Source organism: Mytilus galloprovincialis, chromosome 8 (assembly GCF_965363235.1).
Source record: "Mytilus galloprovincialis chromosome 8, xbMytGall1.hap1.1, whole genome shotgun sequence".
Classification (NCBI taxonomy): Eukaryota; Metazoa; Mollusca; class Bivalvia; order Mytilida; family Mytilidae; genus Mytilus; species Mytilus galloprovincialis.
In genome coordinates this window covers 24,777,097-25,037,583 of record NC_134845.1, presented here as the reverse complement: position 1 = coordinate 25,037,583, position 260,487 = coordinate 24,777,097, and the positions used below count along the sequence as shown (strand labels likewise).

General features: G+C 31.6%; 7 protein-coding genes across 22 annotated transcripts; 5 read left to right on the top strand and 2 right to left on the bottom strand.

Moving 5' to 3' along the window:
• Positions 1–2,177: 2,177 nt before the first annotated feature.
• Positions 2,178–18,103, top strand: LOC143085383 (uncharacterized). Of its 4 annotated transcripts, none has more exons than XR_012981324.1 (10): positions 2,178–2,336; positions 7,548–7,951; positions 8,668–8,801; positions 9,593–9,735; positions 10,137–10,233; positions 11,040–11,192; positions 11,905–12,077; positions 13,487–13,649; positions 15,050–15,218; positions 15,839–15,975. XR_012981324.1 is itself a non-coding variant. In XM_076261679.1 (10 exons), the coding sequence occupies exons 1-9, from the start codon at positions 2,215–2,217 to the stop codon at positions 16,031–16,033; spliced, it is 1,590 nt and encodes a 529-aa protein (XP_076117794.1). In that variant the 5' UTR covers positions 2,178–2,214; the 3' UTR covers positions 16,034–16,037; positions 17,185–17,320. The 4 variants fall into 4 exon arrangements, 3 of the variants coding, with proteins under 3 accessions (XP_076117794.1, XP_076117795.1, XP_076117796.1); XM_076261679.1 differs by lacking the exon at positions 13,487–13,649 and adding an exon at positions 17,185–17,320 and having other exon boundaries at positions 15,839–16,037; XM_076261680.1 differs by lacking the exon at positions 15,050–15,218 and adding an exon at positions 17,185–17,320 and having other exon boundaries at positions 15,839–16,037.
• On the bottom strand, positions 4,336–6,011 carry LOC143042907 (uncharacterized). The gene is made up of 2 exons (XM_076215416.1): positions 5,848–6,011; positions 4,336–5,391 (listed from the first exon to the last, which is right to left on the bottom strand). The coding sequence occupies exons 1-2, from the start codon at positions 5,869–5,871 to the stop codon at positions 4,336–4,338; spliced, it is 1,080 nt and encodes a 359-aa protein (XP_076071531.1). The 5' UTR covers positions 5,872–6,011.
• Positions 18,104–25,588: 7,485 nt separating the features above from the next.
• Positions 25,589–100,932, bottom strand: LOC143085386 (putative phosphorylase b kinase regulatory subunit alpha). Of its 12 annotated transcripts, none has more exons than XM_076261688.1 (35): positions 100,762–100,931; positions 97,407–97,565; positions 95,908–96,124; positions 94,971–95,053; positions 93,796–93,876; positions 90,827–90,925; positions 90,150–90,191; positions 89,310–89,414; positions 87,582–87,635; positions 86,274–86,396; positions 85,411–85,506; positions 84,589–84,696; positions 84,065–84,143; positions 83,410–83,544; positions 82,754–82,863; positions 82,122–82,266; positions 66,073–66,148; positions 65,340–65,422; positions 64,231–64,401; positions 62,780–62,794; positions 61,014–61,061; positions 53,208–53,249; positions 52,176–52,398; positions 50,310–50,385; positions 46,839–46,916; positions 45,601–45,677; positions 43,193–43,271; positions 42,500–42,629; positions 39,050–39,148; positions 36,578–36,592; positions 33,203–33,306; positions 31,241–31,399; positions 28,929–28,982; positions 27,168–27,368; positions 25,589–26,634 (listed from the first exon to the last, which is right to left on the bottom strand). In XM_076261688.1, the coding sequence occupies exons 1-35, from the start codon at positions 100,837–100,839 to the stop codon at positions 26,458–26,460; spliced, it is 3,621 nt and encodes a 1,206-aa protein (XP_076117803.1). In that variant the 5' UTR covers positions 100,840–100,931; the 3' UTR covers positions 25,589–26,457. The 12 variants fall into 12 exon arrangements, with proteins under 12 accessions (XP_076117803.1, XP_076117802.1, XP_076117801.1 ...); XM_076261687.1 differs by lacking the exon at positions 82,122–82,266 and adding an exon at positions 81,343–81,487; XM_076261686.1 differs by lacking the exon at positions 82,122–82,266 and adding an exon at positions 75,450–75,594.
• Positions 100,933–101,027: 95 nt separating this feature from the next.
• On the top strand, positions 101,028–103,586 carry LOC143085387 (cytochrome b-c1 complex subunit 8-like). 2 transcript variants are annotated; one of them, XM_076261698.1, is made up of 3 exons: positions 101,028–101,171; positions 102,889–103,051; positions 103,413–103,586. In XM_076261698.1, the coding sequence occupies exons 2-3, from the start codon at positions 102,895–102,897 to the stop codon at positions 103,505–103,507; spliced, it is 252 nt and encodes an 83-aa protein (XP_076117813.1). In that variant the 5' UTR covers positions 101,028–101,171; positions 102,889–102,894; the 3' UTR covers positions 103,508–103,586. The 2 variants fall into 2 exon arrangements, with proteins under 2 accessions (XP_076117813.1, XP_076117814.1); XM_076261699.1 differs by having other exon boundaries at positions 101,119–101,203.
• An 8,765-nt stretch (positions 103,587–112,351) lies between these two features.
• LOC143085385 (uncharacterized) lies at positions 112,352–242,147 on the top strand. The gene is made up of 54 exons (XM_076261684.1): positions 112,352–112,563; positions 143,524–143,622; positions 146,962–147,038; positions 150,947–151,117; positions 151,446–151,586; positions 152,257–152,370; positions 154,025–154,285; positions 159,463–159,583; positions 162,088–162,310; positions 163,035–163,193; positions 165,410–165,755; positions 166,324–166,624; positions 167,153–167,273; positions 168,431–168,655; positions 169,306–169,515; positions 170,647–170,924; positions 171,063–171,213; positions 171,993–172,211; positions 173,304–173,466; positions 173,929–174,185; positions 175,049–175,075; positions 177,552–177,749; positions 199,918–200,053; positions 200,461–200,486; positions 201,084–201,225; positions 201,817–202,052; positions 202,386–202,550; positions 203,315–203,504; positions 205,119–205,358; positions 206,028–206,245; positions 206,831–206,936; positions 209,135–209,251; positions 209,687–209,822; positions 211,642–211,822; positions 212,618–212,894; positions 213,405–213,591; positions 214,130–214,350; positions 214,674–214,903; positions 215,312–215,465; positions 216,904–217,088; positions 217,941–218,078; positions 218,481–218,655; positions 220,384–220,528; positions 221,176–221,297; positions 225,210–225,352; positions 226,916–227,063; positions 232,507–232,710; positions 233,334–233,555; positions 234,377–235,159; positions 236,398–236,610; positions 237,821–237,916; positions 239,003–239,328; positions 239,849–240,047; positions 240,784–242,147. Exons 1-54 carry the CDS (start codon positions 112,493–112,495, stop codon positions 241,062–241,064), a joined length of 10,275 nt encoding a protein of 3,424 aa, XP_076117799.1. The 5' UTR covers positions 112,352–112,492; the 3' UTR covers positions 241,065–242,147.
• On the top strand, positions 183,236–195,970 carry LOC143042906 (uncharacterized). The gene is made up of 9 exons (XM_076215415.1): positions 183,236–183,845; positions 184,635–184,822; positions 187,676–187,742; positions 188,467–188,682; positions 189,193–189,322; positions 190,324–190,515; positions 192,240–192,410; positions 195,045–195,129; positions 195,857–195,970. The coding sequence occupies exons 1-9, from the start codon at positions 183,407–183,409 to the stop codon at positions 195,968–195,970; spliced, it is 1,602 nt and encodes a 533-aa protein (XP_076071530.1). The 5' UTR covers positions 183,236–183,406.
• Positions 242,148–247,630: 5,483 nt separating the features above from the next.
• LOC143085382 (uncharacterized) lies at positions 247,631–252,907 on the top strand. The gene is made up of 2 exons (XM_076261678.1): positions 247,631–247,718; positions 251,130–252,907. The coding sequence occupies exon 2, from the start codon at positions 251,138–251,140 to the stop codon at positions 252,782–252,784; it is 1,647 nt and encodes a 548-aa protein (XP_076117793.1). The 5' UTR covers positions 247,631–247,718; positions 251,130–251,137; the 3' UTR covers positions 252,785–252,907.
• Positions 252,908–260,487: the final 7,580 nt, after the last annotated feature.

The following is a 260,487-nucleotide window of genomic DNA, read 5'->3' as shown; positions in this document are numbered from 1 at the left end:
TCTGAATTTCGATGCAGGACGTTTCGCCAAGTCATTTCGGCCACACTACCAGTTTGGCAACAGTCATTTCGGCCATGCTACCAGTTCGACAACAGTCATTTCGGCCATGCTACCAGTTCGGCAACAGTCATTTCGGCCGCACTACCAGTTCGGCAACAGTAATTTCGGTCCATCTTCGCTAGCCAAGGGTAACGATCCACTCCCGCTCTCTTCACCCTTGGCGGATTGAGCCAACATTTGTGATAACAATGGTGCGCAATCTATCGGAAGATAAAAATCACGCCAATTCCGAATACATTATTCTTGACCAATGGTAGCACTTGAACTCTTCAATTTGGAGGTAAAAACACGGTAGCGTCTAGATTCTACATAAACTGGACCCCTGTTGTGTTCACTTATCGCTACACTGACAACAGGTATGGCCTAAATCCCGTGGTCAGAATTCTGACCACGGGATTTAATAATTCGACGAGACTAGTACATCATGGGCTATGTTTAATTATGTATTATACTGATAGCAAATTTAAAGAAAAATTAGCACATTTATTACCCTACTGAGTTCTAAAGGGAACAAAAGATACCGGCTCAGTTTGTCAAGAACATGTTAACACGCTCGTTGGTCATTTATCTGCGCTACTACCATGGGGTTAATTAACAGATACTTATCTATTTTGCGGCATCGCAGTATTAACATATGAGGTCAATTTCCTATCACTTTAATTGGCCAATTTTATTAGCGAATCGTTGAATTTGTAAGACTCGTCCAATTAATGCCAATGTGACAATACCTCCAACCCGTTCCTTCGGTGCGAAGCTATAGATAGAACGGCGGACCAGTTTAGATTCTACACACTTGGTAAAGCCGGAAATGAAAACATACGTCAACATTCATGCATTTGTGCATGAAACATACACAGGAACTTCTATTTGTTGATTAAAAACATTCAAGTTTGCACTAAATATAGTCGTATGTTTAGGAATGTAAAGACTTGTTGCACAAAAAACACGTGGCAATTGTTTACAAACACTTTCTACATTTACACGTGATCATGTTATATGCGCATTTTGATTGGATGCAGCGAGTTTTGACTGCAACCAATAAAAATCCTTACCTTGTGTCTCCGAAATGTTGGCTCAATCCGCCAAGGGTGAAGAGAGCGGGAGTGGATCGTAACCCTTGGCAAGCGAAGATGATTTCGGTCATGCAGCCAGTTCGGCAACAGTCGTTTCGGCCATGCTGCCACGAACTGAGTTCGGACAAACTTTGTAAAGTCATTGCGGCCATGATTTTTATATAAAAGGACTTACATGTATAACATGTATAACTAACATACGTCCTTGATAAAAGGTAGAAAAAGATTTTTTTTTTTTTATAAAAATAGTAAAAAAAAACCAACCAACATTTTAATCATTAATCTATATGCATATTAGATAAAGATGTATTTTAAGGTGGTACTCAACACTTTCACTAAAATTAATTCGGCTCGTTTAATTTTCTTAAAATTTTGACAAAGTATTTACTTTGACCCTTTGACAAAAATATAAAAATTTTAAAATATTTGAACCAACCGTTTAATCAGAAAAATTACACTGGTTATATAGCAGCTTGACAAACACTTATTTTGATCATTGAGAAGCTTAATATTACCTTAACAACACAACGTAATTAAAACGTTTTGCAGATTTTACAGAGTTATCTCTGTGTAGTGTTAGGTACCACCTTAATTCAGTAAAGAATGTTACAAAAATATTCGTAAAGTTCACAATCAAATTGAAATAACATTTTAAAAACAAGATAACGTGTTGATAAAAAGTGATGTATAATTTAACAAAATATGGTTATCTAACAAAATCCTCCTTTTTCACAACCAGTGTCTACTGAGAAAAAAAAATTCAGCTCGGTGCACGTGGCTCGGTGACCTTGATTTACATGTCTGACATTTTTATTTGGTTTTGAATCTATTACAAAATATATTTCATATTTTGGCTAAGTTTGACAAAATTCTTCCTTTTTTCTTATTCTCTATCATACCACTTGAATGCATAATAAGGCAAAGTATGACCGAAATGCCTGTGGACGAACTGGAAGTTTGGCCGAAACGACCTGTGGACGAATTGGTATGTGACCGAAACGTTTCGAAAGCCCGTCTTTCGTTTCGTCTGTAAATCCGTTAAATAATTTATGTACATGTTGGAACATCTCGGAAAGGAAACATGTCAACTAACCAAACACCAGCCTCCAGAGATCATAAACATGGTCCTGGGGAGACAGAAAGTGCGGTCAAAGATGGAAAAAGTCCTCCTAATCATCCAATATTTGATGCAATCAAATCTGGGTAATTTCAACATATAAATCCAACCAAATCGCACACATCCGTCTCTATCTCTCTTGCACATCATCTGAATCTATAAGTTTTACATGTTTCACTAATGTCTATGTTTTACATAGAATTTTGTAAAGTGAAGTAACCAATAATAAAATTAAAAGGGATTTTATTTGTTAGATGAAGCAATGAAAACGTGTTCAAAGTTTTTGTTTAATTTAGAAATTACTGTTTGTTTACTATGTTGCTAGTCATTTACAAGGTTCAATTATAGCTACATTTTGAGGTATATTGAGATATACTAGCTGATTGCACCATATTAGTGTCACCCTTGTGTCAATTTTATGCCCTATTTATGGGCATTATGTTTTCTGGTCTGTTTGTCGTTTGTCTGTCTGTCCCGCTTAAGGTTAAAGTTTTTGGTCGAGGTAGTTTTTAATGAAGTTGAAGTCCAATCAACAGTTGAACTTGAAACTTAGTCCACATGTTCCCTATGATATGATCTTTCAAATTAATAGAGTTTTTACTCCAATTTCACAGTCCATTGATAGGGCGGATGGGGCATCTGTGTACATGTACTATGACACATTCTTGTTCAAATTATATTGCAGTTTCTGCATTGATAAAATTGAGAATGGAAATATCCCTGAGGAACCAGTAATGACGCACTTAAGGTTGTTTCTGTCTCTGAATTTAATCCACCATTTAAAAGAATTAGAAAAACGAAATGGAATTAAAGATTGATAACTTGTTAATATATTTCAGCCATTAAAGAGTTGATATTTGAAACAGTAACAACAATAAAAATCATGTTTGCTAACGTTATGAACGGTCTGTCAAATAATGATGGGTACCAGTAATGACGCACTGTAAACGAACCAGTAAAAAACACTTACACATACCTGCTAATCGAAAAAATGCTTCAATCCGGATTCTTTAAGGTTAACACTGTTCAGCAAAATCAATTATATCAACAACTTTTAAGATTTTAATTCACTTTAATAATAGTAACAAAAAAAGCAATATTAATTGTTTAATGATTGATTACAGAAGAATCATCTGTGCAGCTAAAGCCTCTTATTCCTCTGTTGATGTACCATGACAAGGGCATACAAAAGTGTCATGCCTCCTCAGCACTATTTTTTGACAACAATATTTAAGATGAACCCAATGACCACAATTTTCTATAGTACACTGTCCCCAACTGGCAAACACAATAAAATTACATTTTCTTAGTTCTAGAGGAAGACCAGTCAGTTTGCATACACAGCAAGGTTCTTCATCTTCTATGACATCAGAGTCCATTGAATCATCAATAATGCTAATGGGCCCTCCTCTCAAATTAAGTCCCGAAGTACTAGCACAAGGTTCATCAACCACTGTTATTGTCTTTTTTGGACCTCTTTTTGGCTGAACTTGTTTTGAGGATTTTTTAGGTTTAGCTACATGTTTTTCTTTCTCATTTGATTGACTTTTCTTACTTGGTTTTCGGCTAACATTCTCCTTATGCTCCTTAATTTTTTCAATTGTTTCATCCTCTGTAATCGCTTTTCCACTTACCACTTTGCTCAAATAGCGTCTTTGTTTAGTTCTAGGTTTCTTTTTAAATAGGTTTTTCTCTCGGTCTTCAAAAAAATTGTCATTTTTCTCTGATACTGTTTTTTCTTGTGTTTCATAGATTGTTGAAGCATTTTCATTTTGTTCTACATTGTTTATGTTAATTTCAATTTCTTCAACAAGTACATCTATATCATTCTCAATTGGTTCAATTTCATGAACAGGTACATCTATATCATTCTCAATTGGTTCAATTTCATGAACAGGTTCTCTGGCTTCAGGTTCACAGGTTCCTTCTGGAGCATCTTCTTGAATGAACACTTGTGCTGGTGCAAAATTGGAACGATCAACCGTGTTAGGATCATACGGATAAATCCCAGTTTTTCTAAATGCACTTTGTAAATTGCTAGGTGAAAGTGCATGGAGATAACCTTTACAAGCCAGACCACATATATTATAACGGGTTATTGGTCATTGTTGGTTGCGAACAGTTTTGCCGCATAAATTTGTGGCATTCATTATTGAAAATCCTTTCAAAAGGTCCAAAGCATCCTACATCCATAGGTTGGAGAATATGGCTTGTATGTGCAGGTAAGACAAATAAGATAATATTTTGTTTTTTGGCCCATTCAATTAACTCCATTGATATGTGTGATTTATGTCCATCAAAAAGAACTAATACTGGAACAGCAGATGTTCTGTGAGGAATGTATTTTAAAAGATGATTCTCCATGTATTTGTGAAAAATTTCTGTATTAGACCAGCCACTCTCTGAAACATCACCGTCTGCACCTGTGGACTTATTTTCAAGAAGTTCTTGTCTCATCCTGTTACCAGGAAATACAAAGAACGGTGGCACACTGTGGCCTTGTGCATTTCCACACCCCAAGACTGTGACCAAGTGTTTGTCCCCTGAGGTAATAGTTGGTGGAGTAGTTCCAGTAGCAGCAATAACATATGGAGACTTGTGGTTAGTGCAAATTCCTTTTTCGTCAACATTGTAAATTCTTTCTGGTTTATCAAACAGATCATATTTTTCCAAAATTTTGTGAAGTTCAGAGTAATAGTTCTGTACATTAACCTCAGATGAAGCCTTCGCACGCTGCATTTCAAGACTTCTTGGTTTGACAATTTTTAAATCTGGCCAACGAGTCATGAAGTTTTTATACCACTTTGTAGACAATGGATGTTCACTGTCCCTTAATTCTTTGTGAATGGCATAATTTGTAGCAATATCTATAACTTCTGACCTGCTGTAACCATATCCCACTCTAGCCATGAGCTTCAAGTGATTAACAAGATCGGCTTCTTCTTCTTCTTTGAATAAAGGAGCTGGTCCTGATTTGACTGCTTCTGGATTTACATACCCACTGAGTCTATGTCGTAGAGTAGCTTCTGGTACATCATATCTACGTGCCGCTGTCCTAATAGGAATGTCTTTGTCTTTCACCAACTGGTATGCATAACTTAATTGTGATGGTGAATAGCCTCTGTACTTTTTAGTAAATTTCTAAAAATGAAGAAAAAAATTTAATCTCAGTTCATATTGTAATTTATTTAGATTTTTTTTTATTCAAATTAATTATTTAATTGTCCAAAATTTATTAAAGTGATATATATTCAAATATTTTTGAAAATAAAACGTCATTTCATTCATAAAACACCAACTGACAATACTTAATTATCCATATCTACTTTAAACATCAAATTAATAAAATCGATAATCCATTGAAAATTATATAAGCGACTAGCATTTGTTCTACAGTGATTCCCGCTAACACGTAAAAATATGTCACATGACAGTCACGTGATTTTAAAATACACAAAATGAGGAAGCAGACGGCTGCTTACTTTTTTGGAAAAAGTGCATGTAGGACTGATAATCACTTGGGGGAAGGTAGGATATTTTTGATCTTAATAAAATGGCGGAAATTGCATTGTTTATAATAATTTAAGTCATAATTACCTTTCTAGGCGGAGTTTTGGGCATCGTTGTTGACGTAAGGCGACCTTCACCGTCAGGTTATAAACAACACATGTTGATGACGTCACAGCTTTTGTTTAAAAATTAAAAAAAAAGAAAACTATATCGGTGCGTCATTTCTGGTCCGCGTCAAAACAGGTACCAAGACGATAGAACAATACCACCATGACCACAAATACTAAATCATACTTGTGAGTGCAGTTTAAAACTTCACAGAATACTAAGTTGTTTTTATTAAACTTTTATTATTACTCTTGGTATGATTGATTTTTATAGTAAAATTAAAACATTTGAAAATTATAGGAAGCATAATGCTTCTTTATAGTATACATTGTTTTACCTGTAAATTATTAAATTATCACGATTATCATGATTATTATCCAAATGAAAAATAAGAAACTGAAATTTCTTTGAAAAAATCAATAAACATCATCATGGTCATGTGAAAGACATTTGCCTGATTTTGATTTGTAAACATGAGGAAGACATTTTACTTCAGACTCTATTTAAATGTCACCCTCCCATGCAGATCAATAATGTATTAATAATTCAAAAGACAAGGAATTGAATTCACTATCAATTACTATTTAAAAGACAATGTTCAGTAAAAGTTCTACGTTTCGGCCTTAGGCTTTTTCATAAAACTGTTAACAAAGCATAAATGCATGTTGCTTAACTATTATTTCTTTTCTAATGATGTGTTACTTTTGTATATGAAGTCATAGTTTACTACTAACCCTTATGATTTTTAAATGACAATACTGACTGTTGACAGAACATTTAGTTTGATAAATTAAATATCAAATGAACAGATATCTCAGAGAGTGATATTGTATACTTATTGACTGGGTATAAGTGAAATAGTAAGTTTATTGTCTCCGAGGTGCAACTATTGCCCTGAGGCATATCTGAGGGGTCAATGAACTTACTGTTACATGAATATCCAGTCAGCATGGTCAGTAAGTGTTTTATTTTACCAAAGAGACATCAGACAATAAATGTTGGGGCTAAATCAACTATCGTAATATAAAAAACAAAAACACAATCATATTGTTTCATGTTTACTTCATTATCATATTCTGAATGGTAAAGCAGTTTAAGCTACGTTCTGCACTGATAAAACCCTAGATAAAAGGGGTAAAACTCGATGTTGCAACCCCCACGGCATTGTGAAATTAGTCAATACGGTAGCTGCATTTGAAATTCTGCGATATATGATGACGCTTGTGGTCAAATAGTTTCACCAAGGTCCAATAGTTCTACGCTTGCACATGTTGCAATTTGGAAAAAATAATGAAAATATTGTGTACTTACTTTATATAGAAAATGATGACTGAGGTATAATAAAGCAGATTGTTACCTTGGTAGACCATGTTTTCACAGGGTAACTATCTGCTCTCTCACCCTCTCAGCTATGTCATGTTTGTGTTATTTTTTTAAAAACATATAAACATGATAATAGCTTAAATGAGCTGGTAAAAGCAGAATTAGCTATAATTTAACTGTTTACATTGTATACTCCTACATGGCCTACATTGTAGGTAATACTTTATTTGTTAAAAATAATGAAATTTGACTTAGTTTTCACCGTCGTTATAATTTAATATACATGTACTGTATTGTCTCGACGTACATGTACCGTTAAGACTTAAACATGTTAAAAACTGTGATTTTTGTTTCAGTATGTTGGTACCAGTTCAGACAGCAGCTGAAGATGGACCATCAGTTTTCTCACTCCGAGATGACAAAGGACACACTCCTGCCCATTGGGCATGTCTTGGAGGCCACACTGTTATACTACGATTCATCTTAGACAACAAAGGCCCTGTTGATGAGGCCAGCAATAATGAACTAGGAGCACGTCCAATTCATTGGGCATGTGTGAATGGACATGTAGCAATAGTTGACATTTTACTTCAGGCAGGTGTTTCTATAGATGTTGTTGACAATAAAGGGTGTACACCGTTAATAGTGGCAGCACAATATGGACATACAATGTTAGCTGGTTACCTAATGGGTAAAGGAGCAAGGCTACAGATAGTAGACAGGGATGGAGACAATGCATTACATTGGGCAGCATTTAAAGGTAGAAATTTAACAACATGGTCATAACATAGCATAGCATATTGTGTATTTCTTCAGAATTAATTTAATTAGGCAGCTTTTAAGGGTATAAGGATTTTAACTAAATTGTTGACAGAAAAATAAAAAAATGGGTAATAATAATAAATACACATAAACACATTGATTAACTTTGTAGTAAGTTATTCAGAATACACATAACCATAAGGTGAATGAATACACACCACTATGTATGAATTAAAGAGATGGGGTATGATTACCAATGAGACAACCATCCAACAGAGTCCAAATGATGTGGATTTAAGCATGACTATCAATACTCTGAACAGTTGGCAAATATGGAGTAGGAGGCACTTGATTCATATGTCCAAGTGGTTTACTACAGATGTGTTGCCCTTGAAGACAAAAGATATATACAAGAGGAAGCATCATATACATATGTACACTGAAACACTTCTATGAACTGTTTACTTAAGGTTAAGTTTGAACGTACATGTATGCATGCATGTCAAAATATGAAATGAGGTGTGATGTGAAAAATATCATCAATGTTTTTTACATAATTTTTTACTGATAATAGTTGGGATTTAGATTGATTGGTTGATTGGTGCTTGCTTTATGCTGCATCAGCTCAAGAAGGCTATTTCAAGGAGGTTGGGACTTATCTAAGAATTATTTTAATTGTTATATGCAATGCACATTCTTAAATATACTTTTCAGGACAAAATGAATTAATGAGATTGTTGATATATTCTGGTTTTAATCCGAGACAGAGAGATAACTATGGACAAACATCACTACATTTATCTTGTATTAATGGTAATCTAACGTCGGTCAAAGAACTATGTGAACAGGTAAGTAAATGACTTGTTCCTTTAGAACTTGAGCAGTGATTGATTGATTGGTGTTCTAATGCCACTTTTAACACTATTTCTTAGCGGTAAGGTCATATTGGTGGAGGGAGCCAGAGTGCCTGGAGAGTCGTAATGAATCAAATATTTGTTCCCATAAAAAAAAAAGATATCTCATTTGCATAGAATAGAAATCTGGCCTTGTTTTAGGCCCTTCCCCCCCTTTCTGCTCTTAGAATCTCAAAAATGTATGTCTCTGCTCTCACAAAAGCAGTCACTTATGAGAAGTATTTCAAGTGATTGCTCAAGAGAGGGGATCTTCTAAAAGAGGTTAAAAATTCTAATACCAGCATCACTCTGCTCAGGGTCAGGGCAAATTATTTTGGTATGTACTACATTTGTATTTACAATCGGCAGAGTTATATTTGTATTTGTGAGCAGCAAAATACAAAATGGTGGATTCCAGTAATATAAATTTACAGAAAAAATTGAATTATGTTAATATTCTTGGAAGAATAAGTCATTGATATGGTTCTCAATGGAGTTTGAAAAGAGTGAAACAGGGGGAATTCTGGAATTCATCTTCTATAGTGCAATTTCCTTTGCAAGAGGGTGTAGACTTTCCTTTTGAACTCAAATGATTTTAAAGGCCATTTTTAAAGGTTAAAATGAAGATTCTGTGCTGAAATTATAAATTCCTTGTGTCAAAGGATTATACACAACTTAAGCTACATGTACCTGAAGATATGGAAACATCTTGATTCTTAATAAATTTTCTTTGTTTTTTGCATTAGGATGGTGCTGAGTTAGATCTTAAAGACAAAAATGGGAAAACACCACTGATGTTAGCCTCCGGTAGAAAGCATCAAGATGTCATAGAGTATCTTCGAAGACAGATTAAATCTAAAAATAGTTTTATACCTAAATTAGATCTGTTGTAAGTATTCATATATATATTTATATCTTTTTGCTATTAATTTGCAGTTATGGACAGACATCTTTGAATTTTTTTAACCAAAGTTTAAAATCCTGTAGATTTTTTTTAGTTTAAAGATAGGGATGTTAGATCAATTTGTGAACAAACATAATTAAATCTATCAGTTTACAATTAAGTGGAGAATATTTTTTCAATGTGAGGATAGTCATTTATCAAACTATCAACAATAAAGGAGGAACCAAATTCTTTTCAATTTGTTTTTAATGTTCCATAAAACATTCAACTACATATCTAGTAAGTTTTATTTCTTACAAAACAAGTTAAATGGTACATTTTTCAATGCCTAACTAGAACTATATACTGAACTATATTAAGTTTATAAGCAATGTTTTATATTTCAGATCTATAGCATTTGGTCCCCCAGGAAACAGTAAAGTAGCCATTTTGTTTTTCATGGTGAATGTGTTGTGCTGGGGTTATCCTATGTATATTATAAAGGTTAGTCTGTTATTAAAGGAATGATTCAGGTGAATTTGCACTTCAGAGATGGTACATATGTTACAAGGTGTTCGATCTTGTACAACTTCTATTTTCAGATGTGACAACATATTATATTTTGATTATTGGGTACTTATTTATGCTGTTTTTACATTGTTCTAAAAAGGCATGCAAGAACTATAGAAACCTTTATATAAGTATGATAACTTTCTGTACCAATGGTCAGTGATTATATTTTGCATTCCTTCGAAGGTAGAGAATAATTTTGTGTATTTTTCAGTGTTTTAGATACACTTGTTATTCTTATTTATATATTACATCTTACTTTGTTTATTTTACAGTGTTTACCCTATACCTGGTATGACCTTATGACATTTACATATATATTTTGTGTATTTTACAGTGTTTACCCTTTACCTGCAGGCCCGTAGCCAGGAATTTCAAAAGGGGGGTTCGTTTGACTCAAAAACTCGACTTTAACAGTCACAATTCGAACAGAACATTGACTTTAACAGTGCTTATTTGTTTTCAAGGGGGGGTTCGTCCGAACCCCCCCTGGCTACGGGTATGACCTGGTATGACCTTATGACATTTACATATATATTTTGTGTATTTTACAGTGTTTACCCTATACCTGGTATGACCTTATGACATTTACATATATATTTTGTGTATTTTACAGTGTTTACCCTATACCTGGTATGACCTTATGACATTTACATATATATTTTGTGTATTTTACAGTGTTTACCCTATACCTGGTATGGCCTTATGACATTTACATATATATTTTGTGTATTTTACAGTGTTTACCCTATACCTGGTATGACCTTATGGTATTACATATAATATTCTTCATACTGAACATAGTCATGTGGTTTTCATTGTTCCATGCCAGTACGACAGATCCCGGGTATCTTCCTAGAAATGTACCAGAGTATGATTTAGCTATTAAACAGGTCAGTTGTTTCTAGATATATACAATTTGAATAGAGTATTTCATTTTGGTCTTTAGCACTAACAAATAAAAAAAAAAACATACCAATTCAATTTTTCAAAACTTATATTTTGGATAATGATTTAAATTGTTACTATTGGCTTACAACATACCAAATTTGACCATTGACAATCTTATTTTCATTTTATAGTATGTATGATGAAATCATAGATATATAGATTCCAAAATTGCAACAAGTGTTTCCCACTCGAGATAATTAAATTTTAATATTTAAAGCGGGATGCTTGCCGAGCTTTTTAAATGATTAAAATTGAACTGTTTAGAGTGGAGAAATATCGTAATACACCAGTTATAGTGGTGGAATCTCTTTCTTTAATGATTTTTATTCTCCTTTTTCAAAGATTTGAAGAAAGGTGTGTAGTTTAATGTGACTTCATCAGACATGGTCGCCTTTTTCCATGACATCACAATAGGAAATTCCAAAAGAAACTTCAACCAATCATTCGCCAATAACAGATTTTTCACTAGTAAGGAGAAATGTTTTCTCACACTAATCAAGAAATGTGAAAATTGCACAAAAATTAGAGAAAGCCTTTTTAACTATTGAAAGGAAAATTAAATTGACTAAATTAAAAAAAGATCCTTACATAATTTAAACACTTTAGAGGAAAAGAAAACAAATATCCATTTTTAATGAAACTATTATATTGTAGGTTGCACATTTTGATGAGTGGAAACAAGGAGAGAATCCATTAAGTCGATTGTGCCACACATGTCGTCTTGTAAAGCCGTTACGATCCAAACATTGTAGAGTTTGTAACAGATGCATTAAAGTTTTTGATCATCATTGTCCTTATATATACAACTGTGTAGGATATAAAAATAGGTAAGTTTTTGATACCTTTCATGATTTAAAGAAAAAAAATCATGTTGTATAGTTGGGAAAAAATTGTTATAAACTTTTTGTGTTTTTAAATATCTAAACTCAATTTCAAATCATTTTGAACAAGATTCTCTTCTCAAGCCAACCTTAGAATTTGAGTTTTCTAGTATTTATGAAAAAAAATTAAACTACTATTTGCAAGCTGCTGTTTCCTGTTTGAAGGTTTGATAATACTGTGAATAATACATTCATTTCTATACTAAAGTAATATGTATCACATTTAATTGTATGGATTAAGTGCACATGTGCAGTAAATGAATGCTTTATTGCTTAAGTTACAGCTTAAAACATCACAAAAATAATCAAAATAAACCATCAGACTGATTTTTAACAAATGCATATAAGTTTTGTTTTGGTCCATTTGAAATCTGTCATATCCAGAAAAATTATGCCCATACTTTGCTATACCAATGCCAACTGCAAATACAATTTATTTTGTGGGTAAAACTTACTAAGAATATGTTACAATCACATGATGATGCAGAAATTTCACAACCATATAAAAAGATATTTTTAATACAAGATCAGAGAAATTATGCAATATCAAAATAATGAAAAAAAGATGCTTTGATTTTTGTATGATAAATGTTTAAAGACTCTTTGCTGTATTTACTATATAGTACACACAAGATGTTACAGTTTAATGTCAAACTTTCATTGTCCCTGGCTGTTTAACTCTGCACATTTTTTTATTTGGTACTTTACTCTGACAAGTGATCTTAAATTTGAGCACCATATGTGTATTGTATTTATGTACATTATATACCACTTAACTAACCTAACTAACAACTTTTAACTTTTGTGTGTAACATTTCATATGAATTTAGGGCTGTTCCAGAAAATACTATGTCCCCCACATGGAAGGAATTTTTTTTTTTTAATTTATGTGGGTGATTGTATTTGAAATACCAAAATGCAAAGGGAGTGTTGTTCTTATTTAATTTTGTTTCTGTGTAAGGGGGGAGGGGTTTAAAAAAGTGCCTTTCATATAACTAGCAGAAACATAGTATTTTCTGGAACAGCTGTTATTAGTTTTAGTTCTCTTAAATATCTTTTAAACAATGAATTTATTAGTTGTTTCTTTAGTTATCCCACATCTGAAGTTGTTAAAATAACAGTTTTTTCTTAGTGGCACTTTTATATTTTTGTTCTTAAGCTTTAATAACTGCAATTCTGAGACAAAAAATGACACATTGGCAGTAAACTATGAGACTGAACTAGGCTTTGATATCTAAGCTTTAGTATAACATTATTACTAAATGTTTGATTTTAATTTTATATGAAGCATGCAAAATTTTATTGAAATAAATGTATTTATTTTTTAAATTGAATACATTTTTTTCTCATTCTAGGCAGTGGTTTTTTATTTTTGTTTGGTCAATGTTTCTGTTGGCGATGTGTACTGATTTCTTTGCGTACTACATTTTAAGTGAAGAATTTGATTGGGCCATTTGCATTGGGGCTATAGAGGCGGGAATAGCGACAATAGGAGTCACAGCTGTAACATCTATGATGGTAAGGTGTCAGATGAAAAACAACCAGGGAACTTAAGGTCACTTTGTTTCCTTGACTGCAAGTGTGTGAAGATTGTAAAAAATAATTTTGTCTCAGAAATGTAGTCTAAAAAAGGTGTTTCAGATTGTTGTTCAAGTAGATTACTTTAAAAACTAATATTTAGCCATGAACAAAATTTATTCTAACTTTATCTCAGGTCTTTCTTTGTAGAAAAATATGCTTGTTTCCAACGGTTATATATTATGTCAATTGTGCACTGAATAGATAATTTTTGATAGACACAATTTGAGCAATAGTTATTTCCCCTTGTCACCTTATTGGAGGTCAGCTTATGCACGAATTCCCTCATCAATCAGTCAAATTCAACTTGTTATACTGACTGCTATACTTAAGAAATGTTCTGTTTAGCCTTGCTTAATTTGTCACTTCTATTTTATGATAATTGTTTGTACCACAAGTTTCAGTTTGGTTTGGCAAATTAGAATTTCAACCATTTGAGGTTGCAAAAGAATTATTGAGAGAAAACATTAATGTGTCCCAATTATACTATCATTTTCTATGTTTAGTCGACCATAAAATTGGGATCAAAACTCTAACTCGGCATTGAAATTAGAGGATCATATCATAGGGAACATGTACACTACATCTCAAGTTGATTGGACTGCAACTTCATAAAAAATACCTTGACCAAAAACTTTAACCTGAAGCAGGACAGAGGGATGGATGAGTAAACACAGTGATGGATCAAAAGGGAGGGGTTCTGGGGGTTGGAACCCCCTCTTTTTTGGACTATCAATGCATTTGAATGAGACACATAGTTGGAACCCCCTCCCCCCCCCTTTATCCTGGGTTGGGAACCCCCTCTTTTAAAAATTGCTGGATCCCCCCCTGGAACAGATGCACAGACTGAAAAATATAGTGCCCCTAGGTGGGGCATAAAAAGAAACATCATTTTAAGGGTGAAATATTTAGAATGTGTTACAAAATTGTTTATTTTAAAATCAAACTTATACTGATTTTTCTAATTTGAGAAAGAGACCGCAGGCCAGACTCAAATTTTAGTCTGATACATTTGAAACCCCAAATTCTCTTTTCAGATTTTCCAAATCCCATGTTTAATAATCTACTGAACACAATCCCAACTTTTTCACCTTTTACACTATTTTACTAATGTTTTGCACTGCACACACATTTAAAATTTACTTTAAAAAAAAATGTAACAAAACATTTGATATGTCATTCACACACTTGCAGGGTAACCTTGAAAAATGTGACTTTAGGTTCTCTTTACTTGTATATATACATATATGTTTAATTAAGTACACTCAGGAAAGGGTAGAAATCATTATGGGAGCCAGATGGCGTTGATCATGATCATTTGAATGTTTTATTTATTTCAGAGTGACATTTATATCATTTGTTACCTGTGTAGGAACGTTAGGTCCAATCTGTATGTTTTTATCTGTATACACTATCAATAACTACATGGAATGGAACTGGTTGTATAAGATATACATGGCTATTATGGTTTTCTTTGAAATTACTGCAGGAAGTCTTTTCATTGGTGGGGTAAGTTTAACAAGAATTCATTGTGAATTCATTTATTTTCGTTGGTACAAATTTTCGTGGATTGATGAAAAATGTATTTTCATGGATATTTGATTTCATGGTTATGTTCAAGTCGGCCCAATTAAAATTTAAACTTTGTTGTATATTTAGTTTTGTGGTTCACCTTAACCAATGAGATCCAAGAAAATTGGTATCCCATGAATAATAATGAATCCACAGTATTTGACATGGCATTTGACACTCTATCCTAACTTTAAATAATGATATAACTTTACAGTCTGTGAAAAATTTAATTGAATCGTATTATATTATATAAGATAACATGAAATATTTTCAAGTTTCTGTTTTTTATGTCTGAACATTTAACAATAATATATGTAAAGATGTAAAAAAATCATCTATCAGCAAGAAGTGTGTTTTAATAGTATTTTGTGTATCATGATGCTGAATAGAACTTAATTTTGTAATGATATTCAAGTTGATAAATGAAAAGATGTTAGGAAAATAAAAAGATATTAGGAAAATAAAAAGATGCTGAGAAAATAAAAAGATGCTGAGAAAATAAAAATACCATCACTTTTAAAATATCTTTAACAATTTTGATATTGATTTTTTTTCAGATGTGGCTTGCTGCTGTTAACCTGACTACAAATGAGTATCTCAAACACAAAAAATACAAACACCTGGTGGACGAAAACGGAAAATTAAAATACGCTTTTAACCAAGGAATATTAAACAATTTTCTAGATTACTTTCATATCAAACCTCTACAAGAGGAAGAAATCTCAGATCAAATTATGATCACAACTATATAACAAGGTGAAAACAGCTTATAGATTATCATGATCAGATACACTCCTTAAGAAGTTATCTTGGCTTAGATTTACCAATCGTTTGTTCTACCATAACTTATAATTCATATTAGAGATATGATTGTCACATTATCTTGATCTCAATTTCATGCCCAGTGGTGAGATGGAAGTTTTCAGGATGAGGGTGGTCCCTTAGCAATTATACAACAACACGCAATAATACTTGTGTCGATTGGTTGCAAGTATAATTGTGTTTTAAATATGCATTGACTGATTTGATAAGGTGTATGACCTTGACATTAAGGGTCCGGCAGAGTTTTCAGCATAACGTTTGTTCCCGACTAACTATGCATAATATAGGTTCATAACATTTAGTATGTGAATTGGTTGTGAGGAATAAATGCCCATTAAGATGTCCTTTCTAAGCTGGGTGAAAAAAATGAAAGCAAAGAAGAGTTGGAGTATATGCCAATGAGACAGCAACCAACAGCCCAATATTAAAAACCAGAAAAAAAACCTGAAGTCTAACATTAAAAAATATCCATACCATAACAAGAACACTTTAGAAAAACAAAATTGTTCAGGTAAAGGTTCATAAATATTTGTTGGATACAAATATACCATGGATTTTACGGTTATGTATAAATCAAAAGTGACATTTTTCTTTTGGTTTGTGAATAGATTTTGACAAAACCACAATAAAAATATTTACTAAAACCATTCTTCAATTGACAAAATTCTGTACCCTCAAAAATAAATGAATCCAAAGTTCTTAGTAAATTAAAGCTGTTTCACCGGAGCGAAATTGATTTCGATGTCTCTAACATTTACATCAAATTGGATTGACAAGTTGCAAGAAGTTTTTTGTTGAAAGACTTGAGTTGGTATGAAATAGTCTTGGAATTTATCCATAGTTATTCCATACGAGATACAAAATCCATACAGTACAGCAAACAAACAAACACAAAAAGCAAAGGAACAGCACTTTCATTACTGTTCTCCATCTCAAACTTACAGTAAGACGTTCAACACGCAGCAAAAAAATTCCCCTCTCACTGCAAGGTTAAGACAGCCCATAACACCAGCTTTAGGGATATTATTTGCAAAAATTATTTGGACTAATCTTTTTAATGTCTTTTTTTAATCTTTTTTAGACTTTCCACATGACATCCAATATAACTTCCAATGAAAGAATTAATCAGAAGAGATACAATTACTTGAAGGATGGCAAAGGTGCATTCTATAATCCATTTGATAAAGGACCTGTGTCGAACTTTAGGGACTTCTTCCATATGAAACGGGAACTGACAGAAAAAGATGTAGAAATTCTCAGTTTATAAAAATTGTATTTGAATGAAATATTGTACATAATTAATTATTTTTATACCAATTAGTGTGTTATACTGTAAATATGTTATATATATGATCAAATAATTTATTTATTATACATTTATGTTGTATGCAAATATACATTAAATTGGGAGATTTTGGTTGTTTTTACCATCAAGTACATCAAATAGAAAATTTTTGCACAACTTGTCATCATGTATTTCATTGTAAAGTTAAATTAGGTTGTGTACACATTGTAATGTTACATTAAGATAAGACATCAAAAGTTAAATGTATGTGTGTACTCATCTAGCCCTTCACGTAGAAAGGGCATCAAAAGTTGAAGTTAATTATTGAAAATGTGGCATTTTATATTTTAGTGTGTTTGATTTTGTCACTATAATCATACTCTCAAATAAGCCAAAAATAAGTTTATAACCAGAATACCTGATTTACTGCAAATCAATTGTTTAAATAAATGTATTTGTGATCAAGTTTATACCAGAACCATATTTCTGACAATTTTTTTCTTATAATTGTTTTTCCAGATTCCTTGTAGGTTTAAGATTGTTGACATTTAGACCTTGTAATTGAACCAGACTTCATGCATATGTTGAAAAGATTGTGAAGAATTTTTCAACCTTATAACCATCAAGCATCTCTTTCTCATATCCCATCCTTTCCAACTAAGAAAACAAACTAATTCTCAAATTAAGTGATTAAACAGAAATGTTTAAGTAAAAGTTATTTAAAAAAAAAAAGACATGCAATGCTTTTAAACCATATAGATGTCTACATATTTGTTTTATCATTTAGAACTTGCCTTACAGTTTGGATACTTGACCATCAAACCAGGACTGTACCAGTGACTAAGGAACTTGGTATTGATTTTTTTTTTGGGGGGGGGGGTTGAAAAGAGATTTCAAGAAAATATTTTTTATCTTTAAAAAAATCAAGTTAAATTTAATAAGAGATCATACTTAATATTTGACTATAAAACTGACAACTCAATTTGTACCATAAGTGCTAACACATTTTATCATTTAAATAAGAAATTCATGTCATTTTCATAAGATTGTTATCATCATTGTAATAATTGTTATGTTTCTAATACTTGGATGTTGAACTGTTGTTCATATAGCTCTTATTCCAAAATACTCTCATTAAGGGAAGTCATTTGAACCAAATGACAAAAACATATATTGAGACAAGTTTGTACACCTTTGAATAATTAAAAAATATGTACAGCTTCATATATTAAATACTGACAGTTCAAATCTTTTAAAGATTAAAAATTATTCTTGAATGACAAAATATTCTATAAATCTTCAAGGTGTATTTGATAAATCAGCAGTAATATATATTTTATGGCAAAATTTGAACAGAAATCTCTTTCAAATTTATCATTGGAACAACTGATAGTTGCCTTGGTACATGTGGTACAAGTGTTTTGTAAATGAAAGAGGTTGGTAATTCTAGGTTTTATAGTTTGTCAAGCTTTCACACTGTATACAACAACTTAGGTTAAATTTTATTGTTGAAAATCATTTGTAGTGAATGTTTGAAAATTTGCAATTTCATATGAAATATTAATGAAAATATTTAGTTGGTTTTATTTTTATTGGTCATTACTATTCTCTTTTTTTACATAAAATGCAATTTGTTATGCATCTTTATCTTGTAAATATCATAATATAGTATATAACATAATGATTAGAAATCCATTGCACAATCAGCCCATTTATTGAATTTTGATGATATGTTCATTTTATTATTTTATGTGTTCACCAAATACCGGTAGGTTGTCTTAACTATCGTCAGTCTTGTTTAATTATTTCACCTTTATAGCATTTCTATCATTTGAATATTTCAGTTTTAGTTTTGGTTGAATTTTTCATTTGTCATTAGCAAATTTATAATTTTTATTAAATTTTTAAGATTGTGAGTTATTTTACACCAGTTGTGTTTCAAGTTTAAAAAAATGTTTCAAATTGACGGTACAGATTTTTCTTTTAATTCAAATATGGATGAATCACTGATTGACTAACGGATTTAAAAGGTTATCATTATACATAAAATTATTCTTATAAACCTAGTAATGGAATATTTTTTTCTTTAACAAAATTACTTATAATGACTGAAAAAAGTTAAGAAATGTAGTAGTCCACTATAGGTTCATTAATATTTAGTAAGTAAAAAATCACTTAATAGTTGGGTTTGAATGTCAGTGGTAGAGAAATTACCAGACATAATAATGTGAATGTAAGTTTTATTATCGTCTATGTCAGTCAAGATTGTGTCATTTTGAATTCAACATTCATTTAGCATTTTGGTGCACGTGTAATTTTACTGTGAAATAGTGTTGAATTATAAATTAGTATGTTAATATGTTAAAATAAATTTTCCATTCTATTGTTAATTCATGGCATATACTTCTGTATAATATTCATTTCATCTCTTTTTATTCCATCTTATTTAGAAATACTTCATGGCATAAACTTAATTATGATAATTTGATCACACCAGCTTTTCATAGTATTTTCATTCTTTATCAAAGATGTTTGACCCATAATGAGCTGATTATTATCAAAATTTCTCAGAGTTCTCATTCTAGCAATTAACTAACAAAATAGTTTTTATACGACCGCAAATTTTGAAAAAATTTTCGTCGTATATTGCTATCACGTTGGCGTCGGCGTCGGCGTCGTCGTCGTCGTCGTCGTCGTCGTCGTCGTCGTCGTCGTCCGGCGTCCGAATACTTTTAGTTTTCGCACTCTAACTTTAGTAAAAGTGAATGGAAATCTATGAAATTTTAACACAAGGTTTATGACCACAAAAGGAAGGTTGGTATTGATTTTGGGAGTTTTGGTCCCAACATTTTAGGAATTAGGGGCCAAAAAGGGCCCAAATAAGCATTTTCTTGGTTTTCGCACTATAACTTTAGTTTAAGTTAATAGAAATCTATGAAATTTTGACACAAGGTTTATGACCACAAAAGAACGGTTGGGATTGATTTTGGGAGTTTTGGTCTCAACAGTTTAGGAATTAGGGGCCAAAAAAGGGCCCAAATAAGCATTATTCTTGGTTTTCGCACAATAACATTAGTTTAAGTAAATAGAAATCAATGAAATTTAAACACAATGTTAATGACTACAAAAGGAAGGTTGGTATTGATTTTGGGAGTTTAGGTCCCAACAGTTTAGGAATTAGGGGCCAAAAAGGGACCCAAATAAGCATTTTTCTTGTTTTTCGCACCATAACGTTAGTATAAGTAAATAGAAATCTATGAAATTTAAACACAAGGTTTATGACCATAAAAGAAAGGTTGGGTTTGATTTTTGGAGTTTTGGTCCCAACATAATAAGGGGCCCAAAGGGTCCAAAATTAAACTTTTGTTTGATTTCATCAAAATTGAATAATTGGGGTTCTTTGATATGCTGAATCTAACTGTCATGACTGTGTATGTAGATTCTTAACTTTTGGTCCCGTTTTCAAATTGGTCTACATTAAGGTCCAAAGGGTCCAAAATTAAACTTAGTTTGATTTTGACAAAAAATGAATCAGTTAGGTTCTTTGATATGCTGAATCTAAAAATGTACTTAGATTCTTGATTATTGGCCCAGTTTTCAAGTTGGTCCAAATCGGGGTCCAAAATTAAACTTTGTTTGATTTCATCAAAAATTGAATAAATGGGGTTCTTTGATATACCAAATCTAACTGTGTATGTAGATTCTTCATTTTTGGTCCTGTTTTCAAATTGGTCTACACTAAAGTCCAAAGGGTCCAAAATTAAACTTAGTCTGATTTTAACAAAAATTGAAATCTTGAAGTTCTTTGATATGCTGAATCCAAAAATGTACTTAGATTTTTTATTATGGGCCCAGTTTTCAAGTTGGTCCAAATCAGGATCTAAAATTATTATATTAAGTATTGTGCAATAGCAAGTCTTTTCAATTGCACAGTATTGCGCAATGGCAAGAAATATCTAATTGCACAATATTGTGAAATATCAAATTTTTTTTTAATTAGAGTTATCTTTCTTTGTCCAGAATAGTAAGCAAGAAATATCTAATTGCAAAATATTGTGCAATAGCAAGATTTTTTTTTAATTGGAGTTATCTTTCTTTGTCCAGAATCAACTTAAATCTTTGTTATATACAATATACAATGTATATTCACTTTTTACTACCAACTGATAAATTAAAATAATCTTTACCATTCAGTGATAACAAGCAGTTTTTTTACATCTTAATATTTTATGATGTATTTAAATGAGTCACAAACTGGTCAAAACATTTACTAAATTTTATCACCGGTATAAGGAAATAATTCGTAAATATAACTCAACATGCAGACATCTTATACGTTCAGGTATTTCACATCCAAAATTTTATGGAAATATTCTTTATAAAGCACAAAAATGTCAGTATTCTCCTCAGAAACTAACAAAACCTTTAAATAGACTTATTAAAAGGGGATATAGTTACGATACTGTTGTCAGGTCATTAAAGATTGCATATTTTGGCTTTAACATTGATTCACTGATAGGGTCTTTGCATCGGAACTAAACACATTTATTTCTAAAAAAACAGTTGTTGGCATGACACGGGTTATGTTCTTCTCATATATTTTATGATAGTATGATACTAAACCCCTAACGGGAGGGATTGTACCTGATATTCATATGATGAAGACATAATCTTTCAATCAGTTTAATTGAGGTCTGGAGCTGGCATGTCAGTTAACTGCTAGTAGTCTGTTGTTATTTATGTATTATTGTCATTTTATTTATTTTCTTTTGTTACATCTTTTGACATCAGACTCGGACTTCTCTTGAACTGAATTTTAATGTGCGTATTGTTATTCTTTTACTTTTTTACATTGGCTAGAGGTATAGGGGGAGGGTTGAGATCTCATAAACATGTTTAACCCTGCCGCAATTTTGCGCCTGTCCCAAGTCAGGAGCCTCTGGCCTTTGTTAGTCTTGTATGATTTTAAATTTTAGTTTCTTGTGTATAATTCGGAGTTTAGTATGACGTCCATTATCACTGTACTATTATGCATATTTTAGGGGCCAGCTGAAGGACACCTACGGGTGCGGGAATTCTCGCTACATTGAAGACCCATTGGTTGCCTTCGGCTGTTGTTTGCTCTATGGTCGGGTGGTTGTCGCTTTGACATATTCACCATTTCCTTTCTCAATTTTATTGTTGCAAACTCCATTAGAAATTTTAATTGAGATTAGTTTTGGAATAAGGGAAAGGGGGATGTGATTAAAAAAATTGGGTTCAATTTTTCTCATTTGAAATTTCATAAATAAAAAAGAAAATTTTTTCAAACATTTTTTTGAGAGGATTAATATTCAACAGCATAGTGAATTGCTCTAAGAGAAACAAAAATTTTAAGTTCATTAGAACACATTCATTCTGTGTCAGAAACCTATGCTGTGTCAACTATTTAATCACAATCCAAATTTAGAGCTGAATCCAGCTTGAATGTTGTGTCCATACTTGCCCTAACCGTTCAGGGTTCAACCTCTGCGGTCGTATAAAGCTACGCCCTGCGGAGCATCTGGTTTGTTATGCATTTACTAAGGTGAACTTGATGAAATCAAATATTTTTTTATTTAATACATGGTCTTTTATGATCAGAATACATTTTATATCAATGATCAGCTATAAATATTAAAGTGCCAGTTCTTGATAAGATTTTTATCCCAAAAAATGATATGAAATAGGACATCAAAAACCAATTCTGACTTTATTGAATTAATGTTAAAAAAAAGGAAATCTGAAATTACCCATTATTAATATTAACTTAAAATTTGCATATGGTTATATGCATTTCTAGTGCATGTCAGTTATAGTTTAAAAGTTAAAAAGATCATGCATTGTGAAAGAAAAGAAAGATTGTTATATACCTTATTAAAACCTAAAAATCTATGTATGTTAAACTGTTCTCATTGTTATTTTTCAGTATTTATATCATATATGAAAAATAAAGCACTTTTTATGTAATCGTTTGTTGCTTTGTTTTGATTATAGAACTGAATCCACACAGACCAATAACTCATATTCCCATCTCTAAAGCATTGACCTGAAGAACAGTATGACACACTTAAGAAGTAATTGGATTGTTTGAGGGTTATTTACATGCATAGACCAATGGCTCATATTCCCTGAAGAACTAATTGGATTGTTTGAGGGTTATTTACATGCATAGACCTATGGCTCATATTCCCTGAAGAACTAATTGGATTGTTTGAGGTGTTGACCTACATAGACCGATGACTCATATTCCCATTTCGGAAAATTGACCCTTAGAACAATTTATGACACACACAAGAACTAATTGGATTGTTGGAGAGAAAATTCTACCAGTACATAGATTTTTCAATTTCACAATGCTTATACATTTATATCTTTCTAAAATTTGGTTGCAGTATTTCCTTTTAGGCAGCCCATTACTGTGTTCTCGTAGCTATCACTTGATTTCAACTGTAGTTGCATATCTGTATACTATTATAGTATCTTCTCATAACTATCAGGTAGGTATATTCAAACTTTCATCATATGAGTATAACAGAAAGGATATGTGGATATGATTGCAAATGTGACATATGTCCATTAAAGACCACATGACAAGGATATGAACAAGAGGTTACTTTATCATTATCTAGTTTAGAAGTTATGTCAAATATTTGTCTTGAATGACAAAAGTTGCAAAATGTCAGGTTAATTCTCTCAACGAGTAATTGGATAGTTATATTTACTGTACAGGTTACTTGAAGCATCTTCATATGTCAAACAAGATTCAGCTGACATTTGGAATCATTTCACAAACTGATCAAGGTTAAAGTTACATGATTAGGTCTGTTTCTCAGATACTCAAACAAAGCATCAACTAAATGTGGTGTATGGAATGATGGTTAGGTGTGCATGTCAGTCTTGCAGGGTTCATAGGACCTTGACCTCATTTTCATGGTTCATTTGTAAATGTTCAGTTTTTGAGTTGTTTCTGTTTTTCAACTACTGTACTAGAAGGAATGTGTCAACTATATTTCACGTATGGAATAATTGTAAGGATTTCAGTCTGGCAGGTATCACTTGTCCTTGACCTCATTTTCATTGTTTATTTGTTCTTTGAATGTTAAGTTTCTGTAGTTTGACCCATTTCTCAGATACATCAGTAATAGGTTAACTTCATTACGTGTAAGTATATATGTTGTGTCTGACAGGGTTCATCTGACCTTGACCTCATTTTATGGTTCATTGGTTAATGCTTAGTTGTCATGGGTTTGATTTGTTTCTTTGATACCATTAGCAATAGGTAAACTATTTTAGTTGGTACAATGATTGATTTTAACTGTAAGGTGTACATGTCTGTCTGGCATGTTTCATCTGACCATGTCCCTATTTCATTTTGCATTGGTAAGTAAATTTTTAGTTATGTCTGTTTCTTAGATATATAAGCAATATATAAGCATAGGCCAACTATATCTGTTGCACAGATTAATTGTAAGGTGTACATGTTTGTCCATCTAACATCATGGTTCATTGGTGTTGATTTAGTCTCTTTCTATGGATACAATAAGCAAAAAGTCAATTATATTTGGTGTATAGAAAGATTGTAAGGTGTGTATGTCTATCTAGCGAGATTTATCTGACCTTAACCATATTGTCAAAGATCATTGATAATGTCAAGTGTTTGTGATACTTATAGTAAAACCTTTGTCTTTAAGACTATTTATCATTAAATAAATAAAGCAGGTGAGACATTTCAGTATAATGGTAAAGTTATCATAAAGAAAGTTACTCCCTGTAAAGGATATGAATTGTTTCCTGTATATAACATGACCCACATTTAATGCAATTTAGAGGTTTATTTTCATGTGACGAATGTAGTTTTTACTACTCGCAGGAATCGTTCTTATTAGCTAGGTGTAATTTGTTTCAACTTTCCCTGAAAGTTAGAAGTGTTCATGATGGCAAAGATCTCTTAGCCTCTTCTCAGTTACTAAAAGAGTATAAAAATTTTGAATGTAGAAACAATTGATTCAAAATATATCATCAACCCATCCACTTTGTGACAAAGGAGTGGCCTTCAAATGTAGATACACACCTTAACATAATAATGATACAATATCCTTTATAACTTTATGGCAAAAAACTTTAAGACTTATATATAGGTCCAAACTCTCAAAAGAAAGGCATTCAATATAGAACATGATTAATCATTTAAATGTTTTAATTATGACATTTGTAACATGATTATAAGAATACATAGTATATATGCATAATGATTTATGGTTGTGAAAAAACCACACAGCAAATAACATTGTATATTCCAAGTAAAGAAAAACATTCCTGACTGACAAAAATTTAAATAAGAAACAATAATCTTGATCATCGGCAATTTTTCCATAATTTCATTTTATATATTATGCAAATAACATCATTGCATCTATGTTAATTAAAAAAATGGCATTTTTTAAACATTCTATCTAGAAACATTTTCTGTTTCAATGTAAAATGAATTTTACTTTGCTTATATTCTGAAAAAGAGACCATACTGAACAATATTTGAAATATTATATAACATGTGTTAGTACAAAGTTTGTGTTTAAATTTCCATGCAGTCATGTACTAATTATTACTGGAGTCATTTTCATTTATATCGATACCAAAAACAATTGAATAAAATATTAAAATAGAGCAAGCATTATATTTACATCTTTTGCCATTGACATACAAAAGATGAAAAGCACCATCTTTTCTGTGAAGACAAAATTATTCATGAGGTTTCCTTGCACTTTTCACCATGATTTGCAATATTCATTAAAACATTGCACAAGCAGAAGCACAAGTTATTCTGCAAGATTGAAGACCATCACAAATACATGTATATGCAAGTTAAACATCTTTCTTATTTACAGAATAAAATAAATATCAGCCATTAAGAAACTACAGAATGTTCTATTGTGACACAGTACATTAAAATATTAAAAATAGCAATTTATCATGAATCCTGCCAATATAATGCTGAAAAGAAGGGATTGTTTCAGATCTTTGGTTATCACTGAACCTGTTTTATGTACTTTAACTGAGATTGCATTCCACATTGCCTTCATGATCTGCTGGTATGTGGAGAATGTTGGCTAAGGCTCGGCACAAATAAGACATTGTTCCAAATCTACCACTAGGAGCGCTGTCATAAAAATGTAAACAAATCCCTGTTGGACCTTCACATTGTTTCACACTTTCCTTTGGTATATCCTACAAGGAGTAAATAAATATAACCATATGACTAACTAAGCATCAATTTACAACATTTTGGTCTAACAACATTTTTTAAAAGAAGCAAGATTGGTAAACATTTGTAACATGAAAGTAAATTTACACACACAAATTTTTGCTGTGTTTAATGAATGAAATGGTTTTCTTTTAAATCTTTCAACAACAAATCTCTTATGATAAGCCAAAACTTTATGATATCAATAGTCAATTTTTCAAAAATAATTTGGTTAAAATGCTTATATTATATATCCCTTTCAATTTATCATGCTCTGGAAAGCATATTGTTTTCTGGTTTAGAACACTTCTACAATTGGAAAAGAAAAGATTTTGTGTTAAAATTACTACTATGTCAACTTGGTACTTAGTAAATATATTGTTGAACATGCCTGTTCTTTCACATTGTGTTAAACATCACCATCATCTGTACTACCAATAAGTTGTAGTTTTTCTTCAAGTAAATATGTATACTAACACAACAGCAATTTTTTATTTATGTAATGTCTAATAATTACCTGATCTTTAATAAACAATGCATTAGCTTCATGAACTAATTTATCTACATGTATTTCATCCATTTTAACAGACCACTCATTCTCTGACACCATTGTAAGTACTATGAGAGCTTCCACCATTAACTGTCTATACTCTGGCTGTGGTATAGTGTTTAGTACTGTCTCTACTCTCAGGGCAAACTTAAACTCTCCTGGAGTCATCTGTACATAGAAAAATTTAACTTAAAATCTCCTGGAGTCATCTGTACATAGAAAAATTTAATTTAAACTCTCCTGGAGTCATCTGTACATAGAAAAATTTAACTTAAACTCTCCTGGAGTCATCTGTTCATAGAAAAATTTAACTTAAACTCTCCTGGAGTCATCTGTACATAGAAAAATTTAACTTAAACTCTCCTGGAGTCATTTGTACATAGAAAAATTTAATTTAAACTCTCCTGGAGTCATCTGTACATAGAAAAATTTAACTTAAACTCTCCTGGAGTCATCTGTACATAGAAAATTTTTTAACTTAAACTCTCCTGGAGTCATCTGTACATAGAAAAATTTAACTTAAACTCTCCTGGAGTCATCTGTTCATAGAAAAATTTAACTTAAACTCTCCTGGAGTCATCTGTACATAGAAAACTTAACTTAAACTCTCCTGGAGTCATCTGTACATAGAAAAATTTAACTTAAACTCTCCTGGAGTCATCTGTACATAGAAAAATTTAACTTAAACTCTCCTGGAGTCATCTGTACATAGAAAAATTTAACTTAAACTCTCCTGAAGTCATCTGTACATAGAAATGTTTAACTTAAACTCTCCCAGAGTCATCTGTACATAAAAAAATTCAACTTAAACTCTCCTGGAGTCATCTGTACATAGAAAAATTTAGAACTACTGTAAATTCATTTATTTTCTTATATCAATTTTTGTGGCTATTTCATTTCCTGGTTTTGCCGTATTTTGCATTCAAGTCTATAGAAAATTTGTATTTCGTTGAAAATTTGAATTGTGGTTCACCTTCACCCACGAAATCCATGAAAATTGATATCCCACGAAAAAAATGAAACCACAGTACTATGAATTCATTGATTTTTATGGGTTTAAATTTTCATAGGTTGATGAAAAAGTGTAATCTTTCGAAAATAACCGTGGGTTCATGGCTATGCCAAAGTCTGCATACAAATTTCTAGGAGATTTTGACTTCATTAAACACTCTTAAAAAAATTTCTCTTTAGTGAAGTCCTAAAATGTTGGTACCCAAGGGATGATAATAAATCAACAGAATGAAATATATGACTAAATAAATTGTGCTGCTAACCTAATTTGGTTGAACATTGTCAATGCACAAAATATATACCAAGTTGATTGTTATTTGTAAGATTTTGAAAATTTGCTTGCAGCAAGATGTAATCAAACAAAATGTGATGAACAAGCTGGCATAACAAACACACCTTTTTTTGCAATGAATTTGGACTATTCTTAGTACATTTCATTACTGGAAATTCAATAGAGATGTAGGTACCATATTCATTAAGGATCTCCATCCCATTGTACCCATATACTAGTATTTATATTTCTTGTATTATTGGGTTGCTGTCTCGTTTTCATTTATCCTGATTACTGCATGTTTAATAATTGTTATTTCAGGCAGAGTTGCTTACAAACAATACTTTCCCAATTTGAATTAAGAGAATATGGATCCTGTTTCTGTTTTGTTAATAGTAAAACATCTATTCAAATTTAGTTTTAATTGTATCAATAAAAGAACATACCTCTCTTGTTAAACTGTTCGGTAAAAATTTTCCTTCTATTGACAATCCTGAACACTGTAACAGAAAATGTATGTAATAAAAAAAATGGTTTTCTAATATATAACTGAAATAAGAGGGGAATGTGTCCATGGGACACAGATAATGCCCCTGTTTGCACATAACATTATAAAGGGATGAGTCGACATAACTCAGGAACTGTAAACAAAACACTGACAAAATTGAACTGAGTTTTGTGGTTATAAGCATTGTTTATAAGTTTCATAACATTTAGTAATAGGCAAACTCAAGTGACAGAACAGAAACAAATATTTCAGCAATTTTTCCTTTTAAAAGGGGTATAACTCTAGAATCTACCATTGATAAAACTTTCCAGATCCTAGGATATAATCCTTCTGGAACCCTGTTTAGTAAGATATCTTCCTTAAAACCTACCATTGATAAAACTTTCCGGAACATAAAGGGACAAATATAAAATATAGTGATGTTTTAGAATAGAAATGTGTTAATTCCGAAAAATATTGTACTGCATGTATACATTAATTTAAAAGCATCAGTTTGGTATATTTAATGCAAATATTACAGATTTGTACATAACAACCAGATATAACAAAAGCAGACTCTGTGCGAATATTGAAGTTTTTTCATTTTTTGCGACGTCATGATATTTTTATTCAATCTCTCATATATTTTGAACCAAAAGCTGCATATGAAAAGTGTAGATTTTTTCTACTTTGACCTTAACTCCTGATCAGTGTAACAAATTTTTATTCATTATATATATATTTGGTACTTTTTATAGTAAAAAAAGTACACATGCCATTCCTAAGAAAAACACTATTTCAATATTTTCTCAACTCAGCTATAACTTAGTTCATATAATACTAGGGACACAATATATTTAAAGTAACTTTATTCATGCTTATTTCATAGTTTTTATTCTATTTATTCAAAAGAAACCCTATTTTATGATTTATTTTTTTTGTAAAACTGATGAAAATGTGATACAGGAAATGTTTGGAATTTGCCAGTTAAACTGTTTGCCACTGGCCAATATGCCACTACTGCATGACATAAAAAAAAGAGCTGTAGCTTTACTATTCATGGTCACAATCCTTAAAGTAAGACATCATTTTAATCGGCATAGTGTACAGATTCAGAAAAGCTGAGAAAATTCAATATTTCGCATACAAAGTTTTGCCTTAAGGGTGCTATAAACCTGATTTTACCTGGTCTTTCAAAAAAATCATGCTTCAGGGTACGTTCACCTGCTGCGAAAAGAGCTACAGTGGCTGCAAATAAGTTTTCAATTTTCACTGCCAAAAAAAACAGACTGTTTACAGTGTTGTGTCCCCTCAAAACATGTATATTTAATCTAATTTTTTAAATTATTTTAATCATTCAACCTGCTTTAATTGAAGTTAATTAACATATTTTTACAACCAAATACAAAAAACATGATACTTTTTCACCAATTATGTTAATGGTACTTCCCTCCATGTCTATTTTTAGTCGGGGAATAACCCTTAGTTTATTATACGAAACTGTTTATAGCACCCCTAGGATACCCTGTTTAATGCCCTATAGTAAGATATCCTCCTTAAATTTTACCATTGATAAAACTTTCCATACTCTAGGATAGAATCCTTCTGGTACCCTGTTTAATGCCCCATAGTAAGATATCCTCCTTAAAACTGACCATTGATAAAACTTTCCATACTCTAGGATAGAATCCTTCTGGTACCCTGTTTAATGCCCTATAGTAAGATATCCTCCTTAAAACCTACCATTGATAACACTTTCGAGACCCTAGGATAGAATCCTTCTGGTACCCTGTTTAATGCCCTATAGTAAGATATCCTCCTTAAAACCTATCATTGATAAAACTTTCCATACTCTAGGATAGAATCCTTCTGGTACCCTGTTTAATGCCCTATAGTAAGATATCCTCCTTAAAACTGACCATTGATAAAACTTTCCATACTCTAGGATAGAATCCTTCTGGTGCCCTGTTTAATGCCCTATAGTAAGATATCCTCCTTAAAACCTACCATTGATAAAACTTTCCAGACCCTAGGATAGAATCCTTCTGGTACCCTGTTTAATGCCCTATAGTAAGATATCCTCCTTAAATTTTACCATTGATAAAACTTTCCAGACCCTAGGATAGAATCCTTCTGGTACCCTGTTTAATGCCCAATAGTAAGATATCCTCCTTAAATTTTACCATTGATAAAACTTTCCATACTCTAGAATAGAATCCTTCTGGTACCCTGTTTAATGTCCCATAGTAAGATATTCTCCATAAAACCTACCATTGATAAAACTTTCCAGACTCTAGGATAGAATCCTTCTGGTACCCTGTTTAATGCCCCATCTAACCGTCTCCTCCTTAACCATTGTCCCTGTCTATCTGTATCTGTTGTTAGATCTTCCTCTTCAGTCTCAGGCTGACTCAAAGCATAATCTAACATCTGATAAAATAACATAAACATGTCATGAATTACAACAACTTACCTCCTTTCTATCACTACAAATGACAATCTGACACCATTTTCTCCTAGCTGACCTCAGTTCAACACCCTTAAATCTTTATAATAAATATAATTCATTGTCATGATAAAAATACTTTTGTATGTTAAAAAATTCTATGCAACAATTTTTGCAAAGATATGCTGATGCCAGCTATGTAGAGAGAACCATCTTTCTGTTATCAGATTCTAGTAACGTTATGTTACACTTTCTGGACACTCTAACTTCATCCACCAAAGAAAGACAAAAAGTGGCATTAAATATCAATCAATCAATACATTTTCAGATCTTATGATACATTGATTCTCCTTCTGTGGAGATAGTGTTGTCATGTATCTCCACTAGACTTCTAGAGCACTGTTATATTCTCAACTTTCACCATTGATCTTTATTGATAAAAAAAACTAAGTAAATATCAACAGTTACAGAAATATCAAATCTGATGAACAGACAAAAAGAAGTTTTTTTCTTCCTTCATTTTTACAGTCTTTACAGGAAATATCTGTAGTCAGCAGGACAATACTGGTGTGGGTGCCAACAAAGCTACTAATAATAGGACATTATAACGAATAAGCTTCCAATCACAAAACATGAAATTACCACTTTTATTCAAGAGACAATTCAAATTTAAATTCAAGCTATTCTTATCAATCAAGCTCAGTGTGGAATAAAACAAACCACCAATGTGAGAAATACAAGTGTATTACGATATTTCACACTCTAGACGGTTAAATTTTATTATTTAAAGCGCGAGGCTTGCCAAGCTTTTTAAATAATTAAAATTTAACTGTTGAGAGTGGAGAAATATCATAATACACGAGTTACAGTGGTGAAATCTGTTTCTCTAATGATTTTTATCTTTCCTTTTCAAAGATTTGAGGAAAGTTGTGTACTTTTGATGTGACGTCATCAGGCATGGTAGCCTTTTTCATGACGTCACAATAAGAAAATTCAGAAGAAAACAAGAAAAATTAAATTTCAACCAATCATTTGCCGAGAACAGATTTTTAACTAGTGAGGAGAAATATTTTTCTCACACCGGTCAGGAAATGCGAAACTAGCACAAAAATTAGAGAATCATTCTTATAATATTCCAGAATATGCATGAAATATTTGTCACTGGACAGATGGATTTCTAGAGTAAGTTTAAGACAAATTGTATGACTGACTTACATCACTTGTTAACTTTTTTACTGTGTCTTCCCTCACAATACTCTCACCAATTGAGAAGAACTTGCTATCACCTTTGTCAGAGAAACAGAAATGTGTAAGAGAAGAAGACAAACATTCCATCATTGAAAAGCAAAAACTTCCAAGACGAACACACTCCTCATGCCTGTCACGTTAACAAACCAACAAATAACAGATGCTTGTGTCACCAAGAGAGAAATAACGGTTGAAATGTTCCAACAATCAAAATTTTAGCTTTAAATAATCAAAGAAAATATGCATCTCCCTAATAAAACAAATTGAGAGTATCTTCTGTAGTTAAAGAGTTAAAAAAAAATCTAATTATTTTAAAAATTAAAAAAAATGGTTACTTTCATTTCTCTGATCAAGGAAACAATTCTTGAATGTTCCCGAATTTTTTGCAACGTTTTGTCTTTAAAATTATTTTATTTACATGTTTAGTATCCCAAAAGGTGCTAAATGTCCTTAAAAACTTAAGCTACAATTTTCTAGATTGACTTGTTAGAACATTTCAATATTATAGAAAATAACAAAAGTTTATAAAGTGATAGAACCTTCTTTTGTGGTGATTTACTAAGTCTGGCGAATTGGTTAGCCTCTTCTTGACTTTTCTTTGATTTAACACGTAAACAACTTTCATCTTCATGTTCCGAATGCACTAAAAATAAAAACACATGCAAAACAATGTTAAATATGCAATGCATTCCACAATCAAACTCTTTCTGCGATTAAAGTGATTGTTATTTAGCAGAACAACTTTTGTACTCAACACAAAGCCTATCAACTCAAGCAGCAGATTAACAAACTTCTTATTCCAGTTTAAGTAGATATAAATCATCAAAAACTGACAGTCTTATGCCAGATTTTTAATTGAAATATTGCTGCTTATGTGTTTAGCTTATATTTTAAAATTTGAAATTCAGTAGAACATGTATTCTACATATTGTAAATTCATATAAAAATAAAAAAAACCCACATCCTTTTGTATAGTATGAAAGTATATTATAAGCAGGGTAAAAAATATTGTATACTGAGAAATTATACCTTTAATAAAACAAATAGGAAAATTACAGAACTTGAGAAGCACCATGTGTGCAAAGCCAAGTTGCAATCTTTATGAATTTGTTGCTGTAATAGACTGGTTACCTTGAGTAACTATTACCTGAGGTCCTACAAGAGCTAACCTTTTATCCACCTGCTTTAAACCTTGACCTTGGACCGCAACACCAAATTTGCTGTTTGTTTTCTCATATGATATTACCAAATCCAATTTGTAACAAAATTAACCAAATTGGATTCAAAAATTAACATCTGGATTCTAGAAACCCAAATTTTGTCAAAACTTCAGCCTTCAAAGCTGATGTAACCTTGAATTTTGACCTATTCACATAATAAACCCCCAAAATTAAAGGATTCCATGAAAAATTATAGAATAAAGTTTTGAAATCATTGAACACATAATTAATAAGATAGCATCAGAAAACAAATAGTTGATTGACAAAATCAATAGGAGTCTTCCTTTTCTATGATGCATTATCATGCAAAGTTTGGACAAGATATTCTAAATGGCTAAAAAGATTATGTTAACTGAGATGTTGATGCACAGACATCTGGACAACATTCTTTATCTTATGATATAAGCTAAGTTGAACAGATTGTTGGGCAAATAAACTCATTACAGATATCAGGATTAAAATTTTATATTTACGCCTGACGTGCATTTCGTCTACAAAAGACTCATCAGTGACGCTCATATCAAAAATGGTTAAAAAGGCCCAAAAAAGTACGAAGTTGAAGAGCATTGAGGACCAAAAATTCCTAAACGTTTTACCAAATACAGCTCAGGTAATCTATTCCTGAGGTAGCAAAGCCTTAGTATTTCAAAAATTCAAAATTTTGTCAACAGTTAATTTATAATTATGAACACATCAATGACTACTCAAGTCAACACAGAAGTGCTGACTACTGGGCTGGTGATACCCTTGAAAAATAAAACTCCACTAGCGGTGGCATTAACCCAGTGGTTGTAAATAAACTCATCATAGACACCAGGACAAAGGACAATGATACAGGAACCAAACAACACAATTATTCAAACTTAAAAAATATTTAATCTAATTAAAATCAGCTAACAGATGATTTAATCAAATTGTGGTCAATAAACTTCAAAGGATACTTATAGCAGCGAAGAAATAGGGTGGATTAATTTAATTTATTAGCAAAAACAAAGAAACTGAATCAATGATAAGATATTTTTAGGTGCATATACCATTGCATTTAAATTTGCATTATTTCTCAGTATACAATAGTCTGATGTTTATAAGGAATCAATGCAAATAACAGCATAAAACCAGCAACAAACCTGTGTAAGCGAAAAACAGCAAATCACCAATGCTGACATTACTTTTAATGCATAAGGATCACACAAACAATTAACTGATGTTGAGCAAATTAAAAAGTCTTAATGTCAGATAATTCTTATGGAATGTAAATCTGCAAAATTAGCACAAAAAGTTCTCCCTGTATATTTTACAATCCCCTTCCCTTTCATGAATGTGACTTACCGAATTAGTCTATTTACCGAATTTGTAATCACATAAGCAACACAACAGGTGCCAAATGGGGAGCAGGATCTGCTTACCCTTCTGGAGCATCTGAGATCACCCCCAGTTTTTGGTGGGGTTCGTGTTGTTTATTCTTTAGTTTTCTATGTTGTGTCATGTGTACTTTTGTTTGTCTGTTTGTCTTTTTTATTTTTAGCCATGACGTTGTCTGTCCCTCTGGTATCGTTCGTCCCTCTTTTACAGGTGTTTGACATGATTTTGTTATATTTATACAATTTATCTGACTGCGGTTGAAGGAACATAATTGCCTAGAGTAAATCACTGAACATGGTCATGTAAAATGCAATATTGAGCATCTAATCATTTAAATATTTGTTTATGGCCTATGCTATGTAGGGTATAGAACCTTCACCAAATAGTTTATAGCAGACTGGCGAGAGATTAACCCATATGAGCTGTAGCCAATGTAAACAGATCAGTTAACCAGTCCCGTACTGGCGTACACAAAAAATCCATTAAATATTGATAAATATAATACCTTGCTAACTGACACAATTTAAAAGTCTGTTCTTAAATTGATTGATGATATTGACTTAAATGTTTGTAAAACAGTCTCACAAAGATCACAAGCTTATTAAACCAAATCTGTCTACTTTGCAAGGGAAACAACTCTTGATTTTTTTTCTAATTATCATAGAATCTTTAAGGCATATATTTCAGCATTAAAGTCTAAATCATTACCTTTAAGTTTAATTTATGTTAAAAAGCAAAAACTTCACACAGTTACTTGTGTTAAAGTGTTTACACTTTCAGAAATAGAAACTGGAATTCTATTTTCCATTATTTCTGTGACATTAGTTTTTCCATCAGTTTAAGTACATCGGTGAAAGTTCATCATCCAATTGGGTATTCAAGATTGTTAAACACCCCTATATAGTAGTAGTATCATCCAATTATAGATCATAATGAAACATAACTGAAGTTAATTTTTCAGCCTTGAAATTCTACTTCCAGTAACAATAGTTAAAATACTGGTTTTAAACAATAGGAATTCAGATTTTTTTATTGGAAGGCTAAGAAAATATTGTTCTATAGCATGTTGAAAAGGGTGATGAACTTTTACTTGTGTATATATATATATATAATGTCTGCGCGATATTGATTATTGATTAAGGAAAGTTAGTAATATTTTGGGATAAAACATGTAAGGGGAAGTCATTGTTATCACAATATATTTTTATGACATTTTTCACATCTGATAAACACACTGATATGTTAATACAGTTGGTGTTTCAATATTTTGTACCATATCAAATGTGATGTATGTGTATGAGTGTGTGTGTTCTGCAAATTATATTTACTTACGCCAATCATCATGTACTAATGAAAAATTATTGATCAAATAAAATCAAGAAAAATTTAAGAAATAAATCACAAGTTGAAATTTGATAATCTTGAGGGAAAGTACACAAAAACTGTTGATTACAAAGAAACTAACTTAATTTTGCTCAATGTCCATCTAGTCAGGAACATTGTCACTGCTTGAAATTAATTAGAACTTACTTTCTTTTTGTCATTTCAGAAATTTTGTGTAAGATGACAGATCTTGATTTTATTCACTATTAATCTTGACTTCTGGCAATTGAGAGCTAGACATATTGTACAAGACATTTATATTTCATTGAAAACTCCATGTTGACATCTAGATCAAAATATATATTGATATTTGTGTAGTCGTTTGTTATTGTCTCATTAACAAACATCCAATATCTCATTTAAATCATATCTTTTTAAGAAATATATAAATCATCAATGGGAACAAACCATGAAAAATTAAATATTAAATTTTAGATACTGAAAACAGAATGAACCCTTGATTATAAAAGCAACTGCAGTCTTAGGTCAAAAGTGTTTCACCACTCGGAAATTCCCCTTTATTGTTCTAATAAAAACATATTTCTTAAACAATATCAAAAAACATAATTCAGGTCTTATTTTGATGATTTTTTTCTGTGAAACTCAAAAATGTGTTCAGTTTTTTGATAGTTACATGTAAATATTCGTATATGTCATTACTGAGAAATCTGCAAGAAACTGCAGACACTTCTGAATTTCATTTTTAAAATTTCATTCAATTTGGACAAGAATTTAACCTACGGAGAATTTTTATATAAAAAAAAAGCTTTTATATGAAACATATTGGAATTTTCAAATGGTGAAACACTTTTGACCCTTAACTATAAAAATATAAAAATTAAAATGATATTCAAATTTTTACCTGAAGGTGCTGAAAAATTGTGGATGTCAAAAAAATATAATTCAGATGATAATACATTAGGATGATAATAATCAGTCATCAAGACAATTACAACAGAAGAAGAATGTGTCTGAAGACATGAATGTCCCTGCTACAGCTTTGCAATTTTCTAACTTAAAAAGGGGCATGTTTCTAGAACAGTAAATGACTTAAAACACAAATTTGAACTGTCAGCTAGTTTTGGTTCTAAGCATTGCATTTGAGTTTCATAAAATTTGGATGCGTAAAACTTAAGTTTAAGTATGATATGAGAGGAGTACATGTATAATTAAACCAGAAGTGACTGCTTATCAGGTCTGAAAATCATATATAATAAAAACTGAACCCGGTGTCTTGCCTACTTTTGCTGTTGTCTATGGAGAAAAAATTATTAAACATTTTCCTCTAGATACTATCTTTTGATTGTAAGATGCTTCTGTCAAAATTTGGATAAAGTCCAGGATGGTTTATGAATCTAATAAATGTTTTTTAAACTTTAACTGCAAATTGTATGTAATGTTAACTGGAATAAAAATTAAGTCCATTTATAAGTAAAATACTGAAAAGCAGGAATTTTATTTTTACAAAATTTCCCTCTAAATACTAGCTTCTGATCATAACAAGCTTCTGTCCAAGTTTGGTACAAATCCAGTATAGTTTAAGAAAGTTATTCAAATTTTTAAAACTTGAACCAGAAAGTGAATGCAATGTTAGCTGGCAAAAAAACTAAGTCCATTCATAAGTAAAAAACAAATTTACTTCTGGATACTATCTTATGATCATAAACAAGCTTCTGTCCAAGTTTGGTAGAAATCCAGGATCGTTATTAAAGTTATTCAAATTTCAAAAACTTTAACCACAGAGTGAATATTTGTGGACACCGACACCGCCGACAGAATGTAGAATGGCTATGTCTGTTTTTTTCGACTAAAGTCAAAGGCTCAACAAAAATGATGATGCATAAGAAATGTCGTTTTTTTACAATGTTTGTACGAAAAGTTGAATAATACCCTTTAGAACAATTTCATGTATCATATAATAGTAAAACGAACTCAAGTTACATTGTAAACAAACTTTAATTTTCTGAATTTTCTATATTTATCTTTATATCTATTTATAACTCTGTATTGCTACTTTCACTTTTCATTGTTTCTCTCACCATGACGACGTCAAATTTCACCACTTTGAGTACTTCAGGGATTAATTTCTGTATAAAAATTGTCCTGATGAAGCCTGCCTTGCAGGCGAAACATGTAGACCATAGCAAATAAAATTGCAGACCATTCGAAGTGTTGTTGTCAATTTTGGGTATTATTTTAATGTTGCATTTATTTGCATGATTTGACAACCCTGCATACCAAGGTATCCACTTCAGGGACTCTAACGAAATGATTCACACAGGCGTTGGTTCACCAGATGGAGTTTGAAAAGTTGAATAAATAATCATTTTCATGTGGTTTAAATGATAAGTAGATCTGTAGTTATACCATCATCTTTATGACAAGTGATTATTAAGTAAATATTAAAACATTAAATCCTACCTGCTTTGATTACGAACTCTTTTCCACTTAGTATATGATGGAGTAATGTTTTCATCTCAAATGGACTCAAATTAAGTAGATGGTCTGAGGCTTCATCTCCTTCAAGGTACATTAAAAGTAAAATAACAAAGATACCTAATACTGAAGAAAATTCAAAACTGAAAGTCTGTAATCATATGGCAAAATGAAAAGCTCAAACACATCAAATGAAGGATATCAACTTTTATTTTCCTGACTAGGTACAGACATTTTCTTATGTAGAAAATGGTGGATTAAACATGTTGCATGATGTGATACATCAATAGATAAATCCATTTACTATTAAGCTGAACATCAATAACTATACCTAAAAGCATTAAAATACAATATACAAACAAGAATGTGTAAAAATTATAGGGATGCACCGTACTATCATTTTCTATGTTCATTGGACTGTAAAATTAGAAAGCTCATATTATAGGGAACATGTGTACAAAGTTCCAGGTTGATTGGACTTCAACTTCATCAAAAACTACTTTAACCATAAACTTTAACATGAAGCGGGACAGACAGACAAACAGATGAATGAACAGATGCACAGACCAAAAAACATAATGCCCCACTGTTTGTGTAACATTTTTACGTTGTGTTTCCGTTGTGTCGTTTGTTTTCTCCTATATTTGAGTGTGAATTCACATTACTATAAGACATGTCACGGTATATTTCTATCCCAAATTCATGTATTTTGATGTTATATTGATTATCCTCATCGGATTTTGTCTAATGCTTAGTTCGTTGCTATGTGTGTTACATTTGAATGTTGTGTCGTTGTTCCCCTCTTATATTTACAGGGCCGTAACTGGGGTTCGAATTCAGGGGAGGCAGGGGATGGTGGCCGGTGATTGAGGTCCCCAAGATAGGGGTTGGGGGGGGGGGGGGTTGGGGGGGGGGGGCGCAGCCCCCCGCCGATTTTTTTCTCTCAGTCAATGGCTAAAAATGACCCGTTTCCCTTCGATTTCCTTACTTTAAGAAACGTCAGTTTTGCTTGAACCTGGAAGCAATTTTTATGCAAAAACAAGCTGAGATTGCTGTTCGGTGTGAGCCAAGGCTCCGTCTTGAAGGCCGTACTTTGACCTATAATTATTAACATTAAAATTCATCGTGGCCGCCGATTTTTCTCTCTTAGTAAAATGGCTAAAAAGTAACCCGTTTTCCTTCGATTTCCTGACCGTGACTGTAAGAAACATCAGTATTGCTGGATCCTGGGAGCAATTTTTATGCAAACAATTATTATCTGTATTTAAAGATATTTTTGTTAGAAATCAAACTGGTAAGTTAAATAAACATATAAAGCAAGATTAAAGAACGCAAGATTTTTTTTTATCGAGGACCTTGAATTTCAATATTGTTGAAAGTTGAACAGACATGTTAATAACTACAACCAGGTACTTTCTATGCTAGTATATACTTAGTATAGAAAGTCTCTGCTACAACAAATGGGAGGCATTGACCATAATGTTCTCGTACGATCGGGAGACGTTAAAAACCGATCCAACAGCTGATTCAGCCGGTAATGAATTTCCGATATCTTAAAAGATTCACAATACAAAGGTAACTTCCTCTGCTTAATTGAGCCCCTAAATAAATGTGAATAGTTATGCTTTATTCAAAATTGTCGAAAGCAAAGTTTCATGTGTGTTCTCGTACGAATACTGAATAACAGACTGACGGCCACACGAAAAAAATTAATAAAATAAATTATACTGAAATGTTTCACTTTCGATCAAACATCCGGAAAATGACAGACATATCACGTATCATGATAACAATGTTAAAACTGTAAACTAGTGTTGTTTATAATATAAATTCAAGTTCTTCGTGTATATATTGTCAATGTTTCATTTTATTACTTCAAAAAAAAATTTGGTGTAGAAAATTCAGGCGAGGCAGTTGCCTCCCCTGCCTCATAGGTAGTTACGGCCCTGATTTAATGCATTTCCCTCAGTTTTAGTTTGTTTTCCCCGATTTTGTTTTTTGTCCATAGATTTACGATTTTTGAACAGCGGTATACTACTGTTGCCTTTATTTAGAGGCATAAGAAATATGAAAGTTTTTAAGAAAATCATTTCAAGTAGTTCTTATCTAAGCATAAAAGAAATATCTTGTTAATTCAGGATTAGTTTTATAGAATATGGTCTGGCCATAAAGATTTTTTAAACACAATAATGTTTAAATGTCACTTTAATATTCCAGATTCAGCTTTTATATCAAATATATAATTTTTCTAAAAAATGAGCAACCAAACCACCTCCACCATGTGTGATTTTATCTTTTCTATTTAAATAATACCAAGACTTTGCATCATATTGTCGTGCGTGTCAAAATGTGTTTGATAACAACAGTATATATATATTAAACTGTGTTTGATCTCATCTAAACGTTTGTTTAAGTTTGTAGACACATACCAGTAAAGTGAGCATATTCATATATTTGTGGAATTATGCATGTGCAAGACAACTTTCCCATAACTTTTTTCAAACGAATCTACAATTCCATTTTTACCTGGGTCTCCCAAAAAATCTTGTAATTCTTCTGCTGATATATCTTTAAATATGGTATATATACTATTCATTTTTAAAATTTATTACATATAACCCAATAGTTGTGTATGTACAGTCATAAATGCTATATAAACAAGAATGTGTCCCTAGTAAACGGATGACCCATCCGCAATATCATTTTCTATGTTCAGTGGACCGTGAAAATGGGGTAAATACTCTAATTTGGAATTAAAATTAGAAAGATCATATCATAGGGAACATGTGTACTAAGCTTCAAGTTGATTGGACTTCAACCTCATCAAAAACTACCTCGACCAAAAACTTTAACCTGAAGCAAGACAGACGGACGAACGAACGGTACGACGCACAGACCAGAAAAACATAAATGGGGCATAATAAATGGGGCATAAAATAATCTGAAACACTTTAAATTCAGAGAAGCCTCCAAGAATGAAGAAGTAATGTTTCTGAAGAATGTTTATGTTCTGAAATTGTTCATGGTGGGAAGGATGAAGGCTTAAAAAATAATTAATTTTGAGTGGTTGCATTTTCTTTAAAAAATTGTTAAAATTATACGTAAATTGAAAATTTTATTCTATAAATAAAGAAGTTATTGGGATGTTTTCAGCCGTAAATATGAGAGTACCTGGCAAGGTTCTTTGTTCACAGACCTCATATAATGTGGATTCATTATTGTTCGTTGGATACCAATTTTCATGGATTTCGTGGTAACACCAAAACCACAAATTCAAATGTTCAACGAATTACAAATTGTGTATACAAGTTTATGCAGACTTTTGAAAAACCACGAAATCAAATATCCACGAAAATGCAAGTTTTACTCAATCTACGAAAATTGGTACCCATGAAAAAAATTGAATCCACAGTATCTAAAAGAAGTAATACAAACCTGAACATTTGAGAGTTCTGGCCAACTCTGAAGCCATCACTTGAATTATAAGACCAACCCTCAACCTCAACATTTCTTTAAATAACTTTGGTTCTGTTCTTATAAACATAGCTAGATATATCAGTAACTCCTGAAAGATATTCATTTATAAACTTAAATTGAGTATCTTATCTATAAAATAAATTTCAAAATCTAAAGTGACATCATAAGGTAGGTAAGATTACAATGTAAAAAAAAGCTGTAAAATCTAGGAGACCTGTGTTACATAGCAACACAATTTCTAGTAAATGATCTATTCTAAAACAGTGGTAAAATATTGTAAATCAACTTAATTTGACAATACCATCTGTCATGTTGAGTCTGTTTTAGACCATGATGCAGCAATTCATTATTGCAATTTGATAACATTGTTGGTGTTTTCATATTAGAGAATATCCATGATTATTATATCATAAGCATTCATACTTTTATTTTTTATGAACCCTTTTAAGCTGTGTCAATAAATTGCACATGAAAATTAAATGGTTTACAGTAGAACTTTTACAAAAAACAACACCCATCATCTATTGTGTCAAATCTAAAAATAACTTTCAAAATAGATTTCTGAATGCATTTTTAATACTAATACAAATCTTTTAAGAGTTGTCTCATTGGCACTCATACCACATCTTCTTATTTCTATATCCTCCTGACCTGAGTCAATGAAGCTGTGCTTAAATCTTCACCATAAACCTCAAATATAATAGCTGCTAACTCATCTGGTGGCAGGGGTCTGAAAGTATATTTTCACTTGTAAGTTTTTCAATCAAAGAGCAGATTGCTCTGAGGGATACGATTGCCGTTGTTTCATTGACACATGTACATGTATACATGTAGCTGGATAATATTATTTTCAAAACTAATTCAACTGTACATTTAAAATAGTTACAAAATAGCCAATCACGGATAAAAGTGTATGAACCTATGTTTTATTTTTGTACTATCAATTCCAAGTTTACTTTCCACAGCAGTCACTGAGACTCAGACTCACAGGCACTTGTTTCTATCCATTAAAAGACCCACTATCAATGTATATTTACTCATAAATACACGTTGATAGTGGGTCTTCCAATGGATAGAAACAATTGCCTGTGCTCAGACCACAGGAGTTTGAAATCCTATCAATAAGGGGGTAAAAATATACCAAAGTCGACTATCACAGTAGAGCTTCTCTCGCTTCTCTCTTCGATGTGCTCAGACTGAGAGAAGGTATTTCACTTCGTATCTTATTACCTATTTTCCTACATTAATTCTAGGAGGAACCCCATTCCTAACTCTTTAAATATTTAATTTCCTTGGGTCAGTGATCATGACTCCTTTCCGTACACATTTATCGGTTTAAAATGCGATCGTTTTTAATACGTTTATTGACAGAACGAGCTAATACTCGACGTGTTGTTTTGATTTAGAATTTACGGAAGTTACTTCCGGAAGGGGGACAACTCGAAACGATAATATGGAAGACTCCATTTCGTCTGAAGGGGTGTTCTACGATGAGGACAACATTTATTTTAATTTAAATGATGCATATGATTTAAAATTATGCAACAACAATAACCTTCAATAGCAGAAATACATAGAAAAGATCCCATGAGTTATAAACTAATTAATTGAGTGGCGAATCCACAGCAACCATTCAATCTAAAACCCCTTGAAGTCAATAAAACTATACGCATGCACATAATTTCCAAAACAAACCCTGGAGCAAGAACGTATATTAAATGTTTATTAAACGACCTAGACGGTTCTCTATTTCTTTATGGAAGTACAATCTCAAATATCAGTTTCATAACGGTAACATATAAGAAAAACTCCACTTCAGTTCTTAAATGACGGAAATAGATTTATCGGAATTCAGAGAACTCTCGCATTTTATCAAAACTGGGAATTCCCTCTGACGTGTTTCTAAATTTATAAAAATACTAAATATAAATACTGCTTAATTCTGATTTTCCGTGTTGTTTAAAACACGCATATAAGTCAAGGGAATTATCAAACATGAAGATTATGAAAAGAACATTATAGGAAAGTTGTTGAAGTTCAATCCCTTTGTTTGTTTTTACCTTTTAAAGCAAGACAATCATAAGAATCTGAGATGTTCTTTAATGTTTAGAATAAAACGATTGACGTGAGGGCAATGCTCTGAGCCACCGGTATAAGTCTACAGATTGCTTGAAAGCAATCGTATCCCAAAAAGTGATTTAAAAATAATACATTTATGAAAAGTATCTAAATTTGGTATTAAAAGAAAAGAAAAGTTAAAGTTAAATTAAGGATTATGTACCCTTGTGTTGCTTCAATGCTAAACATATGGAAATTTTATAGAAAATCCACAGCCTTTATCCTTGTTCTATCATATTTGGCAATTTGATGACCGATAGATATAGGATTATTACATGCAGTGCTAGCAATGATTTCCTTAAAACAAGTTTATTAATGTAGTTATTGGTTAGAACAAATAAAAATATGGACCAAATCAAGTACACCTTTTAGGGTGCGCTCGAATTTTGTTACTCTGCACGAGGTATTTTGGAATTTACAGGTTGGTTAGAACTTTTTGTAAAAAACAAACACTAGCACATGATAGAAAAGCAAGTGAGTAATCTATGTTTCAAATTTTATAACAAAAATCTCTGTATTAAAGGCTGTTGATTTTCTATAAAAATCTTGGTTTATTTGCCACAAAGTACTCCTTTTCTATTTAATGCAATGCAACAGTAAATAATAATGCTTTGCATCAAGTTTCCCCCTAGTATATGTTCAAAATGGCCTGTGTCTATTATTCGTTATATCTGTAGTTTTGATACAATTGATGTTTAAAAAATTCGTACAAAAATGGCTACAGAAGGGTACATAAACCTTAAATATAATTCAAGTACAGCAAAAATGTAAGTGAGTTTCTAAATTTTTATTTCTTTAAAGGCAGTTACCTACATCATGTATTTTGATAGTGCCTTCCATAGGAACCTAGTATGTTAAAATGGAACAGTTCAATATTTCAATTTCAAATTTGTATGTCTTATAAACTCTGAAACAACTGATAGATAAGGTAGGTCACTTACGCTGTAATAACTTTCTCATTAACTGATGGTAAACCTACTGACAACTGTTTCTGTCTAACTAACAAATCTGTAGCAGACTGGAAAAGAAATAATACAATTATATACCAGTACAAACTTTAGCAATTCATTTCCTTAAAATTTCATATGGATGAGTAAAATTAATGGTAAATAAGTATAAGTATATCAGCTTTAACAGTAATAACAAAAGGACAACAAATAAACATCAGAGAACCATCACCATTAAAATTCTGAATATAGTCTATGAATTGAATATCACAGAAAAACACTGTAAAAGACCTGATAATAATCTATGAATGTATTATTTGAGTTTTATTTCATTTTTTTCAAATTTCAAAGGAGTTTTCATTATCTGTAAAACTGCAAATACAGTAAAGTAAGCAAAGTAAAGTAATCTTTATTTAAAGTAGGGTTGCATATATACATAATAACAAGGAACATAAGCTCTTAAGAGCTATTAAATCCACTGATATCAATAAACAAAACATTATACATGTATTTTTGTCCATCTGAAGAGGAAAGCCTTTTTCAACTGATTTTTATAGTATGTTCTTGTGTTGTACTGTTATACCAATGTCCCAGGTAAGGGGAGGGTTGGGATCCTGCTGACAAGTTTAACCCTGCCACATTATGTATGTATGTGCCTGTCCCAAGTCAAGAGCCTGTAATTCAGTGGTTGTTTTTTGTTTATGTATAACATATTTGTTTCTGGTCCATTTTTTTTTACATAAATAAGGCCAGTAGTTTTCTCTTTTAAATTGTTTTACATTGTCATTTTAGAGCCTATTATAGCTGACTATGCTGTATAGGCTTTGCTCATTGTTAAAGGCCATACAGTGACCTCTAGTTGTTAATTTCTGCATCATTTTAGTCTCTTGTGAATAGTTGTCTCATTGGCAATCATACCACATCTTCTTTTTTTATATGTTATAACATAAGACACATATACATCAAACATTGCTGATATAATCCTTTTAAATAAATTTTATAAAATGTGTCAAGAATACCTCATGTGAGTGTCCTTCCAATGTAATTTTCAATAAAATTTATATTTCCATTTGGCATAACTTTTTAAAAATAATTGATTGGCACTCATTTTCAAATTTATCTGAGAAATCATAGATATAAAACTTTGATATAACTTTTTTTAAATCTGGTATAGATTTGTACATATGAGATTGCTAACAAGAGTGGCAGGACAGACAGACAAATATACTAACTAAAGCCAGTTCTTCCACTCTTTTCTTTAACATTCCAGCTGTATGTCTAACTAACCACCATTGTTTCCAGTGTCCTGCCTAGAAATAAATCAATACGGTATAAAGAGATACTAGATGATTTTACAAATATGTTTACTACACAATTATTTATAAAACTTAACCTTTGGCCTTATGAATGTTAATGCTTATTTTTTTTCCCTATATATTTCATAAATCATTTTTTTTTTCAGGTTTAAGAAACATTCTGAAATTATCTGAATTTTAAGTCTTTCTTTGTTAATAGTTTAAGTATCAGTCATTTTTGTTTTCTCATAATGTTAAAATAATGACAAATATTTTAAATGAAATATATAGCAAATGTTTAATCATCCCTTAATAAAAAGACTACAAAACAAAATTTTAGCCAATGCATAAAACTTGTAAAGTGTCATTTTAATTTGTTTTAACCCAATAAACATTATAATGATGTGACAAACTCCTTCTTGTGGTACCACGATAATCTAAATCATACTAGTGGTACCACGATAATCTAAATAATACTAGTGGTACCACAATAATCTAAATCATACTAGTGGTACCACGATAATCTAAATCATACTAGAAATTACTCCAAAGTACACTTTTGAAAAACTATATATGAAATATATACTTATGTCCATATACTATATGCTGAATCACAATTCTTAAATATGTTATAAGAATGTTCTAATTATAGATAAATATTACAATATCAATAATGACCTCATAGTTAAAGACAATGCTGATAACACTCTCAATCTTTCTGTAAGGTAATCCACTTCATTTGAACTTTGGTGGATAGTTGTCTTATTGCAATCATACCAAATCTCCATATTTTTATATTGTTTATAAGTTTCATAAAATTTGGCTGAGGCATTCTAAAGTTAGAGAATGGAGTAGGAAAAATCAGCCAATTTGTAAAGAAGAATAACTCTAGAAGGGAAAAAAAGTGATGCCACCAAAATTTGAACTTGATCTGTGTTTTCTGGTAATAAGCATTGTTTATCAGATTCAAATCAAGTGAGAATAAAATGCTTCACTGAGTGCAGTCTGATATGACCGCAGAGGTTGAACCCTGAACAGTTGGGCCAAATTTGGACACAATATTCAAGCTTGATACTGGCTGAATTTGAATTGTTATCAAATGTTTGACATAATATAGGTTTCTGACACAAAACAAATATCAAGATCTTACAAATCTATTGTGCAATACTGTGCAATTAAAGATTTCTTCTAGAAACTTTATAAAAATTTTGAAAAAAAATTGAAAACCTTAAAAAAATTGAAACCCCCCAAAACTTTTTGAATCGCCCCTTAGAGCAATTACCTGCACACTCAATCCCTGCCTTTCCTTTGTAGTATGGAACCTTGTGGTACAATTTCAGAGATCCATACACTTAAACAGAAGTTATTATCTGGAAACTAGGTATACGCTCGTTTTTGTCCCTTTTTTGGCCCCCAATTCCTCCATGAATGGGGCAATGACCACCAAACTCAATCCTAGCCTTCCTTTTCTGATATGGAACCTTGTAGTGCAATGTCAGATAGATTCATACTCTTACATCAATTAATTGTCCAGAAACTAAAATAATGCTTGTTTTTGGCCCCTTTTTGCCACTTTATTCCTGAACTGTTGGCACCATAACCCCCAAAAGAAATCCAAACCTTTTTATTGTGGTATTAAACATTGTGGAACAATTTCAGAGCAATTGAAATATTTATACACAAGTTATAATCCTGAAAGTAGAAAAATGCTTGTTTTGGGCCCCTTTTTCCTAAACGGTTGGGACCATCATCCCCAGAATCAATCCCAACCTTCCTTTTGTGGTATTATACCACCTTCTTATTAAATTTTAAAGAAATCCGTTCACATAAACTAAAGTTATTATCAGGAAACCCATGTGTCTTTGGATGACACAGACTACGACATCATACCATTATATGATTCTAAAAAAATTTTTGCGGTCGTATAAAAACTAAAGTTAGAGAATGGAAACCAATTTCGAGACTTATGGGCAGGCCTACAAATAGATATGTTAAAAACTTAATGCCCCCTCCAGTTACATGGGTGAAATAATCAAAGAGCTGAATAGCTCTGAGGGGAAAGATGGCCCTTGTCTCTTTTTTTTTTTTTTTTTTTTTTGGGGGGGGGGGGTATCTTTTGATAGTCTTCATATAAAGAATGAAAAAAAGAACAGCTAGAACATGTAGAAGGGTTGACAATATTGAAGTCAATTGTTGTTGTTTAATCTAATTTTGTTTCCTTAGTTTAGGATTCAATTTGGACCAAGAGATCTGCATCTTCTAAATCTAAACATTCGATTAAAGTTGATAGTTAATTATGTAAAATTCAACTGATTTCTGTCATTTAATAACAACTACAATGTTTTCTGAAATCTTAATTGTGTACCACTGAACTGCAGCCTAGGTCATTTTCCATTTTTTGTGACAGTACTCTAAAGATTTTTAATTTTTTTATTAAGAAAGTTAGGACTGAAAAATCCATTTAGTTTTAAATTTCTATTGATAAAGTTCCCAGTTACAACTCTCATCACAGGGATACAGGTACTAATAAAAAATAATATAATTGATGTAAACTGTGTGAAGCTTGTTTCCAGATCCTACATTTTGAAATATTTGTAAATTTCATGAATACATAGGTTTAAACTATAAAATGCGACTTTTTTTGAAATTTTTTTTTACCCTTACAATGATTTATTTGTTGGTACACACAATTTAGTTTTAATGGAAGAATACTAATCATATACTAAATGTCACATTTTCAAGTTTTATTTTAGTGGATAATTACTCATCAATTGAGGCGTCCTGATTTGGAGGAAGATTCACAAAACAGAATTTTACAGAAAAAATGAAAAAAATCATTTCTCTCCCCAATCTCATGTATCTCCACGAACTTTGTTTACTTTGAAAGTTGTTGACCTACAAATTAAAGTATTGCATGTTCATGTTTGAATCATCTACAGCAAACATAATAATGTTTAAATTTAACAAATAACAATTTATAATTAGTGCACGAACTCTGAGAATGATTTGAATAACCAGTGAAGGATATCCCTGCTTCTGCATAGTGTGGCATTCCAACAATGACGTCATTATAAAATATAATGTAGGTTGGATATATTTAGAATATCTCGTCATACTGATTTTTCCGGATTGTAAAAGAAACGTAAATAGTGTAAAAGAGAGCTCAAAATACGATAATTTCGCTAGAAACAAAAGGGAAATGTGTAGGAAAGTGTTTAAAGTCAATCTATTTATTTTATGTTTACTTCTCATCAATCTCAGTAAGATTTGTTGGGGGGTTTTCCACACTATAAAAATAAAATGAATGATGTGAGGGAATGTCACTCTGGTCATGCATGCAACCCCATAGTGGATTAACGGCTTGAATCCGTCTATCCCCAAAAACCACATTTAAATTCCATTACTCACCTTCTCATACAATTCTACTAGTAATTCTTTAAGTGTACAGTCTTTACCACCAACTTCTGTTTTCCAATTAGGGCCACTGTAAAATAAAGCAGTGGAAATCATTTTGTCAATTCAGTAACAAATTTAAGGACTACAAACTGTGAACAGAGTATTTTGCCTGTGTAACCTTTTAATAGCTTTAACAATAATTGATGATGTCCATGACACAAAACAGCATGTCTAAGTTTATCATAGACAGGGAGAAAAAAAGTGTTCATTATGAGGGAATGTATATCATTTCAATGTCAAAAATTTTAGTAACACAGACAACATGAAATGGTTTTAAAAAAATTTAATATTAATATGACAAATTTCTTAATCTAACCTCACTGATTCTTTTTTTCACAATAGAAGAACTAATTATCAATGTATAATGATATTTGGAATACTGTATATTTTCTGTTTTAAACTTTCATTTTTTTTTTCATTTTCACCTAGAACACAGATTTTTTGAATTCCTAAGTAACTGCATTCGATTTTTACTAATTTTCTCACATGTGATAATTTCGTTGAAATTTGTCCACAAGCTCATTTCACCACACCTACTAAAATGCATGTTAAAATCACCAATTGATGTTCTCTAAGTTTGAGTGACCCTAGTCTAGAACAAAGTCCATAGTTTGACTCAGTAGTATCCCCCAAAGGTATTTGAATAGTAAAATGAAAAGATTTCTACACCATAGCAAAATGTCCATCACACTGTATAAATGAGGAATTAAATTATGTGCCTCAATGTGTAATTGTGGTACAATAATCAATATATGGTAAGATTTATTAAAAGTAGCATTAAGCTTATGAATGGCAAATTTAAAACATGTAATTACTTCTTCATAACAAGATAATGTATAATATCCGCCTGTTCATGTAACATGACTATACTCACTTCTTCATAACAAGATAATGTATAATATCTGCCTGTTCATGTAACATGACTATACTCACTTCTTCATAACAAGATAATGTATAATATCCGCCTGTTCATGTAATATGACTATACTCACTTCTTCATAACAAGATAATGTATAATATCTGCCTGTTCATGTAATATGACTATACTCACTTCTTCATAACAAGATAATGTATAATATCTGCCTGTTCATGTAATATGACTATACTCACTTCTTCATAACAAGATAATGTACAATATCTGCCTGTTCATGTAACATGACTATACTCACTTCTTCATAACAAGATAATGTATAATATCTGCCTGTTCATGTAACATGACTATACTCACTTCTTCATAACAAGATAATGTATAATATCTGCCTGTTCATGTAACATGACTATACTCACTTCTTCATAACAAGATAATGTATAATATCCGCCTGTTCATGTAACATGACTATACTCACTTCTTCATAACAAGATAATGTATAATATCCGCCTGTTCATGTAACATGACTATACTCACTTCTTCATAACAAGATAATGTATAATATCCGCCTGTTCATGTAACATGACTATACTCACTTCTTCATAACAAGATAATGTATAATATCCGCCTGTTCATGTAACATGACTATACTCACTTCTTCATAACAAGATAATGTATAATATCTGCCTGTTCATGTAACATGACTATACTCACTTCTTCATAACAAGATAATGTATAATATCTGCCTGTTCATGTAACATGACTATACTCACTTCTTCATAACAAGATAATGTATAATATCTGCCTGTTCATGTAACATGACTATACTCACTTCTTCATAACAAGATAATGTATAATATCCGCCTGTTCATGTAACATGACTATACTCACTTCTTCATAACAAGATAATGTATAATATCCGCCTGTTCATGTAACATGACTATACTCACTTCTTCATAACAAGATAATGTATAATATCTGCCTGTTCATGTAACACTTCAGTCTGATTAAGCTGGTCTATGAGCTCCTGTTGGTCTACACTCTCTTCATGAGTAAAGCCAAACTTATGACGTGTTAAGATAGGAGAACCTACAGGACTAGGTGCTCTATCACATTCCTGTGGCATGGGATGTAGTCCTCCCTTTAAATGATGTAACAAGTGGTCTTCACGTTCTACAATAAAAATGTAAAAATTAAATTAACAGCAGTGCAAATATATAATTGTATATTTGGATATATTTAATCACAGTTTTTTATGAAAATATTTTAATTTGTAATTAAGAACTTCTTTCTGGTTTGACTGTGTTTTTTAAACATGTATAAATTCAGTCTTCACGATGAACTGTTAAATCTACAGGCCCAGAGCTGAATTTTTAAAATATTTTAGTTAGATTCAGTTGGCCTGTAGATATGATTTTCACAGGCCCGAGAGTAATTTTACAAGCCTTGGCTACCTGGGCTGCCACTCAGCGTGAAGATATATGCATCAGACTTTAATTGGTTTTAAACATTCCAATATAAATACAGATGCTACTTGGTCTGTTTTGTAGGGTTCTTATGACAATTCTTCTTTCTTTATTTAACAATTACAGACTATCCGTAGAAAAATATCTGTAGAAAATACTTCAACCTGAAATAGGTTCACACGTGTATTGATATTCATGATATTAGGTCCATTTCTATCCAACACAGCTCATATATTTTTGTAATCATCATCTACATTTGTAGTAGCTGAAAGTATTTGTGATGTTTTTCTTTTCTTCATATAATAAACAAATTACAAGCATTGCAGACTCTTGATATATCATTAATAATATTAAAAAAATAAGTCTATTTATCAACAGTGATTTTTTATAGTTTTTTGTTAATTAGATGATGATTTTATGATTATATGTGATTCCCAATGAGAACAAACTAAAAACAAAACTCAAGTGCTCTTACAGACAAGGTGAGCTTTCAAAACAATAACACACAAAACATACCATCTTGTGGCGAGGAGGGATCACCAGGACTTGTGCTTCCATCTATTAGTAAAACCACACAATAGTTAATATAACAGTTAATTCAAATATGCTCAGTGTATAACACAAAGAGACTGCAAGATGACTATATTAAATTATGACCCGTCTTTTGTTGTAAAGTTTTGAACTTTTTTACTTCCTTTGAACCAATGTTTTTTCAATAGTGTAATTATTCAACACGTTTTCGCTAATACTTTTTTTCTCATTTTTACATTAATGAACACTAATTATAATTGTGAAAGGACTAATTCATCTGAATGATAACATTACTTCATATTGATCATACAGAAACTAACTTTTAACAAAGTAAAATTTGAATTCTAACTGGCAGTCTCTTTGTTTATTTCAAATTTATATCCCAAAAACCATAATCAATCAATCTTTAACACCATTAAAACTACATTTATATACATTAACAAACTTCAGAACAATATCATATTTGACAAAAAAATTGTAGCATGATCTATTTAGAAGCCAACACTCATTTGCTCATTGTTATATGCTTCTTGTCACCTTTATTCAGACATTAAAACCTACATCTTATTTCATCTTTCAGTCATATATATTTTAAACAATAATCTATAGAAAACAGTTACAACTAAGAATTTTTGTCTTTTTTTTTTAAAGCTAGACATATCAGTTATTGCAATCTTGTGTAGTAGATTCAAATATATAAAAACCAATTAAAACACAATCAAAGTCTTGAATATAGAGTAAAAAGTATATCTAATTAATAATTATACCTGTTTACCTATATATAGCATGCTAAATTCTGAATGTTCTATTAAATGACTACACCTAAGAAAAGCCTGAAATAAAGCTCTATATGGACTTTTAAAATAAAGGTAGAAAGATCTAACAATGACATGTCTTATTCTACAATCAACAAATTTTTATTTGCCCTATATTTAGAAAGTATTTTTTTTTCAAATTCAGATGATGTATTCCCTAGAAACTTAGAACTTATTCTTTTATTTTTAAAAGTTGTCTGATAAAACAATAGCAGGGTGGATTCAAAAAGAAAACAAATCACACCACATCACACATACCATTGACTATTGGGAAAACAATGACTAGTGACAGTCAAACACATGATATACTGCTGGTAATATATAGTTATGAATGAGCTGTTTATGATGAATGAATATCATGTGAAATGTTAGAAAATATATCACTATAATACATGTTAAAAGAAAACATGCTAGGTAAAAAAATAAATTCAATACTGTGCCTTAACATTCAATCATGATTCTTCATTCAATAACTAGAGGCTCTAAAGAGCCTGTGTCGCTCACCTTGGTCTATGTGAATATTAAAGGAAGCAGATGGATTCATGACAAAATTGTGTTTTGGTGATGGTGATGTGTTTGTACATCTTACTTTACTGAACATTCTTGCTGCTTAAAATTATCTCTATCTATAATGAACTTGGCCCATTAGTTTCAGTGGAAAATGTTAGTAAAAATTTACAAATTTTATGAAAATTGTTAAAAATTGACTATAAAGAACAATAACTCCTAAGGGGGTCAATTGACCATTTCGGTCATGTAGACTTATTTGTAAATCTTACTTTGCTGAACATTATTGTTGTTTACAGTTTATCTCTATCAATAATAATGTTCAACATAATGACCAAAAACAGCAAAATTTCCTTAAAACTAACAATTCAGGGTCAGCAACCCAACAACGGGTTGTCCGATTCATCTAAAAATTTCAGAGCAGATAAATGTTGACCTGATAAACAATTTTACCCCATGTCAGATTTGCTCTAAATGCTTTGGGTTTTGAGTTATAAGCCAAAAACTGCATTTTACCCCATGTTCTATTTTTAGCCATGGCGGCCATCTTGGTTGGATGGCCGGGTCACCGGACACATTTTTCCAACTACTAACCCAAAAGATGATTGTGGCCAAGTTTGGATTAATTTGGCCAAGTAGTTTCAGAGGAGAAGATTTTTGTAAAATATTACTAAGATTTATGAAAAATGGTTAAAAATTGACTATAAAGGGCAATAACTCCTAAAGGGGTCAACTGACCATTTCAGTCATGTTGACTTATTTGTAAATCTTACTTTGGTGAACATTATTGCTGTTTATAGTTTATCTCTATCTATAATAATATTCAAGATAATAACCAAAAAGAGCAAAATTTCCTTAAAATGACTAATTCAGGGCCAGCAACCCAATAACGGGTTGTCCTATTCATCTGATAATTTCAGGGCAGATAGATCTTGAACTAATAAACAATTTTCCCCCATGTCAGATTTGCTCTAAATGCTTTGGGTTTTGAGTTATAAGCCAAAAACTGCATTTTACCCCATGTTCTATTTTTAGCCATGGCGGCCATCTTGATTTGATGGCCCGGTCACCGGACACATTTTTCAAACTACTAACCCAAAAGATGATTGTGGCCAAGTTTGGATTAATTTGGCCCAGTAGTTTCAGAGGAGAAGATTTTTGTAAAATATTACTAAGATTTATGAAAAATGGTTAAAAATTGACTATAAAGGGCAATAACTCCTAAAGGGGTCAACTGACCATTTCAGTCATGTTGACTTATTTGTAAATCTTACTTTGCTGAACATTATTGCTGTTTACTGTTTATCTCTATCTATAATAATATTCAAGATAATAACCAAAAACAGCAAAATTTCCTTAAAATTGCTAATTCAGGGGCAGCAACCCAACAACGGATTATCCGATTCATCTGAAAATTTCAGGGCAGATAGATCTTCACCTGTTTAACAATTCTACCCCATGTCAGATTTGCTCTAAATGCTTTGGTTTTTGAGTTATAAGCCAAAAACTGCATTTTACCCCTATGTTCTATTTTTAGCCATGGCGGCCATCTTGGATGGTTGGCCGGGTCACCGGACACATTTTTTAAACTAGATACTCCAATGATGATTGTGGCTAAGTTTGGTTTAATTTGGCCTAGTAGTTTCAGAGGAGAAGATTTTTGTAAAAGTTAACGACGACGACGGACGACGGACGACGACGGACGACGACGGACGCCGGACGCCAAGTGATGAGAAAAGCTCACTTGGCCTTTTAGGCCAGGTGAGCTAAAAAGAGCTTACAGCTATCAACATATAAAGAAGTAAATACAACCTTTAACCCTTAACTTACTACAATGTGATCGGTTGATTGTTGGTGTTTAACCGACATGAACAAGCTAGGTTTTGATCAAAGTTTTACACATCATTTTATCATTTGCATGATTTGGTATTCAAAAGCTCACCAAATCTACCAGACATTTTCCAAGTCTCAATTTGGTTTTACAGTGAGTTGACTGTTAGTGTTGCTCTCCACCAATTGCAAATAAATAAATTTGGTGTATTAACTGTCTTCTGATTGGTTAAAATAATTAGCTTTATTTTCAATGTTATCAATTTTTATGGCGACACGCCCACTCTAACGTTGTGTATTCATACGCAAACATCTGTGTACGTTGTTATCCGTATTTATATATATTTTTGAGCCTTATTTTTGATAGAAATTTATTTATAATGAATGGCAATAATTTATTTTGAATTTATTGAACCATAAAATTAATTTTTGACTCTTCACATTTAACATAATCCGCTTCGCGGATTATTCAATGTGAAGAGTCAAAAATTAATTTTATGGTTCAATAAATTCAAAATAAATAACAGCCATTCATTAACTCATTCAAAATTTTGACCAAATTGCAATTTGTTTTATGAAACCAAATTGTTCAACTCGTCAGAAAATTGAACAAATTGTTCAGTCAAAATGTGAAAGTGCAAGGTGATAAAATAAAATATACTTACAATCCTATAAGACTTTAACTCCACTTTAATGATGTTGTGACAAAAATTAGTTTATCAGTTTGTATAGTTATATTATATTCATTTCCATGCTGAAGGGGAACTGTTTATTTTGAATTGCTATTAAATTGTCCAAACTAAGCTTTCATATAGTTTTTCTTTCTAAAAGTATTCTATATTTATAAAAATCAGATATCATTTTAAATAAAAGATCATATATTCAGTAAAATATGTGTGAAATAACAATATGCTATTGATAAATTTTCAGGGGAGATAACCTAAAATATTATTCTTTTGAATAAAGACTTTTTGAAAGAAAAGTTATTATCTCCCCCATGGAAATTTCCTACAAACATATATTGCAATTTTACACATATTTTACTGAATATGAAATATTTAATTCACATAATGTCTGATTCTTATAAATATAGAATACTTTTTTGAATTGCTATTAAATTGTCCAAACTAAGCTTTCATATAGTTTTTCTTTCTAAAAGTATTCTATCTATAATACTAAAATTACGAGGTCCAATTTGTCAGCCGTCATCACGTAAAAACGACGAATAAAAAAATTCAACTTTATATATAACTAATATAGTACAAAAGTGTAGATTAAAAATTACACCACTCCAGGCCCTTTTGTTTTCCACGTAATTAATATTGCCAATAATTAAGAAGTTCCGGGTCGAGTCCGATACCGATACCAATAGTATATTCACCTGTTACCGATTACCTTATCTGTACGTTCCGCATCTGACAGGCGCACCACCAAACGGTGTATTCCGGATTAATATGTTATATAGTATTACACGGGTCATAATCACAGGGTTGACACTACTTAATTGTCAAATTGTTACCTATTGTAGTATTTTAATCAGTTAGACTTTCTAAGATAACAATACGAATACTAAAAATCTGGACTAAAATAAGGCGTATAGGTACAGTTTTCAATTTGTTAGCGGGCATGACGTAAAACAGCGAATCAAAGAATTCAACTTTATTTATGACTAATATAGGACAATGCTGTTGATTAAAAAGTACTCCATTCCAGGACCTTTTGTTTTCCAAATAATTAATATTATCAATAATTGATAAGTTCCAGTTCGACGGGTTCAAACAGAAAGATTTGAAAGCGGAGAAAACTGTGTATCTTATAATCGGCCATCTTCGCTAGCCAAGGGTTACGATCCACTCCCGCTCTCTTCACCCTTGGCAGATTGAGCCAACATTTGTGATATCAATGTCGCGCCATCTATCGGAAGATTAAAGTCACGCCTATTCCGAATACATTATTCTTGACCAATGGTAGCACTTGAACTCTTCAATTTGGAGGTAAAAACACGGTAGTGTCTAGATTCTACTCACTTGGTAAAGCCGGAAACGAAAATATACATCAACATCCATGGATTTGTGCATGAAACATACACAGGAACTTCTATTTGTTGATTAAAAACATTCAAGTTGTCACAGAATATAGTCGTATGTTTAGTGATGTAAAGACTTGTTGCACAATAAATATGTGGCAATTGTTTACAAACACTTTCTACATTTACACGTGATCATGTTATAGGCGCTTTTTGATTGGATGCAGCGAGTTTCTACTGCAACCAATAAAAATCCTTTCCTTGTGTCTCCGAAATATTATCTCAATCCGCCAAGGGTGAAGAGAGCGGGAGTGGATCGTAACCCTTGGCTAGCGAAGATGATAATCGGCATGACTTTATCAAATGACAATACTAATACTGAAATAAGGCTTGCGCATAGTTATATACTTTAATTCAGTCACGGACCTGCGATATCACGGGTGTGTTCTAGTATATATAAGAATCAGACATTATGTGAATTAAAACATTTCATATTCAGTAAAATATGTGTAAAATTGCAATATATGTTTGTAGGAAGTTTCCATGGGGGAGATAATAACTTTTCTTTCAAAAAGTCTTCATTAAAAGAATAATCTTTTAGGTTATCTCCCCTGAAAATTTATCAATAGCATATTGTTATTTCACACATATTTTACTGAATATATGATGTTTTATTTAAAATGATATCTGATTCTTATAAATATAGAATACTTTTAGAAAGAAAAACTATATGAAAGCTTAGTTTGGACAATTTAATAGCAATTCAAAATAAACAGTTCCCCTTCAGCATGGAAATGAATATAATATAACTATACAAACTGATAAACTAATTTTGTCACAACATCATTAAAGTGGAGTTAAAGTCTTATAGGATTGTAAGTATGTTTTATTTTATCACCTTGCACTTTCATGACTTGGCTGTGGTTTTCTACAGCAGTTGGTTCAAATTTCTGACCAGTTGAACAATTTGATTTTAAAAAACAAATTGCAATTTGGTCAAAATTTTGAATGAGTTGCAATTGGTGGAGAGCAACACTAACAGTCAACTCACTGTAAATTTCTTCCAAAGGGATTTTTTTAACCATGTAACACAAATGGTCAAAACTATGCCTTTGATTAAAAATGGTAGTTAAGTTTTTTAAGCTGTAAATTTTTTGGTTGAAAAAAATGAGTTGTACTGAATTGTAATCTTCTTATATGAAGAAAACCAACAATAGAAAAACAAAAGAATTGATTTCTTTATTTAAAGATTTACAAAGTCCATAGGTTATACTATCTGCCTCTGTGTTTTTTTGGGTTTTTTTTAATATTAGCCTGTCTCTTAGCAGTAGGGTTTGTTTCAAAACAATCAAACCAAAGAATGTTTGCTGAAAAATCTTGTTCCATTACAAAGTATGTCTAATATTACATGGTGATGATGCAGTTCAAGATTTTCAGTGAACATTTAATTATGATCCATTCATCTTCCATCAATTTTAAATCATTCTGTTGGAACAACCCAAATTCATGCAACTTGTCAAAATGTACATTAGCATCATTCAATTACAGGTATACTAAAAATACCTGCAGGTGTGTGCATCAACAATAAATTCAAATATAATTTTTTCACTTTTTTTCTAAAAATAAAAAGCATAATCAAGCAGAAACAAGTTGACATCAAGCAGCTGTTGTCCTATTTCTGATAGCATTCAAGTTATGAATCCTATTTTGAAACGGTAACATCCAATTAAAGGCAAGTTGATTTCAGGGGAGACAACTATATATTCAAGATAGGATTCTGATTTTTTTTTTTAATAGAAATATTTTTGTAGAAAAGCTGACAGGTTAAGACTTATAATGACACATTTTAAAATTAAAAATCAAAAATATTGTTTATTTCATTTTAATAAGATATCCAATGACTATAGCATTAAACTCTGAGGTATCTTTGATTCACTGAAAGCACCTAAAGCAGGACAGGAAACCTAAAATCATTTTTGTTTTCTTTTTAAATGGTAAGCTGGTAATCAAAGCATAAACCATTTCATACAGCTTTTTGACATAAGAATTCTATAATTTATTAAGTTTTCTGATAAGATCTTAAAATAGCCCTTAACACTCAGAAATCTTAACCAAATTAAGTAGAATGTTGACTATAGCCTAAATCTACTCAAAACAGAATGTTATTTAAATTTTAAGTTTACAGGGATTAGATATTCGTGAAAAATTATGGTTCAGACATAGTAGGTTAACTATAGTATTGTAGTATTGTAAAGGAAGGTAGGGAAGCTCTGTCAGTATAGTACATTTAAAAAAAGATTCAAAAGAAGCACTGTAAAAAAAGTCTATATACTAAATCTGTGAAGAATCATTCTAGTGAAATTAAGGCACAATAAAGGTTGTAAAACAAGATACTGTAAATTCAGAAATTATTGCGTGCTTTAATATTCCGATTTTGACATTTTAGACAAAAAATGCGTTTTTGATTTTTGCGATATTGAGAATAATCTGGTTTAATCTTATAAAAAAAAACCACTCAAAATGTGATTTTAAATTATTGCCATTATTACTCTGTCTCATTTTTCGCAATAATAAAAACATTGCAATAATTTCCGAATTTACAGTACTCATTACCTGTCGAAGTTGAACCCATCTGAAATCTTTGCAGATGGTCTTGGAGTGCTCAAGAAAAAAATAGGTAATATCTAAGCACTCTTTGTGCATTTCCCATTATAACTTAGAACACAAGATCTGTTTTAAAGTTTTATTTGTGGGCTGTTGTATCAACTTTTGCATGATATAATCAAATTTACATATCATATTTTAGAAATTCTTTGTTTTAAAAATCACCAAAATTTTAGTAACTTTATGAATTTATTTCTGCCCTAGATGAAGGATTTATCTAAAACGGATATTGATATTACTAATAAACTTGTAAATTGGTAAAAAAAAAAGAAAAATTAGATAAACAAAAAAATAAAGAATTATATGCAAGCTTAAGACCCAGAATAAAGTCTGAAAGCTGACAAAAAAAATTAAAAATCCCCTCATTAAGATAAAATATTCTTATATCATGCAAAACTATATTGATTTTTTTCTACTTTGTATGTATGAATGTTTCTATTCTATTTTATGAATTTATTATTATCAATCCATAATAAATCATATTAACGTTAAATCTTAAAAAAGCAAAAATTTATCAAATATAGTACATGTAGTATTGCACTATACATAATTTATCGGCAAAACATAAATGACAAGCAAAATAGTCAATTAATTTTCTTTCTTTTTTTCTGGCAAGCCTCTTAACCAAAATTACTTTTTAAGTTTCTGGTCTTTGAAAGCTAGCTCTAATAAGATAAATTTTTTATGTCAAATACTTTTAAACGCATTTGATTCTTTCTGGCACTAAATTGTTCATTTAAAGTGTGAAATCCATAAAATGAATTATTATGGATAAAAACTAATAAATTAAAAAGTATAAAATAATAAAACTGAAATAAAATTTAATTAAATATCTGGATTATAGAGTAGCAGAATGGAAAGCTACAAGTTTTATCAACCACCATGCTGTACTTGTATAATGCTTATAGCTTAAACATAAAATCTAAATCTGTGTAGTTTGAAACACCATCAATCTGATTTTGATCATCTTGTGCTGAAATCAAAACAAAATTACAAAAAGCATTGCTGAAAAAATGTTTTGTAAATAAACAACATAAGCCAAAATGCAGGGCAACAGAAGTTTGTTATTTGCCAGGCATACAATGTATTTTTTTTATTTCTGTTAGAAGTCTCTGGAAGCTTAATTAAAAGATGACGAAAAATAAATTTTAGTTAAGTTTATGTTTATAAATGCACTGAAACATTAACAGGAAGACAATATTTTATCCATTTTACTAGCAAATTCAACTATGTGTTCACAAATTCAAGGTGAAGTCCTGTTTCACAATTGAAATCTGAAAACTTGTACCAAAGAAAACCCAAAAACCTTTGGCGAAAAAAAACCTCTTTAACACACTGAAAACATTAGATAAAATTTGTATCAATTAAATATACAATCAAATTTAATAGGTCACTATCAATTGACATAAACAAGCTCAAAGCCTAAAAAACAACAGAGGACCAAAACACAAAAAATAAATAAACAAGAAAATCTGAACTACAACAGTTTGAACAAAAACCTACTCGAAAATATATCTTCTATTTCTGAAAAAAAACCGTTTTGTTAGTTGAAATTGAAGATGCATGTTAAAAAGTTCCAGCACAGAAAATCAAAATCAGACTTTTGACAATATTTCATATAACAATATGTTCATATAAATACATATAAAATGCATGAAACACAGAAGGGATATTTTTTATTCATTCCAAACTACACAATTACGTTTAAAACTTACTCGACTTTTTCCTGTCTATTTGAAATACAGTAATACTATTATACTAGTCTAATAAATAAATGTCAACAACTGTTCCCAACTTTTTCTATGGCTATTTCTTTTCTCATGACAGTAAGAAATGAAGTGTGATATGTCCAAGAGATGCTTACACTTGGAATGAACCTGACTCAATCTCTAGTGTTTGTGGTAATTTTTATATGCATATTCTGATATATACACTGTAAGTCTGAATGTCATGAGATAAGACATTGAACTGAAACCTTCTTCCATAGTCTAGCAGATATTGTTGCAGTTCCTGTTTTCAATTCAATAAAAATGTGGGTTTTGTTTTAATTTGTAACATATAATACATGCAGACTAAAGTACAGTGACGTTTAGTTTTTTAACTTCTGTACTTTATTTGGTTTCTGGTGAAAAGTTGTCAGATTGGTCATCATATATTTTTAAACATCTTCTTACTTTTATAAATGTAATTATATTCACTTAAGGTAGATGGGGTGTCTAAATTATAATCCATAGAATCTTTTAATAATTTGCCAAAATGTAGTTCATATCCTGCTTGTTTAAAAACATTAATAAAAAGAATGGGTCACCGGACTTATTTTCACGCTACAGGTTGTTCAAAATTGTCAAGATTTTGTATAGATTATGCATGGAAAACCCATTTTTCCGCCATAAAACGCAAACCACACCATAGAATTTAGAGATAAAATATGAGAAGATAGCTTCAATATTATGCTTTCAGATAAGAAAAAGAAAAAATGGGGTCACCGTACTCATTTTCTTGCTACATGTAAAAATGGGTAAATTCCTTACACATTCTATTGTAAAAGTAACACTATCTGGATTATCTGTCCTTGCATTTGAGTTGCCTCCCCTTATTTGACAAAGTTGGAAAAAAATGAATCAAACAAAAGAATTCTTATTTTTGTAAAATACAATCATAAATATGATCAAACATGGCATTTTCTATATTATAATGAAAATTCTCACACATGAATTACCTACTACTATAAAAATTTGCACATTTCATCAAAGATCTAGACCTTGTTTTCTAGTATTTCAAAATCCAAGATGGAGGAAGACACCCTATCTACCTTAATATATAAATCACTTTTGCTGTGATTTTTGAGCATTTACAAATGAAATTCACTTGTTGCCAGTATCTGTTGAAAAAAGAATTGAATGAAATAAGTAAACAAATTTCTGACGTAAATTCATAGATCTGTGTTACTTTTAATGTTTGTATACTCAGTATTTTTTTAAGGTTTAAACCGAGATATGTTGATTTGTTATTGGTCATATGATATCCTTTATTTCGTCAAATTTAATGCATTTGCATGTGAAACATCAAACAAAATCTTCCCTAAAGTGAGTAAACTAAAAACACCAAAAGCTAAATAGAAAACTTATACAACTGTCCTTAATACTTCTACATATTTAAAACCTACCTTGAATATTTTCTGGGTCTACCTGAATCGACCTTGACCTTCTAACACTACCATGTACAGATAGATTTTTTCTAGAAATGTGTCGTCTCTTCATTTTGTTACCAAAAGATAGTAGTTTTGGTCTTGATGTATGACCTGCTAACCCCTTCATAATCTTATTAAGCTGCATCTCTATAAATCATAGAATTAAATCAAAATTCAACAGATAGTTTTGTTCACATGGTATTGTCAATATAATTGAATTTTATGCCACTGTCATACAAATGAGAGGTTTAGCTAGCAATACAACCAGGTTTAATCCACAATTTTCTACTTAGGAAAATGTCTGTACCAAGTCAGGAATATTAGTTGTTATACATTTGTTTGATGTGTTTGAGCTTTTAATTTTGCCAATTGCTTTGGGACTTTCCATTTAGAATTTTCCTCTGAGTTTTGTGTTTTTGTTATTTTACTTTCTAGTATAAAATATTAATTATAATTGCAGGATAATTTCTAAAATTTTTAATCAGTCTGCTAATTTTCTCTGTTGTATTGTAATACATTTTGTTTTAGAGCCTTTTTATAGCTTACTTTACAGTATGTGTTTTGCTCATTGTTGAAGACCATATGGTGACCTGCAGTTATCTACCCTTGTCCTGTGGTCTTTTTTAAAATAGTGGATAGTAGTCTCATTGGAAAACAGTGCACATCTCATTTTTATATTTAATAGCTTGCTTATGGTTACTAACATTTTCCAAAGAGTATCAAATACATTGTACAACAATATAATCTGTACAATACTAGGACAGGAAAATTTCACACCTTTCTGGCCAGAGATGATAAGTTTGACATATATTTGGATACACCAAAAAATATACAAATGTTTATAGTTGAAAACTACATCTTGGCCTGTAGATGTTTAATTGTGGGTTATTCTGTTGTAAATTTGCTATTCCTCGCATGTCCTTTTTTTTCGTAGTTACCTAGCTCTTTAGTCTTGGATTTTTTGTAGATGTAGATGTTTTGGATTGCTCTTTCTCACTTGTTCTTGTTTTTTTAATAATCTTATAAAGAATTAACACGTATATATTAGCAAATAAAATTATACCTTATCTATAATATTAACAAACCTTGGGTAGAATCGTCAGGCAAAAAACTCAGCTTCGTTACACAAGAAGTTGTTAAAAAATCTCTCAGTTTTCCCATGTGTACTCTGAAATTATTGTATGTTAAATAAAGGCATAAGTTGGATATTTTTTTAACATAAAGCAAAATCTAATATCTGGTTTAATAATTAATCAGGTTCTGTCAAAGAAAAAAAGTCCCGAAATTAAATTGTGACAGAAGTTGGAACAATACCTGATATAATGTATCCTTTACACAGACAAACATAATAATGCAACTTGACAATATAGATCCTGACTGAACATTCATGGAGCTTAACAAGAATTAGAGATATGTAGTTTTACATCTATATTTGTCTCAACCCCCCCCCCCCCCCCCCCTTTCCTTACTTAAGGTACCCTACTGATGCAAGAGATAAATCCTCATCAGCAAGTTCATCATATATAATATTAACTTAGTTTCTTTGTTTCTATTCACCGAAACACGGTCTTTATTTAATGTTTTTTCTTATATAAAAGAATTATCCCGTATGATAAAATGAAAATTAATTTCAAAACAGAATATATCATAAACATGTATAATGGACTGGATGGGATTTACAGAAAAGAAAATATTGGGCAAAAAAGGACCATAAAAGGCAAAAAAAAAAATGAAGAAAAATTGAGCCTAACAATTAAAGAATAGAGAAATGCAAACCCCCCTCTGGACCCTCATATATAGGGATTAGGGAACAAATACCTTGTTCCAGCTATATAACCACTCTGTAATTTCTTTATTGTAGCCACTAAGGCAGTTGGCAGGTTCTGGCTGGAATCTGAAATCCACAGATAACAGTTATAATTGTGTGTCTATAACCAAAGCTGTTAAAGTGCATAAGATAAATGCTTCTGCCTTACCAATACATGTACTAGTTTAAATTTATTTACTGTTTTGTCACAAAATTAAATGGTTTGATAATTTCTTTTTTTCAGATTTCCATATTGTTGTATCTTTCTAATCTTAACAAAAATACATTTTCTATTCATTTGTACAGAATTAAAATAGCTCCAATGCACTAGTTTCGAATTCATGTATTTCGCATTGCAATACTCATCTGTAGTATAAATAATAGTTTTGTCTTATTATTAGCAGGTTCTATTTCTTTGTAATGAAAGTTAAAATGTAAATGTGTTTATAAAAATGAAATGGAATGTTTTAAATCCGACTTTGAAATAAAATTATTCAGCTTGCACATTTCTTAATTAAAATTTCCTCTTTTAAATATTTTCATGAAAAAAAAACATATTTGTGAGTTTCCTGTTAAAATATAAAAGAGAGTACATGTATACTGTTTTTCAAAATTGTAAATGTTTTCTTTGTAGTTTATAGCTATATTGCTATTTGATATATATATATTAACTGAGAATACATGTGTGTATACAATTTATACAGAATACAACCTATGATAAACTTAAATTTAGATTTTAAAGATACATAACTACATTACTAAATATAATTCATGCATGTTTATAAGATCATTAAAGTAAATGAAAAATAAATATCAGCTCAGTCCTCAATTTGAATATTCTAACAGGAATAATTAATGCTAGATAACAGATGCTAACACAAAGCACTACTGGATAAAAAAGCTTGACATTCACAATGCCCCATGCAAAAATAAGTAGACTATTATCTTCCATATAGAATAATAAAATCATTAATCAGCAAGTCAGCAAGTACATTTGCGGTTACAATTGTTTAATGTATTTGGCAGAATGTTAAAATAGCAAAAAGTGGTGCGACAAAAAAGGCATTTCTTCCTAGCATCATTTTCCAAAATTAATGATTTATTTAAACAATTCTTGTTCATTCAACAAGATACACATATGTTTCATTTCCTCTTATTATTATCAGTCACTTTCATGCTAATCAAAAATTCTCTAGCTGATACCTTCTCAATTTGTCATGAATAATCACACATTACTTAACCATGTGCAGAGTAATCCTTGAAACATTTACTTTTTTAATTTTCACCAATGAGTAACTACAGTTGGCAATATTTCTAATAAGTTATCACTGAAGTTCCATCAATGCAAACTTCTTAATAATACAATTGAGCTAATGGTAGGTAAAACGTAAGGATGAATAAACTAACAGTGTTAAATAACCTTCTAAAGACCACACGGTAGACTCCTGGCGAGAGATTTTCTCTCAGAGTTAAATAACCTTCTAAAGACCACACGGTAGACTCCTGGCGAGAGATTTTCTCTCAGAGTTAAATAACCTTCTAAAGACCACATGGTAGACTCCTGGCGAGAGATTTTCTCTCAGAGTTAAATAACCTTCTAAAGACCACACGGTAGACTCCTGGCGAGACATCTTCTCTCAGAGTTAAATAACCTTCTAAAGACCACACGGTAGACTCCTGGCGAGAGATTTTCTCTCAGAGTTAAATAACCTTCTAAAGAACACACGGTAGACTCCTGGCGAGACATCTTCTCTCAGAGTTAAATAACCTTCTAAAGACCACACGGTAGACTCCTGGCGAGACATCTTCTCTCAGAGTTGGAGACCCATTGGTGGCCTTCAGCTGCTTTCTTCCTTGGTCAGGTTGTTGTCTCTTTGACACTTTCCCACATTTTGATTCTGAATTCTATTCTGATTTATATACTCATTGTAAAACTAAATTTGATCCTCAGTTATTAAATTCCTTAAAAGGGATATTCCTTGTTGATTCCAACAATTCTAAGATAGCTTAAATTTTCAATAGATACCTGGATAAAATGCATATTGATTAGATCATGATGAAAATATAGGATTTGTTTTGTCACGGCACTAAAGACTGTTCTATTGTAAAGTTGAAAAAAACCTATATTGTAACTGTTTTCAATAATTTTATAGGAATCCCACCAAGGCTAAAAATGTTGAATTCTATCTTATAATGTTTGTGTTCTCTAGTTTACTCAAGTACAAATATATGTTTGAGTAAAAAAAAAAAGCCAAAATTGTCAATTTAATTCATTTCAGGAAATTCCTGTTTCACTTTGTACAGGGTTGCGGCTCACAAGGCAGCTATTAAACTAAGAGTTCCAAATGGTGAAGTTGAAATCATTCCTTTGAAATTTTACAAACGCCATCACAAGTTGGTTAACCATTATGAAATAACATTGTCAAATAAACAACACATTCTAAGATGGCACCAAGTTAATTTCATTTTATGTTTTTAAAGAGTTAAGACATTTGTTAAAAGTTTTGTTCTTTTCAACTCGAATCAAATATTAGGAAAAATAGCTTGGATTTTGAGAAAGTCAATCAAAGTTCTTCCCCTACCCCCTCCCTATTATTGACAATTTTCTCTCAAAATTGAATATTCAACCACAAACAAGGTAACAAACATATTTATATTAATTAACATGGTAAAATGTGACTACTTTATATAGAAATGCATATCGTAAAATTTATCTAAACCCACTAGAATTCTAACAAACTGTTAGAAGAAATCCATACATTCTTGTTACCCAGAGTCACTAACTTGACTAAGTACAGAGATTCACAAATAGTAGTTAGATACATTTTACTAACCTTTTTAATCATTCATATTTTTTTTATGAAAGTATATTTTTGTTTTAAAATAAATTATTTTGGGATGAATTCAATTCCAATTTTTAGCAAACTAAATAATTACTTAGGGTATTATCTAAGTAAAAAAAATCATTCAGAAACAATCTAAAAATGATTAAACTCCAGCTAGTCATAGTTTGAGTTGCCACCCTTTGCTTATAAATCAAATAATGCATTTAAGGTGGTACCTAACACTTTCACTAAAATCAATTTGGCTCGTTTAATTTTCATTACATTTTGAAAAAGTATTCATTTTGACCCTTTGACAAAAATATAAAAATTTCAAAAAATTTGAACCAACTATTTTATTAGAAAAATTACACTGGTTATATAGCAGTTTGACAAACACTAATTTTGATCATTGAGAAGCTTAAAATTCTCTTAACAACGCAACGTAATTAAAATGTTCAGCTGATTTTACAGAGTTATCTCCCTGTAGTGTTAGGTACCACCTTAATTCAACTATAGATATATCATCATATGAAAAAATGCTAGAAAAGTTTACCTTAAATAAATTCACTATCTCTTCAATACAGTCACATAGGTGTGAAAAAATAGTCAGGTGGTAAATATGAGGCACAAAACTATGAAAAACACTTGAGGACTTAAATTTGGAGGACACTGGTCTCCCAATGGTTTTCTAAACTGTACTGATGCAAACATGATATATTTCAATAAAACAATATATTGTGTGTCTAAATACTTTCGCACATCTCAGTATACACAAAACGGAGTAAGGTAAACAGACAGAAAGTCACAGGACAAAAAGTCACAAATTTGATAGGACAAAAAGTCACAGGACCAAAAGGCACAAATAAAATTTTCACCATTGTTAAATATGTAAGAGAAAGATCTTGAAATATTTTCTTTTTATTAGATATATTTATTTCTAAGTTTAGGATATTGTTCATATGCCTTGATAAATGAAAAATTATTCAATTTTAATCATGCAAAGGATACATTTCTTGGCACAAGGAAGCCATTTAAGTATCAAGCCACTTTGACATTTTGTTTTTATAACAATCATTTGGTCATAATTGATATTTATGGTTTACTCCTGATTTGCCCACTTTTATAGCGAACCCTATGATAGTTTTCCATAGATTCACCTGCAAGTTACCTGTCGATTTAAACTTTTGGCAGTTCTATTGTCCCATCTAACAAATACAACAGGTATTGTTCTCTGTATAGTTCATTCACCAAGACCTTTAAATTTCTTCTAGGAGAAATATATCACTCATTGATTAATTTACCTGACCAAAAAATTATCTGTTTTTTTATTGAAATACTTCTATAAACTCACATAAACTGTATGCAATATTGTATTTATTCAATATACTATTAATATATTTTCAATCTGTTCAATATAAAATCTGATTTAATAGTAAAAAGTATATTTTAGACACATTTTTTAGTATTTTCCAAAGAATTTGCATGTTTTTGTTGTTGTTAATTTATAGACTATGTTTATGAAGACCTTAATTTAAAAATAATAATATTCAAATTTTTATTTATCAAACACACAAAAATATTTATTGAATATTTGATCAGAAATCAACTTTTAATTTTTAAATCATTATTAATATTGAACACATTAAAAACAAGTTTTTGGTTTTGAATAAATACAACACCACATGCAGTTTTGTGAGTCCTTTCTTAGTATTGGTATAAGTATTTTTTCATCATTGACAGTTCAATTTTTTGTTCAGGTAAATTAATCAATGAGTGATATATTTTTCCTAGAAGAAATTTAAAGGTCCCAGTGAATAAACTACACAGAGAACAATACCTGTTGTATTTGTTAGATGGGACAATAGAACTGCCAAAAGTTTAAATCGACAGGTAACTTGCATGTGAATCTATGGAAAACTATCATAGGGTTCGCTATAAATCTACCAATTATCTATTAGTTAAGAAAACAAAAAAGACAAAAGGTTTAATGAGCATACAATTGTATAGTCTGTTCCAACTTAGGTATATAGTTTGTAAGTGTTTTCTAGACATTCAGGTTGTTTTTTTTGTATAGAAAAATAATAATAAATTTTTTTTTTTTAAAATTCTCAGTAATTTAATATCAATTCAATCAATTAATTCAACATACATATACAGCAAATAACTAAAAAATTATATTCAGTTATAAAAGTGTCTTTCTGTTCATTAGTTTCTGAATGATTTTCATGATAGAAATATATTTATACACCGAGTTCTCTTTTATTGCAAACTTTATGTAATAAATTAATTGATTTTATAAATGTATTGCATAAGGAAATCAATTAAGTACAAAAAAGTAATAAGGGCACTATGTGTAAAATGATGAGAAATACAATCTTTTATATATACATCAAAAGTAACAAAACATTTAATATATTTACAAAGTCACAATTAACAATAATTCACTTCATTGTTCAGTTCAAATGGAGAAGATGGGATGTTGCGTCAGAGTAATCTACCACGTTGATGGCTCCTTGTTGGTATCTGTATATGAGTCTGGTGTCTATTACTTTGTATGGTCGTCTTTAATGTGGGCGGGTTCCTCCTGCTGCATACTGGATAATGTTGCATTCTGTTAGTGCCTTTGTTTTCTTCAGTAGCTCAATGATCTCGTAGATGTTTGGATGGGCGTGTTTGAGTCGCTTCTTATGTTTGTTGTGCCATCCTTCCAGGTGATTTGTGCATGGTGCTGGTTCCCTCTGTGTAATAGTGGTTCCATAGAAAGCGGTAGTTTTCAACCCAAAACTCTGTCACGTAATCTGTAAATGAAGTTGTAGCGGGTATGTTTTCAGTTTCTCCAATGTCTTCTAAAGTGTTTAGCCAAACATCGTCAACAAGGTGGGGTGGAACAAGAGGTACCAGTAGTTTTTTTCTTTATAATAGGACTGTAGTCCATATTTTTGTGCCTTTCGCCATATACACTGGGTGAAGTGGAAGAAGCAGCCTTTCACGGTTACCCCTGGACATACTGTCTGTGTTGCGTTGTTGGTTGCTGTCTCGTAGTCAATAGTGTTTCTGTAGTCTCGTAGTGTTTCTGGTTGAAGTTGTACCTGGTGTTGTTGATCAATGGCTACTGAACAGTTGCATTTATATTCTAGTTGTTAAATTTAATTGGATAATTTTATATTTTACTAAATTTTGAAACAGTGTATTGTATTGAAATTAAAAAAAAATTAAGTTGAATAAATTAAAAGATATTCAAATGAGATTTATTCTATTAAATCTTTAGCTTCATTATTTTACTTTTCACCTTTTTCTCAGAATGTACCAATAATTAAAAATATTTGTTGATAAATTGAAATATTCATTCATTTTAGTATACTTTTTTTCCTATTTTTTTTTTAATAAAATACACTATCCTGCCAAATATATATAAAATATAGAAAATTTTTGCACATTTTCCTTGATTTAATAGCAGAATATAATATTCTTTTTTAATTTTACAGGTAAAATAAAAGGTAAAAAATATGACTATAATTCAGAAATAAACTATAATTATTAAAACAACAATTCCCCCTATGTTTACATATACATGTAATTAAAAGTGGGCAAACCAGGATTGAATAGATTTAATTACAAAGTTGCTTTATGACAGTTCATGAAAAAAATAAGAAAAATATTTTCAAAATTAGTGTTTCATTATTCAAAGAAAAATAATCTCAAAACTGAATTGTGACTTTTTGTCTGTGACTTTTTGTCCTGTGACTTTCTGTCCTACATTCACACAAAACAACCCAAGTATCTGTGTATTTCAATTTTTATGTACAACTACCTTATTTGACAACAGGAAGGAAAGCAATTTACTTGAATATACATTTTACCAACAATAATTGAGTGAAAACCTACCTATTAAATTTTGCACATTGGAAACTCTGGTTTGACAAGAATGTTGATTATGTTGTTTACTTTCTGTGGATTCATCAGTGTTCTTGAGGTAAACCATTTTTGTGGATTTTTGGGGGGTATTAGTGAACCAAAAATGTATATGTTCAACTTATTACTATTTGTCTAAAGCTTTTATGTAGACTTTGTCAAAACAACGAATTCCAATATCCACAAAATTTTTTAATGTTAAATCAATCCCCAATAACCTATTCCCATGAAATTAAATGATTCCAGTTTTGACAACCTACCTAAAACATTGTGAGACACTATAAATGTCATGGTAGGCCGTCCCAAACCTTTCCAACTAGATTTCAAAAAAGAAACCTCTGTTCTAATCAAGTCCACAATAAATTTTGAATCAAGAGACAGGTAAAACTGTTGTTGGTCCATAAACTACAAAATAGAAAATTTCTCAATTTGTAGAAATTGTATTATTAAGGTATGGACAACTCCTGTGTGCCATGACTGCCATATAATGGAGTCAATCAGTTCTGGGTTGCTGGGTTGCTACCATACAAAACAAAATGAAGAAATAGTTCCATAAGAGCAAAATCATTGTTTTGGATATATCTCTGTGATAACTAAATAAGCTAAGACTTGAGAAATTTAACAATGATGACAGGAGCCAATCTAAAAAAAGTACTCTACAAAAAAGGTCATATGAGCTAAATGAGTACATATCAAAAACAGTAACCCTTAATATGAGACACATATGAGAAATATGACATATGAGAAATATTCAAGAATTTCTGTGCACAATTTGCCATATCCTCAATAGATTATGATACCATGTGTATACAGACTTTAGGAAGTGATATAAGACTCTGGGTTTAATAAATTAAATCTCCAAGAGAACACAATACATTGTTAAATAGATATACAAGACATAATGAATATTGCAGATTAGGAATTCTAAAACAGAAATTGGAGGATGAAAAAGTTATTTGAACTTGGGGATTAAAAAGTATTAAAAGTTAAATAAAAAGAGTGAAATACACACAGTTTTACGATGTCAAAACTGGTAACTTTTATATAGCTACTTTAAATTTGTTTCAGAAAAAAAAAAAAAAAAATATTTTCAGAACTTGATAAATTATTGCAAAAATGATGAACTATAAAAATATGATTCATAGATAATAAATATTAGAACAACAATATATTTCCATCATGAAATAATGTAAATTTCTTTAAAATGTATAGAAAGCAAAAGCCTAATAATAATAGCTAGGCAGTTCAAATTTATAATGTCATTTTTGATATTAATTAAACATTTGCGTTTGATGATATTCTTGATTTAATATGTCTCTATGTTATGTCACATTACAATCATTCAGGAGCAATCAAATTTAAAAGAACTTAACTATAGCTTGAGGTTCAAAGTTATTTTATAAAGACCAACATTAATATTTATACAGTAACCTCTGTCCTATGGTAATACCTTTGGCTGACCAGTTTGAAAATTTGTCCATCAAAATTTTACAATAGGTATTGTGAGAGATTATTAACAGGTGGTCATTAGAAGTACAATAGGACAAAGGTTGCTGTATAAGCACAGCAAGTGTTAGTAGAAAGAAGCTATGGAAATAGATTATTGTTAAAATCATTTGAGAAGCCTTACATTATTCTAATTGGAGAACTAACAGGTTTTTTTTTATAAAAGAATATATCATAGTCTTATGTAAAAATTTTACATAAGACTATGATATTTAAAAGAACACAAGAACATTGATCTAATTCTTCTTTCAGATTTCAGAATACATTTTTGTAATAGCTTTTGTCTAATATCTTATTTCAAAAGGCTATCATTTAGTTTTTTCTCTAGTCACATAATAAAACCTTTTCATTGAACAATTCTTGAAAAATCTGAGAATTTGCACAACTGTATGTCAACAGCAGTATATGAAATACAGGAATGTACACAGCCTCTAGCTTGAATACAGCACTGTGCTCAAGTACCTTTTTCAATTTTTGACAATGTATTAAAAAAAAAATCAATTTATTTCATTAATATTATCCATTTTCACCTTTTACTTTGATCAAAAGCATCAAATCAAACAAACCCTAATGATAACTGCTTGAATTGATATATTATTGAAAGTGTACAAAAAATGATCTTGAATTTATTGGTTTACCACCTAAGGAATTATGGGTAACTTCTTTGTCTGTGCAACAAAAATGAAGATTCTGAAACAGCAAACTGTATCACATAATTATTTTATGTTTGTTCCTCTACCTGGATGTCAGTTTCTGGAACAATAATACATTTGTAAGCATAATGGAATAATCTGCTCAGCTTAAGCTTACATTTAGTGATATGAAAATGCATCAAGCAATAACAGAAATCAAAAGGCACAGTGGCATAATAACAATATTAGTCTATAAACTGCACATACATAATTTTCATGCATTTTAGATTGATCAGGTATAAATCATCTCACTAGTGGCATGTTTTAAAATTAAAATTGACTATGAGAAAACAGTAAGCTTAACATTTTCTTAATATACATTTTAAAATGGAAAGCCACCACAGATATGTCCATGTTATTTTAACATATTTTATCAAAATATCTAAAATGCTTGAAAATAGAAGGTGAAGGTTAATAAATACATATAATTAATATAAATGGGTTAAATCAGACCTATGAATACAGAAGATAGATGGACTATAATGGTCGGTCTGCCAAGCATTCGCCAGTTCCTGGATAAGTATTCCACGTCCGTCTCAAACATGTTTACTAACAGATTTATATCAAGGGAAAGATAAAACTGTCTCTGATCAACAAACTGAAATAAAATTTTAATCAATTTGCCTTTCAAACCTTTTCACATAAACTTTGAAAAAAATAATTCAAGGTATGTCTGAAAATATTTCAGCCGGCTTGTTTAAACTGGAATCATTTGGAATTTTCAGACTTTGTACCATTGTTGTTTCAGCATAAAATAAAAACAAGAATGTGTCCATAGTACACGAATGCCCCACTCGCACTATCATTTTTGTGTTAAGTGGACCGTGAAATTGGGGTAAAAACTCTAATTTGGCATTTAAATTAGAAAGATCATATCACAGGAAACATGTATACTAAGTTTCAAGTTGATTAAACTTTAACTTCATCAAAAACTACCTTGACCAAAAACTTTAACCTGAAGCGGGACGAAAGGACAGAATGACAGACGGAAGGACGAACGGACGTACAGACCAGAAAACATAATGCCCCTCTACTATCGTAGGTGGGGCATAAGAATAATTGCATTGCTCTGAATGCATATCTGAAAATGGCATGATATCCATTTCTAGCATGACTGTGGGAATTTATGGATTTTTGTTTTCTCTAAAAACTATTTATTCCATATGATGAAAAATTATGGAAAATATAAGCAGTAAAAAGGAAACTATTAAATTTGTTAATTCACACGTTTTTATGTGGATTTATGATCACACACAAAATGTTACATACACACAGTGTTCTCCCCAGAAATTTGGGATATCATTACATTTGGCATAAAAAAAATAAACTGATTTCTTTCAATGTCATTTATCGCGTCGTGGCAATGCTCGATTTCCTTTACATTATATATGTTATTGTTTATTACAAAATGTTTTATATTGCTTGCATGCTATAGGCCCTCATTTGGTGAATAAAAATGTATTGCACCGTTATAGCACTGTTAACCTTGGAAAGACAAGAGTATGTGTCCATAGTACATAATGACCCTCTCACACATTCACATGTACATGTTTAGTAAACTGAAAACTCTCTGTCAAAAACTCAATAAGGCATGAATTTCAAAAAGTTTACATCCCCTGTACAAAGTTTCAAATTGATGTAACCACAAGTTCATGGTAAACTATCTTAAACCAAAAGTTAAGCCATATACATGAAGAACAAACAGACAAACAAATGGATGGAGATGACAGACTGATGTACAAACTTGGAAACATAAAGCCCCTTACTATTATAAATTGGTAAGAAAAACCAACACCAGCTAATGTTATGAAATTTGCAGAAATATTAAAAGACAAAAAATGTACATATTTGATATCATTTTACTTATTTCAAACATCTCAATTCTCGATAAATCCTTTGTTAATTTTGTATGTTTTTTAATGTTAGTTCATTTATATGTTTCAGAGTTTAGTATGATGGGCAATTTTCACTGAACTATTGTACACATTTTTGTATAGGCTGTATCCAATTTTACACTTGATGACTATTCTCAACATTTTCATCATCATTTAAGATAAACTTTTTGAGGATTTTCATTCAGTGGAAAAATATATATCGTAATATGCTGTTACAAGAGTTTACTTTGAATTTGAATAAAGTTGCTATAAAATACAAATATTTTTAATCAAAGGTAAATTTCATGTCTGGTTGGGTAAGAATTCTACCAACAAATTATAAATTTTGGAATTATGGTGAAGTTATCTCAAAACAAGAACAGCAAGAATACGAGAGTACAATGTTAATGCAGAATACAGTCAGACAAATAAAGGTCTGTGATGAGTAGTCATGCAAATATGGAAGTGGTTGCTCCAAATTAATCAAAGTGAAGGGCAAACTTTGTGTGAGTTATGTTAGAAAGATATGAATGCTCAAGCATACAGTATAAAATAAGGAGATGTGGTATCAAGAATGCCAATGACACAACAATCCACCAGAGTTCAAAGGCTGTAGATATTAGCACTTGCATACAAAAAAAACTATGCAAGGAAAAATTGTTACACATTCATCCATGATTTGTGATGTTATTGTAATGTTAATCAAATGGGTTCATGCTGATATGTGAAAAATAAATTATACATAGAATAACAGATATCAACCAGGTGCTCTGCAGGGCGCAGCTTTATACGACCGCAGAGGTCGAACCCTGAACAGTTGGGGCAAGTATGGACAAAACATTCAAGCGTGATACAGCTCTGAATTTGGATTGTGATCAAATTTTTGACATTACATGGGTTTTTTTACACAAAACAAATGTCAAGATTTTACAAATCAATTAAAGATTTCTTCTTCAAACTTATTTAAATCTAAAATTAAATAGTTGACACAGCATAGGTTTCTGACACAGAATGAATGTGGTCTAATGAACTTAAAAGTTTTTTTTTGCCTTTGAGCAATTCACTATGCTGTTGAATATTAATCCTCTCAAAAAAATGTTTGAAGAAATTTTCTTTTTATTTATGAAATCTGAAATGAGAAAAATTTAACCCCCCCCCCTTTTTCACATCCCCGTTTCCCTTTTTGTAAATAACTTCATTGGAAATTTGCCAAAATAAAATGTTGCTGATGAAGTTTTTTTTATTGTTTTATACAATAAACAATGTATATTCACTTTTACTACCAACCAATCTTTACCATTCAGTGATAACAAGCACTTTATTTTACATTTTAATATTTTATGATGTATTTAAAAGAGTAGTTATTGTTGCAAACTCCATTAGAAATTTGAATTGATATCAGTTTTACATAAAGTTATTGGCAAATAAAAATAGAAAATGACATCATAGTCATGTCTGGCAAATTTCCAACATACATTATCTAAAAACATTTTAGATAAGATAAGGAAAAAAAGCTTCATCAGCAACATTTTATATTGGCAAATTTCCAATGAAGTTATTGGCAAATAAAAATAGAAAATGACATCATAGTCATGTCTGGCAAATTTCCAACATATATTATCAACTACTATTCTATACAAAGAAAGATAACTCCAATTGAAAATTAATTGCTATTGCACAATATTGTGCAATTAGATATTTCTTGCTATTGTGCAATACTGTGCAATTGAAAATTTCTTGCTATTGCACAATACTTGATATGGAATCCTGATTTGGACCAACTTGAAAACTGGGCCCATAATCAAAAATCAAAGTACATATTTAGATAAAGCATATCAAATAAGCCCAAGAATTTAATTTTTGTTAAAATCAAACTTAGTTTAATTTTGGACCCTTTGGACCTTAATGTAGACCAATTTGAAAACTGGACCAAAAATTAAGAATCTACATACACAGTTAGATTTGGCATATCAAAGAACCCATTTATTCAATTTTTGATGAAATCAAACAAAGTTTAATTTTGGACCCCCATTTGGACCAACTTGAAAACTAGGCCAATAATTAAAAATCTAAGTACATTTTTAAATTCAGCATATCAAAGAACCCCAAGGATTCAATTTTTGTTAAAATCAAACTAAGTTTAATTTTGGACCCTTTGGACCTTAATGTAGACCAATTTGAAAACGGGACCAAAAATTAAGAATCTACATACATAGTTAGATTCGGCATATCAAAGAACCCCAATTATTCAATTTTTGATGAAATCACACAAAGTTCAATTTTGGACCCTTTGGGCCCCTTATTCCTAAACTGTTAGGACCAAAACTCCCAAAATCAAACCCAACCTTCCTTTTATGGTCATAAACCTTGTGTTTAAATTTCATAGATTTCTATTTACTTAAACTAAAGTTATAGTGCGAAAACCAAGAAAATGCTTATTTGGGCCCTTTTTGGCCCCTAATTCCTAAAATGTTGGGACCAAAACTCCCAAAATCAATCCCAACCTTCCTTTTGTGGTCATAAACCTTGTGTTAAAATTTCATTGATTTCTATTCACTTTTACTAAAGTTAGAGTGCGAAAACTAAAAGTATTCGGACGACGACGACGACGACGACGACGCCAACGTGATAGCAATATACGACCAAAAAATTAAAATTTTTGCGGTCGTATAAAAAAATAATTGATTGAATGGGTTGAACAGCAGTTATCCAAAACATTGAATGAAGTTAAACTCATATTTAAGAACAGTTTTATTAAGGAAAATACAAGAAATAAAAGATGAGCAACATAGAGAAATTTAATGTTGTTTGTTTTCATGCAAATGAAGAATATGATATTTTACTGAGATGATATATGATGGAAATACTTTGTATATGACATGCTGACTGAATATTATTGATATTTACTGAGATGATATATGATGGAAATACTTTGTATATGACATGCTGACTGAATATTATTGATATTTACTGAGATGATATATGATGGAAATACTTTGTATATGACATGCTGACTGAATATTATTGATATTTACTGAGATGATATATGATGGAAATACTTTGTATATGACATGCTGACTGAATATTATTGATATTTACTGAGATGATATATGATGGAAATACTTTGTATATGACATGCTGACTGAATCTTATAAAAAGTTTGAATCTAATTTTTATAAATTTATTGTGACTGTTTTTCATCTTTTTGAAAACTGTGAATCATTAATGTTTTGGGCAGTACTGTTGCACCTTTTTAATTAGAATTAACATTGACTTGTTCAGGACTTGAATCCTAGGACCTCTGTGTTACAAGTCAGCACTCTAACAGACTGTGCTAAAGAACTTTTTTGAAGCTTAACAACTTATAGCTAAATAAGCATCTACTTATTACTCAAGAGAAGCAATCCTGTCCAAATTCCCCAACCTCAAGATTAATCATTATCACCCTCATCTCTAACCACCTTGTTAACCTAGTTGGTACACTTAACATAGATCTGTTACTTTATGCATGTTATGGTGATCCCAACATCACCAATATAGACAATAAAAACAACTTTCTTATTGTCCAAGACTATATATTGAAAACTAAGAGATTTACATAATAATTCTTGTTGGCCCAACAACATGTCACCCAATATAAAAAAAATACTATCTGCATTATATATGTTAATTTCCATTACATTTGATTTCTTTTTCAATGATATTATATTATATAGTTGTACATTTTCTGTCCATTGTAATTGATTTTGCCGTTCAAAAGGAGAGGAATTTGTATAAGTGACTTGTCACTTGTTTCCCAATCCATTGTATTGTATGTAATACTATGTACGCATTTATTTATCTGTTTCTGAATAAAATATTGTTTACACTAACCACCTTGTGTTTTTATATGTTTGGCAGATTAAACATACTAGTTTCATTTCATATTATGGTTTCATACATTGCTTCTTTTATATTACACATAACTTTTTTGCAATTTTAAACCTCAATTTTAGGCTAACATAAATATATTATTGTCTGTAACTTTTGAAGTAAACAATCAGATAAGTGTAAAACATCTATGTGCCTCGTCTACATAAGTGTCATTAGCAAGCATAATTGAGATATTGTGAGTGTTCTGATTATTTTGTTGCATACAATCTTTGATTTTAGCTTGATTTCAAAGCAGAAAAGCAATGTGAGGTGCACTTTGTAAGAAAACAATATTGCATTAACTGCAGCAAATTCAAAGAAGTTCCATATTTGAAAATTGAATTATCTGCAAACTGCAAAAATCTCAATTTGTATTTTTAGTAACTTTTTAGTGTTCTCTTTTAAGCTCACAATACATTCTATAAAATCTTAGATGTGTATAGTAAAACCCAATTTACCTCTTTGTTAAATACTGAATTGCAGAAATTTTGAGATTTTATTACAAGCACAAAACCAAAGCATCGATAAGAAGCAATTTATTTGCTATTTAAGAAGCACACCTAAAGATTCTTCTAGAACTGGAATGATAATTGTAGGTCTCCCAATCATTCTCCAATTATTAGAAACATAATCCAACTCATTTTTCAAAGCATAAACTTTGTAATCCATATCTAGCGAAAGGTAAAACAAATGAGAGTCTATGGTCTGAAAGCAAAAAGTAAAAACTATTGAACAAAGTTTTATAACTAATAAGTTATCTTTTCTTTCTTTTTTAATTGAAAATGACTTGGTACACCTAAAAAAACAGCAGAAAAGTATACAAGTACTTGAAGATTTGCCAAATGATTTTTTTTTTTTCAGATGGTCCAAGTCCCAATTTAGGTAAACCCAGTACACATTCAGATGGACTAAATGTGATACATTCTTCAACAACGAACAAAAACATACACTATAGTCAGCTGTAAATAGCCTTCACATGTCAGAATGAGAAACAATCTAATACACTATAGTCAGCTGTAAACAGCCTTGACATGTCAGAAACATGTGAAACAAAAGAGAAAACTAACAGACTAATTTATAACAGTAGACTTTAAGAAAAACACATATGAAAAACATGAACCAAAGACAACCACTGAATTTCAGGCAGGTAGATCGATGATATATATATGGAGAAAAAAATCATTTTAACAAGGGGACTGATCTATGCACTACAAAATGCAATAAAAATTATATATACTTCAATCAAATAATAAGTTTGCATTCTCTGCAATAAAACAAAGCTTCAAATGCTTTAAATATAATATAGAAAATCCAAATGTAATTGGTGGGTGTTTCAAACCTAGCAATTTTGAAGATACTGGCATAATAAAGAGTGGTCTTCCGACCATTCTCCAGTGCACAGATAAGATATCTACGTCTGTCTTGAATGCGTCACAACGTAAATCAATGTCACATGGAAGATAAAACTGAGTCTCATCAACAAACTGAAAATTAATATTATCTATTTATATCTTTCAATTAATATTATCTATTTATATCTTTCAATTAATATTTTGTCAAATTTAAATTACAAGGTTAAGTGAAGGTTGAAATTCTAATCATGTTAAATATCATGAACAGATTGAATATCAGAGTTTAATCAATAAAGTATATAAATATATAAAACACATTAATGTCCCTTACAATATTTTTTCTTTTACATACTATAATTTTAATTTTGAAAATAAAAATAAAACTAAATTCTGTTTTATTTTCAATAATATTTAGAGAGAAAATCTTGATTTTATCAAGCTTATGACAACAGAACACTGATGAAATACAATTACACATTGACAATAAAATAGACATAGTTATCTATTTTAACGGTTCTGGTTTCAATATAATATTATGTATTTTTTTTCTCTCAATTTTCCAATCAATTCTATGTCATAACATTTGAACCAATGTAAGTAATATCATATAATAGCATACCTGTGGTATAAAGGCTAACATCTGTTCATTCATCACATATAATTTACTTGTAGCCAACAGACCAACTTCACTAGAAGGTCTACCAGTTAATCCTAACTTCTTATTTTTACCTACAATTGATGATTTAAATTAATTTAATTTTAACTGATTCAAAAGTAAATTTAATTTACACTTTTTTTCAGGTTGATAGTTTATATAATATGAGATCCTGAGTTCAAACATTTTTTGCAGTGTTCTAAACTGTGTCTTCCATATTTGGTATTTTATTTAACAAAAAGAGGTGGATACTGTTGATTTGTCCTCTGCTGACAAAATACCTGTTTACAGATCTAGAAATCTCTCAGGATAGACATGTATAATCTGTAGAGTTGCTCACTTACTATATAGCAAACCATAGATCTATAGGAATCATGAAGCTATAACATAGAGCTTATTTCCTAATTCTTGTAGAATATGACTTTGGTTGGATTGCTTGCTTTGTTTGTATAAAAGATTGCTTAAGCATTGTAATTTAGATTGACATCTGCAAACAATATAACATATGTGAAGTTAAACCTGTATACATTATACCAGGGACTTAAATTTGATTGGATGTTCTCTTTCAGTTACGATCACCCAATTGTACATGTTAACATTTCTAAGATCAAACTACATACCTAGTAAAGAGTAGATCTGAGTTAAGACTCTAGCAGGATAGACATGTATGGGATTAACCTGTGCCACTGTCTGGACACTTATTCCATGTTCCTCTAACTTATCCTGCATCCAGTTATCTTCTGCTAATACTACAACTGGAAACAAATAAGATTGGAAATGAATAGATTAACATAGAAAAAGGGGTTCTTGTAAAAAATATTAAATAATTCAGCTTAGCTTAAAGTATATTTCATGTTTGTAAAGCTATCATCATGCCCTAATTTGTTTAGTGTGGATTTATATATTCTACTGTGTTTATTTTTGTAGCTTTACACATTTTATTTGCTTGCAAGATTTTGCAAACTTAATGATCCTGTTTCCTACATTGGGGGCATAATAATAGATTAAAAGAAGAAATTCTAACCTGAACAATGGATTTGACCAACTTACAATGTTAATATCAACCAACTTAAAAGAGTTGCCAAATTGTTATCCTCTAAGATCTTACCTCTAATTATACATGATTATACATATGCAACAACAAATACATAATAAACAAGTAGGTGAAAAGCAATTTCTTCTATTCTGAACTCTTAATAATGTTGGATAAAACAAGTACATCTTCAACATTACATAGTTATAAAATAATTCATGTATATTTAATTATACACTAACCTTGTACAACAATATCAGGTTTAGGTTCAGACACCAATCTTCTGTTCAATGGATCTAGTTCTCCTGGTGATAGGAAACCCTGAAACAATACAAATTTAAAACAAAGGTTTAGGTACAGACACCAGTCTTCTGTTCAATGGATCTAATTCTCCCGGGGATAGGAAACCCTGAAACAATACTAATTTAAAACATACTGGTTGATTCATGGATTTTGTCACATTTTGGTGGATAACAATTTTAATACCTGGTTGGCATCATTAAGCTGAAATTATTATGTACAAAAAAAACAGGACAGGTATATAGTAGGGGAAAACATTGTGTGTTTAACAAGGGCAATTTATCAAGGGAGCAGTGTTTTTTTATTAGTTGCATTGACAGGCACTTTTAAAATCCTCTGTCAACAACAACTGACATATTTCTTGTTATAACAATATAATTATCATAAAACTAATTTAACAAGAGTTGACAGAGCTACTCTACTATGGTGAAGAAATACTTAATATAATGAGTGAAAATATACATACCTCTGTAATTAGTTTAGCAAGTATATAAAGTGATTCTCCCCATAATTGTGGTAGTTTTCCAATGGCATGTCTTTCTTGACTTTGGGGCTTTTTCTTCTCAAGTTCAACCTGCAGCATAAAAATATTGAGGTCTTTTAAGATTTATTATTATCGTAAGAATTGATTTATTTTGCAATTATCAAAAATCAAAGGTTTTCCTAAAAGATAAATAATGTCTATAAGAACAAGAATGTGTCCCAAGTACATGGATGCCCCATCTTGATTGGACTTCAACTTCAACAAAAACTACCTCGACCAAAAACTTTAACCTGAAGCAGGACGGACGGACGGACACACAGACCAGAAAATATAATGCCCATAAATGGGGCATAAAAAAGCATGGTATTTATAAAGTGTTAATTATATATATGGTAAATATATTCTGAGGTTTTACAATATAAACTATACATAGTTTTCAGGAGCATAGCACTTAGCATTACCTGTTCTTCGATGACAGTTCAACAGATAATTTAGGTATTTAAATTGGAAGTCAAATATGCTTATATTAATAGCTTCATTTTCTTGTTTTACATGTGTCAATAGGGCATTTTATAGATGACTATGTGGCATGGGCCTTGCTTATTGTTGAAGGCAGTACAGTTACTTACAGTTGTTAATGTCTGTGTCATTTGGTTTCTTGTGAAGAGTTGTCTAATTGGCAAACATACCACATCTTCTTTTTTATATTATAAATATATGAACAAATTAGGAATGTAAGCAAGCAGACTGGTATTGAAACAATCACAAAAAACAAACCTTTCTTCTATTGACTTATTTGATTACCTTTTCATTTGGTACAACATACATTTCTGGTACATATGGAATGCCTTCTTCAGATTTAATTATCACAGTATCCATCAGCTTGGAATATAACTGGACCTGTAAACAGTTATGACATGTTTTTTAAGGAGAAGGTTCAGTAATGTCTTAATATAGCTCCTATTTCTAGCTTAAAGATAAAATGAATATCAAAGATAATCCAATGATTAGACAGAAATTGGGTCTTTTTGAAGAAAATCTTCATAATGGTGTTCTTTTAATGACATCACAAATGGTGCACAATTTCCTTTTCCAGAAAAATTCAAAGAAAACACCTCAATTGCCATTGATTTTCTGGACTGGAAACAAAAAAGATCTTTTATCATAATATTAGTTACCGGTATTATAATTTACATATCTGACTTGAATATATATCTAGTTTGTCTGTCTGAGCTTGCCCAAAATATTTTCTATGCCTAAATTTCGGTTAAAATCCAGTTAATTTTGTAATCTTTCAACAAAATCTCTACTTTTTACCTACTTGGTTTCTAAATATTACTGAGTTAATATGAGATAAACTTGAGTGATTTTAACTAAATAAGATATTTTTTTCTTCTGAAACAATAAACTTTTAAATATTTGAGGCAAAAAATGACCCTTACCCAAAAATCTCAAATTTTGGTGGGAAAATACCTTTTGGATTTCATTGTTCTATCAAAATTTTTATAGAAACAAACCTTTTTTTTATTAGTACAATATTAAAAATACTTTAAACCAACAAAAAAACAATTTTTCATTTCAACTAGAAATTTATAAAAAATTTCAATCTTGTATTTATGACTTTGATAGACTTTTAATGTATTTACTTATACAAAAATCTTGCTTACCTCCTCTTTGTTATTAAAGAAGGCTGCATCAAGTAATAGGTATGCAAAGAACATAGGCCACTGACATTCAATGTGTTCAAACACTTGTAGTTCCCATGGTTCATAGTGTAAGCGGTTTCTATCCTGAAAATTAATACACCAAAAACATGTATTTTGTTATCCAACCACAATACACTAATATTAAGTCAGAAATCAGTGTGTTCATTCATTATTGTAATTTCTTGACAATCATAAAATGCAAGATCAAGCTATGCAAAATTACTGAAACATTCACAATTTTAGCACTTTGGGCTAATTTCTAGATGATTTTTCTCTAAAAAAGGAAGTGGCCGCATTTGTGTTCAATCTTAATATTGAAAAACATGTCGTATTTGATGATTATGCATAACATATATAGAAGGTTGAGACTGATCAAAAAAAATCTGAAATAAAATGCTTCATTGAACAGTTTGAACCTTGAACAGTTTGGGCAAATTTGGACACAATATTCAAGCTTAACACTGTCTGAACTTGGATCGTGATCAAATTTTTTACATACTATAGGTTTCTGACACAAAATAAATGTCAAGATCTTACAAATTTATTGAGCAATACTACTACTGTGCAATTAAAGATTTCTTCTTGAAACATTTCAAATATTTGAAATTTTAAAATATTTTGAAGAAGAAAAAATTGGAACCCCCAAAGTTTTAGATTCCCACCTATAGAGCAATTACTACCACCCTATATCCCAGTATTTTCCTTAGTAGTATGAAATCTTGTAGTACAATTTCAGAGAGATCCATACACTTAAACACAAGTTATTGTCTGGAAACTAGAAAAATACTTGTTTTTGGCCCCTTTTTGGCTCTTAATTCCAAAACTGTTGGCACCATCACCCCCAAAATGAATCCAAACCTTCTACTTGTGGTATTTAACATTGTGGTACAATTTCAGAGCAATTGAAATACTTATACACAAGTTATTTTCCTGAAAGTAGAAAAATGCTTGTTTTGGGCCCCTTTTTGGCCCCTAATTTTTAAACAATTGGGACCATCATCCCCAAAATCAATCCCAACCTTCCTTTTGTGGTATTGAACCTTCTTATTAAATTTCATAGAGATCCATTCACTTTAACTTAAGTTATTGTCCGGAAACCAAATGTGTCTTTCATGACAATTTGAGGTAAAGGAAACACTTCAATGTTCAATGTGAATATGTACATCTAGTCTCTGATAACATAAGATATTGGCTCGTGTACATACATACATTTATGTAAAGATTAGCAAATATAATGCTATACAATTTCATGTTCTAAGTAAAGCTTACCTCTTTTGCCGTCCAGTGACCATCTCTAAGAAATCTAGCACAACCATACTTTCCCTATTTATTAACAAAGAAAAGGAAACTAATACTATGCTTCTAAAACAAGTGAAACTGCGAGCTACTGCTCACTGATGATACCCCCGCCGCATGTGGATAATATTAATAGTGTAAAAATATGCAAGTGTTCGGTAAACAGGAAGTTGTCGAGTGATGAATCTGAAAATGCATCACACGGTATAGCTGACTTATAAAAATCCTGAAACCAAATTTCAGAAATCCTTGTATTGTAGTTCCTGAGAAAAATGTGACGAAAATTTTTAACTTGGTTATCATGTGTAAAATCATACAAGTGTTCGGTAAACAGGAAGTAGTCGAGTGATGAATCTGAAAACGCATCACACGGTATAGCTGACTTATAAAAATCCTGAAACCAAATTTCAGAAATCCTTGTATTGTAGTTCCTGAGAAAAATGTGACGAAAATTTTTAACTTGGTTATCATGTGTAAAATCATACAAGTGTTCGGTAAACAGGAAGTAGTCGAGTGATGAATCTGAAAACGCATCACACGGTATAGCTGACTTATATAAATCCTGAAACCAAATTTCAGAAATCCTTGTATTGTAGTTCCTGAGAAAAATGTGACGAAAATTTTCAACTTGGCTATCATGTGTAAAATCATACAAGTGTTCGGTAAACAGGAAGTTGTCGAGTGATGAATCTGAAAACGCATCACACGGTATAGCTGACTTATATAAATCCTGAAATTAAATTTCAGAAATCCTTGTATTGTAGTTCTTGAGAAAAATGTGACGAAAATTTTCAACTTGGCTATCATGTGTAAAATCAGACAAGTGTTCGGTAAACAGGAAGTTGTCAAGTGATGAATCTGAAAACGCATCACACGGTGTGGCTGACATATATAAATGTTGATACCAAATTACAGAAAGGGTGGATGTGTAGTTCCTGAGAAAAATGTGACGAAAGTTTCATGGGACGGACTGACTGACGGACGGACTGATGGACGGACGGACTGATGGACGGACGGACTGATGGACAGACGGACTGACAGACAGAGGTAAAACAGTATACCCCCCCTTTTTTAAAGCGGGGGTATAAATATTATGTGTCATTTAACACATGGTCTCATTTTATATGACAGCCTACTACTAGTCCGAAGACCAATATTTGGGCCCTTTTTTTTATGTGTTTAAACAATGTTTTGCAAATATTTGCTATTGGGAATAAAATTTCAATATTCTGGGCCATTGGACTTGTGGTTAACGATGCAGACTGATATGATGTGATAAAATAGTGATTCTTCACATTAAAACACCTCATTTTTCTATCTTTCCTTAAAAGGCATTAGTAATTGTATGTTACAGTATTTGGAACACTATAATGTTGAATTGTTTATAATTTTTTGATTCTATGATTTATAAGTTTGTACACTGTATCTTGTGTTCATCACTCACTACTAACATCCTATTTAGAGCAACAAAAAAGAAAAGATAAGAAATGTTTGCTATCTTTTATCACTAGTATTTAACATAAGAAATGTTTGCTATCTTTTATCACTAGTATTTAACATAAGAAATGTTTGCTATCTTTTATCACTAGTATTTAACATGAAAAGACAAATAAGAATTATTTGTTTTGCTATATTCTCAATTTTCATGACATAAATATTTAAAAAATTTACATATCTGTACCAAAATGTTAAGAAACCAACCTGTAATTTTTCTTTAATCATGTTCTTGGTTTCCTCAATTATTCGAGTATCATCTACTGCAAATGCTGGAAAACTTAATATGGACAACAAAGCTGCATCTATTTCCTACAAAATGTACAGAAAATAGTCAGTTGTACTACAATAAAATTGAGAATGGAAATGGGGAGTGTGTCAAAGAGACAACAATCCCACCAAAGAGCAAATAACAGCCGAATGCCACCAATGGGTCTTCAATACAGTGAGAGAAACTCCCGCACCTAGAGGCTTACCTCAGCTGGCCCCTAAACAAAAATGTATACTAGTTCAGTGATAATGAACGTCATACTAAACTCTGAAAAAACAAAACTTGTATACCACATAACACAAAAGAACCTAAATCATACTCTTTTGCAATTTTCTTTTTTGCTATAATTAGACATTTTCACATGAAACAGCTTAAGGTGGTACCTAACACTACTGGGAGATAACTCTGTAAAATCAGCTAAACGTTTTAAATACGTTGTGTTGGTAAGGGAATATTAAGCTTCTCAATGATCAAAATAAGTGTTTGTCAAGCTGCTATATAACCAGTGTAATTTTTCTGATAAAACGGTTGGTTCAAATTTTTTGAAATTTTTATATTTTTGTCAAAGGGTCAAAGTAAATACTTTGTCAAAATTTTATGAAAATTAAACGAGCAAAATTAATTTTAGTTAAAGTGTTGGGTACCACCTTAAGTCATTTTACTTTATATAAAATTTACCTCTGCAATTATTTTTCAGCAATGATACGTTATTTCAATTACCTCTGCTATATATAGTAACAATTACTGTATAGACCAATCTGTCTAAGGGTACTTACTTTGGAATTTGATTCTCTGGGTAACATTGAGTGAAGAATGGCCTGTAATAGATATTCATAAAAGTTAAACAGCTACAAATGTAAAAATCTTCATTTTACTTACTAACAAGAGAGATTCAGGATAATTCAAACTGTTGTTATTTCAAAGTAGAGATAGAAAAAGATGTATGTTTTGACATTTTTCTATGCACATGGCAATTTTATACACAAGACAAATTAAGCATACGTATGAATAAAACAGATCTACACTTTAAAAGGTTGACCACACTGTTCTAGTTTGACACCCTCAACCTTATGATAACCTGCTGTAAGATGACATCTCCCATGTATTAATGTTTTCATACAAATGATCTTGTATTGATCCCAACACCGTATAGGTATCTGAAGTTATCACATGAATTTTGTTAGTAAAATGAAATAGAACACAGTAAATTAAACAGTTAATATTAGAACTTAAGTATTGTGATTTTAAAAAGCAAACATTTTTGTACCAACATAACCTGTGAGATCTTTTGTTCATTAAAAATAATTTTAAAATGAGATTGAATAAATGAAAGGACATGATGTTACTGCAATCTACTGACACAGGATATACATTATTGGCTTTACATAGTAAAATACTAAACCTCATCACTTTCTGACTACAAACAGTCCAAACAGGCTTTATCAGAACATACCTGGCACTGTTGAGCCTCATCAGGAAGTACATGTACCACAGAATGAGGCCCTCCTCTAGATCCAAACAGATCTAATTCATTAATAGCTTCCAAGGCAGCCTGAAATTCAAAATTCAAAAATTAAACATGAGTACCCAGGGGTCGAATTTAAGCTTTTTGTTTATTGGTCAGCTAGACCAATGGACTGAAAAATCTACTGGTGCAGCTCCAAATCTACTGGTTAAAATCTCATTCATTTGACAAAAACTAATATAAATGATAGATGCTTACTTTCATTTTCATGCTTTTTTTTTTACATACATTTAACAAGAAAAAGAGACTATTGATCCTGATTTTGATAAAAGCTTTGATAATCTCAATGATTTTCTTTATCAATATCAGGATCAAGGACAGAAAAATGTCAACATTGTCTTCCACATTGTTGTAATTTCTGCTTTTTGCTATGTTTTTGTATAGTTTTTAGCAAATATATATGAAGGAAACTCTTTAAATTGTTTAACTACAGTGTTGTCTGTCTTTTCATCAGGCCTATGTTCTCTACGGGAATAAAGGTAGCGTAAATGAATAATTTGTAGTAAAATAATATATTTATTACGGCACAATTCAACAATGTACAGAATAGACTATTGTAATATATTTAACATGTAATTCCCAAAGTATTCTCAAGATACTTGTCTATAAATAATTTGTCATGTAAATTTCCATAAATAGGCGGAGCTGATCTCAATAATAATATTTCGCATGTGTTTTTTGGAACTAGAATAAGGAATTGCCGAACGATATGTGTATAGTAAATAATTTAGACCATGCAAGGCATACAGCTAATGCACTGCTTCTTACCTCTAAAGGAACCACCCGGGATCTTTGCAATTGCCAAAATGTAAACAGCAAAGACTGAGGAATTTGACCTTTGCACTAGTATTTATTTCAAATTACCGGAAGTAAATATTCTAAGCCGGAACAGAAATGAAACGTCAAAAGCTGACAAAAACATGGTAGTCCTCAACTCAAAATGATTCTTTCTTCGTAAGAAAATAGGTAAAACTATTAAAATAAAGCATAGATTAACTTAAGCTTTTGCTTCTTGTGTATTTTTGGATCCGTACTTAGAATATTTACCAAACGGCACTGATAATATAGTTAAGAACTAAAAATGTAACATACGCTTTCTGTGCATTAATAAGTCACAGAAACTATATATAAATATTAACACATTTAACACTCTCAAAACATATAACTGATATTAAATCATTAATTGGGAACCACAAGTGCACATTTACAACACACATCATCACAATCCTTTTGGCAATTTCAAAAACTTTATTCCGATCTTCCTTTTGAATGTCACTTATTACAATTATTTTGAAGGGCATAACTCCTTTCAAAAATTTCCACATTTTGTATTGTTGTGAAGGACGCTCACCTGAGATTAATTAATTTGACCAATTGTAATATGTTGTAACCCCAGTAATGTGTAATTGATTTTGCAGGTAATTTTTTTGAAAACAAACCCAGATAGTGATTCAAATTCTACTGGTCTTGGACCACCAGACCATTGCTAATTTTGACCCCTGAGAACCGGGTAACTTCTACAGGCATTCATAAGTCTAAAACATTATAAATGTATCTATAAGGTTTGAAAAGTTTTAAATAAGGGAGCTCTTTGTTCTCAATTCTTATGTTGTGCTTAAGTGAAGTAAGAATTGGTTAAAGAGAAATTTAGTTATCGTACAAAGTGTGAACAGACGAATTAATGGACCATTAAATAACTCCAGCCTTTAATGGGAGGATAATGGACCATTAAATATTTCCAATCTTTAATGGAAGTATAATGGACCTCCAGCCTTTGATGGAAGTATAATGGACCATGAAATACCTGCAGCCTTTTATGGGATTATAATGAACCATTAAATACCTGCAGCCTTTTATGGGAGTATAATGGACCATTCAATACCTCCAGCCTTTTATGGGAGTATAATGGACCATTCAATACCTCCAGCCTTTAATGGGAGTATAATGGACCATTAAATATCTCCAGCCTTTAATGGGAGTGTAATGGACCATTAAATACCTCCAGCCTTTAATGGGAGTATAATGGACCATTAAATACCTCCAGCCTTTAATGGAAGTATAATGGACCATTAAATACCTCCAGCCTTTAATGGGAGTGTAATGGACCATTAAATATTTTCAGTCTTTAATGGAAGTATAATGGACCATTAAATACCTCCAGCCTTTAATGGAAGTGTAATGGACCATTAAATATCTCCAGCCTTTAATGGGAGTGTAATGGACCATTAAATACTCCAGCCTTTAATGGGAGTGTAATGGACCATTAAATACCTCCAGCCTTTAATGGGAGTATAATGGACCATTAAATACCTCCAGCCTTTGATGGAAGTATAATGGACCATTAAATACCTCCAGCCTTTAATGGGAGTATAATGGACCATTCAATACCTCCAGCCTTTAATGGGAGTATAATGGACCATTAAATACCACCAGCCTTTAATGGGAGTTTAAAGGACCATTCAATACCTTCAGCCTTTAATGGTAGTATAATGAACCATTAAATACCGCCAGCCTTTAATGGGAGTATAACTGACCATTAAATACCTCCAGCCTTTGATGGAAGTATAAAGGACCATTAAATACCTTCAGCCTTTAATGGGAATATAATGGACCATTTTAAAAATACCTCCAGCCTTTAATGGGAGTATAATGGACCATTAAATACCTCCAGCCTTTGATGGAAGTATAATGGATCATTAAATACCTCCAGCCTTTGATGGAAGTATAATGGACCATTAAATACCTCCAGCCTTTAATGGGAGTATAATGGACCATTAAATACCTCCAGCCTTTAATGGGAGTATAATGGACCATTAAATACCTCCAGCCTTTGATGGAAGTATAATGGACCATTAAATACCTCCTGTCTTGGATAGAAGAACAAAAATCAATACTACCTTAGCCATTCCTATTGAACTGGAATTTAATTCTGGATATCCATGATTGGTTTTATCTCCTCTCTCCCATATACCATAATCCTGAAATTGAAAAAAATCTATACTGAGACATGGACTACATGTACAGTTCATTTTCTTTATGTATATATGCAAATAAATTGCTTTGCTGAGCGCAGCTGGATATGACCGCAGATGTCCAAACCTGAAAACTTGGGGCCAAAATGGAAATTCATGCTTGATACAGGTCTGAATTTGGATTGTAATTATATTTTTGACACATAATAGGTTTCTGACACAGAATAACTGTAGTCAAAGAACTTCAAATTGGTTATATGATTTGAATTTATATTCCATTTTTTGCTTAAGTGCAATACACTTTGCTGTTGCGAATTGACCCAAAAATTCTTATTTGGGCAACTTTTTTGGCCCCTAATTCCTAAACAGTTGGAACCATAACCCCAAAATTCAATCCAACCCTTCCTTTAGAGGTTATAAACCTTGATTTCTATTTACTTATACTAAAGTTATTATCAGGAAACCATCTGTCTTTGGACGACAACGTGATAGCAAGATACGACCAATATTTTTTTAATTTTAGCGGTCGTATAAAAAAATATAGAGTTCACATCTCATAATATATTTATGAGGATATGCTGAATATATGCCAATTAAACAGCAACCATAAAGACTTTTTTTTCCATTGTTGCATTTACTTTGTAATTGTTGTTGGACTCCAAATTACAGTTAATAAAGTTAGAAACATGTGCTGCGTGCTCCAACCAAAATGAATATCTGTGGTTGTTCTATCCAAAATCATATATTTTAGTTCAAACAATTTACTATTATGTAATTTGAGATATATATTGTCATGTATTTTTTTAAATACTGTAAAGCACTATCAATTGAGACACTGTAAATAACTTATATAGTGCAATGTACTGTAAATTCAAAAACTTTTGGATTGCAACGTTTTTATCAATGTGAAAAATGTGACAGTATAAGGATTGCATTATTAAAAACTCCCATTCGTTATGTTAGATTTTCCATCACAATTTTTGCAATTCACTTGTATAAGATCTCACATTCTACCTTGAATCAGTGATTCCTAATTATAATGCTTACAAACATCTACAAAATGTATTTCAGATATTACAGTACTTAAGTAATTCACTCACTGGAGTTCTATATGCAGATTCTATATAAAATACAAGGTTCTGTACGAAAGATACTTCATCAAGTGTGTAAACAATTTGTAAACCTACAATAGACAAAATTATCATTTAAAAAAAAATCTTTGATAAAGAGTCATGAATTAAATTGACACTAAAACTAATTGGATGAAAATCAATTGCAATTCTTCTACATTGTATTAAAAGTTATGAATATCTGTCATTGTTATTTTAAGTTGAAAAATTTCAAGATATAAAGATGTCCTTTTATTTTCTATTTGTTAATAGGTCATGCTGTCTCATAGACATGTATATCCATCCTCATGTAATCAATATGCAACTGCAAACATAATATAAACAAGAATGTGTCCAAAGTACACGGATGCCCCATCCGCACTATCATTTTCTATGTTCAATGGACCGTGAAAATGTGGAAAAATCTCTAATTTGGCATTAACATTAGAAAGATCATATCATAGGGAACATGTGTACTAAGATTCAAGTAGATTGGACTTCAAACGCATAATGCCCATATATGGGGCATAAAAAATATCTGATAGTTTTTCTGTTCTGTAGTTAACACAATACAATTATACTACATATCTTAATTCCTTCAAACACAAAATAAAATTTATTGAAAACAACCACTGGAAGCATTTGTAAAATTATTTCATCATTTTTAACTTTTCATAGAATGTTATCCAGTTGTACCATGGATATTGAACATCATCATTATTTTTTAAAACTCCTGTATGCCATGTACATTTTGTTTTCTTTTTTCTTACAAAGATTCTATCTATATGCTTTTCTATGATGACGACCTCAAGAAAGATGAGTTATATAACTATTTCTTTGTGCAACCCTCTAAAAACAAGTATTTTTTTAATGCTTTATTTGATAAATAGATCCAAATATTTGTTTATTAGTTGTGTGTGTCTACTACCTGAAGCTGTAATCTGTGCCAGCATCAGTAGGTATAAGGAAGTAGCATCTATCTGAAGATGTCCCCATTGTGTATCTCCTACAACAGTTTTACCAGTCAAACTACAATACTTGGCATGGAGAGCATCCGTTTTGTTCTGGCTATATTTAAATTTCTCAAGTTTGTTCACTTGCATCATCATACATCTTAAAAGTCCTCTCATTAACTTTACCACTGACTGCAAAAGTAAAAATTAACTACTGTGTATTCATTATTATTTAATAGCTCAAGAACACCTAGAAAGATGTCAAACAAAGAAGTTATGGGTACTTTATTGACCCAATCATATATTTCTAATAGTTTTCCCGACCTATTCACATATTTTCATGCTTGAAAAAGTGACTTATTCCAGCAACATCCTATATATGCTATCACCTTGTGTATACTGTATAAACATTAATTTTCATGGGGTAAAAATTTCGTGGTTTTGTATCCAAAAGTAAGTTCGTGGGGATTAATGTTTGTGGTTTTTAAGTTTAGAAAACAATTCTATGTAAATGTCACTTTATAATTGACAATACTCAATAAAACTGATCTTAACTTTCACCATTGCGAAAAATCAATAATTGCATTTCATAGGAACAGTGAGCACTAATCAAGTGTTGTTAGCTGCACGCGCTAACTGGCTTTTACACACCTTTGATGTTTTATTCAAGGACAATGATTGTGTAATAAATGTATTACGACTTGCTTGCATTACAGACGCATTAGACTGTTAAATGACATTGATTGACAGTTCGAGATCATTATTTATTACTGTACAAACAAAAGATTAAGATTATAATCTGACGTAAAGAAAACCTTTGAATATCGCTGTCTAATCAATTAACTTATTTATTTCATTGTATGTATTTATGTTCATCGTTTATATAATGTCAATAAGATTTTGTCAGATCATAAAATAATGTAAATCTACAGTTAAATTTTTGTTGGGGTTTTACTTTCGTGGATAATTCGTATCCAAGAAATAAACGAAATTAAATCCCCCACGAAAAATTCTGCTTATACAGTATATAGGAAGTGGACCCTTTTTTTGTGCATGTAACTTGCTTGTATGCATATGTGTTCAAAACAACAATATTAAACTTGACCTCCATTTTAAAATCACTTACACAATTTAAAAAGAATTGGTTATATAGTCATTAGTTAATACATTGTATGATTGTACACAGAAGCAACTTAAAATGTCATAATCATGATAATACAATATATCAATGACAATTACTCCTGAGTGGAATGAAAATCCTTAATGTCAAACTTGACCTCAGTCTTGTCATCAGTTTTAACAAATTCGAATAGCATTGGTTGAAAAGTTAAAATATTAGTGAACTGTAACTGTAGGCAGCTAGCTGTACATTCATCTCTTTCAGTCTGTCATAGTTCAATTAATTATTAACTGGATAAAATGTACATTTATTCTTTATTCAGTTATCAGGACAATCCTATGCATGAATATATACCTGTTCTAATTCAAATGATTTTGCCCTGTCCTCATCCAAATCTGCTGTTTTCCTGTAAGCCAGAGCCAAACCCCATACTGCCATAATGGAATAAACATTGTCTCTGACCCAGGCATGAGTGTTTGTTTCACTGGCTGGAAAAAGTCCAGTAACAGGATTCTGAAATTATAAATTATAAAAATATATATATATATAATATATTAATTCTAAAATATTATAACCAATTATAAACACATTTACTCTAAAACCAGTTGTTGGCATGACACGGGTTATAAAAAAAAGAAGATGTGGTATGATTGCCAATGAGACAACTCTCCACAAGAGACCAAAATAACACAGAAATTATCAACTATAGGTCACTGTACGGCCTTCAACAATGAGCAAAGCCCATACCGCAGTCATGATCAGCTATATAAAAGACCCCGAAATGACAATGTAAAACAATAAACAAACAAGAAAACTAACAACCTAATTTATGTATTTATGTTCTTCTCATATATTTTATGATGGTATAATACTAAATCCCTAACAGGAGGGATTGTGCCTGATATTCATATGATGAAGTAGTGAAGACATAATCTTTCAATCAGTTTAATTGGGGTCTGGAGCTGGCATGTCAGTAACTGCTAGTTAAGTCTGTTGTTATTTATGTATTATTGTCATTTTGTTTATTTTCTTTTGTTTCCTATTCTGACATCGGATTCAGACTTCTGTTAAACTGAGTTTTACTGTGCGTACTGTAGTGCGTTTGTTTTTTCTACATTGGCTAGAGGTATAGGGGGAGGGTTGAGATCTCACAAACATGTTTAACCCTGCCACATTTTTGTGCCTGTCCCAAGTCAGAAGCATCTGGCCTTTGTTAGTCTTGTATCATTTTTAATTTTAGTTTCTTGTGTATAATTCAGAGTTAAGTATGACATCCATTATACTGAACTGGTATACATATTTGTTTAGGGGATAGCTGAAGGACGCTTAGATGGGTGTGGGAGTTTCCCACTATATTGAAGACCCATTGGTGGCCTTCGGCCGTTGTCTGCTCTATGGTCGGGTTGTTGTCTCTTTGACACATTCCCCATTTCCATTCTCAATTTTATGTAACACTCAGAAACGTGTCCATTCCCCAAAACGTGTCCATGCATATGACGTCAATGAATTGCAAAACATGTCTAGTTGCTACATTTTGCTAAGGGTGCCAAAACTAGTTTTGTTCAGGCCAAACAAAAAAGTATGTGTGTTTACTGTCACATGCTGAAAAAAAAACAGGGTAGGAAGGTAGGGATTTTTTTTTTTTTTTACATGAGTCTATGGAAGCAACTTTTATGACATTGTGATTTTAACAGTGCTTAATCAAAAATGGCCAAAAAAACTTTAGGGTAGGGGATAAAAATTAGGGTAGGTAGAGATACAGGAAACATCCATACTTTTTTTTGACCTCATGAATGCCCAATCATGTCCAATCCCCCAAATGTGTCAAATCCTTATAAGGCAAAAGATCAGAAACAAATTCTGCAGGAAGACATCAAATTAAGGCATCACCAGAGCATATGAGGGTAAAAGAATTTACTTTGTAAACGAAAATATACAAACTAAAAAAAACTAATGTTAATTGCAATTTTTATATTTTTCTCTAAATATGCAAGAAATATTTGCCACTTGATATTACGCAATGAACAGTCAGTGAATTGTTAATTACAATGTATATGTTGCAAATTGAGCTTGTACCTAACTGTTTTAGGGTTTGTCAGAGGGAAAAAAAATCTGACGGATCTGACATTATGACCAATTAATATTTCAGACTAAAAACAGTTTATCACAATCTATCTCATTTCATAATTCAATTCAATTCAAAATATTTTATTGTTCAAATATCAAATGTACATTTAAACAAAGGGATTGGACAAAAGGCAGTGCCTATACAAATCCTTTCCCATACACGATGGATTGAATAACGTCATGCATGATAGTATATAATTTTCTGATAAGTTAATAGATCATACGTTGTTGCAGTGAGTCAGGGGAGGCAATTCCCCCACTTCTTGAAGTATTTTATTGTGTATACGTATATAAATAACTATATTAACAAAGTCAAAGCAAGACCTACTGAAGGTGGTGTCGAATTCTATACCACATTAATAAGTGTTGGTTAGGAATCAAGTAGATCATTAAGTGATTATTTACTCAAATTCACAAACTCACTGCAACAAAGTTGTTCTATTTATATGAATAACAAGAATTGATTGGCCCTTTTTTGCAATACATAAGTAATTTAGTGTACCATCTTATTACAAGACTATTAATTTCTTGATTTTTGAAAATATAATTACTAATACAAAAAATAAAATAAAATATATATAAATTTATTTGCAAAAAGACGCTAAACACAATTGTTTTTTTTTTTTTGTGTTAAAAGTTAGGTTTGTCTTTAATTAAGACTACAGAGTGGTACACTGTCGTTATAAGCTGTTTTCTAAACAGTATAGTATCACATGAAATATTATAAAAATCTTCCAGTTTCATGAATATATTGTTGTACATATGTAAATATCTCTGTGTTTTCATCAATATTAAAGTCTGAGCAACCCTGTAGTAGGACATCAAGATTGACATTATCAAAGTTACTTATTTTTCGAAAGAGCTCATATCTCTGATAAATGTTAAATGGACAAACATAAAAGAAATGAAAATTATCTTCTACTGGATCTCCACAGGCACATATAGAGCTGTCCGACAAATGATCACAGAAGAGATGATCTTTTAGATCACTAGCCTCATTTCTTAATTGGCAGTGGATTATATTAACTTTATGTGAACCAGTGGAAAAGAAAACAGGACAAGGACTTATGTCCTCATTCAGTTTTCTTTTAAATCCTGTAAAGCTTAAAATATTTTTAACTTCTCCATCAAGTGAATTCCACTTTTCAAGAGTATGTGGAATAAAACTGTTCTTATAGGCTGTGGAATAAAACTGTTCTTATAGGCTGTGCTTCGACACTGAGGAGTTTTAAATTCCCTATTTTTCTCAGTCCATACTGGTCATTAGTGTTTGTATACGACAAGATATCAGCAGCAATATAATTAGGAATATCTCCAGAAATAGTTTTATGAAGAACACTAAACAGTTTCTGATTAGGCTGGGCATGGAAATTTTTCTAGTCTGTCAGTGCTTGGACAGTATTCACTATTGTACAGTCAAGAGTACAGTAAATATTATAGTCTCAGGTTAGTGCAAAGATTAATCCGATTGCATTGCATTACATACATGTGTCCATTATAATTAAGGATTTGTAAATGTAAACAATCTCTACTTTATACTATGCCTACATGGCTATAACAAGTTGATTTATTTTGATTTTACCTGATGTTTTAGAATCGTTTTATTGACAAGGCGCTGGTAATAATCAAGACGAACGCCAGAATTACTTCGATTCCGCATATTTCAGTAGGTATGATAGAATATTATGCATAATTAACCTCTCTTATCCATATAACCTCCATCGTCTGCATTTTCTAATTTTCTAATACACAAGGTGAAGGTCACATAATATTGAGCAAAATTTGTGTCTTTTATCTTATTCAAATGGATCTTATGGATACTAAAAATTTGAAAAAAAAAATATTAATGAAATATCATTTTCTTATGTTTAATTGTATAAATTTGAGAGACAGATAAAAAAAAAACAACCTATACGAAACTAATATGTATCATTCCTTACTTCCTGTGTAAAAATTTTGAAGGTCGGGAGTTGGAAAGATACAACTCAAACTGTAATTATTTCTTAACAATTCTTTGATCATAGGTACAATGGTTAAACTTAAAGCAGTGCTAGCAATACATTCCGTTATTATATTTTTTAAAGATGGTTTATCAACTACAAGTACTTTCAAAACTTCAAAGACAAATTACCCCTGGTTGATATTCAAAGTTTTTCACTTTTGTGCAAATCTATTATGGGGTCTTGATGATCCAAGTCAGTTGTTCCTTTAGAAAGAAAATTCAATTCTTATCAGCAATTTTTAAATTCAAAGTAACAATACAATGATTGATCATGGGTGCCAACAATAGTTGACAATATTTCTGTTTTAGTTGACAAATTATGTTACATAATGTTATATACAGTCATTTGAGTCTCTAGTGTCCGCACCACTGCTGCTGGTGATATCACGCATTACCCGATTTCTGTAGATCTTGCAATGTAACACATATAGAATCTTTATTTCATTGTTTTAGTCTTCCGAAGGGATAGAAAAAAGTAAAATCACAAAAATACTGAACTCCAAGGAAAATTCATAAAGGAAAGTCCCCAATCAAATGGCAAAATCAAAAGTTAAAACACATCAAACGAATGGATAACAACTGTCATATTCCTGACTTGGTACAGGCATTTTCTAATGTAGAAAATGGTGGATTGAACCTGGTTTTATAGCTAGCTAAACCTCTCACTTGTATGACAGTCGCATCAAATTTCACTTTTTAGAAAAGACTAAAAGGATCAGATATATCGATCTAGTCCAAATAATTATGACGTCTCGCAAGGCTATTTTCATTTTTTTCTGGGACTCCTTTCTATGACATTATAACGCTAAAGTAATTTTTACGCCTGGACTTTGAGAGAGAATTTTTTTTTTGGGGGGGGGGGGGGAGGATCTTTGAGACCCAATTTTGGCATGTAATCTTCATTGCCTGCTAATAAATCTACATAGTTACAAAGTCTTACCTTTTTTGTGCTTATTGATGCAAAATATTTCCAAAAATATCCAAAAGAAATGATAAAATAAGATACAATTCCATTTGAGGTGTGCAAATATTTATTTTGTTTTCAAAATGTTTTTTCCCAGAATTTTCAAAATACGTCACTTTCTGTGAATTTAAAATATAAAATTCGGTCAAAATTTGACAGACCCAAATTTCTGAACAATGTTTATCGTACGTTCTGGTAATTCGGGTCCATCAAATTTTACCGAGTTTAATATTTTATAAATATAAACATAAATATTTGCTCACCACTGTCTTGCAAGTTCAGTTTTATGAACTATAAACCATGTTATTATACAACCCTGAATTTCGCTAGTATTTTATAAAGCATATATATATATATATATACATTTTTTTCTTGTATACTTAAATCACATTTATTAATCTCCAATCAACATCAGTTGTTAAAGATTCACATCAATTGATGAATTAAAATATATTACAGTGAATGAAATTGTTAATTAAATAGTTTGGTTTTTTTTGCCAACTAGGTAAAACTAGCTATCAAGACAATTCCAACAAACCGCATCATATGTCCATTTAAAGTCCAAACATTTGGCATCACTGCTTTCATGGCTATTAGATGAGGAAGCAAAGTTCTGTGATAATTTAAAGACATTGTACATGTACTAATGCAGCAGAGCTTTAGTCAGGAGATTACATGTACATACATTGTACATGTAAATCCCACACTTTTATGTTTCTTTCACACTTACTTTTTCTTTGTAGATCATCATGGGGAGACATTTTGGAGGCCTTAAGGTCATGAAATCACAACAAATTCATTGGACATTATCTCCATTTGAACAGAGAGCATTTGCAGGATTTTTTTCTGTAGGGTTTCCTAAAGGAGTACGGAGGATGACTTACGCATTGTTCCGAGGAGTTCCTAGTAAGTCTTTTCTTGATTATGATATGGACTACAAACATGATATATTATAAGAAAGGAATGAGTAGGGATTGATGTACAATACACCTAAAATTGTATCATACTCAGAACATATCAAAACTAGAGCTATTGTGCTGTTGTCTGAATGTTACTTGTGTCATTCATTCTTTATCTGAAGGATGATATTGGTAAATTTTATGAGCATGTTAACAGTCAAATGATGGAAAAAAGATTATAAAAAAAAGGTAATTAATACACAGTCGTGTGCATAGTAATATAAAAAAAAGACAACACACTGAAGTGAGTCAGTACATGATAGAATTTGATAAAGTTGAACTTGATATGTTATATTTTGTTGTTTCAGTTATCTGTGCAACCTTTTATTTAATTAACTGGGGAGACAAGGAAGGACTGAGGACAATAAAGAAGCTACCAGGACAATTTGATAATGATGTGTAAAACAGACATTTAAGTGATGAATGCAGAATGTTGTATAGATGTTTTTAGGATTAAAATTTGTTATTATAAAACAGTCAAAGTTGATTGTTTGTTTTCTTTAGACATTTATTGATATGATAATCAGCATACTTAAATTGTTGAAAAACAAGTTTTGCCTTGGTACACTGTCCTATAGATTGTTTGTTCAATATGTAAGAATTTGTATTGATTTATCAGATTTTGATAAATTTTAATATACATTTAAGATATTTTAAGGAGGATATAGAATGATATAAGATATTTGTCAAATTGAATTCTATCCAAACCATTCTTCATTATTTCTTGTCAAAATGTTTTTTTCCTCTTTTTCGCACGAAAATCAGTAAATATGGGAAAGGTTACATTTTTAGCTCACCTGTCCCGAAGGGACAAGTGAGCTTATGCCATCACTTGGCGTCCGTCGTCGTCTGTCGTCTGTCGTCGTAAACTATTTCAAGAATCTTCTCCTCTGAAACTACTGGGCCAAATACTTTCAAACAGGTTGCTGCCCCTGAATTGGTAATTTTAAGGAAATTTTGCTGTTTTTGGTTATTATCTTGAATATTATTATAGATAGAGATAAACTGTAAACAGGAATAATATTCAGCAAAGTAAGATTTACAAATAAGTCAACATGACGGAAATGGTCAGTTGACCCCTTTAGGAGTTATTGCCCTTTATAGTCAATTTTTAACCGTTTTTCGTAAATCTTAGTAATCTTTTACAAAAATCTTCTCCTCTGAAACTACTGGGCCAAATACTTCCAAACTTTAATTGAATGTTCCTTAGGGTATCTAGTTTGTAAATTGTATCCGAAGTTATGATCTATCAACAAACATGGTCGCCATTGCTAAAAATAGAACATAGGGGTCAAATGCAGTTTTTGGCTTATAACTCAAAAACCAAAGCATTTAGAGCAAATCTGACATGGGGTAATATTGTTTATCAGGTCAAGATCTATCTGCCCTGAAATTTTCAGATGAATCAGACAACCTGTTGTTGGGTTGCTGCCCCTGAATTGGTAATTTTAAGGAAATTTTGCTGTTTTTGGTTATTATCTTGAATATTATTATAGATAGAGATAAACTGTAAACAGGAATAATGTTCAGCAAAGTAAGATTTACAAATAAGTCAACACGAAGAAAATGGTCAGTTGACCCCTTTAGGAGTTATTGCCCTTTATAGTCAATTTTTAACCATTTTTCGTAAATCTTAGTAATCTTTTACAAAAATCTTCTCCTCTGAAACTACTGGGCCAAATACTTCCAAACTTTAACTGAATGTTCCTTAGGGTATCTAGTTTGTAAATTGTATCCGAAGTTGTGATCTATCAACAAACATGGTTGCCATTGCTAAAAATAGAACATAGGGGTCAAATGCAGTTTTTGGCTTATAACTCAAAAACCAAAGCATTTAGAGCAAATCTGACATGGAATAATATTGTTTATCAGGTCAAGATCTATCTGCCCTGAAATTTTCAGATGAATCAGACAACCTGTTGTTGGGTTACTGCCCCTGAATTGGTAATTTTAAAGAAATTTTGCTGTTTTTGGTTATTATCTTGAATATTATTATAGATAGAGATAAACTGTAAACAGCAATAATGTTCAGCAAAGTAAGATTTACCAATAAGTCAACATGACGGAAATGGTCAGTTGACCCCTTTAGGAGTTATTGCCCTTTATAGTCAATTTTTAACCATTTTTCGTAAATCTTAGTAATCTTTTACAAAAATCTTCTCCTCTGAAACTACTGGGCCAAATACTTCCAAACTTTAACTGAATGTTCCTTAGGGTATCTAGTTTATAAATTGTGTCCGAAGTTATGATCTATCAACAAACATGGTCGCCATTGCTAAAAATAGAACATAGGGGTCAAATGCAGTTTTTGGCTTATAACTCAAAAACCAAAGCATTTAGAGCAAATCTGACGTTGGGTAATATTGTTTATCAGGTCAAGATCTATCTGCCCTGAAATTTTCAGATGAATCAGACAACCTGTTGTTGGGTTGCTGCCCCTGAATTGATAATTTTAAGGAAATTTTGCTGTTTTTGTTTATTATCTTGAATATAATTATAGATAGAAATAAACTATAAACAGCAATAATGTTCAGCAAAGTAAGATCTTCAATTAAGTCAATTTGACCAAAATTGTAAATTGACCCCTTAAGGAGTTATTGCCCTTTAAAGACTTTTTTCACAATTTGTTCATCATGTTGACTTACTTTAAAAAATCTTCTCCTTTGAAACTGCTGTATCAATTTCAGCCAAACTTAGGCTAAATGAGTTTCAGAGTATCTAGTATAAATTTTATAATATCCTTGTATGTCAAGAAACATAGCTCCTATCAGGGGCGGATTTAGGCGGGGGCGTGGCGGGCGTGCGCCCCCCCCTAAAATTTGCAAAGCATGGGTTGTCCCCAGCTCAAAAAAGTATCTGAACAGACGACGAAAAATAATGTCGTCGCATTGCAATCTGTTTTATCATTCAAAGAAGTATATAAAACAGTAAGTTTAACAGAACCAATGTGATTACTAATATACTGACCTACGGTTTATCTATAAGTTCTATCATAAATATGGTATACTTCAAAGAAAGGTGTCAAACGCGGTACTGCGTTTGATGACACATATCATAGGCTTTAATTGGCAGTTAAAGTACAACAATTTATAAATTATAAACAATTTCTTTGATAATCGAAACTCCAAAACATCACTAACTCACTTTCCAACGAAGTAGGTGAAAGTGCCCTACCCGCGGTTAGGTTGGGTATTTCATCATTGCACAGCGAAGAAAACAGTCAAGGTAACTGGTTAAATTCTTTCTTAATGAAAGATAGAAATACTGGTTCAAGCGAAAGGTTAGTTTTTATTAATTTGTATCAATATTTAATATATCTGTATCAATATATGTTTCTCACTTAATTGCAACCTGTAAAGTTTGCCGAAGCATGCATAAACGATCAAGGCTCCAACTCGTATTTCCGTATTACATATAGGATCCCATGAAAATAAAGAACTCATTTTGAATTTAGTGGTTTGCTGTAAAAAAAAATGTACATAAAAAGTTTGGCACGACCTCCGAAAACAACAAAAAATAATAGTAATAAAAAATTGTGAAAAGACAATGAAAAATCGCTGGCAAAAGTAGACCGTTTTTTTTTTAAATCTAATATTGGTCAGTTGAGCTATTGTTGAGTCAATGAATTGAAACTCGCACATTTCTTGTTTATTATGGTGATTGTAGATTGACAGGAGTGGATTTATGCGGTTTTAGCTTGAAACTTTAATTTCTCGCTTATTTTAACACAAAATATTCGCCACGTTTTGCTTGCCATGCAAGATATCTACATTACACCCTCTTTAGAAGAATATTCCAATAATTTCGATAATTATACCTCAAAAATTTTGACATTGCGCCCCCCCTAATCTGAAATCATGGATCCGCCCCTGCCTATGGCTAAAATAGAACATAGGAGAAAATGATTATTTTTTTTGGCTTTTGAAGAAAATAGGACGATCCAAAAAACATTTAAATAAATTGAAAAGCCAAAATAATCATTGATGAGAGATTTAACCAAAAGAATTAAGGTGAGCGATTCAGGCTCTTGAGAGCCTCTTGTTACCTATGCAATATATATATTTAAAGGACAGTTGGGTAAACATTTTTAAAATTTCAATTGTACGAAAAGTTTCGGGTAACAAAACCCCATGCATCCTTGGCCAACCCCTATCAATTAAGTATTGAAGTGGTCATCATTGAATGCAAGACCGGAATATAAAACACGAAAGCAGTTCTTATATATCCTTTACTTTCAAATATTTGGCTTTCAGTATTCCAAGTGAAGGTAAATACAGATTTGGAAGCATGAAATTTAAATACTGTTGTTTTAATTTTTTGGCAGTTAAGACGCCATATGCTAGCACCCTAGATTTGTCTATTTCCCAACAATTGCAGAAATAGGTGGCCTTGTTGTCATCTAGCAGCCAAATAGGTTAATTATAACTGAAAAAAAGACACTTTTTTCATACTTTTATTTCTGGAAAACAAAAAATATGACCAGAATAATCTTAAATGATTGTCGTACATATTTTAAAGTGATTTAAAGATAAATTATAAACGTTTGAAAACAAATACAGTTATAGAAAAGTTGAAATCAGTGCAGCACATGTACAAAAAAAAGCGATACTTGAGATATAACAATCTGTGATATACAATTGAAGCAACACTGCAACAGTTTTCCTCAATTCTTTTGCCTTGTGTTTTAGTTAACTGCCTATAGTGCCTGCAGTGCTTTGATTTAAGTCCACAACTAGACTAGTAATGGAATTCTGATATTATATGATGCAAGACCAGAAATTAAACCTACATTTTGGATTCCCCCTTAATGATTGATTCAGAATGCTAGACACTAGTAAAAAACAAACAAGAGTGCACATGCTGAAATGTCTTCAGCATGTCTTGTCTTCTTTGCTAATTATTGATGTTAAGGTGACAGTTCTTAATATAAAGCTTTATTACAACTATCATATAAACTAAACATGATCTAAGAAAATGAGGTCAAGGTCATATAAACCAAAAAAAAAGAAAGAAATACATGTATACCTTACAATCATTCAATACACTAAATATAGTTTACCTATTGCTTATAGTGTCTAACATGTCTAAGAAATAGACTTAACCAAGAAAACTTAACATTGACCATTTGACCATGAAAATGAGGTCAAGGTCAGGCAGACATGTACAGCTTACAATTCGTTGAATCAAGAAATATGGCTTACCTATTCCTTATAGTTCAAGAAAAAACAGACCAAAACACAAAAACTTAAAGCTGAGCAATGAACTGTGAAAATGAGGTCAAGGTCAAATAACACCTGTGAGTGACATGTACATCATAAAATATTTCCATACACTAAATATAGTTGACCTATTGCATATAGTATTAGAAAAATTGTGTTGTGGTGTGGATAAAAATATGCTTTATTTTAAGAAAGAAAATTTATTGTTTGTATTTTGTAAAAGTTTCTCAAAGTATTTTCTAAAGTTAAATTTATGAGTCAGAGATAAATTTTGTCTCAACACTACACCGCCAACTGGTAGACTGATAGACAGTCTTATATATAATGGTATAATGACATGAGTAGTGTGAGGTTACGCTTCCGAAACACTGACTGCTATCTTGAAAATTCTCAAAAATGAAAGGTTAGTCACAAATACATCTTTAGACTTAAACAGATAAATTAAAACTTTTACAAAATACAAACAATAAATTTTCTTTCTTAAGATAAAGCATATTTTTATCCCAAATAACACTAACACAAATATAAGCCGAATGACCACTGAACCATGAAAATGAGGTCAAGGTCACATGACACCTGCCAGCTAGACATGTACACCTTACAATCCTTCCTTAAACCAAATAAAGTAAACCTATTGCATATAGTGTAAGAAAAACAGACCAAAACACAAAAACTTTACAATAACCACTGAATCATGGAAATGAGGTCAAGGTCAGACAACATCTGCCAGTTGGACATGTACACCTTACAGACCTTCCATACACCAAATATACAAGACATTGCTTAAAGTATCTGAGATATGGACTTGACCATCAAAACTTAACCTTGTTCACTGATCAATGAAGTGCGGTCCAGGTCAAGTGAAAACTGTCCAACAGGCTTGAGGACCTTTCAAGGTACGCACATATCGAATATAGTTATCCCATTACTCATAATAAGAGAGAACTTAACATTACAAAAAATCTTAACTTTTTTTTTAAGTATTCACTGAACCATGAAAATGAGGTCAAGGTCAATGGGAATGTGACAGACGGAAATTAACAATGTGTGGTCAATTTAAGTGTTCGGCATGCATGACATGAGAGTAACAAGAGTGTACAGACTGAAAAGTCTCGATGGTGTATGAAAGTGAGGTCACAGTGACAAAAACTATGATGCAATGCCAGACAGATATGTTAATCTTTCATCAATTTCATGCACCGAATGAAAGACCTATTGCTTATAATATTTGAGAAAAAAAAATCATCAAATCACAAAAACTAAACATTGTCGAATGATCCATGAAAATGAAGTCAATGACAGATGAAACCTGCTAGACGGGACAGGTACACCTTACAATCATTCCACACCCTATAACATGTAGAGTTTGCCTACATATGTAAAGCTAATAGTATCTGAGAAATCCGAGTGCTTGATTTCGAGCCATGAGAAGGTCGAATTAGTATCCATATAAATAGGTTAAAAGTTGTCTTCCAGCGTATATATAACCTGGCATTATTTTCATTATGAAAATTGTGGGTTATAGTCTGCCTTTGATAAAACATGTAGATTAATTTTCAACGAATGCAGATTTACTTATTATTTCTACCTCCAAAATAAACCAAAAAAACAACATAGGGGCTAAACAAACACTCATTGACCAGTTTAAACAAATAAGGTTTTCAACGTTGATTTATCATGTCAAGTTCCAGATTATTATTATTACTATTTTGAAGCATTCATGCAGATATTTTATAATCAGATTTAATCAATTTTAAATTTTGTATAAAAATAACTATGCCTTTTTGTAAGAATATATTGTCCTTTAATATTATAATTATTATGGCTTTTATTTGCGTTATATACAGTAACTCATGAGTCTTGAATATTGGTCCTTTTATGACTTGTTTGGTAAATTTATCATATATCAACATGTAACACTTAATGAAAAACTATAACTATTTATCTTATCTTGAGGAATGCAGAAATTCGAACTCCCGAAATGTCTAAATTCTCGGATTTTAAAAGGAGACTCTGTTTTTGGTTTACTTCGAAATTCTGTGAGATTACATCAACCAATAATAGTACACAAGACACAACATAGAAAACTAAAGACTAAACAACACGAACCCCAAAAAAACTAGGGGTGATCTAAGGTGCTCCGGAAGGGTAAGTAGATCCGGCTCTATTTACACCATGGAAAGTTCTACTAAAGAAATCGAAAGAAAAATCTCCTTCCGTCATATTATTATATATATTAAGACCAAATACCGTTGAATTTCACTCTTTATTTCATCAAACTAGAGGCTCGTGAGAGCCTGTGTCGCTCACTTATATCTTCTTTGATATAAAAAAAAAGTCAGGACAGAGATTACAACTTAAAAAAATGCAATTTCAGAGGAGAAAACGGACGTCAAGTGATGAGAAAAGGTTAGGATATCAATTCTAAAAAGACTATAAATCTATGAGAGTAATAAATGAAAAGTCAGTATTTCTGGACATTTCATTGAGTACATTTTGTATTCATTTCAATCATTTAAAAAAAAAAATTAATATCAGATTTCTAGTTTTTTGTTCGTTTTTTGTTTGTTTCTTCTTCTACTTCTACTCAGGGACTATTTAGTATAGAAAGTCCTTGTTCTTCTTATACTTTATCATGAATAACCACAATCAACTAACTCAATATTTTGCCATGACCGGCTTCGGTGCGCATACGGACCCCCCTTCCCCCTCCCCCCATATTATTTCTATTTAGTTCAGCTTTGTCACTGATGCTTTAAAAGCAATGACTGACGGTGCTGATACAACACCAGGAGGGAGACTCGGAGTGTTTTAATGTTTGATGGTTCGTGGAAAGAACTGACGGTGCTGATACAACCCCAGAAGGGAGACTCGGAGTGTTTTAATATTTGATGGTTCTGATACAACCCCAGGAGGGAGACTCGGAGTGTTTTAATGTTTGATGGTTCTGATACAACCCCAGGAGGGAGACTCGGAGTGTTTTAATGTTTGATGGTTCTGATACAACCCCAGGAGGGAGACTCGGAGTGTTTTAATGTTTGATGGTTCTGATACAACCCTAGGAGGGAGACTCGGGGTGTTTTAATGTTTAATGGTTCGTGGAAAGAACTGACGGTGCTGATACAACCCCAGGAGGGAGAATCGGAGTGTTTTAATGTTTGATGGTTCGTGGAAAGAACTGACGGTGCTGATACAACCCCAGGAGGGAGACTCGGAGTGTTTTAATGTTTGACGGTGCTGATACAACCCCAGGAGGGAGACTCGGAGTGTTTTAATGATTGATGGTTCGTGGAAATAAGGAATATTTCCGATAATTACTTGAAGCTGATGGAATTTGTTTGTTTGTTTGTTTGTTTGTTCTGAAACTACTATAACACAATATTTATATATGTTATAGCAGAGACATATAAAACATGTATTATATGTCTCTGGTTATAGTAGTCTCAGGTTGGTTTTATTATTTTATTTTTTTCTATTTTTGATCTTGTCTTTTGTATAATTTAATTCATGTACCGCCTTAATAGTTTTGTGTTGAAATTATATGTTTTCATCTCTGTACATTGTTAATTGGTTTTAAGGAATAAATTATTTACTACAATTTCTTGTCACCCCAATTCCAGCAAATGGTATACGTCACATGGATACATTAATGATAAGTGTCAGATTTTGTTATACATATTTTATTTAGTATTGTAACGTTATAAGTAGTATTATATAATTATCTAATTACTAATTATCTAATTACTACTAAATTGCAACACAAACAAGATAGTTTGTACATGTATTATACCATGGAAGTATATATAATATAATACTTCCATGATTATACCTACTGAAATTATAAAACATGTAAAAAGAACAAAACACATTGGACTCGGTGAATATAAAAATCCGGATTGCATTGATAAACGATCATAATCCAAAACCCTCAGGCTACATGACAAAAAATAAATTATTTAAAAGTCTTTAATACATGTAAGTTGTTTTTATTGGCTTGAGTACAATGCCTAGAACTTAATTGTCACTTTACAATTATTTCCATGGATTTATATACATACATTTGTAATTAACAAGTTGGAACTTAGTTTTTACGTGACGGAGATCCTCGTGTTTAGGTCTGGAATTACTGAACGTTTTAGTGTAAAGACTTCCCTATTTTTGTGGAAGACATGCAAGTAAAACAGTTACTTTTGATTTCGTTTCTTATAGTAGGATATGCTGATTATAGTGATGCTCTACAGTAAGTCTGATTAATTGATGAATTAATTAATTGATAGATATTTTTTCGTTAAATGGAATGACAAGTAGTTACCCAGACGAGTTAGTTGTTTACAAATGAAAATATTTTCCCAATGTTTAAGACTCGCAGCTTTCGAGGGATTCTTCGGATATCGGAAGCATTTACCAGTACATACATACATATATAGTTTAAGAAAGATGTGTTCAATGATCGCCAAATATATTTCTAAAATCGTGGTTAATTATCATATATACACATATTGCGTCTGGGACCCTCACACCAAAAATCAAATCAACCAAGGTCCAACGAAGAGCTGCTCGCTACACATGTAATAGATATCACAATACCAGCTCTGTCTCAAATATGCTTGATCACCTACAGTGGCCTACATTAGAATTGAGACGAATACAAACAAGACTAGTGGTATTCTATAAGATCATACACCAACACATAGCAATTTACCCCAAAGATCTTCTTGTTGAATCAGACAGTAGATCAAGACATAAACATACCAACCACTTTAAACAAATTCAAACAAATAAAAATTCTTACAAGTTCTCATTTTATCCACATACAATAGTACAATGGAACCTACTTCCTACATCAGCAATCCTTTGTTCAACAGTCGACGGCTTCAAAGAGCAGATTTCTATATCTGCTCTTTCACAAATATTATAAAAACTGCATAACATGTACATAGTTTTACCAAGAAATATACATAGGATAACAATCCACCAAAAAAATAATTAAATCACTGTTATATTTTTACTTTATTTATTTTTTCTATGCACCAATGCAATGTAACGTAATATTACTGCAAATTTATTTCTTTTAAATTGTAAATAATCCACGCATGCAACGGCACGTAATAGTCAAAGTTGTGACCGAGTGCGGAAATATGAAGATAGATAGATATCAGGCATTTGTCTTTATTTAGGCATTTTATTACGCCTAAGTCTTGAGGGGCATGATGTAAAAGGAGTAAAAATATCGGATTGTTTTGTAAAACTGTAATTTAAAGACAAAATCCATCATAATGTTTGTTCTGGTTCTGATGTTTCTATAAAAAAAGAATAGGTATGGGCTTTGCTCATTGTTGAAGGTCGTACGGTGACCTATAATTGTTAATGTCTGTGTCATGTTGGTCTTTTGTGGATAGTTGTCTCATGGGCAATCATACCACATATTCTTTTTTATAGTTTACTCAAATGGTGTCTTCTATTGTCAGCAAACATAGCTCGGACATGAGTCATGAAGGATTGGATTTGTAGTTTTTACTTTTAGTAGTTTGGCTTCTGATGGTTAGTGGAACCTTGGAGGACAAAAACAAATCATTGACATATAACAAAAAAAAAAAACTTGCAAAAACGGACAATCCAGACGATAGACTTAAGTTAAGTTTATTCTTCAAATGCCAGCTGGAAAAGTTGGACGGCTCAAAAATTCGAAACGAAAAGATATTCTATCTGTAATTTGTTCTATTACTCAAAAAAGAGCGACACGTCCGATACCTGGATTCAATAAATTAAGCAACCCAGAAAAATTGAAAAAGCTAAGGTTACCAACATTGTCAAATAGAAGGGCCCGAGGGGACATGATTGAGACATATATAAGATACTAAACTGAAAATACGATCCAAAAACTAGTACATTTCTCAAACTAAAATCAAACACAGAAAATAGGCATAGCACAAGAGTTAAAAGTAACAAAATAATTCATCAACGATTTAAAACAAGTCTGAGGGAAAATAGCTTTGTATGTAGAATAGCCAAATTAGGGAATAAACACCAGATCAGTAGCGGATCCATCTATTTTTAAAAGGGGGATAACCCAGGATAAAGGGGGTGCCGTTATTACTATATTTCCTTATTTAAATGTATTGATCTCCCAAAAAAGGGATACCAACCCCTGAAACCCCTTCCCTTTTCCTGGATCCGCCTCTGCAGATTAAGTTACAAAATCTCCTTCTGTAAATGCATTTAAATATAGATTGATGTTGTCTGTTCTACGGTCGGTTGTTGTCTCTTTGACACATTCCCCATTTCCATTCTCAATTTTATGGATACGTACTGGGAATACGAAGAAATCTATTATTCTGATTATCGAGCTGAAATAACCGGAAAAAGCAACAGAAATAATAGAGAGGATTTTCAGCGTGTATTGGTGCAATACACGATGCACAAAAAGGCGCGAGTCAGGACCAACCGAGCGAGGGCTGCATAACCAGTCAATGTCGTTAAAAACTTACATCATCGTTATACACGAAAATGGTCGGAAAAAATATTCCCTTTAATTTGACAGTTATAGAAAATAAATCCTACATTTCTTTGCAGTAAAACGTTTCAGGGTAATAAAGATATATATATCTCGGGTGTTTCAAAGCACCGTTATTGTTTTTTGTTTTGTGTTTCTATAGAATATTTTGTAAACTTGAAGTTACATGGCTACTGAAGCTTGTACATACCAGGTAAAAAAGAGGTGAACATTTGATTGTTTTTATTTAATGTTACATCACTGTCCCATGCAGGTTATGTGAGGGTTGGGATCCCGCTAACATGTTTAAACCCGCCACATTCTGTATGTGACATTGAGTGTGCCTGTCCAAGTCAGTAGCCGGCACAGTGGTTGTTTTTTTGCTGTTACATATTTTTTTTTTTTGTGTTTATTTTTAGTACATTAATAACGCCTTTAGTTTTCTCGTTTGAATTGTTTTACATTTGTAATTTCGGGGTCTTTTGTAGCAGGCCTGGGGTAATGGTAATTTGTAATTGTAATGCATTGTAATATTACATTTTTTGGATGTAATGCAAAGTAATTTGTAATGCACATTTTCTGCATTACAATTACATGTAATGTAATGATTACTTTAGTTAGAAATTGATGTAATGCCTCCATTACAGTACATTACTTTTCATTACAAATTGGTAAAATACGTAAAATTGAAGAATATTTTATAATAAAAATAAAATATAAACAAAAACAAAAGAAAGAATGGAATAAAATTTTTGTCACAGTTAATTACTGTATTAAATAAATTACATCAATCTTTAAAACACACATTAAGGTAATAAATATAAAATGGTAAAAATTATCAAGTCTTGATTTTGTTTAAAATGATATTAGGAATATTTTGGTGTTTGTTGGTTTGGTGTTCAATGAAAAATCTTATAAAAATTTATCAAACAAAACTATATAGATGAATGGAAAAAATATGAAGATGAAATTTTCATAATTCTATACACACCTTACATGGATTTCAGTGAAAGATTGAATATGTCAAACAACATTTTTAAACCAAACTGTGGTTTGGGTCCTGTTTGTGTTGTTATTTCACTTAATATCAAAATGTTTTTATTACAATCAAATCTTCTCAACTTATGTTTGTCCTCACAGAGCCCTTAAGCATTTCAAAAGATAATCCTTTAATGACACAAGCATTTCAAAAGATAATCCTTTAATGACACAAGCATTTCAAAAGATAATCCTTTAATGACACATTTATTATATTCCTTTGAAATCCCTTAATGATGTCTTAATGATTAAGTGATCAATGCAAGAAACAAAATTATATGATAATTTATTTATTTTTTACCACCACCTAAGAATCTTAAAAGTGACTTTTCCAGTTTCATGCCTCCTACTACTCCATCGAAGAGTATAGGCACAGGTATGGTGCAGTACATGATGTTGACATCTACTTGTCTGAGCCATGTGAAGAAATTTCAATCAATGCACTGAATGATGGAAGTCAAATTCAGTGTGCCTTTCTTCTTTGGCTAATACAGCTATCAAGTATTTAGCCATTTCACACACATCAGCTGCTGTAGAAAAGCTTTTTAGTATTGCCAGAAAGGTGTACAGAACTGATCACTGTTCTCTTAATGACATCACTTTTGAACCTCTTATGATAACAAAGTTCAATTGACATATTGATTAACTGGTCCAGTATTTGAAGTCTATGTCACTAACACTGTATATATATATACATATACCCCTGTAATATTTATGAATTTCTTATAAAAATCTGTTTTTTGAAATGTTTTCAGTTTTTATATTGAAAAAGTAATGTGTAATGTAATGCATTACACGGGCAAAGTAATTGTAATGTAATGCATTACATGTGAGAAAAAATGTAATTGTAATTGTAATTGTAATGGAAGAATCACAAAGTAATTGTAATGTAATGCATTACATGTGAGAAAAAATGTAATTGTAATTGTAATTGTAATGGAAGAATCACAAAGTAATTGTAATGTAATGCATTACATTGCAATGTAATGGCCCCAGGCCTGTTTTGTAGCTGTCTATTCGGTATTTGATTTGCTCATTGTTGAAGGCCGTACGGTGACCTATACAGCTGTGTCATTTGGTCTTTTGTGGAGAGTTTTCATACCACATCTCTTTTTTTATGGTTATTTGCTTATATGCCATGAAATGTTATTGGAAATTTTATCTTAAGTACTGGACAGGATAAAACTTTACTCATGCCAAGTATTTCATTGTTTGAAACAAAGATAAAATTCTGCACAAACTTTTGAAAAGTGTAAATTTAAAAAAGACTTGTAGGAGAAAACCAATGGTGGTATTACACCTTTTAGACCAAGGTGAGCGACACACTCAGGCTCCTGTTTATTACTATAATCTACATAATGCAAACATGTGCCAACACCTGTAAACTTGTCTTAAGCCGAAGAAATTTTTGAATGTCCATAATATTATTCAAATATGTTTTATAATTGTTTTTTTTAAAGGTTTTTGTCAAACATGCGAGTTTTGTCGCAGAAAGCTCGACATAGGGATAGTGATCCGGCGGCGACAGCTATGGTGGCGGCAGCGCTAGCTAACTTCTTTTAAAAAAGCTTAACATTTTAGAAGGTAGAAGACCTGGATGCTTCATACTTTGTATATATATGCCTCATGTTACGAAGTTTCCGTCTGTCACATTTCCATTGACCCTGACCTCATTTTCATGGTTCAGTGACTACTTTCAACAAAGTTAAGATTTTTTATTATGTTAATTTCTCTTATTATGAGTAATAGGATAACTGTGTTTAGTATCTGCGTATCTTGCAATGTCTTCATGCCGGCCAGATAGTTTTCACTTGACCTTAACCTCATTTCATGGATCAGTGAACAAGGTTAAGTTTTGGAATCAAATCCATATCTAAGATATTGTAAGCAGTATGTCTTGTATATTGGGTTTATGGAAAGACTGTAATGTGTTCATGTCCAACTGGCAGGTGTCATCTGACCTTGACCTCATTTTCATGGTTCAGTGGTTACTAGTTAAGTTTTTGCGATTGGCCTGTTTTTCTTATATTGTTTGAATAGGTCTACTATATTTGGTATATGGAAAAATTGTAAGGTGTAAATGTCTAGCTGGCAGGCGTCATCTGCCCTTGACCTCATTTTCATGGTTCAGTGGTCAAAGTAAAAAAAATTTAGTTGTCGTATTTTTTTTCCTAATACTATATGCAATAGGTCTATTTGATGTATGGAAATATTTTATGATGAATATGTCTGCCTGACATGGTTCATCTGACCTGGACCTCATTTTCATGGTTTATTGGTCAATGTTTAGTTTTCTTGGTTAAATATATTTCTTAGATCTATAAGCAATAGGTCAACTTTATTTAGTGTATTGAATGATTGTGTGGTGTACATGTATTTCTTGTTTGGTTTATATGACCTAAAGCTCATTTTTGTCGAGCCTGCAACTTTTGTTGCAGAAAACTCGCCATAGGGATAGTGATCCGGCGGCGGCGGCGGCGGCGGTGTTAGCTAACTTCTTAAAAGCTTTATATTTTAGAAGGTGGAAGACCTGGATGCTTCATACTTTGTATATAGATGCCTCATGTTACGAAGTTTCCGTCAGTCACATGTCCAATGTCCTTGACCTCATTTTCATGGTTCAGTGACCACTTGAAAAAAAAGTTCAGATTTTTTGTAATGTTGAATTCTCTCTTATTATAAGTAATAGGATAACTATATTTGATATGTGCGTACCTTGCAAGGTCCTCATGTCTGTCAGACAGTTTTCACTTGACCTCGACCTCATTTCATGGATCAGTGAACAAGGTTAAGTTTTGGTGGTCAAGTCCGTATCTCAGATACTATAAGCAATAGGGCTTGTATATTCGGTGTATGGAAGGACTGTAAGGTGTACATGTCCAACTGGCAGGTGTCATCTGACCTTGACCTCATTTTCATGGTTCAGTGGTTATAGTTAAATTTTTGTGTTTTGGTCTGTTTTTTTCATACTATATGCAATAGGTCTACTGTATTTGTTGTATGGAATGATTGTAAGGTGTACATGTCTAACGGGCAGATGTCATGTGACCTTGACCTCATTTTCATGGTTCAGTGGTTATAGTTAAATTTTTGTGTTTTGGTCTGTTTTTTTTTTCATACTATATGCAATAGGTCTACTATATTTGTTGTATGGAATAATTGTAAGGTGTACATGTCTAGCGGGCAGATTTCATGTGACCTTGACCTCATTTTCATGGTTCAATGGTCAAAGTTAAGTTATTGAGTTTTGGTCTATTTATCTAATACTATATGCCATAGGTCAACTATATTTTGTGTATGGAAATATTTTATGATCTTTATGTCAGTAGCGCAGGTTTCTTTTGACCATGACCTCATTTTCACGGTTCATTGCACAGTGTTAAGTTTTTGTGTTTTGGTCTATTTTTCTTAAACTATAAGTAATGGGTCAACTATATATGTTGTATAGAAGCATTGTTAGCTGTACATGTCTGCCTGGCATGGTTCATCTGACCTTGACCTCATTTTCAAGGTTCATTGGTCTTTGTTTAGTTATCTTGGTTAATGTTAAGTTTATGAGACAGTTGTAATAAAACTAAGCTTTATACTTAGGACTATCAACATAATATCAATGATTAGTATAGAAGGCGAGACATTTCAGCGTGTGCACTCTTGTATTTATTTACTTAAATCATTTAAAAAGTAATTGCTTAAAAAACAAATTACAGCTATTGTACTTTGTAAGTGTTAGGTAAAAATGTAATCTTAAAAGCCAATTTAAGGGTTTTCTAAATCCTACCAATTATCTATTTGTTAAATATCAAAGATCAGTATGAATTATACAAAGCTGGTTAGTATCTAAAGAAAGGAGCGAAAAAATTAGTATAAATTTATAAAGTATGAAGTAAGAATTTAGGTTTGAACATTATTTAGAAAATTGTTATAATTCACACTTTTTAACTAAATTGCGAAGTGGCACACTTAGGCTGAACATCGAAACAGAAAGGTATATACTGACATGATTACGTGTATGCAAATGTTGTTATGTGCAGTACGTGTGTTGGTAACAAATACCACTTTTTATTAGTATGCCCTGGCCATAGATCAATTATGCCCAAAATTTTGCCAAAAATCTAATTATTCTTGGCCAAAACAATACTAACTTACAGTATTCATTTCAACTGATAACGGCTGTTATACATATTAAGAAATTGTGTAATTACCGATGACAAAATATGCGTGGCAAGTCAGCACACGGCTGAATATTGTGGTGTTTTGCTTATTGGAATGTCTAAACACTTCGTATTGTTCTTAATTACTTCATTTCCACAATATTTGTTGCGTGATATTTGGTTATATTCAGATATCTTTCATTGCGTAGTTACATTTGTATACTAGTAAAAAAATAAAAACAACACTAAATATTTAGTAAGAACACGAACTGTTCTGCCAATAATTTACTGTGAATTCAATCGATTGAATTAGCATACAAAACTAATATCAAAAAATGGAATTCATTAATAATAGTGTCTAGATAATTCATTAAATACGTTTTCACTGACCTAGATACAAATACGTACACAAATGTATGATACACATGCCAAAGTTGTCTATTATAACAAACATAATTTATTAAATCTATGCAGCAAATTCGATCTTACATTCATTGCAAAAAGTTAATAAATATGTAGCATAATATTAAAACAAATGTCGGTGTCATGCAGCACTATTTGCAAACCTTTAAAAATGCTATACCATTTTAATATATATGTGCCAAAATTAAAGTAAAAACAAATATTTACAAAGTCACAAATCACGATATTTATTGCGAATGAAGTAGCTGATGTACTGTTCAGAGTAGTCACGTTGGTGAATCAGTGTTGGTATCTGTCTTTCTGTAGTTAAAGTTTGGTATCCAGTACTCTGTATTCTGTGTGATGGACGATATCTCCTCCTGCTTCATACTGGATAATTCTCAATTAGCATTTTTTGGTTAAACTCATAAGTTCCTAATGCATTACTATATTTTGGACTGAGAGTCAGACATATAATACAATGTCTTCGATAATAACTAATTTGGGCGTCTTCCCTTATGAAATTGATGTACGACAAGGTGAACATTTATCTCCTGCTTTTTTCTGTATATCTCTAAAGGAGTAAGTCCAGTACGCCCCCTTTTTAGCCCCAAACTATAGAAGTTCGCTATTTATTGGAAAGTAGAATACTTCTGTTACATAAATATGGGCTGTTTTTGACAATGCAATGCACACATATCGGGTACAACATCATTATGTAATTATGTCATGCTAAATTACTGAAATCTTCACAATTTTAGCCTTTGATTAAAATTTTAGACGGTTTCCATCTTACATGAAAGTGGCCGTATGTGTGTTCATTCTTAATATTTAAGTATAAGGTGCATGTATTTGATGATCATACATTTTTTGTAATACATATATATATAACATATATAAATGTTGAGAGTGAACACAGATGCGGCATCTTCCTTATGTTGCAAAAACCATTTGAAAAGTGACATATATTATGGCATATTTGATAGATTTTTCATATTTAAGCTTAAATTTGAGCGCCAGTCTTTAAAATGACTTAATAACTTCAAATCTTTCTCTTAACTTAACAAATTGAATCGACTTAAGTAGACACTTAAGAGTTTAAAAAGTGACAAAAATCTTTCATCAGATGAACCTGAAATTTGAGGAACGCAAAATTAATGATACTGAAATTGGTATTGTAAAAATCATAAATATTTAGGAATATTTTCTTAATAAGGGGTTCATTTTTACAAACAAGGAAATATTTACGAGACCAAGGAAAAAATGGGTATGTATTATATCTCGAAGAAGAGTAGAATTACAGCCGATTGCATTGAGCGTGTTGGTAAAGGAAATATCTATGGTTAGCTTGCTTGCTAGCTGAACCGTGAAGCATTATCAGGTTATGTAAAATTCCCTCTTTTAAGAGTAGACTAGTCTGACATATAACAAGCAAGCTAACCAAAGATACTACCTTTATCTACACACTAAATGCAATCGGCTGTAATGATGTATTTATTGAATGTCAACTGGTAGTGGATCTCTTTGATAAAGCATTTGTACCTCTTTTATTTTATGGGTCAGAGATTTGGTGTATTGAATTTCACCTAAAATTTTGCAAACTCATTTAACATTTGGTGCAATCAACCCCAGACTGTATAGTTTATGCTGAAGTAGGCAGATTCCCAATATTTCTTTATGCAAAAGTTCGTATGATAAATTTTAGAGGCAGAATTATAAACGACAAAGAGTGAAAAACATAGTTCACATAATGATGTTTGTCACAGATAGATAGCTTACCTAAATGCCTATGGTTTTTTTTTAAGACTAATTTGAAATTTAAGAAGATATTGCCTTATATGGGAGTTTTAAAAAAAAACGTATTTTCTTGTCCCAGCCACTTTAAAAAAAAAAGTTTGATCTTTGCAAGTAATTTTTTGCGCAGTCAGTACATTGAATTAGATTTAACATTTTTAAGCAAAGAAACCGTTTATTTTTAGAGGGATTGATAAGATATTGACTCCTGAATGGTCCAAAACAACCAAAATGGCATGTCCCTAGACCGCCTGTTCAACATTCATACTCTAAAATATCGTAAAAAAATGAAGAAATGAATGTTATTTTTACTTTACATAAGTTCTTTATTAATTCAAAAGTATGTTCAGATCCAACATATTTTAATAAACAGCTTTCAATATAGGATTTTTAATTTCAGAAGGTGTGTCCCTCACAAAATGTCCACTACGAAACGAAGTCATTAAAATTTGCCAATAAACAGTTTAATAAAATCAATGTAATTTTTGTTTGCAAGAGATATAAACATTAGGGTCTTACAAAAGAAGTGATGCTTTTATAACGGCAATTAAATTGTTGGTAAGAAAAATTGAGCACATCAAATGGACCAGAGTGAGACCGTGTCATGTCTGATAGTACGTATTGTAATAAGAGAAAGAGAATTAAAAAACCTTGGTGGAATGATAATTTAAGTGTATTTTTTAATGATATGTGTTGTGCAGAAAAGTTATGGAAAAAGGGTAAATTGTCTCGTGTGTCTTGTGTTGAGTTAAAGTCCAGTTTTGTGTCAAAACGAAGGGTTTTCGATCGTGAGGTTCAAAAAGCAAAACGTAAGTACTGGTACACATTGCAGCAAGAATTATTGTTGGAATCAAAAACTGATCAACAAACGTTTTGGAAGAAGATAGGTAAGATAGAAATTGCTTCGGAACGCAAAACTCTAATACCAATGGAAGTTGTAGACGCAAATGGTAATGTATCTTCAAATGTTGATGATGTTTTGTTAAAGTGGAAATCGGACTATACCGATCTACTTAATCAAACAGGTAACCAGGTTACTACGGATAGGAACATTCCGGTCGATCATAGCCCTGCCGTTTTGACAGAAAGCGACTTTCTTTTAACAGAAGAAATTTCTTTTGAAGAGGTTTTTAATGTCGTATGTAAAAGCAAAAGAGGCAAAGCCTCTGGTGTAGATAATATTCCAGCTGATGTTTTATGTAACCAGAATTGTATTATATTTTTACATAGATTGTTTAATTGATGTTTTAAAACTGGTAAAGTCCCAGAGATGTGGAATAATATAATTATTAATCCGATACCCAAAAATAACATGTCAGATAAAAGAGACCCCTTAAATTATAGGGGTATTGCTTTAGCCCCAGCTTCATATAAATTATATTGTAACATATTAAACTTGAGGCTGTCTCAATGGGTTGAAGATAATAAGTCTTTAGTTGATGATCAAAATGGGTCCCGGAAGGGAAGGAGTACCATAGATCAAATATCTTCACTTACTAGTTTAGTCGATGTTCGTAAAAAACTACGAAAATCCACCTTTTGTGCATTTATCGATTTTAAGAAGGCGTATGATACGATTAATAGGACATTGTTATGGGAAAAACTCACATCTCTGGGGGTTGATGGAAAAATGTGTATGGCTATTAAGGGCATACGATACAGTTTTGAGCCTGTATTTACAAGTTGATGAAAATTTGCATATAGACTATTTTTTACCTGATTAAATCAAATGTGTCATAAAAAATATACCTTCATGTGCTACTTTTTGAGTAAAATGAGGTCGAAATTTTGTATATTTGCTCAAAATTCAGATTTGTGTCCGTATTTTCTTTTTCAAAAGAACGACGTAACTTTTTTGCTTTAAAAGATAAACACAAATTGTTTTTTGTTAAATAATCGGTAATTTCTGTATTTTATAAGTATCATTAAAAATTATGCAATTTTTATTCCGAAATAACTCTATATTTATCAAATGTTCATGAATAGAGGAAAAAACGTCATTTTTTGCTGCATGTTTATTAAAATTAAAAAAATTGCGCTATTTACAGTTTTATAACATTTGGGTCACATAATCTCCTTGCAAAATGAAAAAAAATGCTGTTTTAAAAAATAGGGGTCCATGCACTCGTTTTCAAATAATATCAGTTTGAATGATAAAAATCAGTCGAAAAATGCATCTTTTCCCGATATGTCATAGTTTGACGTCGTTAAAATAACATTTTACGTTAGCAACGTCATTATCTTCCCTGTAACTGTATCGTATGCCCTTAAGTCCCTTTATAATGGGGTCAGGTGCTCGATCAGAGTCAATAGCTTCAATACAGATTGGTTTACTGTGAACTGTGGTTTAAAACAAGGCTGTCCACTTTCTCCTTTATTATTTAACATTTTTTATAAATGAATTAGCTGTATACTTAAAATCATTTGATTTTGGTGTTGACATTGGGGGAGAAAAAGTATGTATTTTATTGTATGCTGATGATATCGTACTGTTAGCAAATACTGAGAATGAGTTACAAAACCTCTTAGATGAGTTATATCATTGGTGTACTGACAATAAAATGACTATTAATTCATGTAAGAGTAATGTTGTCCATTTCAGACCGACCTCATTTGAACGATCAAGTCACGTCTTTAAGTGTGGGGATATGAATATTGCTACTAGCAGCGAATATGCTTATTTAGGCCTTGTTTTGAATGAGTTTTTAGACTTTAGTATTACTGCAAAAGCAGTTGCTAGGTCAGCAAACAGAGCTCTAGGTCTGGTTATAGCTAAGTGTAAAGCTATTGGTGGCATGTCATATGACGTCTATAAAAAACTATTTGATGCACTTGTAAGTCCTATTGTTGAATATGGTGCCACGATTTGGGGATGCAAGAATTTCTCATTTATTAATGCGATTCAAATGAGAGCGTGTAGGTTCTTCCTTGGTGTTGGTAAATATACACCTAAACCAGCTATTATGGGAGACATCGGGTGGATTCCAATTTACCTTACTCAATGGAAAGTAATTGCAAGACACTGGCACAGATTAGTAAATATGGAGCCAGTGAGATCGTATTAATAGGAAAATATTCATATGGGCAGATGAGGTCAGTCTGAAACATAGAATTGTGAAAAATTGGAATTTCATTGTTAAAAAACATTTCACGGAACTTGAATTGGTTGACTTTTGTAATACAAACACTAATATTAATAAAAATATGTTTATTGATACAGTCATGTCAAGAATGTTTGATATTTATATTGAAGAATGGAAAAGTATTGTTAGTTCATCCTCTTCCAGACGGGGAAATGGGCGTAATAAATTGAGAACCTATAATAATTTTAAGCAGGAGTATGTTGTAGAAAACTACTGCAAACTGTTAATGCCTTTTTTGTGAAAGAAGCGCCTTTGCAAAATTTAGATGTGGGGTGGCTCCTATTAGACTGGAAACTGGGAGGTATGAAAATTTGCCGCTGGAAGAGAGATGTTGTTTTAATTGTTTTAATACTGTCGAAGATGAATATCATGTTATTTTACATTGTCCTGTTTATAATGATCTTAGACAAGTTCTTTTTACTGAGTCTCTTAAAATTGATGAACATTTTAATTGTTTTACAGATTGTCAGAAAATGGTATTTTTATTTTCGAATCAAGATATTATAAGATTATGTGCCAAAACCTGTAATTTTATTCTTAAACGACGCCGAGAAGTTTTATATTGTAAATAATAATTAAATACTTTTGTTGTATAATTTTACCATTCAGGTTTAATATTTATTATGCACATATACATATTCTTTTAAGTGATTATCGTCTCTCATAAATCTGTACAGATTGGCAAAAACTAACAAAACCTTTGAATAGACTTATTAAGAAGGGATATATTTACGATACTGTTGTCATGTCATTAAAGATTGCATATTTTGGCGTTAATATTGATTCACTTATAGGGTCTTTGCATCGGAACTAAACACGTTTATTCAAAAACCAGTTGTTGGCATGACACGGGTTATGTTCTTCTCATATATGTTATGATGGTATGATACTAAACCCCTAACGGGAAGGATTGTGCCTGATGTTCATATGATGAAATCATAATCTTTCAGTCAGTTTAATTGAAGTCTGGAGCTGTCAGTTAACTGCTAGTAGTCTGTTGTTATTTATGTATTATTGTCATTTTGTTTATTTTCTTTGGTTACATCTTCTGACATCAGACTCGGACTTCTCTTGAACTGAATTTTAATGTGCGTATTGTTATGCGTTTACTTTTCTACATTGGCTAGAGGTATAGGGGGAGGGTTGAGATCTCACAAACATGTTTAACCTTGCCGCATTTTTGCGCCTGTCCCAAGTCAGGAGCCTCTGGCCTTTGTTAGTCTTGTATTATTTTAATTTTAGTTTCTTGTGTACAATTTGGAAATTAGTATGGCGTTCATTATCACTGAACTAGTATATATTTGTTTAGGGGCCAGCTGAAGGACGCCTCCGGGTGCGGGAATTTTTCGCTACATAAAAGACCTGTTGGTGACCTTCTGCTGTTGTTTTTTTCTATGGTCGGGTTGTTGTCTCTTTGGCACATTCCCCATTTCCATTCTTAATTTTATTATTATGTATACAAAATGTATCTTTTATAAATGTATAATGTAATTTTATACATAAGGTGAGACGTAGATAAAATATTGAATTGAATTACCGTATTTTTGTTAATGTCCACTGCGAAACGGGTCAAATCTCCTTCAGTATCTGGTTTTAAAATTATGAAAAAAATATCAGTGTACAGCTTAATAAATGCTTTGATGAATACAATCAGTCTTGTTACTATTGCAACATAGGGATTGTGGGGAAAAAAATAAAACGTGCGAATATGTCCCCTACGAAACGGTCCCCTACGAAACAAGTATGGGAGAAAAACGTTTCGTAGTGGACACTACCACTACCATGCAGTCTTTTTTTAATCTTTTTTCAATTATTTTCGTGCAAAACAAATAACAAGGGTAAGTTTCATGTAATTTTTATTATGTTTTTATTAACATATAATAGGGTTGATGTCAACTACGAAACTTTTTGTCCACTACGAAACGGTTTTGTCCACTACGTAACGCATCAAAATGTCCACTACGTAACATGAGTTATACCTTCATATGTGAAGTACTGTCTAATCTTTAACAATAACAATGCTTTTCCAATTCAGAAAAAATGAGATTTTTCTAGTATTTAAAGTAATCAAACTGGAATGTCTATAGGAAACATTTAAAATTGCAAAACATATGTGTGTTTAGAAGAAGTTTCGTAGGGGACAAAAGTCCGGCCCTACGAAACAGTACACAAATTATGAAAATAATATCATTTTAAAGAATATTTAAGAATGCACTTTTTGTTTACAAACAGGTCTATAATAGAGGTATTCAAAATAACTCTTGAAATTAAATTTTAGACAAATTGATTTTCCATTTTTTTTAGGTCTGAAAGTTACGCTTTTATTGAAAAACGCCCATATAATTTATTATTTGTGTACGGCAAATTTAGATGTTGAAATTTACATAATGACTTGTAAGTCTTTGGATCTAGAGAGAACGAAATTTTTACCAGAATGTTGCTGTAAAAATTCAAGTTCATCTAATGGTTTATTAAATTCATACAATGTTATCATTTTAGACAAAAAAGTATGTAAGTTAAACCGTTTATAGAAAATAATACAGGCGAAAGTGGGTCCTCAATGTTAAGTTACGTTTTTTTCACACAGTTGCATGTTTTAGTTAGATATACATATGTAGCTATATATTTTCTCTGTTGCTATGACATGTAGTTTTGTGAGAATAAAGCTCATTTATATATTATGTATGTCCTGTTTTGGGCGATTTGCATTATATTTTTTTGTCAGAGCTATATATAAACATTCAATAATATCTCGCCACTTTTACGTGCAAGTGACATATTTTATAGAGAAAGGGAATTGTGTGCTAAAATTCTATATATTTTAATTTTAGTTTCTTGTGTACAATTTGGAAATTAGTATGGCGTTCATTATCACCGAACTAGTATATATTTGTTTAGGGGCCAGCTGAGGGACGCCTCCGGGTGCGGGAATTTCTCGCTACATTGAAGACCTGTTGGTGACCTTCTGCTGTTGTTATTTTCTATGGTCGGATTGTTGTCTCTTTGACACATTCCCGGCCATTTCCATTCTCAATTTTATATACATGTATTTTGTTTGTGGGCCTCAATGGAAATTAGACTAGTTCTAAATGAATTACCCTCTTTAATTAATGAATTTATTATCATTATCATTTTTATAATTATTACCAAGGGGAGGGGTTCCGGAGGTTGGAACCCGCTTTTATTTGCATTTGAATGGGGACATATCATTTGAACCCCCTTTTCAAAATAGTTGGATCCACCACTGATCGTCTACGATGTTTTTAAATTCCCTACATAGAATAGAATAGAATAGAATGGAATATTTTTATTTCCCAAATTACAGGGCCCATAAAGGGCATAAAATCAGATACAATTGATTTACATAATTGGTAACAACAACAATAATAGAGGCATATACATATATATTTGGAATATAGGCATTGGTCAGAATCAAGCTAAAAACCACATATATATTGTGAATAAAAGAATAATAAAATTACATTATACATGTATATGTATTTATTCTCAAATTATTTACTTGACTTAGTGTCAGTGTTCATACCTGATCTCCTTAATTCAAAACAGTCACAAATATAACAGCCCTACATATATACAGTTTACATTCATACATAAAAAAAATAAAGTTATTCTTCCTGCATTGAACTTTCAAGAAACTTGATGATGATGATAACAATGTTTCTTGAATACAATGTACCACATTAAGGCAACCTTTTACCTAATCAGAAGATTTCTGATATCTGTCGATGGTCTAGGTCTAGGTGCGAGTTATAGCCTTTAAACATATTTATTCATCATCAATACAAATTAATATATCATCATACAAGACACAATAATAATAGGATTCGGAAACAAGCTATATATAGCTTATATAGGTGCGAGTTATGAAGATTTTAATATGACCTGCACTGCCACTGCATGATAGTAGTAAGAAGTAGTGGCATGCCGGTCTCTTTTGATTCTTTTTATCGACAAATTTTGAGACTTCCCCATAATATCATGAAACTCATGTTGTTATATTTTATCTTATAAACTGTTTGACTGATAAACTGATGCCTAGTTACGGCTTGTATTGTTATATGTATAACCGACTTTAAAAAAATTTTTCAGCTTGATGCTTTATGCTTTTAAAAGTTAACTAAAGACATGCAGACGGGTAGATATAAATAATTTAAAAAAAAAACACATGCGTATAAAAGCCTAGATATGATTCTAAACGTACCCGTAAATATACAGACCGAAACACGTTTATGTTTCATCAGTGCCATTGTAATTATTTTAAAAAAGTTTATGTTAAAGGGAGAGCCGAAAATTCAGTCCCTGAAATTTCCATCCCGACCATGCAGGAGTGAACCTTTGTGTACATATGTTACTTTAAAACTTGATGACACCCCCTTTCAGGGCCGTAACTAGCCTCTTTTAATAGTGAGGCAAAATATATTCGGCAAAATTTTTGGACGAAGGGTCTTGGGGCCGCTTAAGGCCCCAAGAAGCTCTGAGATAAATAACGCAAAATCGTGCATTTTGAGCTTTTCCAAGACTCTTTCTTGCATTGAAACGGCTTAATTAATTTTTAAATATTTTTTTCGACAATCAGATGCCCAAAGCAAAAACAAAGATTCATTGTAATTTAAGACTTTTAGGTATTAGAGACAACATTGAAAGACCGATATTTAGGATAAAGCAAAAAATCATAATTCTCATAATTATTAATACCGTATCTGTCTGTCTGTTCTTGTCTTGTATTGTGATTAGACTTTGGTGACTAGATTTAAATATAGTGACATTGCAGTATTATACTTTAAGTACTAGTACTGCTTAAGTCCACACTAGGGACCATCTTCACCTTATTTTACGATCTTTTACGGTATTTATGATTCTTTAAAAGTATTGTTGAAGACCATCCGGCAACTATAAAGATAAAAAGCAGGAACATAAACTTTGACCATTGATCATTTGTATTTTTTCTATGCATTGACTTTGTGTGCGATTATGTCCCCATACTGCTTTATTATCTGTTAAAGGGTCTCAACACGGCTTAATGCAAGTTTAACCTTTCAATGTAAAATGTCATATATGGCAATACCTTGTTTTTTTTTCTTCAAATCATTTGATACCGGGAAATATGTGACCTTACTTTAATTCAAACCATGTCAGCTATCTAGTTTTATTTACACTGAAACAAACTGTTTTGTATTCTTTGATATCAATTTCAATTATCCATGCAGAAAGGACCATTTTTTTTTTGTGTCCACTGAGTAGCATCGCATGTTCTTAAAATATATTTCTCGCACAATTCTGGACATCGGTGGACATGCAACATTGCAAAACCACGTTTACAAATGAAAATCAACGCTCAGACTATAGTCTTAAAGTAGGACAATAAATGAACAAAAGACAAACCCGGAACACAGAACTTGGTACAAACAATAGACCATCAACTCTGAAAACTAAAAGGAAAATAGAAATATGGATAACGAAAAACATCCAGGGGATACACCAGAGAGTGAAGAGAACTTGCTTCTTGCAAGACACTTTCCGTGAAAACAATTTGATATGAAAACAACCTTTTGTTTCATTTTTTTTTAAATTTTTTACATGAGGCATTTGCCTCATTTGCCTCAATGTAGTTACGGCCCTGCCTTTAAATGTGTAGGTCATGTTTTTATTTAAATGTAGCTTTATTCACTATAATCCTTATACTTATTTATTGAGCTTGATATTGTAATATCATATGTCATTATCGACTCCTAGGAGTCGATATTAAGAATTGAACGATGGACAGTCAGTGCGTGAATTTGTCTTGCTACCTGATTGGAAGATATTACGAGACGTGAATAATCAAAGTTTATTGATTGGTTAGGACAATACAAACCTAGTAAATGTCCTTCAATCCCGTAGAGTATCGGATTTGTCCTCTCTATTTTAGCAATTAGATTTTGCCTGGTCATTAATCATGCATATTTATGATATTGGTACACAGGTAACCTTTATCTATAAATAGTCGAATCTTCTGGAGTTTCGTAAAGAACAACGTTAAACGATATATACTACTTCATAACGTGTGACCTTACGTGTGTGGTAAAATTTGTTGATTGATGCACGTGGCTATTCTAGTAAATGTCATGAAGTAATCTACAAAGCGAGATCACTTTCCATTTTCATCAGCTAAGAGTCGACTAGCCTTTTTTGAAAGGCTAATGCTTGTTTGATTAGCTATAGCTCAAGATTGGTACGTAAAAAATCGTATTCGTATTCGTTCCTCTCCCCTTTACAGATGTAAGCTCGTGCGAGTTGAAAGAAGGTCAAAGGATACATGCCGAGATTGGATATTCTGAATTAATAGTCCACTCCACCAATAACTGATGTGGGTCTATGTCATTAAATACAGCTTGTCATATATCATACAAGTATAAGGGTATAAGAGGGTGGTAAAGGGTTATTTTCGTGCAACGTGATCGCCGTTTTTTATTTCACGTTCAACGTGTTTTTACTTTTTTATTTGACGTTCAGTCGTGCAAGAAGGGTGCCTCGTTCAACGTGTTCTGCTTATTTAAATTTACGTGCATCGTGATTTTCAGTCTTATTTTGCGTGCTCGGTATTTTTCAAATAAAATTCAAACACTTGGCAGGGATCGTCAAGAAATACTTTTTTAAAAGCCGTAAACCTGGACGTCGACAACAAGTTGCGGTGAAAGGGGAAAAATCTGAATGGCAAAATGTAATTAACTAGTGGAGTGCCCCAAGGCAGTGTACTTGGACCTGTTCTTTTCATTATATTCATAAATGATTTACCAGATGTTGTGGAGTCTATAGTAAAAATTTTCGCAGACGATACTAAAATTTATGCACCTACTTCTAAATCTGATGTCTTACAGAATGATCTAGATGCCCTCTACGATTGGTCCAAGTTATGGGACATGAAATTTAATGTGAACAAATGTAAACAAATCCATTATGGAAGAAATAATCCTGAAAATGTTTATACCATGAACAATATTGATATCATTAAAGATGAACAAGAAAAGGATCTTGGAATTATTTTTCAAAATGATCTTAAATTTTCTCAACATATATCAAGTAAAATAAATAAAGCCAATAGTATACTTGGGCTGATTAACCGAACTTTTATCTTTAAAGATCAATATACATTTTTAAGACTATACGTTGCGTTGGTACGACCACACATGGAATATGGAAATACAATATGGTATCCGCATTTAAAGAAAGATATTAATGCTGTAGAAAAAGTGCAGATGAGAGCAACTAAATTAATTCCTGATATACGACATTTAAGCTATGAAGACAGATTAAAAGTACTATAAACTACCTTCCCTAACTCACAGAAGGCGAAGAGGTGATATGATACAAGCTTTCAAAATATTAAAAGGATTCGAAGATATATCTTATGAAAGATTTTTTACTGTCATCAGTACAAATACCCGCTGGCATAATTGGAAATTAGCAAAACCTAGATGTAACACTTCTTTTCGATTAAGACATTTCTCACAACGAATTATTAATGATTGGAATAACCTACCAGTTGAAGTTATTTCATCAAAAACTGTGGAAGCCTTTAAAATTAGTATAGACCGTCATTGGGAGTCAGTCATGTATCAGTTAAGAAATTGATGAGGACACAAATAGTTTTCTATATAACTTTTTAATTGTGTGAAATATTGCACCAAATCATGCAGGATTGATGATTGTATCAGTTTTGAAAGTGTACCAAAATATGGTGGGCTAAAAAGGATAGGATCCTTCCATATGAGCCCCACAACAATCTTACAGGTACAGGTATCTTACAGGTAAACCAATTATATCATAAATGTGTATACTAAATCGGGAATATCAAGTAAAACAAAGAGTTAATATATACAAGAAGACAGTGACTCAGTCACAAAAGGTTCAAATAAAAGTATTTATTTTTCGTGCAACGTTCATTACAGAAATTATTTCACGTTCAACGTGAAATTTTGTCTTATTTCACGTTTTTTTCGTGCAAGCACCCCCCTTTACCACCCTCGTATAATTATGTCTCTGATAGAACTATAGTATGAGGGTTTTGGATGGGGTTAAATGATTAAAGAATAATGCCCTTAAAAAAGTGAAGATTAGAGAATAACGGGCAAAAAAAATGAAGATTAGAGAAATCTGTGGTCTAATTTTTTGAAGATTAGAGAAAAAAGTGGTTAATTTTTTGAAGATTAGAGAAAGGGGTGAAAATTAAATGTGTACAGAATAACAGACCCCCCCCATCCAGACCCTCATAGTATATCAAGGATCAGTGGCAGATCCAGAAATTTTCATAAGTGGGGGCCCACTGACTGACCTAAGAGGGGGCCCGCTCCAGTCACGCTTCAATGATTCCCTATATAAGCAACCAATTTTTTTCCCAAAAAGGGGGGGCCCGGGCCCCCTGCCCCCCCCTAAATCCGCCTCTGAGGATTTGTAGTGACACTATATACAAATCCTTGAGTATACATGTATATGTACTTCTAAAATAACGAGGTTAGCCAAAATAACAACAAATCGAAGAGTTTAACTTTATATATAATCAGAGACATATAATACAAGAGATTGGCAACTCGGCGAAATCCAGTAATATCACGCGGCCAGATTTAACCTTGCGAGATCTCTTTGGGTAAAAGAGCCTTTATCAAAGTATTAAAAGTACTCGAAGTTAGGGTGAATGTTTAAGCATAAATTAACTGTTTCAGTGTTAAATTTAACATAATCAATTAAATAATTTGAGTTCATACATAATTAATTATTTCAATGTCATTTTAATTTTGATTTGTATTATTTGTATTATTGAAAAAGAGACATAATTTGATATTGAATTAAAAACAAACCATATTAAATAATTAACACTTAATAAATTGTATCAGAGTTCATTTTATTTGATTGTTTCATAATGGGTTTCTATTAAATAAACACCTGTCTCGGAGACATAATTTCACAGTGTGACATGTATATTAGGCTTGAATTATTCGATGGTCAGGTAAATCACATCCTGTTAAAAAGAGTTTTTTTTTACACCTGGTACACAAGAAGTTGTTACACCACAGGTGTCCACACTCTTTCCGAAAATACTATTTACAAAATATAAAATTAACAAATGTATAAAAAAAAATTAATTTGTTTGTTTATTTACCGTTAATCATGATCTACTTTGTCTTATATTCATAATTTGTATAGATCATAAAAAAATGATTACTTTTTGTGTTCATTATTAATTGGGCTTGTATTGAGTTTTTTTTTTTCGATTGTCGGTAAATTGTTTTCTAAGTGTGTTTTCCGAAATTTACATTATGAGATTGCATTGATTTTTTTTTTTTTTTTTTTATGATTGTCGGTAAATTTATGGTTTCTCCTTTTCACGGATTGTGTATTTAGGACTTACATTTAATGATCACTTAATAGAAAATGGCAATATAAGTCTCACTTTTGACCTCGAATATAAAGAGATTAAACCATATTTTAAGTGTAAGGAACTGCTAAATATACGATAAAAACTCACAGCAGCAGGTATTGCTGCCTTTTCATGTAACAATTTTTGTAAGAAGAAACATTTTACTATGTTATACTTCTGTTAACTTGGCATTTTGACTTCAAAGCATACACCAGTTTAAATGTCATATTGATATCTAAATGTTTCGAAATGTACATGTTTCCCTTCTTTTTTGACTTTTGGACTAGTTAAAATCTCCTTTTAGTTTTGAAACAGACATGCACATGTGTAAATAGATTTTACAACTATTTGACCTGATTTGTTTGTTAAAACTTTTTTCTTTTACTTTATTCAAACTGCACGAAAATGTGTCTACCTTTGTTGTTGATCAGGCTGATTTAATTGATGGTTGCCTAACGTCCAGTGGCAAATATTTCATTTTTTGTATATATTGATGTGCCAGTGTATGACATTTCTTTTCTGTTCAGTATATATGCAATATAATATTTAACTCTCCACAAGAAACCAAATGATACAGACATTAACAACTTTAGGTAACCATAAGGCTCTTAGCAATGAGTAAAATTCATACTGCACTGTCAACTATACAAGGTCTATTTATGAAAAAGGTTTAACAATTCAAAAAGAAAACTTAAACGGCCCAATTTATGTTCAAAATAATAACAAAACAATCCAAATATGATATACAGCAACAAACCACAAGTGAATTACAGGCTCCTTACTTTGGAAAGGCACAAACATAATAAAGGCATGATAATAGATTTCACCATTATCACAATCCGTACAATTTTATGTTCTTGTTTGTTTTTTTTTTGTTATGTTTTTTTTCCTACAGTAAGCATATCTATAAAGCTTTAAACCAATTGATTTGGTGTGGCTTTTGGATAAACCAAATTACATCTGTAAAAAAACACCGACATACATCCCAGTATTCTGAAATGAAAAGGACCAGTCAGATTGAGAATCAGAACATGTATTTATGTATACAAGATATCTAGACTAACATGTATTTATGTATACAATATATCTAGACTATCACTACATATGATTCCATTCTTTTTCAATAATTAAACCAAGATATAAGACAAAAAACAAAAATCTTTCCAGGTATAAATGATATTTTTATTATCAAACATTCATTTATAACATGTATAATGTTACTGTCAACGATAACTGAGAGTTTTATGCTCATTTCCTTGCAACTGAAATGGTACAGTTTAACTATACAAATTTCGGTATCTGTACAGCTAAGGATACATGTATCATTGATACTAACTTGTAATAAAGTCTGAAAGGGAGAAAGGCAAGGTTCCTCATGTTCATTGTGTGCCTCATTCACTGCAAATGTCTCAATTTCTTGTGTAATTGGTTGCTCTGTGCCTTCCATTGGTGCTAGAAAAACCTCAGCATGATGATCAAATTCAAGGGTACATATTTTTTCATTCTCAAATGGCTGTTCTTTTGATGCATAAGTGTGGTCTGAGTGTTAGTGATAGAAATAGAATTTCCTCAGAACGTACAAACTCGACCAGAGATGTGTCATAGTTCATGTAGTTGGATGATCCTTTTCATCTTCAGTGTGGATTGAAACGGCAACAGATATCTCCTCCATAATGGTACCAACAGCTGTCCTTGGTCGAGTATTACTTTTCTTTTTAACTCCTTTTGTTAACTTACAACATCTTTTCCTCTTTGGCATACTAAATTTAAAAAAAAAAAAATATTTTTGAGTCGGAAAGAAATTTGAAGCCTATTATACAACATCTATTTGTCTTACTTTTAAACTTTACTTCCTACATGTAATAAATTAAATTGTCATACAACATTCTGCAGGTTTTTATTATGCTAAATCTATTTTAAATTTCATTTTGTCATGTATAGACCTTTTAAGCTTGTTATTAGGTACAAATATTTGATATGTTTGTCCATTGTTAAACATCGTACAGTGAACATACAATGTAAGTTGCTGACATCAACTTTATTTAGTCTCTGCTTCTATATATTTTGTAGATCTCATGAGGGTCTGGAAGCAGGGGCGGATCCAGCCATTTTAAAAAGGGGGGTTCCCAACCCAGGATAAAGGGGGGTTCAAACCATTCAAATGCATTGATTGTCCAAAAAAAAACGGACCCCCCCCCCCTCTGGATCCGCCAAGGGGAAGGTGTTTCATAAACTATTTAAAAATCTTCTCCTCTGAAACTACAGGACCAAATACCTTCAAACTTTAACTAAATGTTCCTTAGGGTATCTTGTTTATAAAGTGTATTCAAAGTTTTGATCCATTGACAAACATGGGCGCCATGGCTAAAAATAGAACATAGGGGTAAATGCAGTCTTTGGCTTATATCACAAAACCTAAAGCTTTTAGAGCAAATCTAACAGGGGGTAAAATTGGTGAATTGGTCTAGATCTATCAGCCCTGAAATTTTCAGAAGAAATCAAACAACCCATTGTTGATTTGCTGTCACTAAATTGGTAGTTTTAAGGAAATTTTGCAGTTTTTTGTTATTATCTTGAATATTATTATAGATAGATATAAACTGTAAGCAGCAATAATATTCAGCAAAGTAAGATCTACACAAACGTGAAATGACCAAAATTGTCAATTGCCCCCTTAAGGAGTTATTGCCTTTAAAAGACAATTTTACACAGTTTGTTCATCAAGTTTGCTAACATTAAAATCTTCTCCTAAAAATCAGGTGAGCGATTCAGGCTCTTGGAGCCTCTGGTTATTTGTATTCCTTGTAATTTATATTACCAGTAACAGCTAGAGACATATAATACATTGTATTATATGTCTCCGCCAATAATTGAAGAATTTGAATCATTTACCTGTACCAACAGAATATATATGTCACATCATGTGACATGTAGTTTGCTGTTGTTGTAGTTTGCTGTTGTTGTAGTTACCAGTTATCTTCTGTAAATCCATCCTCTATTAATTTAGGAGAACACTGGTTTTCCCACATGATGCCACATCTCATAACCATATTATTATTTTTGGTGAAGTAGTTAGATAGATTGAGTTTATTGTAAGTTTATTACATACATGAGACTATAATACATGTTCCTTGAAAACCATTTTAACATTTTTTGATGCAAGGTATGAATTTTATTTTACCTACATCTAGTATGCACTAGCTTTGAGCTAGCTTAGTTAATTAATTAAATTTAAGTCAAAGTGAACTGCCTTTTTATTGCAGTTCATTGGCAGTTTTATAGCAATATCTTGAATTTTTAGCTGTTTTGGGGCAGTACAAAGCAGTTTTGATTTAGTTAGTTTAAAATAACTGCCTACAAGGAAATGATAACTATAAAATTACATGTAGCACCTCTGACATCAATATTTGATTGTAATACACAAAAGCTTAACATATTAACCATGAACTTTGATAACATAGAAGATATATTTTTGTTTTTAATTGGGGAAAGACGGCTTCAAGCCGTCAATCCCCTATGGGGTTGACCAGAGTGACATTCCCTCACATCATTCATTTTGTTTTTATAGTGTGGAAAACCCCCCAACAAAACTTACTTAGATTGAAGAGAAGGAGACCCAGAAATGAATAGTTTGACTTTAAACACTTTTTTACACATTTCCCGTCTGTTTCTGACGAAATTATCGTATCTTGAGCTCTCCTTTACACTATTTACGTTTCTTTTACAATCCGGAAAAATCAGTATGACGAGATATTCTAAATATATCCAACCTACATTGTATTTTATAGTGACGTCATTCTTGGAATGCCACACTATGCAGAAGCAGGGATATCCTTCACTGGTTATTTAAATCAATCCCAGAGATTGTGCACTAATTACAAATTGGTATTTGCTAAATCTAAACATAATATTGTTTGCTGTAGATGATTCAAACATCAACATGCAATACTTTAATTTGTAGGTCAGCAACTTTCAAAGTAAACAAAGATCGTGGGGTTACATGAGATAGGGGAGAGAAACGATTTTATTGATTTTTTTCTGTAAAAATTCTGTTTTGAGAATCTTCCTCCAATTCAGGAGCACCTCAACTGATGAGTAATTATCCACTAAAATAAAAGTTAATGTATTTAAACAGTTAAAATGTGACATTTCATTGGATTAGTAGTCTTCCATTAAAACTAAATTTTTGTGTACCAACATAATCATTGTAATGGTAAACAAAAAATTAAAAATGTTGCATTTTGTAGTTTCAACCTATTTATTCATGAAATTTTACAAATATTTCAAATTTAGGATTTGAAAACAAGCTTCACACAGTTTACATCAATCATATTGTTTTTTTATTAGTACCTGTTTCCCTGTGATGAGAGTTGTAACTGGGAACTTTATCAATGGAAATTTAAAACTGAATAGATTTTTCAGTCCACACTTTCTTAAGAAAAAAATTAAAAATCCAAGAGTACTGTCACAAAAAATGGAAAATGGCCCTAGCCTGCAGTTAAGTGGTAAACAATCAAGATTTCAAAAAATATTGTAGTTGTTGTGAAATGACAGAATTCAGTTGAATTTTAGATAATTAACTATCAACTTTAATCAAATATTTAGATTTAGAAGATGCAGATCTCCTCCATTGGTCCAAATTGAATCCTAAACTAAGGAAATGAAATTACATAAACAACAATTGATTTCAATATTGTCAACCTTTCTGCATGTTCTAGCTGTTCTCTTTTATCATTCTTTATATGAAGACTATCAAAAGATACCCCCCCCCCCCCTTTCCAAAAAAAAAATTTAAATAGAAACAAGGGCCGTCTTTCACCTCAGAGCTATTCAGCTCTTTGATTATTCCATGTTATTGTTACTTTTTAAACAGCTACTAGTATGAGTAATGCATAAGACCATATTTTCATTTTCCTTAGCAGTCATTTTCCAGTTTTATATGAATATAAATCAACTAGAAGCAGTTTAGTATGAATATTCATGAACTGAAAGCAGTTTTTAGTACCTAATTTAAATATTTTGCAAAAATAACTGCCATTAAGCTAAGGAACTGCTTTAAACTGCCAGAATAACTGTAAAGGTTTAGGAAAACTTCTTATTTTTGTATATGAAGAAACTGGTTGATTTTGGAAGGTTATGAACTGCCAAGCAACAGAAACTGCTACATATGTGAACTGGGAAGGCTAAGAAACTGCCAAGAAACTGCCTTCCACTTTAACTTGGATATGCTGACTGTTCTTTTTTTATATTATTTATCAAATGTTTAAACATCATTTTTGTCATTATATTTGATACTATCATGACTATCATGACTATTAAAACATTTAACATGTTGAAATAAATTTTGAATTCCTCAATTATTTATTTATTATTATCGTATGTATAATACTATATGTTTTTAATTCATCAATTTATTCAAACATTTGCATAAGAAATCAAAAAGTTAAAAACAAATCTTATATTTATTGACATGCAATTTGTATCAATATTGTTCTAACAATTGATAGTAATATCTTGACCTGGAGTTATTTCTTTCACTTAACTAATAATGAATTACAAGAATGTCTCTAAAAATCTCTTGATAATGAAACACCTTTAAAGGTAATTTTAGCTCACCTATCTGAAGGAAATATTAGCTTTTGCCATCACTTAGTGTCCATTGTCGCCCTTCATCGTCCTGTGACTATATTAACATCTTTTCATCTAAAACTACAGAACCAATTGCAACCAAACTGAATGATCCTACAGGTTTCTAGAGTAAAGTTTGTGTTTTTTGTTTAGTAAATAACCATGGCCGCCATGGCTAAATATAGAACATAGGGGTAAAATGCAGTTTTTGGACTATATCTAAAAAACTAAAGCATTTAGAGCATAACTGACTGAGGTAAAGTGTTCATAATCATCCCTGAAATTTTCAGTTGAATCTAATAACCCATTGTTTGGTTGCTGCCACTTAATTGGTAATTAATATATAGGAAAATTTGCAATTTTGGTTTATTTTCTTAAATATTATAGAGATAAACCGTAAACAACAAAAATGTTTAGCAAAGTAAGTTTATTTGAGGACTTATACACTTTGTTTATCATGTTTTAAAAAGATATTCTTCTCTGGTACTATTTCACCAAATTAAAGCAAACTTAAGCTGAATTATTCTTAAGTTATCTAGAAAGCAGACAAAAAAAAGAAAAAAAAAGGGTATCCAATGACACTGTTGTCCGACCAACATGACCATCAATCATCATGGCTTCCAAAACTGTCATATATTCTGGACAAATTAGATTTGTGCGGACATTGTCCGTCTGGGATAAGCACGAAACTACTTTTCAAGAAACAGTCATTATAACATAATTCACCAAAACTTTTTTGAAGTTTTTTACGGTCTTTTTGACTAGGTCTTTTTGATAACAGCCAGACATTGCCGGTCATAAAAGTGACTTGATGAATAAATACTATCAAAGCAAACCCTACTACAATACCTTCTCATTATAAATCTGAGTGAAGGTTAATTAGTTGTCAGTCAGCTTAACTTTACCTGTTCACAGGTAAACTGTAGATTGTACCGGACATTGATTGCATGGTCTATTCAACAGTGTTCAAAGATATTTTCTTCCATTTTAGGGGTTAACATCAAATCCTGGGCCTCATAATAAATTTTTCCTTTTTTGCTTCACATCACCATATCTCGGTGCGGAGCTATTAGTTTCAGTCAACACACACTCAATCCTGAAATAATTACTTATCTCCGATAGATTCTGATTGGTTGCTTTAGATGTGGCTGAGATACAGCAACATCTAAGGCTTGAATGAGATAACTATGTGTATTACAGTTCCAATCAACTCATTTATTCATGTTCGTTTTACCATATACATGTATATACATTATAAGCACACTGAAATTCAATATTGAAATATCAGTATTAATACGTGTTTATTTGCTTTGTTAATCTGTAATATGCACCATTTGTTTTGCTAAACAATGTATTTCATAACTTCTGCCAATCTAGGCACTCCTCCAGAGAAGCACACCTCTAAATTTGTGTCTATTTGTAAATGTTTTACTTTCAAAAAGTAAAGTGAACAACTAATTTAAAAGCATGGGTGTATAACGCACACTCTTAAAAGTAAATCCGATTTATATCAATCAATACCTAAAAATACCACATCTCCAATACTAAATCAACAACTACAAGAACGCATACTTTTAGGAATTTTGGTCCTCAATGCTCTTCAACTTCGTACTTTATTTGGCATTTTTAACTTTTTTTGGATTCGAGCGTCACTGATGAGTCTTTTGTAGACGAAACGTGAGTCTGGCGTATACTAAATTTAGTCCTGGTATCTATGATGAGTTTATTATACATGACATATAACCTTAAATAGGATAGATTGAAGCAGTCTATTTGTTTTGTACTGTAGATTCATTCTTTTTTGTTGGTTAACAGTTTTTGTTGATTTTGTAAATAATGATTTTAAATAATAATTGATGTACACATTTTCTATAAGCAGACTTAGACAAATCAAATTTCAATGTTGAAAAGAAAAAAAATCAAAAAATTTGTATCTTCATATTAATTTCTTCATTTTTTAGTATTTGAATGATTAACAAAGTTTCCTTTTTTTGCATTCTCATTTTTATAGTGTCTAAGGTATTGCATTAACATTAAGATACACTCTAAAGTAAAAATTTAACATTGATATTCTTTTGAACCTTCATCATGTTCATTGAATTTTATATTTTTTAACTTGGACAGCAGTGCTTCATCATAAGCAGGTGACCTTGAGCATTTTTTTTTCTTTTTGGATAGTCAACAATACACTTTAACAGTGATAGCTGCAATTTGTGAGCAATACTCAGAATTTTGCTGAACCTTAGTCTATTTTTGAAAAATATTGTCCTTTATACACAATTTTATAACTGGTATCTATTTTTATGTTTAACCCTTTCTACAACTATTAAAATTATTCCAAGTGAAAGTTTCAAAAGCTAACACTATATGGGCTTTTTTTTATTTTAGACAATTATTATTAGATCTATATCAACCATTCACCAACACCATTTTATTTTGGACCTATAATCCTATTTATCGCTATGAAACAAAATTTTCCTTTGGTCTTACTGACTGATAAAATCCTCAGCACAGTACGTGGAGAAATAGGAAAATTATCGCTAGAAACAGAGGGTGCATGTGCCAATGTCAATGAAAAGAACAACGTCCTCATAGGTAAAATAGTGATTGACGTCACAATTGAAATTGCAAGGTCAGATGAATTTTGAACAACTTGGAAGATCGAAACGGATATTTTTGTTGGTGTTGCTTGCTAGAAAATTGAATAAAAACATAATAAAGTGAGTTTAAATTTTTCTGTTCTTATTTTTTTATTGTTAAGCTGTTGATTTTCTATAATGTTGTTGGTTCTTCTAATCAAAATGTCTGCCTTTCGAGCATGTATTATAGGTCCGTTTTGAAGTACAAAAGTTCAAAATATTACTATTAGAATCGAAATTATTCTATCATATGCCATGTTCTATGCTCATTTTAAAATGGCTAAATTTATATTTGTCAATATTTCTAAAATATCTGGCTCATGCTGCAGTATTATGACATTGATATTGCAAGTTAAAATGAGCATAGAGCATGGGAAGCAAGAATAATTTCTTAAGTGAAGAGGTCCATTGAAAAGACTGTCCAGGTGTTGATTTGATTACATCAATTTACACCAGAGAATCATGTTTTGAAATAATTTATTTGATTTTTTTTCCAGTGCAAATGGTGTGAATGTACAGACAACTTATTGGTCCGAAACAAAGAAAACCAAATATGCATGCTCTTTTTGGAGCTGGGGACGCTGCACAAAATATGTGTAAGTACTGTATTCAGTGATTTCAACGCATTGTAACAATAGAAAAGGATAAGTACAGTCTTGAGATGCATTTTCATTATGAGTTTGTTTGCTTTATATCAAGGTTCAACCGTTCATTGAACATGCAAAATAATTTGAAATTTAATTAAAATTTCTTTGTCTACAAATTTATATAGTCCCTAGTCACCGGCCTAGTGTGAACAGTGTATTATGTGCAAATTTTTTCATGACCCTTCTTAATTTATTTCTTAATGTTTTATGCCTCAAATAGCAAGTAAGGGGATGCAGTTACACTTGAAAAAAAATTGGGTCATGAAATATAAAATTAATTAGGGATTTGGTCCAGTTGAAAAAGGTTAAAATTAATTAGTATGTCTGAAGCTGTCAAACAGAACACAAGACCCCTTATCTGGACATGATATTGCCTGTATTTTAAAATTGAGTTTAAAGCTGATAAAAATTTCTATAGTTTTGATATAATTAGTCCCAAAAGTAGTAAACCATACAATACAAATATTTGGAATGAAATGCACATCGACATAACTAATCTAGGGCATGGAATTTGCAATCCTCAGTCATAGTCGGTTGACTTCAAAATTTTTGCTTAATTTAAATGTTAAAATTATGTGATTAGGTCAGTTTAATTTGTTTAAGAGCAACAAGTAATGACAGGTCTATGATGAGTTGTGTGCAGTTGTTTTAGCACTGGCACATCCCATGGAGATTATAAGGCTGCCCCTCATTTGTATAATGCTATAAAACAACATAGAAGCAAGTAATCTCTGTCCCGACCGTGCAAGGGCTGTATAGTTGTGCAATCAAGATTGTTTTAAAAAACTCTTATCATCATAACCTTTAGCTGTGTCAATAGTTTATATATATTTATACATGTATATACATCTATGTATTATTAGTTTTATGTAGTTTGACTGATGGTGTTAAAGAATTGACCAGAATATTTATCTTGCCATAATTTATTTCTGATACTGCAGATATGAATCATAGTTAATATCATTATTATGTATATATATATACATAATGTTTATCATATTTAATATCATTATTATGTACATAATGTATATCATAGTTAATATCATTATTATGTACATAATGTATATCATAGTTAATATCATTATTATGTACATAATGTATATCATAGTTGATATCATTATTATGTACATAATGTTTATCATAGTTGATTATTATGTACATAATGTTTATTATAGTTAATATCATTATTATATACATAATGTATATCATAGTTAATATCATTATTATGTACATAATGTATATCATAGTTGATATCATTATTATGTACATAATGTTTATCATAGTTAATATCATTATTATGTACATGTTCCGGACCATATGAGTATTTGGACCATACGTGTATGGTCTGATCATACGCGCGTATGGTCGGGGTAATTAACACTCTGTTACAGTTTACTTTGAATACTTCTAAACTCTTCATATGATATGACCGTTCCTTAAAAATACGCCATCATATAGGTCATTTCATTATTATATTATAATAAAGAGATTAACTGAATAGAAATAAGAAGTTTCACATAGTTAATTTTACTACCTAGTCAAAACTATAATAAACACATTTTATACCGATGTCCATTATCGATTTGTTATTACTGAATAGCAATATGTCGATTCGAAAAGATAAGTTCCAGAAATTTCTGAATAAACTGTTACACAAGAAGTCACTAACAAGGAACACATTTTATCTAAGTTGTTATTGTGAAAAGGATCGTGCACAACCATGACGTGCAGATGTGAAAATAGTTATGTTTCCATGGGGAGGTAAATGTCACCATAAGCCTACATGCAAGAATGTAATAAGCGATGAAAATTAACTTTGATATCAAAATTTTATTTTAACGTAGCCTTTAAATTGATACATTGTCATGTAACATCATTATTTTTTTAATTAATAATTCATTGTATTATCGAAAAGGTTTGTAATGCATATTTGAAAAAAAATACCAATATGGTCAAAATACTTATATGGTCCAGCCCGTTAATGGTACGCATATGGTTGGACCATATGAGTATATGCATATGGTCATGACCATACGCGTATGGTCCGGAACATACATAATGATTATCATAGTTAATATCATTATTATGTACATAATGTATATCATAGTTGATATCATTATTATGTACATAATGTATATCATAGTTAATATCATTATTATGTACATAATGTTTATCATATTTAATATCATTATTATGTACATAATGTATATCATAGTTGATATCATTATTATGTACATAATGTTTATCATAGTTGATATCATTATTATGTACATAATGTTTATCGTAGTTAATATCATTATTATGTACATAATGTTTATCATATTTAATATCATTATTATGTACATAATGTATATCATAGTTGATATCATTATTATGTACATAATGTTTATCATAGTTGATATCATTATTATGTACATAATGTTTATCATAGTTAATATCATTATTATGTGCATAATATATTTTTCTGCATCTGTTTTTTTACAGGGACGAATCTATAATACTAAAATAACGAGGTCCAATTTATCAGCCGTCATGGGGTAAAAACGATAAATCCAAAAATTCAACTTTATATATAGCTTATATATAGGACAATGGTGTTGATTAAAAATTACACCACTCCAGACCCTTTTGTTTTCCATATAATTAATATTGCCAATAATTAACAAGTTCCGGGTCGAATCCTATACCCATACCAATAGTGTAATCACCTGTTACCTATTATCTTATCTGTATGTTCCGCATTTGACAGGTGCACCACTAAATGGTGAATTTTGAATTTGCTTTATACACAGGTCATAATTATGGGGTTGATACTACTAAATTCAATCATTGTCACATTGTTTCCTATTGTAGCATTTTAATAAGCATGACTTTATAAGATGACAATACAAATACTAAAAAGGTAGTTTCCAATTTGTTAGCCGGCATGACGTAAAAACAGCGAAACAAAGAATTCAACTTTATTTATAACTTGTATAGGACAATCCTGTTGATTAAAAAATTAATCAATTACAGGCCCTTTTGTTTTCCAAATAATTAATATTACCAATAATTGATAAGTTCCAGGTTGACGGGTTCAAACAGAAAGATCTTGAAAGCATGGAAAACTGTGCATCTTATAATGAGCATAACTATATCAGATGACAATACCAATACTAAAAATCCAGGCTTAAATAAGGCTTACACATAGTTATACACTTTACTTCAGTCACGGACCCGCGATATCATGGGTGTGTTCTAGTACCATTATAAATATCTATGTATTTTTCTGCATCTTTTTTTTTACAGGGAACAAATCCATACTAAATATCAATGTTACAGTGGCTGGACCCAAAAATACTGGAATTCAAACGGTTGTGAATTAGGTTTGTTTAAAATTTATCTATATGTCATTAAATGGAGACCAAATAAAACAAAAAAGAAGACATTAAATGGTTTAAGTATGGTTTCTAACTATACTAGTGTTTAAACAGTATGCAAAGCTTTGAATTATTGAGAAAATTGAAATGCTTGGCAATTTTTAAGCTCATCACTTGGTGTCCGTTGTCTGTCGTCCATCATCATTGTCTGTTAACTTATAATACAAAAATGTTCTCCTCTGAAACTGCTGGGCCAAGTTGAAACCATACTAGGCCACAATCATTATTGGGGTTTCTTGTTTTAAAAATGTGTCCGATGACCCTGCCCACCAACCATGATGAAATCGAACATATGGATGAAATGCAGTTTTTTGCTAATTTCTCTGAAACTCAATCATTCAGAGCAAATCTGACATGAAAGGGGGGGATAAAATTGTTCATCAGGTCAAGATCTGTTTGCCCTGTAATTTTCAGACCAAACAGACAACACCTTGTTAGGTTGCTGACCCTGAATTGGTAATTTTAAGAAAATTTTGCAGTTTTTGGTTATCTTCAATATTATTAAAGATAGAGAGAAACTGTAAACAGCAATAATGTACAGCAAAGTAAGATCTACAAATAAGTCAACATGACCAAAATGGTCAATTGACCCCTTAAGGAGTTATTGCCCTTTATAGTAAGTTTTTAATGATTTTTTGTAAATATTTGTAAACTTTATAACAAAAATCTTTTCTTCTGAAACAAATGGGCCAAATTTTACCAAAATTGACCACAATCATCATTTGGGTATTTAGTTTTAAAAGTGAGTCTGATGACCTTGCCTACAAACCAACAAGGCCAACATGACTAAAAATAGAAGATAAGGGGAAAATGCAGTTTTGACTTAAACTAAAGCAAAAATATTGCAAAGAACTGTTGCATTGTTTCATGCATCAATTGTAAATAAAAGTATCATGTGAGTGACACAGGCACCTTGGAGCCCTTAGTTATTATAATGGTGAAAACTGCAACAGTTTAAATATCTGTTTTGCAAAAATAAAAACTCACATTTTAAATTCACACAGAATTATTTCTTTGCGAGACTTTCTTAAATTACAATAATTACATTAGATGTATGTTTCATTATAATCATTATAATACGTTATTCTGATTGGCCAATTGCACATCACGTATTATTCCCTACGCAATTGCATTACACAATAAAACTTATCATTCATGATAACACGAGATCCCACAATAAAGTGCACAGGTGAATTAAATAAAAAAATGATAATATTCGTATTTTCATGATCCTAGCTAAAAAATGTAATTATAAGTATTGAATGCTTCTTTTTGTAACTTCATAGGGTTGTAAAAGCGTTGACTGTGCGCACATTTTTAGAATGAAACGCTTCCGCGCTTCATACAAAATGTACTTCGGTCAACGCTTTTACACCCCAATGAAGTTACAAAAAGAAGCATTCAATTCTTAAGTGAAAATCTAACATTTGTGTTTTTGTACAATAATCGCAATAATTAAAGCATGCAAAACTTTCTGAAATTTACAGCCATTTATAGTTCAAGTTAATGTTGACAGGATAAATATGCCATACTAAGTTCTTGTATTATTAAAGCTGTTACATTAGAAATAAAAACACTGAGTTACATTGAATCATTGTATTACATTTAGGAGCAACCATTTAACTTCAGGGGGGATATGTTTTTTTGTTTGAGTCAGTAATTAAGAGAACAACTTTATTTAGTTTTTCAACGCTATCAATCAAATAATTTTGTTCAAAATTTAAAACTTTAAGGTAGTTTGGAAATCTGGATTCAGAATAATTTATTTTGCCCTCTGCTTGAACAGAATATTCTTTTTCATCAATTTGGGAATCAATATTTTTTTTGAAAAAAAACATAACCCTCCACTTGAAGTTAAATGGTCATTCTAGTATAGGGTTCGGCATTCAGGATGCTAAACACAAAACTTAAAGAAAAAAATTGGATAAAACATGGATAAATTTAATGTTATAAATAAATTGATGATTTTAATATTTATATTTTTAAGTTTACTTTTGGAAAGATTAGAACTTATTCTAAATCTTTACTAAGGCACCGGCCTCCCTAACAACAGGACAGGTTAGCTACTGTTACTTAATGTATTCACACTGAAATATAGTTCCCTATGGTTCTCATGTATGTGCACATAATACACATAAAAACTGAGCAGTTCAATCAAGAATGTGTGACATTAAGGTGTGTTAATGTACAGGCATTTTTGTAAAAACATTTTGATTAGGTAATTGAGTATTGATACAATACTAAAATTGAGAAAGGAAATGGGGAATGTGTCAAAGCGACAACAACCCAACCATAGAGTAGACAACAGCCGAAGGCCACCAGTATGATTGACAACTCTCATTATCACTAAACAATCAGAGGCAAGGTAGACCTTTAAATACAATGCCCCACCTCCTAAACTGTCAATCAAATTGACCACATTACTTATCAACCTCATAATTATACAGACAATTCAATATACATCTAATTCTTAATACACAAATATTTGACCTCATAATTGAATACACAAATATATTAGATGTGTTCGGTATATATAAGTATGATAGATTTATTGCCTATTATTTTTGATCTACATTACATAAAGTGATTCTGTAAATTATGTCTGAAAGATAAATGATTAATGGATTAAAAAGATCTTTAAAAAAAAATGAAATATGAATATAAATATGAATATATAAAAGGTATTCAAGTAAGGCCTATAATTAACTTGATAAATTTCCAAAAATCAACAATTTAGATTTATTTTAGTTCACAAACAGTTTTAAAATTTTGAAATTTTTAATTATAACAAACCATTGTTTATTAGTTTATTCCCCATCAATAATTATGTTTTTAGTCATTTGAATTTTTATTAGAAGTGAATATATATTTTGCAATCAAGAAACAATCCACATTTCAATAAAATAAGTTTTTTAATTTGTTCACATTGAAAAAGTACATTTTCAATGCCCTAGCTGTGTTGAAAAATACTTTAAAAATTTATCAAAAGGCACTCTACAACATTTAATCTTCAATGTCATATAACCCTGTTTCAACTTACAAAATGCCCCAAAACAACATTTTTAGATTATTTTTGTTCTCACTTTAAAGTTCTTAGCTGTTGGTCTAGATTTTATGTCTAACAAGGATACATGAGGATAGTTGGTAACATTTACTAGAAGAATTTTTGATTTGCAATTTTTTGTTATTTTGACACAGGTTCAGAACAGGCAACACTATTTGGATAAGATATAAACTGCAGTTTAAATTAAATTGTGCAAATTAAGAGACCCATATTATATAATTTGAGCTCATTTTATCCTCATACTGGAAAAGCACTTTTCCTTCTAAAGACCTGCTGTTTATTAATTAATTAAAGCAATTTTCAGCAATAGTGCATTATTAATGTTCATTTTTCCCCACCATACCTTAATATGAAATTATTCAAACTACTCTTCTAATCTTTCCATGAGTGATTTCCATCACTTTGATTTTTTTAGAAAACTGGTTTTGGAAAAAAAAAATGTATCAGAAAATCACAAAGTTTTTAGATACTTTATGTTGTGCAAGGATTTCAATGAAAATCAATAAATAGAAATAACATGTTATTCCAAATAGAATTTCCATTATATATAATTAGTGTCTAAATTCTCTGTTGGACAATTCCAAATAGAATTTCCATTATATATAATTAGTGTCTAAACTCTCTCTTGGACACCATGATTTGAAATGTTTGCCAAAGTACATATGTTTACAGTTTAGCATTGAAAAAGCCAAAGGCTGCATAATCCTTAAAACAATTTGACAGTTAAATTTGTAGATCTATGTAATATAACTTAATTAGATTACTACAAAACTTTGTTTTTATTTTATAGCATTATGTAGTAAGAAGACGAATTTAAATGGAGCCTGTAATATAAAATATGGAAATGATTTCATAAGAACTAGGGCAGGTTACTATTACCAAAGTGGTGGATCATGTACAGCACCAGATACTTGTAGTGGTTGTAATACAGGTTTTTATAGTGATGGCCCATACTGTAGAAGTAAGTTATAATATAATTATATTAAGATCCATTTTGTTATAATAGTCAAATGTGTTTTGTTAAAATAAACCTTTTCACTTTTTTGGTCTTTTGGAAAATGTTGTTAGTGTTGTATTTCGACCCCTCTACCAAAAAAAATTGTTTTACATGCACACATATATAAATTGCAGTTTTTATCTATAATAATTCAAACTGGCATTTTGAAATTCTTATATGAATTAAACAGGATTTTTCTCAGTATGGCAAAAATCAAAATTGCATTTTAGTTTAAGATGACAAATTCACAATATTAATTTCTGAATTTATAGTATTTGAATTTCTATTTTAGTATGTGCAAAGATAGACAATTGTAACCACAGAGTTTGTACATCTTCATCTGATCATCAATGTCAATGGTGTGAGGGAGAGTTACAACCAAACCGTTATTATAGAGCTTATACACAACATGTAGATAAAACAAAATGTCAGAGTAAGTACAAATGTTTCCTGGACATTTAATTATTTATGGAGTTATGTCCCTTACTTGTGATGATTATGACTTTGCGTCCCTTACACATGAGAAATCATAGAGTTATGCCCCTTACTTGTCATCAATATGGCACTGTATTCCTTACATATAGGATATTGTAGAGTTATGTCCCTTACTGGGGATCATTATGACATTGTACTGCTTACATATAGGATATTGTAGAGTTATGTCCCTTACTTGTGATCATTATGACATTGTGCTGCTTACATATAGGATATTAGTGTAGAGTCATGCCCCTTACTTGTGGTCAATATGGCACTGTATCTCTAACATATAGGATATTGTAGAGTTATGTCCCTTATTTGTGATCATCATATCTGCCAACTGTTACTATTTGTGGGGGATTTCCCCCATGAAGGCTCCCAATTTGAAATTTTGAAATAGCAATTTTGTCCACCATTTTAAACAAAACAATCAATTTTACCATAGGTCATGTTAGTATAGCATTTTAAAAGCATGGAGTCTTGGAGAAAAAAAAACAACATAGTTTTAGGTGAGAAAAGTTACAAAATATAGCTTTGGCAAAACATGTGATGAATTCTAAAAATCAGATTATTAATTGACTGTATAAGTTGGCAAGATGTTATCACTGTGTTTTATTATTTAACAGAGGCATGTTCCTGGAGGACAGATAGTTCGAGGTGTTTCCCAGGTGTATGTACTGATGAACTAGCTAGTAATTGTGTATGTTCTACCAACTTTGAAGGAACCCACTGTCAAGACAGTAAGTAATTTATTAAAAAAATGTGTAAAAAGTAAAAGTACTGAAATCGAAGAAAATACAAAACGGAAAGTCCATAACCAAATGACAAAATCTAAAGCTCCAACACATCAAACAAATGGGTAACAACTGTGGTGAGTTGGACAGGAATTTGACAGTTTTTTTTGTTTCATTATTATTGTGCAGCGTAGTGGTAGGACGTTTGAGTTTGTCCATCACACTCTACTTTCAATGCAATGCTGTAGCTAAAATGTCATTAATCCATTTCTATGATTTTTACTCATCAAGATATTTGCTTCTTAGAAGTGATAGTAAAAAAAATGATTTGATTTCCAAATTTCTGTTTATTTATATTTATTATGTTGACTTCATTTTGTACCAAACAATAATTGAATAATATAATTAATAATATGAAATAATAAGAAACTTCACTTATCATGAAGGTAAACTAGTACAATACATTCTATTAAAAACAGGCATTCTTCTTTGTGCACCACACAGAACATTAGAATACAGAATACACATGTGTTTATTAAAATTTTCAAGCAAAAGAAATTATGCAAATTCCATAATTAAAAATAATTCCAAGTTGAAATGATATAGCCTGTTTATTGCTATTTCAGGAAAATCTTCCTACTCTTCTGTGTATCAAATACAGAATGTGAGTTTTTATTTTGTCATAAATTTATCGGCAGCAGTCCTTTTGCGCCAATTACTGTTTTTCAGGGGTATCATTTGCGCCAAATTTTGTTTTCCAAATGTATCAATTGCGCCAATATTCGGAACTCATTTGCTCCAATTTACCTGTACACATATCTATAATAAGTATTAATGATTAGTATATATTTATTCTTATTTTTGGCTTTAAAAGTATCATATGTACGGAGATATTTCACCATGAAGATGAGCATCTGGAGAAAAATGACTTAAAATGCATTGACAGTCAATGTATTGAGAGGGAAGAAAAAATGTTACTCTGCTGAATATTTAATAAAAGATATGCCAAAAGAAAGACAAATAGAAGCATTTGCTGATTATGTTTTAGTCACATAGGTTGATGACACAGTGCTTTGTTTCCACCATGCGTATGGGCTGAAACTATCTACCGCAAGACGTACCAGTAAAGGGGCAGAAGCATTCCACGGGCATTATAACGAACTGTTTTATGCATTTCATCCTTCAATGTTTGTGTTTTTGGACAATAAAGTGAAGTAACAAGCTACTATCTACATTAAAGTACCCATGCAGCAGCAGTAAGAAGAAGATATATTTCAGAAAAGGAAATTACATGGTATCTGCCAGTTCCAAGTCCGAAAAAAGGAGCAGGGAAGTCATTTTTCTTCTGATTGGCGCAATTGTATGTTTTATTTTTGGCACAAATGATACCATGTAATTTAAAACAGGTGGCGCAAACGTAGCATTGGACAAAAAAAGTTGTGGCGCAAAAGGACGCATTTTTGGCGCAAACGGATTTCTCCCAATTTATCACACAGTTAGACGTTATTTGCAATAAAACATCCACAGTAATGGCATTTGTTACTGATCAGAAAGACAGACAACATTAAATCATATATAATATATAATATAGACATCAACTGCATATATGCATGTAAATGATGTATGTTGTTTAAATGCTTTTTGCAATTTCTTTTTTTAGTTAATGAAGCACCAGAAATTTTATGGAATTATTGTGAATTTACTGACACTGGTGGACACAATAAATTAAAGAATGATCCAAACTGGATCAAGGATGACCCCCACCCAATTATCTGGACAAATTTTGTGGCTTATACAAGGATTAAATTCGAGATAAATGCAAAGTATTTACAACCAGTTGTTACTATAGATTCCACTCATTATGTCAAAGATTTTAGAGTTGGTGTTATTGAGGAAAAAGTCACTCTGTCTTATTATAAAGGTTTGTAAATTTACAGCAAGTTCTTTAAAAATAAAATGAAAAAAATAAAGGAACTATATTTATGGAAATTGATAAATTTCAGTTGATTTTGACACAGTTTTGAGGCCCCTCATGGGGGTGTCCAGGTCATCACATAATCAATAAAGGGCTGGGCTTTAGCGCATGATACGCCCGTTGCTCTTTTAACTTGTCTTTTATGCTTTAAATGAATTTATATGATCAACTAGAAATATATATACAAATCAAAAGGGATGTTACATTAATATATTCACCAAAGTTTCATAAAATCCCCCTTTTTAAAGTATAAAAATTCATTACCTGAAAGTGTTAGTTATTGTCCCAAAATTGGAAAATCCCCCCTTTTTTAAGCATAAAAATTCATAACACCGAAATGTAAAATCTGAAATTTATAAAAATTGAAAGGGAGCTTACATCAATAGATATAAACAATTCACCAAAGTTTCATGGACATTGGTGAAAGCCTTTTTGAGTTATTGTCCGAAGTGTTGAAAATCCCCCTTTTTTTTTATGAATAAAGCCCCATAAATCCAAAACTTAAAATCTGAAATTTATAAAAATTGTAAGGGAGCTTACATCAATGGATATAAACAATTCACCAAAGTTTCATGGACATTGGTGAAAGCCTTTTTGAGTTATTGTTCGAAGTGTTGAAAATCCCCCTTTTTTTTAGCCCCATAAATCCAAAACTTAAAATCTGAAATTTATAAAAATTGAAAGGGAGCTTACATCAATAGATATAAAAATTCACCAAAGTTTCATGGACATTGGTGAAAGCCTTTTTGAGTTATTGTCCAAAGTGTTGAAAATCCCCCTTTTTTAGCTCACCTGGCCCAAAGGGCCAAGTGAGCTTTTCCCATCACTTGGCGTCCGTCGTCGTCGTCCGTCGTCGTTAACTTTTACAAAAATCTTCTCCTCTGAAACTACTGGGCCAAATTAAACCAAACTTGACCACAATCATCATTGGGGTATCTAGTTTAAAAAATGTGTGGCGTGACCCGGCCAACCAACCAAGATGGCCGCCATGGCTAAAAATAGAACATAGGGGTAAAATGCAGTTTTTGGCTTATAACTCAAAAACCAAAGCATTTAGAGCAAATCTGACATGGGGTAAAATTGTTTATCAGGTCAAGATCTTTCTGCCCTCAAATTTTCAGATGAATCCGACAAACCGTTGTTGGGTTGCTGCCCCTGAATTGGGAATTTTAGGGAATTTTTGCTGTTTTTGGTTATTATCTTGAATATTATTATAGATAGAGATAAACTGTAAACAGCAATAATGTTCAGCAAAGTTAGATATACAAATAAGTCAACATGACCAAAATGGTCAGTTGACCCCTTTAGGAGTTATTGACCTTTATAGTCAATTTTTGACCATTTTTCGTAAATCTTAGAAATCTTTTACAAAAATCTTCTCCTCTGAAACTACTGGGCCAAATTAATCCAAACTTGGCCACAATCATCTTTGGGGTATCTAGTTTAAAAAATGTGTGGCGTGACCCGGCCAACCAACCAAGATGGCCACCATGGCTAAAAATAGAACATGGGGGTAAAATGCAGTTTTTGGCTTATAACTCAAAAACCGAAGCATTTAGAGCAAATCTGACAGGGTTAAAAGTGTTTATCAGGTCAAGATCTATCTGTCCTGAAATTTTCAGATGAATCGGACAACCTGTTGTTGGGTTGCTGCCCCTGAATTGGTATTTTTGGGATACGATTGCTTTTAAGCAATCTGTAGACTTTTACCGTTGACTCAGGGCTCATTCCCTCACGTCAACCGTTTTATTCTAAACATTCAGCAACATCTCAGATTCTTATGATTGTCTTGCTTTAAAAGGTAAAAACAAGCAAAAGGATTGAACATAAACAACTTTCCTGTAATGTTCTTCTCATAATCTTCATGTTTGATTTTTCCCTTGACTTATATGCGAGTTTTTAACAACACGGAAAATCAGAATTAAGCAGTATTTATATTTAGTGTTTTTATAAATTTAGAAACACGTCAGAGGGAATTCCCCAGTTTTGATAAATGCGAGAATTCTTTGAATCCGATAATTCTATTTCTGTCATATATGAACTGAAGTGGAGTTTTCTATATTTTACCGTTATGAAACTGATACTGTACTCTCATGAAGAAATTGAGACTCATTCATCATATCATAAATTAAATAAACGTTCTTGTTCCAAATCGCAAGTCGCGGGTTTGTTTATGTATTAATGCTCATGCGCATAGTTTTCTTGATTTCAAGGGGTATCAGATTGACTGGTTGTTCTGGATTCCCCGCTTATTAATTAATTTGAAACTCATTGGATTCTTTCTATGTCTGCCTGCTATTGAGGGTTTAATAATGTTGTTGCATAATTTAAAATCATATGCATCATTTAAATATAAAATCAATGAAGTTTTACCTATAACACCCCTTTAGCCGAAATGGAGTCTTCCATATTATCGTTTCGAGTTGTCTCCCTTTCAGAAGTATTTCCCGTCAAAATCGTCAAGAAAAAATTAACTCGTTAGATGTGGATAAATGTTGTATTATATTAAGAACGATCTCAATTTAAACAGAGGAGTATGTACGGAAGGATTCATGCCCACTGACCCAAAGGAAATTATTATTAATTTAAGATATAGAAATGGGGTTCCTCCTAGAATTAACGGTGAATAGTCCGAGATTACTGGGTACAAGTCAAATCGGCACCCATAGAAAAAGTCAAATCGGCACCTGGTTAAATCGGCATCTAGTCAAATCGGCACCTATTTAAAAGTCAATTCGGCATCCAATAATATTTGATATAATATACGGGACTGGGAAATGGGGTTCCTCCTAGAATTAACGGTGATAAGATACGAAGTGAATTGTCCCGAGATTACTGGGTACAAGTCAAATCGGCACCTGGTTAACTTGGCAACTAGTCAAATCGACACCTATTTAAAATTCAATTCGGCATCCAATAATACTTGATATAATATATGGGACTGGGACTATTTAAGTATACTAGCATAAAAGTCCCCCACGGTCCCAGCAGTTGTCTGGCAAATCAGCCGTCGGACATCAGAGTAATCTCGAACTATGAAGTGAAATACCTTCCCTCTCTCTCTCAGTGACTGCTGTGGAAAGTAAACTTGGAATTGATAGCACACAAATAAAACACAATAAGTACATTGCTCATACACTTGTATCTGGGATTAGCTATTTTTAAAGTTGAGTGACTATTCAGATTTATATTACCTTTGCATGTGCAGTTGAATTAGTTTTGAAAATAATACTATCCAGCTGTACCAGGCCTTGCGGTCATAAAACTATCGAGTCAGTTTTTTTGTACTCATACTCGAAAATCAACCAATGAAATTGCTTGATTTCTTGTTTCGAGCATGATTTTTGTGCTCCAAGCACTGAGCAAAGTTTTAAGCCTTCAAGGCCATAGTCCAAATAATTATGACGTCTTGGAAGGCTATTAGAATTTTTTTCTTTGAAGCCTTACTTCGACGTCGAAGTAAGGCGTCAAAGAAAAAAAAATATAATAGCCTTTCAAGACGTCATAATTATTTGGACTATCAAGGCCAGGGCTGCCAAAAATGTGTGAGACTCACGCATGTTCATGCTTTTTTGCAGCAGTATCCTTGGATCAATTTTTTCCTCTTTGATCTTTTCTATTTTGGCCAAATCTCACGAATTTGCTTATTAAATGAAAAGTTGGCAGAACTGCTATACATGTGTCAATGAAAACTATATGGCAATCGTATCCCTCAGAGCATTCTGCTCTTTGATTAAGGAAATTTTGCTGTTTTTGGTTATTATCTTGAATATTATTATACATAGAGATAAACTGTAAACAGCAATAATGTTCAGCAAAGTAAGATTTACAAATATGTCAACATGAACGAAATGGTCAGTTGACCCCTTTAGAAGTTATTGCCCTTTATAGTCAAATTTTAACCATTTTTCGTAAATTTTAGTAATCTTTTACAAAAATCTTCTCCTCTGAAACTACTGGGCTAAATTAATACAAACTTGGCCACAATCATCATTTTTTGTTATTGTCTTGAATATTATTATAGATAGTGATAAACTGTAAACAGCAATAATGTTCAGCAAAACAAGATCTACAAATAAGTTTTTCATAACCAAAATAGTCAATTGACCCCTTAAGGAGTTATTGCCCTTTATAGTTAATTTTTAGCATTTTTCATAAATTTTTAGAAAATATTTTCCTCTGTAATTACTGGGCCAAGTTCATTATAGATAGAGATAATGTTAACAAGAATGTTCAGTAAAGTAAATTCTATAAACACATCACCATCACCAAAACACAATTATGTCATGAATTTATCTGTGTCCATTGTTTAATATGCACATAGACCAAGGTGAGCGACACAGGCTCTTGAGAGCCTCTAGTTTATGAATAAAGCCCCATAAATCCAAAACTTAAAATCTGAAATTTATAAAAATTGAAAGGGAGCTTACATCAATAGATATAAACAATTCACCAAAGTTTCATGGACATTGGTGAAAGCCTATTTGAGTTATTGTCCGAAGTGTTGAAAATCCCCCCTTTTTTATGAATAAAGCCCCATAAATCCAAAACTTAAAATCTGAAATTAAAAAAAAACGAAAGGGAGCTTACGTCAATAGATATAAAGTTTCATGGAAATTGGTGAAAGCGTTTTTGAGTGATTGTCCGAAGTGTGGACAACGGACGGACGGACGGACGGACAGACGGACGGACGGACAACGGTATACCATAATACGTCCTGTCTAAAAGACGACGGGCGTATAAAAATGTTTCACCATTATAATCACATATTCATTAATTATTTTTTTGAAGAAGAGCCCTAGATTATCAAATAATTAAAAATTTAGTCTTGTTATCAAGTTATCATTTAAAAGTCAGGTTCTCAAATAATCACTATAAAAATGTCCAAGTATAATCACATTATAAAAAATCCCATGAGAAGGCTCAGTTTTCAACAAATTTTGACAGAAATATAAGAAATATGCAGAACTTCAGTTGAACAAGGATTTTTTGTCAGCATTTGGAAGCCTACAACCAGTAAGACTGGGATTTGTTGTTGAAGAGTTAAAGACAGAATATAGTGGCTCTTGTTATATCCATATCATATATTAATATGACAATTAAAATATATTGTTTATTTTCAGGTTCTACATTTAAAGATGTAAAAACGGGAACAAGCCCTCGGATGGACAAAAATCAACCAGTAGATAAAAACTTAGAGACTTGGGACAAAGCGTCTTGGTCTGGATATGAACATGATGACAAGTATGTATATCTCTTATCCAAACTTCTTGGCCTGGATATGAACATGATGACAAGTATGTATATCTCTTATCCAAACTTCTTGGCCTGGATATGAACATGATGACAAGTATGTATATCTCTTATCCAAACATCTTGGCCTGGATATGAACATGATGACAAGTATTTATCCTGCAATTGGGTGTTCTACTATACAGATACAGCCCTACAGATATCGCTATGCTGCATCTGTATACTATACAGATATCACTTAAAAGCTCTGCCCACTGTCGGACTGAGTATTGTATGAACCCGCATGACCTCAGAATGTGTATTGCAATCGCATTCCAATGACGTATCAATTGCGATACATCCTAATGATTAATCTAAAACACTATCCCACCCAGATCCTCCCTTATTATGTTGTATATATGTCAGTTGTACCAATAACCAGTATGCTATATCTTTGGTGCCCTGACCGAATGCTGAAGAGTTACAGTGCAGATAAAGGCACCTGATTTACACTTCAAGACCAAGAAATGTCAACTGGTTATAGTACATATAAAGAAATAAGGTAAACAGACACAGGTTTGGGAGAAAGAATCAGTTTAATATTTTCTTTGCATATCAATAAAGCAATAAACATATTTACAAAGAAAGCAAAATCAAGTTGAAAACTGTGGTTCAAAAGTACATAATAACTGTGAGTTCTTTGAACAATACAAAAAGATATGTGAAGGTGATGCTTCTTATCAAATGGACATATGTATTATAAATGCGTATAAATCTTTAAGCAAATAAAAATAATTGGAGGGTGGGAAGAAAATATTTTCCCAGAAAAATAATAGTGGCTGCTGCAAGCAAGCCTTGCTCCAGCAATAGTTGCGCCTGTGTGCATAAAACAAAAACCCTACTAATTAAGCGCTGATTGGTTAATTCAAAATTAGCTATGGATCTCATTGGTTAATTAGTATGATCTTGAAAAACAATTAATAAACGAGAAGCACATGTGGCAGTGACTGGGAAACCCCATTGCTAATTGGTTAAAATCCTAGACATGCTAGTGTCCCATAGTAACTACTGACTAGCATTCCAAAAAGTATTTTGTATTAATACTCTTTTTAAATAAAATAATTTCAATTTATAGTAAATAAATTCCCATAAAATGTTGATCAAAATAGAAAGTTGTCTTTTGATATGATTTCTTTCTGATTATGCATGAATAACTGCCACTTGATATTAAGCAAATCAATTGATATAATTTCATGAATGCAGTCCACAAAATTTATATTTCTGGACAAAATCTACCAAATTTTGCTTGATAGTGTTTAGCTACGGAAACATATTTCATAGGTTCTTTAGTTTAAACATATTTATTTATAGTGGATTGGGAAACAATTGCAACTTATATAAATCCCTTTCCACTTTAGCCTACTCTTTTTCGAAATCTAAGGATTTCTTTTACATGCGAGAGATATGGGACAATAACCCTAATGTCCCTTGAAATGAGGAACTCAAAAGTCACGTGTAAACAAAAATTCTCTATGTCGTGATATTTGACACTTTTCTATGATAAACAAGTGACTGAGCTTAACCATTTGAGTTAATTTAGAAAGTAGGGGAACACAGAATAAATGTGTAAAATCTATGGAGCTATTAAATGTGTCAAAGTATTAAATTTTCAAAGATACTTATTGTGTTAAAAATGGGATTTTTTTACCATGAGGAGCCGCATCACAAAAGGATACTCAGGGTTTGCTAATTTACGGGAAAAGTAGTCTCACTTCATACCCTGAAAATTTAACCACATATGTCAAAATGTCTCAGCTTCGAAACGAGCAATCACACATATCCAAGTTAACAATATGGACTGGGCAACAGAAGAAAACGTTACCATTACCGCCTATGGAGAAACTAATACGCATCTATAACCATATGGCTCTCTCTTAACATGGTTCAGCCATTTATAGTCCCCTTCCAATGGACTATCATTGTTTCTCAAGACCATACTCGTAATGGTGTCAGGGGAGAGCCTAAATTCAGTCTCATAAATTTTCTCCCCCGGAGTAGGGAATGAACCAGGAGCCTCTGTGTTAGTATTTCGATGCGCTAACCAATACACCATGGCTCTCCTAGGTCATAGATCCTTTGTAAACCAAATAATTAGAAAAAAAATCACAAAAAGGACCTAAGGTCTACCATTCTTCAGCTTGATAGTGCTCCATGAGAAGAGGAAGACCCCTTCTGATTTTGGGAGTAATTGAAATATAACGTCAAAGATCACCGCATAAATAAATAGTCTGAAAAAAGTTTTGGAAGGGCCTTTCCTTACACCCTATAGTCCATTGTTTCAAGTTGATGAATAGATGCAATTTTTGTCAAGTTTTTCTTTAATTGTTTTTCTTTGTTTAAATATATAAAAAATCTATTTTTTACATGATACAAATAATATTTTATTAACAAATGCATACTTGAGACTCGAGCTCTCTCAAATACATTATTAGTAGTATTCATGCTATCTTTTACAGGGTGATTGTTGCATTTACATCTACCAATGGAGGATATGTTAAAGTTGCTGATCGAGAGCAGAACGTATGGGACAAGGTCACCAATACTTATTACTACAATGGTCAAACAGCTACAAGAGAATTTGAGTATCACTGGGATTTAGTTGATCCAGTCCATTGTTCAGTCACTTCAGGAACATCTTGTTCCTCATTTGTATCTACTGCAACAGATATTACTAATAATGTAAGATGTTTTGATAAATCTACTATTTTGTTTTTTCTTTAAAAAAATCTGGCATGTATAACCTGTTTGAGTTCTATTAACCTCATCACTGATGTGCAACAGTGCAGTTGGTGTTGTGTTGATATCTCAAAAGCATGAGTTTGAATCCCTGCTTTAAGGCCAAATAGAAAAAAATATGTGTTTCCTATTACATTTTTGAGAAAAATAGGGTAGGTAGGTAGGGATATTTTTTTATTTTACAATATTTTTTTTTTACATTGACAAACATGATTGAGTCATTGGGAGAGAAATTCTGACTTTGCTTATTGAAAAATGACAAAAAAAACTTTAAGGTGGGCTAATTACAAGTATAGGGTAAGTAAGGAGGAAATAGGAAACACACATATATTTTTATTTTGCTTACACAAATTTGTCTTCACATAAGTCCTCTTGTGTATAACTATTGTGATTCCTGTAGAAGGATCACTATACCCTTCACTAAATGCTTTGACTTTTTGTTTAACATTCTGTTTCTCTTATACTTATATATAGATAACTGTTTACAGTCTTTATGTTTAATATATAATGTAAGCTGTTAAGGCACATATTGACCCCCCTATTGATGTTATAGCTTTTTATTGTTAACCATTTACTAATGTAAACTGAAATTTATCCAAACTATTGATACATTTTTTGCCTTTTTTGTTATTTGAGTTAATCTGACAATCTTTTTTATGTATTTTAGCCCAGCATAACATTTACATGGGGAGGATGGTCAGATGCCTTAGCTGGAATCGATCGTTTCGAATATGATCTGTTTGAACTTAAAGACGTTGGTACTGAGTTGGTTGATGGCATGGACAAAAAACAGAGTAATGCAAATGTTCCTGCTACAGATTCATCTGTGAGTTATTTTATTGATTTATTTGATTTTATAATGTAATGAAAATTATTATATACTAAGTGGTAAAAACTAGTTAATTGTATATGAAATATTCTCAATGGCAGGCATACTGTTGATGACTCAAGATTGCATAGGTTTTATCAAACCTGAACAGAAAATTATTGTTGAAGTGCATAGTAAATTCTATATGCTATGGTGGAATGGTTTAAGGATGTTTGCTGGTCAGTTTCAAAATAAATAACTTTCCATAAAACTAGTATATATTGATAGGGGATTAATTGAGGAATCAAAAAAGCCAAAAAAATATAGGGGTCAATGTGCTTGTTTTCCAGATATTAGCCATTGTAATTTTGGCCGGAAAATGTTCTCTCTTGATTTTCCATAGCTTTATCATTGACCAGTTAAAGTTCTCAAATACTATTAAAAAATAAATAAAAATTTTATTAGACTTTTACAAATTATATTTATTATTATACATGTAAAAGATTTATAAGAAGAAAAATGAGGTTCCATGGGCAGAATTGTTTTAGGCATTCAAATGGATAAAACCAAAGGATTTCGAAAATCTGACAAAAATTCTGAAACATGACAAGCAAACATCCTTTTGTATCACTAGCCAGTTAACACTAAGGTTGTGAGTTATAAACCCACAAGGTGCAGGTGAACTAAATTCCAATCTTAATTGACTAGGATTTTCATTTTTCCTACTGAAGATAGGTGGTTGTTTTCTGCCACTCTGGCTTCCTCCACCAATAAAACCTGACAGCCACTAAGTAGCACATGTACAATAGTGTTGAAAGTGGCATTCAAACACCAGTCAATCAGTCAATACATGTATAACATATAAAAAAGAAGATGTGGTATGATTGCCAATGAGACAACTATCCACAAAAGACCAAAATGACACAGACATTAACAACTATAGGTCACCGTACGGCCTTCAACAATGAGCCAAGCCCATACCGCATAGTGAGCTATAAAAGGCCCCGATAAGACAATGTAAAACAATTCAAACGAGAAAACTAACGGCCTTATTTATGTAAAAAAATGAACGAAAAACAAATATGTAACATATCAACAAACGACAACCACTGAATTACAGGCTCCTGACTTGGGACAGGCACATACATAAATAATGTGGCGGGGTTAAACATGTTAGCCGGATCCCAACCCTCCCCCTAACCTGGGACAGTGGTATAACAGTACAACATAAGAACGAACTATAAAAATCAGTTGAAAAAAGCTTAACTCATCAGATGGACAAAAATACAAGTGGATATGCATGTTTGCAGCATGTTTGTATAAAATGCAATTGCAAAAACCTTTGTAGAAGGTCGCCCTTTGAGAAATCATTTAATTAAAATTTGCTTTAAAAGTTAATTTCCATTGATGTACTAAAAATATTTGTTTTATCAAAAAAAAACATAGGCAAACTGACCTTGACCTTACTTTCAGTTTTGTTATGGTCATTACATGGATTCATATAACATCAATTTAAGACTTTCATGTGATTAAAAAATCTTTTTAGTCTGATATATGTTAACCTTGACCTCTTAATGCATTGTATTTCACCTATGATCATTATACAAGTGAGAAGTAACCTTGACCTCTTAATGCTTTGTATTTCACCTATGATCATTATACAAGTTAGAAGTAACCTTGACCTCTTAATGCTTTGTATTTCACCTATGATCATTATACAAGTGAGAAGTAACCTTGACCTCTTAATGCTTTGTATTTCACCTATGATCATTATACAAGTGAGAAATAACCTTGACCTCTTAATGCTTTGTATTTCACCTATGATCATTATACAAGTGAGAAATAACCTTGACCTCTTAATGCTTTGTATTTCACCTATGATCATTATACAAGTGAGAAATAACCTTGACCTCTTAATGCTTTGTATTTCACCTATGATCATTATACAAGTGTTTCATGCTACTGTTGATTCCTTTATTTTTTCTTGGGTACCAATTTTTGTTGTTTGAGGAAAGCTTGCAATTTAATGAATATTAGAATTCATGGTCTTGTCAGACTCTGCAAAAATTCCTATAGAAAATCTGTAATTTGTTGCACTTGGAATTTGCCATGAAATCAACAAAAATGGTATCCAACAAATAATAATGAATCGACAGTAATGTTTATAAATGAGTAAAGATCAATTAAACCAATGTTTTTTTTTTATCTAAAACTATTTTTATGGTTTTCTCTAGGTAACCTTGGCGATGACAGAACCAGGGATGTATTCTCTTCATATGACTGCAGTAGACAAGGCAGGAAACTATATGACAGGGCGTAGTTTGTTCCTGTTTGATGACGAGTCTGTTGTAGACAAACAGGGAGATCCAACTTACTGTCCAACTGCTTCGGAAGATACATCCTACATATGGGTTGTAGAGGATACTCTTAAGGTCAAAGTCCAGTTCAAAGATAGATTTATAAATACCAGACACAAACATAACAAATGGTTAAATAGAGTACAGACATATAATCCACAAAAAGTTATCTATGAAGACTTGTATGGTGATAGGACAAATGAACCTATTTTTAATATTCATGGTAAGTTAAACTTAGTTTAATCTTTTACATAAATCTTCTACTCTAATAATACTGAGCCAATTAGAATCAAACTTGGCCACAATCATCATTGAGGTATCTAGTTTAAAAAATGTGTCTGAAATTTTCAGACAAATCAAGACAACCTGTTGTTGGATTGCTGCCGCTTCATTGGTAATTTTAAGAAATTTTGCAGTTTTTGGTTATTATCTTCAGTAGTATTATAATGACTTTTCAGAAAACAAAAGGAAAATTTGGGTCAAGGGAGTTGTTTTTAGTAAATTCATAGCACATAGCTTATTCAAAGTAAATTAACCTTAGTCATCTCCCCTTAAGTGGCAGAAACAATTGAATCAGACAAAAAATAAAGACAAAAAATTAATCAGGAGTGAAAATATTATAAAACACATTCTTCATTTAATTGAAAAGTATTAAATATGAATTACATATTCCCTCAAAATTCATCCATTTCTTCCAGATCTAGACTGATTGTTCCCTGCTATTTTACAAATGTATTAGCTGCAATTTGTCTTTTGATATACTTTAAAGCATCATTATTTTTTTTACACAGCCATTGTAGACTTCCAAGTGTCATTTGAGGTTCATAGTGCTCCAAGTACTCTTAAGGATTCCCGTGCTCTAACATCAATATCTAAATTAAAGAATCAGTATGACATCCTAACGTTAAATTGGGCTGATGGAGATCGTCTGACCTCAACAGTTAAAGCTTTTGACGTTCTTAGTGAATATAACGAAGAGACTATTGTCATCTACAGAGATGCCACACCACCTCTGTTAGAAAATCTATGGTTGACCAAAGGTGACAGATTGAACATCAGTGTACATAGCTTAGAAGATTTTACCAAAATGACGTAAGTTATTATATCTAATATTTTGGTCTGCCATGAAATACACAGGGAAATTTCACTGATGTGAATTTTATATGAATTGAGATCGATGTCAATTTTAGGCGAATTTCACCTCAAACAAGCCTTTTATAGCTGACTATGTGGTGTGGGCTTTGCTCATTGTTGAAGGCTGTACTGTGACCTATAGCTGTTTATTTCTGTGTCATTTGGTAGTCTCATTGGCAATCATGCCATATCTTCTTTTATATATCATAGTCTATATTTCATAATCTCAGGTGAATTTCACCTCTAACTAACTTATAATTGAAACAAACATAAACTGATTTCATGTGAGTTTCATATGAATTTCACTTTGAAAACACATGAATTTCTGTAAAGAAAGGATTGATTAATTCTTTATTTTTTCATGAAAAAGTAAAAAGTCAATTACACTTATAGGGTATGAAGTTAATTATAAACTAGATTAGAACTGTTAAAGCCATTTGTAACATAGACATTGAATAGCTCATTAGAATTATTTACATTCTACAGGATAGAGTGGGAAGCCTATGACATGCACAGTGGTTTGGACTCTGTGAATTGGAAGTTGTTTGACCATAAGACTGGAGATGTACATGGATATGAAGATATCATCGCTCAAGGATCAGCTTCTGTAAGTTTTAAATAAAACAATGTTGACTTATTGTAGTCAGTACTGCAGAATCAGGGAATAAAAAAAGTTGACTTAAATACTTATTGTAAGATATTTAGATCATTATTTTTTTGCACTTAAATTATGTTATATTGATAAAGAGTATTAAAGACTTATTGAAGCATTAAGGGACAACTATTTGATTTGATTTTTTTTTTTGGGGTGGGTGCAGGAGGACAATCTCTCTTTTCCCTCCTCTCTCTGGATTTGTTTTTTCATATTTATAGAGTAGTAGTCAATTAGATTCTACTTCAGAACATTCATTGGTATATGTTTTAGTTTTTTATAAATGAAATATGTTTCAATGGGCATTACAGAGTGTGACCATAAGTATTCGTCACTTGAGATTTTTCACTATATATTTCAAATAAAACTACATGCATTTTAAAAACAACTTTGTGGTAACTTCTGGTTTGATTTTAAGCAACATGGTACTAATAGAAGCTGAATTGTCACAGGTTTAGTTGGTTGTATTTTTGTTGTGAGATATTATGTTTTGTTCAGAAATTTGTTATATATTTCAACCAAATTAAATTGTAAAATTTTGTTATCTGTTTTCACATGAAGAGAAAACAAAAACAGCTAAAGACAAAACTATGACCAAATAAACAAATTTCTTTAGACAATTCTCCGTCATTTAATGAAGAGAAAACAAAAACAGCTAAAAAAAAAAAAACTATGACCAAATAAACAAATTTCTTTAGACAATTCTCCGTCATTTAATGAAGAGAAAACAAAAACAGCTCAAGACAAAACTATGACCAAATAAACAAATTGCTTATATAAAACCCAACCATAAATTACCTTCAAAATATTTACGAAGAAATATGTTTTTATATGATATATATATAGCAAGTAATGCAGGTGAAGAATAGTTTGTCTATGAACTAGCTGTACCATAATTTTTCATACTACAGTAAACAACCTATGTAAGTTAAAAAAAAAGCACATCTTTCTTTTATGCCCTGTAGTAACTCACAACACAAAACATTCATTTTAATTCTTTTTTGGAGATTTGTTCGAAAAAAGGCACTGGTTATAGAAAATGTGTTCAGAAAAGTATTAGTGAAATGAGACACTGCTTTTCTGGTTGTAAATTTTGTTGATTTTCTTTTCAGGATTTATCATCATGTAACAGTACATATGGTTCTTATGCCAGGGGAGCTAACTGTTACTGTACACCCTTTCAAGGATGTTTTCATCGCCATTTCCAAATTAAACCAGAAATCAAGCTAACTGGAGGTCTGCTACAGAATAAAGATAAAGGAATGCATGAATATGATTATTACATCGAAGTTTCTATCACAAACATTGCTAAAATTACAACTGTATTAAAGAAAAAGGTCTGTTATTTGTCTTCTATTATTTTATCATGCATGTGTTGTTGTTTTTTATATTAATGCAATTTAATGTAAGACATGTTTTAGAAATTAAGTGTTGTGGGAACAAAATGAGTTTTTCCTCTACAAAATTTTATGAAATCACTAGTTACATTTACCAATTATTAGGTTCATATTTCTTAAATGTGATTTATTTATTCTTAAAGGTTAACTTGTTGAATAGTAATTGACTTAGATATATTTACACTTTAAATTACTGTCCACAAGTCATGTAGATAACGTCTCTTGGAGAACTTGCCATACATGTACATTTAGCTCCTTTTATACTACTGTGAATTCTGAAATTATTGGGTGCATATTTTATTGCGATTTTTACAATGAGATTTTAATTTTGCAATAGTGATAATGAGAATCCTGTTTTATTCATACGAATAATTCAATTAAGGGTTTAAATTATTGTGATTATAACCCTGTTGCATTTTTTAACCATTATAAAAACATTGCAAAAATTTCTGAATTTACAGTATTTTGCAAATATTTGCAGATAACAATTGATTTAAGCCCACCTCATTCAGGAATGGTTCTTGATTGGTATCATAACTTGCCATTAATGTACAAGCTCCTTATATCATATTTTGAAAAAATATTTGCAGATAACAATTGACATAAGCCCACCTCATTCAGGAATGGTACATGATGGTATCAAGGGTAACCCAGAGATAGACTATCAACAAGGAACTGATCTCAAAGCATACTGGGAGGAGTTTTTTGATAGAGAAAGTGGGGTGTTTTTCTACCAATATATAGTTGGTACCAGTTGTGCTGGCAAGAATGACTTTACTCTTGATGGAACAAACCCAAATGTAAGTAGATAATAAAAATGAATAGGACAAAGCAACCATAGACAACCACTGTAAAGGCTCATGACCTCGGACAGGTACATGTATATAGAATGCGGGTAGGCTATATTGATTTTCTTTTATACAGAACTTGTTGAGATCTCACAAACATGTTTAACCCCGCCGCATTTTTGCGCCTGTCCCAAGTCAGGAGCCTCTGGCCTTTGTTAGTCTTGTATTATTTTAATTTTAGTTTCTTGTGTACAATTTGGAAATTAGTATGGCGTTCATTATCACTGGACTAGTATATATTTGTTCAGGGGCCAGCTGAAGGACGCCTCCGGGTGCGGGAACTTCTCGCTACATTGAAGACCTGTTGGTGACCCTCTGCTGTTGTTTTTTATTTGGTCGGGTTGTTGTCTCTTTGACACATTCCCCATTTCCATTCTCAATTTTATTAGTATATAAATGTAAACATACATATCTACTTTTCAAAGCAATATGAGATAAACAAAAAATCTTGAAGACTAAAATTGATCATAAGTATACTGAATTGTGTAACACTTACGTTCAATCTTATTTGTGAAACTCATTGTTGGATCTGACTACTTCTACATACAACCCTTTATAAAATTTGTTCTAATAATTGTACATACTTAAATTCCTGGTTTACTTTACTATTGATACATGAAAGATACGCTGTTCAAGAATTATATACAAATGTATATATTATGTTCACAGTAATTGTAACATTGCATAAAATTTAAATAAGGAATTTCTTTAGATAACTCTTAGATCAAACTACCGGTAAGGGTTGTTATTATAGAAGTAAAGTGTAAAATGATTGGAACAATAAACTTATTTACACTTTTGGAATGTAGCTGAATTTGTCTTCAAACAACCTTAGATCTGTGTCCAAAAAATCTTCTGACATCAGGCTACAATAACATTTAAATTATGACTTCAATTGTGATTTAAAAGTAATGGTGGGCATGTTTGCATACAAGTGTAAATACGTCTATAGAAGCTTCATAGTACATATACTATATGATCAGTATGAAGAAATTGTAAGATTTCGTCAAAACATTAAATAATCAGTATTTTGTCATGCAAATATAAATACTGAGTTTACACCCAATTATATTTTCATTTCAGCTAGTAGAGACTTACAACACCTTTGGCAGCCATACTGCAAGTGTTAATGGGACGTATTACTTCACTGTGGTAGCATATAACAGAGCTCTGGATCCCTCAGACCCAGTATGTTCAGATGGAGTTACCATAGACAGTTCAGTCCCAGCAGTTCAGGAAATAGTTGTGGAAAATTCACTGATTACTGGAGGACTTATAACAGATTCCACATTTACTAACTATTACATTTTGGGATCTGATCGTATGAGGAGACTTATAACTGATGTGACTGCTGATTGTGTGTAAGTAAGACTTGACACCTACTCCCACTTTAAGTTGTGTATATGTGAGTCAGTTACTTCTCTCAGTTTTAGTTGTATGCAAATAAGACTTAAAAGCACAATTCCACTATTGTCTCTAATACCTATTATGTTTTGTAGGAGTAAAGCAACATCACTGAATGACATAGATCTATACCCTCAGGAAAAGTTTGACAATGGTAGTCTGGTAGAAGTAGATGGTCATGTGTTCTGTGGTAACTCTTCAGGTGCACCAAGTAACATAGGATTAACATTGTATAAATCTTCTTTGGTAAGTCAGAGAAAATAAAAATTATCTTACAAGGACCACTTTATCTTAATAAAAGTAAAGACATTTGGTATTAGTGCCAATGATACAACTATCTATCAGACAGCAGTAGCGGATTCAGCCATTTTCAAAAAGGAGAGGGGGGAGGTCCCAACCCAGAGGCTAGAGGGAGGGTTCCAACAATATTTCCCCATTTAAATGCATTGATTAACCTAAAAAAGGTGGGTTCTATCCCCCAGACACCCCCTCTGGATGCACCACTGGACAGAAAGACCAGAAGGTAAATATTTTGTATGCAGAGGTATACTGTAAAAGATTGATGAACAGATTTACTATATGTCAAATGGAGATGTGGAGAAAACCTCAACAAACCCAGAAACAAAATATTGAAGTACATCTCAAGGATGGTCATCTTTAAAAGACAGGCGTTTGTACTGTCAATCTTTGCATTGATAGACCAGTCCAGATAGAAAACACATAGGATCTTAAATTAACATTTCAAACTTTACAGCACCAGATGTGTTGTTTTAATATATCTGTTCAGTGATGCTCGAAGTCAAAATATGTTAAAATGTAAAAGATAATACAAATTGTGAAGATCTGATAAAAGCAAAATGGACCAAGAGTATAACCAAATCAAACCTGGACTTGAATTGGAACTTTGCATGATCCACAAGCTTAACCAAAACAGGTAATAAGAAAACCTAAGTCTTCTTTTCTGTATATCCCTCCTGCCTAGTAGCAACTATAATTTGGTAAAAATATCAATGATTACTTTGCAGATGGAGATATCTTGGGAACCTGTAGACATTCCAGCTAAAGTATATGATTATGAACTCGGATTTTCATCAACTTCAGGAAGTGCTGCACCAGATATCATGGCATTTGAATCAACAAAACAACATGCTCACCACAGAGTGGTTCATTCTAACATTCCAGACGGAACACAATTCTATATCATTATAAAAACCATCAGTAAATCTAACGTAGAAGGATTAACAGTATGTACTTATTTATTGTGGGTTCTTGATTCTAAGTATCAAAATACTGCAGGTTCACAAATAATTGTGTGCATTTATTATTGCAATTTTGGAGAATGAACAAAAAAGAGAGATTAATTTTTGCGATTATAGGAAAATATGCATACAGCTATATGCATAAGATATGGTATAATGAGTTCTTAATATTGGGACTTCTCAAACTGTTGCATATTTCGCATTGATAAAATCTCAAAATAATTTCTCGATTTGCAGTATTGTTTTAGATTTGACTGTAATAGATGAAAAATTGTCTTTCATTTTTTTCCAGAAACTAGGTGATTTGTTTATTATTCTAAATTGTAACCTGGATCATATCCTTTTAAGGTCATCATGATTATTTGAATGGTTTTGTTTATATTATTTTTTTTTTTACATTTAAGGAATGACTGTAATATTTTTTTCTGTCTTTAAAGAAATAACATAAAAAAATTGGTGCACACTGAATAACGCGCGTAGCAGGTTATTTAACAGTTTGCACCACATTTTTTATATTATTTCGAATAGACAGAAAAAATATTACAGTCATTTCTTATAATTTAACTCTAAAATCCATTTTAAACCGTAGAAAACCATGAAAAAACGTTGATGACGTCACGGTCACATGACTAAATTATGTCTATGGGCTGATAACTAAATAACGTCAGCCAATCAGAAGATGCGTTACATCCAAAATTAAATTATATAAGATTAAAAATAAAATGGACGGTTAAAAATGAATTAAATTGTTGTTTACGTTATTATGTTTGAATTTCTTGGAAAAAACGTGTATTGAAGAGTATGGTTATAGCTTAATGGGTAAATTTCAAAATTACAGCAGTATGTGGACTTAACAAACAGATGTGGTAGAGTAAGACAAATGTCATTGCCTTGAAAACCATTTGATTTGAGGCTACATTGTCCTTGTATTCCAAAGTCCTTAATTGCCTGGAATTGAGCAATATTTATATTAATGCTTTTCTGAACATCTTTATTTATATCTGTATGATTTGTTATATGTTTTTATGATCTATGATATTTTTTTTACCTTTGACTTTTTACATGTACATTTTATAGACTTTAGGTCCTTGTTTTATGGATACAACACCACCAGAGTTTGTTGGTGGCAGCAGTGTATTTACAGTAGAATTGTCAGGGGATTACCTTATAACTTCATGGCCTCATGACGCTGTCTCTGACAGTGAAGAATTCTTCGAGCTTGACTACAAGTTTGCTGTTGGTAAGTTTCAGTTTAATACAGCTGATTTTAATTAGTTATACTTAACTGTGTGTCTCAACTCATTCAAAAATTCATTCCATCATTTAAGGGTTCAAGGGCATACACTTTAAACCTATACTCCTCTAAATTCAATGTAACAGACTTAACTAAACTAGTGATTATTAAGGTATTGAAGGTATCTAGTATAAAGTTTGTGTTTTCTATTCCTGTCAATCAAACCATCATGGCTACCATAACTGTAAATAGAAAAAAACAGGGGTGAAAATTATTGTCTAATGTCTTGAACATTTCAAAGACTTAGTAAATTTTATGGGGCAAAAATTCTCCAAATGTCAATTTCTACATTCTTCCATTTTTAAGAGTTACTGCACTTAAATGACAATATATTGAAAGTCTGTAATTTTGAAGTTGTTGCTGATTATCTTTTATCTTTTATTTGAAGAATATAACAATACCTTTCAGGTCACACTGCCTATGGTACAGACATACATGACTTCCTACCATTACAGTCTGGAGATATCTGTACATTCACTTATCCACCCAACTGTACGGCAGTCGATATAACAAATATGGACTGGTTCCTGCATGGCCACCACACATACTATGTGTCAATCAAAATAACAAACAGTGCAGGACTGGTAACCATTCAAACATCTGATTCATATATTCATGATGTTCAACTACCAGCTGAAGGAGTTATTATAGATGTTGACCCACAGGTTTGCTAGTCTTCATTTAATTTGTATTTATATTTTTGTATAAAATTTTATATTTTACATTTGCTAGAATACATCAACCTTTTTTGTTGTGTAAAAAATCAACAGCATGTAGAAAACTAGACAAACCATTAAAGTCTTTACTAATATCTGAATATAATGCATTTAAATTGATATTTACATATTGTTGGTTATTTCAACGGGATTGGGTTTTTTCTCTTAAGCCGGTACGGCAAAAGTTAGAAAAGCAAACGAGTTGAGATGACCAATGATAATCTTTTTGTCGCAATTTTACCTATGAAGATGTTTCCTTGACAAAGGCACATGTTCCCTTAGTTACGTAAGCAATAAATTTCATATAACTCGACTCTGCTGAGAAAGAAAATTATCAGTCAGCAAGATCAAAGGAAAAATTCGTAAAATAGCGATAAATACTGGTATTGTCAATATTAAAATTTTTTCACATATTTTGATTTAGCAAAGTTGTGAAAAACTAAGGCCCCAAAAAAAATTTGTAAGTTGAAGAAAAAAGAGCAACTCAAAGATAATAAAAAGTCCACAAAATGCTATACTTAAAACAAAAGTTTGAGAAACATAAGTTCAACCAGAAACCAGATGAGATCTGAGTTGCTCTAGAAGGGTAAGCAATTCCTGCTCTGCTAGAGGTACCTATCTTGTTGCACATGGCTAGTAAAATTCTAGTGATGAGATGAATACAAGTCAAATATATTTTCATACTTTTATGAATATCCGATGCCTAAATGCATAACAAAGAACTTTCTCTTATATATATTTAATATTTTAAACTTTTCAATTAATCACTCTGCTTTTTTTGCTTACACTGATATAACTATTGTTTCTTTTAGAATTTTGTTACTGATATTCCATTAAAGGTAAGATCGTTACATTAGCATTTAACATTATATTATTTCATATCTTAAGATTTAATAGTAAATTGGTGCCTTTATTGATACCTGCTAAAACCCTGATTCATGAACAATGTGACAATTTATTTATTACATATGTAGAAGGTTTACAAATAATGTGTCTATTTATTTATTAGAAGGTTTACAAATAATGTGACTATTTATTTCTTAGACGAAAATTTCAGTACAAGGATTTTTATGCAGTTAAGCTGCATTATGCGAGCACCCTAGATTTGTGTTCTACCCAATAAATGCTGAAATACTTGCCATTGTTATTATCTAGCTCGCTACTATGTTATATATAACTAATTGAACACTTTTTTAATACTTTTTATTCTGGATTACAAAAAATATGACCAGAAAAACCTTAAATGATTGTCGATTTATCCAAAAGTTTTGAAGTTACACATAGGAAGTAGTGCTTATTAAGAATCCTTGTGTAGTTCATTATGACTTGTGCTTTTAGCTAAGATGTCAAGGAACAATTGTATGAAATATTTAATCGCCGAAAATCTCTTAAGACAAGTAGTTTAGATTTCCCAAATGGCAAAAGTCGTAGGGATATTGTTTGTCATCAATACGTAGTACAATTACGTCAGTAGTCTATTATATAATAAGTTCAACTGTTCATGCTGTTGGCGGCAATTTCATATTAGAAAAAAGAAATTTTCGTAGCTTTTCAATTTGGAGGCAGGTGTGCAAATTAGCGGTGGTCCGAGGTCCGTGACCTTCCACTTTTGCAAGCGGAATTTCGACTAGGATAGTTGGTTTTCTAGCTACGCCCGACGTAGTTACCTTCCACTTGAAAGAAAATAAGAAATTACTTTGCAAACCTTACATGCAAGTCAGCAAAGTCTCCAATTAAACGAGCTAAAAACTTTTTTTTATCATTATTATTCATGACAGCGATGTTCATTTTGTTCAACCGCTAGCTTTATACAGAAAATCGCCGACAAATATTGTATAGATTCGAGTAAAATCGTCTCTGATTGACAAAAACAACATTGTAAACACATAACAATGGCGGCCGTGAAGACAAAATTTTACAATATCGGATCCGATTCCGGAAGCGGATAAGGAAAATTCCGGGTTTGGCGATCAATTACAAAATAAATCAAAGCAGGTGAAAAAATAAATCTATGCATGGTAAATGAATATAAACACTAGAATTGTAAACCAAAAGACATATGTAAAAGAAAGAAAAATCAGAAAAATATTTTATACAGAAACTCAAAATTACTTTTTGACAAATTTTAATTTAAAAATCCAATACAACGTGACAGCTGGGAACAGTATATCTAACAATATACATGTTCATGGTCACAGTCTAAATTTTCTTTATCAGTGATAAATGATGATAATGCATGTGAGATGCTTTTAAAGTGTAACATATTACTGCAATTTCGAAGGGTTATTTGTTTTTCTCAATTTTGAAGGGTCAATTAAAGTAGCTGAAAGTTTCTTTATTTTCACAAATAATGCAACTATATTATGTATACCTAAATGTAAGTAAATCATATGATATATAGGTGGCATTCTTTGGGACACTCTACCCCTCCTGTTTGATAACTTGGAAACGGTCGAGCTACCCACCCCTAAACCATATGAGGGGCAGATCCAGGATTTTAGGTTAGGAGGGGCACAAACTTAAATTTTCGCCGAGCAGAGCGATGCTAAAAAAAATTTGAGGTAAAATTATCGGAATATTCTTTATTAAGCTGAGAACAACCCATGCTTTGCAAATTTAAGGAGGGTGCAAGCCCGCAACACCCAACCCCCTGAATCCGCCCCTGCATATATTCAAGTATAGGACAATATAATAAATAAAATGAAATATAGGGGAGTCCCTGGAGTTACCCCACCCCTCCTGTTTGAGAACTTGGAAACGGTCGAGATCCACACCCCTTAACCATATATATTCATGTTTGTGACAATATGAAAAATCAAATGAAATATAGGAAGAGTCGCTGGGGTCACCCCACCCTTCCTGTTTTAGAATTTAAAAATGGTCCAGATCCCCACCCCTAAACCATATATATTCATGTATGGGACAATATAACAAATCCTCATATATGCATTGCTTTGTAATGTACTATATATGAATGTTTAATGTTGAGGCAACATTGCCAGTTTTCATAATTACGGTTGCCTTGGTTTTTGGTTAACTGCCTTCACCGCTTACAGCGCTTTGATTATTGTATTAGATCTATCAATTATTGAGTGGTGAAGTCACTTTCAAATTTTTATTTGGAGGGAGGGGGTGTGGAGAGAGGGGTGTAAGAAATTTTATTAACTTAAAAAAAAAATAATACTGATTTATTTGCTGTAACAGTTTCACTTTATAATAGGTCTGTTGATAAAATTAAGTGTCAGTTGGATAATTTATAATCCATTATGAGGTGCTTCACAAAATGAAATCTTCAAGTTCTTAATTTTTTTCTAGGACATAGAAGATATAGATTTTCAGACATCTGCCGACAGTATGTCAGCTCGATGGTCAGGATTTGCTCATCCACATTTAGATGTGACATACAATATAAGCATAGGTACAACTGCAGGAGGAAGTGATGTTGTGTCCATGAAGGATGTCGATACAAGTTTGTCTCACCAGGAGTCAGGACTGGCTTTGACACCATTTGAGGTAAAATAAAATGTATGCTTGGAAAATTCCTCTTTGTTTGAAGAATAGCTCAATTCTGGACAAGTGCTGTTAGAATTTAGATATTTGCAATGATTTCATCTTTAATAATAAACAAATCTAGAAAAAGTTTCACACTGACTCATGATTTTGAATGAGACATTTTGAGGCAACAATATTTTTCATTTTATTGTTTCCGTCTGAACAATACATCATTTTCATAGATCATTGGTAATGTAAAGCGTTTGTACTACTTGTAGTAGAAACCTTCATATATCAGACTTTCACGGTAAGTAAAGCAGACAATACTTTTAAGTGTGTGCACTCTTGTATTATATTTTGAATTAACATATTTTCAGGTCACATGATTTTTATATATAAATACTAGAAAACCAATGAATATTTTCATTTATTCTTTTGTTTACCAACAGTATCATATTTGTAACAGGAATTTCTAGCATCCACACTTTAAGCCATTACAAGATTTTAATATTTGTAAATAATCAATTTTGAAGAGAAAAGTGAAAAACAAATAAGAATAAATGAAAAAAAAATATAATAAATGTCTCCAATATACATTAATGAAGAAAAAACATCATTTAAGGTGGTACTCAACACCTTCACTAAAATTAATTTGGCTCGTTTATTTTTCATAAAATTTTGACAAAGTATTTACTTTGACCCTTTGACAAAAATTTCAAAAAATTTGAACTAACCATTTTATCAGAAAAATTACACTGGTTATTATAGCAGTTTGACAAACATTTTGATCATTGAGAAGCTTAATACAGTTGGAAGGCAAACGCCTGAATCTGACAGATAGAGGTCAATTTGTCGACAAAAAAAGAACCCGTATGTAAAATGTTTACGCCCACAAACAGCGCCACCTATAATTTTTTCTACGGCATCTTTGAGAACGATGTCCCATTCTGTAGTAAATTAAAACATTAAATTAACTAAAACAGAGAAAAGTAAGTGTAAAACACAAATTGAAAGATATATTTGCAGATGACTGTTTATGCATGATACGCTGGCAATGTGCGCAATGTCCTTTAATCCAAGACTGAAAATTAGTTTGTTTCCTACGTCAAGATGGCGGATTTCAATGTTTACATTTTTTCACCTATTTATAATCTGACAGAATTTCGTATCCAATCATTTATTAGCAATTTTATTATTGATCTTTGAAGATCATCCAATGGCATTTGCCGTTAGAAAGTGGCTACACGTTACCAGCCGTCGTTACAAAGTAGCCATGTGTTTTGTGGGGATACCTTGGGAATGTTGTGTATTCAAAAGTTACGGTAAAAATCAACGTTATCTTCCTTATATTTCCATGCATACACAATTTATAACAGCAAATACATTCTTAACAGACCCCATAACGTAAACGGACATATTTAACTGTCTGCTTGAGCAAAAATTCGTGTAAATAAGCCTGATGGGTCGTTTTCAAGCACAGCACACGTGGTAGATTGTTTATGTTTGACAGTTTGTTTACTTGAATTGCACGTTGATGTTACTATATACTTGCCAATAACCTTTATGGTGTTATACTTTCAATAGTTATATAATAAATCTTACCCAAGAAATACGTCTAGGTAGGTGCAGGGACTTCTTTTACTTGGTCCTTAACTAATGAGGGTGTAATGATACATTACAGCATTTTTTGCATTTGATATATTTCATGGACATGTACATTTTGTGTACACAAAGAACAATAAAGTAAATGAACGTACATGGGTTTAATTCCCACCCTAGGAATACATTTTGACTCTCATGACAGGTTGGAACAAATAGAGCAGATAGCAATTGACAATAATGTAATGCTAAAATGCTGATTGATGGGGTCAAATCATCAATATAATTTTTTCTAGTATACAGCAGCTCCTCTAAGGGTTAGTAAGGGTACTTTACTAAAAGTCCAGTGGCTAAGTCCTGTCTTTTTTGCCTCTGATATTTTCTAATTAGGTCTTTCCACCTTTCCGTGGAAAGACCTATTGAATTTGTTCTGATTATTATTATTATTATTATTTTTTTTTTTTTTTTTCTTCCGCCTAATTTTTTTTCTTGCGTATTATTGATGTTTCAAAAGATGTCGCTTAGATATTTGGAATATGGTATCGTATAGTTTATACGCTTTAAAAATTTACAACTGTGTAACAAAATACTTTACGTTGTAAGAGTTATCTCCCCAAAGACTGTTTTTCTTGTGGCCACTACTCCTTCGCAACCGTTAAAGATTACGACAAATTTATTTTACCAAATTGCTCGTTACATCTTCAGGATTAGGATATTCATTTGGACCGAAGCTTTACGGAGACTCCATATGAGAGTTATTCCCCCTTTTCCCTTAAATTAAGTGATATGCATTTCTAAATGGTAAACCATAAGTGATAAAGACATAGGGTCTTTAGATTTGGGGTCCTTGGTCGAAAATAATAAAAATGAGGTCAAGGTCAAAGGTCAAGGTCATATTCTAAATTTTGATTTTGGCTTATTTTCATTTATTTTCAAATACCTTATGACATATCGACAAATAATTTTTCATAAATTGTTAGTTGCGACATGTCCTTACTTGTATATTTTGATTGAAAGGGTGCGCAGACAATAAATAGGAGTTTTTGCCCATCTTACATTTAGAATTACGCGTAAAGTGATATTACTAATAAACCAAACATATTAAAGACCTTGGGTCTTTTGATTTAAGGTCCTTGGTTTGTGAACTTGAAATTGAGGTCAAGGTCATAGGTTAATATGACGTTCTAGATTTTGACCTTTGCTTTAAATTCATATAAATACATCATACAGCCATAGGAACTAACATTTTAAACTGATTTTTAATATTTCAATATCAAAAAAGATCTTTTCTAGTGGAAAGACCTACAATTGTTCTCTGAACAATTGGTTTTTAATTTATATTATAATTTCTAATATTCTCTTGTGCATGTAGTAAGGCAAAAGCTATTGTTACTCTTATTTTCCTCATTTGCCTTAAAACAATGGAATGTATTAATTGTTGATGTATGTCAAGTGACTTGTAATTTAACTGTCACTGCTAACAGAGACTTGGACTCTGGTGATAAGTTTCCAGGCTGTTATGTCATTGGCAACTATACCATAAATGTCAGTTTCCCCTTTATAAGTTTTTAAGAAAAGAATTTAATTATAATATAATAATAAGTTAAAAAAAAGTTGTGAAAAGTTAAGCACAAGTGACAAATCTAATTGGCTTTTTATTCAAGAAAACCTAGAGGCATTGAAAAGTGACTGTGTTGCAATTTAAAATAAATGGTTTGAACTCAGAAAGTTATCAATATATATATGTTTTAATTGGGCATTTGGGAATACTTGCCTGTTAATTGAAGATATAATTATTATATGCCTTTTCAAATATATGTGTGGCTCTGAACTAGCTGTGGTTTAAAATCTAAGAATGGAGTTGGTTATCTCCATATTTATCTGATTTATATCAACATCATTGATCCATTATATATACACATATATAAATCATTGTAATACATGTACATTACTTTGCTCTTCATATGCCCTTTAATTTGAATAAAATATCTTGTCTTATACCACAATTATTTATTTTAGTACTGACAGGTTAACTTTTAAAAGCATTTGTAAAGTAAGTGAGTTGATGACAAGCTTAGTCAATGATTGTAAATCCAGATAATATCATTTTTTTTTATAAAAGTAAATAATGTGATTAAACTGGTTATCTCAATTAAAAGAACTGACATTCTGCTTTGATACTATGAGATTATTTCTGATATCAGAATAATAAATTTCTTTTTGAACTTTGTCCTTTTTCAAAAAAATTCTGAACATACTGTATTTAAGTGAAGTCAGTTTTGTTTTTGTTTAAGACTACTATAACATGGGAGGTGACCACAATCTCTATGTTATACATTGAAGTAGTCTCAGGTTTTTGTAGTCCAATTGACTATGCATTTTTGTGCAGGTAAATGTGAATTTGGATTAAATTTGAAGTTGATTCAGTATATCTAATGACATAATACCACTATTTTATTTCAACTAAGCATTTTCAAATTTTATTTACTGGTCAGCTGATGTTATTATCCAATCAATAATTGATTATCAAGCACTTAACAGTTGGTTGCAGGACTTTTGAATTCAAATATAAGAAAGAAGAAAAAATATAAAGCAAAACTTCAAATATTTATACATATAACAGGATTTATGATAACTGCAGGATATATCAGATTACAATACAGCTTTTGTTCAGTGATCTTTGTGTTGATTATTATGTTTTAAATCCCTTTCTGGTTCTTTGAATGTTCAGATTTTTTCTCTTGATTAAGGCAAGCAACAGAACTTGTACAACTTATGTAGTTTCTTATCTCAGGGTGAATCCAGAAAATTTTAAACATAAGTGGTGGTATTCTCAACCAAGGATAAAAAGGAGGGTTCCAACTATATGCATGATCCCATTCAAATGCATTAATCTTCCATAAAAAGAGGAGGTTCCAATCATCAGACCCCCTGAGATCTGCAACTGTATCTTAAAGCAGCTATAATAAAACAAAAATTGTACATGTACTTCTGGCTACTTCAGATTGATTTTATTTTCAATCTATGGTAATGGTCACAATTTTGAAGACTATATACATGTATTTCCTTTTTTCCCCCATATTTTTGTTTAAATGTAATCTTCTGCTTCTGCATCTATTGTTACACAGGTTCTTCTGACAAATGACTGATAAACCCATCTTGTATCCTTGTATCTACTAAAAGGGTGTAAGTTTCAGAGAGTCAGTCTGATATAAAATGTTGGTAAGTGTCTTCTTTGGAAGTGTTCAAAAACCTGTAAGAACTTGAACTTCCATGACTATTTTAATGTTACAACAGTAGAGGAACATGGAATATTGAACGGTATTCAAGAACTCGTCGAAATAGATCTGCAATCATTAATTTTACTCATATTTACTATTGTGAACTTGCAATTTCCTACGATGCGCGTACCGAGTTATCTCCCTTTGATCTCCGCTTCGCCACGAATAATCTGACAGAATTGCGTATCCGGGGTTTTTGTGATCTGATATTGTAATATTAGGAGCAAAAAATGGTTTTACTTCATATTTTATACCTCTCAACACGTTACCAAACCTATTTAAGGATTTATTAAGGATTTTCCGTGGACCTACGCAAATTTTCAGAAAAAAAGTTTCACTTCGCTCGTGAATTTATAACATTTTAACAATACTTTTTTATTATAATTATATAAAATAAGAAAGCTTATTCAATCTAGAATTGAACACTTTGGTTTTTATTAATGTACGAGTACAAATAAGACGATACGAGTCCAAAAACCACGAGGCATGCACGTTTACAAAAAAATCGTAAACTCTGACCTTTTATCACGTGACCAATGTCTTGAACTTAGAAGCCATTAAATCGTTTGCCGTTCAACTGATATTCCCTTAACAAAACAATGTAATTAAGGGGGTACAGAACACCTAAGAAAGATAACTCTTGTGCTTTGGTCTAATTCATTGCAGCGTTTTAAAATAACATGCAATATGCAAGACTTTTAAAGATCCAGATCAGAATGTTTACTTGTTGCTAAGAGCAGACGATCAGGCTATTGTTGTACTATTCCAATCTATATATAGTTTAAAATTTTTGCTTAAATGAACCAGGAAAGAGATGTAACAGGCAAATTTGGTAAAGCTAGTGTTAAAAAGAATAAGAGGTCAAATTTTTTTAAATGGTCAAATGAATTAAAGCAGAAGGACCCTGAGGTAGTTGGAGTATTCAATGACCACTCCAACTACTTTCATAACCACACAGATATAGCAGCAGAGGCTGAATTCACTGACCCACTTTATGGGAAACAACAGTCTTGGGGTTTGGGGAGGAGGATAGTTGAATTAGATCTCCTCGCAGTGGGAATGTATTGCTGTATCTGCAAGTCCCCTCTTCACCTGTCAAATACAGTAGGAGAAAAGCTGTTTGGTTTAAGTGGAATTATCATGATTCGATGTGATCTTTGTGCAACAGTCACTGATGTCCAGACAGGAAAAAGAGGACCAACAGGCAGTTATGACATCAACACAAAAGCAGCATTAGGTAGGTTTACATTTATAAATACAATTTTTAGCATAAAAAACCTAATCAAGTTTAGCTAGAATCTTCCATAAATGTAGCTAGTAATAGAGAGTCCCTTTGTACTTCATACAGATTTAAGATACATAGTATCTGATTTAATGCCCTTTATGGGCCCTGTAATTTGGGAAATAAAAATATTCTATTCTATTGTAGACTCATGTATTGTACTTGTAAGTTGTATATTCCCCTCCCTGCTTAAACATGTTAAAGCTTGCAATTAAATGCAAATTAAAACCATGCAAAATTTTATAAGCCCTCCCCCACCCCACCCCCCTAACGCTCCAGTAAGAGGAGGCATGTGTTCCAGTAATGCTACAGTGATCCCTTTAAAGAATGCATCATTTTTTTATTATATAATAGGAGGGACCAGGCCCTCTATATTTTTTTATTACATTTTTAAATCATGGTTAACTAAGAAAATATGTCTTTGATTTGGTAAATGAAATGTATTTCTTTTCAAACATTAACCATGAATACAAATGATTTATACAAATACCACAATGCCATCATTAAAGCAGAAACTAAATGTACAATAATGTATACACCATGCACATGCAGACAACCCTATTCTTTTCTTAAATTGTTCTTATGGCAAATCCAGTGCAAAAAGTATATTAATCACCAAATGTCTATTTATAATATATTCAAAAACCTTCAAAAATGTCTCATACCTTAACCTAAAACTTTGTTTAGAGAAAATTACATGCATTTTTAATATATCTTTTTTCTTACTATCTTTATGTGTTTCAGGAATGATACATGCAGGAATAGGGCCTACCCATCTACAAAACTTTCTAGCTGAATGTAATTTGCCATCTATCAGTGAAAACACTCTGAGGAAGAAGGAGAAGGAGTTAAGTAAGCAGATTGGGGAAGTTGCAAACACATCATGCAGAACTGCACAGGAAGAAGAAAAAGCACAGAGTACCAATAATAATGTAAGTTTAATAAATATAAATTTATGCCTTGAAATGAAGAAAAACAATTTTTATTTTAATGAAACATGGTGTGTCACATCATTTTTGGGGTTTAATGTATTTTCTGCCAATCCAAACCATTGTTTTACAGCATAACAGAAGATCAAACTTTTAACAACTGTTTTCAGTCAGGTTTCATGCATGTTAGCTTACTATATAATATATATATATATTGACTGCAAAACTATAGACCAAAGGGTATAAAATATGGACACTTTATGAAAATTAGTCAGAATTCCTTTATGATAATGACATTGTATGCACTTATATACCTGATTTGATGTTCCTGTTCTAATATATATAGTTTATATAGACTATAAAATTGATTTTAATTACTCTTTTTTATTAAGATATTTTATTCCTACAAATATCCAATATATACCATATACATGTATATTGATTCATATATACATGTATATTTTATTTTTTTTAAACTTTTATAAATCGTTGTTTGGATGGAGAGTTACAAGTCTCATTGGCACTCATACCACATCTTCCCATAACTATATAAATGAAACATTTTACATTAAAAAAACTTTCTACCAATTAATTTTTAAAAAATTAGGAAGAATAAAATATTTATATGTGCACAAAAAACTACATCAAACTACATCAACTATTATTATAATATGCAGTTGCAATTACATAAGATCATCTCTAGATTTCCTATGTCTATGTGTGTTAGGAAATGGTGTTCTATTGAATGTTTTATACAAGAATAAAAAGAATAAAATGGTCATTAAATTTACCCTGACTTACAGTCTGTCTATAGATACACTTTCTTTAAAATTATATTTACATGCAGGCAGATATAATATATATATGTTACAGTAAATAGGTGAAATTAGGAATTACATGTAATTACTAAAATTCAGGAATTACATGTAATCCCCAATGCACTTAGTAAATACAAGTAATTCCTGAAACGGCCCAGTTATTACCAGTAATTACTAATTTTAAAATGAATTTTTACACCTATTTACTAACTGTTAAAATAATGTTGTAATATGGTCAGCTGATCAAAAGTTATGGAAATACCAACTATAGAACATCAGTCAGTACTTTTATTAAAAAGTGATTAGCCTAAAATGTACCTTTTTGTTATAGGAGCATTAGCTACGAGATATATACAAAAAAATAAGATATGATTTTTATTTTGTTAAATAATTAATGAAAATGATATAGTGAAATAATATTTTAGCAGTCAATCTGGTACTGGTGCACTTGCAAGTGAATAAGTGGACCTAAATGAAAACGTAAGCATGTGACCTACAATTCAACGCGTAGCTGGAGATATATTACTGATGTATTCAGATTTAAAATTGTAAGGTTTCGCGGAACCAATATCTTGCCTACTTTAGCTGTTACTTGCAGGCTCAACAAAAATGGGAAAAAAATATTAAAATTTTCCTACAGAAACTATCTTTTGACAAGTACTGTAAGAAGCTTCTGTCCAAATTTGGTTAAAATCCAGGATGGTTTATGAAATCTTATAAATGTTTAAAAAAAAACCTGCAGAGTGTATATTAACTGGGAAAAAAACGAAGTACATTTATAAGGAATATATGAAAAAGGATTTTTTTTTACTTATGGGTATTATCTTATGATCATATACAGCTTCTGTCCAAGCTTGGTAGAAATCCAGGATAGTTTGAGAAATTATTAAAATTTTAAAATCTTTAACCACAGTGTGAATGTAATGTTCACTGACATAAAAACTGAGTCCATTTATAAGTAAAATACGGAAAAATAAATTTTACTTTTACAAAATTTACTTCTTGAAAATGATCTTCTGATCATAAACAAGCTTCTGTTCAGGTTTAGTAGAACTTTAACCACATAGTGAATATGTGTGGACGCTACTGACGACAGAATGGTTTGCTATGTCTCGCTTTTGCGATAATAGTCGCAGTTTCGACAATAAGAAACAGAATGACAACATTGAAAGTAAAACAAAAGGGATGAACAAGTTAGTTGATTTATACAATCCACAAAAAGATGATTCTTAAACAAATAAAAACGATGATAAAATTTTGTTGCAGGTTTATAAGCTTAAGTTTGGAGGTCTTGAAAAACTCATAAAAAAGAGAAACACAGAAATATGAAATGTGACTCTTAACACCATCAAAGTGTATAAATTTGTTTGTGAAGAATGTCAGCTTTATCGCAACAGTCTGACAAAAGAAGTCTTAAATAAACCTATTTCTTAAAGGAATTTAACTTGTGTCATTGGGCAAGTATGCCTAATGGAGATTTTGATTTAAAGAAATTCTGAGAATTTAAGAACTGTCTGGAGTATTCAACAAAATTTGGCATTATGGAATATGGAGGTGACAAAGTTGCCTGTAAAATTCTCACAATTTAATGCATTTCTTAATAGTGGATTGATATCATTGTCTTGCATGTTGAAAATGAATTTTAGGGAGTTACAAAACTGTTAAAACAACCATTTTCCAGTATTAGTTCACAAACACTAAATAGTATACACTTTTGATGTGTGTTATATTCCTTAATCCTTAATTAAGTAAGCCCTAAAATACCTACCTTTTTACTTTATTATTTGGTTTCTTGAATTATATATCTTTAATTTATAACAAATATATCAAGTTAGTAAATAGCTGTAAAAATGACAAAAAAAATCAGTGAATACCAGTAATCACTGAAACAACCAGTAAATACATGTAATTACTAAATTGGCTAGTAATTACAGGTATTTACTGAAATGTTTAGTAATTACGTGTAATTCCTAATTTCACCTATTTACTGTAACATATATATATATATAATACTAGAAATAAAATTATATTTTGATAGGTTGAAGCTAGTTTTGATGGTGGTTGGCAGAAGAGAGGCTCTGGGTGGAATTACAATAGTAATACTGGTAAGAATGATGTTTTCAGTAAAACCAGTTGAAACCAAACTTAAAAAATCAAAGCAATCAAGCAATAATTTACTCTTCAACCTCCAGTTTATTGAAACAAAACAAAGTAATTAAATATGGTGTTTTTTTTTGTTACTGTATATGTTATGTCTGATTTATTAATGCAATGAGTTTGAGAAAATATATAGGAAGATGTGGTATGATTGCCAATTAGACAACTCTCCATAACAGACCAAAAAAAATTAGAAATTAACATCTATTGGTCACCCTACAGCCTTCAACAATGAGTAAAGCTTATACCACATAGTCAGTTCTAAAATGCCCTGAAATGACAATGTAAAAAAAATCAAACTAATGAAATAATGGCCTTATTCATTTAAAAAAATGAATGAAAAACAAATATGTAACACATAAGCAATGATAACCACTGAATTACAGGCTTGGGCAGACATGATACATACATAATGTGGTGGGTTAAACGTGTTATCAGGATCCTGACCCTACCCTAACCTGGAACAGTGGTATTAAAGTACAACATAAGAATGGACTATAATAATCAGTTCTGGAATTTTTTTGTGCACATATAAACTATCTAACTGCACATGTGAGCAAACTTATTTGCATACAATTCTTACGTGCATCTCATGTGCTTCACATGTGAAACTCATGTGCTTTTGTTAGCAATTTCTGTACGGGATAATAATTACATTTAAACTTTCTACAGGACACTCAACCTTCATTGGAAAAGAATCTGGGAAAGTACTGTCGTTTGAATTACGTAGTAAAGCATGTAAGACCTGTGAGTACCACCAATCCAGGAAAGAAACTGTTCCAGACCATGACTGCCATTTGAATTGGCATGGATCAAGTAAAGCTATGGAGGCGGACATGGCTGTTACAATGGCTCACAGGTTGAAAGATGATGGATGTGAAATCAAAGGTTAATAATATCTTTACAATAAAGCATCATTACAGTTCTGTTATATGATGAAGCCAAAAGGTGTTACACTAAAGTGTTGCCTTTGTGATTTTGACAATGCCATTCAGGTTCACATCTTTGATAAGCTAACTTAAGCATGTTCCAGTAGGTCATTTCTAGGTCAATCAAAAACTACATCAACTATTATTATAATATGCAGTTGCAATTACATAAGATCATCTCTAGATGTGTTTTAGGAAATGGTGTTCTATTGAATGTTTTATACAAATTCAACATTAAGTTAGGTCAGAATGAACCATGAACCATGAAGAAGATGTGGTATGATTGCAAATGACCCACAAAAAGACCAAAATGACACATACATTAACAACTAAAGGTCACGGTACGGCCTTCAACAATGAGTAAAGCCCAATATGGTATGTTTGTCATGTTTAATGAAAATTTCAATTGCCAATTTTTTTCTGGTCCTAAATTTTAGTCCTTTATGTATATTCTCAAGTTCTGTTTCAGTTGTGCATGCAGATAATGATGCATCAACAACAGCAAGACTACAAGTTGAGTTTGACAACATTTCAAAAAAGGACGACCAGAACCATGTCAAAAAGGGAATATCTACAAGCTTGCATAATATTTCTAAAAGGTATATACTTCTGTTAATCAATAATTTTGGAAAAAAAACAACAAAGAACAAACCTTTAAAAATACAGACATGTGGTTTAAAAAAAAGTTTTGTATGTACAAATTTAGATTTTTATGTGACCGCAAAAACATTTTTTGGCTAGATAAGCGTATTTGATATTAAGGTGGTACCTGATACTACAGGGAGACAACTCTGTAAAATCAGCTGAACGTTTTAATTACGTTGTGTTGGAAAGGATATATCAAGCTTCTCATTGATCAAAATTAGTGTTTGTCAAACTGCTATATAACCAGTGTATTTTTTATGATAAAATGGTTGGTTCAAATTTTAAAATTTTTTTATATTTTTGTCAAAGGGCCGTAAATACTTTGTCAAAATTTTATGAAAATTAAAAGAGCCAAATTAATTTCAGTGAAAGTGTTGGGTACCACCTTAAGTTGTTGTAGTCGTCTGAACATATTTGGTTTTTGCACAATAATTTTAGTATTTATAAGTGAATAGAAATCTATCAGATATTGCAAACAACATTAATGACAACAAAAGGATGGTTGGAATTGATTTTGGAAGTTTTGATTCTAGGGATACTTTTATATATGCTGAATCTGAACATGTCAATAGATTTTAAATTATGGTCCCTGTTTTTAAGATGCACCAAATTGGGGTCCAAAATTAAACAGAAATTGAATAAATGGGGTTCTTTAATATGCTGAATCTAACCATGGATTTAGATTATTGATATTTTGTTGTCTAACTGGTCCACATTGAAGTCCAAAAGGTCCAAAATTGACTTTTTGTTATTCAATAAAAAATTTAATTCTTGGGCTTCTTTGATAAAAATTTATATATTCCAACATCCAGACTTTGACATTTTGAGCTTTAAAAATGCCCCTTTTTATTATACTTACATTATTTTCATTGATATGCATAAATTTTAAAGAGTTATTGCAACTTGCAGTTTAATGTTCTATGCATGCACATTTATTTAATAATTTATATTGCAGTTACAGGGAGTTACAGAAAGATGAAACCAGGCAGTACATTTTGAGATGTTTTATGTATGCAATAAAAGGAGGAGAGACAGAAGATGACATCAAATGTAATCTGAAAAGAATTGTGCCACATGTATTTGGTAGTCATGAAAAATGTGAAGATGTTGACTGGTGTACATATAACACAAATCCTGAAAATTTCAAGTAAGCACAATAACTCATTTTATTGTATAGCAATATAATATTTCCCACAGAAAGTAACCAAAAGTTAGCGTGCAATAAATTCCATTATTGCACTAGTGCAATAAATCTTAAAAATTCATAACGTCATCAACGACAAAATATTAGTTTAAACCAATTTTTATTTTCAAATATTATATTGCTATACAATAAAAGAGTTATTGCATGAATATTGTGAAATATTGTCCCTCGTAGAACAAATATTGCACTCGCAAGCTCGTGCAATAAAAAATTCTACTCGGGACAATATTCCCCAATATTCATGCAATAACCCTACATTATTGCATAGCTATATAATATTTCCCACAGAAAGTAACCAAAAGTATAGCATGCAATAATATCAGATTATTACATGGCTTTTTTCATATCACATGTATTATCAGCCCAAGGTTCAATATCAGCACAAGAGCCGCATTTGCTTCAACAGTGGAGAAAAAAAAAAGAATTATATATTGATCCTTTAACGTGGTTCCCATATAGGAGTTCAAAGAGTGAAAAGTTCACGAACCCCAAATTTAGTACATTCGATATGAAATCTTTCTATCATATGACTAAACAGAGAAGAAAAATATTTTAATATGGACGAATCGACAAAAATATACATAATAAACATGTTGGCAAATCAATTTTTTAAAAGTAATTTTAAAATTATATTGTTTAAAACTTTAAAAATGCATTTACTAATAATTTGTTTGTTTGTTTGTTTTTTATTTATCTATTTTTTTATTATTATTTTACACAATTAACTTTCTAATATCCAAATCATTGATTTGTACACTACTTTGTAATGTTTTTCATTGAATACGTAGCATTTGAGGTGTATTTTGTGGAATTTGCCAAGTATCACTGGAATGCCATGCGATAACGTTACGGAAAAGCATGTGATAACAATCGAAGCATGTGATAAACTTTTCATATCAGCCCGCTAAGCACCAATTCAAAAAATATGGAATTTACGTTCATTTAATGCTATTATCACAGTAAAAATCATATGTTATTTAGTCTAAGTATATGATAAATTACAATATAGCACTAGTGCAATAAATCTTCAAAAATTAATGACGTCATCAACAACAAAATCTTACTTTAAACCAAATTTTACTTTCAAATATTATATTGCTATACAATGATACAATAAAAGGGTTATTGCATGAATATTGGGGAATATTGTCCCTCATAGAACATATATTACACTTGCAAGCTTGTGCAACATAAAATTCTACTCGGGACAATATTCTCCAATATTCATGCAACTAACCCTATAATATTATTGAGGATTATCAGCAATACAAGATCTAATATGAGGCAATGAAGGAAATAGTTTGACATCTTCTATTTAGGGTTATTGCCCATAGGGACCATTTTTCCATTTTTGCATTTGCTGTAAATAATGATAAATTATAATAGAAATCTGAATTTAAAAAAAAATGATGAGCCGGTCAAATAACAAGTCAAATATGGTTAATATACTATGAAAGATAGAGAGAAACTAAATAGACTAAACAATCATTAATAAATATCAACAAAACAGAAATTTTTTCATATATTGTTTTAAAAGTTTTGGGAGTGTCCTTTGTTGATTATGCACATTGGACCAAGGTGAGCAACACAGGCTCTTTAGAGCCACTTTTAAACTCTACATAAACTAATTGTCATACTTGCAGTATTGATTTTTTATTTGAATTTAGGTACAAAAGTCTGCCAAACGGGAAACCACTGACATCTGATGGATTAAAGGAGGAGTTAAACAGCTTAGTCAGAAAGATGATAAGTAGGAGTGAATCCATAACTGATTTAGGATCAACACAAGCCAATGAAAGTTTTAATCAACTTGTATCAGTAAAGGCACCTAAAGCAAGGTATCTACAACAGTATTCACAAAGAGCTAATGCATGACATGCCAATATGTGTATGCAAATTGGGTCTTTTCATTTTGTTGTAAAATCCCCAACAAAAAATATATCACCTTGTCTGTTTGTCCATATGTCTTCGAAGAGCAACTTATCCTGAACAAATGGACTGATACTGATGAAACTTTACACATTTGGACTATGATATGAATATGACTAAGTATAATCTATGTCTGAAATATTTCAAGGGAGATAATTGAACATACAAATGTTCTTGGTTTAATGTGGGACAGAATATTTTCTTTATTGTTTGAATCGACTCATAGTTATAGTTTGACTTCTGTACATACTTTATAATGTTTAGTAATTTACAGCTTGTGTGTACTCTTTACGAATATTCATGATCATATATATAAGTTATTGCATTCATAATTAATTTGTTTTTAATTTATATTAATCAATATAAAGTATAAGGTATAACCACAAAAACATTATCCTGATTTAGAGTAATTTCTCGCAATTTGATTGGTTGATATTGTTCTAATAAATTTCAGTACATTTTTAAATTACATCAATTGGAGTTATCTCCCTTATACCATTGACCAAATAAAAAAAAAATTGAGATGCTTTATAGTCCTAATATTTTTATTTTTTTACAGTTTTAGTTTCAATATCTGAAATATATTTTGCTGATATTGTCCTAATATTGAATTTGAATATGATATTATACTGCAATCAGCTATTTTACTATACAGATAAAGCTATACGTATAAACGTAAGCTTTATACGTCAATGACCCCAACTAACCTATAAGCCCCGCCTCCTTATTGTATTTCATCAACAACGTCACGTCACGACCATGACAACGTAAAGTAACAATGGTCAAACTTTTATGAATTTAAACTTTTATGTCTTCAAATTGGTTATTTATATACCATGGTTATCAAATGTTATCAATTAAGTTCATTTTCCCTTTCTAATTCCTTAATATGTCAAAGTTTTACCGCCTGGACTACGCTCTTATGGAAATACCCCAAAATGGTACCCCAAAAGGGAAATTCCAAACTCTTTTTTTAACAATTTTTGTTACATAGTTTTTGTCGAGCCTGCAACTTTTGTTGCAGAAAGCTCGACATAGGGATAGTGATCCGGCGGCGGCGGTGTAAGCTCACTTCTCAAAAGCTTTATATTTTAGAAGGTAGAAGACCTGGATGCTTCATACTTTGTATATAGATGCCTCATGTTACGAATTTTCTGTCAGTCACATGTCCAATGTCCTTGACCTCATTTTCATGGTTCAGTGACTACTTGAAAAAAAAGTTAAGATTTTTTGTAATGTTAAATTTTCTCTTATTATAAGTAATTGGATAACTATATTTGGTATGTGCGTACCTTGCAAGGTCCTCATGTCTGTCAGACAGATTTCACTTGACCTCGACCTCATTTCATGGATCAGTGAACAAGGTTAAGTTTTCGTGGTCAAGTCCATATCTCAGATACTATAAGCAATAGGTCTAGTATATTCGGTGTATGGAAGGACTGTAAGGTGTACATGTCCAACTGGCAGGTGTCATCTGACCTTGACCTCATTTTCATGGTTCAGTGGTTATAGTTAAGTTTTTGTGTTTTGGTCTGTTTTTCTTATACTATATGCAATAGGTCTACTATAATTGGTGTATGGAATGATTGTAAGGTGTACATGTCTAGCTGACAGGTGTCATCTGACCTTGACCTCATTTTCATGGTTCAGTGGTTATAGTTAAGTTTTTGTGTTTTGGTCTGTTTTTCTTATACTGTATGCAATAGGTCTACTATAATTGGTGTATGTAATGATTGTAAGGTGTTCATGTCTAGCTGACAGGTGTCATCTGACCTTGATCTCATTTTTTATGGTTCAGTGGTCAAAGTTAAGTTTTTTAGTTTTGGTCTATTTTTCTAATACTTTATGCATTAGGTCAACTATATTTGGTGTATGGACATATTTTATGATCTTTATGTCAGTTACGCTGGTTTTATTTGACTTTGACCTCATTTTCACGGTCCATTGCTAAGTTTTAAGTGTTTGTGTGTTTTGGTCTGTTATTTTTTTCTTTATTTATAAGCAATAAGTCAACTATATTTGTTGTATTGAAGAATTGTTAGCTGTACATGTTTGCCTGGCATGGTTCATCTGACCTTGACCTCATTTTCATGGTTGATTGATCAATGTTTCCTTTTCTTGGTTAATGTTGAGTTTATGTGACAGTTGTAATAAAGCTTTATATTTAGGTCTATCAAGATAGTATCAAGGATTAGTTAAGAAGGCGAGACATTTCAGTGTGTGCACTCTTGTTTCATTTTTAAATATTTTTTTTCGATTTCAGTATAAAAACAATATACGTATAGTGTCTTGTAATATGAAATTTATTTGTATGCGGCATTTTCCCGTTTTTTAGCCTCATACAAATAAATTTCATATTTCAAGACACTATACATATATTGTCTAAATATGTCATATAACAAAAGCAGGATAAATTCATTGCAGTGTTCAATTGTCCTATACTGAATTTATTGGGCCAATAACATTCTCCTATAAGGACAATTGCACACTGTGTAACTAATAATATGGTCTTCAAAATAAATTAATCAATCATTCTATTTCAGACATTATGGTGGATCCTGTTCCCTTCAAAATAGGCTGTCAGCAGCAGTTCTGCAGAAAAATGAGGGATATGGTTATTTGTCAAAAGTAAGTTATTGGTTTTTGTCGAGTCTGCAACTTTTGTCACAGACAGCTTGACTTAGGAAAAGTGATCAGGCCGCAACTATGGCTGTGTTAAGCTTTATATTTTAGAAGGTTGACCAGGAATGTGGAGATAAATATAAAATCCACTGAAACTACTTTACAGAATGTGAGGCCACCAGTGTTCATTTGTTATCGTCCTGAACATGCATGACATATTTTCCACTGAACGTTAAGCAACCATAAATCAAGCAATGACTTATTAGATCTGACTTAAATATATATTCTTTCATTATCAAAAATAGCAGAAGAAACAGAAAACTGTTTGCTTATTTATTACTAAAGTCAAATGTGTATATTTTGAAATCTCTGTCAGTTATTAGATCTTATGCAGATTGCTGAATTAAGGTCAACATGCTAAGTTTTTATGCCCCACCTACGATAGAAGAGGGGCATAATGTTTTCTGGTCTGTGCCTCTGTTCTTTCGTTTGTCTGTCTGTCCATTCGTTTGTCTGTGCATCTGTTAGGCCCACTTCAGGTTAAAGTTTTTGGTCAAGGCAGTTTTTGATGAAGCTGAAGTGCAATCAACTTGAAACTTAGTACACTTGTTGCTTATGATATGATCTTTCTAAATTAAATAAGCATTTGACCCCAATTTATGTGGTATTTTGCAAGAAATTGACAGTGTACTGGTGTAATAGATGGATCATGTTAGTTTTTCGTATCTTTCAGGTTAATGAAGCAGCCAGCCTTTCTCCTGGTGAATTGACTATGTCAATTGCATCAGCTCGAGACAAAAAAAAGGAAAAAAGAAAGATAAAAAAACAGTCAAAGAATTCAAGATAACCAGAATTCAGAAAAAAAGGAAGCGAAATATTAATTCCAGAAAAGATTTGGTAAAAGAGGGTAAAACTTATGAAAACCAGTTGGAATTGTCAATTCAAGAAGACCCTGACCAAGGAGTTGACATTCCACCGCCTTTGAAAATAGATAGAACTGAAAGTTATGTTTTCTTTGACCTTGAAACCACCGGATTAGGTAGAAAAAGTGACATCACTCAAATAGCAGCACTTACAAATGGGAAAAAGTTTCAGAGATATGTTATTCCACGAGTTGAAATTAATATTGAAGCCAGTAAGGTAACTGGAATAACATATAGTCATTCAACAAACACAATGTATGTAAGAGGTCAAAAAGTGGAACCTGTAACACTACAGAAAGCACTGCTAGATTTTATTTCCTTCATCAAAGAATTTAACAATCCAATTCTAATTGGACATAATATTTGCAATTTTGACATTCCAATAATTAGTGAAAAATTAAAGGAATGTAAACTTTTTACATCATTTTCTACTATTGTTAAAGGATTTATTGACACTTTGAAAGTTGCCAAAAAATATGTTTCAAATTCAGATATTCCTAACTTCAAACAGGAAACCCTTGTGAAGCATTTTTTAGGAGAAACTTACTTGGCTCACAATGCTATTGAGGATGTTAAATCCTTGCATAGTTTATATGAAATGAAATTGGCTCACCACATCAAATCTGATGATTTGTATGCATTTGTTTACCACAAATGTCTGGATTCTTACTCTGATATCTTAAAGAGCAAGGCAGTAAGTAGGCTGATCTGTGTAAGACTGGCGAAAGAGGGTATTTCTCTTAAACATCTTAAACTGGCTGCCTCAAGAGATAGCAATGGGATAAAATTTGTATTCGAAGACCATAAAGTTCCACAGAAAAGTGTGAAAGCCTTCAGTGAATACCTGAAAGATGAAGAATGAATAACAGTTCCATTGACATAATGAAGAATTTATTGCTTATATATATTTATTTACTTAAAATGTCATTCATTGAATAAGAATACCTGGATATTATGGTTCAACCATAATTTGATCTGTCTGTCAACCAGTCCGTCCACCAGTATCAAATTTTGTCAGCTCAATGACTTTTTTACAGTCATGATTTTAAAGATTATACTTGTAAATATAAATAAGGATACGTGGCTATATGATATCAATGAGACATTAAATTACTCTTCAAAAGAGACCATCTGACACAGATATTTACAGCTACAGGTTACTGTACAGCCTTCCCGTATGAGCAAAACCCATACCACATGTTTATTCATTAACACCAGAAGATGTTTCATACTTATATAAAATCATAAGGTTAAAACTAAGGTTGTGAATCCAATGCTATGCATGTAGTAAAGATCTACTCCTGATTTTTAAAGTCTATACTTTGCATGTATGTTCACTTGCATCAGCTGGTCTGTGATTATAAATAAACTTGAGAATAATTTGAAGTAATGTAAAGGTACCCACATGGTTGTTTAGCACTGTCAAAAAGAATATCATGATTATTTGGCAAATCTTTAAATCATAAATCCAGGTCAATTACTGAAGTCAATGTGGGATAGCTGAATTTGTGTTTGAAAATTTTTCTTTGTTTTACTTAAGAACAGCTAAAAGTGGCCTGGGGTGACATTATATGGCACGATTATATCCATGTTCATATATAATTTTATATGCATCACATATGAAGTTGTGTCTCAAATGATGTCCACATATCTTTGTTAATGGTTAAAGTCAAAGAATGTAATTCACAGATGGGTACCCAGGACCCAGAATCTTTAATAAAGTCTTCCTCACTTTTTTTTACATTAGAACCTTTTCAGGGGGCATACAGAGATGGATTCTATCTCATTCATGTTAGTTTTATTTGGTCTATGATACAATAATCCCTGTCTTTCTCACTCATGTATGACTGAGTATGGTTATCAAACAGTATTTCTAAAGATAATGGAAGAAAGGAAAAAAGTTGCGGATGATGACCAATTTATTGATGCCAGTTCACTCTTTTTTCTATCATGCTTGATACTTTTATTTGTCATGATTGAAGATATAGACCATGACATTATTTACAGCTACAGATTTAATTTTGTTCTGGTCCCATGATTTTTTCTCAAGTTTTGTCCCAAAGTTTAGGTACTGATGGTCTAGTTAATTTTCTTTTGTAAGGTTTGTTTACCTGTGTATCAAAAGAAATCACAATGAATGTTCATCTGTCTAAGTCTTCTAGATACAACTTCTTCAATAAATCATAATTAATTCCTATAAAAAAAATGTATTCTCATACCTTTTGGTCTTAACAGATAAGGTGTTCAATATTTTGACTTTATTCTTTCTTTTGAATTTATAAAATATTACTAATTTACTAATGAAGTTCATTCAGTCCAGCGAATCTGTATTTGTTTTTTTTTGTTGCTTTTAAAATTTTAAAAATCTTGAAAGATACATGTACATTTTAATTGTACTTGGTCTGTAAGTTTAATTTGCCTTAATAGAAACTAAGCCATTATTTTAAATTGTATGGAACCGCAAGTAAATTTTGTCTTGTAACAGATAGTTTCCATATTTTGTATGCATGGAATAATAAAATATGTATTTTGTATGCATGGATTTTTTTTTATATGTCGTGATAATGTATATGTCTATATTGTTTTATATGTATAGATCATTAAAGATTGTTGGATATTACTAAATACCAACTTCAAATAAATATTTGAAGTGAATTGTATTGAATTGATTTGAATGACACAGACAAATATCTCAAACCTACCTCCAAAGACAAGTCATAGCCAGGTCAAGTGTTTATCGCCAAAAATACAGTTATCCTCCTACAGGTCTAGGGTCAAGGTCACATGGAGGTCATAATTATAAAGGGGCATATAAACCTCATAATGATACACCCATATGCCAAAGATGTAAGGCATAAGTCAAAGGACAAAACAGTGGTAACCTGTGGTCATGTTTCTTATGAAAAAAATATTTAAGTTGACCTTGGGGTCAAATTTGAAGGTCACTTAAAGGTAATCATGTTATAATATACTTAGCTTCTTGATGATACATCTACATGCAAAATATATAAGGCTTAGATAAAAAAACAAAAAAGTTATGGCCTAAATGTAATCTCAGAATGGAATTTGCCATTTTAAATGAGGAGGGGGGGGATATTTCAATCTTAAATTAAAAACATTCTAACGGTTAAATTGTTCTAATTTTTTGCCAGAATAACCAACTAATATAATACTACAAATGGTTAGTTTTTAAAAAAAAATAAACGACACATTTTTTTTTAATCCAAGTTTTTAGATTAAAATATTTTGCCAATCATAGTCATTTTGGGTTGCTTCCTCTGAGACCCCTTTTTTTATTTCAGACCAAAATTTTAATTTAGACACCAAAACTATAAGTAAAGGGTATGAATCGACTCAAAATTGCATTATTCATCGCTCTCAATTAAGCTTTTGTCGATTCAGGCTAAATTTTTAAAAAAAATAACATGTATAGACCTATACCCATGTTTTTAGAAATTCAAAAATCGACCTGAATTAGCATGTGATCTATGCCATATTTGGGTGGCCAAAAATTTTTTACCAACGGTTCAATTTCTTAAAATTTTTTACAGAATGCTCAGCTATGCCAAACTTATCAATGATGTAAAAATAAGAAAAATTAAACGACAGGTTTTTTTTGGGGTATAGTGTTGGGTACCCCCTTAAAACGTTTAGCTGATTTTACAGAATTATCTCCCTGTAGTGTTAGGTACCACTTTAAAAAGAAAAAAAATGTTGTTTTTTTTATAAAAATCTAAAACTTTCTACAGTTGTGAATAATCCACACCCCTTGTACAAACTACATATTTTAGGTTAAAAAGTGCAGACTATACACTGTACACGACCAAATATGGTACTTAAAATCTTTTAAACATTGTCACATCTTTTTCAGACATACTATTTTACTGTGACTGCTATAAGTTCAGCAGGTAATACAGTAGTGTCGTCTGATGGTGTTACCATAGTAACAGAAAATTATGGGTTATCTGGAATAACAATCAATGATGGGAAACCCTGTAACATGACTGGTAAGTTTGATCAGTTCATTTTAACAATTGTCTGAATTTATAAACTGAGTCAAATAATTTTTCAGGTAAAAAAATATGTTCTCCATGCAGAATTATTGGGTCTATGTTGTGAGACTAAGTGTGACTTAAATGACAGAATTAAGGATTATGATCTTCTCTATCAATGATGGTATACCATGACTGTTCTTCTAATAGCAGTAGTCAAATTAGTAGTCAAATAATTCTTAAATGTTTCAATCTGTTTATTAGATGGTATGAACTGCATGAAGATGCAATATAAAATAATACAACCAATAAAGTTATATATTAATGTATCATATTTTCAAAGTTGTTTTTTTTCATTTTGAAGAATAACAAGAGTTTGTCTTGTGATGACAATGTGATAACCATGTGTTATTCTGTTTCAGATTTAACAGTGGGACATCATGAGGATGTAAGTTAAAAAATATAAGTCAATTATAATTTACATAGCCTTGGTATAATTTTGCCTAATAGGACCAAGGAAGTTGTAGCATATTTTGAACCAATTAAGATTTATTGTAAACCAACTGTTTTTGAAAGCAATTTGTTTTTTTGCTACTTTTGCTAGTAGAAAATAACACTTGTATAAATCATTGCAAATAAGTGAAAATTATACCTTCTAAACAAGAAATAATGTATCGGCAAAAATATGTTGGTTTGCAGAATAGGAAGTGTTTGTTTGATATACAATATAGGTCATATAGAAATGCTGTAAATTTTTATTTAATATAGGGTTATTTTTGTACTAAAGTCAATTCTAAACATGATGGACTTTTTTGTCGGACCTGTTATCAATAAACTTTATAAGTTCTATACAAGGTGGTTTTATAACATATATGTCTCAAATTTTAGAAATGCCTCATCAAAACAGTTATTTTCCTTTAGAATTAATAATTAAGTTACTGCAAAGTTTTAGTTATTTTCAAAGTATTTTTGGATTATACGGTACATAGCTCATAACATTAAACTGTTACATTTTAATTTCAAATGGTGTGTTTTTTTGATGCAGGACAACAGACTATATTGTGCAGATGATGTTGATGTTCAGATGTCCACTAGCTCTCTTAAAGCTTACTGGTCGGTACCAGTAGGTATACAGTCATACACAAGAGATGCCTACATTGCTATAGAAAAAAGAACTGGAACAGGAAGTAAGTTGGAAAAAAGTAAAATAAAAAAAATACTGAACTCCATCTAAGGAAAATTCAAAATGAAAGTCAAATGGTAAAATCAAATGCTCAAACACTTCAAACAAATGGAAAACAACTGTCATATTCTTGACTTGGTACAGACATTTCCTATTGTATAAAATGGTGGATTACACCTGGTTTTGTAGATAGATAAACCTTTCACTTATATGACAGTGGAATAGAATATACAATGGGAAGTAATTCCCCTTTCAAAATGGAAGTTTCCATGGAATAGCTAGCATGAAAAATTGGCAGTATCTTATAATGCTGTATTAGAACATTTTTCTATTATTTGATCTTAAAGTTTGGGGTAAGATAATTAGTTTTGTCAGACATGTTCAGTTACTGCAAAATTTATTATAATTGCATTACAGTTTTGAAATATTGTTATCCTACACACTAAATACTCTTGTTTAACTTGTTAATAGATGAAATTCATTATTTTTTTAAGACATTTCAAGCTATTTCTCAATTAGATAATGTATTTTATTATTTGTATTGCCTGTGCTTAAGCATGCCTTGTGTCTTAGATGTTTTTTTATTTGTTTTCAGATATGTGGACTTCTTTTCGTGATTTTGTCCATTATTCAACTGTTTTTGGTGTTAGTATAGATGATCTAACATTAGATCCAGGAATTAAATACCGTATTGTACTGAAACTGTGTGCGAGAACCATTTGTTTCCAAACTATCCACACAGATGGTGTAATGGTTATAGCAAATCCTCCCACAGCAGGAGACATTACCATAGAACATCTAAATACCACAGAAGGAAACGGAGTTGAGAAGGTTAGTATGTTGCATCCTAATATGACATCCTTATTACGCTTTTTAAACAGAGCCTTGTTTTAATTAGCACAAACTATGTTTGAAACTTACATGCACAGTCATTTTGTTATTTTGGCAAAAATATGATTGAATTGAATTCAATCTGATGAAATTTTTTTATGTTTTTATGTGTTTAAATAGAATTTTAAGCAACTTTCTTGAAATATAAAAATGTATTAAACATATATAAATGCATACACTATTGTAATGGCTGGTCTCTCTAATGAGGCTCAGCATGTCTGTGTCTTACTACTGTAGATGTAATTTAATTTATGAAATAATTATCATTTTCAGCTATCGGTGTCTTTCACTCAATTTTATGACCCTGATATTGAAGATACAACAGAAAAATATGCTGCTGTTGACAAGTATGAGTTTGCCATCACAGATAACTCTGTACTCGGAAAACCCTATATGACATGGACTAATCTGGTCACTTATACAACTAATGCAAATCAGGTAACTTTCATATGAGGTCATAGTCTGACCTTTAGTTGTTTATATACATATAATTTGGACATCAAAATGGTAAATTGGCCCCTTAAGGAGTAATAATCCTTTATAGTAAGTTTTTAACAAATTTTTGTAATCTTACAAAAATCTTCTTCTCTGACACTACTGAGACAAATTTAACCAAACTTGATCACAATCATTATTAAGGGTATCTAGTGTAAAAAATGTGTCTGACGACCCAGCCTGCCAACCTACATGATTGATTTGAAGGAGTTATTGCCCTTTAAAGTCAAATTTAACAATTTTTCATAAATTTTCGTCATATTTTACTAAAGTCTATTTTCTGAAACTACTGAGACAAATTTAACTAAACTTAAGAATATCTAGTTAAAAAATGTGTCCAATGAACCTGCCTGCCAAACAACATGGCAGACATGGCTAAAAAGAGAACATAAGGGGAAAATGCAGTTTTTGACTTATATCTCTGAAACTCACGTTTTGCATATTTCATATCAGGTGACCGACACATGCTCCTTGGAGCCTCTAGTTCAGAATCTTTAACACTTTACCCAAGAATCTGTGACACATGAACTATCGACTTCATACAACAATAACTGTTCCTTTGTGGGGTCAAAATTAATGTTATCTATTAAAGATGTGTATAATAACAATTCTAATTTGGATTTTGCTGGAGGTTGGTCAAACCAGTAACAATAACAGAGCACTTGTTAAATATCCTATAAAGAATCCAAAAATTTGTTTTTTTTCAGATATCCTTTGAATATGAATTAAATGGTACAATGGATTTTTCAAAATGTAAACGATTTTCTATAAGAGGATATAACAATGTCAAGTTATACACAACCATATCTACCGAGGTGAAAGACTGTGAGGCATATAATCCTATATTGATAATACCTAATATTGTCATCGATGCTGTAGGAGCACCTGATGCTTTAGGTAAGATTATTATTATTTTTATTAGCTCACCTGACCTGAAAGGTCAAGTGAGCTTTTCTCATCACTTGGCATCCGGCATCCTGCGTCCGTTGTCCGTAAACTTTTACAAAAATCTTCTCCTCTGAAACTACTGGGCCAAATTTAACCAAACTTGACCACAATCATCCTTTGGGTATCTAGTTTTAAAAATGTGTCCGATGACCTGGCCATCCAATCAAGATGGCCGCCATGGCTAAAAATAGAACACAGGGGTAAAATGTATATTTTGGCTTATATCTTTGAAACCAAAGCATTTAGAGCAAATCTGACATGGGGTAAAATTGTTGATCAGGTCAATATCTATCTTCCCTGAAATTTTTAGACGAATCGGACAACCTGTTGTTGGGTTGCTGCCCCTGAATTTGTTATTTAAAGGAAATTTTGCAGTTTTGGTTATTATCTTGAATACTATTATAGATAGAGATAAACTGTAAACAGCAATAATGTTCAGCAAAATAAGACCTACAAATAAGTCTACATGACCAAAATTGTTAGTCAACCCCTTAAGGAGTTATTGCCGTTTATAGTCAATTTTTAACAACTTTTCGTCATTTTTTGCAACTTGTACAAAAATCTTCTTCTCTGAAACTACTGGGCCAAATTTAACCAAACTTGGCCACAATTATCATTGTGGTATATAGTTTAAAAAATGTGTCTGATGACCCCGCCTACCAAACAAAATGGCCGACATGGCTAAAATTAGAACATAGTGGGAAAATGCAGTTTTTGCTTTATATCTTTGAAACTAAGACATTTAGGGCAAATCTTTCAAGATTTAAATGTCCATCAGAATAAGATCTATCCCCTCTCAAAATTTCAGATGAATCTGACAACCCTTGTTGGGTTGCCGCCCCTGAATTTGTAATTTTAGGAAAATTTTGCAGTTTTTGGTTATTATCTTGAATATTATTATAGATAGAGATAAACTGTAAACAGCAATAATGTTCAGCAAAGTAAGATCTAAAAATAAGTCGACATGACCAAAATGGTCAATTGACCCACTAAGGAGTTATTGTCCTTTATAGTCAATTTTTACAATTTGTAAATTTTTACTAACATTTTCCACTGAAACTATTGGGCCAAGTTCATTATAGATAGAAATAATTGTTAGCAGCAAGAATGTTCAGTAAAGTAAGATGTACAAACACATCACCATCACCAAAACACAATTTTGTCATGAATCCATCTGCCTCCTTTGTTTAATATTCACATAGACCAAGGTGAGCGACACAGGCTCTTTAGAGCCTCTAGTCTAGTATAGGCTTTAACTTTATATAAACTACTACTCTTAATATACAGTAAAAGTGTAAAACCTAGCTAAGTGTTGAATTTCAAATGATTTAATGCTCTTATATAGACAACTATGGTTTCATTTATTTTTGTGGCTACCACTATTCTTGTAGCTCTATATCTGTTTAAAAACATGGATCAAGACAAGTATATAGTATGTAGCACTACTAGCCATATATGGAAATGTTATTGCCACATGACAGATGTGCAGTCCATTGATTTACATGCCTTTAAAATTATCAGAAGTACATCAAGATTTTAAACATACATTTTAAATATTTTCAGATAGTCATGGTAAGATGATTTATCTGGAAGAAAATGCATATTGGCCCGAACCTGACATGGATTATACCCCATACAAGAATGTAATATCAGCTGCCTGGCCTACTTTACGTCATAAGGATTACGATTATGCTATACTAGATGCTAAGACTATAGATGTAACAACATATTACCATCAGATCAGTCAGCTGAGTTTGACAAAACCATGTGACCATCCTGATAGTATTAGATGTGGACATACAAGTAAGAGTGTTATCTACTTAGTCATTTCTTTAATACTATAATCCTCCCTTTAAATGAAAAAAAAATCACTTTCACCCTTTCTAGCCAACTTCGCAACAATTTAATTTTTTATTAGACTATGTTGTAATATCCAGATACATGTTTAAGAACTTAGTTGGATAATATTCAAACAATTTATATTAACCAAATTTTTCTACTGGAAAAAATCCAAATAAAAAGTAGCTCATGAAAATTTGTCAGTATAAAAACAATGTTGTAATGTCACAACTACTAATTTTATGAAAATTGCTTTGATAAACTTAGTAGCCAGGGTACACCATTAGTCTCCACTGCTATATATCATGGCTTAAGGAACCTCTTGCATTTTTATAATTGGGTGTAGCTTTATACTTCATTCTAAAGAGAATTAAGCCATGCTGTTTCAAATCTAGGTCAATTTTTAACTGGATGACTTGCTCAGTAGAAGCAACCATGTTCCTATAATAATTTTGACATGGTTTAATCTCGTTTAGATATTATATATTAGGAATATGCATAAAATGGAGTAAGACTATTATATTGTTTGTAGGGTGACAGTATCTAATAATGGAAATCTTAATATGTCATTTTAATAAAAAAAACATAATTCTTTTGTAATAAAGTTTTTTGACACTATAATTTCTGTTGTAGTTAATGGTTTTATGAATGAACTATTCAGCAACAATGAGCTTGTCCATGGAACCCGCTACACTGTATGTGTACATGCTAATCCTATTCAAATAACGAGAGAGACTTGGATTGAGTATTTAGAAGAAATAAATTCCTGTAGTGATGGAATTGTTGTTGATCTGACACCACCTGTAGCAGGAAGATTGTGGATTGGTTTAAATCCGGGGATAGTCTATCAGGTGATTATAGACTTTACATGTAATTACAATAAATTTATGCCCCAATGAATTATTTATTAAATATACACAGTATTTATCCTTAAATAACTTCCCTTTAACAAGACAAAATTTCATACAATTGGCCTATGAAATATTTAGATTTAGGAAGATGTGGTGTGAGTGCCAATGAGACAACTCTACATCCAAATAACAATTTAAAAAAAGTAAACCATTACAGGTCATTGTCTTTATATGGACAAAATTGCATCTGAAAATTTGTCCTTCTCTGAACATTTTTCATTGAAAATTTCATGCTACAAAGTCATTAAATATTTACTTGGGGGACAATATTTCATAGGAAAAGTTTTTGCTGTACACAAATTGAATGTGTGAATATGCAATGATTTTTATGCACAAATCTAAGAGTAAATTTAAAATGTGCGTAAGTATATTGCACTGATAAGTTATGTACTTGTTAACAAATTTTATAGAAAATATAAAAAAAATGTTACATTTGAAGTTCTCTTTTTTAACCCCAAAACACTTTAAAGTATAAGTCCTACTTAAATTTGATTGTATCTTAAATCAATTATAATTACAATTCAGACGTCTAATACAGACCTATATATTAATTGGGATGGCTTTCATGATGTAGAAGAATATGACACTGGACCACATGCCACTGGTATAAAAGAGTATATACTGGGTATTGGTAAGTACTGTTCTAAGCCTAATGCTTATGGTGTGTATATTAAGATTTTTACTTGCTGGACTGTAAGGAGTATTTAATGAGTGATGTTAAGTTTGACAACTAGTTAAAGCTTTATGCTGTTATAATAAAAGGAGTATTTGTGATTTATTGTACCATTCACAGTTCCATGCTTCTGGGGTATTAATTTTTATCACTTTAATTCATGAACTGTAAAATTGGCAGTCCTGAAGTGATTGCTAATTTTTAAATTGAAGCAATTCTGTTAATTTTCTTTTGTTATTTTTTTAAAATTTGTTTATATTTTAAAATTATTTTTGATGAATAATATTTTTGAGTGGTATTTTTTTATTTTTTTTGCGGTTTCTATTTTGATTCTTTTTTTAAATTTGTTTAAATGTACTTGTATCATTGTATTTTATGCATTGTAAAGTGCTTAGAGTAAATGTTTATTTAGATAAGTGCTATATAGGCACTGTAAATAATAATAATAAATCTTAGTGAATCACTTCAGAAACACACATTCTTTGGATATCAATTCTGATAATCTATACTATTAAACGAGAAGACCTCATTTTGGGTGTCGCTTCTCTTCTTTCCACACTAAATTAATCATCATGCCTCTGTGTCATATGGGTACAGTGCATAATCGTATTTGTCATCCATTCATATGATTATTCAGATTGAGTTATTTTGGGTGGAAAACGAGAAAAAAGACGTCCGGATATGTTTCCGTCATTGGGCGAAATTTTAAGTCAGATTAGACTTCCGGTTTGCGTTTTTCTGTATACTTTGAACATACATTAATACTACGAATACAGTGTATTTTCTGTCTTATATCCGTCATTGGACGAAATTTAAGGCAGATTAGACCTCCGGTTTGCGTTTTTCTTTTTACTTTGAAACAAATACATATACTACAAATAAAGTGTATTTTCTGTCTGATATCATTTTCAAGTTTACTATCCACGGCAGTCACAGGGTTTATTTAATAGAGAGTCTGAATAATATATCAATGACCGCTATGGATCAATTATTAAACTGAGAATTGCCTGTAAAAAGAAAATATACTTTCGGGACGTCTGGAACGAGTGTTTTTAAGATCGAAATTTCAGGATTGACCATTTCGGGATCCGGGATTTCTTTTTTCGAATTTCGGGATGTCGAGATATTTAATTTGTATAATAAATTCATAACCTCGGGATTTCATGTTTTCAAGCCCGGGATATTGGGATCAGGGCCCCTACGCAGTGGCGGATCCAGAAATGTTCATACGCAGAGGCCCGTTGACTGCCTAAGAGGGGCCCGCTCCGGTCATGCTTCAGTGATTCCCTATATAAGCAACCAATTATTTTCCAGAAAAGGGGGGGCGCCCCTAAATCCGCCTCTGCCCCGACCCCCCTTTAATGAATGTTCATAATATACAGATAAGCGCTAAAATTATTCATGTGTAATTAAGATTAATAGAGAACAAACAAAACAAAAAGAGATTTTTTTGTGGAAAAAGGAGGAGCGGGGATAGAAAAACAATTATCCTGTCCCAAATTACCTATGACTTTTGATACCTTTTCTGAAATACTCAAGTCACTAAATGTTTTACAAAAAAAAAGAAGATGTGGTATGAATGCCAATGAGACAGCTCTCAACAAGAGACCAAAATGACACCTGGAATTAACATTTAAAGGTCACCTAACGGCCTTCAACAATAAGCAAAAGCCGATACTGTATAGTCTGATATAAAAGGCCCCGAAATGACAATGTAAAACAATTCAAATGAGAAAACTAACAGCCTTATTCATGTACAAAAAATGAACGAAAAACAAATATCACTGAACCACTGAATTACAGGCTCCTGACTGGAATGTTCATAATACATGTACACTAAATGTATGTTCATAATGAAATTAATAGAAAACAAAAAATGTGAATTTTGGAAATAAAGGAGGAGGGTTAAAAAAAAACATTTTCCTGTCCCCAAGTACCTATGACTTTTGATACTTTTCCTGAAATTCCCAAGTTATTAAATCTTTTACAAAATTCTTCCTACAACACTTTACATCCTTTCAAATACGCTCTAAATGCCCGCGATTTCGCGGGTGTGTTCTAGTACATATTATTTCTGAATGCTGAGAAAAACTTAAATTAATTATCAGTTAATGTTTTTATTTAAGGCTAATCAGCACATGTTTTATATTTGACAGGTACAACACCAGGTGGTAATGATGTGTATTCCTTTGAGAATGTAGGGGTTGTACAACATAAAGCATTACATGGACTCTCTCTTCAGAACGGATATGTGTATTATGCCACACTCAAAGGTAATTACTCATATTTAATCATACTGTCAATTTTACAACTGAGATTTTTTTTTTAAATTCAAAGAAGAGAAATAGACACTGCAAAAGCAAAGATGGTATTATATGTTTTCCAGCCATTTAGACTTGTGGATAACCATTAGACTTTATAACTATTTGGAATTCTGCAACACTTGACCTGAGATTATGAAATACTTGACCTATTGACCTTATACAATAATCATTTTGCTTTATACTGTCAGATTTTCCCTTGTGGCATCATTATTTTTAAGGAATTTCAGTGATATCCTAAGTTATAATAGACAAATCATGATAAGTTGAATTGGTACATAAACCAAAAATTGCAATAAATTTAACAGAATTGTTTTGAGAATTTAGAATGAGTTATCTTCAGTTACAACAGTATAACTGCATAATAATAGTCTTGTTATTTTTTAGCTGTCGATTTTGCCAAAAGAGAGACAGAAAAGATTTCTGCTCCGATTACAATTGATGTTACTCCACCAGACAGGACAGATAATCCAATCACTTTGATTAACCGTCACATTACATCAACAACAGAAATAAGTCCATGGTAAGTATATAAAAGGCCCTAAAATATGGTAGATTCTATTGTTGTGCTTACCATCGATCATTTTTATCCACTGGATATCCAATGTTAACAATTTCTGAGTTACATACAGGGGTAGAATTTATGCTTTTTTGTGTACTGGTCCGGCTCCAAATCTACTGGTCCTGCAAAAATGACATTCATTTGACAAACACTAATATAAATGATAGATGTTTAATTTTATTTTGATGCTTTCGTTTACATAAGTTAGACAGGAACAAAGGGATAGTATTGATTCTAATTTTGATAAAGGCTTTCATTATCTCAATGATTTTCTTTAACAAAATCGAGACCAAGGACAAACAAAATATCAACATTGTCTTCCACGTCATCGCAATCCTCACGACAACCATATGGTGCCTGACTGTGTCGTCTTGAGCGCTGTCTAGAAAGTCAGTGACAGATTCCAATTTGAAATTTGACGATCCAGTTACGAAAATATATTTCCTATCCAGGTCTGTCACTGCAAAGGAGTAAGTTCGGTAAGGGCCATATTTGGCCCCAATTATAAAGTTCATAGTTACAAGACAATAAATGTTTTAAGTTGCCTTAAAGACATGTTAGAATGTTGAATAGAACTGTTTTTGTCAAAGTTTAATTCTAACACGTTGATTTTTACATCCAAAAAAGGTCAAGATAAGGGATTTTGGTGAAATTTAACAAAATCAGCTAGATTTCAACCAAATAAAGGACCAGGAAACATAGAGCGCAGGCGTCGACAAGCTTAAGATTCAAATAAGACATGTGAAATGTCTTCACAAACATTATTTTAAAAGATCTTTGTTGTCGACGTATGCGCTCTATGTTTCCTGTCCAATAATCTATGGAAATTTACCCATTTTCATTGATTTTTTCGTGAAAAATCAATATGAGTACAACTTGTGACGTCATAATGAAACGCAGAAACGTAAAATTTTCAACAAAATGGTTTATATCCTAGCTAGTCAATGTATTAGCTATAATTTATCGTGATATTGGTCGATAAATCCGAATTTGAAATTTACGCTAAAAAAGGGGGCCATTTTAGGACCTTATCGAACATACTCCTTTTTCACATGTTATACAGTTCATTAAATTCCGATCTACATGTACTATATAATTCAACCATTTGCGCTGTTTTTCCCATGATTTTTGGTATTTGCGTTTCCTTTTATCAATTTCATATACTTTATCATGTTTATTTCGATCTTCCTTTTGATTTTCACTGATTTTAATTTTTTTGTCCAGCGGTTTAACTCCTTCCAAAAATTTTCACATTTTATATTGTTGTGAAGGATGCTCACCTGAGATACTAATTAACTCGATCAATTGTAATATTTCCCAGTACCATGTAATTGATTTCACTGGTAAATTGTTTTGTTAACAAACGGAGATTGCGATGCAAACTGATTTTTATCGACAAATTTCTACTGGTCCGCCAGACCACCAGCTAACAAAATCTACTTGTCCAACGCACATTCTACTGGTTCCGGACCACCGGACCAGCGCTAATTTCGACCCCTGGTTACATACAAATTTAAATGTATAAAAATAAGTATAAATTTCTTATATGCTTGTGGGCAAACTGTGGAAAAGTTAGAAATCAAGTATCCACGAAAATACAGTTAAAATGTTTAGTAGCAAAAGTTAGTGCTAATCCAAAAAATTTTGAATTTTGGATTATTGCATTGCATGTGCTCTCATGTGTACAACTATGAGTCTTAAAAGCTGTTTTAATAAGTTTATGAATATAAGCAATCAATAATTTCATTTACTGAAATATATATATATTTTTTTATTACAGTTGGAAAGAAGTGTTCATGGATGTACAAAGTGGTTTGGATTATTATCTGTGGTCAGTTGGCTCACAACCAGGATACACGGATATGATGACATATATAAAAACCACAGACGAATGTGGAATTACAGACAAAAATAATCCTCTTTCACTACTGGATGGCCATTCTTATTACATCAATGTCAGAGTAAGGAAAATAGATTTACTAACACCGTTTATTAAAAAAAAAGGGATATTTTTTATTAGATCTTTTAAATTTCCTTTGAAGACTTCTGAGAATACCTACAGGATCCTACAGGTATCCACTTGTTTATTACCCTACCACACCCTTGTTACTGAGTTGTTTGGTCCAACAAAAACAATTATAGTTCTGAGTAAGTAAAATATGAATTTTGGTTGGAAAACACTTAATATACAAATTAAACATGTAATGGATAATGTGGTTATGAACATTTTATGTATGATAGAATATCACTTAAGATTGTTTTTTTCAAACCCCATACATTTTTTACTAAAAGATCTTCAGTTTTCTTAATACATTCAAAGTAATATGGTTAAAGGGTGAAATTCATTAGGCTATAGTTTAACTGTGATTTTAAAGTTACAGTTTGGGACTTGCATTTTTTGTAAAATACTTGGAACGGCCCTTAACTCTGGCCCTTCTTTTCTTGTTTCTCACTCTATAGTACAGAGAAAACCTATTTTGTATTTAAGAATATTTATCTATTTCATTAGTTATTTTATTCTATGAATTTCTAGCAATATTTCAAAACTTGCTTTCCCCTTCAAAGCTGGAAAACAAATTTGATATAGACAAAAATTGAGATTCTTAACATATTTAGTTTTGGATGAAACATCTTAATTTGTATTGAATATCTTTTATTATTTTATTAAACTATAATTTACTCTAAACGCTTAAATAGTGAGTGAGGCTCATAATACCTTTTTTCTAATGAACATGTAAATATATTTTATATTTTAGGCCTTCAATAAAGCAGGCCTGTCCTCAGTAGCCACATCCTGGGCTTTTGAACTGGACACAACACCACCTACACCTGGTCACGTGTATGATGGAGATAAGGACCAGGTGACAGGAAGTATAAAAGATATTGACTATCAAATCGAGACCAAAGTTTTACATGCTCACTGGGAAGGATTTCATGAATCTCATTCAACTATCAAAGATTATTATGTCTCAATTGGAACCTGTCCACAATGTGAGGATATTTTAGGACAACAAGCCATTGGAATAGCATATGGTGAGCAAAGTGTATTAAACAAGTAAACAATAAAGTGTATGATACAGTTACTCAAAGGTAGCCTGTGATATACATTTATTTGAAATAACTTTGTCTTTCAATAAACCTTTAGAATTAAAAATGTTCTTTTGGAGATAATAAGGGTATGATTAATTTACTGGAGTTTCTAAGACTCACATTTTTTGTATTCAGGACAAAGGCTGGTTAAGATAGGTTAAAGCATGGTTTGGAATAGAGTTTTTTATGAAGGTGAAAAGCATTTATGTATAAAATATTAATTCTATGAAATCTATTGATAAAACAGGGGAGATAATTTTCTTGCTCTGGATGACCTGTTTATGTTAGATACTTGCTTATTTTAAGATTCCTTTTACAAACATTCATCTCTTTGTTTTTTCATCATCCATATCAGTTTGTGATGATAAAATTTTTGTAATTTTGTCTGTTGTAACATTCTTTAGTTAGTAATTGTTTTGTCCTATAAAACAGAAATTATGATTTCTCTTTTAGAATTTACCCTAGAAAATACTCACCTTGGTACAGGACTAAGATATTACACAACTGTTACTGCATGTAACACAGCAGAAATGTGTACGACTGTGACATCAGATGGTGTAATTATAGACAATAGTCCACCAACACCAGGCACTGTGCAGGATGGTACTGGATATTACGATACAGAATATCAGTCTCTTAAGTAAGTTTATTTCATGTTCAGTAATAATAGATGGCATTTCTCCTTCGATAATGAGCATTCATAGAGTTTTGTGTGCTTCCACAATGCATGTATGATATGTTAATGCACTCATCCATGTTTATCTTATTTAATTTTTATTTTCTCAAATCAATCTTTGATCTCTCTGTTTGATTATTTTATGCATCACACTTCTAGAGAGATATTGTTTTGTTTTTTTGTTAAATAGAGAGGGAATGTATGACATCATGAGCCTATGTCATTGACATTGATTAAGAAAACCGGATCTTCAGATTATTTATGGTAATTTTAACTGGAGGATAATTCTAAACTACATCACCTCTCATGGATATCACCCTTCGATGTGGTTGTAGCTGAGAAACACTGTTGTGGTAGAAAAACCATCATTAATATTCAATAAAATTGAGAATGGAAATGGGGAATGTGCCAAAGAGACAACAACCCGACCATAGAGCAGACAACAGCAGAAGGTCACCAACAGGTCGTATACATGTATATAGTTAATTTTTTTTTGTTACAGGAACTACATATCCGCTAAATGGTATGGATTTGATGATGCCCAGTCAGGTCTGGAGAAGTATGAATGGAGAGTAGGAACAAAGCCAGGTTATAGTGATATTGTACCAACTATAGAGCTTCATTTGACCGAAACAGCAGCATTATTAGACTCATCTAGTTATAATCTTAGCCTTCCTATCAACACACGGATGTATATAACAGTCAGAGCTTATAATAAAGCAGGTGTGTATATATTTTGATATCAAAACTGTTATTTTTAGAAATTTTGCATGTATTAGTATTGCAATGGATAATATATGCTATTTATTATTGCATTTTCAAAAAAAAGCTGAAGAAAACAGAAAAAAATAAAAATTGAGAATAATTAGGTGCTTAAATATAAAGCATAGATATTAATGGACAAAATTGAAAAAAGATAAAGAGAAAAATGGCATAAAAGATTTAATATATAATGTTCCAATATACTAAAATGTCCTGACAAAGCAGAACAAGTAATGTTGGTACACTAACAACACAATTTAAAACAGAATTTGTTTTATTTCCAGGGTTATGGTCAGAATCATCATCAAGTGGTTTTAGTGTAGATGACACGCCACCTGTCTTGTCAAAAGTAACGACATTCTCTAACGACTTTGGAATCACTGTTTTGACTCAAATATATAGGACAACGATGAAGGTGGAATGGGAAGTAGAGGATGCAGAATCATTTATAAAGAGACAATACCTGTCAATCAAATCTCATATTGGAGGAGAATTCATGCTATCTTCACAGCCAGTAAGTTAATAGCTCTAACAATTCTCTTTTTGGTTACACTATCAAATCTCATATTTGAGGCTAATTCACTCTGTCCTCTGAATCATTAAGTTAGACCCTAAGATACATCTTCTTTGGTTGTTACACAATTGAATTTAAAAAAAAATTGAACAATATACCACCTTTTATAACTTACTATACTGTATTGGTCTGCTCATTGTTGTTGGTTACCTATGCATGCTGAAATTAACTTCATTTGGACTCTTATGGATAATTGTTTCTTTGGCAATCATACAAAATCTTCGTTTTTACTGTCATATTATCAAAGAAGTCAGACTAGAGTTTATTGCAACATTTTAACTGAAAGCGATTTTGATATATAATACACGTTTATTTGCTCTAAGGATATTTATCATTTATCTCACCTAGGTCAATGGTATAGCCAGGTCCTATGTATTTACTGGTTTAGATCTACATGATGGAGTGACATACTATGTGACTTTGATTACTTGTAACAGTGCAGATATCTGTATCTCAGATACTTCACAGGGAATGTTTGTAGATAGCACTCCACCATCAAGAGGTATGTGTCTATGGACTAAGTGAGTAAGGGGAAGCCATTCTCTTACAATGCATATATCTGTATCTCATATACAGTCAGAGGTTTGTATCAGTTGACTGAGGGAGGGGAGTTGACATTTTTTTATACCCCCGCTTTAAAAAAGGGGGGATATACTGTTTTACCTCTGTCTGTCAGTCCGTCCGTCAATCCGTCAGTCAGTCCGTCCCATGAAACTTTCGTCACATTTTTCTTAGGAACTACACATCCACCCTTTCTGTAATTTGGTATCAACATTTATATATGTCAGCCATACCGTGTGATGCGTTTTCAGATTCATCACTTGACAACTTCCTGTTTACCGAACACTTCATGATAGCCAAGTTGAAAATTTTCGTCACATTTTTCTCAGGAACTACAATACAAGGATTTCTGAAATTTGGTTTCAGGATTTATATAAGTCAGCTATACCGTGTGATGCGTTTTCAGATTCATCACTCGACAACTTCCTGTTTACCGAACACTTGTATGATTTTACACATGATAGCCAAGTTGAAAATTTTCGTCACATTTTTCTCAGGAACTACAATACAAGGATTTCTGAAATTTGGTTTCAGGATTTATATAAGTCAGGTATACCGTGTGATGCGTTTTCAGATTCATCACTCGACAACTTCCTGTTTACCGAACACTTGTATGATTTTACACATGATAACCAAGTTAAAAATATTTGTCACATTTTTCTCAGGAACTACAATACAAGGATTTCTGAAATTTGGTTTCAGGATTTTTATAAGTCAGCTATACCGTGTGATGCGTTTTCAGATTCATCACTTGACAACTTCCTGTTTACCGAACACTTCCATATTTTTACACTATTAATATTATCCACTTGCGGCGGGGGTATCATCAGTGAGCAGTAGCTCGCAGTTTCACTTGTTTTACCACAGATATTTGTATCTCAGATAAATCACAGGGAAAAGTTTATAAATGCCCTTATATCTGCTGTATCCAGGTCTTGACATATATGAGGGCAATAATGCCCTTTACGGTCAGTCATCAAATGGTCATTTTCGGCTACGTTAGCGTCAAATTGATTACATTTTACCGTGATTCATCGAAATATCCTTACCGTGATTCGTCAGAGGTCTCAAATAATTATTGTTACTGATATTTTTTGAAAAAAATTAATGGGGTCATGGACCAAAAATTACAGTAAACATCAATTGGCAAGAAATTTTACTGTAATTCTTCATGAAGGTACCCCCATTACCACCCTCATATATACTTGTTTTAGTGAATCTTTATTTCAGGAAGGTTTGCTGCATATATTATAACCAGATCTTCTCTTACATGTGTTGCAGTGAATCTTCTGTTTATTTCAGGAATATTTGCTGAAAACAATTCATTGTACCCCAATCTTGTGAAACATATTTTTCAAGGAATCTTCTGTTTATTTTAGGAATGTTTGCTGTCAGTACTGACCATGCTTCTGATCCTGATACCTCCAGAAATGAACATGGGTGGATGACCTTTGGAAGTAATGCTGTGTATCTTGCATGGCTAGGGTTTAGTGATATACATTCACAGATTGATCATTATATGGTCACTGTAGGAACCTCTTACATGGAGAAGAATTTGAATAAGGCAAGTTTGTATAATTTGGCTTTTGGGCAAATTTTTATGATCTTACACTTATGTAGGTTTTTATAATATGACTATAAGGCAAGTTTTCATGAACTTGCTATAGGAAGTTTTAATGATCTGACTCTTTTGAAGGCAAGTTTTTTTTTTTTTTTTTTTTTTATCTAATCTGACTATTTTGAAGGCAAGTTTTTATGATCTGACTCTTTTCAAGGCAAGTTTTTATAATTTGATTATGAGGCAAGTTTTTATAAATTGACAATATGGCAAGTTTTTATAATCTGACTATATTAGGCAAGTTTTTATGATCTGACTATAAGGCAAGTTTTTTATAGAATATGAAAAAAAATTGTAGCTGGCAATATATAATTCATCAGCATTTGTAAGAGTGTGATTCATGACTTATTTTGCTTGTTGAATTAGCTACATTTTGAATAGCCATTATAGATAACCCACATTTATAACAATGGAGGAGGCTTTAGAGTCTAACTTATTGTCAGTCACCTTGATCTTTTTGTAAGACCGACAAGTTGTGACATATGCTATGAATTCATTATTAGTAGTTGGATAACATTTTGTGTGAATTTTTGTTGGTAGAAGAAAACTCTTATTTTCAATGAATTATGAATTTCCTAAAGGCTTATATTGAAACTTTGGCAAATCCATTTCCCCTCAAGTTTCAACATATAATTTTTTCCACAGAAATTGGTACCCCAAAAATATCTAATCATGGTTTCAAAGATAACCAAATATTAGAAATTAACCCTTTTAATTTATTTCATAGAAATAAACAAAAAGACAGGAACACCAGTACTTTTTGACATTAATAATACAACAAACACTTATGTTTTGCAGGATCTGAAAACCAAGTATGTTCACGTAGATAGCAACACTGACCATGGTGATGAGGGCAAAGTTCAACTATTTAAAATAGACACTGTTGTATTGACTCAATATGAAGAAGTATACATCACCCTGTGGGCTGTTAATAAGGTAAGTTGGAGCTAGAGCTTCTGTATTCATATGACTTGAAGGGTATATTTTGTCTATAAATTTCAAGTTTTTTTTGTAATTATTTAATTGCCATGGAACTAAGGTTACAAATTCCTCAAATCATGTCAATATTTAGTACAACTTAAAAATTCTTGAAGTTTTATTCAGAAATGTTTAATAAAACCCTTCACAATAAAATAACTTCTTGGAATACATTGTGTATTTTCTACTACAAATTTAGCTGTTGTATTTCTGCATGTATGGGTTTATATAATACCTCAATATTTTTAATGATTAGGTACATTTTTTTTCCCATATTGTTATCTGTGTGGTTTGTACTAATACTTAGAATAAAGGTAAACAGCAGAATTCCTTCTCACATATTCAATATGCTTTCCGCAGGTTGGATTAAGAAGTCAAATGATTCATTCTGCTTTTAAAAAGACTCCACCTAGCTACCTGGACTTGGTCAGAAGGTGTGATGCAATATCATGTGAAGGCCATTGTGTTTGTTCTCCACAAGACCGGAAATGTCCATTTAATCCAAGTCTTGGTAACTGTACTGATGTATCTGATGGTAAGTATATATGATAAGGCACTTTGATGTCAAATTCGTCAAGAAAAACAAGCCCGAAAAAGGGAATTTACTTAAAATTCCTGAATATGTGTAGTGTTCTTGCATATTGCAAATGAACTGTGTATTTTTTCTCGAGATTTAATCTTTTAAAAAAAATGGATTGCAGATGAAAGGAATAGATTCCATAAAACCCTATAATGGCAAAATTTTCAATTAGGATTAATGACCAATATTACAAGAAAACATAGTTAAAACAGTAACAGGGTTTGAACGATATACCCTTTTCGTTAAAAGTGTTTGTATTTGCCTTCTTCTCATACCTTCACAATTTATAGCAAACATTTTGATATTCCATGTATAAAAAAAAAAACAGAAATTTTCCATTAATTGTTTTAGACTGAAAACATAGAATGGGTTGACAAGAATTTTATCTTTTAACATAATGCATTTTTAATAGCTTGAAAACCCATGAGATGAGGATATGTCATATTACATTTAAACAATTTTAATTGAATATTTAGTTTATTGAAGCCTGCACTCAGTTTCCCAGGCCTATATTTTGTAGAAATCCAGACAACTTTGTCAATTTCATCAACACCTCTGCTTTTACTATTTAGGTTGTAATTGATTACAATTTATGCAACAATTTATAACGAAAGCTGCACACAAATAGCTCTATTCACTTTCTTATGTGTCTATTCATTATATTGGCGTTTTGCATTTGCGCCGATCTGCATTTCATTTGCGCTGATTTTTCTTTTCATTTGCGCCGATTTTTTTACAGGTAAATTACAGGTGAATGTTATTTTTCATTTATCAATACTGACCTCTTCCGTTAGCCAGTTGTACAAATGATATGAATTGTCAATCATAAAATGTATATGAGAGTTGTCCTGTGCTCACCACGAGGAGGTGGAAGTAGGATGTCGAGCAGAATAAGTGAATTTAAGGAGGTAGACCTAGGTTAAGGGAGATAACTCATAAAATCACCAGTATGTTTGTGTCAACCACTTTCATAAATATCTTCTAAGCTTCTAGGTAACATAGATTATTTCCACTCTGTTTCAGGAAAATGCTTAAAAAACATTGGTGAAACTTGACTTTTACAAACGCATTACTGATTTATAGAGTTATCTCCCTGAACCAAGGTCTACCCCCTTAAACGCACTATTTTCACATCCTTTAAAATCAAGAAGTAAAAACCTAAGATAAAAGCACTCTGTTTATACTAAAATAACGAATTAAAAATAAATTTACAACATTGAAATTCATAAAAATGGAATACTTTGAAATCATACATCTGTTCTTGCCGAGTATTTATAGGCAGCACATCTAATATAATAACTTCTTCTGATTTCGTCCTTTCCATATTTGTTGCAATTGTCAATATTGAAGTCCATCTTTTCTATATCTGGCTTACGTACTGAAGCGGGCATTTTAGAGTTCACATTTTAACATAAGTAATTACAGCGTGGATTTTCTTAACTTTAACATAAGTGAACAACGTATATAACCAAATTTTACCAATATAACTTCAAGGTATAAAGTACAAGTACAAGTATTTACTCGCCTGTGCTAAACTGTAAATTTAAAATCGGCGCAAATGAAAGAATGACTATTTTTAAAATTGGCGCAAATGTCAAACGCCCCATTATATATATAGTATTTTTCTAAAACATTTTTAGTACAAAGAACACATTGCATTTTCTTGAACACTATATTTTTCAGGTGTATTTTCTGGTACACAGTACACCTTATTGTTAGTAAAGGACACAAATGGTTATACTACGGACGATCAAGCTGTAACAGCATCGGACAGTGTACTGAGGGCTTCATGGATTATATCTCAACAGTTCCCCTCTAAACCCTTATGGTAAGTTTTGAATATCCATATTTCTTTTGAAATCTGATTGGTAGTTGTCTTATTTTTTTATATTTTTGTTAAACTGTAAGTTTTACTCAAAAGTAGAATTACACTTTAACAGTGTAAATCTTTTTTATTCTTTTTCTTTTAAGTTTTTATTTGCCTGTTTATGGGACGTATTATGGTATACAGTTTGTCTATCTGTTGTCAACATGTTAGACATTTTTATAAATTTTAGATTTTATGTTTCCGAGTTATGGGGTTTATTAATTACAAAAAGGTTGATTTTCCAGTTTATCGCTAAAAAAAATTAAGCAGTTTTCCTTAGACTTTGGTGAATTGTTTATATCTAGTGACTTAAGCTCCCTTTTGATTTTTATAAATTTCAGAAATTACATTTACCAGTTATGGGGTTTTATTCATAAAAAAAAGGGGATATGACTTTGAGAAGTTATTGAACTATATTCTTTGAAATCTTGACGGGTGTATCATGCTCTCATGGCGTAGCATATGATGCGGAAACTTGAGGTATTACTGTAGAACTTTATTTTTTCTGATATTGTTAACTTGTGTTGTATACATTTCTACATCATTGTGTCCACACTTTAATGTCACCAATCAGACATATAAATCCTTGTTTTTTCTTACCCCTAAAGGTATGAATGGAGTGTGGGTTACGAAGATGAGGCAACACCCATTGGAATATATGACTCGGTCAAGCAGAAGGTTTGGCATGATGCTGGTCAGTTGATGGATACTATCTTCACGGTTGGACCAGGTAGGCATTATATGCAGTTTACTTTATTGACAATTTTGAAATTTTATTAAAATTTGGTATGTTATTCGTCTTTGTGACAATTTCTTGGCTTTTCTAATAATGAACTAGAGAATAAGTCTTACTAACAGAGTATAAAACACTGCAGAGGACATTTTTTTAGATGATTCATAACTTCTGAAATATATGTAAAAGTTTTTTTTCATGACCATACACTGCACTGTTATCGTGAGTTTTTCTTTTCCCACATTTCTGCGTTTGCCATGAACATTTTATGAGTAACATTTTTCAAGGTACAGTACTTGCAACCTTAGGCGTTACTGTTTGACGTGAACTTGACTGATCGGTGAATGATCGGTGACGGATGTTTGACTGATCGATGAGTGATCGGTGATCGGTGACCCATAGGATCCGTCAGATAAGTCAAATAATCTATGTGAGAGTTACCCTGACAATTGTCACCGATCGATCAGTAAATTAAATTTATGCACGGAACGGACGGATACTTATATATTTAAAATTCTTATGTAAACCGAACTCCACAGTGTTTACAATCGATGAACGCGGACCTCTACGAAGACACCTTAATTTACACGTTATAATTTGTAATAAAATTAGTTGCAATACAAAAGTAAAAATAGTTTAACAGAATAAGATGCTCAGAGCGTTAAATTGTTTGTGTTGATTAATATTTTCGTATCAAATATTATAATCATCAGAGACTCTGTTAACATGAACTTATTTCTACGAAAATGTTTATTGTTGACCGCCGTTGGGTTTTTGAACTTTTAATAGTTTCGAATAGGTTGTTTTTTTCATGAAATTAAAAGAATGTAAGTAAAGTAAGTAAGTAAGTAAGTAAAACTTTATTTGGATTCGGCATATTGACAAACAATACAAACATAAGCTCTAATGAGCTTTTCACCGAATATAAAAACATATGCAATAACAAATAAAACAAGGCATGCAGCATGCAATAAATAATAAAAAGCAGCACCGAAAATTAACTCTAAGCAAATAGCATATACATGCATCTTGCAAAATACCAAAACATATTCTAAACATGTATCCCTTTGTTTAGAATTACCAAAATTAATATTCTTTTTATCAAATATTGTACTATTTTATTTGAAATCAGTAATTTTTACCATCTTGAGACAAGTCTTCTAATTAGAATTGAGATATAATGAGAAAAAAAATACTAAAACTTTTATTTTTGTGGAATAAGAATGCAGTTATTGATTTATTGTGATACAAATTATTAACCGTCATATGATTTCAGTACTTTTTGTACATCAGGATTGGCTGTTCTTCATAAAATATGCTTAGTTTAAGGAAAAAGATATTAAATTTTTGTACGCGTTACCTAAAATGCAAATAGTTCCTCATTTTACTGAAAATTATTGACCGCCATTGGATTTTGTACTTTTTATAGTTTAGAATAGTTGTTTTTTTCATAAATTAAAAGAATATCAGAAAAATCATACTAAAATTTTGTTCGCATTGTTTAAAATAATCAAAATTATTCTTCTTTTTATCAAAAATGATACTATTTTATTTGAAATTAGTTATTTTTACCATCTTGAGACAAGTCTTCTAATCAGAATTCAGATATAATGAGAATTAAAATACTTAAACTTTTATTTTTGTGGAATAAGCATGTAGTTACTGATTTATTTTGATGCATATTATTAACTGTCATATGATTTCAGTACTTGTTGTACATAATGATTGGCTGTTCTTCATAAAATAATCTTACTGTAAGGAAAAAGATATTAAATTTTTGTACGCGTTGCCTAAAATGCAAATCTTTCTTCATTTTACTAAAAATTATTGACCGCCATTGGATTTTTGTATTTTTATAGTTTAGAATAGTTTTTTTTCATAAAATTAAAAGAATGGCAGAGAAATCATACTAAAATTTTATTCGCATTGTTAAAAATAACCAAAATTATTCTTCTTTTTATTAAAAATGATACTATTTTATTTGAAATCAGTTATTTTTACCATCTTGAGACAAGTCTTCTAATCAGAATTGAGATATAGTGAGAAAAAAAATACTTAAACTTTTATTTTTGTGGAATAAGAATGCAGTTATTGATTTATTTTGATACAAATTATTAACCGTCATATGATTTCAGTACTTTTTGTACATCAGGATTGGCTGTTCTTCATAAAACATACTTACTTTAAGGAAAAAGATATTAAATTTGTGTACACGTTACCTAAAATGCAAATATTTCTTCATTTTACTGAAAATTATTGACCGCCATTGGATTTTGTACTTTTTATAGTTTAAAATAGTTTTTTTGTTCATAAAATTAACATGATTAAAGGAATGTCAGCGAAATCATACTTAAATTTTATTCGCATTGTTAAAAATAACCAAAATTATTCTTCTTTTTATTAAAGATGATACTATTTTATTTGAAATTAGTTATTTTACCATCTTGAGACAAGTCTTCTAATGAGAATTGAGATGTAATGAGACTTAAAATACTTAAAATAAATGATTGCATTACTTTTTGTCCATCAGGATTGGTTGTTCTTATATATTATGTTTACTTTAAGCAGAGACATATAATACAAGAATTATATGTTTCTGCTTTAAGGAAAGATATATTATTTTTTTGTACGTGTTGGCAAAAATGCAAATATTTCTTCTCATATTGGGAAATATTGTAATTTCAAGTGCAATCAGTTGTTATAAATGATTTCCATATGTTTTTTGTAGAAAATGTGAATTATTCAAGATTTCTTTCTTTTTAAGGAATATATATATGTTTACCACCATTGGATTTTGAACTTTTTATTGTTTAGGAGTAGTTATCTTTTTTATTAAAAAAAAGACGATCAGGAAAATATAATGTAATGTTGTTTGCATTGTTTAAAATTATTTCTATTTCTTGTTAAAAAATACAGCAGTTATTTTTGTAATTTCTTATTTTAAATGCTTCGATTGTGACGAGAATATAGAAAGTCCGTGATTATGATAAGTTTGTTTTAAGAATTTTATGATGATAAGGATACAAAAATTTAAAATATTGAAAAAAATAGACTACATTCTTCAATAACTGATTCTTTCATTTTGTTTTTCCCGAGAATGTTTGGAAAATAATAAAATAAAAATCGCGATGTAGACACCGTTTTAGAACTCGCCGGTTTTGAAAATATATAACCTAAATAAAACGAAAAAGACCATTCTTTAATGATGATATTCTAATTTAGGTTTTATCTGTACATTTCTTTTCATTTCAATTCATAAAACTTTGCTAAATAATTAATAAACAAAATGTATCATTGAACGTTCGATTTTCAAGAGTCGCCATTTTAATTAGATTAAACGAAACTAAGATTCCGTAATTTGTATTAGTTTATCATGTGACGTATTAAAGTTCAATCAGTCATCAAGGTCGATCGGTACTATCCGTCCGATCAGTCCGATCAGTCAATTACTTTTACTATAAGTCTGACGGATTGCTGACGTGAGTTTGACGCGAACTTGACTGATCTGTGACTGATCGATGACCGCTGACTGATCGCTGAAATAGTAACGTCTAAGGTTGCAAGTACTGTATAAGCTGAAATATTTTTATCAAGTGCTGCTTTTATACCCCTTATGTAGTAAGAATGATTTTTATGTAAGCCTGCTGTGTATAAGAATGTTACTGACACAAAAAAAAATAATATGAAAGCACAAACAATAATCCCACAATGAATTTTTGAAGCAGGTACTTATAGTCTGAAATGTTGCATCTTTGTAAATTGTCAAACAAAAATTGTAAGAAATAATATGAGAAAACACTGAAACTGTTTTTAATATATACAATACTTTCAGTATCTGTTCTATAAATATTGACTTAACACCCACCTCTTTGACCAACCTAATTAGATTTTACATGCTTATATCTTCAGATAAAGAGTTGTTAGAAAACACCATTAAATATTCTGTGTTTGTACGGATATGGTACTCATCTGACACGTATGCTGTATTTAAGACGGATGGTATTGTTGTGATGACACAGATGCCAGGTTTAGCAACAGTTAGAGGAACTGCTGTGAGTACTCCACCATTTTTATGCCCCACCTACCATATAGTAGAGGGGCATTATGTTTTCTGGTCTGTGCGTCCGTTCGTTTGTCCATGCGTCCGTTCGTCCTGCTTCAGGTTAAAGTTTTTGGTCAAGGTAGTTTTTGATGAAGTTGAAGTCCAATTAACTTAAAACTTAGTACACATGTTCCATATGATATGATCTTTCTAATTTTAATGCCAAATTAAAGTATTGACCCCAATTTCATGGTCCACTGAACAATGTAAAAGATAGTGCGAAGCTCAGGTTAAAGTTTTAGGTAAAGTTTTGGGTCAAGGTAGTTTTTGATGAAGTTGAAGTCCAATCAACTTGAAACTTGTGTACATGTTCCCTATGATCTGATCTTTCTAATTTAAATGCCAAATTAAAGTATTGACCCCATTTTCATGATCCACTGAAATGAAAGTACGAGTTGAGCATCTTTGTACTATGGACACATTCTTGTTTGTTGTTATATTACATCTGATGACTATGCTTTTAATCTCATGCCCCTCAAATTGAATGAGTTCCTATTCAAGGGCAAAAAAAGGTCTTTTATCAGACCGAGGTACTTAAGGTGGTACCCAACACCTTCACTAAAATTAATTTGGCTCGTTTAATTTTCATGAAATTTTGACAAAGTATTTACTTTGACCCTTTGACAAAAATATAAAAATTTCAAAAAATTTGAACCAACCTTTTTATCAGAAAAATTACACTGGTTATATGGCAGTTTGACAAACACTGATTTTGATCATTGAGAAGCTTAATATTCCCTTAACAACACAACCTAATTAAAACGTTTAGCTGATTTTACAGAGTTATCTCCCTGTAGTGTTAGGTACCACCTTAATAGAAATACAAAGGATATGGCTTATCCATCCATGACACAAAATTAGTATATGCACAGAAAAAAACATACAAAAGGCAAAGGAACAGCTCTTTTATTGCTGTTCTTCATTTAAGGTGGTACCCAACACCTTGACTTTAATTTATTTGGCTCGTTTAATTTTTATATAAAATTTTACACAATATTTGCTTCAACCCTTTGAAAAAAATATTAAAATTTCAAAACAAATGAACCAATCACTTTCTCGGAAAAAATTCGTTGGATACATAGCAGTTTGTCAAACACTAATTTTGATTGTTGAGAAGCTTAATATTTTCTTTACAATACAAAGTGATTAAAGCGTTTTACTGACTTTACAGAGTTATCTCCCTGTAGTGTTAGGTACTATCTTAAAAAATTTAGTTATATTTACAATTGAATAATGTGGATAATCCTAGCTCTAAGTATTAGCCTCCCTGCCAACACTTGAAGTGTAATGACTTATTTCCCTCACACATAAAAGTAAGATCCATCCAAGGGATACAGAAACTAATTAGAACGTTGATAGTTATTAATCTAAAGGAAAATAACTCCGGTTTTAATTGTGTAAATAATGTATACTGACCAATAATAAGAATAGGAACATTCTACTTTATCCCATTGACTTCCTCATGTCATTGATTTCATAAAAGTAATCAATTTCTACTTTCATATATATATAGGTGATAGAAAAAGTTTTGAATACCAATGTAAAGGATGCTGACTATATGAGAATAGGGAGACCTATTACATTTATGTGGAAGGACAAATTCCTGAATGCTGCAGCCACAATTAAGGAATATAAACTTTATATTAGTTCATTTCCTGGTGGTAAGTATATAATAAGTTTGTTCAGTGCATCTTGCATCCAACAATTATAAGTAGAATTTCTTGGGTATGACACAATATAATTTTGAATATTGATGGTTTAGACTATCAGTAAGCACCTTTTACTATATACACATGTACATCAGCTTTCTATATAGAATCCATGTTGTCAGACTAATATTTCAATGATCATGTTGATATTGACTAGATTAGTTTTGGACATATATTTGGACATACTGAAAATTCAGAAATTATTACAAGGGTTTTATTATTGTGGATAATGCAACTGGTTGAGTATCACAATAACAAGAACTAGCATTCTTATATTTTATACATATAATATATCTTATTGTAGATGTTCCAAAAATTGTAATAATTAGATTTGCTATATTGTCCATTCATAAAAAAATCACAATGATAAATGCATACAATATGATTTCTGAATTTACAGTATATGAATTTACTGGCTAGTCTTATACACCTTATTGCTATTCCAGACTGACCCGGGAATCTGTCACGCTTGAACTATTGACTTCATACAACAATCACTTTTCCATTGTGGCATCAAATCATTTGTATTATGACTTCAAAATTTTACAGGAACCTGTGTGATGTCCAGTAATGGCAGACAAATAGTGATAAGGTGTATTCTCAAAACAAGTACATAAGTATAAGAATCATATCAAAGTTTTTCCCATAAGGCAACTTAAGTAGAGTTTATAATAGCTATTTAACCTTTCGTATTCATTTTAAATTAATATGAATAATACACATCTAGGAAGTTCCAATTTTTATATGCCCGTCAAAATTTTGACGGGACGTATTATGGTATACAAATGTTCTGTGTCTGTCTGTCTGTCTGTCTGTCTGTCCGTCTGTCCGGCGTAAACATGTCGCACCGTAACTTGAGAACGACTTACCCAAATTTAATGAAACTTATTATAGTTGTTTCTTATGATGGTCAAATGATCTGTATACTTTTTGGTGAAAATAAGATTTAAACTTTTTGAGTTACGGCACTTTTTAACTAAAACAGGGGTGTGTTTTTTTTCACATGTCGTACCGTATCTCAAAAATGTTTCTTGATTATTGCTTAAAACTTTGCACACTTCTTAGTTATATTAATCTTAATATCTGTATAATTTTTGGTGATGATATAAAATTTCATTTTTAGCTCACCTGGCCCGAAGGGCCAAGTGAGCTTTTCCCATCACTTTGCGTCCGGCGTCCGGCGTCGTCCTGCATCGTTAACTTTTACAAAAATCTTCTCCTCTGAAACTACTCGGCCAAATTAAACCAAACTTGGCCACAATCATCATTGGGGTATTTAGTTTAAAAAATGTATCCTGTGACCCAGCCAACCAACCAAGATGGCCGCCACGTCTAAAAATAGAACATAGGGGTAAAATGCAGTTTTTGGCTTATAACTCAAAAACCAAAGCATTTAGAGCAAATCTGACATGGGGGTAAAATTATTTATCAGGTCAAGATCTATCTGCCCTGAAAGTTTCAGATGAATCGGAGAACCCGTTGTTGGGTTGCTGCCCCTGAATTGGTAATTTTAAGGAAATTTTGCTGTTTTTGGTTATTATCTTGAACATTATTATAGATAGAGATAAACTGTAAACAGCAATAATGTTCAGCAAAGTAAGATTTACAAATAAGTCAACATGACTGAAAAGGTCAGTTGACCCCTTTAGGAGTTATTGCCCTTTATCGTCAATTTTTAACCCATGTTTCGTAAATCTTAGTAATCTTTTACAAAAATCTTCTCCTCTGAAACTACTGGGCCAAATTAATCCAAACTTGGCCACAATCATCTTTGGGGTATCTAGTTTAAAAATTGTGTCCGGTGACTTGGCCTTCCAACCAAGATGGCCGCCATGGCTAAAAATAGAACATAGGGGTAAAATGCAGTTTTTGGTTTATGACTCAAAAACCAAAGCATTAAGAGCAAATCTGACGCAGGGTATATTTGTTTATCAGGTCAAGTTCTATCTTCCCTGAAATTTTCAGATGAATCGGACAACCCGTTGTTGGGTTGTTGCCCCTAAATTGGTAATTTTAAGGAAATTTTACTGTTTTTGGTTATTATCTTGAATATTATTATAGATAGAGATAAACTGTAAACAGCAATAATGTTCAGCAAAGTAAGATTTACAAATAAGTCACACTGACCGAAATGGTCAAATTAGGAGTTATTGCCCTTTATAGTCAATGTTTAACCATTTTTCCTAAATCTTAGTAATCTTTTACAAAAATCTTCCGCTCTGAAACTACTGGGCCAAATTAATCCAAACTTGGCCACAATCATCTTTGGGGTATCTAGTTAAAAAAATGTGTCTGGTGACCCGGCCATCCAACCAAGATGGCTGCCATGGCTAAAAATAGAACATAGGGGTAAAATGCAGTTTTTGGTTTATAACTCAAAAACCAAAGCATTTAGAGCAAATCTGACACAGGTTTATTTGTTTATCAGGTCAAGGTCTATCTGCCCTGAAAGTTTCAGATGAATAGGACAACCTGTTGTTGGGTTGCTGCCCATAAATTGGTAATTTAAAGGAAATTTTACTGTTTTTTGTTATTATTATCTTTAATATTATTATAGATAGAGATAAACTGTAAACAGCAATAATGTTCAGCAAAGTAAGATTTACAAATAAGTCAAACTGACCGAAATGGTCAGTTGACCCCTTTAGGAGTTATTGCCCTTTATCGTCAATTTTTAACCCATGTTTCGTAAATCTTAGTAATCTTTTACAAAAATCTTCTCCTCTGAAACTACTGGGCCAAATTAATTCAAACTTGGCCACAATCATCTTTGGGGTATCTAGTTTAAAAATTGTGTCCGGTGACTTGGCCTTCCAACCAAGATGGCCGCCATGGCTAAAAATAGAACATAGGGGTAAAATGCAGTTTTTGGTTTATGACTCAAAAACCAAAGCATTAAGAGCAAATCTGACACAGGGTATATTTGTTTATCAGGTCAAGTTCTATCTTCCCTGAAATTTTCAGATGAATCGGACAACCCGTTGTTGGGTTGTTGCCCCTAAATTGGTAATTTTAAGGAAATTTTACTGTTTTTGGTTATTATCTTGAATATTATTATAGATAGAGATAAACTGTAAACAGCAATAATGTTCAGCAAAGTAAGATTTACAAATAAGTCACACTGACCGAAATGGTCAAATGACCCCTTTAGGAGTTATTGCCCTTTATAGTCAATGTTTAACCATTTTTAGCTCACCTGGCCCGAAGGGCCAAGTGAGCTTTTCCCATCACTTTGCGTCCGGCGTCCGTCGTCCGTCGTCTGTCGTCCGTTGTCCGGCGTCCGGCGTCGTTAACTTTTACAAAAATCTTCTTCTCTGAAACTACTGGGCCAAATTGAACCAAACTTGGCCACAATCATCATTGGGGTATTTAGTTTAAAAAATGTGTGGCGTGACCCGGTCAACCAACCAAGATGGCCGCCACGGCTAAAAATAGAACATAGGGGTAAAATGCAGTTTTTGGCTTATAACTCAAAAACCAAAGCATTTAGAGGAAATCTGACATGGGGTAAATATGTTTATCAGGTCAAGATCTATCTGCCCTGAAATTTTCAGATGAATCGGTCAACCCGTTGTTGGGTTGCTGCCCCTGAAATGGTCATTTTGAGGAAATTTTGCTGTTTTTGGTTATTATCTTGAATATTATTATAGATAGAGATAAATTGTAAACAGCAATAATGTTCGGCAAAGTTAGATTTACAAATAAGTCAACATGACCGAAATGGTCAGTTGACCCCTTTAGGAGTTATTGCCCTTTATAGTCAATTTTTAACCATTTTTCATAAATATAAGTAATCTTTTACAAAAATCTTCTCCTCTGAAACTACTGGGCCAAATTAATCCAAACTTGGCCACAACCATCTTTGGGGTATCTAGTTTTAAAAATGTGTGGCGTGACCCGGTCAACCAACCAAGATGGCCGCCATGGCTAAAAATAGAACATAGGGGTAAAATGCAGTTTTTGGTTTATGACTCAAAAACCAAAGCATTAAGAGCAAATCTGACACAGGGTATATTTGTTTATCAGGTCAAGTTCTATCTGCCCGGAAATTTTAAGATGAATCGGACAACCCGTTGTTGGGTTGCTGCCCCTAAATTGGTAATTTTAAGGAAATTTTACTGTTTTGGGTTATAATCTTGAATATTATTATAGATAGAGATAAACTGTAAACAGCAATAATGTACAGCAAAGTAAGATTTACAAATAAGTCAACATGACTGAAATGGTCAATTGACCCCCTAAGGAGTTATTGTCCTTTATAGTTAATTTTTAACAATTTTCATAAAATTTGTAAATTTTTACTAACATTTTCCACTGAAACTACTTGGCCAAGTTCATTATGGATAGAGATAATTGTAAGCAGCAAGAATGTTCAGTAAAGTAACAAACACATCACCATCACCAAAACACAATTTTGTCATGAATCCATCTGCTTCCTTTGTTTAATATTCACATTGACCAAGGTGAGCGACACAGGCTCTTTAGAGCCTCTAGTTGAGTTTTTGAGTAGTTTGTAAAAAAGTGGGAGGTTTTTTTTACATGTCGCGCTATATCTCAAAAACGATTTTTGATTATTGCTTCAAACTTTACACACTTCTTTGTTATATTAATCTAAAGATCTGTATACTTTTTGGTGATGATTCAAAATTTCATTTTTGAGTTATTGAGTATTTTGTAAAAAATGGGGAGGGTTTTTTACATGTTGTGCCGTATCTCAAAAGCGATTTATGATTATTGCTTAAAACTTTACACACTTTTTTGTTATATTAATCTAAAAATCTGTATACTTTTTGGTGATGACTCAAAATTTTATTTTTGAGTTATTGAGTATTTTGTAAAAAAGGGGAGGGTTTTTTTTACATGTCGCGCCGTATCTCAAAAACAATTTATGATTATTGCTTGAAACTGTACACACTTCTTTGTTATACTAATTTAAAGATCTGTATACATTTTGGTTTGATTCAAAATTTTATTTTAGTGATACATGTATTTGTAAAAAAAAAACAGGGTGGGGGGGGGTTTCACATGTCCCGCCATGTCTCAAAAACAATAAATGGTTATTGCTTAAAACTTCCTCAGAAACTATTTATGATTATTGCATAAAACTTCCACACAAGACGTCGGACGTATCATGTGCTCATGGCACAGCTGTTTATTTAGACAACATATTGATGTTACTCTTATGTTGGTATCTTTTGCTGTATTTTTTCCAGAAATCAGAAGAATTGGATCTAGGTCTATCTTCCAACCGTTTCGGGTCTTGTGTAATTTCTACTAAGGATTTGGATTCCTTCACAGATTTCTGATCAGATAAAGCAATGTGTTGTCATGTTGCGATTGTTGAGTTATTAAAATATAGCTTTCTCTCAAATACTATTTCTCTCTTTTCTTAAAGGATATGACATTATGACCATACCCACGGATTTGGATGGGACAGCAGAAGGATTCAACATGTCTAGAGTAAACTTATCACCGGGAATTAAATATTATTCTAACGTGATAGCTTATAACTATGCTGGTGTTCACACTACGTCTACGTCAGATGGATTCATTGTAGATCATGTAGACCCATCAGCTGGGATTGTATATGATGGATTAGGTATGTTTATTGTTCTTATAAACAACTTTCAAATCCATGTATTTTCCCCATTCATTTCTTATGTTTCAATGCTTATGATATTATGTCACAGTAATAACCAATTTTATATTCAAGTATCTCATTTCCGCCAAATGACCTCGGGTCAACCAGTTTAACTCATTCATAAAAAAAAAAAAACGGAGATTGGTCAATACCATCCACATTCTTAGGTGTTTGTGGATACTCAGACTTACAGCATAATGCTTCTGTTTGTGACATTAAAATGATCTAAAGACCTGATGTGGAACTGTCATTTTACATATGATTTTGAATAAAAATTATAAGCTTTTATGTCGGTCAAAGTAAAATTTTCAGGTCTTGATAGTTACAGTTTAATATTTATACCCTTAATTGTAGTAAAAAGTGAGGTTTGTTGGTTTTCAGATGAAAACTAAAGTACCATTCAAAGCAGTATCATAATCTGTCAACCATAAAAATATGCATTTGATATATATAAAATTGAGAAAACTATGTCTTAATTATTCAATGTCCCATCCTTTAATTAAATTTGTAGATGTATATAAATTGCCTTTAGATTTCTAGCTATATAAGTAAACTTTATGTTTTGTTTATTTTCAAAACAGGAGGACAGGATGTAGAATATAAGAACTCTTCGGACATAGTGGAAGCCCATTGGCATGGATTTATAGACACAGAGTCTGGTATTCAGTCATACCGATGGTGTGTGGGGTTGACAACATTTGTTCATAAAAATTATGACCAATCAGAATGTGATATTTTACCATGGACTAATGTTGGACTTCATGTTTCTGTTTCTCGTAATCTATCAACAGATATTCCCCATGGTAGGTCACTTATCCTAAAGCAATAAATGCAAGACTTTTAATTCATATGATTCAGAATGGAAATGGGGATTGAGTCAAAGAGACAACAACTCGGCCACAGAGCAGATAACAACAGAAGGTCACTAATGGGTCTTCATCACAGTGAAAAAAATCCTACTTTTAAATGAGCATAGAAGAGATTTATAAAACAGTCTCTTTAAAGGGATGAGCATTTGCAAACGTGTCCGTACCAAGTCAAGAGTCCGCACTTAGGAATGTTTAGTAATTGTTGTTGGTTGCTGTCTGTCAGATTTGCTTTTTGTCAACTGTTGTAGCATGAATCAAGCCTTTTTCTGGTTCGGATGGTTGATATTTTGTCATGACAGGGCATTTTATAGCTGACTATACCATATGTATTTTGCTCATTGTTGACGGCCTTGTGGTAATGTATAGATGTTAATATCCATGTCATTACTGAATATGACAAGTTCCTAGTTCAAAATGTGGTCTCTTTCTTATAAAGATAGAAGAAAGTTTAAAACAAAATATTAAAAGCTTCAATTTGACAGATGTTAATATATAAAATATATGTTAAAATAATTTAAAAATGGCTACTTTACCTTTATATGGTTTCTCTCTCTATCTCTTTCATTTGACCTTGATGTTAATTTGTTAGGTGTCAGTTAACCTTGAGTGAATTAAGAAACTGTAGTAGCCAAGACACTTTGATTTGGTTTGACATGTCTGTTATTTTCATTCAAATTTAGTTGAACTTTTTCAGAACTAAAAATTTGTTTTCATAAGATTGACTTATGATTGACAACAATCATTGTATTTTACAGGTACAAAAATATACAACAAGGTCTATGCTGTAGATAATGTAGGAAGAATGTCATCTATAGTCATATCAGATGGTGCCATAGTAGATAAAACACCTCCTGTTTCAGAGAAATTTATTCATATTGATGATAATATGGTTGACAATCCTTCATTTGAGGACACGAGTGGTGATCTAGTCTCATGGGAAAATGTTAGTACTACAGATATTTGTTTGATTTCTAGTAGTTACCACCCATTGTCATGGATACCAGATGTATCAACATGCATGGCTGTTATATCATCTCAAGTAAATTTAGCTAAAGACGGACAGTCTTTTCTGTTCATCAGAGGAAATGTTCAGCAAAATCTTGTTGAAATCAAGGCTGGATGTTTTTACAAGATTTCATTTTACTCTAGTCATTTACCCATAACAGATTCTGTAGGAGCAAACAAGGAAGGATTCATACAACTTGGTGATGACAAACAAGTTTTCCTGATATATACAAAACCATATCGCCATGATGGACATGGAGAGGGCAAAAGTAGGGCGGAAATTTCCTGGCATGCTCACACCTTCTATTTCAAAGCTACAAATAACGAGGTTAATATCACTATTGGTAGTATGGACATGACTACAGGGATATTTATAGATAATCTATCTGTACAGAAGGTGAATTTGACAACTGCATCACCCGGTGGTCACGTGATTGGTCATGTGGTATATTTACATGAATGGAGTTCCATACACGGATCATGGAGTTTTGCTGATCCAGAATCTCCAGTCATAGATTATAGCTGGGCGATAGGTAATTTTTTAATTTTTTTAATGAAGTTTTTCTATAATTTTAAGTGGACTTTGTCTATACACTTTCCATTGTTAGCACTTGAGAACCAGATGGTGAGATGCCTTTAAGATAAATTGTCAAGTCAAATTGCAAAATGACCTACACATAAAAGTTTTTTTGACGCGCCTGCAACTTTTGTTGCAGAAAGCTCGACATAGGGATAGTGATCCGGCGGCGGCGTTAGCTAACTTCTTAAAAGCTTTATATTTTAGAAGGTGTAAAACCTGGATGCTTCATACTTTGTATATAGATGCCTCATGTTGCGAATTTTCTGTCAGTCACATGTTCAATGTCCTTGACCTCATTTTCATGGTTCAGTGACTACTTGAAAAAAAAGTTAAGATTTTTTGTAATGTTAAATTCTCTCTTATTATAAGTAAAAGGATAACTATATTTGGTATGTGCATACCTTGCAAGGTCCTCATGCCCATCAGACAGTTTTCACTTGACCTCAACCTCATTTCATGGATCAGTGAACAAGGTTAATTTTTGGTGGTCAAGTCTGTATCTCAGATTCTATAAGCAATATGTCTAGTATATTCGGTGTATGGAAGGACTGTAATTTTTTGAGTTTTGTCCTATTTTTCTAATACTATATGCAATGGGTCAACTATATTTGGTGTATGGAAATATTTAATGATCTATATGTTAGTCCCGAGGGTTTTATTTGACCCTGACCTAATTTTCAAGGTTCATTGCTAAGTGTTAAGTATTTGTGTTTTGGTCTGTTTCTCTTAATTTATAAGCATAAGGTCAACTATATTAGTTGTATGGAAGAATTGTTAGCTTTACATGTCTGCCTGGCATGGTTCATCTGACCTTGACCTCATTTTCATGATTCATTGATCAATGTTGAGTTTATTGGACAGTTGTAATAAAGCTTTATATTTAGGACTATCAACATAATATCAATGATTATTAAAGCAGGCGAGACATTTCAGTGTGTGCACTCTTGTTTTATCTCTGGGCTAGATTAGCAATTTTTCTGTAGATTGACCTTATATCAAATAAATTTGTCATCAATATGCAACATGACGGCCATTGCTAACAATAATTACAATATGATTATATCTTATTGTTATATTTGGCAAGTACATTCAAGTACATCACCATAGATTCGGAATCTACCACAAATCTGGAACCCTATATCGATTTGAGTCCTACATATAAATCTATGAATTTTATATATTATTTTTTAGGTTATGCATCTGGTGGAACACAAATACAGCCATTCAGAAGTGTAGGATTGATGAACTTTGGGTTTAATAACAATGTGACCCTGGTACACAACACATATATTTATATCACAGCTATAGCTACAAACGGGGCAGACCTGAGAGGAATTTCTTACTCTGATCCAATACTAGTAGATCTGACACCACCTGACATCAAATTCGTCAATGATGGATTAGGTAAACAAATATATCACAATACCATGTATATTAATTTTATAGATTTTATGTTTTGAACATTCTGAAAAAAATGAAGAAATAAGAGAAAAAAAAACATATTTGTTGGATAGGTATCTCAATAGCAATAATATCTTTTAACTCCTTTTAACTTAAGGTGGTACCCAACACCTTCACTAAAATTATTTTGGCTCGTTTAATTTTCATAAAATTTTGACAAAGTATTTATTTTGACCATGTTGACCCTTTGACAAAAATATAAAAATTTGAAAAAATTTGAACCAACCTTTTTATCAGAAAAATTACACTGGTTATATAGCAGTTTGACAAACACTGATTTTGATCATTGAGAAGCTTAATATTCCCTTAACAACACAATGTAATTAAAATGTTTAGCTGATTTTACAGAATTATCTCCTTGTAGTGTTCAAAAGGTCAAGTGAGCTAGTCTCATCACTTTATGTCCGCATCTGCAGTAGAACTAGTACATCAGCGTCCATAGTAAACTTTACAAAAATCTTCTCTTCTGAAACTTCTGCTCTGATATGAACCAAAATTGGTCACAAACAACATTTGGGGAACTAATTTAAAAATTTGTCTGATGACCCTGCCTGCCAACTAACATGGCTGACATGGCTGAAAATAGAACATGGACTAAAATGATAATATCACCAAAACCGTTAAAAATGGGAAAAAAAATGACGGTGGCAAAAAATTTCAGAATGATGAGATATATTATGACATCAAAAATGTCAAACAACTTTTTTTAGGAGTTATTGCCCTGAAACAATTTTTTGTTTGTTTACTGTATCTACTAATTCGAAAATCATTTTAGATAGTTACAAACATGAATTAAAAAAAAAGGATCTACAAATAAGTCAAATTTTGTTTTATTTAATATACTTGTTTTTAAATGGTCATATTATTTTGGACAAGTGTATGAAGTATTTACAATCAAATTAGTGTAGCTGGTATATATATTGTCACAGTACCCAATTTGCACCTATCCAACAAAAAATACTGTGTAAATCTTGCCTGTTTTCTTGGAGAAAATGTAAGAAATTACGAGATTTTGGACAGTAACAAAACCCACACCAACAACCAATAAAGCACTGTTCTAAAAAAAAAAAGAGTGTACAATAAAAGACAGCAATAGTAACAACACAGAATTTAAGATAATAATATTTTAAATGGAAACCAATTGTAATTGCAGGCGGAGATGAAGATGCTTGGGAATTTAACGAAGTAGTAGCAAACTGGGACTACGAAGATCCAGAATCTGGTATCCTGTTCTGTAAATGGGCTGTAGGTAAGACTTTACTAAGTAGCAAACTGGGACTAGGAAGATCCAGAATCTGGTATCCTGTTCTGTAAATGGGCTGTAGGTAAGACTTTACTAAGTAGCTAACTGGGACTAGGAAGATCCAGAATCTGGTATCTTGTTCTGTAAATGAACTGGAGGTAAGACTTTACTAAGTAGCAAACTGGGACTACAAAGATTCAGAATCTGGTATCTTGTTCTGTAAATGGGCTGTAGGAAAGACTTTACTAAATAGCAAACTGGGACTACGAAGATCCAGAATCTGGTATCCTGTTCTGTAAATGAGCTGTAGATAAGACTTTACTAACTAGCAAACTGGGAATACGAAGATCCAGAATCTGGTATCTTGTTCTGTAAATGGGCTGTGGGTAAGACTACTGAAATATTAGTTACAAGATCCAATATTTATATCTTGAATAAAATTTTATACCTAAGTATAGGAGTAGATATTTGTAGAATTGTGGATTCAGTATTTGATATCTTAAGAATGAGTCAAAGGTCACCAGGGAGACAGTAGATATCTGGAATAGTAGATCTAGCATCTTTAAAGATCTAGAATTGGTCATATGTATGCCTTTAGGGATATTTGGACTTATTTAGAAAATCTGATATCTGATATGTTCACATTTATTTTAATGTTTATGTTAATATTTCATTGTTATGATTTTGTGTTAGGTTAGTTTCATAGATTCCAAGCACAGTTTTATGTAATTAAAACTAAACATACGTCTAGTGGATCGATAGATAATAAGTGTACTGTGGATTCATTTATTTTCGTGGATACCAATTTTGTGGATTGAGGAAAAACTTGCATTTTTGTGGATATTTGATTTTGTGGATTTGTCAATGTCTGCATACAATCTTATAGAAGATTTGTAATTTGTTGGACCTTAATTCATGGTTTATCTAAAAATTGGTACCCCACCAAAAATAATGAATCCACAGTAATTTTTATTATTTTATAGGGTTTATCTTACCTTGACTCATGATTCATTTGTCAACATCAAGTTTCTGTGTAATTATTTATGAAAAGATATATACAAAAATTGACTCATTAATCTGTTTTTTTTGTAGGTTACCAGCCTGGTGGAATTGAGTTATTACCATACACAGTGGTCACAGCTTTGTCTGCATACAAAGAATTTCCTTACAATGTACTGATAGGGAGAACAATTTATACCACTCTGACTTGTGAAAATAATGCTGGACTAATTTCTACTATGTCTGCCAATGGAGTAAAGATATCTAACCAGCCTCCCTCTATAGCCTCAGCAGTAGTAGAAACCATGCCTCTATCCATGACAGAGTACACTCCACAAATCAATAATCAAGGTGTCACAGACAATATAAGACTCAAGTGGACAGGATTTGCTGATGATATAGGTGTTGAAAGATTCAAGGTACAGTTGACTGGCATATTTAATTGTGGGCCTGGTTCCTTTGATAACTATTGAAGTTTTACACATACTTTTTTAAAACTTCCTCTTGTCATTTCTTTTTTACAGAATCAAGTTATACACTTTTTATTTTTAAATTTGTAGTTACTTTTTTGGTTTAAGGCTGATGTAAACAAGAAGATCATATCTTAATTCTAGGTCTATAGTAATAAGCCTGTGGTTGTGCAGTGTTATTCCTAAGTGATTCCTTTATTTTTTAATGATTATTTTTGACCAGTCTAACAAAATGTTCTAAAAAAAAAGGTAGTCTCCAGTGTGTTTAAATGGTAATACAAATTTTGAAGTTTTATTGTGGGAGACAGCAGTGGTGACAAGTTTTTAGCGGTTGTTGAGCTTTATGTGAGAAATAATTGTGATTGTGGCAATAAATTTTGATGGTTACTGCACTCAAGTGGGAAATCATTTTGATGATATGAGTAATATTTAAAAGTCATGTTGATACATAGATAGGTTTCTATTTTAGGTATTTTACAACAAGGATGGCTTGTCAGAGATGATGTTCTTTGCTGATGTACAAGATGTTCTGTATGCACATTTTACTGACACGACATTAACAGAAGGATCATATGACTTCTCTGTTCAAGCTGTCAATAAACTGTTTAAAATCAGTAACAAAGTGAAAGCCAATTCAACAGTAGATACATCAGTACCCACAGTTGATAGTAAGTAACTGTTAACTTATTGCACTTATATTACCTTCATTACCTGTATATAGATATAGGAAGATGTGGTATGAGTGCCAATGAGACAACTCTCCATCCAAGTCACAATTTGTAAAAGTAAACCAATTATAGGTCAAAGTATGGTCTTAACACAGAGCGTTGGCTCACACTGAACAGCAAGCTATAAAAAAAGGCCATAAAAATAACTATTATAGAACCATTCAAGTCGGAAAACCAACATTCTTAGGTATATAAAAAATGAGAAACAAGGAACACTTGTCGACCACAACAACTGAACATCAGGTTCCTGACTTAGGATAGGAGCAATCAAATGCAGCTGGTTTAAACGTTTAAATAAACTCATCATAGATACCAGGATTAAATTTTGTATTTACGCCAGACGCATGTTTTGTCTACAAAAGACTCATCAGTGATGCTCGAATCCAAAAAAGTTATAAAAGGCCAAATAAGCTATTAAATAGGTACCAACCTTTAACCTTATCTGAAACAATAGTCTAACCTCTAATTAACTTGAAACTTTGTACACGTATTCTCTATGATATGATCTTTCTAATTTTATTGCCAAATTAGAGTTTTTACCCCAATTTCACGGTCCACTGATTATAGAAATTGATAGTGCGAGTGGGGCATCCGTTTACTATGGACACATTCTTGTTTGTATTGTTTTAATATTTATCATTTCAGCCTAACTAAAACAAATTGCATCTATTTTTAGACTCAAAGAACCTGGGCCTCAGCTGGATTGATAACAAAGTAGTTGTATCATGGGACACCATATTTAGCAGTGATGATGCCCTGTTCTATGAAGTGTCTTCTGGCTCTGCTCAATCAGGTGTAAACATAATACAGTGGCAAGAAACCAGTAATACTAGTATAACATTTGGCATACCAGCCTCAGTGTCAGCTTCCACAGGGTTGCCAGTCCATGTAACAGTGAAAGCTGTGTCAATTGGCGGACATTCAGCAGTAAAAGTTGGCCAATTTATTCTTCCATGAACTTTGACTTAACTACCCAAGTCACTTGACATTTTATGATATATCTGGCATATACATGTATTTATAAGAGACCTGGAAACCCATATTTTGTGACAGTCTATGTCTTAATAGAGTTTGTAGAAAAAAAATTGTTATGTTGAATAAAACTTAACTAGAGATTTGAACATATTTTCTTCAGAAATACCAAATTTGTAGTAGATACAGTGAATTTTGTCTCCTTGCAATGTGAGTCATGGCCTATTCTGAAATTCACATCATCAATTAGGGTAAGCTTTTGAGGTCAAACATACAAGACATCTATGTTTGAACTGTTACCGTCCATTGTTATCTTATATCTATGTTTATGTCTACTAGAGTATATTTATATTATTTATACAGTTGTTGATTTTATTTGTATATACATCTGTGATTGTTTTTTTCCCTTCATACTTGCACTACCATTGATAACGGTCAGTTGTTTTTATTTTATTTTTCAATTGGATTAATTTATTTTTGTAAAAAATACGACTTTAAAACTGTTTAATGTAAATAGTATATTAAGATTTTGATATAACTATTCAGTTGTTGTGCTATGTTTTTAAGTGGTGTAAACCTTTCTGAAATATATATCCAAATTAATGTGGAAATGGATGCAGATGACATTTGTTGCAGTCGTGGATCTAGGGGGGATTCTGAATAATTTCAGCAAAAAAATGCATGAGTGATAAATATCAATTTTGACTATGGAAAATATGACAGCAAAATGTAGTTCTTGTCTTTAAAAAAACTTTAACTTTAGTAACTTAGCAGACAGAATTGTTTGGAATTTTATTTATTAATTTTTAAATTGTAGCTTTCTTGGTACGGTAAGATAACAACCCTTTTGTGGTGCCTGATAAAAATTAATTACAAATTGTATATTTTTTTAATCAATTATGTTTTTAAAGTGTATTGTGAAAATGCATTTCACAATTACTTTTTGTCTATACTATAATGATTTTGTATAAAACTTGTATATATTTGTTAACAAATGAGACTTTTACCTGACCAAGGGAAGTTTAACTGTTTTTTAAAGTTCCATTAAAAATATAAAATGTTGGAAAAGTGTTTTTATGGAAATTACTGGAATATCATTGATTTGTCAGTTGTTAATTTTTTAACTGCTAGTAGGAATTATTAACCTCCTTAGTTTGCTTATGGATTGAAGCTGCCAGCACATATTTTATTTCATTTATTATGATATAAGATCCAGAAAACTGAAGAAAGTTGACATTCTTCTATTTTAATTCCTAATTGATGGTTCATATGATATGAAAGGACATTCATAGGATACTTCTTGTGGTAAGAAACGTTTTTTGTTAGTGTGTGAAATGCACAAGTAGAAAATTTGCAGAACATAAGTATTTGCTTTAATGGATAATTTGATACTGTAACTAATACATTATATCAGAAAACATATGCATTCCAAATATGTATCTGATTATAAATAAGTCCCTGTTTGTTTTCAACCAGTATTTGTATGCAATAATTTCAAATGACTGGAGGGCCCCGGTGGCTGAGTGGTCTAAGTAGTTACTACTGTAATCACAAGACAGTCAACACTGATGTTGTGAGTTCGTGTGGGTGCACTTGACTCAAATCTTAACTGACTTGGATATTCAGGATTCCTCTCGAAGGTCAGTGGTTTTCTCCTCCGTACACTCCTGCTTCCTCCACCAAAAAAAAACTGACCACCACAAAATAGCCCAAAAGCTGTTCTTAAGAGTGGAGTTAAAATCACAAAAAAATCAAAATCAAAGGAAATAACTGGAAATTTTGAATCTAAAATCTTGCAACCAACCATATACACCAAATGATTATAGTAAATGAGAATTGGACCTAACAACGAAAAGTCAACGTTAATTACTGATCCATGAAATGAGATCAGGGTGGTCTGATTTATCCTATTTGCTGTGCATTGATTATTCTTACCAAATTGTTATACTAATCATTTTGGATTTAAAAAATAACTTACTTTTTAAAAATGTACAGCTTAAGCATGAACAATGAACAAGGACAGCACGTATGTGCCAAAAGGAACTTACAAAAAAATCGTTACACATTTGTACACGATATGAAGTATCCTGATCTTCAAAGCTATGTACAAATCGTTATGGCTTTGCCTCCATCTTTGAATTGTCTATTGGTCTCGTCTCTGAGATATTTATCTCAGGTGAGACAAAATAACTGCCACTACACATGTCAGAACATACCTGATTCTTCTTACAAAACAAAATTTCATCACAACGTACATTTTTTGTACTCAATTAACTGAGGGACCCCATTGTTATCAACTCAGATCAGATGATGTTATGGGAGAGAAATACAAAACAATTTTTAAATTTCTCAATCTACAGCATATATAGTTATCCATGTGATACCGAGACAGATCTGATAAAGATATAAAAACAGAAATTCTAGAAGTAAAAACAAAATTTGATTGCTTCAAACAAACAAAAAACGAATCTGAACTAAAGATTATTTTGTTTTATCTTTTTTTTTGATAAAGTTCATATTCATATCAATGTCAAGTTTAAAAAAAACCAAGCACTTTAAAAGACTTTTATAAATTGATCTTATATGAATAACTTAAAAAGTAGGGCAAACAAATATAAAATCCATGTCCTTTTTTAGAGAAACAATTAACTGACAGTTTGAGGGGTAATGATTCCTTCTAGATTTTTCATATATTTAACATATGCACCTTTAAAAATTATGAAAACATAAGGATTCTATAAGATTTCAGAAATTACTTTATATACTGTAATAAGATTTTGAAAAAAAAAGTCGGAGTTAGCAGGCATTTGATTAAACTAGAAGATTCTGAAAAAAGTATTAAATAAGAAATGCAAACATTAATTGTAGAGGAACCATTTAAAAAGAACATTAGTTGTCTTATTCATGTTCACTGATTTGACTCAAATTCTGATATTGATTTAAAACATACCAGGACGTATATCCAGACAAGACTTAAGATGACCTAAAATTTTTCTAGGTATCTTTAATTTCTTATTACATTTAAAAAATATGTCAATAAAAAGGAATGTGTTTTTGTGGATCACATCAGTCAACCAATTGATTTACCCTTGTTTGACTTTCATTTTCAAAGATTATATCATTTTCCTATTACAGATAAACACTGCTAGTTTATGCATAACTCATCTCTAGATAAGCGATTAAATTAAAAGTCTCATGAATACGGATTTAGTGAGGTCTAATTATTCACTTGCAAATACATAATACAACAGTTGTGCTTCTTGGCTTATTTTGACAAAATTGAAACAAACATGATGCAAAAAGCGAATTATTATTTCACTATTTCATTTTCTTAATTGATATGACACAAATAAGAAAATAAAGGTAAAAAAAACCACAAATAACGAAGTATGTACTCGATAATATTATATATATCTTTATTCTGTCAAACCTTTGCAGTTACAATGGTATACAGGCACTACATGACATCAATAATACAGACATAAATACATGAATACACAGAGCAAAATATGTACACTATTTACAATTATACTGATAGTATTTAGCCAGGAGGGCACACATGGGAATTTTTAAATCTAATGAAAGTACACAGCTTTCTCAATTTAGATTTGATATTTAAATTCATAATTTTTTTTAAACATAATTATATTTGGACGATTTACATATTTTTCATCAATACATTCGTTTCTTTTTACTGACATCTCTGTGCACATCATAATATAATGATACTCATCTCCAAGATCTTTAGAATTACATAATTTACAATTTCGTCTATCTCTCTGAATATTTGTCCATCTTCCTATCTCAATAGGTAATTTATGGTTGATGGTTCTAAATTTGCATAAAGTATAAATATCACGAAATTCTAAAATATCAAAATAGTTCTCAAACCCAAAAGTATCCTTAAAATTCGATAATTTAATGTCTTCGAACATGCTTGCACATTTGAAAGCCATGTTTGTTGAAACTGATCTTGGAGTGATGTTCTGATTGTATTCTTTGGCCAAATGTCACTAATACATGTTTGAGATAACCACACAAAAGATAATCCCGTTTCATTAAAAATAGATTCAACATGGTTTAACCATCTAAACTTTACATCATTTTCATTTGACAGCTTAAACAGTAGTTTATAAATGGTCGCTGATAATTTAGTCGGTTTACCACATACTAATTTCAGCCAGAATGATACCATACGGACTTTAATATCTAAATTAATGGGATATCGTCCAAGTTCACCATATATTACGCAATTTGGGGTAGAAGACTTTAGGTGCAGAAGAAGCTTACAGAATTTTAATTGAACTCTCTCCAAAATGTCGTTATTTCCGAACCCCCAAATTTCACAACCGTACAATAAGACCGGTTTCACTAATTTGTAAAATAAATCTAATTGACAACTAATAGATAACCCATGTTTTCTCCCCTTTTTGATTACCTCATACATTGCCTTTGTAGCTTTTTCTGCTAAGTGTTTTCTACAGTGTTTAAATGTCCCATTTCGTGAAAAATAGATCCCAAGATAGTTGAATTCTTGAACGATATCTATAACAGAGTTATCATATGTAAAACTGAGATTTTTGGGTTGTCTCCCATTACTAAAAATTACAATTTTTATTTTTTCTACATTAACTTTTATTTTCCAGACATCACAATATGAGTGCAATTTATCTAGCAAACATTGAAGATTTTTGGCCGATTCCGCCATTAACACAGTATCATCTGCATAGAGGATTGCGAACAGTTTAACATAAATATCTAATTTTTCCTCGAGTGCATTTTCAATAGTGTTCAAACCAATCAGGTTCTCGTTGATAAAAAAGTTTTCCAAATCATTTAAGAAAAGTGAGAACATAAAAGGAGATAAGTTTTTCCCTTGTCGTAGGCCAATATTGCATGAAAAATAATCTGATATATTGCCATTATCATACATCTTATGAATTATGTTATATATATGACCATTTAGGTTATTCAATAACATCTTATACCATAATGCGTCTCTTCTGACTGTGTCAAACGCTTTTTCAAAATCTACAAATGCACAAAACATTTTTTTCTTTTTTAATTTCAAAATTTCACAGAAAGAGTGCAGTATAAATATTCAATCGACTGTTGAATAGCCACTTCTAAATCCAAACTGATTTTCATTTATCAATAAAAATTCATCGGAAAAATTTGATAATCTATAACATAAAATCGAAGTGAATAATTTCCCAACACAACTGACAATTGTGATTGGTCTATAGTTTTTTTGGATCAAATTTGTTTCCCTTATTCTTATAAAATGGTTTGATCGTGCCAATTACCCAAGATTCTAGTATAATCCCAGTTCTAAAAACTAAGTTAAACAATTCAACATATACATCAATTAAAAAATCACTAGAAGATTTAATATATTCATTTATAATCATATCGTCGCCACAGGCTTTATTACTTTTTAGTTTCTTTATACAATTCATAATCTCGTCCTTTGTAATTGGACCATTAAGAGTACCATTTAAATTATCTAAAGCATCTTGGTCTACATTTGGTAAATCAATAGGGTCGGGGGTGCCTGATTTAGATCTCTGAAAAAATTAAGTAAATGATCAAAATAAATGTCCGGTTGTTTCGTGTGTTCCCGCTTATTCAAAATATTCCAATACTCTTTTGAATTTTGAGATCTGAGGTTTTTTAATCTTTTAGCCATATCACGCCTATGAGTTTTTATGGCTTTATCCATCACTTTTTTATATTTCCTCTCAGAATCTTTAACTTCGTTGTATAATAAAAGCGAAGGTGAAAATTTAAGCCTGCGCTTAAGCTTTCTTAAGTTTTGCCTCGCAAATTTGCAGTCATAATTAAACCATGGCTTGTCTCCCTTCTTTTTAGGGGCTCGCTTTTTTGGTTTATGAGTTCGTGTTCCAAACGTTGTCTTAGCAGACTCTAAAACGACTAATCCAATCTCATTATGTGTTTTTGTATTTTATTCTAGACAACATCTAGGTAACCAGTGAAATGACCTTCAAATACTGCCGACGGTCAAATAACCCAATAAAGATATAAATATAAATAAGTAGCATACATGTGTAATTGGATTTTTCAAGGTTTCTTTGATTAATTATTTCATTTTAAAAGATATGTCAATCGTTGTTTTTACCTGTAAAAAAGAATGTGTTTTTGTGGATTGAATCAATCCCTTGTTTCACTATTATTTTCAAAGATTACATTTTTTTTTCTTGAATCATCTCTAACTTAAAGGTCACATTCATACGGATGTAGTGACGTCGAATTATCCACTTGCAAGTGAATAATACATAAGCGTTGCTTCTTGGATTATTATGCCAATTATTTTGAAACAAACACGCTACAAGAAGCAAATTATTATTTCACTACTTGATTTTCATTAATGATAGGACACACACAAAATAATATTTTAAGTCTGTTCATATCCAGTATCTAAGGTCGCTTTAATATTTTCTCTACTGGGAATGAGAAGATAATCACGGTTTTTAGACAGCTTATACTTGTTTTGGGCTCAAGTATTACCTGTGTATAGAAACATTCGACCCGGAAATAATTTGAATCACATGACTATGTTTTATATCTTTTTGTCGTCACAATAAATACTGTTCGTAGACCCTAAATAGGTCAATTGTCGTAAGTATTTGACATTGACAATTGTATATATGACTCATAATTTGGCAATGCGCTAATAATTCAAAAGATGTTTTATATTTACTACAGCAATACACGTAATAATTGATGAATCGGTAGAATACTAGAGAAAAGTGTGATCGTTTGACCTCATTTTCGATATTTATCTATATAAATGTATGAAGAACGGGTCAATAATATGTTTGAAAACAAGATGGGAACAATACATTGAAATACATATGCAATAGTGCAAAAGTTTTTACTACTAAAACAAAAAAGTTAAATTCTGCATATATTTTGAAGATACATTTCCAAAAGTTGTTTTGTGTAATGCTTCTGATAGTGATCAGTTATGGCTCATTTTGTCACAATTGGCAAAGGATCTTGTTTTTTAAATAATAGTTTGCAAGTCGTGATGAATCAACTGTTATATTTGAATATATATATTAAGTAAATGAAGTTCAACGCATAACATTACATTATTTGTTATCGTTTGTACAGTACCAAAACCTACAAGATACCGAACGTATCTACAAACATAGTGCATTTGTCTTTCTATTGTGCATCTGTATTCATATAAAAAGTAAAATCACAAAAATACCGAACTCCGAGGAAAATTCAAAAAGGAAAGTCTGTAATCACTTGTCAAAATCTCAAACACATCAAACGAATGGATAACAACTGTCACATTTCTGACTTGGTACATGCATTTTCTTATATAAAAAGTTGTGGATCAAACCTAGTTATAAAGCTAGCTAAACCTTTCAGTGGTATGACAGTTGCATCAAACTCCATTATACTGACAACGATGTGTGAACAAAACAAACAGACATATATAATTGGTAAAAATGTCAACATTGTGTTATAATTTAAATAACTATAAAAATAAACAAATACATGTAACAAAGAAGCACAAAAGGACATAAAGAACAAGTATATTAGTAAAAATTAAATACAAGAAAACCCATTGGTGGCCTTTGGCTATTGCCTGCTCTTTAGTTGGGTTGTTGTCTCTTAGACGCATTCCCCATTTCCATTTTTAATTTTAAAAATTACTATAGTACAATAACACAATACAATGACGGGATGTATAAATACAGCGACACGTCATATATGTATCAGAGAAACACAAAAAGGCATATAGACCAGGCAAATTAGCAAAAATGAAAAACAAAAATGTTTTATAAAAGCTACATGTATGGGACTTTAAAATCGAAGGGATTTGACCAATTTGCCCTTAATTTCATTCATGATAAAATCAATTAATTTAACATGCATCCGGAAAATGTAAAAGTCGGACATTCTCAGTGAAATCAGTTGAAAAGTATCGTCCTACGATGTTGAATTAGAAGAAAAGTGGGAAACTTTATTTTTTTGTATCAAAATACCTTCATCAGCACCTTCTGGAGCCAGAGAGACTCTGCTTAGTTTCTTTCATATTTATTATCTAGTAGGATTTCACTATTTATTTACTCTAACTCCTCGAGTCGAACTTATACAAAGGATATTGTCTCTTACTTTTCCATTAACCTTTATTTAGTAATTTACCATTAACAATCTTAAAACATAATTGTGAAAGTATTTGACTCAAATTTGTACCCTTGTCATCAATGAGTCGCTATCCTGAAACTATTGCAGATAACATGTTATTTATAATGAATAGACATTATATGCACAGGACACCTGTCGAATTTGCTAAATCCTTACAAGTACGCATTTCCCATTTGATAAAAAATATTAATCAAAAGAACAGTCTTTGTTACTGTATGTTATTTGCAGAATGTACAACACAACCTTCTTATGACTTCCGTAGACAAAAGTCCTGAGATGTTCCTGTGTCTTAAATAAGACACGTTCGTTTGGTAAAAATGGCTAAACATGTTATTTCTCTGAAGCTGACATTATCAAAATGCTTGATTTCTTGATTGACAACATATTTGTAACGTTTGGAGGACGTGATTTTCAACAGACTGTCGGCATTCCAATGGGAACCTATAATGCCCCTCTTTTTGCCGACTTGTTTCTTTATTATTTTGAGGCTGACTTCATACAGTAATTTCTTAGAATGAAAAAAAAAAAGAAGTTAGCAATATCCTTTAACTTTACTTTCCGCTATATACTAGTAGATGATGTTCTCTGACTAAATAATTCAAAATTTGGTGACTATGTTGAATGCATCTAGCCCATCGAAATAAAATAACGATACAATACAGATATAGTTAATTCTGCCTCATATCTTGACTTACAGCTAGAAATTGACAATGTGGGTCGGTTGAAAACAAAACTTTACTACAAACGGGATGATTTCAGCTTCCAAATTGTGAACTTTCCATTTCTATGTTGCAACATTCCAGCAGCGCCTGCAAATGGAGTATATACCTCCCAATCTCCAAATTACCCCCCATATTTTGGGGGTTTGTGTTGTTCAGTCTTTCGTTTTTATGTTGTTTCTTGTGTACTTTTATTTGTCTGTTTGTCTTTTTGAGTATAAGCCATTGCGTTGTCAGTATATTTAAGAGTTTGACTGTTCCTTTGGTATCTTTCGCCCCTCTTTGATACGCTATCCCCGTGCTTGTATTTCTTATCATGATTTCCTTGATAGAGGGTTGCTGCTCACAAGAAAGCTATAAAGCCAAGAGTTCCAAATGGTGAAGTTGAAATCAACATTTCGTAAATTTTACGGACGCCATCACGAGTTGGTTGACCGTTATTGAATAACCTTTTCACAGATGATATCGGATATGTTTCTTACGTCGTCACTTCAATCCCCTTCCCTTTTATGAATGTGACCTACCGAATTAGACTATTAACCGGGTTTGTAATTACATGAGCAACACGACGGGTGCCACATGTTGAGCAGGATCTGCTCACCCTTCCAAAACACCTAGCTGAGATCACACTAGTCTGTGGTGGTGTTCGTGTTGCTCAGTCTTAAATTTTTTATGCTGTGTCTTGCGTACTATGATTTGTCGGTTAGTCTATTTCATTTTAAGCCATGGCGTTGCCAGTTTATTTTTTCGATAGTTTGACTGTTCCTCTGGTATTTTTCGCCGCTCTTTTAAGGCGAGGTTAAAATTTGACACTTTTGAAATAAGAAATTAATTGGCTTTTAATATTGGGGGAATTGAAATTAAACACGTTTTAGCGATTTGTAATTTTGCACCCGTTTGTGCGAAAAAAAAACATGTTTCGGCGATGCAGACACGTTTTGGAGGATGGACACATTTGAGAGTGTTAAATATATGTCCTATAAAGTCGATCATGTAAAGCTCTGAATGCTCATAATTGTTAACATGTGAACAGTTCCATATGCAAAACCTGTTCAGCTAACATCGTAAAAAAATCCTCCTGAGAGTTTCTGCTTTTTTTTTAATGAGATACATGTATTGCAAATAATTACTACTGTTTTTGTAGGTTTCAATATGTCGGTTGAATCGTTCTGCGAGCCATGTACAAGTGACAATAAGCAAAGCTCTGCCAAATACTGGTGTGTAGAATGTGACGAAGCGTTGTGTTGTCAATGTACAAAACACCACAAGCTGTCAAAAGCGACGAAAACTCACCACTTAATGGATTTTACTCAGAAATCATCGTGTCCATCTGATATTACAAGTCTAAAATGTGTCCAACATCCGGGAAAGCAACTGGAGTACTTTTGTACAGATCATGATGCCATTTGCTGCCGTGACTGTCTGGCGAAGACACACAAATTATGTGACAAAACCGTGTCATTAGATACTGCAGCAGAGCATGTGAAACAGTCAGAAGTGTTTACTGACTGCAAGGAAAGATTGTGTGCTTATTTAAAATCAATAGATAGCATTTTGAAAAACAGAGATAAAAACTTGAATGACATACAGACAACCGGAAAGACAATAATGGCTGAAATAAAAAGCATACAAGGAAAACTTATCCAACGCATCAATGAAATTGCGAAAAACATGATTAGAAACATAAACACAATTATCGAAGATAATTCAAAACACCTTCAAAGCGAAAATGATCAAGTGCTTAATTTGCGACAATCAGCTGAATTGTATCGAAAAGACATAACTTTTGTAAAAGAAAATGTCCCTGACAAACCTTCATTTATTTTCATCCGAAAAATGAGTGATAATATTTCAAAAATTGAAGAAAACTTACAGAACCGACTACAGAAATTTGAAGATGTTTGGATAGAATTTCGAGAATCCGATGAAGTAGCAAAAGTGGAATCGTTAGGAAATGTGACAGTAAAACGACAACCTTCATCCGTATCCTTTCACCCAGAAAAACAACGACAGGCCCAGACTCTGTTAGTACAAACAACATGTCAGACTTTTGAGCTGGAAACTAAAATTGATGTTTCCGGTAAAACTATCACAGGAATGGCTATTACTGATGACAACATGCTTCTTCTATGTGATCATGGATGCTATAAAGTATTCGTGTACAATGAAATGAACCAGTACATAAGCTCGGTAAATATGTCATCATCACCTTGGGATATCACAGTCATACCGAAAAACTCAACAGCTGTCGTTACTTTTAACACTAAATACATTCAGTTTATATATGTAAAATCACTATCAGCTGGTAAACAAATAACGATAACTACAGATAGCGAAAGCGTATACGCTATCACTTCCACCTCGGATAACATCATGGTTGGTGGAACAGGAACTATTTACATTCTAGATATTGAAGGCAACACGTTAAGTGTTATCAACGTCCAGATCGAAAGTATAATTTATATGAATTATCTTGAAACCAGGAGGCAGTTTTATTGTACGGATGATAAAAGTATATGTTGTATTAGGCAAGATGGGACAGAAGCTTTTACATTCAGTAGCAAAAACGAAACAGCATACAGAAGCATAACAACCGACAATCATGAAAATGTATACATAGTTGAACGTAACACGGGAAATATTCAGAGATTTCACCCTGATGGTACCGTGGACCGAGTCATACTGACTAAGAATTGTGGTATTAAAGATCCTCTGGCGTTATGCTTTAACAAAACGTTTGACAAACTTTACATATCGAATTACGGCAATCAAGAAATACTCATCTTTAATTGTAAATAGTTTACAAATGTTTTATATAAACCTTGTAAGAGTTGAATAAAATTAAAAGAAAACATTTATTCTTGAATAATACTTGTCTTTTAATATAGTGATTATTGCGTTCTGTTGTTTAATTGAATCGCACATTAACTCAATGTAATGTTTGTCAAAATAAAATTAGTTTTAAAATATGATAGATGTCGTGCAAATTTAAAAAAAAAAACAATATAGTAGAAAAAAAACAAGTATTACATGTACCAGTCCAACAGTTAGTGTTCAAAACCTCCATGTGTAATACAAATAAAAAAGTTTTTTGTCTTCCAATGGTGTAATTGAGTTACATCTTACATCTTATATCTGGTACCTTTGATAACTTAGAAACGAATTGTTTGGTAAATTCAAACAACTGAGTGTATGTGGTATGTGAAAATTAGCTTGCAAGGACGTGCATTAAACAATTGCAAAATTGTGATGTACCTTCTGAATATGTAACAATATACACTATTAAACGTTTTCAATTATTAAGAAATATTTTATATCAGAACATTTGAGTGAGTAAGTCCAGCAGCAATCCAAAGTATGACTGCATGTGTATCTACTACGCATGGAAACGATATAATACTTCTTCAATTATGTAGACTCACCTTTCCTAATGAATCATTTACATTATGAACTATGTGCGTCTTTGGAATTACTTTGATGCCTCGACTCGTGAAGCAGATGTCAATGAAATCACTCCCGAGTTTGAGATGATGCAGAATTTTAAGTTGAAAACAAATAATAAAACTGAGTATGGGCTTTTATGACTTGCAGAAACAACGTTAAACACCATTTCAATCATCTACACCAAACTTTTAACATGTTTTTTATTTCAAAAAAAGTAATAAATAAAATGTTGTACAAGATGTGTTTTGATACTGAAATTGATTTCCACACTTTTTTTAATTGCTACTATTTCAATTCCTTTTGTTAGTAACAGTACTGATTCAATACAGTATGATGAACACATGTCAAGTTTTACAAACAATGTAGGAGTACCATATGAATTACCTCTACGCCGATAAATTGTACCAAAGTATATCTTACTAACTGAATACACACTTATTTACTATACAGACGATATAAATATCTTAATACTCAATAGTGTACATATAATTTGTTTTGATCTTCACCACATAAACATCAATTTTATCTCAAAGATGAATGGTCAATGATAAAAAACAAATATTGTTCTGCAAAGAAAAGACAAAAAACACAATATATAAAACATGCAAGCAGTGTCCATTCAAGGATGAGCCATTTGTAGACAAAACGTGAGTTTGACGTACAATATTTCAGTTATGATATCTATAATGAGATTGTTTACTTTTAAAACCCGTGTTATACACTGTTATAATCATATCCTGAAGAGGTAGAAATTAAAGAAATAACAGACATGGCTTTCGTCGTCAATTTTTTGGGGTCTTATACCTCGAGTAAATCAGCGGTATTCTCAGTACCTGAATCTATAACAAAAAACACCGATCTCCGACTAAAATTCAAAACGGTAAGTCCCTGATCAAATGTCAAAATCAAAATCTTAAACACATCAAACGAATGATAATAACTGTCATATTCCTGACTTGATTCAGGCAATTTCTTATGTAGACGAGAAGATTATAATTTTTAAATCATAAATTACCACTACAAGATAAGCAAAAAACCTTCATCTGCATATAGGATACACAATTTCCAACTCTGTCGGTAATTAAAAGCTTGCAGCTGCTTATCCTACGTTATAAATGTCACCAGTGTCTGAGAAGAAAATTGATGATCAACGGTTATGTGTAAGAACGTCTCACCCTGTTTCTACAAAAAGTTCATCAGAAGATTCTAAGACCTTGTTTATAGATATTCTGTTTAAACTAAATGATACAAGATGGTCTTGAAGTAAACATACTAGGTACTGACGTTATTTGTCATCTTAATAACGTGTTATTGTGTTCTTTTATTTGTCTTTATATATTATTAATCTTTACTGTTGAATTCATTTTTTTGTTATAACTTTTTTGCTCAGTAATTATGCCGTCCGCCATGTGTTGTTGTGCTGTGGTAATTTTTTATATTCTTGTCTTTCTTTTTGCATGTGCATCGTCTATATCTAATTTTGTTTTTCTTTGTTGGCATATTTGTATGTTTTATAGCGATTAAGATTATAACATAATGTGTCTGCTGTACTCCTATATTTGAAATTTTTACCTAACATGTCTGTTTGTTTTGTTCATACATTGTAGTCAATATAATGGAATTTAATTTGACTGTCATTAAAGTGAGAGTATGTACCGTAGTCTCGATGAGAAAATGCCTCTTCCAAGTCTAGAAACATGACAGTTGTTTTTCATTCCTTTGACGTGTTTGGTATTTTTAACTTGCCATGTGATCAAAGCCTTTCCAATTTGAATTTGCCCTAGAGCTCGGCATTATTGTAATTTTTGTTTTTGTTTCGTGCGCCATAGTGTATTCCTTTTTTTTTATGATCGGTAGTCATTAAAGGAAACTGATATGTTAGTGTTACATCTAAAAATTGAGTAAATAAACTCATCATAGATACCAGGACTAAATTTAGTATACGCCAGACGCTCTTTCGTCTACAAAAGACTCATCAGTGACGCTCGAATCCAAAAAAGTTAAAAAGGCCAAATAAAGTAAATGAATAATAATTTTGTTGATAAATCAGTCAAGGGTTTACGTATATATTGAATACAAATTGATGTATACAAACAATGATATATCATTTACACAGCATTTATAAAACAAATTCAAAGGATACACAGGAACCTCGAAAATAAACCAAATGACAACAATGACCGATAAAATATATACTTTGTATTAAGATGTCGCTTGAAAGGAATAACAACGATCAAATAAATCAATTTAAAGGTCGTTTGCATACAAAAACTGTATGATTTGAAGTTTAAAGAGTAACCTCAGAATATAATTCATAAACATAAAAAATAGATATGTGTAATTACATTATTATAGAATATTCATTCAAAAATAAATTTCAGAATGCGCACACCACACATATGTTAGTCATAATCAAATTAATACATGTATATGCTGAAGAATAAACGTATGATTCTAGAACATTAAGCTAAGTTGAGCACAGATTTACTAAAAAAGATTCATCAAATTAACAGGCTACAATATACTGTGCTGGGTTTTCTCGATGTGTTGAAGACCAGTTGGTGGCCTTCGGCTGTTGTCTGGTCTTTGGTCGGGTTGTTGTCTTTTTGACATATTCCCCATTTCCATTCTGAATTTTACAATTTATCGTTGAAACCCCACGCGCGCTAAAACACTTAGTTTGTACTGCTGTTAATTAACATTCAACCTTACGCGATTATGAATCATGAAGCATGTTTGTGAAATAATCTTCGCCAGGTGTAATCGAGATCAATGTTTTAAGTCAAACAAATAAAATCTTGAATATCTTGAAAAATGAACGTGTCCTAACAAAATCGTTCATTGGTCTGTTTGTGTCAAAAATAAAATGTTTAAGGCACAAATCTTGATTCCTAATTTTTTTCAATTGGCTTTTTTTCAAATAATTAAGATAAATTACAATACACGTTTGTTCACTTTTGCCGAAAAATTATAAATTATGGTATACGAAGAGACAAACAAAGAATCTTAGCAAGTTACTGAATTATTTGACCTCGCCAACATTACATCGGCACTTTCTATTATTGCAATAAATTTACTTGTCCCATACTGGACTTTTTAAAAATCAAACATGTCATTAAAAATATGTATATCGTTATCATCTGTGAAACGGATATTCCATAACGGTCAACCAACTCGAGATGTCGTCCGTAAAATTTATGAAGGGATGATTTCAACCTCACAAGCGTGCCAGTATTTCATACATGCATCTGAGGTTAACGTGTTCAATCTTAACAAAAAAAATCATCATAAGATATCAAGCTTATAGATGTGTACGTCAGACAAGCCTTTTGCATATACAGATTACGAAGCTAGATTCAAAACTATTGAAGAAAAAGGTAAATAAGAATAAAAAAAAAAAAACCGCAAAATCCTCAAAAATGTTCATCTTGTATCCATTGTATGTATAGAAAATCCTTTATAAAACATGAAATATTCTATTAGTACATTGTAGTTTTTTAATCCCGCCACTTTATTTATGTATATGCCTGTCCCAAGTCAGGAGCCTGTAATTCAGTGATTGTCGTTTGTTTATGTGTTATATATTTGTTTTTCGTTCATTTATTTCATAAATAAGGCCGTTAGTTTTCTCGTTTGAATTGTTTTACATTGTCTTATCGGGGCCTTTTATAGCTGACTATGCGGTATGGGCTTTGCTCATTGTTGAAGGCCGTACGGTGACCTATAGTTGTTAATGTCTGTGTCATTTTGGTCTTTTGTGGATAGTTGTCTCATTGGCAATCATACCACATCTTCTTTTTTATATTTTGACGAAAATGAAAAAGGACAAGAAGAAGGTCGAGTGATATGACACCATAATGATATATATCTTGACGTGTTATTTTAAATCAAAGTACCAAATAACTAACATTTATGTCATATGATACTTCAAATTAAAAAAAAGTTAAATTTGTTTTATATACTTGAAAGGCTGAGTAATATGATAAAACACACATACATTGACCTTCTTAAATACTCTGATTAATCTTAAAAATTAAAATAAAAAATGTAAGTTATTGAATAATAACATTGAGAATGGAAATGGGGAATGTGTCAAAGAGACAACAACCAGACCATAGAACAGACAACAGCAGAAGGTCACCAACAGGTCTTCAATGCAGCGAGAAATCCCTGCACCCGGAGGCGTCCTTCAACTGGCCCCTAAACAAATATATATATACTAGTTCAGTGATAATGAATGCTATACTAAACTCCAAATTGTACACAAGAAACTAAAATTTAAAATAATACGAGACGAAATAAGTCTTCTTGTACACTAAATCACCGATAGCTTTACTGTATACGGTGACTTGAACTACGAGATCTTTTAGCTAGCACTAGACAGAGCAAGGTCGAGGGAAAACTGTGATGAAAAAAGGTCATAAGTGGAAATTAATAGTGCTAATGTATTCTGTAAATACTAGTTCAATATTCTTAGTAATTAACAATCGTAATGAAGAAATTAAAACGACATGGGAACAAGTCGCTTTACTATTGCGTGTATATCCTCTCACTTATGTTTCGCATACTCCATGATTCTGTATTGATTGTTTACTAACATCACATGCGGTAAAGGTCGACAATAAAACACGAAATTTAATCACCAGCCGAAGTTTTTACTAAATAAAATATTATTGTAGATAACAAGAGTTATTAATTTGTATCAAATGTACAAAACCATGCATAGAGGTCTAAGTATATATAAGTGTATTGGTTAATTTACAATATAATTTTAGAAACCTGTTTTACAATACTCGAAGATAAAATATCAAAACAAAAAAACCAAAACGAAATACAAACTAGCTATTTATCAATCCAAGATTGAATCATCCTGATCAATAATGGTTGAAAACTATTAAAATTCTCACAAAATGTTTATTTGACTGCAAAAAGTAAAATCACAAAAACACTGAACTCCAAGGAAAATTAAAAACGGAAAGTTCCTAATCAAATGGCAAAATCAAATGATAAAACACATATTCAAATGAATGGACAACAACTGTCATATTCCTGACTTGATACAACCATGGAAGTATTATATTATTAATACTTCCATGATACAACATACCCTCTGAGACCACCACTATCGCGTATCGCCTTACTTAACAAATTTAAAATCATAGCGACATCAAGTTAATTCGTTTTATGATGACAGACTGCATTTGCAGCTATACAACGTTTTATCAGAGACAACAGGCGTTAGATAAGTTAAATAACCGACTGTGTTCTATCCGCTGTTGTGACATTTTGGCTGAGTCTTGTTCGTACGGCTTCACAGGAATATTTCATTATATTGTGAAAATACCTACATCAGTTGTAATGTTTAAATTTGTTTGATGCCAAAAAAATGACCAAAGTCAAAGTAGCAATTCATTCATCATATATATATATATCAATCTAAAGATTTGCACAACGGTACTGATATAAGATGTTATTATACGAAAATGTTGTTATCAAATCGTGTTGACAAATATTTCGGCTCAACAAATGGCCTTCTTCTGTGTCACAAGTTTTAACAATACTGTCAGAACTTTATTTATAAATATTTCGGATAACAGATATCCTTCATCGGTATATATGATTGTGATGTTGAATGAATCAATTATCAGTCTACTTAGATTAAGCTGTTACAATCTTGAAATTTATACAATAAAAAAGTCAAACCGAAGATCAGGTAAGACGCTTGCACAATTCTAAAAATTTGTTAAACACGACATAGGTTATATGACTAATTACATCAGAGAGTTCAAATATATGGTTTAAAGAAAAATAATAATGTGCGATATGAACTAGCACAATTCTAAAGCTTTAACGGTGTCGACAATTATGATGTTACAAGAAAGATTGCGTCAATAAGAATTCCAAATAAATAGCACCGAACGGTCTAAATTTGTAAATATTTCAGATTTGATAACGTACGGTAGTGTAGTTACATTAGAGTCTGCGATGTTTAAAACAAACGGCCGTTAAAATATAATAATAAATTAAACTAGTTGAACGTGGCTTGGTACTTACACATCCCTCAAAAAATTAAGCAATTTAAATTGTTATATTCAACAGATTTATTTTAGAGATGAGTAAGGTAAAGAAATAGAAACAGAGACTGTAATAATAAGTAATATAACCCAGATGTGAAGCACTGCATGGTGTCGAACTATATCTTTTCATTTATCCCATTTGGTGCCAAAGTTTTTAATTTCCTTATCCAAAACCTTTCCCGAGCGAGTCTATCCTCCTTAGACCAAGCAGAGTTGTGGTCAATGATTTTAATGGTCAGTCGATTGAGATCTGCCTTAGTGTGGCCAGGGGATCTCAAATGTCGACTGAGAGGGAGGTCTGGCTTGCATTGGTAGTCGCTACGATGGCCGTTCATTCGTTTGTGAAACGGCTGTTCAGACTCGCCAACATACTGTTTACCACATTTACACTGTAAGAGATACACAACATTTGAAGTCTTGCAATTTACATTGCAAAATATGGTGTATTCTGTACCAGTGGAGTGACTGTTAAAAGTCTGGGTATCCAGTATTTGTTTGCAAGTCAGACATCGTTTATTTCCGCAACCCTTGCAAGAGCCCCCAGATGAAGAGCCTGCTTGAGAGGATAAGTCAGCTCTCACCAGCAAGTCTTTAAGGCTTTTGGGCCTACGGAAAGCCAGTACAGGTGGCTTGGGAAAGATCTTGGATAGTTTAGGATGTTTTTTCGATCTCTTTCCAATTTTCGCGGATTAGGTGAGATAAGTTGTCAAATTTTAGATGGTAAGTCAACACAAAAGGCACCCTCTTGTTGACCTTTTTGTCTTTATATTGTAAAAGCTCATCTCAGCTGATGTTGTTAGCACGAGAGAAACCTTTATCAATGTCTTTTCTTTTGTAGCCCCGATGTTTAAGGTGACCGCGAAGTTCTTGTAGACGTTTTTTTGCAATATCGTTGGTGGAGCAAATCCTTTTTATTCGTATGGCCTGGCTGTAGGGAATACTCTTGGTGCAGTGTTTAGGATGACAACTCAAAGGATATAT

Coding starts and splice junctions, on each gene's coding strand:
- LOC143085383 (XM_076261679.1), top strand. CDS start 2,215: ATGTCAACTAACCAAACACCAGCCTCCAGAGATCATAAACATGGTCCT. Junction 9,736..10,136: donor ATACCTAAATTAGATCTGTT/GTAAGTATTCAT, acceptor TTTATATTTCAG/ATCTATAGCATTTGGTCCCC. Junction 11,193..11,904: donor ATGATTTAGCTATTAAACAG/GTCAGTTGTTTC, acceptor ATTATATTGTAG/GTTGCACATTTTGATGAGTG.
- LOC143042907 (XM_076215416.1), bottom strand. CDS start 5,871: ATGCCCAAAACTCCGCCTAGAAAG. Junction 5,392..5,847: donor CCAAAACTCCGCCTAGAAAG/GTAATTATGACT, acceptor CTTCATTTTTAG/AAATTTACTAAAAAGTACAG.
- LOC143085386 (XM_076261688.1), bottom strand. CDS start 100,839: ATGCGGAATCGAAGTAATTCTGGCGTTCGTCTTGATTATTACCAGCGC. Junction 97,566..100,761: donor AAACGATTCTAAAACATCAG/GTAAAATCAAAA, acceptor TTATAATTTCAG/AATCCTGTTACTGGACTTTT. Junction 50,386..52,175: donor CATTATCTTGTTATGAAGAA/GTGAGTATAGTC, acceptor TTTATTTTACAG/TGGCCCTAATTGGAAAACAG.
- LOC143085387 (XM_076261698.1), top strand. CDS start 102,895: ATGGGGAGACATTTTGGAGGCCTTAAGGTCATGAAATCACAACAAATT. Junction 103,052..103,412: donor ATTGTTCCGAGGAGTTCCTA/GTAAGTCTTTTC, acceptor TTGTTGTTTCAG/TTATCTGTGCAACCTTTTAT.
- LOC143085385 (XM_076261684.1), top strand. CDS start 112,493: ATGCAAGTAAAACAGTTACTTTTGATTTCGTTTCTTATAGTAGGATAT. Junction 205,359..206,027: donor TATTAGATGTGGACATACAA/GTAAGAGTGTTA, acceptor TTTCTGTTGTAG/TTAATGGTTTTATGAATGAA. Junction 237,917..239,002: donor GTTCTGTAAATGGGCTGTAG/GTAAGACTTTAC, acceptor TTTTTTTTGTAG/GTTACCAGCCTGGTGGAATT.
- LOC143042906 (XM_076215415.1), top strand. CDS start 183,407: ATGAACCAGGAAAGAGATGTAACAGGCAAATTTGGTAAAGCTAGTGTT. Junction 188,683..189,192: donor TGATGGATGTGAAATCAAAG/GTTAATAATATC, acceptor GTTCTGTTTCAG/TTGTGCATGCAGATAATGAT. Junction 190,516..192,239: donor ACAAATCCTGAAAATTTCAA/GTAAGCACAATA, acceptor ATTTGAATTTAG/GTACAAAAGTCTGCCAAACG.
- LOC143085382 (XM_076261678.1), top strand. CDS start 251,138: ATGTCGGTTGAATCGTTCTGCGAGCCATGTACAAGTGACAATAAGCAA.